We start from the raw sequence: 288,358 nt of genomic DNA, 5'->3' as shown, positions 1-288,358 counted from the left end.
TAAATTTCCTCTTTTGAATTTAGATAAAATATCATGGGAATTCCTCTTTTATCATAAAATAAATTTATCTAAATTTCCTCTTTTAGATTTAGATAAAATATCATGGAAATTTCTCTTTTATCATAAAATAAATTTATCTAAATTTCCTCTTTTAAATTTAGATAAAATATCCATTAATTCTAATATACCAAGAATTTCACTTTTCCCATTTAAATGTTTGAATTCCAATGTCATGGGAATTCCTCTTTTATCATTTAAATATTTCTCATACATAAAATAAATTTATCTAAAATTTCTCTTTTAATTTTAAATAAAATATCCATTAATTCCAATATACCAAGAATTTTACTTTTCCCATTTAAATGATTTAATTCCAATGTCATGGGAATTCCTCTTTTATCATTTAAATATTTCTCATACATAAAATAAATTTATCTAAAATTTCTCTTTTAATTTTAGATAAAATATCCATTAATTCCAATATACCAAGAATTTCACTTTTCCCATTTAAATGATTGAATTTCAATGTCATGGGAATTCCTCTTTTATTATTTAAATATTTCTCATATATAAAATAAATTTATCTAAAATTTCTCTTTTAATTTTAGATAAAATATCCATTAATTCCTATTTAAATGATTGAATTCCAAATGTCATGGAAATTCCTCTTTTATCATTTAAATAAAATTACCATAATTTTCTCTTTTCTTAAATATTTAATTATACATAAACCTTAAAAATTAGTTTTCCCTTGAATGTGATGAAAATCATCCTTTTAGCCTAGGATATTCAATCCTATAATATGATAGAAAGTCCTCTTTTCACGTTATGCATAAGGATGAATTATGTATCAATTTCTTAAAAATTTTACCATAGCTCTGTTGCTATTACTGACAATTTTTAATATTTTAAAAAAGAATAAGACTTAGTAATGTAATTATGATAGTATAACTATCTTTTAACCTTAAATCTAATTTATGTATTTAACTCATAAGATTACCATAATTTTGGAAGCATAAAAGTATAAAAATCATTTTCTTAACCTCTAGCTTCACAAGCCTAGAGTTTGATTTATGAATTGAGAATTTCTCCATGAGAAGCATCAATTGAATAGAGAATTGGTCATAGGAATGACCATTTTCTTAACCTCTAGCTTCACAAGCCTAGAGTTTGATTTATGAATTGAGAATTTCTCCATGAGAAGCATCAATTGAATAGAGAATTGGTCATAGGAATGACCATTCTTTGGGGCCGAGAGAGATAAACATAAAAAACATCCTAAATTAAGCATAAATATAAACTTTTCTTAATTATTCATTATAACTCTTAAGAAAATCTTGATTTGGATTATAACCACTTAATTAAAAACTTCTCAAGCTTGAGAGGGGTTGAGAAGTGAAAACATTGAGAATAGTAGAGAAAAACCATAAAATTACACTTTACCTCTTGGTTTTGCTTGCTTCTCTATCATAGAAGAAGCCCCCAACCAATCAATTGGAAAGAAAGCTCCAAGGATGGTTGAAGAGAGAGAGAGGCTCCACTCTCTCCAAAAGTAGAGGATTTTTAAGGGATAATAAAAAATATCATTATTTTAGTATAATACTGGCATGGTATAGTTCACAGATTTTTTTACTACAAAAGACTAAGGATCTATTTATAGGTGAGGGAGGCCTCTAACTAACTCCAACTAGGTTCTAGAATTTTCTAGGTTCAGTTTAGCTGAATTCGGACAAGATTTGGACCTAGTTTGGCTCCCTTTTGATTTGGTTTGATCCAGGAGAGAGGAGAGATACAAATATCACAATTTTTTTTGAGTTAAAAACTCCACCATATGTGTGAAATAGGCGCCTCCTTGAAGTCCCCCCTTCTCCTTACCAAGGTGTCAAAAATGTATCATTATACCAAAATATCTCATTTTTTTAGTAATATCTCATAGTTTTACCAAAATGTATCATTATACCAAAATATCTCATTTTTTTAGTAATATCTCATAGTTTTTAACTAATAAACCTTGTACTCATTCAACTCTTCATCTTATGTGGGCATTTACTCATTTTTGGGTATTTTCTTTTATTCATTGGATTTATCTCCTCCCCATACTTGGATTGATCCTATTGGCCCATATAGGAACCTTAATTGGACCATAATCCAAAAATTTCTGAAAATCTAGACCCTTGGGCTAAGGTCCTTTATACATTTTTTCAATTAATTCCAATTGCACATTGGAAAGTTCTTTTTGAATTTCTATTTCAGAGGAAACCATTTTAGATACTAGGAGGATTTTTATAATTTTGGATTACCTCTCTCTAGACATTTTCTCTCTCCATGCCAAAACAGGTACTATCCTCATAATTTTCACATGGTATGAGAGCCTCATTTACTCCATTGCATAGAGTAGGCCTAGGTTTCACCTAGCATTTGAGATCAAGACACCAGCATTTGTATCAGTATTTGAGATCAAGTACACCAGCATTTGTATCAGCAGTGCAACGGGGGGCAAGGGGGGAGATCACACCTGCCGCCTGGACCCGTGGAACCTCTTCGCCTCTCAAATCTGATTTTTCCTTCCTTTTTTCGTGAGAATTTCTCTTAAAAATGATTTTTTTAAACATGAATCATAATTAATGATAATTATGATTAAGTGAAGTTTAATTAAAAACTTTAATCAAAAGATTAAATTTAATCTCCTTGTGGTTAACAGAGGAGAGATAGGAGAGGAGGATTGTGTTTTGGATGGAGAAAGAAAGGAGAGAGGGGAGAGGGAGGATTCCCTCTCGATATGATCCATCAGGCACAACGCACCAGGGGGGCTGCGCTACAACCAGCCGGCGAAAAATTGCCCCCTCCCTAAAAAATCAAAAACCCATAATAAGTTTTTTTAATTTTTTTTTATTTTTAAAAAATAAGTTTTTTTATTATAAAAAAAGCTTTTGAATTTATTTCAAAAAAAAGTTTGGAAAAAGCCTTAAAAATAGAGAAAATTTAGAATTTGAGAAAAAAAATTCTCGGAAAATTTTTTGAAGATTTCTTCTTGAAATTTTTTTGGCTTTTCATCTTTCGGAAAACCTTTGGCTTTCCGTTTCCCGAAACCTTTTGGCTTTCCGAATTCCGAAAAAACTTTTGACCTTCCGTATTCCGAAAACTTTTGACCTTTCACATTCCATTTTTTTTGTCTTTTCATTTTCCCAAAACTTTTGGCTTTCCGTATTCCGGGAAAACCATTGGAATTCTGAAATTTTTTGACCGTTTATATTCTAAATGCGTTTGGGATAATTTAAATTTTTTTAAAAATTCCTAAAAATTAGTGGAAAAATAGACAAAGGTTATTTTAAATTTTGGAAAAATGTGGGGTTGGTGTTTGGCATGTGGTGTGTCCATTCGGGCGCCCGTGACCATTCAAATTCCTTTAAAAATATATTTTTTCACCCAAAAAATTCAAAAAATCCATTAAAATTGTAAATTTTTATTGGATTTGAGAATTGTCGGGTGGAATTGGAAATTTCGTGTGAACGATGGGATTCTCAAGAAAAATTAGGAATATTCTAGATATTATTTTTAGAAATCCTAAAAATTGGTATTTTTAAAATATCAATGGTATTTTGGTAAATTAAATTGCTATTTTTTTTTTGGAGAAATATAGGTTTGGAATGCCATAAGATAGGGTTAGTGGAATACAAAATTATCATATTTTGAGGCCCTATAAAATTAGGGAAAATTAGAAAAAATCATGATAATTATTTTTCTTGAGAATTTAATATTTTCGAGGGTTATTTAATGTTGAAGTACGTTTTCTCGTGCTGACATTAGATAGATGCGGGTTATTCACATATCATTAATACGATCATACCTCGTATTAATGGATATTTATGTTTGGATTAATTCTAAACGATGTATTCATGATTTTTTACCATTGTTTAGCCATTCTTTTTTGACATGTTCCTTAATTTCTTTTGATGGCTATAATTTACGTTCAAAGTGTGTTTCACCTTTGACACTTTTCCATGATAACTTATCTTGCACTTGTTTAAGTGTGGATTGTGCTTAATTTCTTAAGCCTAAGACAAATTCTATCATAGGTTAGTTGATCGGTTTGTTTTGGTGGATTTTTATTAGATGTTTTCCAAGTTTTATATAGACTCATCAGGTTCTGCCTAGATCACTTGTGTCTAGGGGTTTTTTATTGAGTGCTACACACATGTGTTTCACTTGTTTACTTTGGAGTTTTGCTTGAACGACACCACGTTCATATACTCCAGGGATTGATGAGTTGGCCACCAATTTTAATGCTTCTTTTGGCATGATTAATGTCCATTAGATGGTATGCATTGATTTTTATGATCAACTATGGTCTTTATGGATTCGAGGAGCTTCTATGCTTTTATCCATGGTTTTATAAGGATCTTTTGATCTTTTGAATAATTACATGTGCTTTGAAGGAAGCATTTGCCTTCGTTTTTTGCACATAATTTTGGAGTATATTTATTATACTCTTGTATATATTCCAACTCGGATACCTAGTTGCTTATATATCTAGGTGAGTTATTTTTCTACCCTAACTTTATTGTGTTTTGGGTAGTTATCATTAGAAAGGCGCCAATAATTCAATTTCTTTTCTAATGATGTACTCAGAAGGAGTTATTCCTTGATGTAGTCTCAAGTATATAGAGATAAGTTTAGTATGTGAAAGTCTGGATAAGGCCATCTTATTCCTTTTATACAGGATTTTATTCATATTTCCTAAACGGCATACTAGGGTGTTTCAAATTGTTAAGGTATGTATGGGTGGTATCATGGTGGTATGGGACGCTAGTAATCCCTCACATATATTATCTTATGGGATAATTTGGGCTCAAGATTGTTGCTTTGCTTACATCACTTAGCATGTTGACCTCAACATTCAAAGACAATCTTATTTTCTAAATTCACTAGAAGTTATAGTGTGGGCATTCTCTAGATAAACTTCTTTTATCTATAGCCTACATGTTTTGATGAGGGTAATCTCATCGGCATTTTCACTTGTTGAAATCTCTTTCTTTAGAGTTCAAACAAGTTTATCTTGTTGTGTTCGGATAAGAAAATTTGGATTCTTCCTTTGTTGGCATTTCTTTCTCTAGTTCCGTACTTTAGGTGATTTATATAGTCAACCTGATTGTTTATGGATGGACATATGTGACTCATCGAGACGCTGATGACTCTCTATGTTGATATGGGTAACTAGAGACGACGATTATTCTATATGCAGATGTGGGTATGTCGTCGGGGTGCCGATGAATCCCTGGTTTCTGCTGTTATAATGCCATGTTTTCTTACTTTATTCCGAATGGTTTACAACAATGAGAAAGTTACTTGGAATGTGAATTGCTCTGATCATCCGAGAAAATAGAGCGTATGAATTAGATTATAGTGTATATGCTTCGTGCATATATCTCTAGCATCATATTGGGAAAAATATCTTCCAATGATGGAATTTGCCTATAACAGTTTTAAATATACGGCTATTGGTTTTAGTCCGTGCATACTTATGTATGGGTATCAACCCAGGGTACCTATTGATGTCGGTCTTAATAAGGACATCGAGCTTGATGCATCGAGGGATTTCTTACATGTAGGAAATGCTGACCGAAGCTCGGGATTCCATTAGGAGTGCTCATGATAGGGCACGGTTTTATGCTAATAGGGGACGCTCATCTCGGTCTTTTGAACCAGGTGCGTTGGTTTATTTTAATGTTCCTAAAGATTCTCAGACTTTGTCAATGGGAAAATGCTCGAATTTATCTCCTAGATATTGTGGTCCATTTTCGAGTTATACATTGGATTGGCACGGTTGCGTTTTAACTTAAAACTACCTCCACATGTTAGAGTTCATCCAGTCTTTCATATCAATAGGTTGAAAGGGAAACTCGGAGGTGAGGATGACACAGTTACTCCTCAAGAACTCATTGAAGTCGATTATTTATCCTATGTTCCACATGAACCTGATAAGGTACTTGAATTCAGGGAAAGGAAACTTTGTAGTTGACTAATCCTTGAGGTTAAAATTAGGTGGAAAGATAGAAAAATAGAGGATTTGACTTGGGAGTCGGTTGATATTGTTCAGTGCAGTTCTTCTTCTTTTCATTGTAAGAGTGCAATGTTTTGAGAGAGGGGAAGTATGTTATATGTACATTATGTGTGCTATGTTATATACACATTATGTGTACATATACTAGGAGGCTAACCCACATTAGGCTTGGGAGCATGGGAACAAGCTCTAGTGGAGCATGGGTTAGGACTAACCTTAAGGATTAAGGTTAGGGTCAGGCATCCAAGGGTCACACATGGGGAATGGAAAGTCAAGAGTCACTTGAGGGCCCTCCTATATAATAGGGGCATGGGGCACACTCAAGGGGAATGGAGGCTTGGAGGATTATGCTATGGTCTCTTGTGTAGAGGTCCATATCTACTCATCTACCATTTCACACTATAGCTACATGCTATTGGATTGGAGTTATACCTCTTGATGGTATGGGACATCAAGGTAGAGGTATGATGTATTTCATTTATAATTCATGTGTGCATCCCGTGGGTTCGGGGGTGGTTGGGTGGTTGAGTTTATGCCTGATTTATGCATGTTTATGCATAACAATTATCTAGAGAGATCTTAGGGTTTTAACACTCCACCTCCATCTCTATCCACCTTGCCCTCCACCTCCATCTTCGCCTCCAATGCCTCCACCTCCACCTCCATCTCCATCCACCTCCCCCTCACAAACAGAGTGTAGAGTTGAATTGTACAAGCCTTTACTGGGGACTATTGCTGATTTTTGTACTTGCCGTTCCATTTTCTAATTATTTTTTCAATTAGAAATTGTTGCAAACAGCCCTCCATCTCCATCTCCATCTCCATCTCCATCTCCATCCTCCATCTCCATTTTCTAATTATTTTTTCAATTAGAAACTGTTGCAAACAGCCCTCTCAGCCCTCCATCTCCATCCTCCATCTCCATCTCAGCCCTCTTAGCCCTCCATCTCCATCCTCCATCCTCCATCTCCATCTCCATCTCCATCTCCATCCTGCACTCCTGCCTGGACTGTCCCAAGCCCACCATCTCCACCTCCACCTCCATCTCCACCCACCTCGCCCTCCACCTCCATCTTCGCCTCCATCTTCTCCGCCTCCTCACCCTCACCATCACCGCCGTCGCTGGCCCTCAAATTGCCCTCCACCTCCATCTCCATCCTCCATCTCCCCCCTTGCCCCCCATTGCTCCGGCCACTCCAGGCACCCGGCTCTACCGGGTGCCTGGAGTGGCCGGAGCAACGGGGGGCAAGGGGGCTAGTGCAGACCATCCCCCGGCTCTGTCAGGTGCCTGGAGTGGCCAGAGCAATGGGGGGCAAGGGGGGAGATCATGACTGCCTCCACCTCCACCTCCATCTCCATCCACCTCGCCCTCCACCTCCATCTCCGCCTCCACAGTGCACCGCCTCCTCCTCCCCCTCACCATCGGCATGCCGCCGCCCATCAAAACGCCTCTGAACGCCTCCTCCCCCTCACCATCACCACCGCCGCCCATCAAAACGCCTCTGAACAACTCCTCCCCCTCACCATTGCCGTCGCTGCCCATCAAAACGCCTCTGAACGCCTCCTCCCCCTCACCATCATTGCCGCCGCCCATCAAAATGCTGTGAACGCCTCATCCCCCTCACCATCACCGCCGCCGCCCATCAAAACGCTGTGAACGCCTCATCCCCCTCACCATCGATGTCGCCCCCCCTTTCCCCCATTTGCTCCGGCCACTCCAAGCACCCGACAAAGCAGCTCAGGGTTGGTTTGTGCTAACCCCCTTGCCCCCCCATTGCTCCGACCACTCCAGGCACCCGACAGAGCAGGGGGATGGTCTGCACTAGCGCAGACCATCCCCCGGCTCTGCCGGGTGCCTGGAGTGGCCGGAGCAACAGGGGAAAGGGGGGAGATCATGACCGCCTCCACCTCCACCTCCACCTCTATCTCCACCTGTAGCGCCGCCGCCTCCCCCCCCTCACCATCGCCGCCGCTGCCCATCAAAACGCCTCCTCCCCCTCACCATCACCATCGCCACCCATCAAAATGCTGTGAACGCCTCATCCCCCTCACATTGCCGCCGTCGCCCATCAAATCGCCGCCCCCATCTCTAAGTGCTCGGGCCATCTTCTCCACCGCCACCGGCCCTCAAATTTTCAGAAAGAGAACAGCAAGAAATTTTCAGAAAAGAGTACCTTACCTATTCGAAGCTCACAGATGCGTTAGATCGCCAGACTGAGTTGAGAGTCTGGTTAGATTTAGATACATATGTAAATACATATAGGAACTCGAACTATAAACCTTGATGTCAATAATAATAATTGTCTACTATTTAAATAGGGCCTATAGACAGTTACATATTATTTTCATTTTAAAGGTTACTTACATATAAAAAACTAATATAAAAAGATACATATAATACTTAGAACCAATAAATGTATAATTTAAAACATACATATAATAAATTAATATAAAAAGATACATATATATTTGTATATTTTTTATTAAAAAAATTCTCGTGAGCCATTCTCAATCGTGATTGCTCCACCTTGTTTTATCATTTCAGCCGCCTTACCTGAAAATGATTGATTCGGCCTAGATACCTGATCTTCTATTTTTATTTTATAAAGTCCACCTGTTCCTTCGTTTTTATATTTTCATTTCACATTTTCGTCTCTCCTGTCCTTTCTACATCTTCGTATTGCCTTCCCTATGGAGCACACTATGACCTTTGAGTGGGAGCTTGATGGCTGCAGCAAAAAATCTCAAACTTTAATACTTCTCCACCAGACCACGCTTGTCAGTCATGGATATCTACAAGGGTTTTTGCCTTCATCACACGCCCTAGAGTGAAAGCTACTAGGACCAATGGAAGCCTACAGGAAATCATCGCTCATTATGACATGGAGGGCAATAAAAACTACCTTGTAGATATTACTCGAAGTAAAACATATATGCTACAATGTAGTCCTCTCTGTGCTGCTGATAGTCTTGATTCTAGTGCTAATGACATTGCCCAAGATGTCTGACATTTGGAGACCTCAGTTGGAGAACGAATTAGGGACACAAAACACCCATGTTCATATCTCGAGCTCCTCCTCTGAGAGTGACTTGAATGGCTCAGCAAACTGTTTTGCAACCAAGTGAAGGAACAAGCAATCCAAAAGGTTCAAAGCACAATATCTCTGAAGATGAATGTATTGCTTCAGAGAGTATACTTTCAGTTCTTCGTCTCGTAAGAAGGAGCAACCTTCTCTTCTACATTCATTGTTGGAAAAAGTTACTCGAGTCATCCAGGAGGTGCCAAGACATTATGATGGTGATTCCATCCTAGAGTTTCCACCAACATATGGCAAAATAGTAAATATGGATGGAATGGAGCAAAAATATGATGGTCACCTATGGACACGTCCAGTAACATCAAACATGTCTGTAAGTTGTACCGTGCATATTAGCTATTGCGTTGGTACTTTGGAGTGCCATAGGCTCAGCTGTCCTTTTTACTTAAACAATAATAAAAGGTATAACAACACTTTCTTTCATGGACATCTAACAAAAAAGATTGCAGTTGGACTAAGGATGAGAAAACTAAAATAGTTTATCACTTTTGTCGCAAAACTGCACATTGTGTGCAAGTGTGTAGATGTGTTGTGTATTACGTAATGCCTCGTGACACAACTATTACAAAGAATGATGCTCCACACTGGGCTGCATGAACATCCAGCTCAACCAGGAACTTTAAGGTCAATGTTGGAGTGCATGAAAATGTTTGTTTCTCAAGTGTTGAAAGCCCAGAGAAGTGCAAGTCCTCGAAAAATACAGATGGATATTGTGAAGGATATACTGTTTTCCTCCATGATGAATCAAAATGATGAGCTACCTACAAATATTGGGGATCATGAGCTCTATAATTTTTTGGAGGAGTTGAGTCCTCTTGTGGAAAACCAGAGGTGAGTATTCATTCTGTAACTTAATTATATTTGGATGTATTTTTCTACATTCAGTCCTCTCTTTATTGTGAAATTATGTTTTTTTAGGTTTAGACGCATTGTATCCCAGGAGAAAAGAAAATTGATGCCGGCAGGAGAGGGCTTTGATAGCATCCTTCTTATACAGAGAAGATCTCGCTATTCATTTATACAAGGTAGCCGTTTCCCAGGACAAGGTGGCCCTGATGATAAATGTTATGTCTTTGCGAGGACCAGCATCAGGCGTGGACTTGGTGAATCGCATGCGGTGTGATAGTGGAGGTGACTTGGCAAAGTCCTGGGTTTTGTTTGATCACACTCATCAAGTTTTTGGTTGGTCAACAATGGCTTGTCATGTTTATTACGACCCAAGGTGAGACTACGTACTTCTATTTTTTCCCTTCTTTCATTTACCTTGAATGATAGCTGATTGAAAAAAATTCTCTCCAAAATCCTATAGTGTTCGCTATTGACAATTGCCACATGCGAAATGAAGGAGGAGGATACAAAAAGCCAAGTACTATTTTGGGAAATGCTGAATAGCATAATGGAGCAATGCGGTTATGCACCCGCACACTTCTATGGGTTTATGGCTGATGAAGTAGGGTCAAATTGGTGTGCAGTTAGGACCGTTTTCAATGGGGGTCCGCACAACATTATGGAGGACAGGGAGCGAACGTGCTTATTCCATTGGAAATAAAGTTTGATGAAGAATGCTAAACAATGCGTGAAGGCAGAAAGTCGACAACACCATATTGACTTGTGTGAAGAATGGGAGATTGGCAACCAATAAGGAGTCAGCTTTCTTAAAAAGTAAAGAGATTCGTGAGTGGTAGAGAAATGGACATGTTCATGAGGGAAAACTATCAGTAATGGATACGTGGATGAGTTGGTGGGAAGTACGAATAGCAAATTGGGGCAACCTCATGTCAAGGGTGAGAAATTTTATGGAGAAATGATATGTTGTATGGATGTATTTGCATTGGAGTCAATTTTGTGAATTCATGTATGAAACCTCTTGTGTGCAGGTGGTCTTAAGCTCGATGGATTTAGCACAAACCCCTCGAACAAACTTATCTGAAAGTGTACATGGGAGTTAGCTTGCTGGTGAAGGATATAAGGAAAAGGTTAGCTTATATGATGCGTGCATTTCAGATATGGCAAACGCTTTACTACAAAGTGCAAAGAAATATGCATATATCAGATGGGGAAGCACAAAGGTGAGGGACCAAGCTTGAGCAAGTTGCTGGACAAGGTGGCAGCAAGGTCAAGACCGACACCACCATAAGTGGCTCGCATGGTCCATGAAACAGTAGCTAATACTCCTATGTATGAGGAATCAAGGCCTCTACATGGAGATAAGGAGACTATTCAACGGAAGAGGGTGAGGACAATGGACAGGGCGGCAGCAAGGTCAAGACCGACACCACCACAAGTGGCTCGCATGGTCCGTGAAGCAGTAGCTAATACTCCTATGTATGAGGAATCAAGGCCTCTACATGGAGATAAGGAGACTATTCAACAGAAGAGGGTGAGGACAACGGAACTAGACCAATGCTCACATCGTCCATGTTATGTCATGCAGAGCAGACATCGTCAAAACCGGGGAACAGCAAGAAGAGTAAGTTTTGGAGATAGATCTAGAACAAACAGTGCAGCAAGTCACGCTTCAAGGGGAGGACCAAAAAGTCCAATGACTGGAGGAAACAAAGATGTCGGACATGAAGAGCCTAAACAACATTATGGCACAATGAGCGGAGGACAAATGCATGTAAAGGAAGAGGCCGTTGGACGCACAATGTGGGCCATTAGACGAACCCCATTGAACTCAAAAGTCAAATGTTTGGGAGGTATTGATGGAAGACTTAAGGGCAACTCATACATACAAGGAAGCTCTATTGGATTTGTTGCCCCTATAGCTTCTACTCAGTACGACGACATCTTGGTCCGGGAGGAATGATGCAGTTTTGTCCTTCAGATGTTTCACACACATGGCATGTAGATCCAAACATAATATACAAGCCATCATACCCAGATATGTGGAAAGTGGATGTTGGGACCAACATAACCAATGAAGAGGTAGAGAAATTAGTAAAGGCAGGGTTCAAGTTAGATGTTACTCACATGAAGAACCTTTTGTGTCAAGGGTGGGAGAAACGTCCACACAAGCAGCGGGCAACAAAGACAGTGACAAGAGGCCACATGATGCTACACAGAGTACAAAGAGATCAACCAAGTGGCGGCATTGGATTTCCAAAGAAGCAAAAAAGAGGATTGGTAGTGTCGAGGCCATGACAGCGACAGTCCTTAATGAGAGTGTAATGCAGCTGTCCCCCTACTCTATTTTTCATTTGGCATGTGAGAGTGGAGAGGACTATTTTATACACATCAAGGTACAACCTTGGTGTACATGTCCTGATTTCATGCAAAGAGAATCTAGAGGAAAGTCTTACATTACATGTAAGCATATCTATTTTGTCTTCTTACGAGTTTTGGGATTACATAAGAATGAGGATATGGTAATGCATCAACCGACACTATCACCAAAGGATATGGACAATATATTATCACGTCCTCGAAGCAAGGATGTTTGTGCCTATACTTAAGCTTTAATCAAGCCTCTCATATTTGTGCCTACTTAAGCTTGTAAGGAAATGTGAAGTCAATCTTTTTGTAAGAAAATTTGAACCCAATATTTTTGTCTTGCTTTGGGATGGAGTATACTATCACGCACTCTAAAGTCTTATTGTAGGTAGCTTGTGACACTATGGTAAAGGAGTTGTACCAACCATATATCTTCTTGTAAGGAAATGTGAACTCAATCTTTTTGTAAGAAAATATGAACCGAGTATACTTGTTTTTACTTGTGTTGAAATAAATATTGGTCTTTTCTTTGAGTATGCATGAAAAGTTGAAGTATCGTTGTATGTATTGGAAGAAAGGTACATACATAGGTATGTTTGTGCCTATATTTAAGTTTCTTTGACATAAAATGTGTGTTTATATGTAGGAAGGTAGGTAGGTAGGTATATGTAGGTATGTATGTATACATGCATGTATATGTTTGGGAGTATGCATGCATGTATGTATGTATGTATTGTACACATGTGTGTATATATGTATGTATGTATATATGTATGTGTATGTATATATGTAGGAAGGTAGGTAGGTAGGTAGGTAGATGTGTTTGAGAATATGCATGTATATATGTATTGTACACATGTGTGTATATATGTATGTATGTATATATGTATGTGTATGTATATATGTAGGAAGGTAGGTAGGTAGGTAGGTAGGTGTGTTTGAGAATATGCATGTATATATGTATGTATGTATGTGAATGTATTTATTTCTCTTTCATAAATACTTACTATATAAAAGCTCACCAAAATGTATCATTTTTCTTACAAGCTCGCATAAAACTATCTTATCTCCAAAAAGCTTGCCAAATAAAGCTCGCAAAAAATATCAAACTCACCATCATAGTATCCTTGTTGTTGAAGCATATGCACAGGCACCTATCTTTGATGTACTTTATTAATTGGTGGGCTGATGTCTTTGGTGCTGAGGCTTCCTTCTTTCTGGGGACTTTGTGATGCGCTTGGAAATCCAAGTGTTGGAATTTCCTTGGTAGTATCCTTATGCTTGCAGTAATCTTTTTGGTACCCAGACTTGTTGACTTGGTGTTCTTTAAGGAACTCACATAGGTTTTTGTGGACGGTGTTGTGGAGTACTTTTCTTTTTCCTTGGCCTCTTTATGCTGCATTGAGGAACAGGCTTTGAGTGTTGAGGCACCGAAATTTGATTGGCACCTTTGTTGTAGCCTTGAGCTACAAGTAGCTACTTCTCCACCCACATCTTGATACCATTAAGATATCTTGATTTTGGCTATCTTGGTGGATTTTTCTTTTTGGTGGAATTGGAAGGTTTTGGGTTCTCCTTCACATTGGTTGGTGCTGAGACTACATGTTTGAGACTCATGGGTATTTTTGATAATGATGAGGCTAGAGTCTCTTGTGGAGTGGCTATCAATGATGTAGCTTTAGAGCAAGAGGTTGTCTCCTTTGGTGAGGTTTGTCAATGAAGAGGCTCTAGGGCTTTTCCTTTATTAGAGATAGATGGTTGTGTGGGGGGAACTTCTGTAAGAATAGTTGTTGATTGCAAGGTTTTGGCACATCAAACTTCATTAGTGAGGGTGGGATGGAAGGAAAAGATGCTTTATCAGAGTCGGTCGTTGACGCAGATGGTAGGTCATTTTGTAGAGGGGCTTCTGTGGAAGAGGCTTATACCCTTTTGCATTTAGCATCATAGAAATCCATTAAGGTTGGATTCTCTTCCTTGTTGCAATATGGTATTGTCAACTTTGTGCCGTTGACCATCATGATGACTCTATCTCGCTAGCCAAGCACAATGGTGCTTGGGCAGGAGCAATAGTCCATTTATGCCCCAAGATCAAATCTGCTTCTAACACATACTCAACCACAAAAAACTTACAAGTAAGGAAGTTAGTTTCAATATACTTTGTATATTTAAAATACCCCAAATATGGCATGTTCAGGTATTCTATAAAGGGAATTCTTTTAGGATGAGCCGTGAGTGTTGGTTGACCTAACAAATCCCATAACTCGAGGGTTATGAGATTATGTTCTCGTGTTGGATAAAGCTGTGCTTGAGTTGTGGTGATTTTATTAGAAAGTTCCAATCCAACCAGAATCCTAGGGATTTTTTCAGTAAGATATGTTAGAAGTTCTAGCTCCTCCAAGGTCTCTTCCTCCCGAGGTAATAGCAATTATACAATGCTTGCACGAGTGTTCAAGGTGACTGTTTGCATGGAGTCATCAGTTGAATACAACAAGTCACGTATCCAAGTTCCACCAAGGATGACATTATACTCAAGGGAATCTAAGGAAACATGGAATGTAAATTCCACATCTCCAGCGATTGTTTGAGTAGCATAGCTAAAGTAACCGGGAACTTCAATGTTTTGTCCATTGTCTCCTCTTGCAAGACCATTGTTTGTAGGGATGAGTTTAGGTTGTCCCAATGACACCCAAGTGCCTATTGTCATGATGTTACTAGCTCAAGGTCTAATCAATGTGTGTTTGCGCTTAACATCATTGCCTGTAGGAAAATCCAACCACATCATGATAGAATCTTCAAGATGAACCATGGATGTTTTAGTTTTTGTTTCAGCTCTTCAGATCCTATTTCCGTTTCATATTCCCATTCATTTCTGTCCTCTGTTTGGATCTCAGCTTTTTCAAGAGTACCCAATGTGTACACTGGTACACTTGGTACTTTGACAATTCTAAATGAGGTCTCTTTGGAAACTTGTGAATCCTCACAGTCTTGTTCTATGGAGGTCTTTATATCTTGGTATAACTCATGTTGAGTCCTAATGTTATGCTGGCTTCACCATGAGAGAAGCATTTCTCCAAATGAGGTTTTGAGAGACTGCTTCAATTTCATAAGGGATTCATCGAATTCCTCACGTGCTTTCTCAACTGCATAATTTGTGCAATCTGTCTCTAATGGCTCTTATGTAGAGAGTATGTCTTCCTCTTGAAAGGGAAAGTGGTACTCCTCTGGGTTTGTAGTTTGGGCACTTTTTTAGGCTTGGCATTATTAGGTTCAATCACAACCAGTGATCTTGTAGTATGACACTCAACCATGCTAAGCATCCTCTCCTGAGCTTGCTTTTTGTGTTCCATATATTCATGATCACGATTTTCAATTTAGGGTGGTTGGGTGGGTTCTAGTTTCTTGATTGGTCTATGAGGTGCACTGAGTGAAGAGTCATAACTTGTTTCATCCTCACTAAGTGACTTACTAGAACTTGTTTCATCTTTTGACTTTCTTTGAATCATCAAGTTTTCTTTATGTTTGCCCATGCAATGAGATCAAATTCTCTTTTGGGCTGTTGTATCCTGTGTCACACATAAGGGTTTTGTGGTTTGTGTGTGGTAACCTTTGAGGTGGATGCTTCTGCATCATGTGTAGCTTTTGGCTCTTTTGGGTTTATGTCTCCTTTTGGGTTTATATCCTCCACGTATTCCTTTTTCCTATCCTCTTTTTCAACCTTGGTTTCGTTTGTTTCTCTTGGGTTTAGAAGGTTTTATTTTCTCTTTTGGTTCCTGATTTAAGGCATGTTCTTCTACCCATTTTGAGGTATTGTTTTTTGCATTCTTTTTTACTATCTCTCATGCCTTGGCTTGTAAATGTGTAAGCACATTTAAGGGTAACATTGACAATTGTCCATTTTGTACACTTAAGATATAGAGTTGTATTTTGTGAGTCAAGTTGCATTGAAGCAACTCGTCTTGAGCAATCTTGGAACATGTGATTAATGCCACATCGTTCACACATGGGTTGCAAAGTATCAGTGACTATAAGCATGGAAGTATTCCAAACTATGCAGTTTGCCACTTTGTGAGGTCCACAACAATAAAAACACTGAAGTGTTCGATTAACTGCTTCCTGAGCAGTTTCTACCCTTTTGACTGTTTATGTTTGGTGCACTGGAGATGGAGTTTTGAGTCAATTGTTGATGAATTGGGGCACTTTGTGGTATCATGATCAAAGGATTTACAATATATGTAGTAAAGAAAAATAGGTGCCTTATATTCACAATGGGGATTGGGATGGTCGTAGTGATTGCACTTAACACAAGGCATTTCGCTCCTTACTTGTAGTAGAGGCATTAAGGATTTCATCCTCTCTTAGAGATGTCGATTTTGAAAGCTTTTAAGCAAGGCTGCATAGAATTCAGAGAATGATAATTCTGAGATCGATTGTTCTTTTGCCATTGCTTCACTTGGTTTAGCTGAGGAACATCTCGTGGCATGATCATCTTCCAGCAGCATGTTATTATCTAAACGTACTGCTTCTTTACAACATTGATCGAATGTTTTCGGGTTGGATACAATGATCAAGTTGTGTAAGCTGTTATTCTTTAAGCCCATCATGAAACATCTCTTCAATTGAAAATCGTTTAATTTTTTCCATGACTCACGTCATGAGTCTGAGTTTTATCCAAAGGATAAAATCTCTAATGGTTTCATTTGGTTTACACTCAATTGAATAGAGTTCTTTCATTACACTCCACCGTTCACCTTGTCTAGAAAAACCATGGATAAAGGCTGTTTTCAAGGTTTTGAAGTTGGTCTTGATTGCTGGCATCAATGTGATGAACCATCAACTAACTTTTTGCTCTAAGCATAGGTTCAACACATGTACCTTAGTAGGGCAGTTGGGATTTCCAAAGGCTTCACATCTCTATTCAAACATTTAAATGAATTGAACAGGACCTGTTGTTTCGTCGTATTTGTCGATGAAATTGAAAATCTGTGTACGGCCATATTTCTATATGAGTCACTTGGCTGTATGTGAGTGCTCTTGTTAGGAGGGACTCACTGAGTCCTTGGGCAACCCCCCTTCCTAGACTAGTCAGTATATCTAAGGTGTGGGCATCCACGGGTTGCAAAGGGTTGGTACCTATAAGATTGGCGAAAAGGTTAGGTAAAGGACCAAAGCCTGGTGGGATTGAAGTGATAGGAGGTGTAAAACCCGATGACATGCTTGTTGTTGGCATGGAAAGTAGTATTGGGAGATGCATTTGTAGCATAGATCTCAATGGCTTGAAGATGTCAACCATTGGGTTCAGTCCGTGTGTGAGCCATGGCAATCCTTCTATCGTTCCCATGTCTAATTGCCCAATTGCTCCTTAATTAGCAAGCACATGTAAGTTTTTTTTTTGCTTTTTATATCTTCTCACAGTCCGTTTTACAACCTCAAGAGGCCTAGCGTACTCTTCGTTGGGTCAAACGAGTGTCCGTTTGCCTTAAGGGATATTTTTTCAAAAAAAGTGCATGCTAGTAACTTCCCAGATGGAAGAGGAGGTCCTAAAACCTATTTTCCATCATTGTCTCAAGATGATTTTTTTTTGAGAATTTGTCCCTGTTTCGCATGTTTTGAGGGTGTTCCCAAAAGGAATTTGGAAAAAATCTGTATGAGAGAGTTGTAGTATTTTTTGAGTACTTCAACTTTGTCTTCCTGAGTCGTTCGTGATTTTGTTGTCTTCTAGACTCTCAAAAAGTACCCCGAATATGGTTCGAAGTCATTTTCGTGCTGTTTTTTTGTGATTTTTTATGTTTTTCAGACTCTTTTTTGCCTTGATTTTCAGGTCAAATTTTGAGGCTACTAGTCGAAGGCCAAAACGATCGATTTTGACTTGAAATAACCAAACCAAAGTTAAAGAGCTTGATGTCAGCTTTTCGATGAGTCCTAGAGCACATTGATTGGATTCACGGTTTAGGAGATACGAGCCTCCAAATAGGGTTTTCTTTTTGACCGACAGAGCTTTCACGGCGTGAAGTGGACTTCATGGATTTTATCAATTTTAATTTTTTTAAATTTTTTACTTGAGGTCTTAAGGCGTGAGACCCTTAATCTGTGAGACGCTTGGCCGTGAAACACTTGGCTCATGCGTTTTTTTTAAGCGCGCGGACTCTTAGGGCGTGAACCCTTAGGCTGTGAGTGCAGAAATGGTTCACCGGCATAAACCATTTTTTTTTTAATTTTTAATTTTAATTTTTTGGTGCGAACTCCTAGGGCATGAATCATGGCATGAACCGTTAACCCAATTCTAGGATGAATAAGAGCTATCGCCATTATCTTACATCAAGGAGTCATGCGATAGATACACCAAAGGGTCGTACATTCAAGATATGAAGCAATAGTGTCCAAAGCTACAACTTGGACGGGCGCCCATAATGGTGTGACGAAGTATTTATGGCGATTCTCGCTTCAAGAGCATGTAGTAGCAAGTTAGGATGAAGTCCTAAGTGATGTACTTCATGGATATATTATGAGAGTAGTCATTGTAATAGCATTATGCCTCTTATAAGCCTAAAGTGCCCGGTCGGCCATAGTTTAAGTGAGTGTGAACACTTATGGGCATGTATATAAGTGAATTTCTCTCATAATACAACATACTCTCCCATTGTGCAATTGAGTCGTGCTCTTGCTAATCTCTCTCCCTAATGCATGCTAGTGAGTGTGTGTGAGTGAAGTGAGGTGAGAAGAGGAACGAGGACCTGTAGTGCACCGTGGTGGTGTGACAACGCTCTCGCGGGAGACGCGGTGGAATTGCATCTCAAGGAGTTGTAGAGCTTGGAGACCTCAAGGGTTACGAGCTTGGCCATTGAAAACATCCTCACGATGATAGTTGTGGTTCACCAAGTAATCTCTTTTTGGATGTGTTTCAAAAGGAGGGTTAGGGTGAGCCATAACATTTTTGGCGCCGCTGCCGAGGAGCCATCCCTTGGCTTTTTCATCGTTTTGTCTCTAATCAGTGTATAACCCATTGTCCATTATCTTGATTAGTGGTTTCCCATGGAAAAAGATGTGGATTTGATGGTGATTTGTGTGAGATTTGGTGTAGATTAGCTCTCTTTTTTGTTTTTGAAAAGATTGCTTTTTGCTTAATTTTTAGATTAATTTGTTATTTTTGTTGTTGTTTTTGTGGTTTTTCATGTTCTTAGGGCTTGCACCACATAGTTTATATTAGGCTTAGTTTGCATCCATTGCATCAAACAATGCAAGAGAATGCATTGCATCAAACAATGCAAGAGAATGCATTTCTTAGTGAATGTTAGCTCTCTTTAGTTTAAACATAGATCTAAGATCATTAATTCTAGTTTAATTGTGTGTTTGTTGTTGAAATTGTTTGGATTAGAGTGTTAACAAGCATTAGGAGTAGCTTAATCTTTCAAAAACATTCTTAAAACCATCAAAAAATCCTTGAATTTGACTAATTTCTCTTAATGGACTGGTTTTAGTCATTAAGGGTGATTAATCTTGTTCAAGAGGCTAAAAAATTAGAAATTATGTTAATTGGGGTTTAAATTGATCATATGAGTAGTCAAAATTAAGGTTTTTGAGTGTTTTGAGAGCATCTAGATGCATCAAAACATCTAGTCATATCAATTTTTTGATCAATTGGAGAAATTTAACTCTTTTTGCTTAATTTCACCTTAAAGAGGAGACTATAATTAAGAGTCTTATTAATCCCCTAAATTAGATTAATTTACACAATTGTTGATGCACAAAAATTAGCATTCCCTTGCTCTATCCAATGATGTGCTCAATTGTGTGACTTAATTAGGGATTAATGGCTAATTAGAGTCCTTGTGATTAGTGTAGAAGAGGAAAAGATTATTGAAAGGATTAATCTTAGATTAATACTTAATCACTTTTTTTACATAACTCATTATAAGGCTAATGAGCATTCAATGAGAAGATGCTCATGAGTTATCAAGTTGTCCATTTTGGGGGAGTCATTTATGAAGGGTGTAAGGGGTGTCTTTTAAAAGGTTGACTTTTTTTATTCCATTTACCTTTTTTGAGAAAATGCCCATATCCCTTTTATTTTAAATTCACAATATTTTTTCCCCCAAAGGGAAATTCATATTTCCCACTAGACTCCAAAAAAATAAAAATAAAAATAAAATCAAAATTTAATTTCCGCATGAAGTCCAGGTTTAGTAGCACAATAACTGATTGGTGATTGAATAATTATCCATCCGATCAATCATATGTTAGAAGCTTGAATTTGATTATCCAATAACATGTGAGACGATACGTCATAAGGCTCTCACTAGTAAACTGTTGATTCGATGTCACACTACTCGTTGGCATCTCGTAGTTTTTCAATATGAATTGGTAGGAACTCGAACCCCCCCGGACCCACGGCTTGAAACCATGTACTCTCATCCAACTGAGCAACCAACCCTAATCCGTCACATATGCGGAGTCCAGCTCACGCATGAAAACCGTTTCACGGCGTGAAACACCAGTTCATGCGGCAAAAAAAAGCACCCTGTTTGGAGGCCCGTATCTCCTAAACCGTATATGAGATGAAGGCGCTCTAGGGCTCATCAGAAAGCTGACATCGAGCTTTTCAACTTTGGACTGGGTTGTCTAATGTCAAAATCGACCATTTTGGCTTCCGATCAGCAGCCTCAAAATTTGACCCAAAAATCGAGGTAAAAAACAGTCCAAAAACCACGAAAAATCGTAAAAAAAAACTGCGCGAAAATGACGACGAGCCATATTCGGGCTACTTTTTGAGGGTATAGACCATAAAATTAAGGATGACTCAGGGAAACAAAGTTGAAGGACTCCAAAAATACTACAACTTCCTCATACAGAGTTTTTCAAAATTCCTTTTAGAACACCCTCAAAAACGCGATGCGAAATAGGGAAAAAGTTTTAGGACCTTCTCTTCCATCTGGGAAGTTCCTAGCATACGCCTTTTTCGAAAAAATATCTCTAAGTTCACGTGCGTATAACACCTAAGATAATTAGGGCAAACGGACACCCGTTTGATCCAATGAAGAGTACGCCAAGCCTCTTGAGGCTATAAACGGGCTGTGGAAAAGTATAAAAAGTTTTTTTAAAAAAATGTGATTGCTCCATTAAGGAGGAGCATTGAGGCACTCTGACATGGCCACGATAGAGGGATTGCCAGGGATCACACAAGGACTCAACCCAATGTGGCTGACATCTTCGAGCCATTGAGATCTATGCCACCAATTCACCTCCCCATGCCATTGGCCATGCCTATAACAAGCGTGTCATCGCACGGGCTGACATCTTCAAAAAGCCATTGAGATCTATGCCACCAATTCACCTCCCCATGCCATTAGCCATGCCTATAACAAGCGTGTCATCGGGTTTTACACCCCTTATCACTTCGATTCAACCGGGCTTTGGTCCCTTGCCTAACATTCCTGCAAATCCTATAGAGCTCAAGCTCTCTTCTCCCTTGTATCTTTTCATGGTATCAGATCTTGGTTCATGCTAAGGGTTAAGCGGCAAGAGAAGCATAGGAAACGGTACAAGGGTAAGAGCTTCATCTACTCTTTCCCCTTTGTGTTGGCTACTACACCCTTGTCGGGAGCTCTTCAGGAGGCACCGGTAAATGAACTCTAATTGAGGAGCTTTCTTCACGGGAGGAGAGCTACAGGGCAAGTGTATTGTCCATTGGACTAAATTTTTCAGGCCGAAAATGCGTTTTGGGCGCGTCTGGACCTTTGTTTTTCAGTTCTCGCAGAGGTTCTCACAAGCACTGCGACGGCGGGTAAGTTTCGATTCTCTGCATAACTTTGTTTTGGGAACTGCAAGAAGGGCGATTGGTTGTGCAGACGCTGTGTGTGCTGCAAAGAGGTCTCAAAGTTGCCATTGGGTGTATGTATACAAATTGAGGTCACTCGTCGTCGTGACAGTTTGGGTGCAATATAGTACCGCTGTTGCACAGAATATAACAGTTTGTGTGTGGGTCAAGCAAGAGTTCTGTTGTTGGTAAATTTGTGTTGCAGAAAAGATGTCAAATGATGGAATAAACCAGATTGTTGTAGAGAAGCTTGACAAGAACAACTTCCATGCTTGGAGGTTTAGATTGACAAATTTCTTGATGAGAAAAGGTTACTATGCCAAGTCACCTGCTAAGGAGGCATGGGACATCTTGGTGAAGCTGTATGAAACCAACACCAAGGCACGAAAGATTCAGTTGAAGAATAAGCTTCATACTGTGGAGAAGAAGAATATGTCTCTGAATGATTATGCTCTGAAGATCAAGGGCATTGTGGAATCCCTTGCATCAATTGATGATGATAAGGTGGAAGTGTGTCTGTGTGGTCTCGGGCCACAATACAAGGTGTTCAAGACGTCTATTCAGACTTGGGAGAACATTCCAAACTTCACAAATTTTGTGTCAATACTGATCATTCAAGAGAAGAACTTGGGTGAAGATTAACATTCTTCACAAAACAAAAACAGTTCAGAGTAGCTACACAAGTTCAGGTAGAGGACGAGGTAGAGGTCGTGGACGTGGCCAAGGTGGTGGCCGAACAGGTAATCAGAATTATGGTCAGCAGAAGTAGCAACAATCCCAGGATTCACAACAACAACATATAGGTGGAAGAGGCCAGTTAAGAGGCAAAGGGAGTCAAAGAGGTCGTGGTAGTTGGCAAAGGCAGCATATTGATACACGAGGGTGTTTTTATTGTGGTAAGCTTGGACATGTGCAGGAAAATTGCTATAAGAAGCAAAGTGACATGTGAAATGGAAAATTGCAGCAAAACAACTATGCATCCTCTAGCAGAAATAATGAGGATAATGAGAGGTTGTTTGTTATGCAACATGTGGTTAATGCTATATTTGGAAATGAGGTAGCAGCATGTAAAGATGATGTATGGTTTGTTGATTTAGGTGCTTTAAACCACATGACAAGTCATGGTGAGTGGTTCAAGGAAATGAAGAGCCTTGAAAGACCATGTTTTGTTGAAATAGGGGATGACACTGCTCATCCGATTGCCCATATGTTGGGGATGTGCCATTGTCCATGCAGGATGGTAAGGTGAAGTATCTTGTAGATGTACTTCATGTTTCGAACATTACAAAGAATATGGTTTCTATTAGCCAAATGATTGAGCAGGGTTTATAGGTCCGGTTTAACCCTGATGGCTGCTATGGAGCAGACTTTAAAGATAAGTGCAGGTTGGTTGCAAAAGGAGGCAACAGAGTGGGCAGAATGTTTACATTAAATGTAAATATGCCTGAAGTGAGTGCTACAATGTTTGCAAATGGTTCAAGAGTTGTTGTGAAGATACAGACATTTGGCATAAGAGAATTGGGCATGTAAATTGTGACAGGGCTGCCTAAGTTTAAAGTTGAAGGTATGCAGAAAATTTATGAAGCGTGTCAATTTGGAAAGCAAACAAAACATGTATTTCCACATGATAGAAATGTGAGCAGGAATGTGCTAGATGCTGTGCATTTAGATGTATGGGGTCCTGTTGAAGACTATGTCTATGGGTGGCTATAGGTACTACGTAACATTCATTGATGGCCACACGAGGAAAGCGTGGGTGTATTTCATGGAGAAGACTGAAGTGTTCACTCATTTTCAGAATTTTAGAGTTATGGGTGAAAAATAGACAGGAAGACATGTGAAGTGCCTAAGGTCAGATGAAGGGGGAGAATACTTCTCCAATGAGTTCTCTGAATTCTTTGCGAAAGAATGGCATTCAGAGACAATTTACATGTAGATACACTCCGCATTAAAATGGAGTTGCTGAGTGGAAAAACAGGCACATCATAGAGATAGCACGAGCATTGGCAGAGAAGAATATGCCACATAGCTGTTGGCTGAAGCTGTGTCTACAGCAGTTTATATCATGAACAGGACTCCTACTCTGCAGCCACATATGATGTAATGCCAGAGGAGAAGTTTGCTAGCAAAAAACTTGATTCGTCTCACTTGAAAGTTTTTGGATGTATTGCATATGTGCATGTGCGAGATGAGCTAAGTATACCAAGCTGGATCCAAAAGCAGAAAAATGTGTGTTTATTGGGTATTCCCTTGAGAAAAAGGTTTATAGATGTTATAATCCTACTACACGTGAATTGAGGGTAAGCAGGGATGTTGTATTTGATGAGATAAGTAGTTGGTATGCTACTGAAAAAGATGCTATTGGGGCTAATGTAAGTGGAAATGTGGTTGCACAGAATGTGAGTTAGCAATCACAGTCATTGAGTGGACCATGAGAGTCCTCATCCAGATGAAGGGGGATAATACTTATCCAATGAGTTCTCTGAATTCTTTGCCAAAGAATGGCATTCAGAGACAATTTACATGTAGATACACTCCGCATTAAAATGGAGTTACTGAGTGGAAAAACAGGCACATCATAGAGATAGCACGAGCATTGGCAGAGAAGAATATGCCACATAGCTGTTGGCTGAAGCTGTGTCTACAGCACTTTATATCATGAACAGGACTCCTACTCTGCAGCCATATATGATGTAATGCCAGAGGAGAAGTTTACTGGCAAAAAACTTGATTTGTCTTACTTGAAAGTTTTTGGATGTATTGCATATGTGCATGTGCGAGATGAGCTACGTATACCAAGCTGGATCCAAAAGCAGAAAAATGTGTGTTTATTGGGTATTCCCTTGAGAAAAAGGGATATAGATGTTATAATCCTACTACACGTGAATTGAGGGTAAGCAGGGATGTTGTATTTGATGAGATAAGTAGTTGGTATGCTACTGAAAAAGATGCTATTGGGGCTAATGTAAGTGGAAATGTGGTTGCACAGAATGTGAGTTAGCAATCACAGTCATTGAGTGGACCATGAGAGTCCTCATCCAGTGGTTCTATTGATAGACCATGGAGTGGCAGGCTGCATCATAATACCAGTCCTGAAAATGTAGTTGGTACATCACATAAAGGCAAAGAGAAAGTGATTAAGCCCCTTTGTATGCTTGATATTTCTGAAGGGCATTCTCTTGTTGATGGAGATTCTAGTTGCTCGGAGATTCTCTTGTTGATGGAGATTCTAGTTGCTCGGAGATGAGCCTTGATGAGGAGTTTAGGATTCCAACCCCATGAGGACACCTGGTGTGAGGAAGGCTATGGAAGACATGAATGCAAAGTTATGAAGATTTGGAAGAGTCAAAAACCCTGTGTGCAAAGGTTGACTTATGATGGTTATGTGGCATATCACTATGCTTATATGGCAAAAGTTGTGCAGGTTGTAGCACCCACATGTTTTGATGAAGCGATGGAAATATATGTTGAGAGAAAGCTATGGATTTGAGGAGATGGATGCATTGTATAGAAATAAGACTTGGGATTTGGTGCCATTGCCTAAAGGCAAGAAAGCTATTGGATATAAGTGGGTGTATAAGGTGAAACATAACAATGATGGTAGCATAAGCAGGTACAAGGCTTGGTAGCCAAAGGATATGCGTAGACACATGGGATCTATTATGATGAGACATTTACCCTAGTTGGAAAGATGGAAACTATGAGAGTTGTGATTTGTGGTGGCTGCCAGCTAAAGGATGGTTTTTACATCAGATGGATGTAAAAAATGTATTCTTGCATGGTGACTTACAAGAAGATGTGTATATGGATCAGCCACCAGGTTTTAAGGATACAGGTCACCCATAGTATGTATGTAAGCTTTGTAAGGCCTTGTATGGGCTGAAGCAAGTTCCACGAGCATGGCATGACAAGATTGTTGAGTATCTTGTCACTATTGGTTTTCATATGGCAGATGCAGGTCATTCTTTGTATGTGCACAAGAATGATAAGGGTATTGTGATCATCACCATATATGTAGATAATCTTATTGTTGTTGGGGGTGACAACTTGGATGAGATTACTGGCTTTATTATGAGAGAAGAGCATTCCTCCAAATGAGGTTTTGAAAGATTGTTTTAATCTTGTAAGGGAATTATCGAATTCCTCACATGCTTTCTTAAGCCTATAGTTCGGACAGTCTATTTCAAATGACTCTTCTGTAGAGAGTATGTCTTCCTCTTGAAAGGGAAAGCGATACTCCTCTAGGCTTTGTATCTTGGTTGTTGTTTAGGTTTGGCATTATGAGGTTCAATCACAACCGGTGACCCTGTAAGACATTCAACCAAGCTAAGCATGCTCTCCTGAGCTTACTTTTTGCATTTTGCATATGTCATGTGATCATTATTATCCATTTGGGATGGTTGGGTGGGTTCTAGTTTCTTGATTGGTCTATGTAGTGCACTGAGAGTGAAGAGTAAGAACTTGTTTCATCCTCACTTAGTGATGTACTAGAACTTGTTTCATTCTCTGACTTTCTTTGGTTTGTCAGTTTTTCACTATGTTTACCCATGCGACGAGATCGAATTTCCTTTTGGTGGGTTTTTGTATCAGGTGTCACACATATGGGTGTTGTGGTTTGTGTGGTGGTCTTTGATGAGGTGTCACAAAAGTGATTGCATTCAACACAAGGCATTTCGCTCGTCACTTTTATAGGCATTAAGGATGTTTGGTTTTGAAGGTTCACATCCTCTCTTACAGATGTTGGTTGTAAGGTTTTAAACAAGGCTGCATAAAATTTTGGTTCCGAGATCGATCTTTCTTTTGCCATTGCTTCACTTGGTTTAGATGAGGAACATCTTGTAGCATGATCATCTTCTAACATGTTGTCATCTAAACGTATTGCTTCTTTACAACATTGATCGAATGTTTCTGGATTGGATACAATGATCAAGTTGTGTAAGCTGTTATTCTTCAAGCCCATCATGAAACATCTTTGAATGAATTGAATAGGGTCTGTTGTTCCATCATATTTGCCTATAATTTTGGAAAATTGTACGATCGTATTTCTATATGAATCATTGAGGCCGTATGTGAGTGCTCTTGTTGGAAGAGACTCAATGAGTCCTTGGGCCACCCCCCTTCCTAGACTAGTTAGAATGTCCAAGGTGTGGGCATCCAAGAAAGGGTTTTTTGCGAATGATTGCATTTTTATATGTGTGTGAGCAGTCTTCTTCTTCTTTTTTGAGTTTTTTTGCTCTCTTTGTTTTTTGCAATCATAAGCAAGGTTACATGTGATGTGTGTTAGTGGGGATGCTAAGAGATGTTAATAATAGGAGAGAAGAGAGGGAAGGATATGGAGGACGTAGACTTAATCATAAAAACGAGATGGTGATTTTCAATTCCTCATTTGATTCATTGAAGCAACATTCATCATTTGAAGAAATTTGGCCTTCGATGATGTCCCTTTGTGTGGCAGGATCCTTGTCAAATGTTGTTGAGTAGTAGGACCTGTTCTTGCTTTCTTCTTTCCATGTACTTTTTTTGTTTTTATGTATATTTAAGTGCTCTTATGAAGCAGATATACACGAAGTATAAGAATTGAGTAATATAGACTCTTCTTAAACTGCTCTGTGTTGAAGTAACCACTTGTGTTGCTGAGGATTGAATGAATTTCGTCGACTTGCGAGGCTAATATAGATATCTTCACTAAGGATTAAAGATCATTGATTTGTGAGTGAAGATGGTAGCGTCATTTGAAGAGGTTTGGAATTTGAAGAAAAATTTGAGGCGATGGGTTGTACCATATTGACCAGGCTTTTGGCCACCATGGCCCCCCCATCCAGAGATGTAAGTTGTTGATGGTGAGGCTTTGATGCAAATGTTCTCCAGTGCATGAGTATGGATATGTACTCATGGAGCAGCTGCTACATTAATTTAGCCAAAAGAATAGTAAGCTATAAGCTTAACAATTATATAATGGCTATTGAAGATCGTTGGGAAAGTGTTAATGCGTGAGATGGCTTAATCTGTGATATGGCTTAAATCGTGAAAGTGTAGGTTCTTAAGCCGTGAGAGGGTTTAAACCGACAAGCTTAACATGTGAAAGTGTAGGATCTTATGCTGTGAGACTCTTAACCCATGAGAAACTTGAACTCGTGAGATTGTAGGTTTTTTGGCCGTGAAGGGTTATTCTGTGAAATGGCATCTCTGTGAAAGTGTAGGGTTTTAGGCCATGAAGGGTTATTCTGTGAAATGGCCTAAACCTATGAAAGGTAATCCCGTGAAACAGTTTAAATCTGTGAAAGGTAATCCTATGAAATGGTGTCTCTGTGAAAGTGCAAGTTTTTAGGCCGTGAAGGGTTATTTTGTATAATGGCATCTCCGTGAAAGTGCAAGTTTTTAGGCCGTGAAGTTGCAGGTTTTGACCCCATGAGATTGCAGGGTTTAACCCCGTTGGTTTTTTTATTTAAAATGATTCTATGGGTCAGCTAGGGCATGACGTGCGAGCAACAGGTTCTTGTGCCCTTATGCTTCACATCCAGAGGAGTGACAAGAGCATTGTTATTTTGTTTTTAATGCGCTCATAAGTCTCCTTGCAGACGTGGGTATTGATTCTTGAATTTTTGGCTGAAATGTTGTCGAGGCGGTAGGTGAGACTGATAGTTGGTTACCATTGGGGTTGTTCGAACACACAAGCTCTTGTGTAGGTGTTGAATGCATGAGAGTGGTTGAGTGACTTGCTTGGTGTTGCTTGGGCCTCCATTCTTGTCGAAGCTGTTGGGGGGGTTGAGTTGGTGGTGAGGCTTTCTTCACGTTGTTCGATTTTGGCAACCATATGATGGGATTACCATCATAGTATCCTTGTTGTTGAAGCACATGCATAGGCACCCATCGTTGATGAACACTATAAATTGGTGGCTGATACGCTTGGTGTTGAGGTTTCCTTCTTTGTGCAAGCTTAGGGGGCTTTGTGATGTGCTTGTTTTGGGAATCCAAGTTTTGGTATTACTTTGGTAGTACCCTTATGGTTGCAGTAATCTTTTTGGTACCCACACTTGTGCTGACTTGGTGGAGTTCTTTGAGGAACTCGCATAGGCTTTTGTGGACGGTGTTGTGAAGTACTTTTCTTTTTCCCCTTGACCTCTGAGTGTTGCATTGAGGAAGAGGCTTTGACTTTCCAAGCACCCAAATTTGAATGGCACCTTTGTAGTAGCCTTGAGCTACAAGTAGCTGCTTCTCCACCCACATTTTGATACCATTAAGATACCTTGATTTATGTTGTCTTGGTGGATTTCTCTTTTTGGTGGAAGTGGAAGGTTTTGGGATCTCCTTCACATTGGGTAGCGCTGAGGCTGCAAGTTTGAGACTCATGGATATTTTTGATGATGATGAGGCTAGAGTCTCTTGTGGAGTGGCTGTCAAAGACAAGGCTTTCGAGCATGCGGTTGTCTCCTTTGGTGAGGTTTGTCGATGAAGAGGCATAGGCTCTGGGGCTTTTCCTTTGAGTTCCTTGTATAGAGATAGATGGTTGCGTGGGGGGAACTTCTTCAGAATGGTTGTTGATTGCAAGGTTTTGGCATCGAACTTCGTTGGTGGTGAGGATGGGGTTGGAGTAGATGCTTTATTGGAGTCGGTCATTGACGCAGATGGTAGGTTATTGTGTACAGGGGCTTTCGTGGAAAAGTCTTGTAACCTTTTGCGTTCAACATCATAGAAATCCATTAAAGTTGGATCCTCATTCTTGTAGTATGGTATTGTCAACTTTTTGTCATTGACCACCATGATGACTTTATCGTTAGCCAAGCACAGTGGTGCTTGGGCAAGCAATAGTCCATTTATGCCCCAAGATCAAATCTGCTTCTTCTAACACATACTCAACGACAAAAAACTTGCAAGTAAGGGGGTTAGTTTCAATATACATTGTATGTTCAAAGTACCCTAAACATGGCATGTTCAAGTCTTGTGTAAAGGGAATTCTTTCAGGATGAGCCGTGAGTGTTGGTTGTCCTAACAAATCCCATAACTCAAGGGTCATGAGATTATGTTCTCGTGTTGGATAAATTTGTGCTTGAGTTGTGGTTATTTTATTGGAAAGTTCCAATCCAACCAGAATCCTAGGGATTTTTTCAATAAGATATGTTAGAAGTTCCAGCTCCTCCAAGGTCTCTTCCTCCCATTAATAGCAATTGTATAATGCCTGTAGTAGGAGTGTTCAAGGTGACTATTTGCATGGTTTCATCAATTGAATACAACGAGTCATGTATCGACATTCCACCAAGGACGACATCATACTCAAGGGAATCTAGGGTAATATGGAATGTAAATTCCACATCTCCATCGATTGTTTGAGTAGCATAGCTAAAATAACTGGGAACTTCAAAGTTTTGTCCATTGACTCCTCTTGCAAGACCATTGTCTATAGGGATGATTTTAGGTTGTCCTAATGACACCCAAGTGTCTATTGCCATGATGTTATGACTAGCTCGAGGGCTAATCAGGGCTAATCAATGCGTGTTTGCGCTTAACATCATTGCCTACTACAGGGAAATCCAATAAAATTATGATAGAATCTTCTAGAGGAAACATGGATGTTTCAGTTTTTGTTTCAGCTTCAGATCCCATCTCAGTTTCATATTCCCATTCCCTTTCATCCTCTTTTTGGCTCTCAGCTTTTTCAAGAGTAGCCAATGTGTACACTGATACACTTTGTCCACTGACAATTCTAACTGAGTTCTATTTGGAAACTTGTGAATCCTTACAGTCCTATTCTATGGAGTTCTTTATGTCTCGGTATAACTCATGTTGAGCTCTTAAAGGTGCAAGTGTTGATGTTATGCTGGCTTCAACACCATGAGAGAAGAGCATTCCTCCAAATGAGGTTTTGAGAGATTGCTTTAATTTTGTAAGGGAATTATCAAATTCCTCACGTGCTTTCTCAATTGCATAATTCTTGCAATCTGTCTCGAATGACTCTTTTGTAGAGAGTATGTCTTCCTATTGAAAGGGGAAGTGGTACTCCTCTGGGCTTTGCATTTTGGTTGCTTTTTTAGGATTGGCATTATGAGACTCAATCGCAACTAGTGATCCTGAAAGACACTCAACCAAGCTAAGCATGCTCTCCTGAGCTTGCTTTTTGCATTCCACATATGTCATGTGATCATGATTTTCAATTTGGGGTGTTTGGGTGGGTTCTAGTTTCTTAATTGGTCTATGAGGTGCACTGAGTGAAGAGTCAGAACTTGTTTCATCCTCACTTAGTGACGTACTAAAACTTGTTTCATTTTTGACTTTCTTTGGGTTGTTAGGTTTTCATTATGTTTGCCCATATGACGAGATCAAATTTTCTTTTGGGCTTTTGTATCCTATGTCACACATATGGGTTTTGTGGTTTGTGTGGTGGCCTTTGAGGTGGATGCTTCTGCATCATTTGTAGCCTTTGGCTCTTTTGGGTTTATGTCTTCCACAAGCTCCTTTCCCTATCCTTTAATTTAACCTTGGTTTTGGTAGTTTTGTTGTCCCTTGTTTTTCTTGGGTTTAGAAGGTTTTGTTTTCTGTTTTGGAATCTGCTTTAAAGCATGTTCTTCTATCCACGTTGAAGTATTATCTTTTGTATTTTTTGACCGTCTCTCATGCCTTGGCTTGTAAGCATGTAAGCACATTCAAGGGTAACGTGGACAATTGCCCGTTTTGTACACTTAGATGTTTAGAGTTGTTTTTTGTGAGACAAGTTGCATTGAAGCAACTCGTCTTAGGCAATCTTGGAACATGTGATCAATGCCACATCGTTCACACATGGGGTGCAAAGTGTCAGTGACTATGGGCATGGAAGTATTCTAAACTGTGCAATCTGCCACTTTGTGAGGTCCACAACAATGAAACACTGAAGTGTTTGATTAACTGCCTCTTGAGAAATTTCTACCCTTTGGACTGTTTCTATTTGGTGCATGTGAGAGATGGGAGTTTTGAGTCAATTGTTGATGAATTGGGACACTTTTTGGTATCATGATCAAAGGATTTACAATATATGCAATACATAAAAACAGGTGCCTTGTATGCACAATGGGGATTGGGATGATCATAGTGATTGCACTGAACACAAGGCATTTCGCTCCTCACTTTTAGAGGCATTAAGGATGGTTGGTTTTGAAGGAGTTCATCTTCTCTTAGTGATGTCGATTGAGAGCTTTTAAGCAAGGCTGCATAGAATTTAGGGAATGACAATTCCGAGATCGATCTTTCTTTTGCCATTACTTTACTTGGTTTAGATGAGGAACATCTCGTAACATGATCATCTTCCAGCATGTTGTCATCTAAACATACTACTTATTTACAACATTAATCGAATGTTTTCGAGTTGGATACAATGATCAAGTTGTGTAAGCAGTTTTTCTTTAAGCCCATCATGAAACACCTCTTCAATTGAGATTCATTTAATTTCTCCCACGACTCACATCGTGAGTCCAAGAGTTTTATCTGAAGGATAAAGTCTCTAATTGATTCATTTGGTTTACGCTCAATTGAATAGAGTTCTTTTGCTGCACTCCACCGATCACCTTGTCTAAAAAAAACCGTGGATAAAGGCTGACTTCAAGGTTCTGAAGTTGGTCTTGATTGCTGGCATCAATGTGACAAACCATCGACTAGCTTTTCCCTCATAGGTTCAACGCATGTACCTTGGTGGGGCAGCTTGGGTTTCCAAAGGCCTCGCATCGCTGTTCAAACATTTGTATGAATTGAACAGGATTAGTTGTGCCGTCGTACTTGCTCATAATTTTGAAAATTTGTATGATTGTATGTTTGTATGAGTCGCTAAGGCTGTATGTGAGTACTCTTGGTGGGTAGGGACTCACTTAGTCCTTGGGCAACCCCCCTTCCTAGACTAGTCAGTATATCTAAGGTGTGGGCATCCAAGGGTTGAAAAGGGTTGGTACCTATAAGTTTGGTGAAAATGTTAGGTAAGGGACCAAAGCCTGGTGGGATCTAAGTGACAGAGGGTGTAAAACCAGATGACACGCTTGTTATAGGCATGGCCAATGGTATTGGGAGGGGCATTTGCGGCATATATCTTAATGGCTCGAAGATGTCAGCCATTGGGTTCAATCCTTGTGTGATGCTTGGCAATCCCTCTATCATTGCCATGTCTGATTGCCTAATTACTCCTTAATGAGCAAGCACACATGTTTTTTTTTGTGTTTTTTATATTTTCTCACAGCCGGTTTACAGCCTCAAGAGGCCTGGTGTTCTCTTCGTTGGGTCAAACGGGTGTCCGATCGCCCTAATTAGCTTAGGCGCTCTATATGCACATGAATGACCTGAGATAATTTTCCAAAAAAAGTGCATGCTAGTAACCTCCCAGATGGAAGAGGAGGTCCTAAAACCTATTTTCCATCACTGTCTCACGACCAAAAAAAAATCAGAGAATTTTTTCCCTGTTTCGTAGCACGTATTTTACAGTGTTCCAAAAGGAATTTTAAAAAACTCTGTATGAGAGAGTTGTAGTATTTTTGGAGTACAACAACTTTTTCTCCCTAATTCGTTCGTGATTTTGTCATTTAGACCCTCAAAAGGTAGCCTGAATATGGTTCGAAGTCGTTTTAATGCTGTTTTTTACGATTTTTCGTACTTTGGGCTGTTTTTTACCTCGATTTTCGAGTCGAATTTTGAGGCTACTGGTCAGAGGCCAAAACGATCAATTTTGGCTTTAGACGACTGAGACCAAAGTTGAAGAGCTCGATGTCAGCTTTCCAATGAGCCCTAGAGTGCCTTCATTGGATATACGGTTTAGGAGATACGAGCCTCCAAACAGGGGTGTGAACTAGTAGGCTGCAGTTCATGGCGTGAAGTGGACCACGATTTTTTTCAATTTTGATTTTTTTTTTTTGCATGAATGAAGTGTTTCACGTCGTGAAACCTTAGTGTTCATTTAACACCGTAAACCAGACTTCATGGAAAAATTATATCCGATTATTATTATTATTATTTTGGGCGTGAACGAAGTGTTTCACACCGTGAAACCTTAAGGTTTCACACCGTGAACCGGACTTCACAGAAAAATTAAATTCGGTTTTTTTTCTTGGGCGTGAACGAAGTGTTTTACGTCGTGAAACCTTAGGGTTTCACGCCGTGAACCGGACTTATAGAAAAAAATAAATTTGATTTTTTTTTGGGCTCGTGAATGAAGTGTTTTACATGATGAACCGGACTTCACGAAAAAATTAAATTCAATTTTTTTTTGTGCGGACTCCTAGGGCATGAAACCTTAGGCCGTGAAAGTGCAGAAATGATTCACAGCGTGAACTATTTTTTTTCATTTTTTTTTGATGACTCCTAGGGCGTGAAACCTTAGGCCGTGAAAGTGTAGAAATGGTTCACAGCGTGAACCTTTTTTTTTGTCTAGTGGGAAATACGAATTTCCTTTTTTGGGAGGGATATTTTAAAATTAAGGAGATATGGGCATTTTTTCAAAAAGGTAGGTGAGAATAAAAAAAAGTCAAACCTTTTTATGACACCCCTTATACCCTTCATAAATGACCCCCAAAATGGACAATTTGACAACTCATGAGCATCTACTCATTGAATGCTCAATAGCCCTAATGAGTTATGTTTTTTTTTAAAAGTGATTAAAAATTAATCAAATATTAATTCTTTCACTAATCTTTCCCTCTTTTACACTAATCAAGGATTCTAATTAATCTAATCCCTGATTAATTCACAATTGAGCACATCATTGGATAGAGCAAGGGAATGCTAGTCTATGTGCATCAACCAATGTGTAAATTAATCTAAAATAGGAGATTAATTAGACTCTTAATTTTGGTCTCCTCTTTTAAGACAAAATTAAGCAAAGAGAGTCAAATTCCTCCAATTCATGAAGAAATTGATGTAATTAGGTGTTTTTATGCATCTAGATACACTTAAAACACTCAAAAACACTAATTTTGACTACTCACATGATCAATTTAGACCCCAATCAACACATTTTCTAATTTTTGAGCCACTTGAATAAGATTAATCACCCTTAATGACAAAAATCAGTCCATTAAGAGAAATTAGTCGAGTTCAAGGATTTTTTTGATGGTTTTAGGAAATTTTTTGAAGGATTAAGCTACTCCTAATGCTTTCTAACACTCTAATGCAAATAATTTCAACAACAAACACACAATTAAGCTAAAATTAATTATTTTAATTCTATGTTTAACACTAATAAACGAGAGCTAACATTCACTAAAAATTGCATTCTATTGCATTGTTTGATGCAATGGATGCAAACTAAGCCTAATACAACTATGTGCAAGCCCTAAGAACATGAAAAACCACAATAACAACAACAAAAACAATAAAAAAACATTCTTTACAAAAACAAAAAAGAGAGCTATTCTACACCAAATCACCATCAAATCCACATATGTTTCATGGAAAACCATTAATAAGGAGAATAGACAATGGGTAATGCATAGATTAGAAGAAAAACTATGGAAAAAGCCAAGGGATGGCTCCCGGCAATGGTGCCAAAAATGTTATGGCTCATCCTAACCCCTCCAACAAGAGATTACCTGGTGAACCGCAACTATCATGAGGATCTTTACAATGACCGAGATCGTAACCCTTGAGGTATCCAAACTCTACAACTCCTTGAGAAGCAATTCCACCATGCCTCCCGTGAGTGTTGTCACACCGCCGTGTTGCACTACGAGTACTGGTCCCTCCTGTCGGTGCTCACTTCACTCACACACACTCACTAGCATGAATTAGGGAGAGAGATTAGCAAGAGCAAGACTCAATTGCACAATGGGAGACTATATTGTATTATGAGAGATATTCACTTATATACATGGCCATAAGTGTTCACACATTTAAACTGTGGGTGGTCGGGCACTTTAGGCTCATAAGAGGCCTAATGCTATTACAATGACTACTCTCATAATATATCCATGAAGTACATCACTTAGGACTTCATCCTAACTTGCTACCACATGCTCTTGAAGCGGGAATCGCCATAAATACTCCGTTACACCATTACGGGCACCCATCCAAGTTGTAGCTTTGGACACCACTGCTTCATATCTTGACTGTATGACCCTTTAGTGTATATACCATGACTCCTTGATGTAAAATAATGCCGGTAGCTCTTGTTAACCCTAGGAATGGGTTAACACTTAGGACTTCATCCTAACTTGCTACCACACGCTCTTGAAGTGGGAATCGTCATAAATACTCCGTCTCACATCATTATGGGCGCCTGCCCAAGCTGTAGCTTTGGACACCATTGCTTCATATCTTGAATGTATGACCCTTTGGTGTATCTATCGTGACTCCTTGATGTAAGATAATGGCGGTAGCTCTTGTTAACCCTACGAATAGGTTAACCAGCTAGTCAATCACATCTTGTGGTACACTCGATAGATGAAATGTCTGTGTGCGGTGTTATGTATGTTTGATGGATGTTATTCCTTGAGCGATCTTGAAGAATTTTATCAGGCAAAGAGCTAGGCCATAAGAGAGCATGGCAGAGGGTTGGTTAGTGCAAGAAGCATGTGTCCACATTTTAGAGTATCTTTCTCGAGTGGATTCTATAATGCCACAATTTTGGAGTAATGAGGATGATGAGCACATGGTGTCCCATGTACCACAAGGCAAAGAAAGAGAAAGAAGAATGGACACATCAATGTTGAAGAAGGTGAATACATTTTGTATTCTTAATAGTAGTGAAGTTATGATGAAGAGGTGGGTGGCAAGGTATGAAGAGGTGAGAAGACATGAAGAGGTGAGAAGAAATAGATATGAGGAGAGAAGAGCATTTAGGATGCGTTTGAGACACTTGCCATTTCCTCCGGAGCTTGCATCACATTCGAAAGTTTGTACCATTGATTGGCTTTATGAAGAAATAGAAAAGGCGAAAAAAGATGGAGATGTGGTGATAGAAGAAGAATGGCAGTACGCAAGAGGATGTGAGCCACATGTAAGTGTGTCTCTACTTTCTCTTTTTTTATCCAAGTAGAATCTTATGATATGGTTATTCATTTTCATAAATATATATCATTTGTTGTTGGTGGTAGTATAAGGTATACAATGCCATGTGGTCCAAAGGAAGGTTTTTTCGCACTCAACATATAGATACAAACAGAATTACTCAAGATTGTAGGGTTATGGTAAACTTTGAGCAAGAGAGTGGAGTAATGCTTGATTATTATGGCATAATTCAAAACATCCTAAAGGTTGGATTTAGGGCATTCCAAATTTTTATATTAGATGTGGTGTGTGGAGGCATTCAAGCAACCATGAAAGGATATCCAAATGGATTTATGGTAATCGATTCTACAAAATTTTGGCAAAAACAGAGAGAGACACATTTATGCTATCTCCCCATTGTGAACAAGCAAATTCTAAAACCACAAGATTTTACTATATCATCCTTATGTATATTAAATTTACACTCTATGTGTTTCTTCTTACAAGGTTGTGTTTCACAAGGATATAAATGACAAGAAATGGTGGTATATCATACAAGTCACTCCTCGTTCAAAGAGTATTTTTCAAGATAGGGATGTTGAAGAGCTCATGGACGAAGTGACAGTAGTTGGAAATGAACGTGCGGAAGGTCAAGTACAAGATAAAGCATGCGAGATACCACCAATTAATCAAGATGAAGGTGTCCCTATCCAAGATGATGAGGAAGCTATTGAATCCGAGCATAATGATGATGATGTTAAGTCCCCTAGCAGTGGGATAGATCTTTTTGTTGATCTTACAATGGAACATATGGATGTTGAGATAGACCAATTAGCATGTATGGATTTGATGGAAGATGTGGCCGATGTTTGAGCTAAGCTCACCCTAATACATTAATCAATTCCTCAATGTTCTAGTCTTGACAAAATCCATGTTTGATTATATTATATTTTATGCTTTTTTGGTGATATTGTAATACAAAAAACCTAATCCTTTGCTCTCAAGGGGATATTGTGAGCTCTCTAGAATTCTAGATTTTCTTTCCATAGTACACGGCTATACACACATCTATGGGTGCGGCTATAGTTGTGTGCATAGCCGCGTGAGGCTATAGTTGCATGCATAATCTCACACTAAAACTACACACCTTGGCAACTATGGCCAGCAGGTCGCCTCTCCCTACTCTCCAGATCCTCTTCACACGGCTATCCTAATGCGGCTATGCTCCCCTTCTCTTATTGTGGCACCTCCATTTGAGAAGTATTTATATTTGTAGGAAGATTGGTGGATCTGATTTTAATTATTGCATAAAGTTTCAAAAATCATTTGTTGAGTCAATTATCGAAAAACTAAAAGAAAGATTTTGTGATAATAACATTTTGGGTTGTTTCAAAGCTTTTGCTCCATGCAGTTTTCCATTGGGTTATTATTTTTGCTTCTTCATTTCGCTACTTTTGTTTTAGTTTTGCACTCTCTTAACTTTAACTTTATTGTTGTTTGTATAGAGTTTTCTATTGTGTTTTTTTTAATAATGTAAATACTCTTTTACTTTAAGAAAAAAAGCTTCTTGATTATGTTGTATACAAGAGTCCCCTACCTCATTTGAAGCCAAAACTTTCACATGATAAGCGCTTCCTATTTAATGCTTGCAATAGGATTTACATATGGTCATGTGTAGTTAAGCTTTTTTTTATTGCATCTTTGTGATGTATAGTTTAGCTATTGTTGATTTCATTTGTGTGATTTCAATTTGCATATATCTAAATGCGTTGAAGCAAGTTGGTAGGATCGGTTTAAAGAAACCTACATGAAAACTTTTAGTATAAGTATATTTTTTCAATCTTGTTTCTTGTGATTATTAAGTATAAAGTTAGACTAGTGATTTTATAAAATTTGTAAATGACTTTGTTACTTCTATTTTCATGAGCTCATGAATGAGTTTATTGCTTTTATTTTGCAACTCATGAAGTAATGATTACAAGTTAGAACTTATGCATATCAAGGAAATTTGGGCGAGACGATAAACCCAACTGATGCAGATGCACATGTAAGTCCTCCCAATTTTCATCTCCAATTTGTGTCTCCATTGTGTATTGAGAACTAGTTATGGATTGGAATCTTAGTTTGTCTTAAAAAAATCGAACGAAAAAATTTGATGTCTTTAAAAACAAGCTGCCTTGTAGAATCCTAAATAGAATTTGGAGTGAAAGGTTTTTCCATTGGTTCATAAAAAACAAGCATTGGCGCGAGGCGAGGACCCAAGGCCTAAGGTTCTCTGGAAATTCGAACAGCTAACGAGCGACTGCCAACAAGGTAGTAACAGAACATGGATGATGGTTTCAACTTTCACAAACCTTGCTTGAAGTGCCACGCGAAACTAGAGGACACCCCTTTTTTTTAAATAAAGAAGCCTTGAAACTAGGAAATGAATATTTACACCCGACTTGTGTAGACAACTGACACACACACCATTGTGGGCAATTCGTACAAGGGTGGACATCCATCCTAGTTAGCGAGGATGGAACCTATGGGATAACACTCCTCCTCTTCTACCAACTGAACTACTAGAACTTTGGGGCTGGAGAACACCTTTGAGGCTTTGTCATTGTGGTTTCATAACGTGACGTGTCGGCTTCAGCCTTCAGGTCCCGTTGCTTTACGGCAACGGCGAGCAGTGTGATCAAACGGCCGGCAATCGGGACTCGAGAGGAGTTCCTTCAACTTCCTTGTCCCCCGCCCGGCCGGGGCCACTGGCAACAGGCAAGGCGCTCCGATTCCCGACAAGTTTCAGCGCGACCGACCGACACGCCCGGCCGCCGTCGCCGGCGCGTTTGGCCTGACGGCCGGAGGCTGGGAGATACAAACCGCTTTTAAAAGCGCCGCGCGGTGTCCGTACGAGAGCACGTTTAATCATTTAAAATAGCGGTAACGAATGGGCTTGTACCATGTGGACCTTTGTGTGCCGGGTCCCGTTCTTGGTGGCGCGCAACGCCGCATGCACATGCGCTATTCGGGAACCGGTATGACGGTATCTCACTTCACGAGAAAGTGTGGGGCCCGCATTACGCGTTTATAGTACAGTTCAGAGTTCTTGTCTATCTGTACAGTGGGAACGACACAGTAATAATAATGCCTTTTCGCCTCCCTTCTTACAAGTTGCCACCCACAACTACCAACAACAACTGCACTTGCTAAGCCCATGGTCCTATGCTCCTGCTGTCAGCCGTTGAGCCATCGCCATTGTAACTTCTCGCCTCCACGCTTCAGCATAAAAGATAGTGCAACTGCAAGTGCATGGAGGCTCCCCCAACCGCACCATCCCCACCATGGCTTCCTCTGCTAACGCTACCTGCCGTCTGGCCTCCCTCTTCCTTTTGTTTCTGCCTGCCTTCTTCCATCTCCCTATATCCTCCCTTGCTGCCAAACCCCATGCCCTCAACCTCTTCTCCCAAAGCCTCGCCCTTGTCACCCCACCTCCCCTCCTCTTGCCCTACCGCAATGGCCCTGTCTTGTCCGGACAAAAGACCTTGGACATCTACCTCATCTGGTATGGCAACTTCTCGGCTTCTCAGCACTCCATCTTGGTCGACTTCCTTCAATCTTTCTCGGCTCCCGCAGTGGGCAACAACACCGCCCACGCTGTGAGCATCTGGTGGACTACGACTGCCGGATACAAGGACGCCTTCGGCAGCCCCGTCATTGACACAGTCCGCTTGGCCGGACAAGCCTCGGACTCCCAATACTCCCTGGGAAAGACCCTTAAGCCCATCGACATTGAGACTCTGGTCCTGTACTACATCCACGCCAAGCTCTTCCCCAGCAGCTCCAAGGCTGTCTACACCATTCTCACTGCGGCTGATGTCTACGTTGATGGCTTCTGCCTCAACTCATGTGGCTTCCACGCCTACACATTTCCCTCCGCCGCTACGGCGGACAAAATGCTCCCATACGCGTGGGTCGGCAACTCGGCTACACAGTGTCCGGGACAATGTGCGTGGCCATTTGCGAACGCCAACTTTGGCCCGCAGACGCCGCCTCTGCGCCCACCCAACGGCGATGTGGGCGTCGATGGGATGATCATTAATCTGGCCACTCTACTGGCGGGCGCCGCGACGAACCCTTTCAATACGGGCTACTACCAGGGGGATGCGGCCGACCCACTGGAGGCGGTATCGGCTTGTACGGGTATATTCGGCAAAGGAGCCTACCCCGGATACCCGGGCGAGCTGCTTACACACTCCGCCACGGGCAGCAGCTTCAACGCCCACGGTGTGAACAGCCGCAGGTTCCTTATACCGGCCATGTGGAACCCCACCGCTCTCAACTGCGTGCCGCTTTAACGGTCGCCCAAAATGTGGTCGACGTTGTGCATTTTTAACCACTCTTTTTTTTCTCTTTTTTCGACCTCTTCTAATATATGGTGCTAGGGTTCTAATTTGTTCCTACCAACTCGGACTAGCTCCCTCATAGTTTTACTTGTATAACCAAAAGTTTGTTGATGAACATGGTGATCTTGAGTCTTGACTATATAGTGACAATGCAATGTTGTTTTTTTAAATTGCAATGAGTTTCCATTTGTGCTGTTGTGTCAATCTAATTTTGTCTCTCCTAAGCTCTACAGACAATTAGAGGGGCTTCCATTTTGTATTAATGCAAGGTTTAGTTAGCTGTTGGCAAGAAGCCCTCAAGATTTGGTACTTGGAAGTGGCTCACTTGGCGAGTGTGTTTGGTCGCATGCTCGGGCCAAAAAAAGTCAAATTGTTGAAACTCATTAATGGAATTAAGCGTATAAAACTTTGCAAGAAGGGAATGTGAAGACAAAGTCAAAAGTGTGTGGATTATGGAGATATCTTCACGAGATTTAGTCCTTTTTCTCTTGAGAGAAACAAGCAATTGCCCTTCATCTATACCAATAAATTGAATTTATAGAGGTATGACAATGGATGAGAAGGGTCTCCATTGGCAACATCTAGGAAGCTCACAATGGTCCGGTCTCTACAAAGCAATCAAGAGCACACTGAAAAAAATTGATTCAAATAGAGACCATTCATTCAACTTTGAAGAAACTACTAGGGAAGGGTGTTTTTGGGAATAATTTTAGCCAAGGCTACTACAAAACTATAAGTAAGCTCTACAAGAAGGGAATATGAAGATAACATCAAAAGTGTATGGATCATGGAGATTACCTTCAATAGATTTAGTTCTTTCTCAAAGGAACGACGGGTAATTGCCCTTCATCTATACAAATTAACAATAACAAGTCTCATAGGTGTTACCAAGAAATTGAATTTATAGAGGTATGGCAATAGATCAGAGGAGTCTCCATTGGCAACATCTAAGAAGCTCACAATAGCTTGGTCTATGCAAAGCAATCAAGAAAATGTTGCAAAAAATGATCCAGATAGAGACTATTCAATGCACAACTTTGAAGAGATTGCTTGGGGGTGCTTTTGGGAAGAATTCTTTAGCCAATGCTACTATAAAACTATAAGGAAGCTCTACAAGAAGGGAATACGAAGACAACATCAACAATGGATTATGGAGATAACTTAAATACATTTAGCACTTTCTTAGAGAAATGACGACCTTCATCTATAAAATTAAACAATAACAAGTCTCATGGGTGTTACCAAGAAATTGAGTCTATAGAGGTATATGGCAATGGATCAGAGGAGTCTCCATTAGCAACATCTAGGAAGCTCATAATAGCTTGGTGTTGGTGAAACAATCGAGCACATTGCAAAAATTTGATACAAAGAGTCACCAATGGGTTTTGAATGGAGTTTCAAGAGAAGATTATTGCAACCTTACATATTGTAAATATTTTCATAAACTCTCTCTTTGCATCAAAAAATTGAAAAGATTTTCATTACCTTATGATAGAAGGACGAAGGGAGGGAGGGGGAGCAGGCGAGGGTCTACCCTATGGGGTTGAATACAAAGCAGAGGTCAAAATTTGGTCATAAAAAGAAAAAAAATGCTAAACTAGGAGTTGAAGGGCTCCACTCTTCTACTCGTTCCCTGTCCTTTCTTGTTGGTCTAACCTTAGAATGTGAGCATGAAGCGGGTTTCTCTGCGCGGGCTTTTTTCACAACCAATCTCTCTATATACCATTGTATTCTCTCTCTTCTCCCCTCCTGCCTACTCCCACCTCAACCCAGCCCACCTCCTCCCCCCTCCTCCCTACTCTCACCTCAGCTTAGCCCAGCCCACCTCCTCCCCCTCCTCCCACTACACTGCAACCAACTCTCTCTCTCTCTCATTACCACCATACGCTCTCCCTTTGCTCTCCTCTCCTTCATTTCAGTTCATTGGATGTGAATGAGCTCTTTTAAAATCCAAAGGTGTTGTTTTTAAGTAGTGTGGTAAAGGCTGCTCATTCTTATCTCGTGACAGCCATAATCCCATCACAAGTAATGGTGGTCTGTCCCTCTTCTTACCTTCTTGCTTGGCAAGGGCAATCACTGCCTAAATTAGTCAACACAAGAGTCATTAAGCTCATCCACAAGGGAGGGGATAAGACAGATGTGAAAAACTACAGACCTTTGACAATGTTGAACACAGAGTACAAAGTCATGGCTAAAGCACTTGCCCTAAGAATTAGAGCATTGGTCAGCCAGAAAGTACACCCTAGACAGTATGGTTTTGTGCAAGGCAGAAGAATCCATGAAGCCATTCTTAATGCTATCTCAATCATAGATTGGGTTGCAAAACAACATGAAGACTATGTGATGATCAATATGGATTTTGAAAAGGCATATGACAGGGTTAGCTTAGAATTCATATTGGCAGTTATAGAGAAGATGGGATTTGGTGTGCGATGTTCTGTAGAATGGTTAAAACACTCTTCTCCCATGCTTATGCTACAGTCCATATCAATTAGTATGCCCCTCGCAAATTTTAGTTGAAAAGGCCAGTGAGGCAAGGGTGCCCCCTTGCACCCCTTTTATTTGCCATCACCACTAACCCCCTTCTGAGGAACCTGGATCTGCTGGTCTAGAAGGCTTCACTCAGGCCTTTACTGCTCCCACAAGGTAGTACCTTTGTATGTCAAATGCTTGTTGATGACAACTGCAATGTCATCATATGTGACAGACAAAGCATTGGCAGCCTTTTGAGTGTGTATAACAGATTTTGTGAAGTTCTGGCTCAAAGCTGGCACCAAATAAGACTGAATGTCTGTTGTTAAGCCATGGACAAAAACAACATATTCTAGAAGAGTTCCAACTCAAAGACATTGGACCTAGCAAAGTTATTAGATATCTTGGATGCCCAATTGGTCTAGGCCTTACAGCCCATCAATCCTTTGACTAGCTGCAGTAAAGAATTGTTTAGAAGGTTAAGGCAAGGGCTAAATTGAGGCTCAGCCTGGTCGGTAGATTAATTTCTCTGAAGCACATCTTGCTGGCCCTACCAATATATGTTGCCACTCTGGTGAAATTCTTAAAAGCTCACTGGTGCAGACTTTGCAAATGCTTTAGGGAATTCTTGTGGTCTTTTGCAGACACTAAGACTTGGCATTTTGTTTCATGGGAGCAGGTGTGCTCTAGTAAGGAGGATGGGGGCTGGGGAATCCCAGATATCACAAAGCACGCAAGTAGTCTCTTAGCTAAATGGATCTCAAAAGTGGAATCAAATCAGCCATGGGAAATCATCACAAGAATGAAAATAGGTGAAGCAAAAATCTTGGGACAAAAGTGGACCGGTGTCCACTGGGCTAGACAAACTAATCTTCCCTGGCAATATCAAAATGAAAGGTTCTGAACACCTTCAGAGACTAATTCAAAGCTGGAAGGAGTCTCTATTGGATGCTGAGTGGAGTAGCTCTGCTAGAGGTGACTCCTCGTTGCTGTAAAAAGCATCTGGTTATGCAAGGCTGCATATAAGGATGTGATCCCACCTATACTCAGAAATAAGAAGCTTGCCAAAAGACTACAACCTTTAAGGATTTGTGGTGCAGTAACTCCCAACAATGGGAGCTGCCAAGCTGATGTCTGGCAGAAGCTGAGCAGAGAGGAGCAATTGTTCATAATGGATCTAATCAATAGAATCAGAGTCTCCTGGCCCACTGTAAGTTCTCTTTCTCTAGAACAATGCATCAGGGAATGGGATGTTAAGGGTTCAAGGCTTGATAAGAAGATTAAAAACACTATCAGATCTGATAAGTGGATTGAGAAACTAGCAAGGAGCTGGAACAAACATGGCATTCACCTTTCCCCACAATATTGTAGGAAGAGGACTACCAAGACATGGAAATCTTTAGGTTCCACTAGATTGGATCTGATGCTTTGGAGAGTCCTTCATCTAAAACTCCTATAGTGAGAGAAGCTACAGCAAAATGGGGGGATGGCACTCCATGGTGCCCCATGTGTAGATGTAAAAAGGAATCAATGTCTTATACACTATGGGAATGTGTGGCTGTCCACCCCATCTGGAGAAAAGCAAGTAGCATGCTGAGAGATTGTGGTGTGATTGATCACATCAACTAGAGACAAGCCCTAATTGGTTCAAAGGAAGAATGAACCCAGCTATGTACAATGTTTGGCATTCAATCAAAGCCTTTATCATATCTGAGATCTACAAAGAATCTAATAGCACACTATGGTCTCAGTACACAGGGCTAGCAACACTGGTGCTTCCATCAGAACGAAAGCAGCTAAGACAATATTTAGGAAGCTTGTTAAGCTAAAGGTTTAACCTAAATTGGTTGATGTAACTTTTTTTTATACTAATATAACAATCTCTTCACATTTAAAAAAAAAAAAAAGTAATGGTGGTCATGTTCGAAGTGATTATTGTTCCTTGAAGTTCTAACGGTGGTTGCCTTGTTAGAATCCACCCTCATTTTGCACCTAGCTTGTAGTAGTGTCTCATTCCTTGTTCCTTGAAAGTTCTAGGTAGTTGCCTAACTACGTGTGACATTCTACCTGCGTCTTGCATCAAGCTTGCAGTGTGTGCTTCTGTGGATCTCCTCCTTTCATTTATTTTAGAGTTAAACCTTTGAGGACATGAATCGTTTCCTTTTAAGTTTTGTTCTGTGCTATAACTTTTTCATTTCTTGGCGGAGTAAGAATTCCTACTCATCAATTTTCATGATTGGTGGAGAGAGAGAAAGAGAGAGCTCATAAAAAAAGAAAAAAAAACCATGAATGACAACATAATAAATTAGAATTTGTATTTAAAGAGTTGAATCTAAAGTTATAATTTTTATTATTCAGACTACAATATATTAGTTATTAGTAGATACTAATGTGCCTGTGTGTGTTTTCTGAGAGGTTTGTTCCTTGTGTTTTCTGAGAGGTTCATTTATTTCATCACACGCTTTATGGTGGTGTGAGAGGGTGAGTGGATTTGGACTCACACCCTTAGAGTGGATTTGGACTTGTGCCCTGAGGGGAAGGTTAAGGACAGGGAAGAACACCTTTATCTCACTGGGCTACTCCCCCATCTCTTATAGGTATTAATGCATACTAATGTATTGCATCAACATTAAATAAAACTACTTCAAATATCTCCTCAAAATATATGATGTATTTTTTTTCTTTGTCATCATGGGGGAACTATTTTGGCCCTTCCAAGCTATAAATTTTGTGGGGTTTTCCTTCTTAATTTCTTGTGCGATAGCTAGAAAACGCATTAGAATATTTTCAATAGAAAAAGGACTATGGTGGTGTGTTACGAGTACTCTTCATTAGAAATTTTTTATGTTGTCAAGCGTCCAGACACCAATTGCTAAATTCGTTGAAAAGAGGTCATATTTAGCCTATCCACTAGTGGGTAATATGAAAGATTAAGTAGGGAAGCTCATGTGGAAAGCCAAGGACTTAAGGTTCCTTCTAGCTCAAAATATTCAATTAAAAACCCCCACCTTAGAGATTTATTCCATTCACGTGGTAACTTTCTTGATAGAATATTTCTTTGACAAGTGGAAGAGGAATCATCAAGTGGAAGAGGAATCATCTAGTGGAAGACAGAGGAGGATACTCTTTGCTACAGACCTATAGGGATAGGCTTGAAGGATGGCAAGGTGAATAGCTTGAATGGATTATGCGTACTTTCATTCTCCAACAAGAAGCCTTAGGGTGAACCCGTGCTACATACCTTACCTTAGGAGATAGAACCAAAAATTGTTTATAGAAATGAGGGAAAAGAACCCACATTGTATCTTCAACTATCCTAAGTTCAAGCCCTCTATCTTCATAATAATCTAGGAAATGTGCCGATAATTGAAAGTTTGTTACTATGTATGTCATCAAATACTAGATCTAGTTTTTGTAGCCATTACACCCTTCCTACAGTTGATCCTAACTCTAATAGATGTACCACAAAGAGACACAAAATGGGGGGACATTGAACTTCTCTTTAATCTAAATGAAGGGCCAAATTCATATCAAACAACTTACTACTTCCAAGCACATGCATTAGGCACTCTTTTCTTGTTTTGTTTTACAAGTATATATTTTATCATATTTTTTATGAATTAATAATCATACAAAAATATGTTTAATTTAATTTGTGTAGGATTTAACTTAATGGAATGTGTAAGTGAGCACAAGATTAATATATGTGCAAATGGACACAAAGTTATTTTATGTAACAAGGTTCATTAGCAATTATATTTGGGCAAAGGTTTTTATATGTACAAACCTTTTAGATTTTGATATGGTTAAAAATATGTAAAGGAATACCCCAAAAGTGGGAAAAGCAAGCCCAATTTGTATGCTCATCTATTCTTAGCTCCTTGGGCTATTTTTATGAATAAAATTCTCTAAATACTCAAGTTGTAGAAGTGGAGCTACACACTTGAGAGAGGAGATTGCACCCAATCATGTCTTGATGGTGATGTTATTCTATTTCTCTTGCCTTGTGTTATGCTATGTTATTTGACTTCAATTTAATTCAAGTCTTTGTTTCAATTTTTGATATATTTTATGAGTTTTAAATTATTTTATTCAAGAAGTACAAAGTGTCCTGTGCATAGTTCGTCCTCTCGTTTGAGGAAGAAATTGTCCTCAGTTGTCTAAGAAAAATGTTATAACCTGCAAGGTAAACTCAGAGGTCCAAACATGGCTCAGAGGCACAAAGGCATGGCTCAGAGATTCTTATGGACATGGAATACCAACAAGAAAACTTGTGCGACATCTAAATTGTGATCATCACACTAATTATCAAACCAAAAATAACATGTACAAAAAATCTAATACATGACTCACAAAAGAAAAATGATCATCATCTTCACACCACCACTCAATCCACTTACTTGAAAGTGTCAACTAGTTCTAGTACAAGATACATTATTAAAAGGACACAAAATATCGCAAGCATGTGTGATATTTTAATTTTGTTGATGATTAACATTATGGAAAATGGAGAAACTTACTTGGGAGTGTTGGAGTCATTCTAAAAAAGAAATATTATTGCCTATACTACATCATACAACATTATTGCCTATACTACATCATACCAAATAATTTAAAAGGAGTTCTAGGATTCATATATCTTGAATTAATTAGTGTCAATTTTAAACACAATGCAATTAATCAATGGGTTGAATACGTACTCATATGATGTTGGGGAAGCACATCTACATGGTAAAGTGTTAGATAAACAAATGTAGATATGATTGATGCAATTAATATTCATGGATAAAAAAATTTTTACCTCAAGGTATGATGAGTTGAGAATAAAACAATAAAAGTAGTGTTCAAATATCACAACAATAAAAGTATGAAAACTCTTGAAGTTTCGCACATTGTTATAGATATCCTGAAAATATTGTAATCTCTGCATCACAAAAAAAAAAAGACTGGAACAAAGAATTTAGGGTCTCTTCTAAGCCTTGAAGAAAGGCCTTGGAGCAACTTCGACATTTGTGAAAGAAAAAAAAAAGACTGGAACAAAGAATTTAGGGTCTCTTCTAAGCCTTGAAGAAAGGCCTTGGAGCAACTTCGGCATTTGTGAAAGAATTAATAATAATAATAATATAATCATGGGAGATTTAAGTTAGATAAAGGATAAGAAAAAAAACATTTGAAAGCCTTGGAATTTAATTTAAAGGGATCATAATATAAAACTTTAAGGCATTAAAACTCGTATTATAAATACATACATATATATTTCAAACAATGAAAAGTGGAGATAGAAAATTAATAGAAAGCTTTTGCTAAAAGCTTTAAAGGTCTAAGGCTTTTAATATAAAATCTTTAAGCTTTAAGGAAAAACTTTAAAGGTGAATGCTTTGAGTTCAAAAGCTCTAATAAAGCCTCCTTTAAATAATAATAATAATAATAATAATAAATATAAAATAGATCAAGTTTAGTTTACACTAAGCTTACTGCCAATGCTTGGCAACATTCAGCACATCAACAAAAAAAAAAAGGAGAGAAGAAAATCAAAGTAACACTGTAGCGTTGGATGTAGCAAATTTTATTTATTTATTTATTTATTTAGAGTTCTTAATCCCAAAATTCAAAGCTTATAACAAAGCTTGTTAAAATAAGCCTCCCCACAACACAACAAGATCGTGCAACGCTCAGACGAAATTAAAGCTTGTTTTAATCAAAGCTTTATAATAAAGTTATTATTATCATTATATATATATATATACACACATATACATATATATTAAAAAAGAAACCATAAAATTAAAGCTTTTGTTTCATAAGCTTAATTTTATAAGCTTTTTAATCTAAAGCTCCAGCATACAGGGAAAATGAGGGTCTCTATATATATATATATATATATATAGAGTTTGGATTTAGTTCATTTAAAATAAAAATTTCAGCACTTCTTCATGGCTAGGAATCCGCAGTCCGTAAAAGCGCCGTCGTCGTCGTCGTCGTCGTCGCCGTCGCCGATGGGTGTAAAGAAGAAAGAGGAAAAAAATTTAGAGGAGAAAGAGTAATCCGCGAACGCTATCCAGTCCTTTTTTTTAAATAAGAAAAATAAAATAAAATTTACAAAGCTTATATTTCAATAAGCTTGTATCGAGAAGCTTTGTAAGAAAAAGACGTCTGAACTAGTCTCTGACGGCCAACGCTCCACGAATTTTTCCTGCCCTCCCCCGCCAAATCTGTGTTGCCGCATGGTCGAATAGAGGAGAAATGTTTTGAAGGAGAATATATATATATATATATGACTTTAATTCCTTTTAAAATCGCTTGGGGCTTTTTGGAGGTTTAGCAATTCTGAAATCACATATTTGACCTACTCAATTTGCTTATTTGATCCATACTTGACTGATTATGAAGAGGTTTAGTGAGATTAAAGGTGGTCTTGTGGTTTTTGTAAACCCACTAATGGTTTTCACCTTGCTTTACCTTTTGGACTGATGCTTTTCCACTTTGCTTTACCTTTACCTTTTGGACAATAGATTGATGGAGATTTGTTGTCCAATGGTTAAATGGTTAAAGACAAGCTTTCTTTCAACCATACATAAACATAAACTTATTCTTCTTCAATTTAAATTGAAAAAATACCAAATTAAATTAAAAAATTACCAAAAATTTATTAAAAAAATATTAAATTAAATTTAAAAAAATACCCAAAAAATCACCTCTTTATCCACAAGTCTTTGACAGGCTTCAAGAAGATTAAATTAAACCAAAGCTTTGATACCACAGGACCCTTTTGTACTTCTTGAATAAAATAATTTAAAACTCACAAAATATATCAAAAATTGAAACAAAGAGTTGAATTAAATTGAAGTCAAATAACATAGCGTGTGGCTGTTATTTGAATACTTATGGGTTGTCTATATCTCAAGACGATGTTGGGATTAATTGATGTGTTTAATTAATTATTTAACTAACGTGAACAATGTCTGAGTATAGCAAAACGAGAAGTGCGAGGGTACCGATTGAGGTGTCGTATGGCTTGATGCATACATAGTGATGAAGGGATGCACAACACACCAAGATGAGTGGAAGTACTAGTGAGTGCCTGCTGACACGATAAGGTTATTATTTTGTGAATGATTGAACATGAATACAAGGTTGTATTTGAGCAAGCCTTCACTCAACACTTCAAAAAAATGACTCAAAGTACTTGTATCAGTGATTGGATTAGCACTTAATCCACTATAATTAAGGTTTTAATCAAGCTTTTTCTAATACCCTCAAGAAATGGTCATGGCAGCTGAGGCAGGGGCCTGAAGAAGCATGGATTTCTCCTTCCTCTCTTTGAACTAGGTCAAGCCCTTTTAGGAGCTTGTGGAGGAGGTCGAGGCGGAACTCTAGCTCAGAGGAATTGGCCAGATTCAATGTGAGGATCCCGTAGGAAGCGAAATGGCACAGATGAGACGACATGTTGTTCTGACGTCAATGGTGCACTCACCTGCCCTTGTGTCCTCCAATTAGGTTAGGGATTTTGAAGCCTAACCAGTTGGGAAGCTCTCTTCAAGGTTTCACACAAAATGTTCCACGCTAGCGGTTGCACGAACCAGAAATGCAGATAGTGGTGGTGAAGCTTCCATGGAAGCTTGAGTGGATAAGATTTTGATTAAGGGTGGATTAGGGTATGGCTTCAGAGAAGGAGATATGGTGAGGTCCTAGGACCTTGTTAGCTGTGATACCAACTTGAGATTAGTGTTTTAGAGATGAATGCATGTGCAAAGAGAAGGCTATGGTGGATGAAATATGAGGATAGCCATGGTTTAGGGCATGAGGGAGAGGTGATTAGTACACTAATGATACTACAAGTATGTAATGAGGTGATCTTGCAACTATAACTTTTACTGGGCAATCTTTGATCTATGCCACAACGAGATTACAAGTTGTAGGTGGCATGCTAGAAGATACAACTTGGGTGATTGGTTGGTTTCTGACGGGACACTCAGAGACTCGGTGTGGTCCTTGAGAATGATAGCATTGAAGAGGCATTCTCTTGATAGTAGAGTTGATGATGTCTCGACCTCTTCCTATCGCTCGCAGCTAGTTGGTATACTGGTTTGACTCTGCCTTTTGCATCAACTACATTGTAGTCCGAATAAAGCTCTATGGGGTCCTCAGTGACATGTGATGCACTGTCCAAGTCAACTTCATATCCTAGACACTCTAAAGATTCCTAAAATTCTATTTAGTTCAATGGTGTAATCCTTAGAGGTGGAGGTTGTGGTCCCAAAATTGGTGGAGTTAATGACACATTTTATGCATTGTAAATCCCCTTGCAAATAGATTGTTGTGCCTTTTGCTTAGCATTGGGTTGAGGTATTATAGTAGGCATTATGGCTTGTGGCTATGATGGAGCTGGCAAATTGTTGAGGTTTGGAAGCATTAGTAAGGGTTTGTAAATGCTTGTGGCACTGTGAAGCCTCATGATCATAACGTCCATAAAAAGTACAATTCCCATTATAGCGTGTCCTTAGGACTGGACACTCATTGGTTGAATGCCTTTGTTGACATATTGAGCACCATTGAAGCTCTCTCTTGGGGTACATATGTACATTTTCAGGAGCCTTATTTGCCTTCATCGCCTCCTAGAGTGCTTTCATAGAGTCTGTGAAATTCATCTCTGCTAAAGTGTTACCTTTTGCATAATGGGTTTAATAGGAGAAGTGCTATCTCCATAGACTCCGAAAGCAATAGATTTAGAATCCGATGCTTTGTCTCCCTTGACCATCAGATTATGTCATTATAGATTGCTTCATGTTTAAGCCCATTTGTACAATGCTAAATTGGGTTCCGATCGAAGGTCCAGAGAGCTTAGTGTAGGTTGGTACACACCTAGCTCAATGGATGCACTATCATCTAAATAGGCCTCTAATAGGCCTATTTGTACAATGCTAAATTGGGTTTCGATCGAAGGTCCAGAGAGCTTAGTGTAGGTTGGTACACACCTAGCTCAATGGATGCACTATCATCTAAATAGGCCTCTAATACGCATCCAAATTGTAGTAGTGGATGTGAATTTGGGCTTACTAGGGTCCAAGGAAGCACACTATGAAGTTTGGTAATAGGTCGAGGAAACTTATCCAAAAAATAGGTATAGAAAGTTTTGGACACCTTCGGAAAGTTTGGGTATGCACTTTTTTTGGGGCACCCGGGCACCAGTGTAGTGAAATCACTATAAAAATTTTATTTTTTAAGAGTGTTGTACAGGTTACACCAACGTGATCCCCACATCTTAAAACGGGTAACTATAACTTTTAGGTATGCGCTTTTCAAAAAAAAATATACCCTACCTTTTTTCTTTTAAGTTTTTTTAAACTTTACTTTTTACTTTTTTACTTTTTATAAATAGTTACAATTTATAGTTTTCGATTTCACCACAACTACCCAAAAAGGGGTCTTGTTAGGATTTTTTGATTTTTTTGCTTTTTCCAATTTGTCTCCTTTAACTTGTGGCCTAAAAGCCTACCAAAAAGCCTGCCCACATTAATTGGGGCCAACTAATCAAGGCTAACAGCTAGTGGTTGAAATTAGAGGAGATTAAGCCCAATTAATTTACGTTATTAGCACTAATATGCAAAAATGTAGAAAAGGGGGGAAAACGCGAAAATTAATCTAGTTTGTAAATTCACCCTAAATTGTTCTTTCCCCTCCAATTTCTCCATATAAGTGTTGAAAAATGTGGTGCCATTGAGAATAGGAGTTGGTAGGGAGTGAGTTGAAGTAAACCAAAGAAGTCATTGTCTAGGAAGAAGCTACATAAGCAAAGTTGAATTTAACCACACAAGCTAGCGAAGCTAATGTACTCACCCATATAAAAGGGGTTATTTCAAGTAATGGAAGTACACAAGCATCTTAAGCTTCTCTACAAGTGCAAGTTAATCTATCTTGTAACCTAATTAGCTTAAGTGCAATTCTTAGCTAGTATACACACACCATGTGTTCATCTAGGTATCACCCACCATAGATTAGGTTAACTGTGTTTATGCATTTAGGGTTAGCAAGCTTCCATATACATTGCCTAGAACACCATGATTCTTAATATGGTATTAGAGCCTCCCCTCTCTCCACCATGATCTTCTCTCATTTCTCCTCAGTATCCACCAATAGTTATTTCTCAGGTTGATTATTAGTGGTGCTAATCACCTTGATTAAATCACTATTCCCAAGCTTATCCACTTCTCCTACTTGTGGTCCAAAATTGCAAGAGCTTGTTCTCCTCAACCAAGCTACCATTCCCCTTGAAACTTTCATATTATGTGGCCCTAGGCACATCTATAGCTCAGAGGAATTTAGCGATTTCGAACTACATAGCCCGTAATTGATGCTGCTTGTTGCCACTAGTTCTCAAAGCTTGCTCAAAATTGGTCAATCCCTCTTAGGGCTAGCTTAGCATTGGTACAAGGTCTCTACAAATCAAATCTTGCTCTGGTTCATCCACTTGTGTGAGCACATCACGCAAAAACGTAATCGCTTAATTCTATGTAGATTTGGGCATTATCATGGGGTTTTGAGCTAGTTTTTTAGCATAAGCCACTTCTCCTCATTTAGGCCAACACAGCTATGCAAAAACCCCTCTCAATGTTGCATTGTACAAGCTTAATTTTGGCCGCCAAAATTTGCTACCCTTAATCATATTGATTAAGCACTAATCATTGTTATTAGTGTATTACTAGCAAAAACTAGGCCAATTAAGCTTCAAAATTGGATAATTAGAGTATCAATCTACTGTGGGAAGCTCTCTCTTGCATTAAACTCCATCTCACCCATTTTCATTTCTCAAATTGAGTACTTTTTCACCGCATTTAGTGTATTTTTAGCACATAGTTTGCATCTTAATCACTTGTATCAGTTTGAAATTAGTCATTGCATGAAAAATTAGAGCTCAATATTATATGAGATTAGACACTACCATAGAGACTAATAAAGCTCATGGTGGTAAGACCTTCTCAAATGGAAAATAGACACACAACATTAAGTATTGGAAAGTTCATCGGGGAAGGGACATATACCTGGGCAAAGCACCTCACAAAGCATAGCACAAAACATTATCCTATGCATGCTCAAAGCACAAGTGCATGAGATGACCATAGCACATAGCATGGCATCCACATAGAATCCATCAAAGACACATAAGGAGCATCAAGTCCACACCAAAAGAGCTGTCAAAGAGCCAAGAGTCAAGCCAAAGGGCAAAGACCAAGAGCCAAGAAGCATCCAACAATGCAAAGAAGAAAAATAAGGACACGAGATCGACATGAAGCATGAATGAATCAACAAGGTATCTTCATTAAGGAAAAGCAAGGAGATCTCAAGCAAGCAGCACACTGAGAAACAAAGGAGCTACTAACCACTACCCTAACCCAATAAATTAATATGTTATAAGCCACCAAATGAGTAGGAAAATCTATGTGTTTATAAGCACACTTTACCACCTAAGAGTAGCTAGAGAGCACCAGGGGAAGCGATGCAAATGTAAACATTCCTGACCACCTTAGAGTAGCTAGTCAAGCACCCAAGGGGAGATGCTCTATGTCCAAGTCCAAATGTCAATCCACATACCACCTACATTAAGGGGACTGAAGTATTTGTAAACCTCACATCTGACCACCTTGTAGTAGCCTACTAAAAAATATAGCACCAAGGGGGGTGTTGAGAAATGTGGTGCCATTGAGCACAAGAGTTGGTAGGGAGTGAGTTGAGCAAACCAAAGAAGACATTGTTTAGCAAAGAAGTCATATGAATTATCCCACATGAGCTAGCAAAGCTAATGTTGTACTGAACCATATAAAAGGGGTCATTTCAACAAGCAATGGAAGTACACAAGAATCTTAAGCTTCTATATGAGTGTAAGTTAATCTATCTTGCAACCTAATTAGCTTAAGATAAATTCTTAGTTAGTATACACACACACCATGTGTTCATCTAGGTATCACCCACCAATATATTAGGTTCACTATGTTTATGCATTAGGGTTAGCAAGCTTCCGTATACATTTCTTAGAACACCAAGATTCTTAATATGGTATTAGAGACTCCCCTCTCTCCATGATTGTAATAGAAATTAACTACAATGTAGCAAAATATACCATTTGTTGGGGATTTCCTTCCTACATTCTTGAATCGAAAACAGAATTCTCATGAAATTAAACCATTCACAAGCATTCAAAATGCACCGTGGCTATGCGGTGGGGCTATTCCCCAATAGCGGCACTACTTTATGGGTGGCCCTAGCACCATGGTGGGAAGGGTGTAAGATACAACCACATGTTGTGGGGCTTTGACCTTCCACACTCGGAAGCACAATAGCTCAATCAAGAAACTAAAAAATCTTGGCCTAGCACACGAATGCATGATCGGGTGTGTTACTCACCTCATAAACGTAGGTCGCTCGAGATTATCATAGATAGTGTTGCCATGTAGGAGCACCCGAGATCTCTACTCCATTGTCTGCCTACCACCCGTTGCATGCTGCACTCTAATAGAAGCTCGACCCTCACTCTCTCTTTCTCACTTACTCACAAAATGGAGCACACAAGATCTCAACACACACAAGAGATAAGTAGGGAGGAGAGGAAAAGAGCACTCACTTAGATTACGTATAAGAGAATGAGTGGTGAGAGTTACATTTTGCCTTTTATGTGTGGCTTCTAGGGTTTACACTCTTGGGTGGCCAAAGCTAAAAATTAGGTCCTAGGGCTTATTTGGCCACTTTAGCTTATACACAACACCTAATCCACAACTAGTACTCTCCACCTAAGATCCCATAGGTGGAGAGTACTAGTTGTGGATTAGGTGTTATGTATAAGCTAAAGTGGCCAAATAAGCCCTAGGACCTAATTTTTAGCTTTGGCCACTTTAGCTTATACACACCTAATCCACAACTAGTACTCTCCACCTAAGATCCTGTGGTGTGCCTTTATTGATAAACGATGATCATACATGCAAAATAATATAATATAAGCATATTCCAATGAAATCCAGCATTTCTAGGCAATGACTTTGGCCAAAATTATTGAAGATGGTAAGGTAGCTAACATTGACATTATGGATATCTTTGGCAGCAGTTTAACACTAGACTTATGAGGCTCCTAACACTAGTACCTAGAGTGTTTATGCTTCTAGGATAGGTGACAAGACAAGACAACCGATAGAAGAAACTCCTAAGATTGCTAGGCACATGTGTTGAGGTGGATGTGAGACATTATAAAGCTCCTCTGGTTATCACAGTGGTCTAGAAGTGGTCGAGCTCATTGGTGGTGCATACCATCCTGGTCTACAGATAAAGATCGTGGTGTAAGGAAATCTATGTTGATGAGGTGACACTGATATGTTACTTGGATATTTATTATGTGATGTGGACATATGATATATGGATGGTTTAAAAAGAATAGTGTGATATAGAAGGATTGCTTTATATAGGGCTGTATATGTAAACTCTTGTTTTTAAGTGGTGTGTGTGAGTAAAGTGGTAAATTTCAATTATAGGTGTGTGTTCATACTGGCTCCATAGGTCTTGTGGAGGGTGAAAAGCTAGATCCATGAGCGTATGGATTTGGTCGAAATAGAAAAAGGATTAAATACTAAAAAGTAGGCGATCGAGTGGACCCGAGAAGCATGTATTTTCTAAAACAAAACAAATTTGTGCCTTTTAGAGCAAGAAAAAGTTGGGATGAATAGGTTAGTTGGAAAATCATGAATAAGGATAGACACATTGCCTTCATAATTGAGGAGTGAGGACATCTTGTTAAGCCTGGAGAGGAGCCACTCGATGTGACCTGTTTGTGAGAAATATGAAGAGAATACACCTCGAGGAATCATTCACCTTTCCTACGTAAGAATTACTAGTCAGCCTGAGAGGAAGTGATGGGATAGCCAAGTGTTAGGACATCTTGATATGAGGCCCTAAGTGAGTTACTCTACCCTTATTGTGATTTGGCTACCATAGATAGAGGGGTAGGGGTCTCACAACAAAGTTGAGAAAGGTTTAAATGTGATACTAAGACGATTAGATATACTTTCATCGTATGATACACTGCCTAAAACAAAAAATTATAGTATTTTTACTGGGTCTCTCTTTCAGATGAAGCAACATCTTGCCAGACCCTATCTATCTAGAGTCTCTAAGAGGTATCTAAGAAGGATGATATGATAGTTTTCACATTCAAATATCTTCTCTCTTCACCTCGTTACACTAATCAAGTCACCTTGACACAACATTTTGAGAACTTTTACCTCTTGACCTGCTAATCACATGTACAAGTGGTACTTAAGACTATGGATCATGGCAACTTGTAACCAAGATGAGAAGCTATCGGAGAACATTTTTGTTCTTATTATGATGATCAATTATCAAAGAACACTACCCTTATGACGATCCTTATTTGACTGGATGTTATAAGAGGCATAGTAACTGTTCTTTATGGACCACTTCAAAGGGATCGCAAGGTTTATAAATTAATGTATAGGACTCTTAGGTACTATATTGGATTTTGTAAGAAGAATATTCATTTATGGACCACTTTATAGGGATCTCAAGGTTCATAGATTAATGTATAGAACTCTTAGGTGCTATATTCCTCAACATAGGATCTTGACTGCTTAGTTGAGCCTCTGATTGGGTGTATTATGGCATGTTTGTTTAGGTTTATCATTGCTCTATGAGAGCTATGAGTGGTTATTTTGATGACCTTCCTTTGTTGTTGCATTACCTTTATTTTAATTGGTTTTTTTTTTTTGAGCACTAGTTTTGGGGTGCATATTTAGAAAGGGACATAAGGGGCACCTATCTAGTGACAAAGTGGTGATTGTTAAAAAAAATTATCTCAATTGTCAAGAATTTTAATTAGGAAAACCTTATTAGTCTTTATTTATGTGGTGTCATCTAGTGGGATGAAGACAAAGAAAAGTTTATTGTAGTAATAGACATAGATTATCTTCTATTCTTTGCCTAAAATCTAAACCTAGCCATGATCATGGAAAATCTAGGTTTTATAAAGGAATACATAATTCATGGCATAAGACTTTTTATGTTAGAGAGTAGTATTTAGCTAGGCTAAATTATCTGAGTTTATATCTTCCTCGTAGAGAAAATTTATAATTATAGGCCAATATCATCATTTTTAGCTTTTTGGATCTGAGGGTTGAGATTTTCCATGGCTAAAGAATATCTTTTATTGTTATGTAATCATTGCTAAGATTTTGAAGTAAGAAAAGGCTTTTATTTCAGAAGATTCATGAGGCATAAGTGTCAAGCTCATATGTTGTACTTAGCCTTTGGATAAAGAAGCACTCCATAGATCTTAGAGAGGAGAGGACCCTTATGAGTAGAAGGCAACAACCTTAGAGAGGAAGTATTAAGCCATACATACTCTATGGATGAGTATTTTGATATCACAGGGTACAATGATAGGAGTAAGATGCCTCTTAGTAGCGAGAGGAGAGGACCCTTATGAGTAGAAGACAACCTCGGAGAGGCAGTATTAAGCCATACATACTCTATGGACAAGTATTTTGACATCATAGGGTACAATGATAGGAGTAAGATGCCTCTTAGCACGAGGAGAGGACCCTTATGAGTAGAATACAACAAACTTAGAGAGGCAATATTAAACTATAAATACTCTATGGATGAGTATTTTGATATCACAAGGTACAATGATAGGAGTAAGATGGCTCTTGAGGTTAAAGATTACTAGTGTGGCCCAAAGTAATTGGAGAAATTATCTTGAACTCGGACATCTTAAAATCAGGAACAAGCTGAGATGGGAGGACATGAAGAATCACCTTCATGAGAGATTTTATCCTTTTGGATTCTAGGAAGAGAAGATGAATGAGTTCTTAGATCTATCCCAAGCTGGCAAACCTATTGAGGCATATATGTTCCAACAATGATGAGACCCTTCTCCATCAGTTTGTGAGGAGATTGGATCCTCCTTTGGATAGATCCGTGAAGAATGTAAAGCCCTCATCTATAGATGTAGTCAAGACAGATGATGATTTTTTTGAAGTAGAAGCCTTTCTTGCCCCCTCCCCTGAAGAGATCTCCTTTAAATTCTAGTATGCCCAAGTCAAAGAGGAATAGGGGTCAAGATTGGAGCCAAGTGTCTAAATCTTGTGGGCCTAGAGGTCAAGATTCTTCCCCCTAAATAGTTGGAGAAATTATCTTGAACTTGGACATCTTAAAATCAGGACCTAGTTGAGATGGGAGGACATGAATAATCACCTTCATGAGAGATTTTATCCTTTTGGATTCCAGAAAGAGAAGATGAATGAGTTCTTAGAGCTATCCCAAGCTGGCAAACCTATTGAGGCATATACACTGAATATCCATGCTACCTTTAATTGATTGATGCAGAAATATTCAGTGAGCCATTGATCATGAGAAGCATGTGCATAAAGTCTTGGAAAATCTTAGAAAGCACAAACTTTTTGTTAAGAAGAGCAAGTATATCTTCTTTATCAAACAAATTGAATATTTAGGGTTCATAGTGTTGAGAGATGATATATCAGCTGATCCCACAAAGGTGCAAGTTGTAAGCTACCATCGATCTCCCTTAAGATTTTCTCTTCCTCATCATCCTCCACTCCTTCCAACTAGTTGATCCCTTCCCTACATAGAGTGGTCAAACCAACAGATCCACTTTTCCTTTGGTTGACATAGACACTTTGACCTTTTTCTTCCCTCTACGATGGTGAGCTGACCTGTTTCCCAGTTTTGGTGGATCTTCCCATGGCATAGGCCCACGGTTGGCCAAGTAGCATCAGATATGCTCTTGAGTTTTACTTCATTCAAAAAATCACAAAGGATACTAGAAATTTACATTCAGCCACAGTGATTTCTTGGTAATGGTGAACGATGCTTTTACTGGCATAACTCTTTGATGATCCGCCATCTTGATGACAAAGGGCACACCGGCTGCATCTCTATGATGCCTAATCTATAGGCCATTTCTTATGATAGCACATTGACTCTGGATCCTTTATCAATAAGGATGCCAGACACACTTTCAGACCTTTAAATGTCAATGTGGCCTCCTTTATCAATAAGGATGCCAAACACACTTTCAGACCTTTAAATGTCAATGTGGCCTCCAAGATTGCTTCATCATAGTCCAAAACTGGTTCTATTTGTTGATCCACATTGTACTACATGGCTTCAACTTCCACCAATTTCTCCATAGGTTTTCAATAGCTATTGCTGATAATTAGGCACTAAACATAGGAATATATCCAATGTAATGTTGACCTCCTTCATCTTCTGCAAGTCCTTTCATAGATCATATTCAGATGATTCTTCAAATATCTATCTCTTGCTTCCTTCTTTCTGAGGCAAAATATCTACCCCTCTCTTGGTCAAGCATTGCTCCTGGATGTCATTATTCTTAACAAAGCTAACTTTTTGGTTTCCTCTTTCCTTTTGAATTTCTACAATGTTCTTTCCTTCTTCCTTCTGAACTTCAACAATATGCTTTGCTTTCCCTTACCACTTTGCCAGCTCTGCGGTCTCATTTTGGTGCTTTCGACACTTTTTGGCCCTACATTGCACCTATGCTCCTTGATTTTGATGCGTTCAGCATTTTCTAGCTTTGGATTGCACCTTTGTTGTGGCTACTGCTTAATCCTAATGCATCCGGCACTTTCTAGCTTTGGACTGCACCTTTGCTACTTGATCCTGATGCATCTGGCACATTCTATCTCTGCACTACACCTTGAATCCTTTATAGTTCTTTCATACTAATTCCTTTCTCTAATCAAATGGCCGCTAGACTATCTACCACCATCCTTGGCAGGGGTGCTTTTTTAGCATTCCAAACCTCGCCCTATGCTTCCTACATTATCTTGGCAACACGCCTCTGCTCCTCCCAGTTGTAGGGTTTTTACTTTATCCTTGGTCCATCTTGATTCTTCAAATCAACTATATTGGGCCTTGCATCCTTGTGACTACCAAGATAACAATGTGCACAGGCTCAGAAGCCTCCAGATAGGGCTGAATTTGCACAAGGTTGATTGCTAGAGGTTGGGCCAAGTGGCCCCTTCGCTCATGTTTTTTGGACTTCCTACTAATGACGTTGCCACACCAGACACTTTGTCTTACGATGATTGATTGCTTTGTAGTAATAACACTATAAAGACATGCCTACCACACCACCACGATCTTGTCCTCCATAGTGGTATACTTGTTGACGTGGTTGACTAGGACTATCTATTGAATTGGAACTATAGCCTAGGTCAGGTCCGCTTAACGTTGTGAGACAATGCACTCTTCCATTATACTAGCAAGTTGCCTTCGTAACATGTGTGTGGTGGTCTAACATATAGCACAATAGGGAGTAAGCTTACATCCCTCCTTAGTGTAACCTTGATTTAAACAGATCATGCACTAAACATCCGATCGCAGTCCAGATCTAGCTCCTCCTACACACCCTGAAGCTTAGCCTATGCTGTCACTAGTCGTTCTTTGACAATCTCTGGCTTCTGGCATTTCTTCTTATGATTCTTGTGCTTGGATTTTGAATCTGACTCTACATTCAAGTCATCACCCAAAGTGTTATTCTCTTGCTTATCCTGTGAGGAATCTTTTTCTCACTTTTTCTTTCCTTTTATTGAAGTCAAGTTATCTCCCAAACTACGCTCTGATCATTGAGCATCATCCACCAACCCATTAAATCCATTGATGATGGTGGTGAGATCAATAGATGCTATAATAGGCTTTAACTTCTTTTGTAGACCTCACACAAACCATTCTCCCATAAGCACTTTAGTTGCTTAAAACATTAGGTCAATGTGACTCCATATAGTGCAAAATTTAGCTGCGTAATCTTCTCCTACGGCGGCAAGGTTTTCAACTCCAACACCTAGATCACACTCAGCTTCTACTTTCCTTTTTGCAGTGTATCAATTTTTTCTTGCATGGTGGGTGGTGCCATGTGGTGCTAAAATAGATATTTAAATAAAGATGCTATACACATTTTTTACCAAATAAATAAATAAAGAACACAAATTTGACTTATCTTAATACTCCATTTATGTTGAATCTGAGAAAACACTTTGTATGAAGGTCAAACTCAAGTCTTGCTTCACACAATTTCGCTGGATGAAGATTGTACATGTTTAAAAGTCTTGAGTGTAGGCCAAAATATGGTCGAAATTTATATTTTCACTTTGCCTGCTGCTTGAAAATTAAAATTATGTTGAAGATTTTTTTACAGATTTTTATGGATTTATTTGGGAGTTCTTTTATGGGATTTTTTGAGGTAATTTTAGGTCTATTTGGGGTTAAAATGGTCAAAAATTTTAGGTCTATTTGGGGTTAAAATGGTCAGAAACGTCTGAATGTGTTATGCTTTTGAGTAGTTGTAAGTGTAAGTGGCATGCCATTGGCCAACTAGGTGTTCTTAAAATTTACCACGTGTGTTCTTAAAATTTAGGTCTATTTGGGGTTAAAATGGTCAGAAACGTCTGAATGTGTTATGCTTTTGAGTAGTTGTAAGTGTAAGTGGCATGCCATTGGCCAACTAGGTGTTCTTAAAATTTACCACGTGTGTATTTAGATCCTCCTCCTTCTTACCATGGAACTTTGGATATTTGAGAGATAGTTGTTGAGCTATAACAGGTAATGGTGGAGGTAGTGATGCACTAGTAAGACCGCGTGGGCCAAAACCACCCCAAGAGTAGCTGGAGTTCAGACCCTTCAAATGATGTGTCAAGGAGATTTCTACACCTAATCTGACAACAAGCAGCAGTTTGGAAATCAACAGGCTCCGAGCTACACTAGGAATAGTTACTAGTGAGTCAACCATGTTGTGATCATCCATGTGTCGGTTGTCCACACCAGTGATTATATCTTCCACAAACCCAATGTTGAGATATCAAGCTCAACTAGTGCTACGCGGACATTGATGACCCACATGGGTGATAGCTTCTGCATCTACACCACTGGCATGGTTGGTGAGATTATGGGTGATATGTGGCTAGTGGGATGACAGGCTGTGTGACAGCCATTTTGGATTACTAGTGACTGGCATAGTTATAACGCCAGCTCATTTAGTCGGGTTCACATTATGGACCGACCCTTGTATGTTGTAGTAGTTGAGCACTAACCCATATAGTGTGTACTCTTATCTTTATGTTATGTTGGTTGAGTAGAGAAGAAGAAGATAGAAGAAAATTCAGCTATCCATCTCTCTCTTGTGTCTTGCTCTCTCTTATGTGTGTGTGTTTGCTTGCTCTCTCTTATGTGTGTGTGTTTGCTTACTAGGGTTTGAAGCTCCCCCTCTCCCCCTTATTCTCTTTATGGTATCAGAGCCTGGTTTGTGTGAGAGCTAAGGAGGCAAGCAAGAGCCAAGAACAAGCACAAGGAAGGAAGCGGTACTACATGGTTGGGTAAGAGCACCATCATCTCTTTTCTCTTCTTGGTTTAGGTACAACACCCCCTCAGTAGCTCTGGGAGCTACACATCTCCAATTGAGGAGTTGTCTTTGTGGAAGCGGAGCTACAAGGCAGGGATTCTGTTCTATTGGACTAAGTTTTCTCGGCCAGATTCACGTTTTGGGCGCGTTCCGGGCCCTGTTTTGTCATTGCAGGGTATTTTCGATAGTTTTCTAGAAGTTATGGTAGAGAACTGTTTCTGCTCGAAATTTGGTTATTGTAGCGTAGCAGTGTATTTTAGAAGTGCAGATAGGGTTTGCACATGTATTGTTGATATTGGGTGTATGTACATGTACTCTGGTCACCTTTGGAGATACTGCTATATTACAGGTTGCATACTGAACTTGTCTGTTTTGCAGGTTATTTGATTGCTACAGGAAAACATGTCTGACAGAATTAATCAGATTGTTAGGTGGTGGGGCAACGCTCTTGGGCGAGCATCATAATACTGAGTCCGGTCCATAATATATGATCCAACATTGGACAATAACCTAATAAGAGTCATTTCCATGCTCTACTTCCATAAGAACAACTTTTTGCACATTTGATTGAGCATGGACACAAAAGACTACTGGGATATCCACATAGAAGTGATAAAATTGGCTTGAATATGGAAAATAGAAGATGTTAATAGACCGAGAGTAGAACACCCACAAAATGTAATCACTTTGACATGATCAACTAGATGTCGTAGATAAATTAACAAAATAGATACATGCGGAATAGGTGAAACCTCTTTACATAAAGAGAACATATTAATGTGAAAGACGAAATGATGAACGCTATCAAGTTCTAAGTGACAACCAAGATGAACTAAAGGATATCCTAAAAGATAGCAAGATGATTCGTAACTTAATAGGTAAGGGTAAAAAATCCCCTCATGCTAGCTCCATGCAAAATTTACATTACGATCGGATCATAAACTAGAGCATGTGTTGGGAATCGATTGCAATAGGATTGCTAAAAGTGTTGATAGATAATCTAACACAAAGTTTATGGATTTAAAATTAAACATGATTGCAACATTACTAAACATTCAAATGATCAACACATTGATTACAAAACATTGCACAGTACACATACATGTTGCGAAACAAAGACGCATAACTAACTCTGTATTTCTTCATATATCTTCTCTAGTTCTTCTCTTCTTGTGTATACATCATCGCTTAGTGCATAAATAATCATCTAGATTGAGAAACAAAGAGTCATATCTAATCCAACATGCCGTTTCGAATCTTATTCCTAAGATCCCCCTAAACTAAGGTAAAGGGTAATAATAAAGTTGGAGGGGATATTTTCTAAGCTAAAAAGGTTCACGTCCCCACGTTCATATCTCCAGACTCACATCTATAGGCTCATGTATGCAGGCTTATGTTTGCATGTTCACATATCTAAGCTCACATCTCTTGGCTCACATGTCTAGGTTCAAGCCTCTAGACTCATATCTCCAGGCTCACGTATGTGAGCTCACATGTCTAGGTTCATGTATGCATGTTCATGTCTCCAGATTCATATCTCTTGGCTCACATGTCTAGGTTCATGTATGCATGTTCATGCCTCTAGACTCACATTTGTAGGTTCACATATTTTTTTGTTGTATGAACTCAGTACACGTGCTTTCCTTGTATGAAATAAGCCTATCTTGTATACAAAAATCTAGGAATTGGGCCTATGATGGTTGATGTGAAATTATAGGGGTAATAAGTGTACTTAATTTCCTAATAATTATGAAGGATAAGAATTTTCCTTGTATGGAATAAGCCTATCTTGTATACAAAAATCTAGGGAACTGGGCCTATGATGGTTGATGTACAATTATTGGGGTAATAAGTGTACTCAATTTCCTAATAATTATGAAGGATAAGAATTTTCCTTGGAATTTGTAGTTGGTATAGATTGTATAACAAGAAAATCTTCAAAGAACGTGTGTCCACAAGTCATTATGGCGGCAGAATATTTGGTCCATACTATATTAGGTATTCCTACCTCGAGACTCACATCTCCAAGATCATGTCAAACTCACGACTCGTGTGTCCAAGCTCGTGGCTCACGTGTCCAGACTCACGTCCTTTTGTGCGGGATTGTGGGCTCATTTCCCCTTCTTGAGAATTGGTTTTAAATGGTTTTTGTGATTTTTTATACTTGATGGGGTGTGACTAATTCTAATTAATGATTGTTATAAAACTAATTAAATATTTTTTATTGTTTAGCATGCTTCTAATCTACTAATTCCAATAATACATGAAAAATTTATAAAATGTATGAACAAAAATAGCTATCCCACTCTAATTTAACCTAACGGAGCTCAATGCTCAAGTTTTTAGAGTGGATTCCACTCCTAATCATAATTGTTGCTAAGCTAAGCCTTAGATCAAAGCAATGAAATCTAAGGCTCTTGGGCTCCAATTTCATGCAAAAAATACACAAACTAACTTATTTAATGATCCAAAAATGTATATTTTTTAGAGTCTGACCTCCTAATCAACAATGGGAAATATTTCCTAATATCTTGGAATAGATGGATAAACGGAGCTAGTCCTTGGCGGCAGCACCAAATATGTTGAAGTTTTGAGCTTACCTTAGCCTTGCCAAAGCATGCATTATTGGGTCTTGCCTTCAAACCATAAATATAACTTCACAATTGTGCTCCATCATGTCCTCGCTCCATTGTCACACCATAATTCCCCTTGTCAAAGGGGTGAAGGGAGAGATCTCAATGCCTAGATAGAGACAAGAAGAGGTTCTCTCTCACAATTTCTCTCTCACAATAGGTAGGGAACGAAGGGGAAGCTAATGTAAGAAGAAACCTACAATCAAACCTATCTAGCATCATGCATCAATCAAGGGGGATGGGCATTTTTTGAGTATAAAACTCTGAGCAGTCTGAGTAACAGAGAAACTAATCGGTGAATTTTCTCTCACTAAAAAACATATTTTGTCTAAGAATATATAAGATGAATATATATGTTAAATTTGTAGTGCAATTTAAAAAAAAACACTAAAAAAGTGGTCTTGAGGGGGGTGTTTATCTAACTAAAGTAATCTTAGGATGAATTTTCTCCAAAAAAAACCCATGAGGGAGGTATTTTCCCCATTGAAAACACCCTTTAGGTTTCTTCAAAGGGTTTCTGCAGTGAAAATACCCTTTGGGTTTTTTAAAGGGGTATTTTCTCTAGCAGAAATATCCTTTGGGTTTCTTCTAAGGGTAATGGAGGGGCCCTTTTTCCAACAAAAAATGCCCTTTTAGGGGTATTTTTCTCTAGCAAAAAATATCCTTTTAGGGGTACTTTCTCCAACAAAAATACCCTCAGGGTCCTTGAATGAGTATTTTCCCCACCAAAAATACACTTTGAAGTCCTTAAGAAGGTAATTAGGGGTGATATTTTCTCAAACAAACTACCCGTTGGGGTCCCTTTGTGTGTATTTTTGCAAGCCAAAATACCCTTTGGGCCCCTTAAAGGGTTTTTGCTTCAGTAAATATACTCTTAGGAAGTTGTTTTGCCAAGTAATAATTCTCCTTATAATCACCTATTTGTGTATGGTTGTGGGTAATTTCCCTAGCTACTTACCTATTTCTTGAAGAAATTACTCTACAAGATAGTCACTAATTTTTTTGCTCGAGAATCACTGCTCAGAGTTTTCTCCTCTCAAAAGATGTATGCATCCTCCATCAAGCATGCAAGCAAGCAAGAAAAGGGAAGAAGGAGAGCTCATAAGAAAATTAATGCAAGGGAATAATTGTGTATTGATAAAAAATGACTTACATACAAATAACTAGTTTTCACACTAGGCCGCCCGGCCAAACTTAAAAATGGTTCGATCTCTATTACTGGTCTCGTAAGTAACATTGTACACTAAGTTCATAGACTTCCCCTATTTGACAGTAAGCATAGGGTAAGACCGCTTTATATGTTCCAACATCATCTTATAAAATTTAAGTGTCTGTTCAAGCAGCTAAGATGGTAAAGCATCCTTATGGTAGGTTGGGCAAGCAAAACCATGTTAACCTATAGAGTGGTTAATAGAAGGTTATAAACATGAGATATTGGTTTTTATACTTCATAAGTCTTGTCTTTATAGGGTAGCTAAGGATTAAGGGACCTGAGGTGCCTATTATAAGTACTTGGAATTAAGATTTTGTAGGGTAGCTAAGGATTAAGGGACCTGAGGTGCCTATAACTAGTTATAAGTACTTGGAATTATAAGTACTTGGAATTAAGATTTTAAAGGGTAGCTAAGGATTAAGGGACCTGAGTTGCCTATAACTAGTTATAAGTACTTGGTCTCTTAAGTAACATTGTACACTAAGTTCATAGACTTTCCCTATTTGACATTAAGCATAGGGTAAGGCCGCTTTATATGTTCCAACATCATCTTATAAAATTTAAGTGTCTGTTCAAGCAGCTAAGATGGTAAAGCATCCTTATGGTAGGTTGGGCAAGCAAAACCTACCATAAGCATAGGGTAAAGCCGCTTTATATGCTCCAACATCATCTTATAAAATTTAAGTGTCTGTTTAAGCAGCTAAGATGGTAAAGCATCCTTATGGTAGGTTGGGTAAGGAAAACCATGTTAAGCTATAGAGTGGTTAATAGAAGGTTATAAACATGAGATATTGGTTTTTATACTTCATAAGTCTTATCTTTGTAGGGTAGCTAAGGATTAAGGGACCTGAGGTGCCTATAACTAGTTATAAGTACTTGGAATTAAGATTTTGATAAGCATTTAGTCTTATTGTTGAAATTACACACCAAAATATCTTGTATGTGATATTGGGGACATTGGGAAAATGATTCTAAGGTCTATGGCCATGTCAAGCACATAGTTTTTGGGCATATTCACACCTCTATATCACTTAGAGATAAGCATGGGATGCAAGTGGACAAGAATCTTGATTACACTCAGTTCTAGGCACTAGGTGCTCATTTTGATGCTACTTTTATATTTTGGCACTCTTCATATGCTCATTATGGTGGACTTATGATTAATCACTTGTGCTTAATCATATTCAAAGGCTACCATCTAATGCAATATCTAATGCAATAGTATAAGTCTTTTGGCACTCTTCATCTAGTCATTGATGGGCTTATGATTAATAACTTGTGCTTAATCCTAATCCATTTGCTTCATTCGTCATCATGCTTAAACTTCATGATTCCGTGTTTAAGCCACCATGACCCGCTAACATGGTATCAATGTCATCTTCTTTAGTGCTTATGCTTTCTTAATCTCTGCTTTTTACCATATCTACTAGTTATCATTAGTGATTAATCACCATCCATCATCATTTAGGGTTTTTGTGTCTTCTCCTACTTTACCCCATGTCCATGGAGTGATGATGATTATTTCTCACTATCCATTGAATGATTAGCCAAAGCTTCCACTTGAGGCCTCTTCTCAACTCATAGGTGCACCAACTTGAAGCATCAATTATGAAGAAACGCACATGTTACTGCACCAAAATCGTCAAAACAACAGTTGCTTGCATTTTTGGGGGGAAACACAATCACACCACAAAGAGAAAATTGGCCTAAGAGTTTTTGACAGCTGTGAATCTAGTGGGGCAGCCTTGGCTTGTCAAATGGAGGTCCTTATGTAGAGTGTCTGCAAAACCTTGCAGGCAAAAAACGAGCCCAAAATCACTCCGAATCAAATTAAAAATACCTTAAAAGCCCTATTATGGGGTCAGTAAACAATATACAATACACTCTTTCTTCACCAAAGAGGGATCCCCAAGATACGATAGTTCCCTCTCCAGGCTATTATTACTGCTCTGATGTTGTTGACTAGCAAACTACTTACAGAGATTTGCTTGGGAATCAAATAGAAAGAGATGAAATTATCCTTACACGTGTATAGATTCTTTGTCTTGCCCCTTGCTTGCCTCTTAAGCTCTTCATGTGAATCAATGCTCTGATATCATGAGAAGAATGTTGGGGAGAGGTTGAACTTGAGCTCCTTGTTGCAAGCTTTCTTCTTCACACACACATAAGTAGATAATCACACAAGAGATATGAATGGTTGAACTTGAGCTCCTTGTTGTTGTTGCAAGCTTTCTTCTTCACACACACACATAAGTAGATAATCACACAAGAGAGATGGATGGTTGAATTTTCTTATATCTTCTTACTTCTCTACAACCATAACATAAGGATAAGAGTACATACTATATGGGAAACTACTCTTCTACGAAAACCTACAAGGTCGGTGTGAATCTGCCTATATGAGTTGGTGCTATAACTATGTCATAACTCTAGTAAGCCAAAGTGGCTATCACTTAGCCTATAAACCACTGGTGGTGTAAGATCGCTCTTCCCCCTTATCCTAATGTAATTGAGGATATTATTTTCTAAAGTGCACTTTCTAGTGTGAGAATTTTTAATAATGTGAGCATTTTTAATGAGAGGTTTGGAAGTCTGAGTAATTGAGAAATTTAAAAATTAAATTTTAAGATTAATGAGCAAGTTGCCATATGCATAAATTAATTGGGGATTTTCCATGTGCATATTTGCACCCCTTGTTAGAAAGAGAAAAAAATAATATTAAAAATTTTATAAATAAAATTTAGGAGTTATTTCTAAGAAAATTAAATAATGAAGATTATTCATAAAATATGCTAGGGTGTGTGTGCATTAGCCTTGGCAAAAATTTTAAATAGAGAAAAGTGCACATTTTAATTAATCTTAAGTGAATCAATGAAAGCCTAAAGTCTAAGGTTGAAAGGAGGAATGCAAAACCTTAGGAGTAATTTTTGGGGAGTAAAATAAATATTAAATGTGAAGATAACGTTGAACGGAAGAACGTAAAACCTTAAGAGTAATTTTTGGGGAGTAAAATAAATATTAAATGTGGAGATAACCATAAAGACTAGTAGATAACTCTAGCCGTGCATAACTGTGGGAGTTAACTTGATATATGGGTGGATGCATGTAGGAGTTGAGTGCATGGAAAGCCTAAGGTTGAGTTACATGGGATATTGTGAGCTACCAACCTTGAGTTAACTAAGTGATCATGTAGAGTGGCCACAGCTTTCATTTTTAACTATATAAAGGGTCTCTTTATACTATGAGTTGCATGGGATATTGTGAGTTACCAACCTTGAGTTAACTATGTGAGCATGTAGAGTGACCACACAACTATAATTTTCAACTATATAAAGGGCCTCTTTCCCATGAGAAATCTACACATTTTTATCTTGAAGGAGGAGAGTACTTTTTGCATAGTTTTTAGTTCTACACTTATTCCTTGGTCATATGCTTACATTACCTAGGCTGTAACATATAAGTACTTATTTGGGCTTAAATGAGTGACAATTGGGGATTGTACAAGCTTAGAAAAACTCGTGGACTTTTGATAAGGAAGAAGCCTTATTTATCTACACACAACAGGGTGCAACAACCCCCTTAACGGGTTAATTTTAAAGGTAAAATTAGACCCTTTGCTCTAATTTTATGTTTTTTATTATTCTCTTGTATTTTATTGATCTTTTCTATGATAAATTAAATTAATAGATTCTTAATCTCTACACTTTTCCCAAAAATAGATATCTCTAAGTTCTGAATTTAACCTTACTCCCTTAGGTTAATTTAATTCTGCACCTAACCTTGTAGAGACCTTAATAAATTAAAGAAAACTTCTTGTTGTCTAGAACTATAGAAAAATCAAGGATTAGGATAGGTTAAGCCTAAACCTAGGAAAAATATATGATTTAAAACAAATTTAAGAGTAGCCTTAGGATAAACAATCCCTAGAGAGAGACAATTAATCTAGGTGGTCTAATTGAGGTGAATCCAAGTTTACGTAAAATTTTGGATTAGTTTATGGATGGTTGAGTTTAATTAAGAAGATTATGCTAAAAAGTATAAGTTAGCATACCCCATGTATAGAGAGAGAGAGAGAGAGAGAGAGAGAGAGAGAGAGAGAGAGAGAGAGAGAGAGAGAGAGAGAGAGAGAGAGAGATAATATTAGATTTTTTTAAAAAGTTATTTTTAAGAAAATTGAATAATAAAGATTATTCATAAAATATGCTAGGGGATGTGTGCATTATCCTTTGCAAAAATTGTAAATAGAGAAGAATGCTAAGGTTGAATGGATAAAAGTCTAAATTCTAAGGTTGAAAGGAGGAAATCAAAACCTTAGGAGTAATTTTTGGGGAGAAAAAAATCAAATGTGAAAATAAGCATAAAGACCGAGGGAGTTAACTTGATGTATGGGTGGATGCGTGTAGGAGTGGTTGAATGCATGGAAAATGATTGGGTGCATAAAGTCTAAGGTTGAGTTACATGGGATATTATGGGCTACCAACCTTGAGTTAACTAAGTGAGCATGTAGAGTGGCCAGCCATTGTCATTTTTAACTATAATAAAAGGGTCCCTTTCTCATTTTTAACTATAACAAAAGGGTCCCTTTCTCATCATAAATCCACAAGTTTTTATCATGAAGGAGGAGAGTACTTTTTGTATAGTTTTCACCAGTGCCCCACTTGTCCCTTGGTCATATCTTTACATTACCTAGGCTGTAAGAACTTATTTGGCCTTAAAGGAGTGTACAAGCTTCTTGGGATCCTCAAAAAAACTCGTTAAATTTTTGTAGCATTATATAGTAGTGATGTGTGTGAACACACTTAGGACTGCCGCGCCGGGGTACTTTTTCCCTCACTAGGAGGTTTTTTCCCTCGTGCATATGTACACCCTCTTATCTACTCATTTTGGGGTGTGTACTTATCTTTTGTATCTGGCACACATTTGTTCATTCTAATCTAGTGAGTTTGTGTGCTCTCAAGCTTCTCTATCTTGTGTGTGTGCATTGTTGCAACCCTAACCCTAATTCCAACAATTGGTATCAGAGCTAGCTTCCTTGACACTTGATCTAGTAGTCTGCCTCCCTCCTCACACGACCTTGTTTTTCTGTCTCCGATTGAGATACCCTCTTAGGAGAAGAAGCTATATCCTATAGTGTGCTATATACACTATATACAACATTTTTGGGGTTTGCAGCATGATTCGGGCATGTTTTGGCTACCGCAAGGTTTTTGCATACGTTCTGGAGAGGCATCATTTCGGATTGGTTCTGCTCGATTTCGGGTGTTTGGGCTGTGCAGCGGCAAAGATTTGGTGTGCAGCAGCATCTACAGTGTCTTCAACAACATCAATCATCATACTTTCACCAGTAACACTCTATTCTCTACTCTGTGTTATTTTTCATACACTTTGCAGGTGATTCAGTCAGTTGGCAACCATCCAGGGTTGCATTCAATGAATACTGAGTACTTGCAGTGTGTTGAAAGATTTTGCATTTGGTAGACAGTCATGGCTGGCGGTAGTGATGTATTTAACATGTTATCTGCTAAGGACAAACTTGATGGGACTAACTACCCATTGTGGTCCTATATGATGAGGCATGTACTGGTTGCTAAAGGCCTTTGGAATGTGATCAGTGGTAGTGAACTCATCTTGTTTCTCACAACTACCAGTTCAACTATGGTGCTGCAGGTACATCTGAAGTAGAATCTGATACAGATGTGGCTCCTCCACATGCACCACCAGTACTTCCCACTGCTACTCGAACGAGATGGGATGGAAGAGATGCACAGGCACATGCATTGCTTGCACTTTCTGTGAAGCGAAGCATTATTCCTCATATTCGGTCATGTAAGACTTCAAAACAGGCATGGGATGCACTTGATGCATTATATCAAGTGTCACTATTACCCAAGAAACCAGGGCACTACATAAATGAGTGCAAGAAAAGGCTAGAGAAGGAGAAAAAGAAAGAATTGGGTATGGTTGTGGGCTGATGCATCTGCACCAAGTGCAGAGAAGAAGGAATTTGCAAGTTTTGCTCAAGATGATTGGGCATGGACTATTCATTATAGTTATGACCCTTCTATTCATGAGATGGATGCATGTCAGTGGTAGAATCGGATGCTTGGTACTTTGACAGTGGTGCTAGTAAGCACATTACTTCACAAAAAAAATTATTCTCATCTCTGGAATCTTTCCCAAGTGCAGGAACCGTCACATGTGCAAATGGTTCCTCATATCTTGTCAAAGGAGTTGGTAGAGTTGTGCTGCTCATCACTATTTGCAAATGGGGGCATATTTACTCTTTCTAAAGTCTTATATATGCCAAGCATTAAGAAGAACTTGTTTTCAATTTCAGCCTTAGCCTTGTTAGGCTTGATGGTAAATTTGTGGATGACAGATGTACAGTTCAGGATAGAAATGATGGTTATTCTATCATTGTCTCAAGTACCTTGTTTCATAGCCTATACAAAATGGATGTATTTAAGAAGTTGCAGCATGATGCTTGCTCAGTCTCTACGACTCGTGCTATGAGTGATGCATAATTATGGCATGCACGGTTTGGCCATCTAAATTATGGCAGTTTGTTACACCTTCAAAGGTATGATATGGTGTCTGAGTTGCCAACTCTTGAGACCCCTGCTAGACATGTCTGTGAGGGGTGTATTCTTGGTAAAATGCACATCATTTCCAAAGGATGGATCTGTGAGTGTTGTTAAGAAATTATAGCTTATACATAGTGATATATGTGATCCTATGAGGACACCATCTATTGGGGGATATCTCTACTTTGTTACTTTTATTGATGATTACTCTAGATATAGTTGGGTGTATCCATTAAAGCAGAAGTTTGAGGTTTTTATGTGCTTTAGGCACTTTGTATCCATGGCGAAAACTGAATGTGAATGTAAAGTTGGTACCCTTCGTTCAGATCGAGGGGGGGAGTATATGTCCAAGGAATTTCATGCATATATGGCTAAAAAAGTCATAAGGCATCCATGTACAGTGCCATACACACCTCAGCAAAATGGTGTGGCTAAGAGGAAGAACAGGTCTCTCATGGGATGGCATGATGTATGGTGAAAGCCCAAGATTTACCTCATGGTTTTTGGTTAGAGGTAACTATGTGCGCAAATTATGTGCTGAATGTTGAGATATCGAGCTCAACTAGTGCTACGGGCGGACATTGATGACCCACCTAGGTGAAAGCTTCTGCATCTACACCACTAGCATGGTTGGTGAGATTATGGGTGATATACGGCCAGTGGGATGACAGGCTATGTGTGACAGCCATTTTGGATTACTAGAGACTGGCCAGCTCATTTAGTCCACAAAGGCAAGGAAGTTGCAGCTAAAGCAAGAGTTGCATACTGTGGAAAAGAAAAGTATGTCCATCAATGAATATGCCTTAAAGATCAAGGGCATTATTGAATCCCTTGGGTCTATCAATGTATCAGTGTGGAGGATGATGATTTGGTGAGTGTTTGTCTGAATGGGCTTAGCAAAGAGTACAAGCCATTCAAGACCTCCATTGTAGTTAGGGAGAATATTGCCAACTTTTGAGACTTGATATCTATGCTAATCATAGAAGAAAAGGCTTTAGGTGAGGATTCTTTGTCACAAAGCAAGAACATATCGGAACATGCCTTCTACTCTAATTTAGGTAGAGTAGAGGGAGAGGCTGTGGTCAACAAGGCCACGGTGGTGGCCAATTAAGGAAAGTAGAATTCTGGACAACAACAGTCCAATGATTCATAGCAGCAATCAGACACAGGTGGAAGAGGCCAGTCTAGAGGCAGGGGGACCCAAAGAGGTCGAGGTGGTTGTCAAAGAAATCAAAATGCAAATAGTATAGAGTGCTATTACTGTGGCAAACCAGGACACATGGCAAAGGACTACTATAAAAAGCAAAATGACATTAAAAGTGGAAAGTTGAGCAAGGCAACTATGCATCATCTAGCAAACATGAAGGTGATGACAGAAGTGAGCAGCTTTTTGTGATGCAGCACATGCTTAGTTCCATAACAGGAGATGTGTCAGGATCTCAAGATATATGGTATGTGGATTCTAGCACCTCTAACCACATGACCAGTCATGCTGAGTGGTTTAGAGATATGCAGAAAATAAAAAAACCAGGTTATGTAGAAACAGGTGATGATACTGTGCATCCCATTGCGCATGTTGGTAAAGTGCCATTGTCTGCAGGATGGCAAAATGAAGTACTTAGCTAATGTACTTCATGTTTCAAATATTACAAAGAACCTAGTTTCTGTTGGACAGATGGTTGAGCAGAGTCTGCAAATTACGTTTAATCCTCAAGGATGTTTTGTGTGTGGAAGACTTCAAAAATAAGTCTCGCTTAGTTGCAAAGGGTAATAGAAATGGCAGGATGTTTACTTTGGATGTGAACATACCTGAGATAAAGGCAGCCATGTTTGGGCATGGAACAGGTGTCATTGCAGATATTGACATATGGCACAAGCGCATTGGTCATGTGAATGTACAGCGACTGAAGTCTATGCAGGCCCAAAATATTGTTACAGGTTTGTCAAAGTTTAAGGTTGACTGTATGCATAAGGTATGTGAAGCATGCCAACTTGGTAAGCATGCCAAACATGCTTTCCCACATGAAAAGCATGTCAGTGCAAGGCCATTGGATGTCATACATTCAGATGTATGGGGGACTGACCAAGACTGCAACAATTGCCTTGGTAGAGAAGGAAAAAGGCATGCAAATAAAATGCCTAAAATCAGATGGTGGGGAAGAATATTTTTCCAGTTCAGTGATTTCCTGAGAAAGCAGGGAATCAAGAGGTAGTTTACATGTAGGTACACTCCGTAACAGAATGGTGTTGCAGAAAGGAATAACAGGCACATTACAGAAGTGGCACGTGCCTTGATGGCTGAAAAGAATATGCCACATTACTTTTGGGTAGAAGCAATAGCAACTATTGTGTACATTATGAACAGGACACCCAATGTAGCTGTTCATGGTATGACTCCTAAACAGAAGTTTACAAGCATAAGACCAGATGTGTCTCACTTGAAAGTGTTGGGTGTATTGCATATGCACATGTTCCTGATGAAGTGCGAACAAAGTTGAATCCATAGGTAGAGAAATGCATCTTCATTGGTTATTGTATAGAGAAAAAAGGTTATAGATGCTATAACCCTACCACTCGTGAGATGCGAGTAAGCAGAGATGTTGTCTTCGATGAGATGAGTAGCTAGTATGCACCAGTAGTGAAGGCAACAAAAGATGCAGATGTAAGAAGTGCTGATGTTGCACCACATGTAGAGCAGTAATCACAGGTGCTGAGTGGACCTAGGGAGTCCTCGGGTAGTGGATCCAATGTTAGCCCATGGTCAGGCAAGTTGAGGAATGATGCAGGTACACACGTATCAAGGAAAGAGAAGGAAAAGGTAGATCAACCTTTTGTGACTAATCTGTCAGCAGCAGGTCACTCACATGTGGATGGTGACTCTAGTGGCACTGAGCAGAGTTGATGAGGAGCTTGGCATTCCATCTATGGTTATTCCTGGTGTAAGGAGAACCAGGGCTGTTTTGAGGACACCTGGCAATGATCCAGGTGTACGCAGGTCTACGAGAGTTAGATACCCTGTTGACAAGTTGAGATATAATGGATATACAGCCCATCATTATGCTTACATGGTAAAAGCAATATAGGAGGTTGAGCCCACTTGCTTTGAGCAAGCAATTGGAAATAAGAAATGGGATGATGCCATGGATGAGGAGATGGCAACATTGGATGCAAATGGAACATGGGAGTTAGTGCCTTTGCCTAGGAAAAGAAGGCGATTGGATGTAAGTGGGTGTATAAAGTCAAGCACAACGCTGATGGTTCAGTGAGCAGGTACAAGGCAAGATTGGTTGCCAAGGGCTATGCGCAGACTTATGGCATAGACTATGAGGAGGTACAAGGCAAGATTGGTTGCCAAGGGCTATGCGCAGACTTATGGCATAGACTATGAGGAGACATTCAGCCCGATTGCAAGAATGGCAACCGTGAGAGCTGTCATCGCTATGGTAGTGAAAGGGTTGGTCTTTACATCAAATGGATGTAAAGAATGCTTTCTTGCATGGTGATTTGCAAGAAGAAGTGTACATGATGCCGCCACCAGGTTATGAGAGTGATGCGCATCCAGATTTTGTGTGCATGTTACACAAAGCCTTGTATGGATTGAAGCAAGCACACAGAGCATGGTCAAACAAGATCGGGGAGTATCTTGTTACCATTGGATTTCAAATATCCAATGCAGATTTTTCACTATATGTGAAAAAGACAAATAGAGGGATCATGCTATTAGTCATCTATGTGGATGACTTGATTATCACTAGTGATAGTGATGTAGACATACATGATGTCAGGATGCTTTTGAAGTAGAAGTTTGAGATGAAAGATTTGGATGAGCTGCAATATTTCTTGGGCATAGAGGTGGTGAGATCACCTCATGGCATTTTGCTATTATAGAGGTAGTATGGCTTGGACATGTTGTCCAAGTATGGTATGACAAGTTGTAAGCCTATTTTAGTGCCATTGGGTCAGAACACAAAGCTTTTTGCAGATACAGGTGAGCTTTTGGAGGACCCCACTACATACAGGCGCATAGTGGGTAGTTTGATCTACATGACCATTATAAGGCCAGCCTTGAGCTATGCTGTTGGACTTGTGAGTCAATTTATACAGGCCCCAAGGAAGCCACACTTGGATGCGGATAGACGGATCCTTAGGTACATAAAGTCCACAGTTGATTATGGACTTTTCTATGAGGCTAGTATAGAGATACAGTTGCATGGGTACACAGATGCTGATTGGGCTGGTAGTATTGCAAACAAGAGATCTACCAGTGGTTTTATGTTCTCATTTGGGAGTGCTGCTATGAGTTGGAGTAGTAAGAAGCAGTCAACAATTGCCTTGTCGAGTATAGAGGTAGAGTATAGGGGTGCTGCTATGGCAACTTGTGAGGTAGCTTGGTTTTTTAATCTACTTGGTGACATGGGAGAGCCTGTGGATAGGGCAGTTGTCATATATTGTGATAACATGAGCAACATACAGTTGGCCAGTAACCCAGTATATCATGCTAGAATGAAGCACATTAAGGTGCATTATCACTTTGTGAGAGAGAAGGTTCGCACGAGATGTAGATATGGTATATGTTAGCATAGAGGATCAGGTAGCTAACATCTTCATGAAGGCATCAGGCATAGAGAAGCTCCACAGGTTTAGGAGCTTACTTAGAGTGCAGTGTATGGAGTTGAGCTCAAGGGGAAGTGTTGAGATATCGAGCTCAACTAGTGCTATAGTGGACATTGATGACCCGCCTGGGTGACAGCTTCCGCATCTACACCACTGGCACGGTTGGTGAGATTATGGGTGATATGTGGCCAGTCACATGACAGGCTATGTGACAGTCATTTTGGATTACTAGAGACTAGCTATAGCGCCAGCTCATTTAGTCGGGTTCACATTATGGACCAACCCTTGTATGTTGTAGTAGTTGAGTACTAACCCATACAGTGTGTACTCTTATCTTTATGTTATGTTGGTTGAGTAGAGAAAAAGAAGATAAAAGAAAATTCAGCCATCCATCTCTCTCTTATGTGTGTGTGTGTTTGCTTGCTCGGGTTTGAAGCTCTCCCTCTTCCCCACATTCTCTTTATTGAACAAATGCCCTACCAAGGCCTTGCAGTCTAAAACTTCTTATGAAGCTTAGCATGGCAAGAAGCCTTATGTGGCTCATTTGTGTGTTTTTGGTTGTCTTGCTTATGCTCTTGTGCCCGAGCAACAATGCAATAAGCTTGATGATAAGGTAGTTAAATACATATTTGTGGGATATAATTCAGAAAGCAAGGGATATAGACTCTACCATCCGGTCTCAAAGCAGATTTTGGTAAGTAGAGATGTTGTTTTTGTCAAAAACTCAGTTCAACCCATGCTTTTACGCAAAAAACAGCAGAATGTTTGCTCACACAAGACATGTTTGATTCGCTCCTACCTTTGTTTAATGGAGGGCAGCCATATGTAGAGAAAATGAACCAAGTGCTGAAATTCAGCCTTTGCAGGTGCAAAATCAGCCTGTAAATCAGCCTTTGATGAGGCAATTATTGAGGACGTAGTGGATGAGGAGAGAGCAGCCATAGAAGAATCTAGGATGCCAAAATGGCTTGTGCAGACATTGAGGAATAGCAAGTTGGCATCTCCTTTACCTAGCAAAACTCGTGCAGGTTCTCATCATGCAGATTATTCTCATGTGGATCATGTTCTCATTTCTACTTTATGTAATTAGGAGGAACTTGTTTCCTTTGAGGAAGCACAAGATGATGATCATTGGATGCATGCTATGCAGGATGAGTATAACTCTATACTCATCTATACTCAAGAATGACACCTGGTATTTGACAGATCTACCTCATGGGGCAAGAAGGCCATTGGTACTAAGTGGGTTTACAAGTTAAAACACAAAGCATATGGTAGCATTGATCGCTCTACAAGGCCAGACTTGTTGAAAAGGGGTATGCCCAACAAAAGGGCATTGATTATTATGAGACCTTTGCACCCACATCTCATATGACTATCATTAGGTGTCTCATTGCTTTGGCAGCACATCATGGGTGGAATGTACATCAGTTGGACATTAAGATTGCATTCTTGAATGGTGATTTACATGAGGAGGTGTATGTATCGCAGCCTCCTAGTTTTTCTATGAAAGGAGAAGAGTCTAAAATATGTAGGTTGAAAAAGGCTCTTTATGGCCTTAAGCAGGCTCCTAGAGCATGGTATGAGAAGATTCATGCATACTTGGTTTTGCAAATGATTTTTGCAATAGTCTAATAGAGAGTACCCTCTATGTGAAGAGGAGTAAGGACACATTTTTGGTCATCATTCTATTCATTGATGACATGTTGCTCCTTACGGGACCCATATAGATCAGATTTCAGCTTTTAAGGCTGATTTGTAGTCATCGTTTGAGATGTCTGATTTGGGGGCCTTGCATTACTATTTGGGGATTCAGTTTATGCAGCGCAATGATGGTATTGTTATGCTGTAGTCTAAATATATGCAGAAGCTGTTGAAGAGGTTTAATCTTGAAGACTGTAAACCTATGGCTACACCTATGGAGACAGGTACTCGACTTAGTCTTCAAGATGTAGGAGACTCTTTTGATGCTAGTTTGTATTAGCAGGTTGTTGGATCCCTTCTTTATGTGTGCAACACGAGGCCAGATATACAGAATGTGGTCTCACAATTGAGCAGATTTATGTATAGCCCAGGTACAAAGCATGGCTAGGATGTTAACAGGGTTTTCTACTATTTATAGGGCACTCAGTATTTTGGATTATTTTATCCAAAGGGGGGGTGAGTCAAAGCTGCATGCTTTTAGTGATTCAGATTGGGCTAGATATTATCACACACGAGTGTCCACTAGTGGGTTTTGCTTTTGCCTTGGTGATTCATGTATATCATGGCTTAGCAAGAAGCAACCTGTAGTGGCCACTTCTAGCTGTGAAGCTGAGTACAGGGCAGCTTTTACAGCTATAGTTGAGTGTGTGTGGCTCAGACATCTTATGGCTGATTTGGATGTTGGACAGCTGTCTAGCACTATGATTTTCACTGACAGAGCCAGTGCACATTAGCAGTCGAGGAACCCAGTGTTTCATGCTCACACTAAGCACATTGAGGTGCATTACCACTATGTCAGGGAAAGACTCTCTAGTAGAGATAAGCTTGGTCTATGTGCCTACACATGACAACATGGCATATTTATTCACGAAGGCTCTTCCTCGTGAAAAGTTCAAAGCTTTTCGTAAAGCTTTGGGCTTATTGCCTTTTTAGGATTGATCGGCCATACCATGTACATGTTCACATCATCACTCCAAGGGGGATTTGTAGCATTATATGGTAGTGGTGTGTGTGAACACACTTAGGACCACCGGGGTACTTTTTGCCTCATTAGAAGGTTTTTTTCCCCCGTGCATATGTACACCCTCTTATCTACTCATTTTGGGGTGTGTACTTATCTTTTGTATCTGGACATTCAACACATGTAAATTCAAAAATAAACCACAGCTTGAATGTAGGGTGTGTGGGAAACTCGGACACACGGAAAGCAACTACTGGTCAAAGAATCAACCTCAACAAGCGAATGTGATGGAGGCCTCCTTTCCAAAGGAGGATATTGAAGTACTTTTTTGAATCTATGGAGTTTTCACCTACCCCTTGTATCTTGTTGTATTGTTTCTACCCACTGGCACCAATGATGTAGCCATGGTAGAATGATGTAAAGGCCAAGATGCCTAGTTCATGTGTAAGGCCAAGATGCCTAGTTGTATGTTAGGTCAAGATGCCTATGATGTGTACTTCACACCTAGATGTCACAAAGGGGGGGTGTTGAAAATGTGATGCCTAGATGCACAAGGAGTATGTATCAAGGGGGGGGTGAATGTGTGTGAACAGCCTCTAGTAGAGAGGAGATATTTGAGATATTGTGGACTTGAGGTGGCATCTCTTGTAACCCTTTGGCTATATTAGAGCCACTTTGGAATGAAGAAGATATCTCTTTTTTGGTCCACCAAGTCGTGATCACCTCATTACATACTTGTAGTATCATTAGTGTACTAATCACCTCTCCCTCATGCCCTAAACCATGGCTATCCTCATATTCCATCCACCATAGCCTTCTCTTTGCACATGCATTCATCTCCAAAACCCTAATCTCAAGTTTAGAATGGTTCTCACCCATTGTAATTGTGCCCAAGAAAAATGTAAAACTTTGAGTATATGTCGATCTCAAGAAAGTGAATGCTGCCACACACAGGGATCACTTCCCCTTATTATATTCAGAACATGTTCTTGAACGGGTGGTAGGCAAGGAGGCTTAAAGATTTTTAGATGTATACTCAAGTTACAATCATATTTCTATTGCACCTGAGCACCAAGATAAAATAGCTTTTGTCACCACTGAGCAGGGTGTGTCACTTCTTATCGAGTTATGCTATTCGGCCTAACCAATGCACTAGCCACATTGCAAAGACTTATGAATAGTGCTTTTAAGGACTTCTTAAGAAAGTTTCTTGTAGATTTCTTGGATGATTTGTGCATTCATTCGTCTTTGGAAAGAGTACCTAGCATTCCCAAAAAGGGTGTTTGAAAGGTGTCGATTTTACCACATATCCTTAAACCCTTATAAATGACAACTTTGGGTGAAGCATGGAGTTATTCTTGGGCATATAGTGTTCAGAAGAAGGACATGATGCCATTGCATCCTATCATAATCGACCAACCTTTTGAAAAATGGGGCTTAGATTTCATTGACCCTACTAGTCCTGCACTAAGTTTCTCTATGAGAACATCATTATCCGCATTGAATGTCCATTTGAGCTAGTGAGTGATCAAGGTAAGTATTTCATCAATGATATTATCAAAAATCTCACTAGCAGATTCATGATCACACACCGCAAGTCAACGCCATATTACCCATAGGAAAATGGCTAGTAGAGAGCACTAAACAAGGTTCTTATTTCAATCTTAACTAAGACTATGGAGGCTTGATGCACTGACTGGGAGTCTAAGCTCACGGCACCTTTATAGACCTATCCACATCATACAAAGTTACATTGGTTGCACACCCTTTAAGATGGTGTATGGACTTGAGGCAGTAATGCCTTGGGAGTTTATGATCCCCAACATAAGGGTAACTGAAAATCTTAATGGTAATGAATTGGTTGACCAATTATTTGTTTAAGAACAACTCAGGTAGGAAAGACAACTCACTGTGTAGAACATGCTGACAGAGAAGGACCATAAAAATAAGTGTTTTAACTAAAATCTCAAGGATAAAGAGATCGAGGTAGAAAATCTTGTACTTATGTATGGGGACCGTAGTGAAAAGAAAAAGCTCAAATATATTGGAAAGGGACCGTTTGGGGTTTGTGAAGTTACATCACAAAGTACTATATGTGTTGAGACTCTTGAGACGGAGTTGAGATTATCGGTTTGCTTAATGACAGTAAGTTTAAAAAATACTATGGACCTCTTACCGAAGAATCCTTGCATGCTTCTCACGACAAACAAGCTGCCAAGGAAAGGGCCACTTAAAGAAAAGATCCAAGCCCAAGAGAAGGCAAGGGAAAGATGGGAAAAACTTCAATAACATCAAGAAGTGAACCTTGGACATCTTGCACAAGCTTATGTTGGAGAGGTAATCGACAACATGGATGACCACATTCCACCTCTCAGAACACCCATTGAATTGCCTAGCCCCTATGGTAAAGTGTTCTATATAATGCTATGCTTGACACGGATACTAGTCCCAGCTATATGGAATCAGTTGGGTAAACCTCAACTTGAAAAGTATAACATGAGAATAGAGGGTATAAGTGCCAAAAATACTAAAGTACTTGGTTTGCTTAAAACTATCATCTATGGAACATGCACTTGGTTAGTAGCTTTTTAGTCATGCCCGTATAGGAACTTTAAAAGAACATGTTCTTCTTGGAAAAAACTTTGATAGTGGCTTAATGTGGAATCAACTGGGCCACAAGGAGTGTCTCAGTGGCAAAAAATCCTAACCCTACACTTTTACACTCTATGAACACTACCTCCACATCAAATGTGTTGGAGCAGCAACAAGAATTTGAATGCTACAAGAAAAAAGCCTCAACATCGACACAATCCAATGACATTCCCTCCACTTCACCACCACACAAGGTTCTTCATCTTCAAGCCCTACATCCCTATCTACCTCTATAACAAGCCAGCTACCAGAAGGGCATCAACAAGGAAAGCCAAGACCTACCCTTACATGGGTCCCTAAAGCTTCTCCACCAATTCTCACTCACCAACCCACTGTCCAAGAAACCCAAGAGGCACTGCAACAAAAATTAATCCAAAACACAGGTTACCTCTTGATGGATTCCAACTCATCTTCTTCAAGCTCAAGGCTACTATGAGGTTAACACATGGATTTGGGTGCCAAAAAGGAAGCAAACAACCATAACCTCATCACCGAAAGCAACATCTACAGGCCAACCCTTAATCTTGTCCATTCATAGTGCCAAAATCGATAAAGGGAATAACTCAAACCTTCCTCTCCTAGTCCCTCAAAAGATTTGGATTCCTAAAATTGTCAATAATATGGAATGCACCTTAGGAAGGGGAGAGACATACCAAACCTTTAACTCTAATGAAACATCTACAAGTGCTTCAAGCCAGGCTCCATGTACACAAATACCTATAGAAAGCCCACCACCTGAAGAAAGGGCTACTGATCAACAAGTTCTTGCATCAACATCACCACCTTGCCAAGCTATGAAAGTCCCTTGCCACCTGTAATCCTTGACTACTAGCTATCATCAGTAGCTAGGTGTACTCCTAAGCAAGACTCCCACATGGACAAACACTAGAAAGGATGGCTACAAAAGGTATACACAAGTCTCCGCTAATGAAGTCCAGGGATAACATGAAATAGGAAGGGGGGCATTTCTATCAACTTCTATATCTATGCCCCCTATAATGTTTACTCCCTGACAATTCTTCATGCTCATATGTGAAGGGAGCTTGTTGAAAAATGCTGACACCACAAAATGTGAAGTTGTACATCATCGGGAAATATACACAAACTAACCCACACATCAAATTTTTTAAAAAAGGAGAAAAGAGCATAAAAACTAACAATTACAAAGAGAATGTTTAACCGAGTCTAGAGAATCAACTTTTTCTAGGATGTTTTAATGTTACCTTTTCAAGTCTTGGGAAATGGATATCTCTTGGTGTGACATCAGTGTATCCATTTTGGATGCTGATAGTACAGAATGGTATTTTCAAGGGGAATTAAGTGTTCCATACTTCTAAACCAACTCGTGATATTTTTATGCATCCTTGGATGTGTTGAGAAACATGGATCAAGAATATTTTTATGCATCCTTGGATGTGTTGAGAAACATGGATCAAGAATAGGCTAGGCTAAGGTGGATTAAAGAAAATGCTAAACATGATTAAAAGAGCATGAACGAGAATGAAAAATAATTAAAAGAGATAAGCAAGAAATACAACCAAATGGAGTTACTTGATATTGCTTGAGATGAGTTGATTGTTTTTACATTGCTTGGAGAAGCCCCTTTTATATGAGGTGTTGCTTAAGAGCCCATGTAGGATAAATTATCCTTGATAATGTGGCAACTTGCTAGATGACCTTGTACCTTACTCCCAACCTTTACCTTGTGCTCAATAGCACCACATTTCTCAACACCCTCCCTTGGTGCCATTTTCTTAGGCTACTGCAAGGTGGTCAAATATAAGTTTTACAACATATTTTCACCCCCCTCATTTATAACTTGGCTGGGTAACTCAGAGGCTCTTTAGTTTGGTTACTCTCTAGCTCAGAGGTTGCTTTAGAGATGGTCAGGTTGATTTTCACTCCCCCAGGGTGCTACACTAGCTACTCTCTGGTGGTCGAGTGTTTTACATTTGCATATCAATTGCCTACTCATTTGGTGGCTTTTACAACATATGATTTAGGTTAGACTAGGGTAGTGGTTGGTAGCTCCTTTGTTTCTTCTTGCTTGATATCTCCTTACTTTTTCTTGATGAAGATCCCTTATTGCTTCCTTCATGCTTCATGTCGATATCGTGTCCTTTGCACATTGTTGAATGCTTCCTAGCTCTTGATCTTTGTTCTTTGGCTTGACTCTTCTCTCTTTAATAGCTCCCTTGGTGTGGACTTGATGTTCATTGTGTAAGATACATTGTTTTTTATTTCCTTATGTGCCTGCAATGCATTATGTGTGGATGTCGTGCTTTAAAATGCGATCATCTCATACACTTGTCCTTTAGGCATGTTTAGATTTGATGCACTCTTGCTTTGTTTATGCACACATGTGCTCGCATACTCATTTAGTTGCGAAATGTTTACAAGGAATTTGCTCTTCATTTTCACACTCACTTTTGTGTGCTCATACAGGCCGCTCTTGCAGAGGTTACAAATTTTTGGTGAAAATTTTTTATCAATGAAGATTGCATTGGTGATGCTTGTGCCAGCACAAATGTTGATGGTGATAATGCCTATGTTAGTGTCGAATTCCATGAAGAACATAGTGTTATTATGCATGATGCACATACGCATTTTGCCTTAAAAAGCCCAAAATTTTCTTTCCATGATGTGACCAGTCACTTTTAGAAGGGGAACTTTTCGCCCCAAAAAATAGAGATATTTTCAAAAAAACACCTTATCATCCCTTTCAATTTTCAACCACTTGTTCTTGCTACATTGCTGTAATGACTTAGCAATGGTAGGTGGCTATTTGTTGGCGATGCTGCTGCCTAATACTGTTGTTGGCTCAACTAATCACTGTCCTTTCTTCTCTCTGCTCAGTTTTTCTCTGCAAAGTCTTGCTCAAGATGCTTTGCACTTGTTTTCACTATCCTCAAGGGAGAAATGTCCCATCCTCTATCTCCTAAAACGACACAAGCTGATCCAATACGAGTTGCATCCTCCCATGGGCCACTATTAATAGCATCAATGATCACTTGAAATGGATTCAGATCTATCAAGAAATGGACGATCTCCATTGCATGCTTGACAAGCTTTTTACCATTGTTGCGTCTATGCATGATGAGAGAGTTGGTCAACCTTTCCACAATGGGACATTGTGCCTTGTTCACAAGCTGATGGCTAATATGCAACTATTGGGGCTGATGCCATTGGCTTGTTGTATGAGGCTTGTTTGGTGTATTTCTTGTGAGCTGCTAAATGAATCAGCACATATTCTACTTCTTCCCTTCTTTTGAGTTGTTTGATGATGCACAGCAAGGTCCTCTCTCTCTCTCTCTCTCTCTCTCTCTCTCTCTCTCTCTCTCTCTCTCTCTCTCTCTCTCTCTCTCTCTCTCTCTCTCTCTCTTTTCCCTTGATTATCTTAATGCTTAAAATTTAAGTGCAATACTTATCGTGCTTTCATGACCATATATCTCCTTCCTTGTGTAGAAATCCTTCTTTTTGAGACCACTTATAGTAAGTGTCGGAGAGAGATCTTAGGTAACCTATCAACCTAGACTAATGCAAGTCAAATCTATTCACCTTTCCAAGTCTAGTTAGCCCGGATCTAATAACACTTTGAGAAATATGGATCAAGGCTAGGCTAGGCTAAGGTGGATTAAAGCAAATGCTTAAACATGATTAAAAGAGCATGAGTGGGAAAGAAAAATAATTAAAAGAGATAAGCAAGATATACAACCAAATGGACTTACTGGATATTGCTTGAGATGAGTTGATTGTTTTTACATTACTTGGAGGTGCCCCTTTTATATGAGGTGGCTACTAAGTTGCTTGAGAGCTCATGTGGGATAAATTATCCTTGATGATGTCGCTACTTTTTGCGAGATGACCTTGTACCTTACTCACTCCCAACCTTTATCTTGTGCTCAATGGCACCACACTTCTCAACAGAGTGAGGTTTGTTATGATAGTTGTTGACCTATTTTGTTTACAATTCTACCCCCTTGAACCGTGCCATGATTGTGAACACATGCCAGCTATGTCCTACCTTTGTTGGTAGTGTAGATTCTACTTTAGAGGTAGGGGACCAGACTTCCTTGGTTCCTTGTAGGAGTGACTCCATAGTGGCATGATGATCAAAGTGTGTTCTTCTCTATTCAGATGGTGGACCCCATCAAGTGAGGACTATCCAAGAGCAAGAGGTAGAGCAATGGAGGATGGAATGTTATGATGCCTTATCCCCATCACTCTATGAGATTTTATTGCCATGTACTTGTCCGTTTTGGGCCATTGTAGGTGACTTCATTGATAGTTTCCATAGGGATAGATATTTGGATCATTTGCCTATCATCTAAATGCCATTCTATAGTGAGGATACCCTAAGACCTCTACCAAGTACGCCACAAGCAGCATATGAGCTAGGAGTACCTTGTGAGGATGAGAGGATGAGGGACTTAGTGATGATGAGTCTAAGTTTGCATTCACATTGCATCTTTCCGACGATGACCTTTTACGATAAGCTTTGCTCTTCATTTTTGTTATTTTCTTACATGTGTCATCGAAGTGTGCAGTCAAGTTTCATGATTTTTAGGGTAGCCCATCAATGTAGCCTTCCACATCTCCACATTCAACCTTCTTACACAAGCAGCAAATGGCCAATCTCTTCTATTTGAATAGGTGTATTTGAAACTTACTCTTCATATGTAGATCTTTGTATTATTTTACTTTCATTGTTCACTTGGAGAATGTTTGCATTGCGCCTGGACTGGTCCGATTTTCTCTCAGTTGCTATCTAGAAGAATATTAACGCTAGCATTTTTTTCTTAAAAAGAGTCTTAGAAATAAGGAAGGAGTATGCCAAGTACTCAACTCTATCTTTATTGGAGGCTTCTCCTTCCTTTTTGACTGGCTTCTTTGAGAGCCACAATCAGAGGGTGAGAGGCAATTGCAAAGAGAAGAGGGGCAAGTGGGCATCCTTGCCTGACTGATCTTTTAATTTCAAACCCCCTACTAACTTTTTTTTAAGAGCAGATTGGAAAATCCCCCAAGAGACAGGGTCAAGATGCAAGAGGCTATCTTGAGGCCAAATCCTAGTTTTTCCATGACCCTTGCCAAAAAGGACTAGTGAATCTTGTTCATAAGCCTTTTCTAGGTCTAATTGAAGCATAATGCATTTTTGGTTAGTTCTTTTAGCTACATCTCTTCCTATCATAGCAGCCAGGATATTGTCATAGATGGATTTGCCCTTTATGAATCCATGTTTTTTCCTATAGATCACCTTCTTAAGGACAGGGGAGATCCTTAAAGCAATGACTTTGGCCAGGATTTGGTAAACCATAGTCAACAGAGTAATAGGTCTCCAATGGTTGAACCTGAGGAAGCTTGCTTAGGGATAAGCTTCACCACCCCCTCCTTCAAATCTTTGTCCACAGGAGTCCAGAGCTGAAGGCTTCTCTACAAATGTCCCATATTATGTCTTTGAGGGGGGGCTAGAATGAAATAAAAAACTCTACTGAAAGCCCATCCCACCTTGGATATTTTTCCATGCCTAGATTGAGGAGGGCTAACCAGCATTCATCCAACTCCACATTTCTCTCTAGCCATCTGGCTTTTTTAGTGTCTATGCTTTGTTTAACCAAGTTGAGCAGGTTGTTTTTTGTAATAAACCTTGATCTAGAACCATATTCTTTCAGGCTTAAAGTAGACCCCAAATAGTCAACCCATTTCCTGGCCACCTATTCAATTTCATGCAGCTCCTAACCATTTTCATCCCTAATGTGCCCACCAACCAAATCCCTATTGTATTTCCCTTTAGTTAATTTAAATAAATATCTATTAGGTTTCTTTTTAGAAGAGAAGGGCATTGCATATTAAGACCAGAAAGCCAATCCCACAAGCATCCCCTTTCTTTATAGTTATGGGCTCCATAGATGTTCACTACCCATATTCTATCTCCCTCATTCTGACACTCCACCACTAGAGCCCTACCACTAGGATGATTGGCAATTAAATAGGGAGTCATAGACTTCTTTCTAATGGGCATCACTCCACCGTAACCCTTATCAATTCCCCATAATTAACTATCCAATCCTTATAAATATCCCTTCTAGCCACTTTCCCCCCAAATAGGTTATGTTCTTGGATTACAAGAATGGACAGTTTCCACTCCTTCACAAAACTCCAAAAAGTTACATTTTTTTAAATATTTTATATCTTTTACATTCCATGTACACCCCCTAATCTCGAAGTTGTTATTCGTGCAAGAATAGTTTTAGGAACCATCTCTACCTCCTCACTACCCCCCTCAGCAGGGGATGGATTCTAGGCATTCTTCCAATCAGTCTTGACCTGCCAATAAAATTTCTCCACAGAAGAGGTCTCACCATCCATCCCCCCCAAGAGGGCTAAGAGGGCTAAAAGGGTTGGAATAAATCAAGGGGCTGAGATCACTAGGGAGATTGATAAGACCCTTCTCCTTAGAAGATGATTTATTATGTAGCTTCCTAGCTTCTTCCTTGGCTACCCTTAAACTAGATTTGCTTCTAGTCTTTTCCATGACCTTGGTCCACCGACCTTGGTCCAACCTCCTTCAAAACAGGCCCACTTCCTTAGGGGTGCAATACACCTTTCCCCTTGTCTTCTTCACCTTGATTCTTTGCAACCTCTGATCTATCCAATTCCTTCTCCCCCCATGAGTCCATAGCCTCGTTTCTCTCTCCCTTGACTTTCTCTTGGGGAAGATTCCCATAAAAGCTTGCAATGTTGCCAAGGTCTCCACATTTAAAACATGTAACAGGGAAGGGACCAAACTTGAAGGCCAGTTCTATTTTCCCTAACTCCCCCAAGTCCACTGCCATAGATTTAGGACTTTTAATCTCGGTATTCCATGATATGCATATATTATTTGATTGCCAACTAGAATCATCTTCTTTAGGAATATATAAAGACTGGCCTGACAATTTGGCTAAATTTCCAAGTGTTAGCCAAATCCAGGGAGGAAGACCTACCAAGTCGACCCCACTAGGACAAGACTACTTAAGGCTTTTATTTACATCGAAAAGGGGATCGAAGGGTACAACATACACTAGTTTAGGACCCATGACCAGAGGAGCCTTGGCAAACAGATCAAAAACAGCCTATCCCTTAGAAAAAAGGACGTTAAAGAACCCTTTCCCAAGATAAAAGGTTTGCAAGACCAACCTTTCATGAAATACCTCTTCTTGTAGCCATCTACCAAGTTTAACTTTAGAGGGGTGGTCTACCTTAGCAGAACAAGATGACACTGTAGAACGAGAACAGATGCACCTGCTTCCTTACCAAGTCAGCAGGGACCTTAGTACATACCTTGGTGATAGAGGATTGATCAGAAAAGGTGCTAGGGTGTAGTCTGCTTGCTACCCAATCCGGGTGACATTTCTTCACATCCTAAGAGTCTTCTTTGGTTTCTTAGGAACGTTTCATGGCTTCACGGTCTTCTGTGCCCCAGTCTCCCCAGCTTCGAACCTTGCCTTGCACCTTCAACTCTCCATCTCCATGCATCCACTCTTCTCCCATGACTAAACAAGCTGAGTTTGCATGCGTGACGTACGCTGCCCACACACCCCACTACGCAAGCACAAGCAAAATAAAGAGCCACGTTCCCACTCTCATTGTGCATTAAAAAAAACTCCTTTCTACAAGCTCTCTTTCTAACTTTATTGGAGGCTTCTATAGCCGTATTCTAACTCTCTAAACAATTTGTGAGTGAAAGGATAGTTGTTATACAATATATAGATAAATAAATTAATTAATTTTTTAAAAAAGAAAAGAAAAGAGAAGACCAAAAAGAGAGCCATCACCATGTAGGATCCTGGTAGGTCTTTGGGACACCAATAATGTTACTTTAGACCAATGTCTTGATTTTTCATGGGATGGAACCTTGCATTTTTTCTCCCCTAGAAAACCATCACTGTAGGAGGTTCTTAGCGGTTCTTAGATACTCTTGGTAGAGGTCTTTGGGCCATTGTTTTGATCTCCATGGAGTGGTGGCTTATCTTTATTTATTGTGTGAAAAAAAGCACTAAAACTATATCTAGAAAGAAAATTCTTTCAAACCAAAAAAAAAAACTTTTGCTAATAAATAATTATCTAATCACAAGCAATTTTTCTTCTCTAGCATTAGTATCTTGCTTTAGATGGCTCATGTGCATCATTGTGTTTTGAGGCTGCGGTCATAACCATAGGCATACTCTTACACTAAGTTCATGGGTGGATAGAAGACTTTGTACTCATTTATAAGTTAGATCCGCATTAATTTCCATCGTTGTAGCATCTTTGGGAAGTTTGACCACTCTTATCTCCATTGTATATGGCTACATCTATGAATGTTCTTTTTTGCTAAATCTTACTTGTTTCCACAAGAACACTTTACTTGTTATTTTTGTTGCTATGTAGATAATGTCAAGCTTCATGTTGCTTTTCTCATGCGGCATCAACTTATCTTCATCGACATCTTTCAAGAACATAATCTACATCAAGAAGGGGGGCATGTTAAATCGTGCTACCGAAAACATCCCTGACGTTGATGCTGGCCACCTTGCTATCTTCAATAATTTTTTTCAAAGTCATTGGAAATATTGAATTTCATTGGAATGTTCTTATATTATATTATTTTATGTGTGTGATCATCACTTATCTATTAAAGGCATTCCACGGGATCTTAAGTGGAGAGTACTAATTGTGGATTAGGTGTTTGCATAAGCTAAATTGGCCGAATGAGCTCTAGGACCTAATTTTGAGCTTTGGTTGTCCAAGAGTGTAAACCCTAGAAGCTAAACATAAAAGACAAAATGTAACTCTCTCTTATGCATAATCTAAGCGAGTGCTCTTTTCCTCTCCTCCCTTGCTTATGTATTGTATGTGTTGAACTCTTGTGTGCTCCATTATGTGTGTGTGTGTGTGTGTGTGTGTGTGTGTGTGTGAGAGAGAGAGAGAGAGAGAGAGAGAGAGAGAGAGAGGGTCAAGCTTCTATTAGAGTGTAACAACAGGACGGCCGATGGAGTGGAGCTCTGAGGTGCTCCAACATAGTGACACTACCTATGAGAATTCCAAGCGACCTACGTTCACAAGGTGAGTCACACACCCCGTGAATTTGTGTGATAGGCCAAGATTTATTGGTTTCTAAGTTGAGCTATTTTGCTCTCTTGAGTGCAAAAGGGCAAATCCCCACGACATGTGGTTACACCCTGCACCCTTCCCATGGTGCTAGGGCCACCCAAGACATCCACAACATCGATGTCGACCACCTTATCATCTTTAACAATTTTGTCCGAAGTCACTTGGAAATGTCGGATTTCATTGGAATGTGCTTATATTGTATTATTTTACACTGTGATCACCACTTGTCTATTAAAGGTGCACCACGAGATCTTAGGTGGAGAGTATTAGTTGTGGATTAGGTGTTTGCACAAGCTCAAGTGGTTGAATGAGCCCTAGGACCTAATTTTTAACTTTGGCCGCCTAGGAGTGTAAACCTTAGAAGCCACACATAAAAGGCAAAATGTAACTCTCACCACTCATTCTTTTATGCATAATCTAAGTGAGTGCTCTTTTCCTCTCCTCCCTTGCTTATCTCTTGTGTGTTTTGAGCTCTTGCATGCTCCATTGTGTGTGTGTGTGTGTGTGTGTGTGTGTGTGTGTGTGAGAGAGAGAGAGAGAGAGAGAGAGAGAGAGGAGAGAGAGAGTGAGGGTCGAGCTTCTATTGGAGTGTGGCGACGATAGGTGACAACGGAGTGGAGCTCTTGTGTGAGAGAGAGAGAGAGAGAGTGAGGGTCGAGCTTCTATTGGAGTGCGGCGACGATAGGTGACAACGGAGTGGAGCTCTTGGGTGCTCCTGTGCAGGCGCGACGCTACCTATGAGAATCCCAGGTGACCTACGTTCCATGAGGTGAGTGACCATGCATTTGTGTGCTAGGCCAGTATTTATTGGTTTCTCGGTTGAGCTATTATGCTCTCGAGTCCTAAAGGGCAAAGCCTCACGACATGTGGTTGCACCCTGCACCCTTCCCATGGTGCTAGGGCCACCCATCTATAGTACTTATATGCATACTTAGCCACCAAACACTACCCTACCCTTCCTGTCCTCACACTAATCGTGTTAGAAACATCCCCATAGAGGGGTCAATTTCTCATACAATTGCCTTTATGTGACGCACATGCCACGAATGACACCCACATGGTAATCCATGACACCCACATAACAATCTATAAACCTTCACAAGATACACACAAACAAACATATGCAACACATGGATACGATATCCCAAACCAATAAGTAATATTTTAATCAAACACATAATAATCTTAATCCAAAGCAATGTAAACATTTGTAAGCTTAATGAGACATCACAATTCTCCAGTCGATCGCCGAAACTCCGAACATGTCAAATTCATCCAGTCATCATAACATGCCCTGGTGAGGTCTTCTAAAGAATCTATCCTTCTCGAGAATATTTCCAAGTCCAACTCAACCAATCTTGTTTAAGTCCTTCACGAACAAGGATGGTCATTCAAACTCTTGGATTAAGCTTCAATGGTTTACACTTTATCTTAAATCAAGAAACCTTCCAAGAATCATTAGTCAATTCTTAAGGATCTTAAGGTTACCTATCCTTGAGAATCCCTTAATTTATAATTCAACCTTGGATTCCTAAGTCCTACTATCATCATACTTCTTAAAGATTGGGCCTTCTTGAATCAAGCACATCAATCCTTGCTTGTCTTAGTCCTTATCCTCTATCAAAAGTCTCTTAATCTAGCCTTTTTCAAGGCTTCCTAGACTTTTCTTTTAGGATACGCCCTTTTCTTTAATAAGAATTCTCTCAATCTTTTAAATTAAGGGTTATTTTGGGATTTTCTCTCTAAGAGAAATGGACTTAATCTAGTTATATTTGAGATCACCTAGATTTTCTTAAGCTAAGCCTAGGATTTTAACTTAATCTTATGCTTAATCCTACTAGCTTATCATTTCTCTTTCTCTCTCTAGATTCTTGTCTTCCAAGTCCAAAGCAAGGCCCAAAAGGTACAGTTTATAGTTCAAATTTGACTTTTCTAGAATTTATCTTACTTTTGATTGGCCTAAAATTAATTAATGTGAATAAAGTATTCTCTATATAAATACTTATGCAAAAATCTTAGAGTTTAACTAAGACTATAGGTTTTCACATGATTGTGTGCATAGACTCATCTAGAAAGCTTCCTAGAATGCCGCAATTTTTTTTTGACCCTCCTAGGTAGCTATAGTACTCAACTTGACAAGATCTAGGTACTTTTGAAAGGGGTTGAAGTGCTAGATAGTGGCTATACGAGCTCATTGAAAACTATGAAATGAACTCCTCAATCCACTAGAAATAATTAGAGATTTTTCATTAAGTGGAGGGGGTATTTATATTTGAAAATGGTGGCTAGGAGCCTCCATATGCACCAAGTCCTATTGAGTTAATGTCAAGCCACAAACCTACCATGCAATCCATGCATACCACCATAGAAATTAGGGGCTAAACTAAACCTTATACTAACACACATGCACTTTATCTAAAGTGAAGTAATGGAAAGTGCACAACTCTTGCTTTACATAAACCACTTATCATAAACCATGAATAAAAAATACCATGGGCAAATAAACCATCACCACTGTGACCAACCCAATCCACCTTGTTTTTTGCCAAACCAAGGTTTTTTAAACCTCAGGATAATTACCCCTAGTCTATCAATGTGCATGCACACACATAGTGGTGCATATCAATTTATTTTTCCAAGCAGAAACCTTGCAATTAAATACCTTAATATTTTAATTAAATATTGGCACTTGATTTAATTAGTTATTTTCTTTTCCCTAATTATTTTTATTGTTTTTAGCTTTTAACTTGATTTAGTTTACAGGTGTGCACATGTGCACACCACCAGGGGTCTTCTCTTTCGTTTTTGTATATAAACCTTGAATTTTTTTAAATACCTTTAATATATCTGGAAACACACAATTCCCCTTTGTGCTAGAGTTCTCTATCTACTTACTCTTAAGTATAGTGTACATATATTATGAGAAAGCTAGCCACAGCCAAGACTCCTAAAGTTGTTTTTGAGTTTTGGGTACTTAAATTTGAATAAGGGCCATAAAACTGAAATTTTCATAATTGAAACACACAATTCCCCTTTGTGCGAATAGAGTTCTCTATCTATCTACTTGCTCTTAAGTATAGTGTGAGAGAGAGTTGAGAGTAAAAGCTTGATGATTCTCCTTTCTACTTGATGTGTAAGAGAAGTATGAGATGAGAATGCCTTGCAAGCATGGACGCAATCCCAATGGGTGACAGCTTGTTTGGTGGTGAGACTCAAAGGAGGTGGAGCTACACAAGTTGAGCTTGCATACTTTGAGAGGATCGAGCTTAGGAGTGAAGGCGAGTTCCCCTCGATAATTGTACTTCTTTCTTACATTCTTATGAGAGTGGAAATAATGCATTCCATGAATGAGTAGAGTTATGGAAGGGGGTAGGAACGGGCGTAAACTTTATGGTGTGTTAAGACAAACTCATAGGACTAAGGGATAAGCTAAAACATTATACCCACAGAGAAGTATGTCAACCAAACCAATGAGAATACTTACTTGTTTATCGTGGAGATGAGAGTGGCTACCCAGCTTCCAAAGGGAGGCTCTCTGACCACTTGTTGAAGTAGCTAGCTTATGCTATAACCTCCATCATTCTCACCACCCACCACGGTGTTGTTATAGCTCACCAAGGCCAAACTCCTCATAGTAAGAAGCTATGGGGTATGAGACAATAGCCTACAAGCTCTCATAATCTCATACTCTCTCTCACCACACACATACTCTCAAGAGGTAGACTAGAGAAGCTAGTGCTCTTAATCTCATACAATGGAAGTGTCCATTCTCATCTTTTATACAACTTACTAAGTGCTCGAGCACCCAAACCTGAACAGTCAACCTTAGTCAAAACAGCACATATGTGTGTTCTAAGCTAACTATGTGTGTCCCTTTAATGCCGGCATTACACTTAGCTCGATCACCCCTTGTTACATCATCATTGTAAGTGCATTAGAGAAGGAAAATTAATAGATCGACACATGAAGTGCTAAAAAACCACTCGAGCATGGACAAAATTATAAAGTGACCCAAATTAATAGATTTGTCAATACCGATCACTCATAATGACTCTGGCTTTGTTAAAAAATGTGTCAAAGAAAACCATCAAAGTGACCCAAATGAATAGATTTATCAATATCAATCACTCATAATGACTCCGACTTTGTTAAAAATGTGTCAAAGAAAACCATCAAAGTCGTCGCCTCATTAACCACCATTAAGTGACTAGTGTCCACCTTGGTCGAACAATATTATAAAGCACTAAAATTTTTTACTTCCTAGAACTCGAGCACTTTGTCCATAACTCTGGCAATAAAAATAATTATTGGTGGAGCCCACGAGAGTTGTCTACCGAGTAAACCACAAAAAATGAAGTTAACATATCCCCCCATGCCTGATGTAGGTTGACTTTTCTTACACAAGACTTATTGCCCTTCTTCTTGGCAAGTTTATCATTGGCTTGCACCATTTTTTACCCTCAATCTCCTTCAAGGTTGAAGCTTTATGTTGGGCTTTAGTTGGTGAGGAGTCTCTTGAGATTTGAGGGGCCTTGACATCCTCCTTTATAACATGTTTCTTTTGCTTGTCTTACAACCATGTTAATGCGTTCAAAGAGAATGGTGGTTATCTTGCCATCACAGAAACTCAACAAATTCAAGGGTATGGCAAGCTTTCCACCATGTTGTTGGCTACAAAAGCCTTTTGTATGCCTCAGAGAAGGCAATTTATGTTCATTTGGTCATTCCTACAAATAGCCTTAACACAAAAAGGGTCTTAGAAGGGCATGAACAAGAGGGCACTCTGTATAGTGGTGGAAACAAGCTTTACATAGGGTCCTCCAGGGTTAGCAACTGACGGAGTTGGAGTGATCTTCAATGTGATCACTTAGCATGAAATTGTAGGGGAATCCATACTCTAAGCACTAAAGTGCTATGGATTGGGACGGTGGAACTTGAGGTTGTGGCCACATGATGACTAAGAGATATTGGATATTGGGGTAGGGCATGATATGACATGGAACACTGTGAAGCATAGCCCCAACAATTGTGACATTTAGCAAAAGGAGTTGGGAAAAGGGGGATCTATTTGACGTATAGATACCATCACTCCATCTCTGAGAAGAGATATGTTGGGAAAAGGAGTTGGGAAAAGGGGGATCTATTTGATGTATAGATACCATCACTCCATCTCTGAGAAGAGATATGTTGGGTGTGGATGTGCAGCGACGCTTGTGCTTATGTACTTGTTATTTTGACTTATGTGCTTATGTGCTTATGTGGATGAGAAGAGATATGTTGGGTGTGGATGTGCAGCGACGCTTGTGCTTATGTACTTGTTATGTGCTTATGTACTTGTTATTTTGAAAAAAATGTTATCAATTCATCATTTTAAAAGATGCAATAAAGGGGCAGTGCACCACGGAGTGAGTTTGAGGGCATTGATGTTGGGCTTGATTCAGTAGTACACACTTTCCTTCCTTTGCACCAACCTTGATGCATCTATTTGTTCATGTGGGGAGTGTATCATGTTGCAACAAGTTTAGGCCAACAATTTGGGGTTTAAGAGCGAGTGCAAAGTGCTTGGAATCCTTAGGAAATGAATAGGGTGTGACACACCACTCATTGAGGGGGTCTCATGAAGAGTTTCTCCCTCTCTATCATGTTGTGTTTGCATAGACATCAAGGGGTTGTTCATCGTTTAAGCCATTGGCATAACCTCAATTGAAGGAAAGGGATGGTCACACTCTTGGAGTGTATGTGCACTAAGAGTGTGGACACTCTGTTGTGAAGATTGTTTCAAGGTTAGCACAGTTAGTTGGGCTTGGTCATTGATGCTAGGTTGCTCCATAGGACGTACATTTGACGTGAGTGGGATCAAATTGCTGGGCTTGATTGGTGCTAGGTTGCACCCTAGGACTTACATTTAACATGGGTGGGATGGGACTTACATTTGACACGAGTGGGATCGACTTGTCTAACCCTTGGCCTAAACTCCAAGAGAATTCCACCAATTGAGAAAAGTCTCCATGATGTTGTGCATAAACAATTTGTACTATCTTTAGGGAAGTGTGGTTCACGGATCTTGATGTACACACTTCGTGTGACTGTTTTTACACTTGTTAGTGTGTATAATCCTATTCATGAGAGTGGTTTTTGTGTTCGAGAGCAACTTACTATGATTGTTGTCCACTAACCTCAAAGGCCTACACTATGAGTGGACTAGATGGACATTCATTTACCAGTACTCCACTAGCTCCTTTTCATCATACTAACACCCCATCTCTTTTTGTTGGGACGACATACCAATCACTAAACATCTCAGTAGTCTCTCCACTTCACATGCGACAACCTCTTTCTAGTCAACTTCTTTGACCGATCATGAGGACACATTTAACATTACGAAGGGGAGTATGGCTTGAGTGACATTTGAGATAGTGAAGAGGGTGTATGAGGTGGGGCAAGGAATGTGTGAAGGGTTAAGAGGGGATTGATTAGTATCATTATGCATATGAGAGTGTGGGGCGGGATCACAAGATCAATGATAGGTGGGTAATAGTTGGCATGTGATAGGTGGGTGATAGGTGGGTAATAGTTGGCATGTGATAGGTGGGTAATAGGTGGCATGTGTTTACAAAGTATGCACCATGCTTCTCCGCTATCCATGATAATATGATAGGTGGGTAATAGGTGGCATGTGTTTACAGAGTATGCACCATGCTTCTCCGCTACCCCATGATAAAGAATGTTTAGTAGAATTTATTCTCACATTGAGCTTAGAACACCCTTTTCTTACAACAAGTAAGACATCATGATCTTCATGATTTTCCCTTTTTCTTTCTCTCTAAGTGGCGATGATGGGTGGCCCGACACTCATCATCATACTAATTATTTTGGGGCTTGGTTCCACAAGGTGTTTTATCTAAAGAGTGATGTGTGCATGGAAAGGAGGCCTCCACTAAAGTAAAAAAATATGTTATGGTAAGATGTGGTGTGAGTGCAACAAGGGGGCTTGAGACATGAAGTGAGGAGATGTGGTATTAAAGGTCATCTTGGTACACGACAAAGGTTGGGTGGAAAAAGTGTGTGAGATGGAGAAAGCAAGGTAGCTACAGTCAATAAGGTCAGAAACAATGTGTGAGATGGAGACAGTAAGCAAAGGGTGTGGTGTGGCGAACTCAATGATGTTTTAAGACTAAGGTGGAAGTTTATCATGTTATCTACTATGCTCAAGTCTTCAAAATGTGGAAAACAGGCTAGACCACTTCAAGAAGGGTGTTTGGCCCATAATTTTATGTATGATAAGCCCATGTGGAAAATGCCTCATTTCATGTAACATGTGACAAGCCTCTCTTTGGGATGTTGTGATGTGTCTCTGTGTAGAAGATAATGTCTCTCCATGTGAAGGTCTCTACAAATCCTCTTGGTCAAACCATAATGTGCCAACGTCATATCATGTAACATGTGGCAAGCCTCTCTTTGGGCTCTGATGTGTCTCCATGTAGAAGATAATGTCTCCATGTAGAAGATAATGTCTCTCACTATGAAGGTCTCTACAAATCCTCTTGGTCAACCATAATGTGTAAGTATAATTCTAAGTGGCTATTTGTAGCATAGTTCTGGTATCATCCTATTCAAGGTAGTGGTATGTGATAATAACTTTACCACCATCACAATAGAATACCCATTTCCAAGTTTTTTTAGCAAGAATCCCAAGCTTTCTTTACTCTAATTACAACCTCAGTAACTCACGATGCAGCTCTCTTGCTTGTGAAAGGTTAGCAAGAACTGGCATCCCAAAACTTAAGTAGGAGGGGACTCTCCTTAGTTACTTTTTTCTCAGCTTACTATGAGTCTACAGAGTAGGTTACTTCCACACCCATAATTCCATTCCATCATCCTTCAAGGATTTCTCGACTTTGGGGGGACTTATTACCCTAACATTAGGGCATGAGATTGTTGATGCTTGTCTTCTTTAAGCATGGCTAGTAGTCCATGATCTTGTTTCATCAGTGGGCAAGTCTATTTCCTAGCCACCTCTACCTACTTAAAGTTTTAACAACCCCCTTCATGGTGTCTTATATGTCATTTTATAACTCCACATTCTCTCATCCCTTAGGAGACTAGCATTGGTGTCTAGTTACTCCTCTTACGCATCTTAATTTTGGTTGTTTGTATTTGTTGATAGAGTTTAGCATTCCCCTCCTTGAGTTCTTGTAACTTTTACAAGGGATTCATCTTTTACATGTGATTTCTTGTCCTATATGGTAATTTTTAGTCCACTTTTATACTCATGGTGTTCTTTTAGCCATGCTAGCTCTTTATTGTGGCTTTCCTCTTCATAATTTGAAAGCCCTCAAGCACAAAGGTGGCCACCATCTTGTTGCCATTATTTGTTTTAATGTATATTTCTATATTCTCTAATATATCCTTAGTGTAAAGCATTCCATTGTGTTGATCTTGTCATTTCCCCTATTTTATTGAGCTATGTGCATGAAAGATTGAAAATAGAGGAAAATTAAAACTTGAAAATTGAAAAATTGCAAGCTAAAATTAAAAGGTGTGAAAATGCAAAAAAATTGAAGGGGACAAGTTAAATTTGAAATGATGGCAGGATTTAGAGGTAATAAAAACAACGGTTGACTATAAAAAACAAAAGGGCTTAAAAATTTTAGGGAGGGGGGGAGGTAGTGAGTGAGAAAATAGGGGCTTAGGTCATGGCGAGGGTCACACAAGAAGCGTTGTGGACAACTCAATTAGGGTATAGAGATGCAAGTGAAAAAGAAGAGGGGTGCAAAGAGGGGAAACATGTGGCTAGGGGTGCATGGTTGTTATAGGGTGCACGTACGCATGCAATGTGCATGGGATAAACCTAGCCCTCAAATGCAACATGTGCACATCAAAGAGGCTGTAATGATAGGGTAGCAACATGAGTAATAGTGTTAGAAATAAGCTTTTTTCATAGCTAATGAAAAAAAGGGCAACCTTCAAGCTTAATCAGTTTTATTGAAAAAATGCATAGGTCAATCAGTTTTTATAACTAAAATTTCTAAAATTTGAATCTTTAAAATCAAGCTTAGGTAGAATTACAATCAATTTTCTCATTTGGAGCCATGAAAATTATATTAAAGGATCATTTTTTTGACATTGATGAGTAATACGGAGGCATTCATGGCGCAGAGAGAGAGAGAGAGAGAGAGAGAGAGAGAGAGAGAGAGAGAGAGAGAGAGAGAGAGAGAGAGAGAGAGAGAGAGAGAGAGAGAGAGAGAGAGAGAGAGAGAGAGAGAGAGAGAATTCAATGGGATATTATTGCATTTCATGGGATTGTTTGGAAGATCTGGTTTTTGCCGCGTCATGTAACATAAACTATTAAACTTATCAACAAACACTCCTATAATATAAGCTCGTACGAGGACAATGAAGTATATACTCTTGCAGATTTTTGTTCTTTGAAAAAAAATTGATTCTATACTCTTTTTTCTTTTTAAATGTACAAATGCCTTATAGATGTATATCTAATAGAGGCATATATAATTTAGGCTTGAAAGAATATGCTCTAGAAATTGATTAACCAACAAAAGTATAGATTTAGAAAGAGACATGGATGCAAACCTCGTATATGCAAGTGTCAAATCAATTTTGTTAATTATTAAACATTGAGCTTAGTATGCAGTATGAAGTAAAGTTAAGCATCAAAAAGACAATAAACAAGTGGTATCAAAATAGTAAAAGGTCATGTAAAGCACGCCTTTAGAAAGCCATAGTCCTAATTTGAGACTTTGACAATGTACACATAACATCATAAATGATGTAGGCTTGAAAATGTTACATCCTAAGTGAAGTGCTTCTCTTTACATTAAGCCATCAAATTAATATGTATGGTACATAAAATAATAAAATATTATCTTGCAACTAGCTCTCTAATTGATAATATCTTTTATAAAGACCCCTCACAAATGGGCTATAATTTAAAGTGTTCTTTAGAGACCTCCTTAGGCCGGTTACAAAACCATATGTGCATGCCATTTAGGCCACTTGTTAAGGAATCTTGCTTGCATGTCACGGGTAGTGAAACAAGCCATTGATGAGCACAATATGGGTGCATAAACGGGTGGATTTGTAGAGTGCTTGCTAATTGTGTCAACAAGCCCGTGGAACAAATGTGTTCGTCTGGACCCCCTCTCCTTCGCCTCCTTGTCATCCTGGTCCTTTTGAGTAGATCCTCTTGTATTCACAATTTTGTACCCACCTCACTTCTGAATAGCGTTACAACTTCCAAAGAAGCAAAAAAAATACCAATGGGGTATGCTTGTTTTGTTTTTTTTTAAAAAACGGAGAGACATTATTCACACCACTCCATCTTGGAGAGGAGGAGATTTGAAGTGGCACTATCCTTGGCTAGAGTATTCTCCACTAGCACTTGCACTATCCTTGGCTAGAGTATTCTCCTAGGGCTTTGGAGTTTTTAAAACCTCATTTGAAAAATTAAAAAGGGAATGCGAGGGATTCTTTTATTAGAACACAAATTACTTCTTCGCTTTGGTTATGCAGATATTTGTTTGCTCAATTCTATGATCAGCTCTGCAAACTGCATTATTGCCATGTTCCGAATCTCGGCGGTCTTGGTCCTGAGCTCCCAAATCGCGCATCGCCATTGCTGCTTGCAGCTTCTCCTTCCTCATCTTCTTCACAGGTAGGACAGTTCTGTTTACTTGATTGCGATCACTGCATATTTCAAACCCTGGTCTGTCTATGCCAGTGCTGAAACCCTAATCAATGGAGGTGTACATCGCTCAAACCCCGGATTCTTCATAGTGCACTCTGTGGGAATACTGCATACTGTGCGACTCTCTAACCCTGATTTCAACGATCGAGTTAACCTGGCTAATCGCACCATGGCAGAAGTTATGACAAGGGAAGCGATCTTCAAGTGACAGGGGAAGCTCCACATCCAGTCTTCAAGCGACAAGGGATGCTCCACATCTGATCTTCAAATTTCTCTGATTATCGCCTTGCTAATCATAGCTTATTGCTTGTCTTGCACATGTTTTGTTGGTGGCCACGTGCTAGCCACCATGCCGGAAATTCAAGGCGGCATTGGGGTTGGTGACTCTTCATTGACCTCTGGTTATAGACACCTGAAAACCCTGCCTTTCTGTGATGGCCATGCTGCAAGGTCGAATTCTACTGTCTCCATGGCAATGCCATTGCGGAAGGTAGTGGCTGCCCCCACAGAAATCATGCCAGAAATCCAGGGCAGCTTTGCAATTGGCAATCCTTTAAGGGCATATGATCAAGGCCTCCCTAAACGCTTCCCATTCTGTGATGGCTATGGTAATTCAAGGTCAAAGTCTGGTGTCTCTGTGGCAATGGAATCACAGAAGGTTGTGGCAGTCTTTGCCAGAGATGGCTGCAATGACTCAGTGAACAAGGCGGCAAATTCTAGACGATGCTTACAATCTAAGGAGGAGGACTGCTTAGGAGTGGATTCCAAGGCAGTTTCTGATGGCTCTCTATCAAGTTTCACATCTGTCACCACTGGACATGTCAACTCTCCTATATTTTGCCCTTCCATGGCTTTAAGCTCTCCTACAGAGGATGCTACAACACTACACCTAGCGTCTAAAAGTCCTGCCATTGGTGATCGCATGGGCATCCAGGCACTGCCCTCAAAACTGCTTCGAGTGGCAGTGGATGTGGATGAAGGTACACAATTTTCTTCACTTTTATGGTTTTTCATAATTCACCCGCAAGTTTGCTGCTGTTCGCTGTAATAATTCTATGCAATTTGTAAGTTTGCATATATCCAATTCTCAATGCTCATACAGAGTTATGTTGTCATTCTCGTGTCTACTGCCTTGTAGTTCTTGGAAGTTTTCTCTCCAGTCTAAACACATTCTTAGCGGAGCAGCACTGTTTGAAATACGACATATCGGAGTACAACGTATATGACTTTATGAAGGTCTGTAGGTTTGTTTTTCAGGTTTTTATCGGCATACTTAAGAAAGTTCACCACCCATTTCAGTGGCATACACCATCACCAGAAATGTCACAGAAGTGTTTCTAGAGACTTAGGCAAAGCTCTGGCTTGATCTTGTGATTGTGTTTTGCAGATTTGGCGTTGTTCACAAGCTGAAGGTAAGCACTGGTATTTTCTCTGGTTATTGTGATTTCCAGTGACACAATTCTGCCCCACTTAATAGAATATGCAGCTTGCTTTGTGTTTATTTTAGAGCTCAAGTGTGTTTTCATGGGGCTTGATAAGAGGAATGTAGATACTCATATTGTCATTTTTGGTTCATGTGGAAGACTTGGAGGTTCTATAAACTGAACAAGGGCTTCATCATCTACCAGATTATCCTTGTCCAGTTTTCTTCTTAAGCTACCCACACAAAACAGTGGAAATACTCTACATCCCTCTGGTAGCTTCAACTTGTAAGCAACCTTATTTATCTTTCTAATTAATGAGAAAGGACCCCAATACCTAGGGGATAACTTGGGGCATTTGGCCGTTTTTAGGGTTTTAGAAGTATTAGGTACCTTTAGGCATACTTTATCATCTTTAGTAAACTCTACCCTTCCTTGGTATGAGTCTAATAACTTCTTGCTCTATCTTGAGCCTTCTTAATGTTGTCTTGAGCCAGCTTAACCATTTGGTTTTATCTTCAAGAAAGTTTTTAGTTGATTGTACCTTTTCCAACTCTAACCCAATTACTACTAGAGCTCTAGGCTATAATCCGTACATCATGATAAATGGACTGAAGCCCGTAGTTGAATTGTTTGCATTGCTATAGTTAAACCGTAATATTGGTATATACTCTTTCCAATTAGTTTGCCTCTTGTTTACATATGCATGAAGCATATCCTCAATGATTCGACTGACAATCTTGGTCTCACACTTTGTGTGTGGATACTCAACTGTGCTTATATGCAAACTCTCAAAAACGGTCCTCTAAAAGTGACGTGAATTTTACTATCCCGAAACCCGATCATTAATACTGCTGGTTGATAGCCCATAAATGGACACACCACAAATAGATGAGCTAACTCGGGAGTATTCACATCTTTCTTGGTTTGAACAAATTGGTTGAAGTAAAATGAGCCATTTTTGTCTATCGATCAACTACCATCCACGGACTCATGGCCTCCTTCTGATTGTTTAGAACACCACTAACAGACTCCATTCCAGAAGCCACGAAAAAAACTTTATCCATTTGTGCATTTGCAACGAGTGCGTGTATCCCAGAGATCTTAATCATTCACTTAATCAATAACACAATGCAAAAATAAAGAGATGCAAGATTTGTGCCTTGTGTGTATGAACACTGTGGATCCGAGTTGAACACACCACACTATGGGTTGGAGATGGGCTAGTGTTCCCATACTTTATTGACAAAATAAAAATTTGTCAAGTACAAAGCTTTGCTGGTACTTGAGTATAATTTTCTTGTGGTATGAGACTTCCAATACAACAAAAAACAAATAGCACATACACTCTAGATGGACCAAAACAGGATACGAATGATTAGGTCCCTTATACTTCTTTAATTAATTCACATGTAATGTGTTGTTGAACAGGTTTGGTAATCTGAGTCTGAAAGCCACTTCATTGATCTTTCTTGTGATCTTGAAAAGCCCATGGTAACTTAGGGGGTAAGATCTCTCTTTTCCCGATTGCATTAGGCGTTGGGTTTCTCGAATTTTGTTTAGTCTCAATCCTCTTCTTGGAGATCCATCTGGTAGCGATGTTTGTCGGCAACCTTTTTATGCTTCTTTGGTAACCTTTCTATACTTCCTGGAGTGCTCTCAATGCTTGTTTGCATGTGCATAGATCATTTCAAGCTCTGTGACATACTCATCAACATCCTTTTTCTCAAGGATAGGTGGAAGTATCACTCTCCCATAGATAGCGTCAAAAGGAGACTTTCTTGTGGAAGAATGTACGTTAATATTGGAGGCAACTCCATCTTTGGTAGATACTTCTCCCAAACTGGTTTTCGACCAGCTACATAAAGTTTTAGCAAATCCAATTTGGTGATTTGCAATCTCGTTTTGCCAATTCGAGTGTGGGTGATAGGCCAAGTAGAAGCTCAACTCTGTGCCCATACTACCAAAGAGAGCTCTCCAAAAGAGACTTGTATTTGTGGGATCTTTGTCATGACAACAGATTGTGACATGCTATGATGCTTAAACATTCGTGCCAAAAAGGTCTTACCATATGTTTAGCTTTAATGGCTTTGGGGATGGGAATAAAATGGACCTACCACTAAACTTGTCAATTATGGTCCAAATGACATCGTCTCCATAGGGTGGTCTTGGAAAATCCATGGTATACACTCCTATGGTGGTTTAGAAGGGATAGGGAAGGGCTGAAGCTACCTAAAGCTCTTTTGCTTATCAAATGTTATTTTTGGCACGGCAAACGCTATTGCACACATGCCTTGATATCCTTCCGTATTATTGTGCAGAAAAATTATTGATTCAAAGCTTGTGTAGTGGCCAAAATGCCTCTATATCCCGCATACGAAGGTGTATTACGTTCTTCTATTTGTTAGCTCACATGGTGTATGTATAGTTAACCTAGGAGAACGAGTATCTTCAAACATTGCTGAAAGTCTTTATGAATGACCTTTCCGTTAAAGTGGAAAGCACATATGAGCCCTTGTCTAGAACAAGTTAGTTAGGGATTCCCCGTAGAGGGTCATGGTTAGGTGTGCATGTCCTGTGCGTTTGTGTAACCCTCTGGAATGATGTAGAGGTGTACCGGCCATTTGTTAGGCTTCCAGCCGGATGCATGGGCACCAGTCTAGGTCAAGAGATAGTTTGAGAAGTTTGTCTCATGGACAGCCATGTAGGGCTTATCCAAGAGCCACCAAAGAGTCCATGGCTATTAGGCCTAGTCAGAGGCCAAGCCCTAGGTTATAGGACAGCCTTCTAAAGGCCCATGGAGTCTTGTTGGCGGCTAGTAGAAAGGGCTGCCCAGCAGCACACGTGTAAATGCGATAGCATTAAATGCTTTTTTATCCTAGTCGTGAGCAGATAGATAGGCCGACAACAGTAGTAGCAAACCAACTGGCATATGGGGGTCATATATAAGAGATCTCCAGCCTCTTACATTGTCACCATTTGGGCATTCTCAGTGCTTTCTTCCTTTGGACTAGCTTTGGACCTATGGACGAGCTCCATAGTGGACATGACGCCTTATGGTAGGGGGCTTATGGCTACGCCAAGGGTCATGTGGGCTGGCACATCATGGCAAGTGACTTATGTGTACGTCGAGGGCTAGTAGGCTAGATATGTGAGGTTGGGGATTTCGGTCTGCACCCATATTCAGAGTATGATATTTGGGTTGGCTTGGGGATGTAATGTCTATGCCTAGAATGATTGCCCGTTACAAGCTAAATGAAAGGGAGATTGTCCAGCACATTCTTATGTATGGCATACTTGCATGCCTGGAACTGTTTTCGCGTGAACTGCTTTACTACTTGTAAGATCTATGTGTCTAGTTTATGGGCAGGGGACGCCCTTTCGTGAACCGTGCGGGTGAATCTGTATTCTGACCTTGCTTGTGGTTGTAGACAGGTGATAGGTGTGACTCTAAACTCTTTATTTAAGCTTAGAGTTATAGTTCACTTTGCTTGTCACGTGCACACCCGTGCCATGTCATAAACCTCAGCATGAACATCATAATCCTTGATTAGGATAGCATATGAGGCTTAGCATGGGCATCTACAGCCGACCAACATACATCATTTTTATATAAATTAATTTGTCCAATATAGGTCAACAGCAGTCCAGATGGCTGACCTGCAGCCCACGAGCGTATATAAGTAGAAGTCATAATTTGCATTGCATCATATCACCTTTTGAAGAAGTTAGAAGGCAGTAGAAGCATGTAGAAGGCCGGAGGTCACCCCTACGGGGTAGTCCTAGAAGATGTACAGCCTCTTTAAGTCACCTTTTTCTACTATAATACAAGAAAACCCTAACACCAACTCTCTCTCTCTCTCTCTCTCCCTCCCTTGTCTTAATCATGATTATTCAGCATCTTGTACTTAATCATGCTTAGGGCTATGGTTTAGTATAGTACTTCCGTGCATGCAACATTGCTCAAGAGTTTGTGCGGAATTTCATGGTTGCTTCTATAGTAGAAGCAGACATAATCCTAGGGATTCATTGGTTTCACAAGTTTTATCCAGACATTGACTGGGAGCAACACCCTTTCCGAATCCTCTGAAATGTGTCCAAGACTCATGTCATCATCAAGTGTGAGCCATGGATACCTAATTTTCCTCTCATAAGCCACATGCAGGCGAAGCTGTAGGCTAAACGAGAAATGTGGATAAGTGCACACTGCGTGGTGATCTATGTTCGTACCACCTAGAGAGCCACTAGTGCTTTTGAGAAGTTCAAACCCTACATGACCGATTCCAGAAGGTTTTCCATCGGGACAACCTCCCAAGCTTCTATTGTCTAGCTTGGAGGATCACAGAATAGATCTCTTGTAGGCTCGGAACCACCAAGTAAGTTTTTGTATCACTTGAGCAAGGCTATGGAATCGGAGTTGGACCACTAACTCCAAGAATTGTTGCAATCAGTGTCATACGTTCCAATGTGTCTCCTTTTGTAGCGCCAATCCTTTTGTCAAGAAAAAGGATGGATCTTCGAGACTTTTTGTGGATTATCATCCTTTGAATAAGCTGATAGTCGAGCAAGTTCCTGATGCTTGGGATTGATTATATCCTAGAGAGGATGAATGGCGCCAAGGTATTTTTGAAGCTTGACCTGAAAAGGAGATGCCATTAGGCAAGGATTGTCGATGGAGACATCCCAAGATAGCCTTCTGCACCGAACGGCCCCACTATGAGTTTGTGGTCATGCCCTTCGGTCTGACAAGTGACCTTTAATTGATAATGCATGTGTTCAAGGACTTGATTGAAAAGCGTGTTTTCATTTTCTTGGATGACATACATGTAATTTCAGCTACAGTTGAGCAACACGACATTGACATCAAAAAAGTGATGAAGTTGTTGGAAAGCAATGAGCTTTATGTTAATGAAAAGAAATTGGAGTTTTACGTTGTACCTTGGATATATTATTAGTGCCGAGAGTATCCGATTAGATCACTGAAGGTATTAGAGCTATAGGCTAAGGAGGATGAAAGTGCTCCATTGTGAGCGTGTGCACACAGAGAGAGAGAGAGAGAGAGAGAGAGAGAGAGAGAGAGAGAGAGAGAGAGAAAGTTATATTAACGTCCACGGGAGGCCGAATCCGACCTATGGGACAGATCAGGTACATCCATTTACATTCCACTTTGGGTATCGATGCCAAAGAGGCATAAAACTGAAAAAAAATAACTCAAAATGAACTCTTAAGACTCTTAAGAGTTTAAGTTACAATGGGTTCTATTGCATCTAGTTCGAAATTGAGGTTCAAAATAAAAATAGCTATATTTCATCCATGGATGGATTTGCTCTTGAGGGGGGTGGGGTACGGAATTCTTTAATGATTGCTTGTCCTCCTTTGTATATTGCCCATTTGCCATTCTTTCTTGCTTCTCTAACTTTATTCAGCTCTGCCGATTTGTTCTTGAGTTGTAGCGGGGTGAGTTCATCAACTATCCATACCTTTGTCCCTTGGAGAGACCTTGTTTGCTTCATCACTGCTATTTTCTCATTGTTGTCCATATAGGAGACTTTTGCCTATGTACCCTTTACTATAATAGAGATAGGGTCTCCTAAGTCCACGAAGGGGACTACTTTGCTCAGTTGTGCTGTAAGTACATCTGTATCTAATATGTAGTCTTCTCGAAGCTCTTGAGCTATGTCTTCCCTATCCCAGCCTTGAGGAAGACCACCGACTCTGATTACCTTTTTGTTACTTTCCATTCGTTCCTTTTCTTTGACCGCTGATATGACTTCTTTAACAAAATCTTGTGAGTTAACTGAATTTACCTTTGAAACATGGTTTGTCGTTTCTGTTTGTAGTGTTGTAGGTATGGGACCTTCTCGTGCTTCCTCTTGCTTCGTCTTCATGGCTTGCACTTGCACTTTCAGTTCGTTGATTTGTTCATCTTTCTTGATAGTCTCGTGTTTCAGTGCTGCTAATTCTCCCTAGAGTTTCTTCAGTTCTTGCATGAGGTAGGCTTCCCATGGTGTCGGCTTGCTCACGGGTGGAGGAATGGGCGGTAATCGTGAAGCGGTGATTGAGGCAAAAGACTTCTTACTTTCCATGTGTTGCTGTTGATAAAGGAGAGGGCTGTTGGTGGAACGAGTCCCCCCTCAAGGGTACCCTCTCCCCTTTGGGGGAGACTCAGAAAATGCGACCTACAAGATGCTCAGCTACAGGTGCAGGGGAGAGTTATGTTGCTGCCTTGGGGGCCTGAGCAAGCGTGGGTGGCGAAAGGGACGCAGAGGTAGAGAGAGAGAGAGAGAGAGAGAGAGAGAGAGAGAGAGAGAGAGAGAGTTATATTAACGTCTACGGAAGACCCCAAGGGCCTATGAGACCAAAAGTAATACAATGGTATCATGGATATATTGAGCCATGGAAACTGAAAGAAAAAGTACAATGAAAACATCTGACAGTACATGTGATCAACAGATGATCCTGTGTAGAGTGAGATATGTTGTGATCAGTTAATGTCGATACCCGCCTCGGCCAGAACCAATCTGATGGTGGAGTGAATGTTAGGCCTTTGTGATGGGAGCGTGACATGTCGGCGGAGAACCTCACGAATCCGTCTGTGTGGTGGAGGGTCCTGATGCTCTGGGTAGGGGACGTCTGGCTCGCAGAATGGATCGAGCTCTCACTAAGAACTCCTCTGGGGCGTGTAGCTGGAGCGTGGGTACGGGTGGTGGGCTCTGATGTCGTAGTAGAGGAATTGTTGTGGGCAATAGATTCCAATGTGGATGTATGTACCACAAAAAGAAATCTGTGATGGCTCTTTGTGAGGTGTGCTGTCGGAGCCGGGGCTGCCTCTCAGCATGCTGCCTCAACACTACATTCCTGTGTCGTCTGAGCTCCATCAAGTACGTGCCCAAGCACCTCTGATCCTCAAACTGTATCACCCGTGTGAGTGGTCTAAATCCCTCTCGGAAGAGGCAATGGCATCTCCCCCGTATCTCATAGAAAGCCGGGCAACTGAGCATATAATGGGCCTCATCCTCTACTGCTCCTGTGATGCATACTGTGCATGTCCTCTCCTCATGTGGGATATCCTTAGCTCTGCTAGTCTCTACTCTGAGGCGGTGGGAGGATACCCTGAGCTGGCCGATCGTGATACGCATGGCATGTGACATGTGTATCTGTATGTATCCTGGGATCTCAAAGAATCCATCCCCGGAGAGTCTCAAGAAGTGATCTTTGTAGAACTCACACTTCTTACCAATCTCTAACAGAGACACCCATGTCTGGTGTATGTGTAGTCCGAGTAGATCTAACCGGATGATCTGGTTGATCTCCTGACGTGAGAGATCAAGGTATGAGGAATCCAGGCTATACTGAAATGGGGGGGAGACGGTCCATCTGTATGCCATGTGCATGAAACCACTCGACTACCTTAGAGTACCATGCATGTGTCGGTAATGGTGGTGGCCGTTTTGCTAAGGAGGAGGGCAGCCTAGCTTGTCTCAATCGCTTCCTCTCCCTCTTGCCGTATAATTGCATAGAGGACTCTAGTGCTAGTCGTGGGAGGCGATCTCTGTCAAGCGTGTATACATGCTGAATATAAGTGTGACTCTGAAAAAGGGCATCTATAACCAGTGGGGCCACCCCAAACTCTGCATGCAGAATGTCATGTGGTACAGATGGCTTACTCCTGATCATGCGTGACATCATCATCACCTGTAGCCTCTCTATGCTCCTCCAATGATCCTTCCCTAGGCCTGGCCCCCAAAGGGCTGCACCATACATAGCCGTTGGTCGTTAGAGTATCAAAGAGCCAGCACTTAGTGCGGGGTTCTTGGAAATGTGCATGGAAACTCTGTCTCTCCATACGGGCTAGGGAGGCGTGCCCCCTCGCAAGTCGGTCAGTGGCAGTTGTGGTCATGCAAAACAAAGGGCCTGTAAAAGTGACTCCTAGATACACATACTTCTGCACAATCTCTACTGGGGCATCGTTGTATATGAAAGAAAATCGTGAGGCGACTGCATAAGATGTGTTGAAGACCATAACCTTGGTTTTGCCCAAATTGACCGTAAGGTCCGTCTCCCTGCAAAATTTGTCCAATGCATTTAAGTGTTTCTGTAAACCCTCGGCTGAATCTGAGATCAAGAGAATGTCGTCAGCATATAGCAATATGGGCACTACTGTTTGAGCCAATGGTGAACCTCTACCTCCAAATCTATCCACAAATACTGCGATCTCATCAATGTATAGGCCAAAGAGTGGGCAGCCCTGCTGAACCTCAATAGTGCTACATATATCTCTCAAGGTTCCACCAGGTGCACGTACTTGGCCGAGTACTGCCTCATATAGTGCCATCACACCCCATATCATCTCATGTGAGAATTGGAGCTCCTGCAAGCATTCTATTAGACGAGATTAAGGGACGGAGTCATAGTCACAAGGGACGGGGGACGGGGACGGGAACGGGACAGGGGACGGCCATATGTAGGGAACGGGGATGGAGGTAGGAACAGCACTTAAAAATTACTTTGTCAGTACAACCCACTCGCCTATACGGGCAAAGCTTGCATGCCCGTGGCTGTGCACCACCTCCATGAGGGGATGGGGTGTGATTGACCTCCATGAGGGGATGGGGTGTGATTGACCTCATCCCACCATGTCCATCCCGTCGTCCTTCTACGGGTAGTTGGAACTTGAAGAGCCACTACCACAAGGAGGATGCCATGGATGATGGGTGCCTCCTTGTCACTTGATAGCTTGAGAGAGAGAGAGAGAGGGAGTGAGGCTTGAGCCTTGAAAGTTGAGGGAGAACTTGAGAAGTTGAGTGTGAGGGTGGGTGGGTGTGTGTGTGTGTGTGAAGCTTGAGAGAGTGTGTGTGAGGGAGAGAGTGTGTCTTGAGAGGCTACAGCTTGCTTGTGTGAGAGCTTGAAACTCGAGACCTTGGCCCTTGAGGCTTGCCGCTTGAGGGAGAGAGAGTGTGTTGTGTGTGTGAAGCTAAAGCTTGAAGTGTGAGAGGGAGTGTGTGTGTGTGTGTCTTCTTATAGGGAGGGAGGCAAGAGAGAGGCCAAGGCCCAAAGCCTCAAAGGCTCAAGTCCTATGGGCCAAGGCTAAAGGCCCATGAAAAGCCCCTCCCAAATAGCCAAAAAAAAAGGTCAAAAATGTGACCATTGCCCAAACATTAACCTGCGGCGTTTCCATGCAGCCGTCCCCCACAACCGTCCCCTCCTAGATCTGTCCCCGGAACGCTGTCCCTTGTGAGGGACGCCCAGCTGGGGACGTCCGTCCGTCCCCATCCCACAATGTTCCCGGGACGGCGTCCCCCGGTTCCAAGGGTCCGTCCCCTCCGTCCCCTGTGACTATGGATGGAGTCAATGGCTTTGTGGCATAGTCACAGGGAATGGGCATTTTTAGACTCGGGAATGTTGGGGATGGCAGCATCTTCCCGTTCCCATTCCCGTCCCATGTCACTCTATAGTCACAGGGAATGGCCATTCTCAATCTTTTCCGTCCCCGTTCCCCGTCTCCATTTTGCGTCCCATGTGACTATGCTTTGCGGAAATCCACAAAGCAGCAATACACATGTCTCTTTGAGGACCTCGCCGCCTCTATGATAGCTCGTAAAGTAAAGATATGGTCCAGCGTGGAGAAGTTTCTCCTAAAGCCTGCCTGGCATGATGCTCTGTTTTCCATCCTCTCTGCCATAGAGCTCGCCGGTGGTTTTGCACTCTTCATCATACCATCCATTTTGGGGTTGGGATCCCACTGGCAAACTTGCTATGGAGCATGTGGTGTAGGGGAAGCTGGCATGGGCGGAGTCATGGATGATGTAGGAAAGTTGGGATGTGATGGTGGAGATAGGGAGGGATAAGTCGAGAGCTGAAATGTGGCGGGAGAGGTGGTCCTCATAGATGTGGTCAAGATCATGATGGAAATGAATTCGGGTGAAGGTGGTGACAGGGGGTGTGGGTGTGGGCGGTATGATGGGGCATGAGATCATGAAAGAAAGTAATGCATGGTCAGCTAGTATGGGGGGAGGAGGGATGGTGAAGTCCGAGATGTGTGGTATAAGAGCGGGAGATCCAATGAGGTAATCCACCGTACTAGTGCCTCCCCCATGCGGAAAAGATGTAAGGCTGTCCGACTGCAGCCATCTAGACAACCCATTATATATAACCAGCTCATGCATAGCCCCCATCTCCAAGAAGTGTCTACCATATGATGTTGCATTCCCTCATGTCCTCCAGTACTGCCCCATAGATTTTGGCTATTGCGTAACCAATCATGATAGTCCTGTAGTTACATGGATCCATGGGATCTCTTGCTTTGTGGATGGGGACAATGGTGTTGGTAGTCCAAGAGGGTGGGAAGCCTTCATAGAGTGCTTTGTTAAAAAGACTGGCAAGAATGGGAGCCAATACATGTCACATGCACTCTGCACTCAGTGCATGGTGACAAGATGGCTCATCATCAGCAGTGCAACAATTGTACAGTATCAGAACCCAGTAGGATGATAATTGTCGTATGCCGTGACCCCATTGTACATCCTCAGTCCAGGATAAGTCAGGTACGAGCTACGTAGGTCATTCCTCAGCCTTAGCGGGTCAGTCAGCCAGTCAAGTCCCTTAACCCACTTGGAGAGAATCATTGAGTCAGTAGAAGCCTTCGGGTTTGCATCAGAAAGCACTCTGCATTCTGCATAATATGCATTCATATGCCTGTGCATCATTTAGAACATCCCAGAAGCCTTAGGGAATTTACTAGGATTTATCTGGTATTTTTCCCATATTTTATGGTATTTATTGGCATTTATAAACATAAAGTTTATTCAATTATGACCAGCCAACTTGACCAGCCTCTAGTTAGTATAAATAGGCTTGCATAGGGCTTAGTTTCTCATTCAGTCTTCAGTGTGCTAAGAGCTTTCCTCCTCAGCCCTAGGAGTTCCCTTGCCTTCAGCACTAGACTAGTCTCATCCAGCCCTTGGAGTGCTTGAGTTTGCTTCAGCCAACCTTGGTTCTCCAACGCATGCAATTCAGCAGTCCCTACAGCCATAAGCGCATCAGATCACCCCCAATTAAGCATAAACACCTGCGTTTTCTGCATGTGAATCAGCCGCCTACAGATCAGCCTGCGTTTACAGATTTTCAGCCCTTCAGGTCAGCGTTTCTGTCCAGCAGCAGCCCAGTAGCATTGCGTTTCAGTCTACAGCAATTCTCAGCCCTGAATCATCAGTTTACATGAGTATCCAGCCTTCATTGCATCATCTACATCTGCCCCAGCCATCTGGTGAAGGTAACATAGCATTCATAAGCATTTACAGCATTCTAACATAGCTTAGAACAGTCCACCATCTTCTTTTCTCAGCCTCAAGTGTGCAGCCCTTCCTCATGCCCTTGGGAAGAGTGCATAGGCTCGAGATCAGTTCATCGAGGTGTTTCTACAGCCGTGTACAGTTCAGCCAAGCTCCGATCCTCCGAGATCTTGCGTTTGGCTTATCTACAGTCCACAGTCATTCTCTGTAAAGAAATAAAGCAAATACTATCTCGTTATCGGGATAGGGGGCCCTTCAGTGGGTAATTCGGGACCCAATCTGGTGTACAGTTCTCATATCTCTCTCTCATATCTCTTTTAAGTTTGAAGTATTAAAGTGGATTGCTAAACTCACGAAACTCAGGATACAGAAGACGGTGTGAGCATTTGTGTGACAGGATCTTCCAATACAAAGACTTCCGGTGCATATCACATTGGTATCAGATTCAGATTGTCCACACACACCGTATCCTAGCGTGGGGGCATCCTTGGATGGTTAGATTGCGTTCCGGCACGACCACCGACTTCAGCATCATGTCTACAGAAGAGAGTACTCATCAGCCGGAAGACGTCTCCCCCAAAGGAGACCATGTCCTCCCGCCTACAGCAGACACCATAGCTCTTCTTAGAGCTCAGAACCAGCTGCTCATGGAGCGTCTCCAACTCTTGGAGGCAGCAGCAGCACGTCCTTCTACACCTCCAGCAGCACCCGACTACATCTCCCTCTTCTTTCAGATGGAACAACAAAGGAGAGAGGATGAGGCTCGAAGGAAAAGAGAAAAAGCAGAAAGACGGAACTATGAGGAAGCCCAACGCAGGATCGACGAAGACCGGCGTTAGGCTGAACTCGCCGCTCGAGAACACCAACGTGAGCTTGATCGAGAACGTATGTTACTCGAGCACTAACGGGAAAAGGAGGCCATACACTTGAGGTATTAGCAGCTCTCCTCAGTCTCCCCAGTCATAGGTATCACCAGCCAGCAGTCCGCAGCAGCATCAACCACCATCATTCGCAGTCAACCAAACTTCAGTAAGTATGATGGTAAGTGTGATCATTCATCAGTTAATCAATTTATTCATCAGTTTAATGCTTATTTTCCATTAGCTAGGATCACAGACCCTCAAGACAAAGTCCACTTAGCGGCTCCCCATCTCACTGGTGAGGCAGTCACTTGGTGGCAGCATTGGTCTAGTATTCATACAGACCAGGCCACAGGTGTCAGCCTTTGACTGGGACATCTTTGTCCATGACCTCAAGACCAGATTTCTCCCGCCCCAGTACATGACCGGTCTGAAAGACGAGTTCTATGGACTCAGACAGAACGGATCCCCAGTGCTTCAGTTTTCCGGTAACGTTATTACTTTAGCACAGCAGTTAGGGTTATCTGAGCAGGCTAAGATGGAGCAATTCATTCGTGGATTGGACTCTAACATTCGGTTCACAGTTCGTAACTTTTAACCAAGTACATATGACCGGGCTCTGACTCTCGCTCAGAATGAAGAAATGAAGCTTAACGGGGGCAAGACCAAGCAGTCATCTCAGTCCAGTACCAAACCCCAGCAGCAGCAATCAGCTGCACAGACAGGGAAAGGTAACGCGTCCTAAAGATGCTAAGAAGGACAGCAGTAATAGCTCCAGTTCAGGGGGTAAGAAAGATAAAGAACCTAAGAAAACCCCTGATGAAAAGGCTAAAGCAGGCATTACTGGAGGTTATCTTCATCCAGAGGAGCAAAGGAAGTACTAGTCAGAAAATAGATGTTTTTCTGTCATATTATAGGGCATGGTAAGAAGGATTGCCACAAATGGCAAGCGGCACAAGCCGCCAAAGCTCCTGCCACAGTTGCCACAGCCTCCCCAACTCCTCCAGCCCCGCGCCTACTACCTCAAATGCAGTTCAACTTTTACCTTCCATGCATCCTATGCCATCCGTGGTATTTGATGCTAAGCAGGAGGGTGAGAGCGATGTTGCTTAGAAGAGCGTCATCCGAGCTTATGGCTCTGTCCAGGGCCGACAGTTTGTAGTCCTTTTCGATATGGGTAGTTATGAAGACGCCATCTCTCCCCAGTTGACTAATAAATTGAACTGCACATTAGTCCCATATCATCTAGATGTGGACGGGTTTACACCTGGTCTTCGCACCCACATTTCCCAGAAGGCACAGCAATTTGCCTTTGAAGTTCAGAAGGCCTCATTTCAACGAGATTTCATCGTCTCACCTCTGCTGGGGTGTGACATGATCTTAGGAATTCAGTGGTTCCGTCAGTATGAGCCTATTCCCGATTGGGGGTAGGACACTTTTACTATTTGTAAAGGTTTTCCTGAACCTGTCATGATTTGTGGGGATAGAAGCATTCTTGGCATCCCATTGATTTCGCATCTCCAAGCCAGACGAGCTATCCGCAAGGGAGCCGAAGGAGCACTCCTTTATGTTCGTGCTCAAACAGCCCCTCCCTCATTAGTAGCATCCGTTACATCTTCAGTCCCTCAGTTAGCAGACCTCCTATCCAGACATCAGGACATTATGCTTAGGGACGATCTCCCGCCCAGTCTCCCACCCTCTCGCCCTGAGGACCATCACATTGATTTGGTCCTTGGATCAGATCCTCCTAGCAGGTTTCCCTATCGTCTTTCCAAGACTTTAGAGGGCGAGTCAGAAAAGTAGTTATCTGAGCTTCTCCGAGCCGGATTCATTCGGCCTTCTTTCTCCCCATTTGCTGCACCTATCCTATTTGTCCAAAAGAAGGACAAGTCTTCACGCCTTTGTGTAGACTACAGGGCATTAAACAAACTCACTATCAAGAATAAGTTTCCTATGCCAAGGATAGAGTACATTTTGGATTGTTTAGACGGTGCTAAGTTTTTCACGAAGATCGACCTCCAGAGTGGTTACCATCACACATTTTTGAAGCTGACATTCCAAAAACAGCTTCTCGGACAGTGCGAGGTCGTAGTCATGCCTTTTGGGCTTACAAATGCACCCGCAACCTTCAATAAGATGATGTCTAGGATTTTCGTAGTCCACATTGGGAAGTGTGTTTTCATATTGATGACATACTAGTCTTCTCAGCCAATGCGGAGCAGCATGAGAAAGATGTGGAGAAAGTCTTGCAACTTTTGCGAGATAATCAACTCTACATAAACGCCAAAAAGTCTGTCTTTGGTGTTAAGGAAGTTCAGTATTTGGGCTACATCATCGGTTCCGATGGGATTAGACTGGATCCATCAAAGGTTCAAGAGATCTTAGATTGGGACATTCCTAAGACCGCCCAAGAAATCCATTCATTCGTAGGTCTTTGTGAGGCCTATAGTACCCATGTCCATCAGTTTTCCAACCTTGCAGCACCTCTTACCGACTTGCTCAAGGGGGTGAAGACTCGCAAGCAAAAAGTCTCAGTTACAGGCAAGGCGCGTGATGCATTCCGTGCACTCCAGAAAGCTGCCTCAGAAGCACCTGTATTAAAGTTAGCATCATGGGACGAACCTTTGGAGGTCATCACCGATGCCAGCAATGTAGCCATAGTTGCAGTCCTCCAGCAGGACAATAGACCCGTGGCATATTACAGTAGAAAGTTGGATGTCGCCGAAAAGAAATATTCGGTATATGACAAAGAGCTTTTGGGTGTGATCACAGCGCTCAAGCATTGGAAGCCTTTTCTTTATGGACAGGCTTTCACAGTGACAACAGACCACCAAGCACTTAAGTGGCTTCAAACTATGCCAAGTGCCCAGTGGAGTGATCGACAGGCCAGGTGGAGTCAAATCTTCCAACAGTTTGGAGGTATGATTGAATACATCCCTGGTAAGCATAACCCAGTATTAGCAGATGCTCTCAGTCGAAAGTCCAGCATCCAGGCAGTCCAAGAATCTACCATTCTCGAAATCACGGGGAAGGACTTAGATAGTATGAAAGACCAATATGTCGACTCCCCTGAGTTTGGTACTCCATACAGTTTGGCCCTCAATTCTGAGCCTGGCCACTATTCAGTACAGAACGGTTGGTTGTTTGTCATGTGCACAGTGTGTATCTGCCGTGTGCTACACGCACACAAGACTAGCTTCGAGGTTGGGGAAGCTTGGAGCTAGGCAGGCTGATTGACGAGCTGAGTTAGGGATAGACTAACGGGCGGGCACCCAAGTTGGGCGGGCGCCCAAGTGTGGACGCCCAATGACCGGCCAAGAGCCTATAAAAGGGTGGCCAAGGTTAGTCATTAGTCATATAGAGTCTCGCGTGATTTGTGAGAGCTCTATGGTCTGGAGCCTGGATCTAGTGCAGACATGCACCTGCTTTACGTAGTCAAGGCCGGCAGCAATCTCGAGGCCTGTGAGGGTAGCTTCGTGGCGGTATGGGACGTCACGAGGAAGAGATTGGTCGGTACGTCAACCTAGTTAGCTCAACTCGTGGCTCGGTGGGGACAGCCAAGACTGTGGGCTTGCCCACGGCTGTCATGGTTGGGAGGTGAGTCAGGCCTGCACCCCCATGATGTTTGTTTGTTTGCAGGTTTCGAGTCTCGTACCAAGAGCGTTCCACGAGGGATCCGGCGCATCTGCAACACTATTCATGGACTCTTTTCTATAACGAATCTCAAAATCAAAATCTTACATTAACTCAACCCAACGAGCTTTCCTTCCTCTCAAATCATCCGCATCACACACATACTTGATTGACTGATGATCAGTCAATACCACAAACTTGGAGCCATATAAATAATGTCTCCAAACCTTGAGAGCATGAATCACAGCATAAAGCTCTTTCTCAAGGGTTGGCCAACGAGATTGAGTGTCGTCTAGCTTTTTACTTTCAAAAGCAACCGGTCTACCATCTTGAAATAGAGCAGCCCCGATGGCATAGTCACTGGCATCAGTTTCAAGAACATAAGGCTGACTAGGATCGAATAATGCTAAGATAGGTGCTTCCTTGACTTTATCTTTCAAAAGTCTGAAGGCCATATCCAAATCGTTATTCCAAGTGATAGGCTGATTTGACTTACGTCCATGACCTTCCAACAAGTCGGTCATCGGTAGTGTGAGCTGAGAGCACTCTCGCATAGATTTCCGAAGAAAAACAATAAAACCGAGAAAAGAACGAAGTTGTTTCACTGTTCGCGTTATAGACCAATCCAGAACCTTCTGAACTCGGTTATAGTCAATGCTCAATCCATCTCTAGTGATCTTGTGTCCCAAGTAAATGATGTTTGTCATAAAAAACTCACAATTACTTAACTTAGCATATAGTCGATTCTGTCTTAAAATAGATAAGACAATCGTGAGGTGTCTAATATGATCCTCAAGAGTACATGCACATGACATCCCCCTCTGCTAAACTTGATGACGGGCTTCCAAACTGTTCTTGGATGACTGTCATCATCCCACTCTATTCCCGGAGTCCTTCTGTCATCCATCCAACTCTGGCAACCCTTTTCACTGAAAACCCGGCCCGGTGACTCTCAATAAGATCTATGCATCTGTTCCCTCCAATCCCCAATCCATTCTTGCCCCGACTCTGAACACTGTCTTGGTCTTCATTCCTGAGAAATGAGTCTGGCACTCTCACATCACCTGTAATATGCGGAAGCTTCGGAGAAAGATCGGTAACTTCAAAACTCAGAATTCAGCACTCTTTTCGCGACGGAAATTAACGCACAACACTTGAAAGGAGAAGTGCAGAAAATAGAGAGAGAGAGAGAGAGATGGAGAGGACACAGTATTGGGTCCCAATGGGCCCCCACCACGGATGGTGTATTTGCTTTATTAGAATGATGTGAAAACTGAAAGAAAATACAGTAATCTTGGACCTTTTCTTGGCTGGGAATACCCTGCCCTTGACCTGAATCCTTCACTGTCATGTGCACAGTGGGTATCTACCGTGTGCTATACGCATGCAAGACTAGTTTCGAGGCTTGGGGAAGCTTGGAACTAGGCAGGCTGATTGACGAGCTGAGTTAGGGATATACTAACGGGCGGGCACCCAAGTATGGACGGGCGGGCACCCAAGTGTGGACGCCCGATGACCGGCCAAGAGCCTATAAAAGGGTGGCCAAGGTTAGTTATTGGGCATAGAGAGTCTCGCGAGTTTGTGAGAGCTCTATGGTCTTGGAGCCTGGATCTAGTGCAGACGTGCACCTGCTTTATGCAGCCAAGGCCGGCAGCAATCTCGAGGCCCGCGAGGGCAACTTCACGGCGGTATGGGACGTCGTGAGGAGGAGATTGGTCGGTACGTCAACCTAGTTAGCTCAGCTCGTGGCTCGGTGGGGACAGCCAAGATTGTGGGCTTGCCCACGGCTGTCATGGTTGGGAGGTGAGTCAGGCCTGCACCCCCTTGCTTGTTTGTTTGTTCGTTTGTTTGCAGGATTCGAGTTTCGAACCAAGATCGATCACGAGGGGATCCGTGGGGATTTGACAGTGGTATCAGAGCATACCTCGTGAACGAGCAAGTCGGTAGGTAGAGAAGAAGAGGTCGAAGAACGGTATGTGAAAAAAAAGCTTGCTGTTTTTTCTGTGCATGCGGCAGTTTTCAGATTTTTGTATGTGTTTTTTCTTCATCAAAGAACCCCATGTTGATGGGAGATGGTAGAATAATAAGGGTTGATTGCTTTTGCAAAGAAGAGGCCTTGTGTGCAGTCGCATAACTTGCAGGGAGAGAAAACAGAAAAAAAAAAAAGCATAATGCTTTTCGTAGCTTTTTGGCGCACGAGAGAGAGAGAGCAAGAGATTGTGCTGTTCGATTGTTTGGCTGGATCGCTTACAGGCGGTCAAGTTTGTGCGCTGGCGGGGACGTTGGTATGCTAGCGACGGCTGGCTGGCAGGCAGGCGCACGTGCCTGTGTAGCCAGGCGGCCAGGCTTGCCAAGCCACTTGGCCAGGCGGCCAGGCCATCTAGGCGCCCAGGCTAGGCACGTTGGGCTGGTGCCCAGGCCAGGCCGGCGCACAGGCCAGGCGGGCAGCACAGGCCAGGCGGGCAGCACCCAGGCCTACGCAGGCGCCCAGCCATGACTTGTAGGCGACCAGCGCAGGCTTCCAGCAGCAGCCGACGGGGTTCCAGCAGCCGACAGCAGGTGCAGGTTAGCGATGATGGACAGGCGACGTCAGCTAATGGATGACGTCTGCAGCAACTCACCGAAGGCGCTAATCCAGGAGGTTGAGAAAAAAAAAACGCTAATCCAGGCGCCGGCAGCTCACCGACGGGTGAATTCAGGAGGGAAAAAAAAAACAGAAGTAAAGCTTACGTTTTTTTACAAGCTTTCGTTTTTTTTAAAAAGAAAAAGTTTAAATTTTTTATAAAAATTTAAAAGTCATCTCTCCTCCAAGATCTTTAAGGTTTCAATGGTGTTTATTTTTTTTTAAAGACAAAAGAATATATATATCCATATATATATATATATATTAAAAAAAAATATATATATATATATATATATATATATTTATTCAAGAAAAAAAAAGAAAAAAAAACACAAAAGCTAAAGCAAAAGCTAAGCCTAGCTTTTCGAGTTTTTTTTTGGCTTTTGGGAAACCTTTATAAACCCCCTCACGTGGGCTTCTTGCCACACATCTCTCGAGTTCTCAAGTTTTCAAGCTCTCAAGCTCTCGAGTTCGCTTGCACTTTCATTGTGCAAAGATCGAATTTTCTCTGCACGTACCCTCTTCACGATGTCGACCCAAGAATCAGAGTTGGAGCCCCTCGTGGAACGCGAAGGCTTACCGGCTACGGAAGGCACTAATGCCGATATTTTTGACGAGTTTGTGTCAAAATCAGATTTCCAAGAGTTCAAAGTAGCTCTCGAAGCTTCTTCGTCGGAACGTCAGGCACAAATCGCAGCCCAGATGCAGGCTTTGCAGAACTCCATCGCTCTATTGACCACTACCCTCTCTACTTTTTCGGGAATGGATACCTCGGCTTCTGCTTTAGGTCCCAATATTACTCCGGAACCGTTCGGGGGCGAGCAAAAGCAGAGAACCAAGGAGATCGTGGACACTTGGCTACACAAGTGGCAAGTTCACTTTCAGTTTCATCCATATGATGATGGAAAGAAGATACAGTTAGCAGCCGGTTTCCTGTCCGGCAAAGCTTTGCTTTGGTGGAAGGAACTGAACCCAAAGCCAACGACTTGGGCACAATTCGAAGACATTTTCAAGAAAGAATTCCTCAAGAAAGAGGATGACTACGATGTTGTTGCCCGGTTTTCAGCTTTGACCATGACCTCGCAGCACCTCACTTATGAGGTCTACCTCCAGAAGTTTCGTGACTTGCAGATGAAAGCTACAAAGATGGATCCCACTACTCTTTTGGGGTTTTTCGTAGCTGGTTTACCCGACTCGTACCGATTACAGGTTAAAAATAACAAATGCAAAACATTGGACGAGGCCATTCATTCAGCTCGTATCTATGATGATACGATGGTCTCTTCCAAGTCGAAACCTGTTATCGAGCAGGGGAACAAGCATAAAAGAAAGTTCTCCGCACCTATGGCTAACACGAATGAAGGCAAGTCTTCGGACCAACCTTCGAAGAATTCCAGTTCGACACCAGCGAAGAAGAAACGACTCCTTAAGGCTCTGAAGCTCAAGAAGGAAGGACGTTGTTTTATCTGCGAAGAAAAAGGACACATGCGTAACGAGTGCCCGAAGAAAAAGGGTACCAAGTCAAACGTAGGACCCAAGCCAAAGGCAGCTAACCAGTTGTCTTTGACAGAAATTGAGTCTTGATACGACACTTAGCGACCATACCTATGAGGTACGTCTACCTGTGGGCAGACAAGTTTGGGATCGCAAAGTGGAGATGCTTCCAATCCAGATTCAGGACTACAAAGATACTCTGGAATGCTATGTTATGCATCTGGAAAATGTAGACTTGTTATTAGGGATTGAGTGGTTTAAGACTCTTGACGTCCAGATAGATTGGTCTAGTCATATTTTTTCTTTTCAGCATAGGGACACCAAGTATAGTATTTTAGGTGATTGTATTCATCCCTCTCAGGGACCTCTTGTAAATACAATTGATTTTGGAAATATAATGAATTCTTCTTTGTACACCGCTTTCCATTGTGTCTTGATTCCACTTTCTTCTTTTCTCATCCCTTCCATGGATGTGAATAAATTAAGTGTGTTTGAAAGCAAAGAATTACAGAAGATACTTGATTCGTTTCAAGATGTATTTTCTAAGGAATTGCCATCGGGTTTACCACCTGAACGGGCAGTAGATCATCGTATTGACTTGATCCCTGGTGCTCATCCTGTGAGTATTCCACCTTATAGGATGAGCCAAGCTGAGGAAGATGAGTTGGCTAAACAACTCGAAGATTATCTGAGGATGGGCCAGATCCGTCCAAGTAAATCACCTTGGGGTGCACCTGTGTTGCTTAGGAGAAAGAAGGACCATACTTGGAGAATGTGTATAGATTACAAAAGATTGAACAAGCTGACAATTAAGAACCGTTATCCTCTCCCTAGATCAGATGACCTAATTGACCGGTTAGCAGGAGCGAAATATTTCACGAAGATAGATTTGCGTATTGGCTATCACCAGATACGTATTCATGAAAGGCATGTCGAAAGAACCGCCTTTCGGACTAGGTATGGCCATTACGAGTTTCTCGTATTACCTTTTGGGTTAACCAATGCTCCAGCCACTTTCCAGCAAATGATGAACGATCTTTTTCGTGAACATTTGGGAAAATTTGTGGTGGTGTTCCTGGATGATATTTTGATTTATAGTCGTACTCTTGAGGATCATGTCAGACACCTCACGATTGTCTTATCTATTTTAAGACAGAATCGACTATATGCTAAATTTAGTAAATGTGAGTTCTTTATGACCGACATCATTTACTTGGGACACAAGATCACTAGAGATGGATTGAGCATTGACTATGACCGAGTTCAGAAGGTTTTGGACTGGCCTATACCGCGAACAGTGAAACAACTTCGTTCTTTTCTCGGTTTTGTAGTTTTTCTTAGGACATCTGTACGGGAGTACTCTCAGCTCACACTACCGATGACCGACTTATTGAAAGGTCGTGGACGTAAGTCCAATCAGCCTATCACTTGGAATAACGATTTGGATATGGCCTTCAGACTTTTGAAAGATAAAGTCAAGGAAGCACCTATCTTAGCACTACCTGATCCTAGTCGGCCTTATGTTCTTGAAACTGATGCCAGTGACTATGCTATCGGGGTTGCTTTATTTCAAGATGGTAGACCGGTTGCTTTTGAAAGTAAAAAGCTAGACGACACTCAATCTCGTTGGCCAACCCTTGAGAAGGAGCTTTATGCTGTGATTCATGCTCTCAAGGTTTGGAGACATTATTTATATGGCTCCAAGTTTGTGGTATTGACTGATCATCAGTCAATCAAGTATGTGTGTGATGCGGATGATTTGAGAGGCAGGAAAGCTCGTTGGGCAGAGTTAATGCAAGATTTTGATTTTGAGATCCGTTATCGAAAAGGGTCCATGAATAATATTGCAAATGCGCTTAGTCGGATTAGAGAGGTGAATACTTTGTTGTTCACCGAGATTTCTACTGACTTATTTCAGTCATTGAGGGGGCTTTGCAGGACTGATAGTTATTTTGGTCCATTTTGGCAGAAGATCCAGGACGGGAGCTCATTGATTGACCAAGACTCGGTGACTGCGCAGTCTACTATTCAGGCTGCAGGAGGTCAGTGGATGATTCGGAATGGTTTACTATTCCGTAATGACAAAATTTGTGTACCACAGATCCCGGACATTAGGTCCAAGATTATGAGGGAGTGTCACGACGCACCTTCTGCTGGACACCCTAGGGTACACAGGACACTATCATTAGTGAACACACTTTTTATTGGCCGAAGATGAAAGGGTATGTAGAAGATTATGTTCTCACGTGTCAGATTTGTCAGGCAAATAAAGCTGAACGCTTTAGACAGGCTGGGTTGTTGCATCCTTTGCAAATCCCAGGTAATAAATGGGAAAGTATTTCCATGGATTTTATTACCGGATTGCCAAGAACACATCAAGGCCACGATTCTATTTGGGTTGTGGTAGATCGCTTGACAAAGATGGCTAGATTTTTACCGACCCGGAAGACTATTACAGCTACGCAATTAGCTCGGCAGTTTATTGAGCAATTGTTTAGACTGTACGGGTTACCGCAGGACATAGTCAGTGATAGGGACTCTAAGTTTACGAGTGATTTTTGGAAACTTGTTTTCGAGAAGTTGGAAACAACTTTGAATTTGAGTTCCTCAGATCATCCTCAATCTGATGGCCAGATTGAAAGAGTGAATCAGATTTTGGAGGATATGCTTCGAGCATATGTATCCAAAAGACAAAGTTCATGGGAGGATTATCTTCCTATGTTAGAATTTGCTTATAACAGTACTAAGCATACGAGTACAGGGTTTAGTCCTTTCATGCTTATGTACGGTTTTCAACCAAGATCACCTGTTACAGTAGGATTCTCAGGACTTCAGCATGATGCAGCACCTAATTTTTTGCAAGATATGCAGGAAATGTTACAAGTTGCAAAGGAATCTATTAGAAGTGCTCAAGACCGAGACAGGTTTTATTCTAATAGACATCGTTCACCTAGAGAGTTCTTTGAAGGAACGATGGTGTATTTGCGAGTTCCGAAAGATTCCGAGACTTTACGGATAGGTAGATCACCGAAATTATCCCCTAGATACTGTGGACCATTTCGTGTTACACGACGGATTGGTTCAGTCGCATATGAATTGGATTTGCCTTCTCATGTGAAAGTTCATCCTGTATTTCATGTCAGTAGACTTAAGGAAGTACTGGGTGGAGCAGATCAGTTAGTTACTCCTCAAGAAATTATAGATGTCCAAGACATGACATTTGTTCCGCACGAACCTGAAAAGATTCTTGGCTTTCGTGAACGAAGATTGCGTCATACGCTTATCACGGAATACAAGATCAAGTGGAAGGATCGTGTTGAGGAGGACGCTACATGGGAGACACTGACTTCTCTTCAGAGAGATTACCCTGGCTTTTTAGTGAGCTCAGGAGTGAGCTCTTAGAGGAAGGGGAGTATGTCATGTGCACAGTGGGTATCTACCGTGTGCTATACGCATGCAAGACTAGTTTCGAGGCTTGGGGAAGCTTGGAACTAGGCAGGCTGATTGACGAGCTGAGTTAGGGATATACTAACGGGCGGACACCCAAGTATGGACGGGCGGGCGGCCAAGTGTGGACGCCCGATGACCGGCCAAGAGCCTATAAAAGGGTGGCCAAGGTTAGTTATTGGGCATAGAGAGTCTCGCGAGTTTGTGAGAGCTCTATGGTCTTGGAGCCTGGATCTAGTGCAGACGTGCACCTGCTTTATGCAGCCGAGGCCGGCAGCAATCTCGAGGCCCGTGAGGGCAGCTTCACGGCGGTATGGGACGTCGTGAGGAGGAGATTGGTCGGTACGTCAACCTAGTTAGCTCAGCTCGTGGCTCGGTGGGGACAGCCAAGATTGTGGGCTTGCCCATGGCTGTCATGGTTGGGAGGTGAGTCAGGCCTGCACCCCCTTGCTTGTTTGTTTGTTCGTTTGTTTGCAGGATTCGAGTTTCGAACCAAGATCGATCACGAGGGGATCCGTGGGGATTTGACATTCACCCCTTTGCTAAGCACTCTCTTGGCTTTGTCTAGCCTCTTATGCTTGAGCACTTGGTGAAAAAATGAGATGAATCATTGGGATTATGGCCTCCACTATTTATACTTCTCATCAAGGGCAGTCGGCTGGTTTACTGTACCTCCACGACTGGTTTTAATACTATTAACTGCTGAAAGTGCCACGTTTCACACTGGACTGCCCTGGATGCCCGTGTGGGTTGCTGTCAGGTCCAGCGCAGGCTGCTGGGCAGCGCCTGGGCACTGGCCGCCTGCAGTCCAGGCTGCCCTAAGGGCTAGCCAACTGGCTGGGCTGGCCCAAGAGCCGATCGGCTACTTAGCCAAGCCCTCTTGGGCTGGCCAACAGCCTGCCCAGCCCCTCCTTGGGTTGGCCAATAGCCTGCCCAGCCCTTCCTTGGGCTGGTGGACATGTCCTGGGGCTGCTTGGCCCCATTTTTGGGTGGCCCAAAGCCTTCCATGTGTCCAGATTTGCTGCCTACCTACATCTACACAGCTGTCTGATATCTGGTGGCAAACCAAACATACAGAACAACTGACATCATTCCAGAGGGAGACTCACAGCGCGGACTGGCACTGTTTCATGTGCAGGACAGTGCACACCCGACCGTGGACTCATGTGCAGGACAATGCACACCTGACCTCGGACGACTGAGATGGATCCCTGGCTGACTCGTCTCGGACTGGGCTCACATGGGACCAGTTCACCATCCTAGGTCCTGCACCTTCTGTACAGCAATGTCTACCGGGCATCTAAGTGCGGGATGCACGTGACATCCCCTTCTGCTTAACTTGACGGAAGCTGCATAGCCTCCAAATAATCCGTCAATAACGCCGGATAGTCTTCAAAGAACTCTTTGTCGAGCCATAACGCTTCATGAGTTCCTCGGTCCTGAAACTTTGTGAGGAACTGTGGTAGTCTTCGGCCTGAGCCATGCTTGAAACGGTGCAGAAGGATCTGTTCTGGAACCATTACTTCTGCTTCATCCACAATGTCTGGTTCCGCTTCGTCTTTGACCTCTAAAGGGAGTGGACTTGCATATGGCTTTAACCAACTGACATGAAATACATCGTGCATAGTCCAACTCGGAGGTAGCTTTAACTGCATAGACACCTCATTAATCTTTTTCCGGATGGGAAATGGTCCGAAGCTCCTGAAAGACAACTTTGGGCATCGCTTGCCCACCTGTTTCAGTCTTTGCTACATAATCCGAAGATAAACCCAATCTCCTTCCGAAAACTTCATATCCCTTCGGTCTTTATTGGCCTGTTGAGTGTAGGCCTCTTGTGCTTTAGCCAGTCTGTCCTTTATTGACTCTAAAATCTCCTAGTAAGACTCCGTCACTATGTTCGCCTCCGGTACTGAAGACGAAGTCCTGGTTAACAACGACTGGAAAGGTCTTCCAAACGCTGCCTCATATGGAGTCCTGCCAATAGCTGAAGAAAAAGAGTCATTCAAAACAGCTTGAACTAAAGGCAAAAACGATTCCCACTTACCTTGCTGATCGTGGACATAACACTTCAGCACATCAAAGGCCAACTGGTTGTATATCTTTGTTTGGCCATCTGTCTGTGGGTGGACATAACACTTCAGCACATCAAAGGCCAACTGGTTGTATATCTTTGTCTGGCCATCTGTTTGTGGGTGGAATGCACTGGAAAAATTCAGCTTAGTACCAAAGCTATCAAACAATGTCCTCCAAAAATGACTGGTAAACTTGGCATCTCGGTCTGACACTATGGTTCTAGGAATCCCGCCAATCGGGTACCAATGCCGAATGAATAACTGGGCGACATCCTTGGCGGTCACATTGGCCCTGCATGGAATAAGCATAACAAATTTGCTAAACCTATCAACAATAGTTAAGCACTGCGTATTACGCTTACTCGGACTGGGAGGCAGATTTGTGACAAAGTCTATCGAAATGTCCTAGAAAGGACCCTCAGGAATTGGCAAGGGCTGTAACAACTCTATCTTCTTTCCACAAGGAGCTTTCACCTTTTGACAAATGTCACAGCGTTGTACATATGTAAACACATCACGCCTCATCTTTGGCCAATAGTATTGCCGTTCTAATTTCTCCAGAGTCGAATTCATGTCCCTGTGACCACCTGTAATGGTGTCATGGGCATCATGGAGAAGAGCTGCCCGGAATGACTTCATGACACAAAGTCGGCCTTTGCAGTAAAGCCATCCATCGCGTATCAGAAAACGGCATGGTCCTATGGCATCCAATGCCTGTTTCCACTGAGTACCGAATTTCTCGGAATCCGCGTACGTGTGCTTCATGTCCTCTAGTCCTGTACCAACAAGGTCAAGTCTAGTGGTCTGAACCGTAGACACTTGTCCCTTCCTGCTCAAAGCATCCGCCACTGGATTGGCCTTTCCTGGAAGGTACTCAATCATACCACCGAACTGCTGGAATATCTGACTCTAGCGATGTTGTCGATCACTCTACTGTGCACTTGGAATCGTTTGAATCCAGCGCAATGCCTGGTGGTCAGTGCGAACCTCGAAGTCACGGCCATACAGGAAATGTTTCCAATGTTTCAAGGCCTATATAACTGCTAGGAGTTCACGATCATAGACTGAGTAGTTCTTCTCGGCGGGCAGTAACTTACGAGACATGTAAGCTACTGGATGACCATTCTGTTGCAATACACCGCCAATTGCGATGTTACTCGCATCGGTGATCACTTGAAATGGTTCGTCCCACAAGGCAAGGGCTAAGCAAGGCGCTTCTGACAAAGCCACCTTGAGGTTCTAGAATGCCTCCAACGCTCGTGGAGTCATTCGAATCTTTTGCCTTCTTGTTTTCACTCCCTTTAGCAGATCGGTGAGATCTGCCGAGAGATCAGAAAACTTGTCGATGTGGGTGGAATATGCCTGGCGTATACCCACAAATGATCTAATGTCATAAGCTGTCTGAGGTACTTCCCAGTTAACAATCTCGGCCACTTTAGCTGGATCAAGTCGAATGCCTTCAGCACTAATTATATATCCCAAGTAATGCACCTGGAACAGATAAAATTCTGACTTCTTTTCATTGACATAGAGCTCATTGCTTTCCAGCAACTTAAGGACTTTCTCCACATCAATGTCATGATGCTCAACTGTAGCTGAAAATATTAATATGTCGTCCAGAAATATGAACACACACTTTCCAATCAAATCCCGGAAAATACGCATCATCATGCGGTTAAATGTAGCTGGGGCGTTCGTCAAGCCAAATGGCATGACCACAAATTCATAGTGGGTCCGTTCTGTACGGAAGGCTGTCTTGGGGATGTCCCCCTCTACAATCCGTACCTGGTTGTACCCACTCTTTAAATCCAGTTTTGAGAACACCTTTGCTCCATTATTCAGCCTCTCGAGAATATAGTCAATTCGAGGCATCGGGAATCTGCTCTGTTGAGTGCACGATAATCGACACACAACCGGGAATAACCATCTTTCTTCTTGACAAACAAGATCGGTGTTGCAAATGGCGACACGCTGGGGCGGATGAAGCCAGCTTGCAACAATTCTTGGAGTTGGCGGTCCAACTCCAATTCCATTGCCTTAGAAAGGCGATACTGAAACTTGCTCGGGGGTTCCGAGCCTGGGAGGAGGTCAATCCTGTGATCCTCCGGTCTGGACGGGGGGAGCTGGGGAGGGAGGCTGTCCCGAAGAAAAATCTTCTGGAACTTTTCATGGAGAACCGAGTACTTCTCGGAAGCGCTGGCCACTGTCTGGGTTGTCTATGTAAATCATTGCACACTGTGCGCCTTTCCTGACTACTCGCTTAGCCTGCAAGTGGCTTATGAGCGGAAAGTTCGGAATACCTGGCTCACACTTAATGGTCACCGGGGTGTTTGACACATTCCGATTGATCTGGAACGTGTGCTTGTCCCACTTGACATCAGGAAGAAACTTGTGAAACCACTGGATACCCAAAATTATGTCTGCTCCTACAAGAGGGGCAACCATAAAGTCCCGCACAAACTCTATGCTCTGAATCACTAAGTTAGCACCTAGAGCTTCATACTTGATGCTCGTTGTCATACCTGTGCTAAAACCCTCAACCTGTTTGTCCACCGAAGTCAGCTCGAAACGAGCACGCCTAGCGGCCTGTTCCGTGACCACATCCTCCATGCTGCCACTGTCAAACAAGACAACAACTCTCTGGCCACCTATGTAGCCAAAGGACTTGAGCAATTCGTTGCGCTCATACTCCTGGTCATGGGCGCCCTTCTGCTCATCTTCGAGCTCCCGGCTAATAATTGCTCCAATTGAAGCATCGGGGTTTGAAGAACTAGGGTTGGCCGCTGGGGTCTGTGTGGGAGCTGAGCTGAGCTCACCACGGAAGCCGTGGAGGCGGCGGCGGCCTTTGGAGGCTTCTTTGGACAATCCCGAGAAGTATGTCCTTTTGTATGACAAAAGAAACATCTACCCTCCTTCTTGTACTGAGAAAGCTCCTCAGCACTCAACTTGCCTGCCTCTGCTTTCTGGTTTGGAGTAAGCTTAGACGCATTGTTCGAGTTCTTGGAGCGAGAGGCTCCCGGGCTCTGTCCTGGGGAAGACCTTGTCTGGTTCTGGCTTTTGCCCCCCGAGGCGTTAGCCCTGGGAGAAGCCGGTTGGGAAGTCTTGGGCTTGCCACCATTGTGTTTCATTTCTGCACTTTGCGCAAGCGAGAGTGCGTCCTCAAAGGTGGCTGGCCTAAACATATGCACCTCCCATTGGATTTGCATGTCCAGGCCATACAAAAACTGCCCTTTCTTGTCCGTATCAGATAAGCCTAATTGCAGACATAAGGTCAAAATTTTACTGGCAAACTGAAGGATTGGTTGCGCGTTCTGACACGCTCCCCTGAACTCGTCTGCAAGTCGCTCAAGGTAGTGAGGCGGTAGAAACCGTTGCTTAAGGTCGCGGACGAACTAGTCCCACACATAAGCCGCCATACCTGCTTTGGTGTGGCCATGAGCCCACTGAGTCCACCAAGGAATGGCCTCACCTTCCAAGTACCAACGGGCTAAGATCACTTTGTCAGTATCTGTTTTCCTCACTGCGGCAAAGTAAGCTTCAAATTGATGTAACCATGAATAAAGAGTTGTGGGATCGAGTTTACCATTATACTTACTGAAATTCATTTTCTCGGGCAAATGATTCGAGGGCGCCGCCGGTGTCAATCTGGCATCCAAAGCTCTGAGGTAACGCTCCTGTGCCACGCGTCGCATGGTGTCGTCTTCTCGTTGTCGGATCTCCAATGCACGCATCTGCAACTCAAGCAAGGAGCTTGGCTGCGGCTGTGACCCCGCGAGAGGGTCCCTGTGACGAGGATCTGGTATCTGGGATACAGAAGGAGAGGGAGGAGGAGATGGAAAACGCGACGCTGGAGAGCGGGTACGCTCCTCCGGAGCCAAGATCCGCGCCTTCTGCTCATCCAACTTGGCTGTCTGTTCTGCGAGTGCTCGCATCATCTGTTGGAACATGTTTGTGACACTCAAGCCTGGTGCCCTAGCTGGGCTGCTTGGTGCCCTAGCTGGGCTGCCTGGTGCACTCTGGTCCCATGGTTCTGGGTCTCTCTCGTCGCCGAAGCTCGCCATAGCAGGAAAATGCAATTCCTTTCCGGAATGCAATCTGAACATCCACTATCTGTGTGGGAGACTTCCGGAGGCTTCCGGAGGCTAAAAACCAACCGTCCTTCGAGGGACAAGAGTCACTCCGAAAGGGGTAGTCCACCGGCGTCTAAAAACCAACCACACGAGCGAGAGAAATTTTCTGGTTTTCTTTGCTGAATCTTTGTACTTGAAGTAGGCTCTGATACCACTGTAATATGCGGAAGCTTCGGAGAAAGATCGGTAACTTCAAAACTCAGAATTCAGTACTCTTTTTTGCGACGGAAATTAACGCACAACACTTGAAAGGAGAAGTGCAGAAAATAGAGAGAGAGAGAGAGAGAGAGAGAGAGAGAGAGAGAGAGAGAGAGAGAGATGGAGAGGACACAGTATTGGGTCCCAATGGGCCCCCACCACGGATGGTGTATTTGCTTTATTAGAATGATGTGAAAACTGAAAGAAAATACAGCAATCTTGGACCTTTTCTTGGCTGGGAATACCCTGCCCTTGACCTGAATCCTTCACCCCTTTGCTAAGCACTCTCTTGGCTTTGTCTAGCCTCTTATGCTTGAGCACTTGGTGAAAAAATGAGATGAATCATTGGGATTATGGCCTCCACTATTTATACTTCTCATCAGGGGCAATCGGCTGGTTTACTGTACCTCCACGACTGGTTTTAATACTATTAACTGCTGAAAGTGCCACGTTTCACACTGGACTGCCCTGGCTGCCCCTGTGGGCTGCTGTGCAGTCCAGCGCAGGCTGCTGGGCAGCGCCTGGGCACTGGCCGCCTGCAGTCCAGGCTGCTCTAAGGGCTAGCCAACTGGCTGGGCTGGCCGACAGCCTGCCCAGCCCTTCCTTGGGCTGGTGGGCATGTCCTGGGGCTGCTTGGCCCCATTTTTGGGTGGCCCAAAGCCTTCCCTGTGTCCAGATCTGCTGCCTACCTACATCTACACAGCTGTCTGATATCTGGTGGCAGACCAAACATACAGAACAACTGACATCATTCCAGAGGGAGACTCACAGCGCGGACTGGCACTGTTTCATGTGCAGGACAGTGCACACCTGACCTTGGACTCATGTGCAGGACAATGCACACCTGACCTCGGACGATTGAGATGGATCCCTGGCTGGTTGACTGGGCTCACATGGGACCAGTTCACCATCCCAGGTCGTCCTGCACCTTCTGTACAGAAATGTCTACGTGGCATCCAAGTGCGGGATGCACGTGACATCACCCCTCGGAGCCCAAGAACCTATCTGGCTCACAGGACTGCCATTCCTTCTGGCTTTGTGGAACACCACCAACAAACCTCCTGGGAGCTCTTCCCGCTTCTGTGTTCCTTGCCTTGGGCTTCATATCCATGTACTTTCCTGTACACCATCATATGGGATTGAATCAGTGTTTAGCTTTGCTAAGCCTGATGCTCTGATACCAATGTAACACGCGGAAGCTCTGGGAGTCTTCTTTCAGCCCTAAACACCTCTGAGAACATGCTGATGCAAAACGCAGACAGAAGGGAGACTAGAGAGAGAGAGATATGCTGATGCAAAACGCAGACAGAAGGGAGACTAGAGAGAGAGAGATATGCTGATGCAAAACGCAGACAGAAGGGAGAGTAGAGAGAGAGAGATATGGTACAAAAAGGCACTCAGTCCACAGCCCTAGGCTGCCTTGTAAAAAAGGTGAACATCACCAAAATCTGTCCTACTCTAAGGATCCTAAGGACCCATTCCATAAAGGAATGACTGAATACAATGAGAAGCATCCTATGCCTTTTATAGGTCTCTTGAATATTTGGCATACTGGCCGACTGCTGGTCGGCCAGTCTACAGTGCATTTAATGCCTTTAAACGCTGTCCGACTGGGCTTCCTGATTTGTCATGATGCGCCTGCAGCCCGCCTTGTCCTCTGGTTCAGCTGGCCACACTGTAAGCAGCCGACAGCAGTCTTGTACAGCCAACTGTTCTTCCTTTCATCTAACACAGCTGACAGGACATCCTTCAATGCCTTCCATGCCCTGCTCCAAGTCCACACTGCACCTTGTGCTTCAAATCCTAGCTCTAATGGTCTTTTTCTTGGCTGCCCCTGCTAATTTCATGTCCATGGCATTTCATGCACATTTCTTGTAATGCCCATTTTCTTACATAATCCCTCTCCATCCTCTTTGGGGGATGCTCCCTTGGGGAGGCCCTGCACCCGTGCATGTAATGCCTATGTTTGCCTCCTCTTTTCTTGCTCCAGGGTTGCTATCATTTGGGCCGGTTTCTGCTTTTGAGAGAGAGAGAGAGAGAGAGAGAGAGAGTGTCTGTTTGGGTTGTTAATGATTTATTCTGTACTGTTACCATTGATCTCTTGCAGCGAATGATCTTGTCCATGCTTTTTTTGAGTCGGAGTATTTCAAGGATGGGATTCTTCCGATTCCTGCGGCCCGTGAATCACTTCTTCAGCTTGCTGAATTCTGCCACCTTGTGGTTGTCACGTAAGCTCCATTTGCAGATTCTATTGGTTTCTTCTGCTCTTTTCAGGGGGTTGATACTCAGTTCTCCGCTTCAATGCACAGATCCAGGCAACATGTGATAAAGAACCAGACACTCGACTGGATTGAAAGCCACTATTCTGGGATATTTTCAGATGTTTATTTTGGGAATCATTTTGCCTTGGAAGGTGAAGCTCGTCCAAAATCAGAAATTTGCAGGTATCATATCAATTCACACTACTGGGAACGTTTGTTCTAAAGCTCTAAGCTCTTCCTTTACCAAGTAAAAAGCACCAAGCTTCCCAAGGAGTATCTTTTGCACTCTTCCCTGGTGCTCTACAGGCTCACCCCTGAGCTGGAGGTCTAGAGGCATCTAGAGAGATTTCTCACACATGTAGTAAGCCTTGGCATCCCATACCACCGGGACACACTTCTCCAAGACATCATCGCACTGAGCGGTCCGAGGAGTCTAGGATTGAGATGCGCTCTCTCGCAAAAACTGTGCCAATAATTGATTTATGTAGGCCTCCTGTAAAGCAGGTGCCATTGAGCCTCTAATAACCACTTGACCTCCCCATAGATGCTTAATCACCGCACATTGGTTAACCTAAACATGCTAGCTGTATTAAACCACCCTAGGGTTCGGGATGCAACATTGTGGATAGTCTCATCTATGTGTATCCAGATGTCCTAGATTACCTAGTGAATTTAATGGAGGTACGAAGTCTCATCTATGTGTATCCAGATGTCCTAAATTGCCTAGTGAATTTGATGGAGGTAGGAAGTTTCTTAGGCCTTGTGGTGGCTTCCCTTGTGCATCCCTTGTGCATAGGACATTTGGCTGCCCCTGCAACATGAAAATCTTTTAAGGGGCATAGACAATATGAAACTTCTTGTGGTGGCTTTGCTTGTGCATGGGACATTTGGCTGCCTCTGCAACTTGCAAATCTTTTGTAAGGGGCATCGACAATATGAAACTTATGAAATGTTTTGCACGTTTGAAACAGTTTTTTTTTTGTTGTTGCAGTTTTTGAATAAAAAAATTGTGGGGCCCAAATTTCAAAGGGCATCACTTCCACCTTTTTTTGGAACATGTGCACCTGTACTTGCTTTGTGCTGTCCTAACTGCTGCGGGCTAATCCTGCTAGCTTCCTAACGCAAAAACAGTGACGTGGGTGTGCTTATAAAGGTGTGAATTGCTGAATTTGTGCTACTTTTGTGTTGTATTGTATAATTTTTGTTTTAGACCCCCCCATGTCAAATCTTCAAGAAACATATGAAACACCTGTGTTTTGTACAGAATGTTTGCAACCATGTGTAAGGGGTGTTCCGCCACTTCTTAGACAAATGCAAATGATTGTAAGAAGCTTGTGGTATTCTTTGAGCAGGCATGGAGAATTGTGTGATTAGAAAGCTGGTCTTGCCCTTTCAGAGAGATTCAGTGCCTTTATTATGTGACTATTTCTCCAGAGGCAGTTGATGAAGCCTCAAGCCAACCCATTGGCAAGGATGAGGTTTTAGTGTTTTAAATATGGCTACCAGGCCATGAGCACTTGGAACTCCATTATTTAAAAAAGAATATATCTGAGTAATTTATCGGTTGGTGAACACAGAGTGGTGCCAAGGGAGCCTTCGTATCTTTATGTGGCCAAAGGTGTTGAACAGATAAACGAGAATGAAAATTCTACCTGTGTGCTTGTGCTATGAACATGGGGAATGATAAAAGTCTCAAAGTACGGAGGCAGGGAAAGTAGGAAAACTGAGGAGGAGTGAAAGGGGGGTAGAAGGTATAGGCAGAGATGGTGGGCAGCTGAAGCAGGTCAACCGAGCTGCAAGCGCAGCAACAATTTGTCATGTGGCTGGTTGTTTTTAAGGTTTTCCTTTGTGTGCAGATTCCCCTTGGAGTGATTATTTTGATGTGGTTCACTAAAAGCTCTTTATGAAAGGAGCTGGCTGTTTCTAAGGTTTTCCTTTGTGTGTAGACTGCCCTTAAATAGCTGCTTCTTTGTATCTGGTTTGGAAGGTTCAAAACTGTGTTTATTTTGATGTGGTTCACTGAAAGCTCCTTGTGATCGTTCAGGTCAATAGGAGCCCACGTACTTATTGATGACAATCCACGATATGCAGTGGAGTGTGCACAACAAGACATTGAGGTGCTTTTATTTGACTATAATAACAGTTATCCATGGAGCAAAACCCCAGATGGGCCCGTTCATCCTCTCATCAACAGAGTTCAGAATTGGCAAGAAGTTGAATTTAGTTTGTTGGCTCGTGCTTATGAAAAGAGATGAAGAGAAGCACATCTATGCCTCCTGGCTGGTTTTTCTCTTGTGAGCTGTAATGTGGTGCATGGTCTCTACATGGCTACTGCTGCCAGGGCGACACAAATCTCGTGTTTGGCTGCACACGTGCAAGCTCAAGAATGCAGGAGGTATAGCCAGGGCCCAAGCTTTTTGACTTCAATGGCAAGGCAAAATTTTGAATTGAAGTTGATCTTTAGGACATTCAGACACATCCTGACCAATCATTCTTTGTTTGCCATTGGAATACATTAGAAAATAGACATTCTATTTGAAAAATTGTTGGTGGACAATTTTATGTAAAGATTTTATTAGAATTTCAAAAGAATTCAGTCGAATTGTCATAGTCTGTCGTGTGGTTTAAGCTTAATTTTTTAATGCCTGCTCTCCAAAAGAGAAACTCCACTTTAAAACAACCTCCCACATTCAATTTTGCAGTGGTTTCTAGGTTTTCTCAAAGAAACTAGAGAAATAAGTAAATGGGGGTGGTTACCAAAAAACAAAAAAAACTTGAAGCAGAGTCCCACTTGTGATGAAGTAGAGATCTGAGCAGTGGTTTAACTTCGAGAAGGCCACATGGCCTAATCATGCACAAATAGTGGCCGTGGATTTGTATGACTGGCTAGTTCTGAAATTTTTCTGTCCAGGATGTGAATGTTTTTTGTATGACTGGCTAGTTCTGAATTTTGTCTGTCTAGGATGTGAATGTGTTTTGAAACCGTTATAGATGTTGTACATAGAGGCACTTGTTATAGATGTGCATGTGATCAGCTCTTAGAGATTCCTTGTGTGTGTGTGTGTGTGTTTCCAAACAAGATTTATACATGGTTTGGTAGGTTCTATAAAAGGCATAAGCCACCAGGTGAACTTCTGAAAGCATGTCCCTTAAACCTTTAAGGGACACAACTACATAAAATGTACAATTTTGAGTACACGCTACTTGTAAATAAGCACCCAAAACGTTTTTTAGTTTTTTAGTATTAATTAATCTATGAAGAACCTTCGTAACTTCAGCATTGAACTATCAACCCTAGCATCAAATAAAGGTTCCAATTTAGCAACGTTTGATATGGACAGGTGTTCGTCTCTATCGCCGCCTCTGCATGCTTCTGGATGTCTTCTCAACAAAATAAAATTGGTACTCCACGGCTCCAATGAATAAAACCTGCACTACACAGGGATCAACAATTGTTAACGAGGAGGAGGAGGAGACGGAGGATGGTGAGGACGATAGAGAGGAGGAGGACACGGAGGGGGGGAGGGGGGGGGGGGGTCGTGGAGAAAATGGCAAGGAGGATGAGATGGAGGGGGAGGCTGTCGAGGACAAGACAGAGTTTCTGGCCCTTGCAACAGACGTCTACGCACATCTAGGTGGAGGCAGAGGTGTGTGGCGAGGATGATAGAGAGGAGGAGGAGATGGAGGATGATAGAGGAGGAGGACAGAGAGGGGGTGGTCGTGGAGGGGAGGACAAGACTGAGGAGGCGGCCAACTAGATGTTGAGGAGGACGAGATGGAGCGGGTGGGCATTGCGAGGATGAGGATGAGAGGCCTTAGTAAATTAATAAATTACAGTAATAAGCACCACCAACAAAAAAATTAATTAATATCAGTAATAAACACCCTTCATAATTTGGGTGAATAGGACCCTTGATAAATAATCAAATATAATACAAAGTCCCTACAATGTCCTTTTGATTACAGTCTGAAACGATTGCAAAATATTATAAGAATTGTGCACTTATAGTACATAGATGTAGGTGTAATACAATTATGCTTTGGGGGGCAGTATAAATTTATTAATGTGCTTCAAAATGAGAGGGCTTTTTGGCAACCCTTTTTAAGGTTTATCTATAGTTATGTGGTTTTTGAAGATTGGGAAAAATATGATTGGCAATTCAATTTGTTGGAGTCTTTACCCTAATTTGCAAGGTATGCACATGTTTTGGTGACTTTTCTTAGATTTGAGTTCCGAACAAGTTTTCCAAGGGATATTTCTTTTTATGATTTTAGATAACATACTTCACTAAATCTCCATTAAACATTGAATTTATTTTAAAGAATGAAATGGTGTACTATAACATACTTCACTAAATCTCCATAATTTATTTTAAAGAATGAAACGGTATACTAGTACTCATATACAAATCTAGGACAGGGGAGTTTCAAAATTGAAGATAGTCAAAACAACAAACAACCTTTGCAACCTCTCTATAATACATTATATTCTTATAAAAGTTTAATATTTTAAGATTTTACTAGTTAACTTCCTCGGAGAAAGTAAGTATGCGTAAAGATTTGGGAGGGAATTTTGCATTTGCCCATTCATGCCAAGGCTAGAGCAATTGGCCTACCAAAATGCTTACAGTAGGAGGAGATTTGGACTAGAATGGTAAGGTAGGTGATAGAGGACTCTAATGTTTAGTGTAAGGGTAAGGTAGGTGATAGAGGACTCTAATGTTTAGTGTAAGGGGAAGTGGATAGGACTAGATTGGAGAGGAAAGCTATTCTCAGATGCTCCACTGAGAATTCAAAGCTCTTCCTTTTGCGGATTCCTTTGTTACAACTGGAAGGAGGTGATGGGATTAATGAAGTGGGAGGGATGTACCAGGATCACATGGAATTCTTTGTTTAGCTTCACTCCTCCCTTAGCCCAACTAAATGTAAGAGTAGCCCCAAGAGGCTAAACAATAAGGGAATGAGATGGATTGGAGATTGTTGGGATGGGTCTCAAGTGGGGTTGAAGGATTTGGGGCAAGTTAAGAATGAGTTTGGGATACACCAGAGAGACCTGGACATGGCAAGACAGGCTTTGGAGGAGGTGGGGAGAGGCTAGAATTCTACAGCCTTTAATGAGGCATGTTGGTTGAAGGATTGGGCATGGAACAATGGGGCCAAGTTGGTGAGGGTGACTACCAAATTCTTGTATGAGGAGATGATAAAGAGTGAGTTGAATATGGCCTACTGTAACAGAATTTGGAGGGTAAGGTGGAGCATGGGTACTTGGAAGAAGAGATGGAAATTGCTATGGGGTTTGAGAATACCTTTGAAAGCCCAAACCTTTTTGTGGAGAGTATGCATGTGGGCTCTTCCTCTTGGCTGTAAGTTGGTGCACAGAAACTTTACCTCATGGGTTTGTCCTAGGTGTGGATCATCAATAGAGGATGGTAAACATGCCTTTTTGGGGATGTCCTACCATCCGGGAGCAAGATAGACAAGTGGGTGTTTGCTAACATAGGTCTAAGGGGTTTGGTAAACATGCTTTTTGGGGATGTCCTATCATCAGGGGTTGTGGAGCAAGATACGCAAGTGGGTGTTTGCTAACATAGGTCTAAGGGGTTCATGGGGAGACTGGTTAATGGGGAAATTGACTGGATCAGAGGGGGCAATTGATGTGGTGTTCAGCCTGGTTAGATATACTTGTTTATGGGAAATTTGGATTTCTAGGAACTCTCATATTTCAGAAGGGCTTAAGGTAGGGATTAGATGCTGTTGAGTTGATGTATAGTTGTGTGCACTACTATTAGTCAGTATACTATTTGAATAAGATGAATGATAACACATTTGTGGAGTTGGAGCAGACATTATAGACTTGAATAGGATGAGCCACTCACAAGATGATGGGATAGTTGCACATACTAGGGAAACCTAACAAATTCATGGTATGTGGCAATTATATGCAGGGAAAGATGTGGAGTTGGTGACACAATAATAAGAGAGTTGGATTGCCAAAGTTTGGGCCTAAAACACAGAGGTGGTATTTTAAGGAGAACAACCTTCTTGGCATTGATAGAAAACCCAGTTGGACAAAGGCCTGATGTGAAGATATGGAACAAGACGGAGGCTATGGAGGAGCAGACCCTAAAGGTTTCACAACGGAGCCTATGTTGGTAGCCGGTTTGCAGTTGGGATATCATATCAGATGGGATCAATCTTCGTTTGTGTGGGAGGATGAGAGGTGGGACTAGATCTGTGGGCTGTTAATAGTGACGAGCTATCCTAGTTTTTTTTTGTTTTTGCTGAGATTTGAATTGGTCCTGCGGCATATGTAAAAGGTGGACTGTTATATATGTGGTTGGATAGTATACTAACGTAAATATATATATATATATATATATATATATATATATATATATATATATGTATGTATGTATTCTTCACACGAGGGAATCGATACATTATTCCTAGACTTTATTGAATTATGACATTATTCTAGACTTTATTAAATTATGTGATGTTTTCTTAACTTAAATATGTAATAATGAATTTTAAGCTCTTAATAGTTATTATAATCAATTCTGTAAGTTCTCTTCTTAGTTTAAAAGAATTTTTTTGACTATTTTATATTTCAAAAAAGCTTATCATGGATCTGTAGAGCAGGTATTTTCCATTAGAGAATTTAGTGTTCAAGGCAAGGCAGAATGAGCTTGTAGCAACCGAAGCCACCCAGAAGGAGCTAACCCACACTCACCAAGAAGGCATCGATGCTCTCTGCCTTCAATACCAAGCCCTGGAGACTTCCAAGGTTGCGGCACCCCAGGCACATGAAGCTGACACAGACCAACTCCTAGACGAGCTCAAGGAAGTGAAAGCCAAAGAGGACCAAGCGATCCGTGCGGGTAATCAATTTGCCAAGGAGTGTGATGCTACCTTGTCACAACACATCAAGCCACCAAATCTCTCACAGAATTCCAAGAGGAGTACAACAACGTAGAGTGAGCAAAGTGACTAGGGAAGCAACCTACCAAGATCTCCTCCTCCACCAAAAAACCATGATAGTTGAGGCACATGCCAAAATTCATAAAATGGTGACCCTTGCCTTAGATGATACTCCATTGGAAGGGTGAGACCAAAAGAAGCTAGACGTGCTTCTCTCATGGGCTATAGACCTCGACACTTTGCCAACCATGAGCCGGTCTCCCATGGATACCCTTACCCTCATCAACCGCACCATGGCCTTGTATTTTCTTTAGTTCAATATCTTTTTTCAGACCCTATTTCCCCCCTATGCCCTGGGCCTATAAATAGGCCCCATTCTATCCCCCCTACTCACATGCCCACACGATAAACTTAGGAGGAGGAGACCCAACCGCGGCTCGGGGGAAGATCAAACCAGTCTCGTGGCCTAGGGAAAGATCAAACCAGCGTGAGAGGAGGCCACTGACCCACTTCGTTGAAAAGCACCACAGCTTCATGTGAAGCCACAAGAGAGCTAAGCTCTCTCCCTTTCTCCCAATGGGAGATACGTAAAGTGTGTGTCCCTTTTACCCCATGCATGCTCACACAGACAATATCCATGCACATTCCCTAACCCATAAACCAACATTTGCTTGTTAGCCTGGAACATATGTACATCTGTTTCTTCATCCCCACTTCCATTCCTACACCCTATGAATGTACATTCCTATAACAAATGCACATCTCTAGGAAATAAAGAGAAATGTGGGGTAGAGGGAGAGCTCTTTGTCTTTTCCTCTTCTCTACAACCATAAAACTAAAGAGATAAGAGTATATACTATAAGGGAAAGTACTCTCCTACTATAACATATGATGGTCAGTCCATAGTGTGAACCCGACTATATGAGCTAGCATTATAACTATGCCATACTTTAGTAATCCAAATGTGGATGTCACACAATCTTTCATAGATTGGTGACATATCAACCATAATCTCACCAACCATGCCAGTGGCATAAGTGTGGAAGCTATCACCTAGGCCGGTCATCAATGTTCGCAGCATTTGTTGAGCTCGTATCTCAATACTCTCCCTCGAACTCAATTTCACATACTACACTCCAAGTAAGCTCATAAACCTATGGAGCTTCTTTGTACCAAGTGCCTTCGTGAAGTTGTCAGCCACCTGGTCCTCTGTGTTAACATATACGAGATCTACATCACCTACTAGAACCTTCTCTCTCATAAAGTGATACTTCACCTCAATGTTCATCTATGCTTGGCCTTATACACCCACTTACATCTAATTGCCTTCTTTTCCTTAGGCAAAGGCACTAACTCCCATGTTACATTTGTATCCAATGCTACTATCTCCTCATCCTTAGCATCTTTCCATTTTTTATTTCCAAGTGTTTGCACAAAACAAGTGGGCTTCAACTCTTGTATTGCTTTAACCATGGAAGTATAATGATAGATTGTATATCCATTATATCGCAACCTATCAACATGGTATCTAACCCTTGTGGACTTGCGTACACCTGGATCATTGCTAGGTGTTCAAAAAAAACCATGGTTCTCCTTGTACTAGGTGTAACCCACTGACGAAATGCTAAGCTCCTCATCATGGCTCTACTCAAAGCCACTAGAGTCACATCCACATATGAGTGACCTACTAATAGGTCAGGCACAAACAATTGATCTACCTTTTCATTCCCTTTCCATGATACATGTATACCTATATCTATCGTCAACCTGTCTCACCATGGAATCACTGGATCCACTATTAGCAGGTCCACTAAGCACCTGTGATTGGCTACTCTACATATGGGAAAACGTCTTACTTCTTACATTAGCACCTTTTGTTGCCTTCATTTATGCATACCAGCTATTCATCTTATCAAAGACAACATCTTTGCTTACGCACATCTCAGGAGTGGTAGGGTTATAACATTTGTAATCTTTCTGCTCCAAAGCATAACCAATGAAGATACATTTCTTTGCCTTTGGATCCAAATTCTTCTTACTTCATCAGGAACATGCACATATGTAATTCACCTAAACACTTTCAAGTGAGACACATTTGGTTTTATGCCTGTAAACTTCTACTCAGGCATCATACCATAAATAGTTGGAATGGGGGTCTTGTTCATAATGTAAATAACAATTGCTGTTGCTTTTGCCCAAAAATAATCTGGCATATTCTTTTCAAACACCAAGGCACGTGCCACTTCTGCAATGTGTCTATTTTTCCTTTTTGTAATACCATTAGGTTTATGGAGTGTGTCTACATGTGAACTGTCTCTTGATTCCCTGCTTTCTCAAGAAATCACTAAACTCATTAGAGAAATACTCTCCCCTACCATCTGATCTCAAGAATTTTATTTACATGAATTTTTTTTTCTTGACCAAGGCTTTAAATCTCTACAAAGAATGCAAATACCCCACCTTCCAAGTACTTCATTTTGCCATCCTACAGAGACCATTATGGCACTTTACCAACATATGCAATGGAGTGCGCAATATCATCACCTCTTTCTATATAACTTGGTTTTTTATTGTTTGCATATATCTAAACCACTTACCATGACTGGTCGTGGTAGAGGTGCCAGAATCCACATACCAAATATCTCCAAATCCTGACACATCTCTTGTTGTGAAAATGAGAGGATGTGCTATATCATGTGCTCACTTTTGTTATCACCCTGTTTACTTGAGGATGCATAGTTGCCTTACTGTAGCTTCCACTTTTGGTATCATTTTGCTTTTTACATAAGTGAACATTGTGATGGCACCATGTTTACATCCATGTATGCATTTCAATGTCTTCAAATCCCTTTTCTAAGTGACACACTTTGCCATGTGCCCTAGTTCACCACAATAACAGCACTCTATGATATTTGCATTTTGATTTCTTTTCCAACCACCTCGGCCTCTTTGGCTCCCCCCTGTCTCTTCCCTTGCCTCCAAAGTGGCCTCTTCCACCTGTATAAGGTTGATTTTCTTGTTGTTGCTGCTTTGGTGGTTTTGATTTCTAAAGGCTAGTGCGGTGAATATGCCCACCCTAGCACGTAGACATCCCTCTAAAAGGAGCAGGAGGATCAAGCGACGGAGCTTAAGAGGTTGACTGGCCGGCTTGAGTCTTTGCCAGCTACAAACGACGAGGTGTATTGTCTCATAGGGATTGCCTAGTCTATGGAGACTTGAAGGCCGAATTCTAGATCATCACAGAATAAAAATGTGGAATAAGAGAGCCTAGATCTGGCTATAGTTGGATTTGAACCTTTGTAATTATTTTTAATTAAGTATTGTTGTATCATGGGTTTAAGCTAAGTGGTTGTTCTAATGACAGTGTAAGATCCCTAATTAATGAACTTGTCTATATATGTTACATAGTGTGGTAGGATTAATTAGAAAACAAAAATGATGGGTGAGTTGGGTGGAAAGTGGGAGGGTGGATCGCCCTGACGGCGCCATCCTATGGATAAGTGGACCTGATTAGTCGGGTAGCTTTCCAACAAAACTAATCAATTGCACTACGCTAGGTAAGTAAGTCCGTGGGAAATTCTACTCTAGAGGACTAGATCAACGGTCGTGCCTCACATAGATGGGGAAAAAAGTGTTGCTTCTAGTAATCAAAGATAGAGGTTGCCCAAGATAGGTCAATCACTCTATGGGTGATTCGATTTTAAGAACCATATCAGGAGACCACTCCCCCCTACGAGATAGAGCTAGGTCTTACCTACTAGTAGTCGTATCCTTGTATCTCTACATGGTCCAAGTGTCGACGACGATGACTAGGAAAGCTTTTTAAAAGACTTAGTAGACTATCTTAAGGATTTCCCTTCTTAGGTTGGGGACCTTATAATTGGTATCAAAGTAGGTTTTAGTGTTGTTATTCGGGGTTGTTTTAAAGTGTATGTTTTACCTCAATTACCTTACTAGTAGAACTTGATTTGGTGAATGAATGATTGTAGAACGAGGAAGACGCTTACTCCAGATTCCTAGTCTTCCAATGCATCTTCCAGACAACTTGTCATCACTTCTCGAATTTTGAATTTTGCGATACGATGATGAAAATACTTGAGAAGTTATTCCTCCCTCGTCCCTCTTGTATCCAAAGAGGGTGGGAGATAGAGACCACTTTTGGAATCGTGGGCCAAGGTACATCATCCGAGCAGACCGAAATAGGAATCTCACCATCAATTTGAAGTAGGTTCGTTGGATCGAGAAGCTGAAGATGGTCCGCTTATTCTAGCTTATGGGTGTCCCTAGACCAAACAGTTACGTGACCATATAAGGGAACCATATACCACAGAATCGTTAGGTGTATGACCAAGTAATGCAAGTCTTACACCTGCCGACCGAGTAGCTATTATGGAATGCAATAGAATCCATAGTCTACCTCCCCTACCATTAGTTTTCCATATCCTTGAAACCATGGCGGAATCCCATATTTCATCTACGTGAACCGCTCGAGTCTCATGCCCTAGTTAAGCCTAGAAGTCTCTTTTATGATGAATAAGACTACATACAAATCCTTGTAATCAATCTTGTCCTTTCTGAAAATTTGAATTGAGAAATAAATGATTTCAAGGTATTACTTTTATATCATGAGCGTAGTGTAAAGTATAAGTCTCGTGATCCTAAATTTAGTCTTGCAATGATGGCCAAGAGAATCAATCTTCTCCTCCCAATGCGCTATATACACAGACACCCAGGAGAAGAAGCTCCTACTCAAACAGATGCAACCTCCCTCCTTTAAAGGGAAAGGTTCAAAATTGAGAAAGATGCTGAAGTATGGATTGAAGCAATGGATGATTACTTCTCAGCCGCCGTTGGTACTCGGGCTGTAAACCAATCCATGCTTGCACGGTTTTGCCTCACTGGGGACACTAAGCTCTTGTTGGTGGAAGCAATGGTCCCACGATAAGGAAGTCACCGAACACTCCCAAACCTAGGATAACATCAAACAAGCTGTGAAGGAGCGGTATCTTCCCCCATCTCATGAGTCTATCAAGATGAATGAGTACTTTAGCCTCAAGCAGCTACTCTAAGTATCTTAGTACATCCTGCAACGTCAAAGATATACTGAAATGGCCACCCCCTAATTCAGTCCGTGAAGTTAATGGATTTTTGGGAATCACAGGATGGTACAGGATTTTCATCAAAGATTATTCCCTGCCAGTTGAACCCTTGACCGATCTTGTTAAGAAGGATTGCAAAATAGTGTGGTTACCAATCCATCAAGTCAGCTTTGATCAGCTCAAAACCATCCTTACCTCAACACTAATCCTAAACTTTCGATTTCACCATGGAATTTGAGGTGGTTTTTAATGATGCCAGTAGTCTAGCACCATGGAGGACTGGTGGCTTATACTTCTCGCAATCTAAAGCAATATGAGGCCAACTATGCACTCGTATCAGTTGTTCATTGCCACAAGTTATGGAGGCATTACCTCCTAGGGTGCAAGTTCCAACTTGTAACCAACGACAAGAGTTTAAAGTGGATCTTCACCCAACCTAACCTTAATATGAGGCAGAGAAGATGGGTTGAGATCCTACAAGAATATGACTTCGACATCAAATTCCACCCTGGGAAGGATAATGTGGTCGCAGACACACTTAGCTGCAAATCTTTCTTGAGTGTAATTTCTATGCCAAATGACCACAAACTGGTCAAGGTGAAAGAAGTCTTGTTTCATGATCATGACTACCAAAGGATGGTGAACCTAGTCGAAGAAGGGGGAACCTCAGAGAAGGAGAAAAATCTAATCAAGGATTACTCCACCCATGATGGGTGCCTCTACTTCAATCATACAAGCTATGTATTCCTAAGGACCCTTCCCTAAAGAAGCTAATTCTCCATGAAGCTCATGATAGCCCTGCCATAGGGCACTCAGGCTATGCAAAGACCTTGAATGCTCTAAGGTGGAACTATCATTGGGCACGCTTAAAAAATGATGTCCTACGATACTTGAAGTAATATCTCTCAGGTCAAAGGATCAAAGCTCAAAGAGTTAAGATGCCTGGAAAGCTTCAACCTTGGATATTCCTCAAATGAAGTGGGAATGCATTACGATGGATTTTGTCACAAGTCTCCCCACTGTATAAGGAGGATATGATTCCTTTTTTGTATTGGTGGACTTGCTCACCAAAGTAGCTCATCTTACGCTAGCAAAGAAAACCTTCAAAGCCTCTGATGTTGCCCAATTATTCATCAAGGAGGTCTTCAAGATTCATGGTTTACTAAAGAGGATAGTCAGCGAACATCTAGTGCAATGGAAAGACTACCCTGAAGAGTATGCAACTTGGGAAGATGAGGCTACACTCTTAAGAGAGTCCACCGAATTCATGATGAGATCAGGACATCTCAATTTCTTTAAGGGGAGAAGGATGTAAAATGCCCATCTTCAATAATAATATATGTCCACTTATTAATAGATAAAATTATGGTCCTTTTTATAGTATAAAAATTATCATTTTAATAATTTACCAATTTCTACTTGGAATCTTAAAATTTTGAGTCCAAAATTGAAATCTGTGCATGATTTTTCCATAATATAGGACTTTGCAACACTCAAAACGGACACTGGAATAAGTTTCTACGTAAATTTTTAGTTAAATTACAGTAAACTTTTGAATACCTATCTGGGTGTCCGATTCAAGAACAGATTGCATGCCTGTGAACTAAGAAAAGACCCCGGACAATTTCATCGAAAAACATTTCGACAGTCATCAGACATGCTGGCATGCATATCGAGGTCCGTTTCTCAAAAAAAGGAGTCCCCACCCCCAAAGATGTCTCCTTGGGAGAAGTGTGCATCAAAGGACCTTACCCTAGACTATACACATACCAGGGCGCCCATACAAACGGACAGACACGGACCAAAGACTGGCTGCCCTAATGTAAGGTCTTCCCTAGCTGCCACATGGACACCCATGCGGCCACTACTCTAGAAGGCCCATGTGTACCCCATCTTTAGCCCACTTACAGCAGCAGGCACCACCCTTTCCACAGGCTTAAGCAGTCGTACACTGGCTTTCCCACACATGCAACCTCAAGTCGGGCTCCTCATGCAACCACAGATTGGTGTACTCATGTACATTGTCCTTTCCACCCCCCTTTTTGCTCTCTCCTTACCCATACCTGTGCCAAACCCCATATAAACCCCCCAGCACCCCCCTCTATGGTCGGCAAGCCCCTTCTAGGTGGAAGTTCTCCCTAGCAGCCCTCTGCAGTCAAGCTCCCAGAAGCTCTCCCCAACGACCCTTTCCAGTCAAGCTTCCATAGCCAACCCCCTTCTATTGTGGAGGGGGTGTCCTACACCTCTCCCCCCCAGATGTGAATTGACTTAAGGGGAGAACCCTCCTCGTCCCCCCTAACTGTGGCCAACCCCTCTGGTCTTGGTTCTAGTAGCCTTGTTCTTCAACTAAGGACACTACTTTTTGTCCCCCCTATAGTTGACATTATGGACCGACCCTTGTATGTTGTAGTAGTTGAGTACTAACCCATATAGTGTGTACTCCTCGAAGATGCCAAAATGTTGCCTTGGGAAGCATGCACGACAATGACACGAGGGAGTCCCTCATGGAGGCAATGGCTAGGTTAGCTTGAAAATCATCTAAAAAGAGGTTTTCGGATTAGGAGTTAGGTAAATCTTTAATCTTAGCATTAATTAAGAAAGATAAAAGATGTTACTTTTCCTTGTTTTGAGAATGTAGGCTTCCATATTCATCTAAACGTACAAATCTAATTTCTTGTAGAATTGTTGCATTCTCATTCCTTTGATTCAAGAAAAGATATTGTTGTTTCTCGTATCTTATGAGATTGGGTTGAACTATTATGATTGCTATCTTGCTTAAATTAAAGTGCAGGTACATCTTCTCGTCACCTGGATGCTAACCCTGTTCATGTGCTTGTGTAGCCGAGCAGCGACATTAGCGAGGACCAGAGTCGGTCGAAGGTATCCCTCCTGCCCATTGAGAAGTTGGAACTCACCTATTTGGCGAGGGTTATGGATGTTTCCTAGTTCTACGGGCGCAAGCTAGTGTGGTGAATAAGCCCACCCTAGCGCCTAGACATCCCTCTGAGGACCGGGAGGATCAAGTGATAGAGCCTGAGAGGGTGACAGGCCGACTTGAGTCCTCGTTGGCTATCAACGATAGATGTATGGTCCCGTAGGGATTGCCTAGTCTATGGAGACTGGAAGGCCGAATTCTAGATCATTGGCGAAATAAATCGTGGAATAAGAGAGCCTGGATCTGGGATTCGAACCTTTGTAATTTTTTTAAATTAAGTCTCTTATTTTCTAGTATAGGTGTATCATGGGTTTAATTTAAGTGGCTGTTCTAATGAACACAGTGTAAGATCCCTAATTAATGAACTTGTCTATATATATCACATAGTGTGGTAGGATTAATTAGAAAACAAAAATGATGGGTGAGTCGGGTGGAAAGTGGCAGGGCGGATCGCCCTACAGCGCCATCCTATGTGGACGAGCAGACCCAATTAGTCGGGTATCTTTCCAACCAAACTAATTGATGGCACTATGCTATGTAAGTCAGTCCCTGAGCAATTCTACTCTAGAGGACTAGGTCAGCAGGCCATGTCTCGCATAGATGGAGAAAAAGGCGTTGCTTCTAGGAATCTAGGATAGAGGTTGCCCAAGATAGGTCGATCACTCTATAAGTGATTCGATTTTAAGAACCATTTTGGAGACCATGATGCCCCTGTGCGAGATAGATCTATGTCATACCTAGTAGTTGAATCCTCATATCTCTACACGGTCGAGGTGTTGATGACTAGGAAAAAAATTCCGCCATAGTTGCGATTGGAGGGTGTGCTACAACGCAAAGTTGCTGCTACATTTAGTTCTCTTGTTACTCGCAGAAAATGTAGTCTTGCTCCTTTTTTTTAATGATATGTTACTTTCCTTCCTCATTCTTTGACGGCACATGTCTATTTTTTTGGCTTTTTGTAGAATCCACGATTATCAGAATACTCCGATGTGGATTTAGGGCTGTTCAGGGAAGAGGCCATTGAGCATATTATTGTCAACATTCATAGCATGCCGCCTAATATCCCTATTGCGTTTATGCCCCCTCCACCACGGCCGCCGCGACCAGGACCACCGCCACGACGGCAGTGCCAAAGACTTAGAGTAGACTATCTTAAGGATTCCCCTTTTCAGGTTGGGGACCTTATGTCTGTTGATGTGGAATCAACTAGTTGGAAGCTGAAACTGATGTGGAATCAGTAGGTCGAAAGTTGATGTGGAATCTCTGAAGGTTGAAATCTACTTGTGCTGATGTGGAATCAGCACGTCGAAAGCTAACGTGGAATCAACAGATTAAAGCTGATGTGGCATCAACTGGTCGAAAGCTAACGTGGCATCAGCAGGTCAGAATCTAACGTGGCATCAGCAGGTCAGAATCTGATGTGGCATCAACAAGTGAGAATCTATTGACGTGGAATCAATAAGTCAAAATGGGCTAACGCGGATTTTGCATATAGGAGTCTTCAGGGCAGAAGCGGCCAATGCTGAATTTGCAGAGGCGAAAGCAGCTGACGCTGAATCTACAACCCAAATCCCGAACATTGAAGGCCGTAGGCGGAATGCTGAATGCTAAAAGCAAAAATCCAAAATCCGAATGTCGAATGTGGAATGCCGAAAAATCGCAAAATGCTGAAGCGGAAGGCCAAATTCTGAAACCTAAGTTGTGAATATGGAAGGCTCAACGCTGAAAGCCGACTACTGAATGCAAAAAGATGAAGGCTGCAAGAAGCTGACCTGCTAAATGCAAATGCTGAAGCCTGAAAGCTGACTATTGAATGCGAAAAGCTGATTGCTAAAAACGGAAAGTGGAAGCCGAATGCTGAATGTTTGAATTATGAGATAATGATCCACTATAGCATATATCCTATTTGACAATATGCCAAATCTAATCCAAGCCATCTCTAAACCATCTGGTCTCATAGACCACCTTCTCGTGTGAATACTTGGATGTCAACACTGCCCGGGCTGCTCAACCATGGCTACTCATAATGGGAACGGTACAAATATGAGTTAGTCAGTGCCTGGATAATATAATATGAGGGTGGAGCATTGATATCCAAAAATGTGTGAGCCCTACCTCTTGACATATAGAATAATTCTGATAGTGGAAGCTAACAACAGAGAGTAGACTACCTTTTGTACGCATTCCTTTTTATCTTTTGTATTGGAAATTCTTCACTTTTTGAATTTTGTGGAACCTTCATATATACCTCCTCATGAAAATTTATGCCTTTATTTGAAACTTTACCTTAAGATGTGATCCTTTGCACATGTAGCATGTTTTGTTGAGGAATTCCTCAATGTACTTGTTAATTTTGGAGGTTCTTGTCTGTCATGGCTTTTTTATCGCGCTTCTTCTTGTTCTCCTTCTTGAATTTTTTTTGTCCCATATAAAAAATATCAATTACTAGTTATTTTTGTTGTAATGATAGAGGGATGGTCCCATATAGGTTCTTGTGTTACTATGCTTTTCTGGATCATACATTCTATAATGGGTTGCTCTTTACGCTTGAAGAAGCTGGTAATTTTTTAACTTGTTTTACTCCAAAACTCGGAGGTCCTATGGTAAATTCTAATTTTTGGGCAAATTTTCTTATGGATCTCTCGTAGGGTTCAATTTTGGAATTTGTTTTCTTAACGGTGTCTAAAAATGCATCTTTTGCTAAGGAATGCTTCAATGTGCTTGTTATTTTGGGAGGTTCTTGTTTGTTATCATTGATTTTTTATCTTGCTTTTTGTTGTTCTCCTTAAAGAAATTTTGTTCATCCCTTCAGCAAGTTGACATATAAAACATATCAATTATCGGTTGTTTTTGTTGTTTGAGAGATAAAGAGCGATGGTACCATATAGGTTCTTGTGTTACTATGCTTGTTTGTAAATCACATTCTTGTGTTTCTATAATGGGCTCTTTACCCTTCTTGAAGAAGCTATCAATTTTTTACTTGTTTTACTCCAAGAGGGAGAGGTCCTTATGGTAACTTGCCATTTTTGGGCAAGTGTTTTTGTGGATCTCTCATAGGATTTTATTTTGGAAGTTATTTTCTTGATTATGCCTAAAATAGCACTTGTACACTTCATTTGATTTCTACATTTTCGTCCACTTGGGTATCCAAATATGGTTATTCCCTTGGTAGAAGCCTTAAGCATGAAGAAGATTCTTTGGTACCCAATTGTTTGCAGCATGCTTCAACTTTGACAGGTGGATTTTTGTTAATGTATGACATTGATGGAGTATTTTCTTGAGATTTAACAATCACAATCATGTGTTACTCTCATAGTATCCTTGATCTTTGAGCAATCTCTTTGGCACCAACTATTGTTGAGGAGTTGTTCTCCTTCTTCAATTCCCCTTGATTGATGAGACTACTTGATCTTTGGGAATTGTTGTTGTGGCTAATAAAATTAGCTACTTGATTTTTTGGCATAGGTGGAATGTTGTTGCCTGATAAATTAGCTAGTGAAGGCCACAAGAGGACTAGGGCAATGATACCCCTATTTATAACAATAGGTCTTCCTCACCTAAAATTGGTTAATGAGCACTACTATAGGGGAGGTCATTGCTCTACAAGAACCCCTAAAGAAGACTAAAAGTCAAATCTTGGGACTTCATCATTTTAATTTGAACAACAAATCAAAAGACTCAAAAGCACCGATGCTTGTACTAAAGGATACTGTTCACTTATTAGGACACATACTCATTTGCTAGATGTTACTTCATTGTATAGTTGAAGACTAACGTTCATATATGTTGATTATAATAATGGATAGAGGATATGAATAGTTGTGGTTAGTCTAAAGATCAAGATATGAACACTTGTGGTTAGTCAAAGGTCAAGACCTTTGGTGGCATTCCATTTGAGGGCTAATCCCAAAACATTTGATTTAGAACAATGTATAAACATTGTACACACACATAATTATTCTAATTTATTGCTTCTTAGTTATGATTCGAGCTTCTTGTAATGATGCATATTTGGTGATCCCATTCCATCACATTGGTATTATATAGCTTACGGGCCATGTGGGGAAGAAATGCTTTAGCATGGCTTTAATTTCCTCCTCCTTTATCTTATCCTTCTTTTGGAGAACCTAGACCTGGTGTCAATCCAATATTCGATTTAGAGTTACGTCTCCTCTCAAGGAAAAATCCAATATTTAATTTCGAGTTAGTCAGTCCAATATTTGATTTGGAGTTAGTTTCCTCTAAGGTAAATTCATTTTTATAAAGTTTACATGCAACTTGAAAGTGCATTTGTTTCTTCATCTCACACCAATTTCCTCTCAATAATCTTACAAATAAATTGTTTTAAACATTTTTAATGGCTTGTTCAATGGTTTCATCATTAAATTGGAAGTGCTTTTTTTTCTCTCATGCGTGGCATAGTTGAAATGACAATAAGAGTCCTTTCCCTCAATTACAAGCTCGTGGAACATAATCCGTAGGACCACAGATGGGAACCAAAGAGGAGAACCCTACACAACCAAGAGCAATCCTACATCAATCAAAGTGTAAATTGTTACATACTCCATCCATATTGGTGCACAAAAAGTAAATCATGAAGAAGCTGCCATCATGCTCATGCATTATTCAATCCCTCTGTAAATAGATTGGGGAGAGAGGAGTCTGTCCATGCAAAGCCAACTCTCTTCAAGGACAATGAGAGAAAAAATCATGATTCACAAGATCCGTTGAGAAAGTCGATTGGCTGGAACCTCCTGCTACCACTCGTTCTGCAAACAGAGCGAATCCTCCCCAAAGAAGGGTGGGCAATTACGTGATTGAATGGTTGTCTAGACCAAAAGTCACATAGGTAAACAATAACAAAACTGTCCTGCATACAAGAATGAACACGGATCCTACTAAACCTTCAGGCAAAAGCCTATCCTCTTTCTTGTAGGCTGACACCGACGTCCTTTAAAATGGGACAATTTGTAATGTGAAGGCTGTCTGTACCTGCTCTGATACCAACGTTACATGGCTGCAGCAGGAGCGTGGCTAATCTGACGGCTGATAAGGTTATGTCACATCACTTCAAACAGCAGCACAAGGTTAAAATTTGTACACACACACATACACACCGGCGCCGGCGCCGGCACCGGCACCCAATAACGCTCCACTTCTCTCCTCTTTTTGCTTCCCCCTTACTGCACACACACAGGCACCCAATAACACTCCCCCAGTGTCTTAACTTTCCAAAAACTGGTAGCTCTTCACAAAACACCAAATACTAAATACTCTGATCAGCTTCATACAACAAAATCTATTGCAAACACACCGTGCATAGTTGCACTGCAACAGTTCATAATCATACCACCAAAGCTCAAATGATTGTCATCGAGGCTGGTAGAGTCCAGACAATCAAATAAACAATTCTTTACAACATTGTTTAGGGGAGCTACAGTGGTGCTAGCAGTATCACTGCAACTACTCTCCTCGTCAGCTCCTATAATACTCACGAACTCAAAATAACACCATATGCACTCCCCCTGAAACGAGAGTTAAAGAACACTTTTTCTCAATCACAAGTCATGTACTGACCACCCTCTGTCTTCCAAGTCTTTGTGCCTGTCATAAAAAAGAGACATCTCTGAAAAAATTATGCCTGTAATGTCGATAAAAGAGCCAGGTTTTGTGCTACTCAGGTAGCTGCTTGTGCTCCCCATTCCTCGAGAGTCTCCAGCACAGGCTATAAAAAGCCAATGCATCTTCTGGACTTTCAAAATGCGGCATTTAAGTACTGGGAAGTAGATGATACGCTATCCATGAAACACTTGGGCTACAAAACCATTCCAGGGGACAAACATTGTCATGGGACTCTCATCCAAAAACCCGATCTCCAGTACCGCAGTAACAGGCAGCGCAAGCAGTATGGACCCCTTCTTTAACATGACAGGCATGCAGCCATCAATAACTCCTTCAGTACCATTTCAGGCAGCATTCACTTCAACGCCTTCAACCACGGCGTCTCCGGTGTACAGGGGACTTGGAACCAGACCTCCTGTGATCAAAAAATTGAGCAAAATGCAGACCATGGATATTAGTGCACTCAAGAAAGTTCAAATGTAAAACAAAATCGAGTGGTAGCAACAGGCATACTCCTACACTCCCATCGCAGCAAACCTTCCCCTTAGGTTCCAATTTTAAAAATATACGATCAGCGCCCTTACCTGGATTTTTCATGAGAAGGAGAAGGGGCATTCCTGCGATGGTTATGCTTGGCATGTGGGGAACGAGAACGAGAACGAGAACGAGAACGCGAAACTCGTCTAGCGATACACATCATCAACATACTGATCAAGTAAGTAAACAAAACAGCAACAGAAGCCAAAGCAGTTGATGGTCCTTGTGCAATTCCTGTGATTGTGTGTGTGGTAAAAACCACATGCATTTATATGAACACTGTAGTTAACAGGAACCCAAGAAGCCCCAAAGCGATATGTTTATGCACCCAGGCTTCACATCATGCATCTCAAGACACAAACACAGGAAAGCATGCCAGGTTCTGTTACATGCACATGGACAAAAAGGAAAAAACGGGCATAGATACATACCTCTTTCTAGACCTTCCCGGTGAAGACACAGCATTGTGATGTCTGCTGGAACGCCGAGCACGTGACCTCCTGTTTTAGCCAAGTTCAAGTTTAGGGCACCCATAAATCAACAGAAGTTAGACTTAAGGTTTTACAATCTGCTTGATAAATGATTACCCTCTGCTCTTATCACTGCTAGATGAAGAGCTTCCTTCAGCACCCCCACTACTTGAGGACGAGGAAGAACGGTGCCGGACCTTCTTCTCTACAGCATCTGCTCGCCTGGACCGACTTTCCCTTCCCTTCTTCTCATGCTTCCTCCTGTCTCTGTCATACTCTTTCTCACGAGGCTTTCCCTTTTCCTTCACCTTTTCCTTTCTTTTATCTCTACTAGAATCCTTAGCCCCAGCATCCAAGCCCCTTGCAGCTTTTACTTCTTTACTATCCTTGATCCTCTCCTCCCTGTTCTTCTCCTTACCAGGTGTATCTGACATAACCGTTGTTTTCTCCTCCCTCTTCTTTTCCTTACCAGATGGATCCTTAGGTTTTTCCTCCCTCTTCTCCTCCTTTCTCTTTTCCTTCACAGTCGAATCCAGTTTGAAGCCACTCTCCTTGTTGTCCAGCTTCTCAAAAGAAGCAGCTGAAGGTTTGCTAGCAGCAGGAGTGACGGATCCCTTGCCCGAAACTAACCTAGCCATGGTGTCTGATTTTGTCTCATGTTTACCTTGATGCTTCTCAACTTTCAAGCCCATGTTACTCCTCTCTGTTGACAAACTTTTACCAACCTGTTCAGACATAGACTGCCTGCGATCAGAAGGATTTTCTTTAGGACCAGCTGCATGAGGTCGACTCTGTTCCTCTTTCGGTGTGCTCAACCTGCCTTGTATATTTGGTGCATCAAGATCTCCTGGTGTATGAGCTTTACCATTCTGAGCATCTACATAATCCTGTTCTCGCACCCGCTTCTTCCCAACTTCATGCTCTCTTCTCTTTTCCCCTTCATCTTTCTCTTGCTTCACAAAATGGATTTGAATATCATTATTTCTTTCATCCTCTTTCGCCTTCTGTATCTTCTGGACAACGGGCTCAATCTTTGCTACAGGACCATCTGCTGCTTCTCCAGAGTGAGTGTTTTCCTTAAGATTGCCCTGGTCTGCACTATCTAGAATCATATGGTCTTGTTGCTCTGTTTTGGTTTCTACACCCTTAAGAGGCTCTTCATAATCCTTAGAGCCAAGGGTCTCATCATCGGAAGCATAATTTCCAAGACCAAGAACATCACCTGCTGTGACACCAGAATCGACACTTTCCTTTTCTCCATCACTATCATTTGTACTGTGGCTCTTTAACGAAGATACCAATACCCTTCCAGACAATGGAGGAACAGCACCCGGTGGAGAAGCTGATGTATGACTTGAAGATCTGCCTTTTTCGTCTGGAGAAGCCATAACTGTTCGCAGGAAAGACAAAGCATGGGAAGATATCAGACCAAATTTCAGACCAAAGCCAACTGCTTGATTAACCGGTTTCAAAGCTAGAAGAGATGATAATTGCCTTGCAGAATATCATAACTGTCCTCATCCAAAACTTCTTGAGCTATCTCCTCAAAGAGATCTCCAGTAACCTACACATAACAAACAAAGAAAGCAAAGCATTGAAGAAGGTAGTCCATTGAGGTGGATATTATACGAAAAGAATGAAAAAATACCTTCAAGAGCACTTCAGTCAACAAACGCTTGATCTCATTATTTATAGCAGTATTTCTTGCAGCTTCAATATCTTCCTGTAGCAAGCATTCAAAGAACAATGATATCAATTCCAATTAGAAGTTGTAAACATATATTATGTGAACCTGCAAATCTTAGTTGTGCCTGCACTCAAAACTGTTCCACCCTAGGACACCGTCATTGATGCCATCCGTCTGCTGCTGCAACAATTCAGGTTCACAAGAAAAGAAAATAGAAGGAAAAAACAACCCGGTTAACATGCTTTTGTGCAGCACAACAATCCAACAAAAAACCATGGGTCATCAAAAAACCGTGGGTCATCAAGAATCAGCAAACAAAACTTCAATGGCAAACAAGCCCCCAGGTTATAGTTACAACCCCACTAACCGGAGCGCTGGAATTTGGAAAGCATGAAATCCATGGCACGATAGGACAACACATAATGGCTTGCATATTAAGCATGAGCGCTTGTCCATTCCGATGAGGTTCTTCAGTGACGGCCATTATCCCTAGGGACTAAGTGATGTGTACAAACGGGGGACCAGATGGACAGAAGGTGAATGAGTATGGTGTGGTTGGCCACCAGTAAGTCCACACTCGACGCACAGATGTCACTAGTATGTATATGGTTCGAACTTGGGTAGTTAAACAATCTATGCTATGTTAGGGTTTCTTGCTTTTTGAGAGCTGCATCTTCTTCTTCACATGTATGCCTGAAAGCTAGACGTAGGGTTAGACAGCCCTAACATTTTTCATTAAAGCATGGTTATGGTCTGCTTCCTCTACTTCACATGCTTTCTCTCACAGAAAAAAAAAACAGTTTGTTGCTTTTTCTTGCGTGATTTTGCCACAGTTTACATAGTAAGAGATTTTTCCTAATGTCATCAAGGCCAGCAGGCACAGCCAATGTTCCGCACACACACACATAAGCAATCGCCCATCCCCCACTCTCTTGAGCTGTGCACCACCACAGTCAAGTCACCTGTCACCACCGCGCCTGTCACCTCCGCTTCAGCCCTTTTGCCCATGTCAGCAACAGCACCATCAACCTGCACAGCCCCACCACCTCCATAACTTAATGGCCGGCCTGTAGCAGTTCAGTAGCCCATGTAAAGACCCGTTGAGTCACACTGTCACTCTGCCTGGAACTTTCTTCATAGTAACCATTGTTGCCTGTTACACGCGGACCTGTAGCTATTTATTTGGACCAAAACAATTGAACCTTATTGTTAAGGTCCAAATCTTTTGCAGCCATTCACGGGCAGAGTGGTAGGCAGAGTTTGTCCATATTTGAAGGTGCCAGCCACTGCTTCAAAAACTTATCTATCAATTTTCGGCAGGCAATTTACTATTCAAAGTGGGCCCTGCTATATTTGGCAGCGTGTCTATTTTGGGTGACCGAGGCTTTGCGGTTCTGCACTGCATAAGACCATTGAATTCTTGGCAGAGTGACCAGGGGATATCTTTCAACACTCAGGACACTGTGAACAAAAATCACATGAATCCCCAATTCCTTTATGACAGCAAATAAGTGAACTTAGGGCTGAAATGAATAACTACATGGCTGATGCTCATCATGTGTTGGCACCACCTACAACTACTCCAACGAGTAGTCCCCAGTGGCATAGTCCTAATGCAGTTCCTCGTAAATCTTCAAGACCAAAATTAGCATTGAAAGATCTCAAACCTATGAGATATATTGGCACTTTCACTTCCTGCAAAACAGACACGGTGGATCAGTGACTCTACAAGTCGGAGCATTACTTCATCATTAGTGGCACAAAATTGAAAGGACAAAGCTATATCAGCTATTTGGGAGGAATTTGAAAATATGTTTATATGGCAAGAGGGCACAGGGTATGGTAGCTAGTCAAATGTCCAAGTCTCATTTAATGAGGCCATCATCAAGATACACTATGGATCAACAAGGTAAGCATGTAGCCTCAAGGAAGTGTTTTGTCGGATTAAGAGAAAGGTGCCACTACAGAAACAAACAAAAAAAAAGGTCAAATGTCACAACTTGTGCTATAATTTCTTGGGACAACTCCAAGCGCGTGAGTGTCCAATGAAGGATGAATGTGTTACAGCTTGCATGGCTCCAAAACCTATGGATTCACACCACCGGATAAATATGGAGGAGCATCTTTTGGATAATACTCCTAAGCACTCTCCCCCGTATTCTTATAGGATTCTTTTTGTCCCCATGGGAAAGAAAGCTCCTACGGCTGCAGAAATAGTCATACCTTCATGGAAAATAGATCTCGTTGTGATGAGGAGCACTGTGAGGGAAAATCAATAAAAAATCGCTTTGATAGGCTCAACCCACAAATGATGTAAGTAGCTTCTACAATCGTATAACATATGATACTTATGATTGATGTTTTTAGACCGTTCACGGGCTAAATTTGTGGTTATTTATTGATGGAATCTTGGTTTACAGTAAGTCTCTGGAAGAGGATGATCCACACTTGTTAACTTTGTTTGGTGTCTTACATGAAACTGTGTTATCTCCCAATACACATAAGACTTTCTTGTGTGAAGAGAAAGGTGAATATCTTGAACAAATTAACTCTTCGCAAGGAGTAAAAATGGGTCTAGAGAAAGTAGGGATAATCTTAGCATGGCCAATCCTAAACAACATTACGACGCTCAGATTCTTTCCTAGGATTATGTGGGTCTTATTGGAAAGTTATCATTCAGTACTCTAAGATCAATGTGGCACTGAAACATGTGTTTCAATCAGCTCAAGAATGTTTCATCCATTTCAACTCGAACCTCTTTAACGTTTCGACTAAAACGGAGTTTCTCTATGAAGGTGTTGATGGAGCAGCTATGGGGCCTGAAGCCCATGGCTAGTGAACAGCAGACAGAGATAGAGAGAAATACGACAATGCTAGAGAGAGTGATTAACACGACTCAATGATGTGACACTTGATTCATTCCATGGAAGTACATGTACCTTTAAAGGTCACAAAGATTCTTCTATGACATCATTGCTTATGTCATACACACAAATATCTAGATATTATTTAATACCCTTCTAAGAGGTGGTTCACACATACTCCCTCACTCATAGGAATGGGTTCACACACACGTGTAAGACCTTGATTCCCAACAATCTCCCCTCAAGGGATTACCTCATACTATGTCAAGGATAAATCTAGGCATATGGCTCTAGTTTCTCATGCCAATTATGGGGTCCCAAGGGTAGAGTACACAGAGGATTAGGTCACTCACTTATAACACACAACTGAACCACACACCACAATACATAACTTTGGACTTTAAAAAGCCCAATCATCATAACAGTAGTTTGCTTCCTCTGTGGAAAGCTCTTTCTCCTCAATGATGTTGGCATCTACCTTTTTGTGATAGCAGTAGTTTTCATTGTGATTGTTTTTCCCACAATGTTTTGTGATAGTAATACTTTTCATTGTGGTTGTTTTTCCCACAATGTTTGCACGGCTTCTTTGAGTAACAGTTCTTTATTGTATGATTGTTCCAACCACAAAGGAAACATTCTATACCTTTGAAGTTCTTTGTGAAGGAGTTGTCCCCCCTTGCTTCTTTGTTCTTCATCTTCTTCTCCTCTTCCTTGAAGGAGATTATAACCCCTTCCAAGGTGAGACTGGGGAGGTTCTTCAAGGTGGTGATGAGGTTTTCGTAAAGCTCATCTGGCATAGACTTGATCAGGATGGCTCTAGCCACATCTTCCTTAACTTTGGCTTTGAGTGCAGCAAGCTCGTTCATCAAGGACTTCATCTCGTTTATATGAACGACGAAGTTCTCATGTGACTGCATTATCAAGCCATAAAACTATCTGCAAAGATAGAGTTCTTTCCCTATGCTCCAAAGAGTTCATCCAACATCTCATAGGCTTCTTTGGAAGTCGGGAGATCAGCAACATGGTGTATGAAATTGTCAGACAATCCCAGGGCTATGAGAACAAAGGCTTTCTGACCCCAAAGCTTCCAAGCTCTCTGAATTTTTCCTCCCCTTGAATGAAAGGCCAAAGGCCCTCTCTCATCAAACTAAACTTCAACTTAGTCTACGAGGTGTGAACTCTCCCCCATTGAATTTTTCAATGAACATAAGGGAGGCCATGATTTTCGATGAATCTGGGAAGGTCTTAACAAAGGAATGTATCCAATGCCACTGTCTAATCCCATACAAGAAAAAAAAAGGACCAAAAATTATGGTTTTTGGAAATTAGGGTTTTCAATACATAGGGCTTTTTGGATTGATGTTATAGGACTCAGAAGACAGATACATAGCACGTTCAATGGCAAGATTAATGGTTTCAACTCACATGATCTAAGAGTGCGCATGATACATGGTTGTCACGACAGTCCATGTGTTGGACATTCCAGGGTTAGAAAAACCATTGAGCTTATTATACATTTCTACTAGTGGCCTCAATTGAAGAAAGTTGTGTAAGATAATGTAACACATTATTTTTAATGTCAAGTTTAGAAATTCAAGCATGTGGAATTTCCCAAATGATTAAATCCGTTGCCTTTCCAGAAAGAAGTTTCCATTGATTTCAACAAGGGATTGAGGAGGCCTCGGAGTATGGTATACTTGTGCTATGTGGAGGAGTTTATCAATGAGAGCGAATCCGTTGCCTTTCCCAGAAAGAAAATGGCAAAGAGTTTCCGTTGATTTTATCGAGGGATTGAGGAGGCCCCAAAGGATGGTATACCTATGTTATGTGGAGGAGTTTATCAATGAGAGCCACGCACGCAAGAAAGAGAGAGAGAGAGAGAGAGAGAGAGAGAGAGAGAGAGAGAGAGTACTCATGAGTGACAAAATGCAAGCACACATCAAGTTCACCTAAATCCTGTAGTATCTTATGTACAAGAATAATTACAATTAAATGCTTAAGTACAAAATGATACTCAAAAGATCTCTCCTGATGCTTAGATAATCGTGGTGTCCTTAATCAACACAACGATTCTTAGGGGTTCAAGGTTGGTTCCGATCTACAGCAGCACATGTTGGCCCAAAGCTTGTTCCTAACACCAGCAGTTGACTAAGATCAAGGAAGATCTTTTGAGTATCATCTTGTACTCCAAGCATTCAATTGTAATTTATTCTAGTATATCGATGTTGCTCTCTCTCGCAAACTACACGAAATGGGAGTGCCCACAGAGCTGATTTGGGGAATCATGGCTTTATACAGGACAGTTGTGGGGCAGGTACGTACTACTCAGGGTATATCTGAGATGGTTCACTCCACTATTGGGGTGAAACAGGGCTGCCCCCTTTCTCCCACCTTATTTGGGATGTATGTGGATGAGGTTACGGACTATGTAGAGCGGGAGGGTGACAGAGGAGCACACCTAGCACGGACATGGATTCCGCTGTTATTGTATGCTGATGATATTGTGTTGATCTCAGATTCTCCAGAGGGGATGCAACGTCATTTGGATGCATTGCACACGTTTGCACAGGACAGTGGATTGTCTGTTAACCTTGGTAAAACCAAGGTGATGGTGTTTAACACCACAGCACAGTGGGTTAGGAGGTCAGCACCCACCTTTACATATGGTCAAGAGACAGTGGAGTATACAGATGCATATACTTACCTTGGTGTGGTTTTTAGTGGCCCACTATTTTCCTTGAGGAGAGCAACGGAGACTAGATTGACCAGAGCTTATGTAGCATTGGGGAGACTAGAGAGGATGTGTTTGTAGGTTCAGTTTCAGGAACCTCGAACAAAGCTCTGGCTCTTTGACGCTTTGGTCACTTCAACCATGCTGTATGGAGTGGAGATATGGGGACCCTTAGTGGATCACCACAGCCGAGCTGGTAGCACTGATGGATGGAGATGTATGGAGAGGCCCTTGGTTTCTATGATTTCCCGGATGATTAGGGCCAAGGCCTCCGTACCACATGATATTATCCGTGCAGAGATGGCTGCCCCCCCATTGGTAGTAGAGGCACTCACTCGATCAGTCTCCTTTATACATAGCACTTGGGCTCTCCCTAGAGACAGATATGCTCGCTTAGCCCTGGAGTCTTCATGACAGTTGGCATTACAGGGAGACGGAGTTGGCATCACAGGGAGACGGATCATGTTGGTATGCACAGATGACAGCTTGGTTCCAACTGCATGGCTTTAGTATGGACAGGCTACCTCCATTTCAGTACTCCCTGGATGCACCCTCCCTCTCTCTCACACGGGCAGAGATTACCAGACTTATCAGGCAGGACTTGACTCAGCTGGACACTAGGAGGACATGGATACAGCCGACACACGAGCTTGGTACGAAGATGGCTTTCTATAGAGATCATCTTCTCCAGCTCACGGAGGATGGGTTTGTGATTAGACCCAACTACATGGATACTCATCTTTCTCATGGGGTACGGTGTGCTATTGGTCAGATGCGCACATCCTCACACCAGCTAGAGATTGAGACTGGCAGATTCAGAGGAGTACCAACTGAGGCCAAGATTTGTCAGTTGTGCCAGAAGGAGCCAGAGATAGAGTTACATTACATATGTCACTGTCCAGTATATTATGGGATACGAGGCCGTTTTCACTGCCTGTTCAGAGAGGGTTTTGGACCACTTTCCAAAGTCCTGAGATACCAGGATCAGAGATGCCTCGGATTATACTTGCTGGAGCTGCGTAGACATAGAGAGGGTCTCTTCAGAGGGAGGGGATCAGAGAGGGAGAGACACCTACAGAGGCAGATTACAGACTTCTTTCGACCAGAGATTAAGCAGTCAGGCCAGCAGGCATTGCAGCTAGCCCCAGAGTATAGCCGCACCAGAGGTACACTGATTGATCGGGCTATAGAGCTGGGGCGGTCCAGGCGCCCCAAGATGAGAGGACCATCTCGACACCGACGGAGACTACAACCGAGGATCAGGACCATACTAGCACGGCATGGGAGACGTCCAGTCAGAGTACTCACCGTGGAGGACATTGAGGATATCCGCCATCGACCGATGAGAGACATCTTTGGATAGTGATGTATATGATGCTTACCTTTGTTGCTGGAGTTTTCCTTCCGAGATGTTATCCATTAGGAGCTCCTAGTACCTTACTTTTCCTCATAGTTGTTGTTTCAGTTTCAGTTAGTTGTTTAGTTGTTTTAGCTTTTATTACACAGACATTGTATCAGATCCACCAATTGTTGTAACCTTTTTGGTCTCATAGGTCATTTTGGCCTTTTGAAGACGTTAATATATCATTCCATTTCATTTCTCTCTCTCTCTCTCTCTCTCTCTCTCTCTCTCTCTCTCTCTCTCTCTCTATATATATATATATATATATATATATATATATGTACACACACACACACACACACACACACACACATATATATATATATGTATATATATGTCTCTCTCTCTGTGTGTGTGTGTGTGTGTGTATATATATATATACACACACACACATATCTATCTATATGTGTATATATCATAGTCACCAGAAACGAGAAACGGCACCCCCCTCGGAAACAGAAACGGCAACGGCTAGGAAACGGCACATATACTTGATAAATTAAACTATAGAACCAAAAACTAGTAATTACAAACTCAACAGCAAGACTTTCTCAAATTTGCATAAAGGACACCTCAAGATGAAGTCAATTTCTTGTTGAATTAAGAGTAGAAAGTACAATGCAAATACATCAGCCAAGTTTGGAACTTATGAGTAGACTTAAACTTGCGAGAGATGCACATCGTCTGAGCCCAAATCATCATAATCTAGAAAGTCGTTGGAGCCGCTATCCCCTGCTTCGCCCAAAGTAGCTATCGGCGTAGGCGGTAAACTGGCATGCTCCTCTATCTCTGAACCCTTCTCATCCTCCTCTGACCAATGCTTCCAAGATTGGGGGTTCTCATTTCACTCAAGAAGACGCAAATTGGCACGCACAAAAATTAGATCATTGGTCTTTTGAGTGCCAAGCCTGTTTCGCTTCTTTGAAGCGATATGGCTAAATGAGCTCCATAGTTGCTCCAAACAAGACGAGACGAACTGACAGCCTAGCTCAGAATCTTGATGGCCAATTGTTGCAACTCTGAAGTGTCTGCCCCATAGTCCTCCCACCAAACACATGGATCAGTGGTGAAGCGATCTGCCAGAGCATTGGCTCTTCCAAACCTCCTATTGCAAGCCCTGTAATCTGCCAGTTGATCCTTGATAGTTCTCTGCTTTGCAATGTCAGGCTCAAGTCTCTCCAAAATCATGTCCCATCCATTTGCCACCTCTGAATCTGTGTATTGATTGCCTGCTTGAAACTGGGGATCAACCATGAAACCTGCTGCATGCATAGGTGAATGGTACATATCCCATCTATCTTAGCATAGCTTCCTTAAAACCTGGTATTTCTGTTCATCTTGCTCAATGTGCTCCAACTTTTCCACCATCTTGTCCATCCCCTCGTAAATCTTTCCAATGCATGGCTGAAGTAAATCTGTCATTCTCAAAAAGTGGATGATCGGCTTTCCCAAAGCTATCATGCATCTCACCTGCTCCCACCAAAGAGGGTTCCCAACATTTGACGCACATGCCTTCCCTACAACGGTTCCAGGCAATGCATGCCTCTCATACGCATCACTCACCATCAACTGCTTTAGGGCACTAGAACACTTGTTAAGGGACCCCAACATGAGGAAGTTGTATCCGAAGCGAGTGTCTGAATACTTGCACAAATCTCTAGATGCCTTCTTCCTGAACTCAGCCAGCAAGAAAGTGTGCCTGTAAATGAAGGATACAATCTAGGTGGCTTGCTCTATGATGGGAGCAACCCAATCCAACTTCCCGATATCCTTGAGAAGATTGTTGAGGCAACGTGCCATGCATACAGAAAATGTGATATGAGGAAACCTGTCACACAACAATCTGCCGGCTGCCTTGTTTGCATTCTCTCCATCGGCTACAAAGTGCATCACTTTCTCTTCACCCACCGCTTGTACGGCTGCTGACCACTCTAGGAAGAGTGCTTCTGCACTTTTCCCTGTCTCGAATGTATCATGTGATGAGATAAAGTAAGATTGCCCTCTGGACAATAAGGACAAGGTGCCAGGAGATTCTAAAAAAAGAAAGTACATAATAGAGCCGACAAAGTTCGGAGAAAAATAAAATTCTTTATTCATTCAACATTAGCAATAGTTACAGCAGGTGACTTTCTACATGGGCTTTATTGTCTTGGTCCTCATGACTGGTAGGTGCCTCAACATCAACTAGGACCACAGCAGGTTCTTCTACAAGCTGTAGGTTTCGCCATATGGGGGCTCGTCTTCGAGTGTGTCTTGGGACCATTTGCAATAGCAAGCAATCTTCATCATCCCAAAACCACATGGGAAGGCAATGACATCGTCGAGCCCTCAGAGATTGCCTCTTGCAATGTCAGGCTCTCTCGAAGAGGCAAAGAGCATCGACAATGAGCTGTCTCGTTGTATTGTCGCTCAACCACGCATGAATGACAACACAACGCCGCTCATAGAATGCCATTAGTGCAAACTATTGAAACAACACAATAAGAAGAGGAGAGGGATTAATTGAAAAAGGACTTGTTCTATTACTAAAAAAGCTGCAATTTAATTAAGAAGCTTCCCATCTATTTTTTAAATAGTAAATGATCATTAAAAAAAAACAAGGTTCACTTACAAATTTAAAATTAAAAAAACACTTACTAATTAAAAGTTATTGATTGTGGAGGGCCAAGTTGAGAAGTGCCTTGCTCCAACTTTAGCCTTGCTCCAAAAGGGAAGAAAGGGAGGGAAAGAGAAAGAAGGGAAGAGGACCGTGCTGGAGCTTTGGGACTTGTGTCACAGTCATAGGAAACAAGTCTTGTGTACAAGACAAGTACACTGTACAAAACAAGCTTCGTACTAGAGATTATATGGCGTGGTGTTGAGACAAGTTGCAAGGAGAGCAACGGGCAAGGAAGCAACAGGCAGAGGCGGTGATCATTTTTTCTCAACGGGCAGCCAGCCAACGTTTATTTATTTTTTATTTAATGCCACATGGGCAACGCATAGCGAAGGCGTTGATCCATCATTTTTTTTAAATTAAAATATGCCATGTAGGCGCACGACCAAGGTGGCCCGTTTAGCGCATAGCAAAGGCATTGATCCATCGTTTTTTTTAATTAAAATATGCCATGTAGGTAGCACAACCAAGTCTTACCCGTTTCTAGCCGTTTCGGTGAACTCGATGTGGGGAAACGGCGTTTCCCCGTTTCGGGGCACCGTTTCCCCCATTTCCTGTGACTATGGTATATATATGTGTGTGTGTGTGTGTGTGTACACACACACATACATGTACAATCTGCCCAAATCCACGCACGATACTGCAAAGCTATGGAGGAGAGAGTCCAACGGCTACACCAGGGCACAACAGATGTGAGAGTCCTCGCCCCATGCCCCATGTATGATGTACTACACCCCATCATCTCCATTGGGTGGAATTAGTAGTATACCACTTATCATGATTGTACATCTATAGCATGCTAGACAGTGACTGCAATAGTGAGCTGCATATGACTAGGATTAGCTTTTCATTTCAGCTTTTCTCTCCATGATACTCAAGACATGGACTTGTTGTATACAGATTTGTCTCATAGGCCAATATGGCCTTCCGTAGACGTTAATACATCTTTTCTCTCTCTCTCTCTCTCTCTCTCTCTCTCTCTCTCTCTCTCTCTCCGAGACATATGATCCCATGTATCAGGAGATGGAGATTGTGGGCACAGATCTAGAGTGCACATCATAGGACATAGAGACCTGCACAGACTACGAGGAGTACTTTCTCGCCCTTGGTGGGGCTCATGGACTAGTCATTTACAATGCCGTAGCCCGGTGGCCTAGTTCTAGCTCCTTCACCTGCTACCCCTTCAAACATGGAGCCAGTACAGTGGACTTGTCACTGAAATCGAGGCCCTAGAACAATAAATAGACAACACTTCAAATATACCAAACATAGCATGATAACACAACGAAAGAACCATAAATAATACAATAACACCGCACCGAGCCAGACCCCCCCCCCTGGAACTTCTTTATTCACATAGAAGCATTTAGAAGATGCTGAGGTGCGGGTGCATACAGCACCGGATTTTCCACAAAGCAACAGCACAAATCTCTTGCCCAGATATCAATCTAGAGCCAAGATACAAACATCTCCAGAAACTGTCCAAAATTGTCCCAAAAACAGTCCCGTGAATTCAGCGCATAAACAGTCCATGAAACACCCCCGAACTCCATGCCAAAACAGAGCCATAAATCAGCCCTTGATTCCTCCAAAACAGTCCCAAAAAACAGCCCAAAATCTGCCCCAAAAGAGAGTCCATCATCCCTGTCAGGCTCTAGGAGAAAGCGACGAGCCATGTGGCTGTCCCTGGAGGAGGTTGACCAGCCCTATGTCAGCTATGGAGGAAATCGACTAGCTCGGTATCAGCTATGGAGGTAGTTGACCAGCTCTGTATCAGCCATGGAGCAAGTCGGCCTCTTGAAACAGCCCAGATTCTATTGTACGGCCAGCGCAAGAGAGAAGAGAGAGAGAACTGTAGTCGGCCAGTAGAAAAGAAGGCTACAAAAGGATGCGCATGGTCAAAACAGCCCCAAATCCCTGCTTTTATAAAGTCAAGTGGCTCAAAATAGCTATGCTTTTCTTGGCTTGTACTCCAAGTTTTAGCCCTAAAATATCACTTTTATGCTTTTCCTGGCTTGATATATACCTAGATATCCCTAGATGAATCCAAGGACATGCCCAAATTCACCTCATAAGAAAGTGCAATCGATAATCTCATGGTAGTCATCCACAAGACAATAAACCATCAACTCCATCATGTATAGTATGGACTAGATACTACAACATCCCCACTAACGTCATCAGTGCTCAATAGTGGGTGTAGAACTTGGTATCAATATATGCTCCCACACACAAACACCCACGCGCACACACAGCATACATTCATACAAAGGTCTGTGTGCTGAGTTTCTGTGAGAGCTCCGGAGATGCCCTGGCTTGATGCCCAAGTTTCATCTAGGCGCCTCCTTCTGTCCACCTTTCCATGACCAAAATTAATAATATGTCCAGCTCGTCTTTAATGATATGTGAACACACCTACTTATAAACATTATAAGTCACTTTGATGAATAAAATCCCATGCTGCTTTTGTTGTGTGGCCATCTTTCAGGCCAAACCATGTCAATAAAATGCTCTAGCTTTCTTCTGTGGTGGAAAATCCTCGTTCACACCTTGGCTCTACTCAATGTGTGAAACACTGGTCTAGACTCGTGAAGGGACCAAATGGTGACATCCCCTCCGTCTTATAAAGAGCAGTTGTCCGCAATTATATAAACATGATACCACTGAGATTTCCTTCAAGAATAGTACATGTACTGCCAATCCATAATATTTCAACCATAAATCCAGATCCACGATCCGAAGTCAAATATGGGCACAAGAGCCAACCATATCAAGAAAGAAAATTTATCCATATCCTGAGTCAACAACTCTGATAATAACCAAACATGGGCACAAGAGTCAACTGTATCCCAAATATCCATAAATCCATAAGCCAGATAATAAGTAGACATGGGCACAAGAGCCAACCGTGTCCCAAATATCGAAAGCAGAGTACATAGCCACAAAACATCTTGTCATGCCATTGGACTGCATAAGGGCACCACCCCTATGATCCATACGCATGCCCAAGCCATGTGGTTCACTAGGGTAATGACCCTTCCATGATACCATACATGCTCGCCAGGGTTTCCCCTTCCACGAGGCTCGCCAAGGTTTCCCCTTCCACAAGGCTTCACTCACCATGGCAAATGTCCTTCCATGAGTTCATGCTACACTCACCAGGGTTACCACCCTTCCATGAGTTCACAGAATTCACTCACCAGGGTTGCCACCCTTCCATGAATGAATCCATCCACAGTTGGCGCAGACACAGTCTCCTGCCAGCCAACGAGATGTTAGATCACATGACCCTTGGCACAGACATAAGTCCCCAGCCAACAAGATGTCAAGATGTCCACTCTACCACATGCCCTCCATGTCGGTACTCAGAAAACATACACTTTGGAGGAGAGGCGGGCTCAAGTTCACTCTACCACATGGACTTCGTGTTGGTACTACGACCACACACCTTGGAGGAGAGGTGGGTTTAAGTTCACTCTACCACTTGCACTCCGTGGTGGTATCCTGATCGCAGACCTGGAAGGGAGAGGTGGGCTCAAGTGTAGAACAAAAGATGAGGATGAGTTACATGCATAGTCACCAAAAACGAGAAACGGTTCGAGGAACGAAAACGGGGAAACGAGTTTTTAGGGTGGAAACGGCCGTTTCATGTGACAATATCACTTGGGAAACGACAAACGGCCATGGAAACCGATGGAGTCCTAAAATGGAGAAACACGTTTCTAGGGACTGAAACGGTCGTTTCCTGTGACTATGGTTACAGGCTTAAATATCCAAGTTCTACATAAACGCGTGATAGATGGTTTTACAAGCATTTCGGCCAATAAAAGAAATCCATAGAAAAATCCTCGAGATCCATGAGATATTGAGAAATCCACTGCATCCCGAATAAAAGGGAGCGAAAAACATACTCCACCCGAGTAAAGGGAGTGATAGCGATGTATATAAAGCCCAAGAATCATCGAGCCAATGATAACCATATAGATGCGTCAAACCATCATATATGTATGAATCCTTGAGCAAAGATATGCCAAAAAGCGATATATGTATGAAAAGCGATATAAACCAGGCTTTTCAACCATAATGTTTACCTAAAACAATTCAAGGCAAACAAACAGCGCACAATTCTCCTTGTACAAGCATACAAGGGTAAGCATCCAAAAACACTTGCAATAAATTTCAAAAAGCAACAACTTTGCAAAACTCAAAGTATACTTCGCTTTTCTTCGCCAGGTTCGTCAAGGAGCCAAAAGAAATATCTCCTCAGTATACACAAGATATTTTGAGATATAGCTTCATATTTATATACCTAGATGAATCCAGGAACATGTCCAAATTCACCTTATAAGAAAGCGCAAGTTATAAACTCATGGTAGTCATCCACAAGACTATTGCTTGTCTATAAGCTTGATTATAGAATCTACAATATCCATATGGAAAAAGTGTTGAACATGGACACATAAAGCCAACTCCATATTCCGAGGATAAAATCTGTGAATCCATAAATCTTTAGACCAACCTGTCTACTGCTCATGCTCATGACTGGTTCCATAAGCTCAGTAGCAAAACTGTTGGTCAGCGTAGTCGCCACTTCTGATCTTTTCTCTTTCTTATTGTTGGAAGGAAGCCTCTTGCTTTCGAGAAAGCCTTTGCTATGATACCACTATCACCGAAATCGAGAACCCGGAACAATAAATAGACCAACACTTCAAATATACCAGATAGAGCATGATAACACAACGGAAGAACCATAAATAATGCAATAACACCGCACCGAGCCGGAACATCCCCCCCCCCCCCCCCAAGGAACTTCCTTATTCACACAAAAGCTTTTAGAAGATACCGAGGTGCGGGTTCATTCCACTGGATTTTCCACAAAGCAACAACACAAATCCCTTGCGCAAATATCAGTCTAGAGCCAAGATACAAACATCTCCAGAAGCTGTCCAAAACAGTCCCATGAATTCAGCTCATAAACTGTCCACGAAACAGCCTGATACGGAGACCAAAACAGCCCAAAACAGAGCCATAAATCAGCCCCATAAGAGCTCTCAAAGTATCAGCCACGGTGCAAGTCTTCCTGTTGAAACAGCCCAGAATCTACTGTACGGCCAACGCAAGAGAGAAGAGAGAGAGAGAGAGAGAACTGTAGTCGGCCAACAGAGAAGAAGGCTATAAAAGGATGCGCATGGTCAAAACAGCCCCAAATCCCTACTTTTATAAAGTCAAGTAGCTCAAGAATAGCTATGCTTTCCCTTTTGGCCCAAAATAGCTGAACTTGCCCAAAAATATCAACTTTATGCTTTTCTTGGCTTGTACTCCAAGTTTTAGCCCAAAAATATTACTTTTATGCTTTTCCTAGCTTGATATATATCTAGATATACCTAGATGAATCCAGGAACATGCCCAAATTCACCTTATAAGAAAGTCCAATTTATAACCTCATGGTAGTCATCCACAAGTTCTCATACATGTTTCTTGCTTTATGGAGGAAGCACAAAGGCTGATGGACAGGTTTTCTATGCCTATGGATGCGCCATACAAGCTACCATACAAGTTTATGCACTCATGGAAGAGGCATATGTGTTGCACTACAAGTTTATGCACTCAAGGAAGAGGCATATGTGTTGCCCTACAAGTTTATGCACTCAAGGAAGAGGTATATGTGTTACCCTACAGGCTTATTGACATATGGATGAAGCATCTGGGCTGATGTATAGGTTCTATATGGCTATGGATGAACCATATGGCTACACAGATGCAAGGTAGGATAAAAAACGTGTCCTAAATGATATAGGACGTTTTGAACTCTCATACGTTTAAGTACGTTTTTAAGTACGTTTTTTATTATAAACAACTCTCAGTTTGCTGTTTTTTTCAACTAGCATGGTTCAAAACGTTCCAATCATGTTGTTTTTTTTCACTGTTCCAATCATGGTGTGAACTTTATTTGGGTATGTGTAGACTAGGGACTTTAAAACTCAATGGATTATAGACTTAAGAATTAATGTTTGTGTGCACTGTGTTGTGAGTGTCTTGATTATGGAGTCCAAGTCTAGACTCTAGTAGTTTGTATATGTATGACTAAAATGCTAGAATGTTCAATGTGTGCAAACTTCACTTCTTACTTGTCTAATATATATATATATGTATATATGTATATATGTATATATGTATATATATATGTTATCTTTTTACGTACTTTATCGTTGTCAATGTTCTGTACCACGTACTAAACTCGTACCGTTTCGTACGTTTGGAACTACCTTGCACACAGGACCATGATGGGCTGCTTGCCGAGCATTTTTCTCATGCCAGGGATGTGTTGGCTCCACTTTTGGTTTATATGTTTAACAGGGCAATATGCAAGGGTTTTCCCAACAGTTGGTCCTCGAATACCCTTTTGTCCGTTCTAAAGGCAATTGACCCCATGGACCTCGGCAACTACAGGACTATTATGATTGGTCACACATTGGCCAAGATTTATGGATCGATCTTGGGGCATGAGCTCAGCAGATGGACCGAGGAGCAGAGATTCAAAGCACCAAGGCATGCAGGTTTTTGGAGAGGACACTCCACACTCGATCACATTTTCACATTATGGGGCATCATTGGGGAGGGGAGAGCTCATGGGCATCACATATACTGTTGCTTTGTGGGTTTCTGCAAGGCTTTTGACACCGTCCTACGGGCCAAATTGATGAGGAGACTGCAAGATATGTGAGTACCGGCAGATATGCTTTGGGGGATCCTCACGCTATACGAGTCCGTTCACTGACAGAGTACGGGCCCCTGGGGGGTTGACTCAAATGTCATACACAACACTATCAAAAACAAACAGGGCTGCCCCCTGTCTCCCACTCTCTCTTACTATACATTGATGAGATATCTGGCTACATAGATAGACAAGGAGGACCATGCGCATAGTTGGCAAGAGTCTTGATACCTATCTTATTGTATGCAGATGGCATTGTCCTTCTCTCTAATTCACAAGAGGGGCTGCATAGGCACTTGGATGCAATACAGGCTTTTTGCGAGGATCAGGACCTCATGGTGAACCTTGGGAAGACCAAGGTTATGATCTTTAACACATCCACACCTCAGTTTAGATATAGTGGGTAGCCTGTGGAGTATGTGGCCTCTTATATATATCTTGGGATCACTTTTTCCAGGCCTCAGTTCTCCATACGGAAGGCAGCTGAAACCAAGTTGATGCGAGGGTATGCAGCTCTATGCTCACTTGAGAGACATTGCTCACAGATAGTTTCGGAAGCCGAAGACGAAACTCTGGTTGTTTGACACATTAGTCACACCTGCATTATTTTCATGGAGTTCCCAATTGGGGTCCCAGTTTATACCACATGAGGAGACGGAGAAGGGAGTCAGTTGTGACAGATACAAGAGAGGTATATGATGGGTGGAAGCCGATGGAGAGGCCACTAGTGATGATGATCTCGCACATGATTAGGACTCCGGAGTAAGCCTTCAGTGCCACATGAGATTGTGCGAGCGGAGATGGGGACTGCCCCTATCGTGACAAAGCCTCTTCCACAGACAGTGACATATTGGCACAGATTATGGAAGCTCCCACCAGATAGATACCCTTGGCTTGCCCTAGACAGCTGGCACTTAAAGAGACACGCATTATGGTATTCCACACCAGTTGCAGGCCGTACAAAGATCACTTACATGAGTAGCAATGCACTCATGTCTATCTCGGAGCTATCTTCACTGGTGCACGCTTCTCTATGAGCCAGGCAACAGAGGATAGAGTCACTAAAGGATATGCAGCTCTAGCCTTATTGGAGAGGCAGTGTTTCCAGGCACATTTTCAAGAGCCAAGGATGAAGGGTTGGCTTTTTGACACCCTAGTCACCGCGGCACTTATATATGCAGTTCCCTTCTGGGCTATCCCCAGCAAATTGCCAACATATACAGCATCCACAGATCATGATGCTATCATGGATAATGCACAGCAAGCCATCTGTTCCCCACCAAATCATCCAAGTAGAGTTTGTTGCGGCTCCTACGTTGATGGAGGCCATGTTCCAGACAGTCACTTATATACACATGATGATGGAGATGGATCCACTTCGACTCCCCCGACTTGGCACAGTACTCACCTAGTTTCAAGCACATGGATTACAGATGGACCAGCTCCCTCCATTTCAGTATGATCCAAATTCCCATACATTATTAGGCTTACACATGAGGATAGGAACCAGGTGATCCGATACAATCTACTAGGCTATACACACTTAACACATGGATCACATTGGTAGGCCCATTGCCTACCAAGAAGCAGTACTCCCATGCTACTCACCTGGTTTCAGGAAGATGGATTACAGATGGACCGGCTCCCTCTGTTTCAGTATGATCCAGATCCCCATACATTAGGCTTACACACGAGGATAGGAACCGAGTGATCCAATACGATCTTTTAGGGCTATACACATGTAACACATGGATCACACCGGGAGGCCCATTGCCTACCAAGATGCAGTACTACAAAGATCATTTCCTGAGATTCACAACAGATGGTTTCATACAAAGACCAAGTTATCTCGATGCCTTCATGTCCCATGCTACGATGATAGCCATTGGCCAGCTTAGGGCATCATCCCATTGACTGAGGATAGAGACCGGCAGAGTTGAGCGGATACCTAGTGTGGACAGGACATGTAGACTCTGTCAGACGAGGGTTGAGACAAAGGAGCACTATGTTTGCAGTGCCCGGTCTACTATGAGATCAAAGGGAGATTTCATTGTCTATTCAAAGAGTGCTTTGGACCCTTATCCCGTATCATGGAGTACCCAGATCAGAGATGCCTTGGACTCTTCGAGCTCAGCCGCCATAGAGTCACTACTCATAGATCCTCGCCCCCAACAACCCTCTCCTCAGCTTACCATCACCTGTTTTTTCCAGCCTAGAAGGATGGATAGGGAGGCACCAAAGCCCATCACAATGGATACGAGAGCCTATACCACATTGCCCCCTCACAGAGCAGGTCCATGGGGGTCACATCAGATCGGGCACACACACTCCAGAGAGCTACTAGACGCCATCAACCTGTCAAACCCCGACCACCCCCAGCTCATCAACCTCGGATTCAAGAGATCCTGGCTTGCCATCAGGCAGCCTCATCCTCATAGCAAACCATCAACATCTCTAGCCTTATTGTATCACCCATGATGGACATCTTGGATGGGCCCTTGCCTCGCATACAAGGTTGATTGACTGTTTTTGTTCAGCTCTCCCATATCCCATCACTTACTATACCCTATACTTGGCATAGTAGGATCTAGATTTTTCATCTTGTATAATCTCAAAGTCTAAGATCTTAGCTTTCAGTTTTCAGTTTTAGTTTACTATTGCTTTTTCAAAGAGTCTGAGATTTCAAGTACACTTCGTACACCATTTTGGCCTCATAGACCCTTTGGGTCTTTTTAAGATGTTAATATATCCATTAGGAGCTCCTAGTACCGTACTTTTCCTCATAGTTGTTGTTTCAGTTTCAGTTAGTTGTTTAGTTGTTTTAGCTTTTCTTACACAGACATTGTATCAAATCCACCAATTGTTGTAACCTTTTTGGTCTCATAGGTCATTTTGGCCTTTTGAGGACGTTAATATATCATTTCATTTCTCTCTCTCTCTCTCTCTCTCTCTCTCTCTCTCTCTCTCTCTCTCTCTCTATGGAGATGTTTCCTCTCACACTCTGGAGATTGAGGTAGGGAGGGCAGCATGGACCCCTAGAGAGGACAGAGTATGCAGATTATGCCATAGAAAGGTAGAGACAAAGGAGCATTATATATGCAGATGCCCTGTATATTATGAGATCAGAGCGAGATACCACTGCTTGTTCAGAGAGGGTTTTGGCCCACTTAGCTGGGTGATGGAGTATCCTGATCAGAGATGCTTAGGCCTTTTCCTCCTTTAGCTACACCAACATAGAGAGAGGCTTCTACATGTGCAGAGCCAGAGATCATCAGCTTCTTCAAGCCTATTAGCGAGCCACATCCCCCTCCCCCTGCCACATCCCCCTCCCGACGAGGGCTCACACTTCAGAGAGCCTCGAAAATCATAGCTGCTACGAGACCACGATTGCCCGGACGCAGACCACCACTACTCCATCAAGTCCAGTCTGCCCAGATCTAGGCACGATACCGCAGAGCTATGGAGGAGAGAGTCCAGAGGCTACACCAGGGCACAACAAACGTGAGAGTCCTCCTCGCCCCATGCCCCATGTATGATGTACTACACCCCACCATCTCCACTGGGTGGAATTAGTAGTATACCACCTATCATGATTGTACATCTATAGCATGCTAGACAGTGAGCTGCATATGACTAGGATTAGATTTTCATTTCAGTTTTTCTTTCCATGATACTCAAGACATGGACTTGTTGTATACAGATTTGTCTCACAAGCCAATCTGGCCTTCTGTAGACGTTAATATATCTTTTCTTTCTTTTCCTCTCTCTCTCTCTCTCTCTCTCTCTCTCTCTCTCTCTCTCAAACTCTTGCACATAGACAAGTACTCCTAACAATAGCACCGACGCATGGTGATCATTGTCTTGTTCATGCTCTCTATCTAGGGGTGGAAGGCCGTCCTGAAGTGCAACTTCACCCTAGACCATAGAACCGGGCCTTCCAAAAACCTCTTGTGAATTTTTGATCCCTGTCGAAGACAATCCTTTTCAGAAGCGCACGCAACCAAAACACCTTCTAAATAAAAAGCCTGGCCACGTTTTTTGCACTTGCATGGTATAGGTGCATCTACTTACACAACCGATCTACGACTAAAAGGATACAATCATTATGGAACCTCTGGCTCTTTGGCAGCAATCCGACTACAAAGTCTATAGTAATGTCCTCCCATTGAACTAGGAATGGGTGAAGCTTGTTGGCTGCTTTCCTGATGTATGGCTCTGACTTCTAACAAACCTAGCAGAACCATACATGTGAGACCAGAAATGTTTTTTTAAACGTTTTATACAAGTTTTCTTCAATACTTTTTTTAAGTGCTACATGTCACATGCGCGGAAGCTCTGTGTCTTCTTTCAGCCCTAAACACCTTTCATAGGAATATCTTGATGCAAAACGCAAAGAGATGGAGAGAAGAGAGATAGATAGCTGTATTTTCAGTATATGCATACAGTACAAAAAGGGTCAATGTTTCTAGCAGCCATAGGCTTGCCCCAAAACTGATCTAGACCTCAAGGGTCCTATTTCTAGACCTGCCCTCACATGAGGAAAGATGATCAAAAGAGTTCTTGGCTGAGCCTTTATATAGGCATTGGGACACCACCTTATGCTGGCCGACTGCTGTCAGCCAGCTTTAATGAACATAAAATACATAAATGCTGCCGACCAGCCCAGAATGGCTTGCACACTTAATGTCCTCCTGTGCCCTGCTCATGCCCTCGGCTGCCCTTCAGGGATTAGCATGTCCATGTGCATGCACATGACACTACAATGGGCACAGTACAAACAATAATTCAGTTGGTACAGGGCAGAAATACGGTGTACAACAGCAATTTACACAAATGGTGCAAAATGTATGCAGGACAGACATTTGCGAGAGCGGCAAACTATACGGACATAGTCGTACAGCCTGAAAGGCATGCGTATAATACTCGAAAACTGAATATATGTATCTGGTGAGGTAAGAATCTCCCTTTTTCAGCTCATAAAGGGTCTAAAAATAGAGAAAAGATGACCAAAATATCAAAAGAGTGTCCAAACATAAAATAAAGCAAAGTCGAGCGCCCTCGTGAGTAAAGTTATCCGGCCTTTTATCCAAAAGTATCCACCATTTTAAAAATAATGTGAAATGGTTGGTCCGCGTGCCCTCCTTTGTACCGCATACACATGGCTCTTGTCCAGGCACCTCCTAGTGGCCCCCGATAGTGAATTGCCACAAACTTGTGTCATCCTGCCTAGTATGGTCGATAAAACCAAGTGTGCCCGGCCCTTTGTTCCTTGATAATCCCCCATTCCCACAGCTTGTACATCATAACCTGTCGGGCGTCAAGTGTCCTCCACATCCCCATCCGCAAAAGGAAAACGACCAAAATGGTGACACTCCCACGCCTCAAGAATCATAGCACCAGCTGAGAGATCATGCGGCCAATGTGCATTGTGCACAAACATTTGCGTGCAAGGACAGTTTCAAACCATCCACAAAACACTCAACCTGTTCCAACTGCTGGACTGTCCTCATGAGCATAATCAAAAGCTTTTACAGATAGTCGATTATCGATTCACCGTGTTTTTGGATAAAGCACTCCCATTCCTTCTTCAAATCGATCTAATAATCCATGGGAACAAGCTGCTTCAAGACCACCTTGTGGCAATCATCCCAACGAGTAATGGCATGATGCCTCAAGTGGTCTTGAAGACATCAAAACTGCCTGCGACAACGTCATCTCAAGGTCCAATCGGTGAAAACTTCAACATCCATTTTTCTGTAAACTTGGCAACTTTTTCAGCTTCAAGAGCCAAGTCCATTCCTCTCAAGGCATGGAGGAAAAACTTGGCAATCCGGTAGTTCTCTTTCGGTGAGCCAGTGAAGGGAAACGAGAATATTGTCCTGAGGATTTGCTGAAGAGACTTAGTGAAGAAGAACGTCGACTGTGTGAACGGCGACTCTCGTGCCAACTGCAGCTATCGCAATAAGATTGATGCTGCTCAAGCCCCTCCACGAGTGGTACAGGAGCAACTTAAGAACCCACCCCGCAATGAGCTGACTGTTACACATCATGCTTGGAGCCATCGTCCTCTTGCTAAAAATGGTGCGCAATCATCTGGAGCATCTGTAGGTACACATGGCCCTGCAACCACCGCTTGCAGACGCACATCCACCTTCTCACGTAGGAAAGCCCTCTGTGCTTCCATACGAGTCTACATGCACTCTGTATATCCCCCTATCTGTATATGCCCCTATCGTGTGGGAAAACGAAGCCATCAATGCATCTTAAATCATGATGAACAACTAGGAACCAGTGCTCATACACTCCTATTCTCAAGGTGTTATCCCTATATGCAATCAGCACACAAGTCGCACCAGAAAAGGAAAATTTTGCACCTTTCCTGTGTTCTGATACCAACTAAGGTATACTTGTGCTGTGTGCCAGAGTTTATCAGAAAGAGAAAGAAAGTGCAACGGAACAGTAAAACATAAGCACACATTAAGTTTACCATCATGTATATTTATGTAAAAGAAAGAATTGCAAGTGAATGCTCTCAAGTACAAAATGATACTTAATAGACCTCCCCTGACCCAGCCAACTATTGCTATTAGAAACAAGTACATTGAGACCCTGCAGTTTTGGGCCAGATTGACCAAAGGTTTGCGCCTATAGGCATGACTCAAGAGAGTTCCCTTGTAGGGATCTCTCACATTTCAAGAAACAATTTTGAGGGCTCAAACACCAAGAAAAAGAGAGATGGGTCTAGAGTGGGAAGTCCAATCAAAGGGACCACTGCCCTTTTCATGCGTGCACCCTAAAGAAGAACCAAGCTGAAAAGGAGGAGCCGGCTGTTACTAAAGAGACCCATTGCCTAGAAAAAGTCCACTCTTCAAGGCAGCGCTTATCCATCCAGCACATATGCAGTTGCTGGTTCTGCATCATTTAACAATGCATGTGCTGGGTTCTTTGGTGCTGAAAAACACCCTTTATGCTACATCGGGAACATAACACAATCCTTAATCAATAAGAGAAACTGTTGATAACACAAACTTACAGAGAAATCAACGAATCAGCAGGCTGAGTCTCCTCCAGTTACTGTGTATAAGGCTGATTGGCTGATTAAAGGCTGAAAACAACCCCAAGTTGATCTTTCCAAAAGGGAAAAAAACATTCTGGCTGAAGCTAGACCTTCTCTAGTACCTTTGCCAAATGGAAAAAAAGGAACTTTCTGGAAGCAATGTCAAGGTGCACTAAGGTGGGTACAAAGAGCATGGCTGTGAACAGAGGTGAAAAACCGTTTGTAATCCTCTCCCAATTGCTGAGATCTGATGCATGGTTGATTGCTTCTGTTCAAGTTAAATCTGCTGCTCTTTGAGACTGGTCTTCTAGGACTTGGCTGCTCCCAAAAGACTTGTAGGAGTGTAAGAAAGGGAGAGAGGAGTTCTACTTACAGCTTTTTAAACAGTCAGCACGTTGCATTCATATGTGTTTTAAATCTACTACTTGTAGCCACTATGGTCCATTCTGCCTCACAACCTTACCCCCTCTTTTGTCCCTTTACACTCACAACAGGGGCTGATTTCTCTGCTAATCCCTAACCCTAAGTATGGCATGCATCTGATGAACAAGAAGAAGAGTTGTACTATGTAGCTATCTTGAGTCGTAATAGGTATACAACGATATGAAATCCAAAGGTAAGACACAATAGTAAGTTCTCTCTCCTCTGAGAGAAAAGGACTCAAGTAGCACCAAGGGCATCCCTGTCACAAATGTGCTTCCAAGAGATGGACCCTTCTAGACTTTGGCCTATCACCAACGGTGACCAACCATCTTCCCCATCACCTTCTACAACTTGTTCTTGATTGAAGTACACAAACTTTAAAAAAGGACTTAAACAAGCGCACATGCATGCCTGCAAGGCCCACAAGGAGGAGGGAGGGGGTGGGGAGGGGAGATGATGATGATGATGATATTAGCATCCATAGACGCCAAAGACCGCCTATGGGACCAAGAGCAGAAGTACAAAAATCATGTCATGTGAAGCTATCCAAGTAGCTGATAAACAAACAAAAACATAGAGGGTCCTACTGGTGAAAAAAAAAATCTAGATATACATAAGGAGGCCCCAGACCACTATAGAGTTTCCTTTCTAAACAAGAAACTCCCCCAAAAAAAACGTTTCTTTCAACCTTAAAAAAGGCAAGCTTGAAGCCTGAAATGAGACTGGTAGCAGGTTTAGGAACAAACCTCCCGATCATCCTCTTCATCATCACTCAAGCCAGGTGAACCGCTTCTCAACTTATCAGAGATGCCAAGCCTTTGATTTAAAGGAATGGCTGGTTCTCCACCATTAACCCGACTGTATTCATCGGACAATAGCGTACCTGTGGCATTTCCTGCAAGTCCAGCTGCTTTCTTCTTCATTATTTCCTCCCTTAGCCATGATGGTACAGCCGCCTGTCCAGAAATACCAACTATCAGACCCAGCAAGAGACCAAAGCTCATACCAAAATAGAGACTTCCGGAAAATGACCTTCTTGGGGCGCTCTACAAAACCATCTGGTACAAAAAGAGGTCGTACTGATGTCCCTGGACCTGGTCCTAGTGATGAGCTGGCTCCAGCTACAAAAGGTCCACTGCTTGGAAACCCTAACCCTTGTGGTCCATCTGGTCTCCCAAACATAGGTACAGGTATCTGATGAGGAGCAAATACTAGGGTAAAGTGACTATAATGGCAGAGAGATAACCATGAGACAGATGTCAAAATCCAAGATTGATAAGTTGTAACTTAGAAAAGTCGAGATGTGTGTACCTGAGAAGTACCAGCAACCATAGCAGGAGGAAAGGGCATACCAGGACCTCCAACAGGAGCCCAATTCTGCAAAGATGCTGGAGACAGCCCAAATTCTCCTTCAAGACCTTCCATTGTCAGAGACGACTGATATTGAGGTTGTGGTGGCGGCAGCTGCTGAGGCTGCTGCTGTAGCAGTGGTGGTGGTGGTGGCGGTGGCGGTGGCTGATGATAATTTGAAGACACCTGCTGCGGCTGATGTTGTTCATAACCAGAAGGAGACGGTTTCTCTGCGTACGCAAACCGAGGTTGAGAGACGAGTGGGGATGCCTGACTTTGAGGTAGTGAATGGGTTGCCTGCTGAGTATACATTGAAGCTGCAGAAAGTTGTTTGGGAGGTGGTTGGGGCATGGGATCGAGCCTATCAGTGCCCGGTGGACCTGTTCACAAGATAATTGTCATCTCCATACTAACGGTTATGTAATACAGAAGCGTACTGCTAAGTCAAAGGAAGGCACATCACATGAACACATTCTGAACTAAAAGAAAGTAGGGCCCATTTAAAGCAGGCCATTAAAACTCATCACACAGCAAGAATCACCCTTAGCATAGGGATGCTGCCTCCCTGACACAATACTTCCTGCCACATACCGAAATAACAGAAATTAGTTCAGTCCTACGCAAATTTTCTAGTCACAAATCTGCTATGCTTCCCTCTTGTAGTGTGTTATTTTTTGGGGGGGAGAAAAGAGAGCAGCCCTTTTCCAAGCAATTCCTGTCTGGAATAGCCAAGAAGGGAGCCAACTGGGAGGAAAAGGCAGTTAACTGCCATCAAGGAGACAGCTGTAAAATGCCCAGCATATGACCTGTCACTCAGCAGAATCTCTCTTTCCACTTGTGGAACTGTGTGTAAAAAGTCATTTTGCTAAGGGATGCTATCTCCCTGACACAATACTTCCTGCCACATACCAAATAACAGAAATTAATAAAATTCTACACAAATTTTCTAGTCGCAATCTGATCCGCAGTGAGACATGAGCACCAAGCTAGGGGACAGGTAGGTTTCCGGAGGACCTATTCCACCCTCGACCATATTTTCACATTGAGGCGGCTAGGTTGAAGGGGTGGAAGCCTGAAGGTCTATTGTTGATTTGTGGACTTCCGCCAAGGCCTTTGATAATGTACTCCAAGCACGTCTTCTTAGACACCTTCAAGGAGTTGGTCCTTCCAATGGAGATAATATGGGGAGGCATGGCACTGTATGAGTCTATTGGGGGGTTAATTGTGACCAAACCCTCTCCAAGATCCCCTAAACACATAACAAACACATGGTTAATCCAAAGTTAAAATCGGCAAGCTCAGGCTCACCACCCAACCATAGATCCAAAAACGTCGGATCACCCCTGAGCATCGGGATAAGGTTTCCATCCATACAAACCCGACCAATAGGCCCTCGTGTCCCGCACCACCAAGACGCATCCTAAGGGACCAATGGCAATTCGTCCAAATCACTATGGATAGACAGGCACTCTCATGGCGCAAGGCTACAACAATACAATAACCCACTCCACTCATAACCCTCACTTATAAGAGAATAGTTGAAGGCACAAGCAGCGGAAGCACAGGAGAGACTTGGAGCAGCTAGCAATGATCCAACACTTGAGCAAAAATGATGAATGAATTGTGCAAACACTTAATCTAAGCATGCAATCTTCATAATTAATCCCATGGCACGCTTTTCATAGACAAGCGGCGATCGCAAAGCTTGTTCTTATATACATCATGAAGGGGCTGGTCGGCCAGCATAAAAACCCACGACTAAGGAAAAAGTCCACAACTAGGAAAAACACCTAATAAAAGGTGGGAAAAATACCCAAAAATATCATATAAATATGCTGAATAAAAGGGAGCATAAAAGGGATCAAATGGGATTGGGGATGATCATTCCAACACCTCCACTCAGCTCCAGCATGGAGGTTCAACTCCGATACAGGTAAGGAGCTGATCGATAGTATCTCGAGGAAGAGGTTTGGTGAAGAGATCAACTAGGTTTTCTTGAAAGGGACAATACTCCAGAGAAATGATGCCGTCAACAACCAGCTCACGAACAAAGTGAAAATGAGCCTCAATGTGCTTGGTCCTCCCATTAAAAGATGAAGTACGTGCCAATGCCAAGGCACTCTGGCTGTCTATAAGAATACGAATGGGAGAGTCCAAAAGAACATCAAGGTTACTCACCATCTGCATCAACCGTAATAGCTCGCAACAAGTATCCAAATAAGCACGGTACTCAGCCTCAGTGGAAGAAAGAGAAACTGTAGTCTGCTTCTTGGATCTCCAAGAAATGAGGCCAAGACCTAGAGTGAAGTAGTAACCAAAAGTGGAACACCTCGTATCCTGATCACCTGCCCAATCAGCATCAAAGTATCCAACAAGCTCAGTGCCTCCTTTGAAAGAGAGACCATAGTCCAAGGTACCAAATAAGTATCGAAGAACCTTGAGAGCGGCTTGCCAATGAGAATGTCAAGGAATCTCACTGAGAATACTCACACTGTAAGAAATGTTGGGCAAGTGAGGATGAGCGGAGAGGGCAAGAACTATCCGGATATTGGTGTATCTAGCTATAGGGGCAAAAGTTTCCTCATAGTCAATACCGTCAATCTGAGAATACCCCTTTGCAACCAATCTATCTTTGTGTTTGTCTAGAGAACCATCGGCATGAAACTTGGTTTTAAAGACCCACTTGATCCCAATGACCAGCCTATGCAAAGGCTGATCCACAAGCTCCCATGTATTATTCCTTTCAATGGAATCAATCTCGGCCTCCATGGCTGCCTGCCACTCAAAAACACCAAGAGCCTCTTTAGCTATAGTAGGCTCATACGATTGCACCACTTTACTCATCAAGGCGAGGTTACAAGAATGAAAAAGCTGAAATAATCTTTGTGCCCGTGTCAAAGGTGTTGCTGAGGAGTCAGCAAGCTAATGAAGATCAACATGTGAGAGATGAGTCACGAACAGTGGCTTCTAGCCATCGGGGAAGCCTGGGGGCAATCCTTCATCGCAGACACGCAAGAGTGGGGTGGAGAAGCTGAGGGGGGGTGGGGTGCCGAGCAAGAAGAGGAAGAAGAGGAACCTCTATAGTAAGCTTGGGATGGGACCATGAATCATTGGACGAGGGTTCAACAAAGTGAACATCACGAGAAATCACTAAGGAATTTGTCTCCGGATCCCATAATCTGTAAGCTTTGGATTGAGAGCTATAACCAAGGAATTTGCACTTCTTGGATTTGGAATCAAATTTGGACCTGGCAGAATAAGGGATATGGGCATCACAACCAAAAACCCTAAGATGTGAAACTGAAGGTTTCTGTCGTGTAAAAGCCTCCTCCAGTGTCACATTAGCAATCACCTTTGTGGGAGAGCAGTTGATGATGTACACAGCAGTGGTCACAACTTCTCCCTAGAAAGAGGAAAGAAGAGCGGAAGAAGAAAGTATGGTACGGGCCATCTCCTGAACAGTCTTGTTTTTTACCATTATGTTGTGGAGTGCTAGGTGTGGAGAAGTGACGGCCAATACCTTTCTATGAACAAAAGTTGTGGAAGGCTTTGGAGATGAATTCTCCTCCATTGTCCGAACGGACTTGCCGAACCTTCTCTGTGGTCGCATTCTCGACCACAACCACCCACTCTTGAAGCGGGAGAAAGCCTGAGACTTTTCTGCCAAGAGATACACCCAAACTTTACGTATATGAACCCGAGGGTATTCCAAACTCCTACAAAGGAAAGCACAACTTGACCAATGAGCAAATAGAGGTCTACCACAAGGAAGGGAAATGCTTTAGATGTAGCAAAGAGGGGTACATGTCGGCCCAATGTCCAGATCGTCCCAAGGGACCTAGAGAGAAAGTAAAGACCAAGGAAAAGTCTAAGCCAGTGGTTGGTGGCATTCTCGATGTATTGGAAAACACTTCAAAACCCGAGGCTACAAAGCTATGCCTCTCTTGGAGCAAAGTACAAGACAAGAGTACTCTAGTGTTGTGTGACATAGGAGCCACAGATAATTTCATTTCCATAGAGCTTGCGTAACAATTGGGTATCAAACCTCAAGAGATAGGACCAATCTTGCATGCGGAACAACTGTTTCATGGTGACGCAATGGCAGTAACGCCTACCATTGGTAAGTTGAGGATTCATGTCCACCATTATGCGGACTATGAGGATTTCTTTATTTTACCTTTGAAGCACTCGGATGTCATCTTGGGGATGCCATGGTTCCATAGGAAAAGAGTGCTATTATCTAGATTCTCGAGAGGACCGTTTCTTTTAAGCATAAGAATTAAGGATATTACTATTGTAGCAAAGAAGAAGGGAGATACCATCCCTATTGTATCCCATGTATCTATTTCCAAAGCAATAAAGTCTTCCATCTTCGCATACATGATCTTTGTAAAGGATGAGAATGAAGACTCGGTGAAACATTTAAACTCTCTTGAGAGGGAGAGACTACATCTAAAGGGATACAAGGATTGCTTCACGGATGTTATTCTAGGAGAGTAGTCTCCTAAGCGAAGAGGATCATGTGATAGAGTTGATTCCGAGGAGTTCACCCCCGAATCTACCTTCTTACCGTGTGAGTGTGATACAACAAGAAGAGATTATGACAGGCACACGACCTGCTATCAAAGCAATAAAGTATTCCATCTTCGCATGCATGATCTTTGTAAAGGATGAGAATGAAGACTCAGTGAAAGATTTAAACTCTCTTGAGAGGGAGAGACTACATCTAGAGGGATACAAGGATTTCTTCACGGATGTTATTCCAGGAGAGTAGTCTCCTAAGCGAAGAGGATCATGTGATAGAGTTGATTCCGAGGAGTTCACCCCCGAATCTACCTTCTTACCATGTGAGTGTGTGTCATGACCCTGTGAAAGTGGAACAGCATGAGTGTCGAGCAAGATAAATATTTAATGATTCATATTTGGGTGCCCGGACAAATAGAAATATGTGTGGACATCCCCAAGTGTGAAGGGGGGCCAAGGGATTTATTATTTTTAATGTTTTAACCTTGGGTGGCCCCTAGGCATAAGTGACCCTTAGGAAGTTTGATAAATTTTAGAAAGGGGCCACTTGGATATTTTTGGGAAAGAGGCAACTCCACTTTTGGAGGTACACGCCTCTCTCTTCTCTCTCTCTCTTGCTTTTGGAGAGAAGTCGTGCAAGCTACCTGCGTGGAGGAGAAGGAAAACACAATTGACTGGCTGCATAGAGGGTATTGCTGGTTTTCCTGCTAGAGAGTAGCCGTACAGTACAGCAGCTGTGAGAAGGCTAGTACAGACTGGTACGGGTGCTGCAGGTTCAGGCGACTACTGTGCAGGTTGGCTGGCGACTGGTACAGGCAGTAGCTGCAGGCGTAGACCTGTACGTACAGGTGCAGGCTGACAAGGACAGCGCAGACCTGTACGGACAGGTGCAGGCTGACAAGGACAACCTTGTCCAGCAGGTACAGGGGGCAGAAACTGTACGGACAGTCCTGTCCAGCAAGTACAGGCAACGAAAACTGTATGGACAGTCCTGTCCAGCAGGTACAGGCGGGTACACCTGTCCAGCTGTGCAGGCGGCGCATCAGTCAGGCGGCTGCAGATACAGTACTGTACGGACAGGTACATGCGAGTACAGTCCGGTGCAATCCAGCAGTTCAGGCGGTGCATCAGTCAGGCGGCTGCAGGGAGAAAAGTACAGACAGGCACAGACTGGTACGGTCAGTCCCTCTGATGCAGAACTGCGCATAAAAATTGGTAAACTCTGAACATATCTTTCTTTCTTTCTTTCCACTGGCTTATGTCTGCTCTTTCTTCTGGCCCCTTGTGAGAGGAGGGGTATGGCAGTTTGAAGGGTGGAAACAGAGATTGGACAGGGATGTGTATTTGAGCTGAGTTTGAAGCCATGTTCATGGAACAGCTAGATGTATGCTCAAGGCTGCCCTATTGAATTGTCTTGGTTGATCAGAGGAAAATACGGTGTGTTGCTTTTGTGGGACACAGATCTGTATGTGAATCCTCTATGCTAAGAAGTCTTGAGGGCTGCCAGATTGGACATGCAGGTTTACTTTCTTTGACTGGCTTTGTTGTACTCAGTTATACATTTCATTGAATTTGAATAAAGAAATACCGAAAGGGGCGCCAAGCTTTGGGGCCAACAGGTGTCAGTTCTGGAGCATTCTAGCTCCTGTTAATTTGTTATTTATTTGGACTACAATTGGAAGGGTGACTGCTAGTCTACCGCACTTTGGTTTCTACCAGAGGCCGGTTTCAAGGTTCCGTTGCCGGGACCCATCATCAACTTTCTTAAGGGGGTGAGCTCGTGGTTGTCTCGAGGAAAGTCATTGCTGAAAAATTCAGCAACATGTGAAGAGGAAGAGAAAGAGGCCTCTCTTGAGAGAAATGAATCTGAGGATATTCTTGCAGGAGAACAGGCTGCAGATGATGCACAATATGAGGATGTAACACAGCCAGAAGATATGCCTAGTAAAGAGGAAGATGATGCTCAATTTAAAAATCGTTTGGCAAGTGTAATGGATGTGTTTATGCAGCTCACTCAAAGTGAGAAGTTTGCTGAATTTATGAGATCCCGTTCTGAGCCTGAAAAGAAGAAGAAAGTGCGTTCTAAGAACCCACCTCAGGGCAATAGTGGTGCCTTCTCACAGGATCCATCTTTTGGGCAGTTTCCGAACATGCAACATGCTTTTGGTGCCAACTCACAGAGTTCCTTTTTTGGACAGCCATCTATTCCACAGCAGTCTATGCATCCAGGCTATTTTGGTGGTGGCTCTGTGTTCCAATCCATGGCTGGGGGTTATCCTCAGGGAGGCATGGGTATTCCAGGGAATTTTGGAGCTAGTTTTCAGCCTGGTATGCAAGGGAATATGTATGGTGGTATGCAGTCCGGAATGCAAGGAACCATGTATGGGGGCATGCAGCCCGGTATGCATAGTGGTATGTTTGGAAACATGGCTGGAATGTATGGAATGCCAGGTGTGGGAACTGGCAAGGTTGATCCTATGATGGGCATGAATGCTGGGGGTAGCAATCTTGTGAAGCCACTTCCTTACGATAATCTAACGCCTATGGGTAAGGCGAAGGATTATAAGGAAGGGGGAGCTGCAGTGAAATTTGACACGTTCAGTGGGGCCAAAGATAAGCTAAAGGCACTTACCTTTTTACAGCAATTTGACGTTGCTTTTTTTGGTGGTAATTACACGGAATCCTCTAAGGTGAGAAAAGCTGCGACTTTTCTCAAGGGCAATGCATTGCAGTGGTGGTCCACTCTTCTTTTACACGGCATAGCACCATCTACTTGGGTACAGTTTAAGCATTTCCGTATGGCTCACATCTACTTTTGAGGTGGATGTAATGACAGCATGGCACAAGTTGGATGCATCAAGTGTGAAAATCTTGAGGATTATAATAAGAAGTTTTGGGAAGCTTTACTCCCAGTTACTTCCTATCGTGCAGTGCCTTTGTCTGAGCAGGTGGAGAAGTATTGTTGTGGACTGCCCAAGGAAGTGTGTGACTATTGCATAAAGACTCGAGTAACAAATATGTCACAGATGATAGAGAATGCTATGACAGCAAGTGCGTTACTCACTGGGGTCTCATCTGGATTTAAAGGAAGTAAAAGCTCACACGAGATCTGAAAAGTCAGGGCATGCTTCGCGTGATGCAAAAGGGGCTACAGAGAAGCGGTATAAGAAGTTACCAATGCCCAAGAGAACTCCCCTGAGGAGAGACAGGCTTTGATGGATGCTCGAAAATGTTTTTACTGTACAGAGGAGGGACATATGTCTTTTAAGTGTCCCAAGCGTAAGTCCCAAAAGGACTCTGACACTAAAGGGGAGCCCAAGTCTAAGGAAACAAAACCTTCTGCAGGGTTAGTTCCTGATCTTGTTGGGGAACGGCCAGGTGGTGAAGAGACTGAGTTGTGGAGGGCATGGGGCAAAGTGAGAGATCAAAATGCCTTGATTTTCTTTGACACAGGTGCTAGAGCCAACTTTATTTCATCGGATTTGGCTGGCCGATTGGGAATCCGTGCAGAGGAGATGGGGCCTTTGTATGAGGCTAATATGGCTTGTCCTGGGTATGCAGAACCTGTTACTCCTATTATTGGGAAGCTCAGGCTTCATGTGCAGGGTTATGTGGACAGCGAGGAGTTTTTCATCATGCCATTTGATGGATGTGATGTTTTGTTGGGTATGCCATGGTGCCATAGAGTACATGCGGTGGTGGATACATACAACAGGAAGATTACTTTGACTCATAGAGGGAAAGAACATGTTTTGGATGTAAAGCTTAAAGAGGAATCTGTTCCTATTGTATAAGCTTCCGCAATCTCATCAGTAATGAAAAAGCATCTTTCCGCGTGCTTGATTTTTGTAAAGGATGCAAAAGATGATGAGTCTAAATCTAATTTGTCTACGTTAGATAAGGACAGGACTGATTTCTTATGTGAGTTCCAAGATTGTTTTTCCGAGTCATTGCCAGGAGAACTTCCTCCGGAAAGGCTAGAAGATCATGCTATTGATCTAATTCCGGGTAGTACTCCACCAAATAGACCGCCGTACCGTGTTAGTGCAGCTCAACAAGAAGAAATTATGAGTCAGGTACAAAAGCTGTTGAATAAAGGGTTGATCCAGCCAAGCTCATCACCCTTTTGCTCACCTGTACTCTTAGTGCAAAAGAAAGATAGTTCTTGGCGCATGTGTATTGATTACAGGGCGCTAAACAAGAATACCATCAAGAATCGATTTCCTATTCCGAGGATCGATGACATATTGGACCGCTTACAGGGCTCAACAGTCTTTAGTCGGATAGACTTGAAAAGCGGGTATCATCAGATACGCATTAGACCCGAGGATGTGCATAAGACAGCATTTCGAACCACTTTTGGGTTATATGAGTTCTTGGTTATGCCCTTTGGTTTGACAAATGCACCTGCCACATTTAACAGAATGATGGACAGGATTTTCCGGCCTCATAGAGCGTTTGTGGGCACATTCTTTGATGATATGATTGTGCATTCACACACTGAGGAGAAGCATAGGAGGCATTTGGCCATTGTGTTTGAAGAACTCCGGAAGCATAGGTTGATCATTAATGGCAAGAAGAGTGAGTTCTTCTTGGAAGAGATACACTTCTTGGGGCATATTGTGTCTAAGCATGGAGTCCGTATGGATCCTTCGAAAGTGGAAGCAATTCTTAATTGGCCAGATTTGAGGACCGTGCATGATGTACGCAACTTTTTGGGATTGTGTTCCTATTACAGGCGGTACATACGGTATTTTGCTGAGATTGCTTTGCCCCTTCATGCCTTAACAAAGAAGGCAACTCCGTTAGATGGGCTGATCAGGAAATTACAGCCTTTAAAAAGCTTAAAGAAAAGCTTACTTCGGATCCCGTATTGGTATTACCGGATCTCCGAAAGGCTTTTGTTGTCTAGTGTGATGCATGTGGAAACAGCATTGGGGCAGTTCTCATGCAGGAAGGACATGTGATAGCCTATGAGAGTCGTATATTGCAGAATGCCGAGAAGCATTTACAGGTTTATGAGAAAGAGATGTTGGCTGTAATTCATGCTCTTTCTACATGGAAACACTATTTGCTTGGGACTGATTTCACTGTGCAGACAGATCATCAGACCTTGCGTTATTCCTCAACAAACTAAACTTTCTGAGAAGCATATGCGATGGGCCAACTTTTTGTCTATGTTCCACTTCCAGATTGTGCATGTGGAAGGCAAAAAGAATGTTGTGGCAGATGCTTTGTCACGCAAGCCACAGGTCTCAGCAGTTTCACTTGCTTATCATCATGAGCTTGATGAAATGAAAGAGCAGTATGCCCATGATGAGGACTTTGAAAGGCTCTATGATCAGATGTTTGAGGGTCAGTGGCATGATCATTATACTCTCAGAGATGGTTTTTTGTTGATGCATGGTAGATTGTGTGTTACCAGGCAATTACGACTCAAGGTTATGATTGAAAGTCATGCTCCATCGCATGCAGGTCATAGAGGTATTGACGCCACGATAAAAGCAGTTGAGACTTTCTTTTATTGGCCAACCTTGAGAAGAGACGTTGATGCTTTTGTTAGGCAATGCATTGTATGTCAGAAGGTGAAGTTTGACCGTCAAAAGACACCAGGGTTACTTCAGCCTTTACCTATTCCAGATAGACCATGGGAGAGCATTGCCATGGATTTTATATTTGATCTTCCACGTACACAAACGGGGAATGATGGCATTTGGACTATCATATGCAGGTTCAGTACGCAGGCTCATTTCATTCCCGTGCGTAAGACGATCAAAGTTGATCGTATGGTGAAGTTGTTCATGACGAACATCTTCAAGTATCATTTCTTGCCTTCGTCTATCATCAGTGACCGTGATCCACGGATGACGAGTTTATTCTGGAGAGGGTTGTTTGACAACATGGGTACAACTCTCAAGTTTTCATCTTCATTTCATACACAAACAGATGGTCAATCGGAAGAGGCTAATTCTACAGTGTTAGATCTTCTTAAGTGTTATGTGTCAGAGCACAAGCAACAATGGGAAAAGTATCTTCCTTTGGTGGAGTTTGCATATAACAACACCGTCCATACCTAGACGGGCAAGGCGCCTTTTGAGATTGTGGAAGGAGGGAAGAAGGTACCACCTATTTTGCACACAAAGGATAAGATCTTTGAGGCTGATCAGTATGTGGCGAATATGGATGAAGCTTATCGGAGAGTTAAGTTGGCACTCCAGAAAACTCAGCAAAAGCAAAAGAAAACTGCAGACCGTCACAGACGTGCATTAGAGTTTGCATTGGGTGATTGGGTTCTTTTGCGATTTGAAAAAGCTAGGCTCAAGAAGATGAAGGGTAAAGAGCGCTTATTCCCTAAGTTGAGCATGCGCTATTATGGACCTTTTCAGGTATTGGAAAAGATTGGTGAGGTGGCCTATCGCTTGAAGCTACCAACTCACTGGAGGATTCACAATGCATTTCATGTGAGTCTACTTAGACCTTTCCATGAGGATGTGCCTGAGGATGTATCAGATGAGGCTCAGCCGGAAGTTGAGGAACTTGATGAGGTTCTTATTCCAGAGCAGATACTGGCACATAAAGAAAGAAAGGTACGAGGTAAAGTTTCCCGTCGTTATCTTGTGAAGTTCAAGAACTTTTCACCGATGGATGCGAAGTGGATGGAGGAAGGTGACTTAACAGATTCACCTCAGGTTTTGCAGCTTTATCTCGATGCCTTTGAGTTGGAGCCGACTCTTGTTACGGCTCATTCAGGTTCAGCAGAGCATGGGTCTGGAGCATTGCCTGATGCTCAAGAGAGGGGTAGCACCTCCACTCCCTTGACAGACAGGCTCAGATGACATCTAGAGGTCGCTTGGTGCAGCTTTTGTCTCACCCGAAGGTACTGATGGCTGACAGTACATCTGTTTATGGGACTTCTATGATATATGTGTACTAGTCACATTGGATGTTGTGGTTGTGTATGGTTCACAGTGGTATACAACTTGGACTACTACTACACCATTGGTTTGCAGTGAATGTTGTTACATACGCATGGCTTAGAGAGATTGGGACACTGATCTTGCCATATAGTACATTTCACTTTGGATATTTTGCTGTATCACCAGATTGCAATCGAGGACGCTTGCCATTTTTCAAGAGAGGGGTATGTCATGACCCTGTGAAAGTGGAACAGCATGAGTGTCAGCATGGTGGTTGGTGAGCAAGATAAATATTTAATGATTCATATTTGGGTGCCCGAACAAATAGAAATATGTGTGGACATCCCCAAGTGTGAAGGGGGACCAAGGGATTTATTATTTTTAATGTTTTAACCTTGGGTGGCCCCTAGGCATAAGTGACCCTTAGGAAGTTTGATAAATTTCAGAAAGGGGCCACTTGGATATTTTTGGGAAAGGGGCAACTCCACTTTTGGAGGTACACGCCTCTCTCTTCTCTCTCTCTCTTGCTTTTGGAGAGAAGTCGTGCAAGCTACCTGCGTGGAGGAGAAGGAAAACACAATCGACTGGCTGCATAGAGGGTATTGCTGGTTTTCCTGCGTGGAGAGTAGCCGTACAGTACAGCAGCTGTGAGAAGGCTAGTACAGACTGGTACGGGTGCTGCAGGTTCAGGCGACTACTGTGCAGGTTGGCCGGCGGCTGGTACAGCCAGTAGCTGCAGGCGTAGACCTGTACGGACAGGTGAAGGCTGACAAGGACAGCGCAAACCTGTACGGACAGGTGCAGGCTGACAAGGACAACCCTGTCCAACAGGTACAGGCGGTAGAAAATGTACGGACAGTCCTGTCCAGCAGGTACATGCGGCGGAAGCTGTACGGACGGTCCTGTCCAACAGGTACAGGCAGGTGCACCTGTCCAGCTATGCAGGCGGCGCATCAGTCGGGCGGCTGCAGGTACAGTACTGTACGGACAGGTACAGGCGGGTACAATCCGGTGCAGTCCAGCAGTTCACGCGGTGCATCAGTCAGGCGGCTGCAGGGAGAAAAGTACAGACAGGCTGCTGCAAGTACAGACTAGTACGGTCAGTCCCTCTGATGCAGAACTGCACATAAAATATGATAAACTCTGAATATATCTTTCTTTCTTTCCACTGGCTTATGTCTGCTACAAAGTTGTTTCTTCTGGCCCCTTGTGAGAGGAGGGGTATGGCAGTTTGAAGGGTGGAAACAGAGATTGGACAGTGGATGTGTATTTGAGCTGAGTTTGAAGCCATGTTCATGGAACAAGGCTGCCCTATTGAATTGTCTTGGTTGATCAGAGGAAAATACGGTGTGTTGCTTTTGTGGGACACAGATCTGTATGTGAATCCTCTATGCTAAGAAGTCTTGAGGGCTGCCAGATTGGACATGCAGGTTTACTTTCTTTGATTGGCTTTGTTGTACTCAGTTATACATTTCATTGAATTTGAATAAAGAAATACCGAAAGGGGCGCCAAGCTTTGGGGCCAACAGGTGTCGATTTCCTTTCAGTTCTGGAGCATTCTAGCTCCTGTTAATGTGTTATTTATTTGGATTACAATTGGAAGGGTGACTCCTAGCCTACCGCACTTTGGTTTCTACCAGAGGCCGGTTTCAGTGTGATACAACAAGAAGAGATTATGACACAAGCACATGACCTACTATCAAAGGGGTTGATACGGCCTAGTTCTTCACCCTTTTGTTCTCCAGTGCTTCTAGTGCAGAAGAAAGATGGCTCACTCCGCACGTGCGTGGATCACAGAGCCTTGAACAAGATTACAATCAAGAATCAGTTTCCTATACCGAGGGTTGATGATATATTGGATGGCTGGAAGGCGCGGCATTCTTTAGTAGGATTGACTTAAAGAGTGGCTATCATCAGATTCAAATCCTACCGCAAGATATTCACAAGACTGCATTCTATACCACTTTTGGATTGTATGAGTATTTGGTGATGCCTTTTGGACTCACAAATGCTTCGACTACCTTCAACCGCATGATGGATCGGATCTTTAGACCACATCGGTGTTGGAGTATGCACAGGCGGAAGCATAGAGAGAGAAAAAAGAGAGAGAGAAGGAGAGAGAGCCATTATTGACAAGATCACCTTATTGATTACCAAGAGGCTTACAATCGCAATAGCCAACAAATGGGGTTACACTGTGCTTGGGATTGGATATTGAACAAGTGATGAGGAGAGGCCTTTATATAAGGAGGCCTTGTAGCTAGCCGACTGCACATGAACTCGCTAACAGTAGCCCATGACTTGGTAAACAAGAGAAAAAACAAGTGTGCTAAATAAAAGGCCAAGTTCCCAAATCAATGAGATACACAATATTTTAACACCCCCTCTGCACCTCATAGTGTGCAAAAGTCTGAAGAAGATAAATTGATGAAGATGCAACCACATGGACACTCCAGTATTGCTCAATACCGGATACACCTCAGAAAGAGCACCTGCCAACCTGACTCCTCGAAACAAAAATGCCACCCTGAACAGCAAAGAAATCTGCTTCGCTCTGAATTCCCACACCAATGTGTGGTGAACTCCAAGTATATAGAATGATGAGCTATCAAACAAACCATGCCCATAACCCCTCCTCATCGGACTAAGAACACATCACCTCCCAAATCCTCGAGCAATGAACTTAGAACTCATCCAGTCCATAATCTCTGCTACACCAAGCAATGAATTTGAAACTCATTCAATCCATAGCTAGAAAACAGACGCCTAGAAAAAGAATGTGGTTGCAAAAGCTCTATCTAGGAGACCACAGGTACATTTAGTGACCATTGCCTATCATAGAGAGTTGGATTCCATGAGAGATCACTATGTGCATGACGAGGACTTCGGGGAATTTTGCAGAAGCTAGAGGATGGTCAAACAAATAATCACTATTCCTTGAAAGAGGGACATTTGATGATGGATACACGGTTATGCATAACCAAGGATTTGCGGCAAAAGTGATTGAAGAGTCACATGCACCACCTTATGCAGGGCATAGAGGTATTTCTTCTACTACGCAAGCATTGGAATGGTACTTCTATTGGGCTGGCATGAGAAAGGATATTGATAAGTACGTATCCGAGTGCTTGGCTTGTCAAAAGGTCAAGTATAATCATCAAAAGACTCAAGGACTGCTTATGCCTCTACTTGTGCCCAAGAGGCCATGGGAAAGTATAGCGAGGACTTCATTTTTGACTCGCCAAAGTCAAAGTTGGTATTTGGACCATTGTGGACAGGTTCAATAAACAAGCTCATTTCATTTCATTGAGGAAGACCTTCAAAGTAAACCACATGGTAAGGATTTTCCTGGCAAAGGTGTTCAAACATCATGGCGATCAAGATCCCAAAACCAACAGTTTGTTTTGGAGAGCATTGTTTGATAATATGGGGACGAAACTGGGTTTTTCTTCCTCATATCATCCACAAATACATGGCCAGAGTGAGATAGCAAATTCAAACATATTGGATTTGTTGAAGCGCTATGTGACAGAACAGAAAACGGAGTGGGAGAAGTATTGTGAGACCTCCATGAACCTGCTAGAAGAGAATAGGACAACTAACCGTCGGATATAGACCCTAGTCGGCTAAAATAGCCCTGGCCGTCCACACATGTCCAGACTCCCCTGAACCGCCCAACTGCCCCTAGTCCTACCTGTGTCTTGACACTACTCCCCCCTTTTGAAAACAAAAGTAGGATAGCGGGTCTTGAGAGTACTAACGTCCTTCCAAGTTGAACCTTTTTCCGGTCTATCCTTCCACTTAGCTAGACATTGTTGTCTAATTCTGTGACGAGTTCACTTCTCTTGAAAATCCAAGATGCACTCTGGCTCGTGTGATAACACCGGAGCTCAATTAAATCTACAAGAACACATGTATTCACCACATTGGCATCTTCACCTAATCGTTTCCGCACGCGACAAACATGAAAAACTGGGTGAACCTTGGAATGTTCTAGCATAGCTAACTTGTAGACAACTTCACCTATACGCTTAAGGATTGTGAAAGGTCCACAATACCTAGGTGACAACTTTGGCACTTTGCCTATCTTCAAAGTTTTCGAACTCGGGGGAACCTTGAGAAATACTTGGTCACCTTGTTCAAATGTGCCACTCTGCGGTCTTCATCTGCATAATGCTTGTAACGATCTTAGGCCCGTTTAACATTTTCCTTAGCGAACTTCAGTATATCGTTATGATCTTGCAGAAAATCTTTCACTTTTTGAATTCTTTCAGTAGCTAACCCCACCGCTACTGGAGATCGAGGTTGAAACCCATACATAAGCATGAAAGGACTAAAGCATGTAGCGGCATGCTTCGCACTATTGTAGGCAAATTCCAAAATTGGTAAGTAATCTTCCCAATTCATTTGCCGTTTAATCACATATGCCCTTAGCATATCCTCAAGTACTTGGTTGACCCTTTCTGTATGACCATCACTCTAGGGATCATCAGCAGTGCTCATACTGAGCATTGTGTCCAACCTCTTGAACACTGCTCGCCAGAAGTGACTATTAAACTTCTGGTATCACTAACTATATTGGTTGACAGCCTATAAAGTCGATAGATATTCTCAACGAAAAGCCAAGCTAACTCTAGCGTTCTCGCCGTGGTTTTAGTCGAAATAAACCGAGACATCTTGGTCAACCTGTCTACTACAACCCAGATGGCATCATGACCTCTGCTAGTTGTAGGTAGACCTACAATAAAATCCATAGAGATGCTTTCCCACTTACCATCAGGGATCTCTAATGGTTGTAACAGCCCTCCTATCTTAAGATGCTCAGCCTTATTGACCTGGCATTTTTGAAAATGCAAAACATATTCTTGGATGTCCCTGTGAAGTCCAGGCTAATAGAATTGCCTTCTCACTAAGGCATAGCTCTTCTTAATTCCAGGATGACCTGCACTTGGACTATCATGACACTCATAATGTCACCATTTGGCCACCCAATTGGCCCACCCGTGATTTCTTATCATGTATGTACATTGGACTGGTGTCCATGCCAGTTGTTTATGGCGGGGATTAATGCCACTCATGTGATACTGTAGACTTGGCTTTCCGTTGGGACTTGTGCCTCCGTGTACATGCCCGGAAATGCTTGGTGGATTGGTGTTCCATTGGGTCTGGTACCTCGTGTACTTGCCTGGAACACGTCTATTTTGGTATAGTCTCATGAACGGGGATTGTCCATACCAATGCTGCATTGCATAGCATCTTTATGTGCTTGCTTGCAATTGAAATTGCATGCTGTTTTCATGCTTGCTTGACCAATGTGTAGTTTCGGGTAAGGGGATGCCCGCCCGCGAGCCGTGCGTGTGAAACTGTCTGCTGACATGGTTATGTGGCATGTGACAGGTGGTAAGTATTAGTCATAAACTTGGCCTTAGGAGTTAGCACTAATTTTTAAGTGAGTGTGTACACACTTCATTAAGTTTTGGGCGACCAAAACTCACTTATAAATTATGACCAACCCGGTGTTCACACACACTGATGTCCCAAGGTGGACAAAACCCAATGTCCATCGCCCAGACCTTATCCCCTTTGTACAAAGGGAGTAACCAGCCATGTGTCCACTCTAGCTTGCTCCACAAAGCACCTGCCTGCCACCTACACTGGACAACTCACCACCTCACTCCTCTTCCTCTCTCTAGAGTTTGGCGCCTCCTTCATGAGGGCTGTTGGGCTGCATTTTCTGCACATTCTCCTTCACAACTCCATTTCCAAGCTTGCTAAGGTGATTCTCAAGCTTCCTGGAGTGTTTCCGGATGCTAATCACTCTCCTACACACTCTCAATGACTGAAATTCAGCAAAACAGCTCTCTTTATTGCTGTAATTTCTGGTCTTTTTGCTGAAAACCCTAATTTCAACCTTCCTTTCTCAAGTTGAACCATAGGGAAAGCTTTCCCAAGGTTCCCTTCATCCTCTTGAAGACTTTTGTCGTGAAGAAAGGCGACAAATCAAAGATCTCAACACTCCAAGGACTTCCATCGAGAAGACTTCCGTTGTCATCAACTCTCCTTGCTATTGGTAAGCTTTTATGCTTAAATATGGGAGCCAGTAGCAAGAGGGAGGAACCGGATTACAAGATCACAAACCCTGTGTATTCTCTTGTCCTACGTGCTCTCTTGCATATTGTACAATGACAAGTGGAGAGCCACACAATAGCTGAAGTGACAAGTGTGAGGCCACTTGTCTCACTTTGATCCACTTTATAACAAGTGTCAGGCCACTTGTCTCACTTTGGTCCACTTTCTTGCCACATGTCCCAATCTAAGAGATGGGTCCTTCCATAAACTTTATCTCTAAAAATATCCCAACTGGTAGACATTCTGTCATAGGCACTTTGCCAACTCTTGGTATGTGCTCAATTCCAGATGTAATGACGCGAACAGAATTTCCATCGGAGTCGGGCCAAAAATAGCAACTCTCCTAAATTTTAGGAGTGTGGTCCTTTGTATTCTAGGATAATCCCCCATTCCCAAAGCTTGTACTTTCCAAATATTTAGACATCCTGGAGTCCACCAAACCCCTTTCATACTGGGAAATGTCCAGGCTGGTGACATCCTCCCCAGCTTCTTAAAAGTTGTCCACAACTTTAAGCTTCAAGCCATATATTCAAGATATAATCATGTCCCATCAAGTGGGCAAGACGAGACAGTCTCAAAAATCCAATATATCTGAAGAATCCACGTCCCAAAGAAATGGGTGAGACTAAATAAGTCTCCATAAGAGCAATATCATGTCCCAAAATAAATGGGCGAGACAAATTAGTCCCATAAGTCCAGATATCATAATCCATGTCCCAAGTAAATGGGCGAGACAAAATAAGTCTCCTGCCAATAAGGCATCGGTCCACATGACCCTTGGCATATAGATATAAGTTCCGTGTCAACCAGGCATCATGTCCACTTTACCACTTGCACTCCGTGTTGGTACTCTGACCACACACCTTGGATGAGAGGTGGGCTCAAGTAACAAGATAAAACAATCACTCGCAGGCATAGATAACCTGGTGTTCCATAAGTATTTCTGCTACACATAGTTTATAGGCATTTCGGCCACCAATAGTTTGTAGGCATTTCGGCCACCAATTCACACTACCCTCTCAAGTGCCCATGTTCCCTTCCGTCTGCTCTCTATTGTTCCACCCAGATATGGTAGAAACAATCGTCAAGAGAGCACGTAGGACAAGAGAACACTACACATGGCATGTTGTGCTCGACACTACCCTCTAAAGTGCCCATGTTCCCTTCCATCTGCTCTCTATTGTTCCACCCACACATGGTAGAAACAATCTTCAAGAGAGCACGTAGGACAAGAGAACACTACACAGAGTATGTGAACCATGAGTTTCATAAGTCCAATGCATCCCAAATAAAGGGAGCCATAAAGAATAATCCATCCTAGTAAAAGAAAGTCATAAACATAATCCATAAACCTGAGGATGGATCCAAATCCCTAGAAAAGAAGTCCAAGAATCCATAGACCTGTATACCATAACTCTTACCACATACTCCGTGCTAACCACACACCTTGGAGTAGACGTGGACTTTTATCCATAAAAGCATCATATCCATGAGATATCCAAATATTTCTTCTCTATAAACTGGGACAGATTCGTCCATAGAAATTGCTTGTGAAGCCCAATATCTATATAAATCTCATCCAAGAAAGAAATCTCCATAGATATAATCCATCCCAATAAAGGGAGCCATAAACAATGTTTCCCTGAAACCATCTCAAGGCAAACAACACCACCTTTCTTCTTGCATGGCTATGCAAGGGTTAGTGAACATCAAAAACACTTCATAGTAAATAGCCAAAGCACCAACTTTGCAAACTCAAAGTATACTTAGCTTTTCTTTGCCAGGTTGATCATGCAGCCAAAAGAAATATCTCGTCACCATATCCTTATGATATCCTGAGATATATCTCCATATAGCTTGCCTGTAAGCTTGATAATATAATCCACAATATCCATATGAAAAGAGTGCTAAATGTGTGCACATAAAGCCAACTCCATACTTCCAAGATAAATTTTGTGAATTCATAAATCCTTGATCAACAAGCTGTCTACTGCTCATGCTCTTGCTTCATAAGCTATGAAGCGGCTGGCGATACTTAACAGCAATGATGGTAAGTGTGGTCCCCACTTGAGATCTTTTCTCTTCCTTATTGCTAGAAGGAAGTCTCCGCTTCCACGAAAGCCTATCCAATGTGACTCGCGGCGCCGCTCGGGAGACTAGGGCCTTTGACACACTTGTTGATACCATCAAGGCATATTAAAACATTTAAACATGGCCACAACCTTAACACATATCCATCATCACTTTGCATAAAACATAAAGCTGGACAAAACATCCACAAATGCTGAAAATGGAGCTTGCACGTGTGACACTGCATAGAGGCCGGAATGGGCCGACCCCCCCCCCCCCCCCCCGGTGGAGTATTTTATTACCCAAGGAGAATAATATCATGTACAAGCTTTGAGGGCCTTACTCTCCCCACGGGAGATGCCGGATTATCCATATACAAATGCCATAACACAGCCCAGCACAAGGCAACTGAGCCGGAACATAAGCTGTAGAAATGTCGAGCCAACAACATAATCCATGTACCTCCATGTGGGTACTGATTCTTCCCCAAAAACCATGGGTCTTCATGCAATAGAGCTGGTACAGCAAGTACAACTCTCCATTCAACCGGTACAACAGGTACAATGGCTGGTACAGCCGGTACAATGGCTGGTACAACAAGTTCAGTGGCTAGTACAATCGGTACAATGGTTGGTACAATAGGTACAACAAGTACAAATGCTGGTACAGCATGTAGAGTGACTAGTACAACATGTACAGTGGTTGGTACAACCGGTACAATGGCTAGAAATCATAATAAATGATTAAATACCCTTGCCTTCAGTATTTCTTCGCGATGAAAGCCTCCAAAACAGTCCCCAACAGCCGGTATTCTTCATGGGCAGCCTTCAAGAGAGAGAGAAAGAGAGTAGCCATCATTAGGGCAACCTGTAACGGTGGTAGAGGCTAGTGTGCAGCAAGAGAACCTCCATTAATGAAGAGAGAGGACTCCAATTTATAGATTTGGGCCTCCCATGAGCTAAAATGGCAAGAGAAGGCTACAATGACAAGTGGAGAGCCACACAATAGCTGAAGTGACAAGTGTGAGGCCACTTGTCTCACTTTGATCCACTTTATAACGAGTGTCAGGCCACTTGTCTCACTTTGGTCCACTTTCTTGCCACATGTCCCAATCTAAGAGATGGGTCCTTCCATAAACTTTATCTCTAAAAATATCCCAACTGGTAGACATTCTGTCATAGGCACTTTGCCAACTCTTGGTATCTGCTCAATTCCAGATGTAATGACGTGAACAGAATTTCCATCGGATTCGGAGCAAAAATAGTAACTCTCCTAAATTTTAGGAGTGTGGTCCTTTGTATTCTAGGATAATCCCCCATTCCCAAAGCTTATACTTTCCAAATATTTAGACATCCTGGAGTCCACTAGACCCCTTTCATACTGGGAAATGTCCAGGCTGGTGACAATTGCTGCCCATTGGTAGCTCACGGAGAAGCTCTCACCGAATCCTATTAGATCATGGGAAGAGTTCAAGGAAAGGTTCTATGCTCAATTCTTGCCTCCCAATGCATTGAATGAGATAACAATGAAGTGGGATTGGGTAAAGCAAAATGACGGGGAATCGGTAAATGCATATGTACAAAAGTTTTGGAAAGTACTTTTGGAGGTGTCTCCATTTATACATGTCACCAAGGCGGAAAGGAAGAGAAGGTTTCAATCGGGATTGCAACCCGTGTACAAAGCGGGACTACAAATGTATCATGGTCATACCTTACACCAATTAATCGCAGCCGCCACCGCCACCGAGCAATTGGAACTGATACATCCTAGTCTTCTCGAAGACCGAAGAAGAGCATAGAGCTCATTTGGCCATTGACATTATCTTGGGCATATTGTGTCCAAAGATGGAGTGCGGATGGATCCTGCAAAGATTGATGCAATTCGGAATTGGCCCAAATTGAGTTCGGTGCATGAGATCCGTAGTTTTCTTGGATTATGCTCTTACTACCGCAGGTTCATTCGGCACTTTGCATGGATTGCTTCTCCTTTACATGATTTGACAAAGAAGAAGGCCGTGTTCAAATGGACTAATGTAGAGAGAGATGCATTCCTCAAATTGAAAGATGTAACTACTCATGGTCCAGTGTTGATCATTCCGGATTTGCAAAAGCCTTTTTGTGTGGAATGGGATGCATCTGGAAATTGCATAGGAGCTGTCCTTTATCAAGAGAGACATGCCGTGGCTTATGAGAGTCGTAGATTGCATGATGCAAAGCTATCTCTTGGCATTTATGAGAAAGAGCTCTTGGCTGTAATTCATGCACTTACTATATGGAAACATTACCTTCTTGGGGATGATTTCCTTGTGAAGACAGATCACCAGAGTTTGAGGTATTTTCTTACTCAAACTAAGTTGTCAGAGAAGCATATGAGGATGGCCAATTTTCTCTCTATGTTTCATTTTCAGATCTTACACACCCTGGGAAAGAAAAATGTAGTGGCCGATGCATTGTCACGAAAGCCGTATGTAGCAGCTATCTCGGTTGCCTCTCATGGGGACTTGTCTACTATGCGTGATTTATATCATACGAATGCTGATTTTGCCACTATTTGGACTGATTTGATGGCTGGTCATGCACATGCCTCATATGTGATCAAAGAGGGTTATCTCATGAAAGATAATTGCCTATGTGTGGTGTCTGACATGAGGCAAAAGGTTTTGGATGAGTGCCATGCTCCTCCATATGCTGGTCATAGAGGCGTAATGCCTACTACGCACATGATTGAGCGGTATTTCTTTTGGCCAGGTATGCAAAAGGACATAGAGGCACATGTACGTGCATGTATCACTTGTCAAAAAGTCAAATTTGATAAGCAAAACGCACCGGGTTTGCTTCAGCCATTGTCTATTCCCACGCAGCCATGGGAAAGTATTACAATGGATTTCATTATGGACTTGCCACGTACCCAACAGGGTAATGATGCAATTTGGACAATTGTGGACAGGTTTAGCAAGCAAGCTCATTTCTTGCCGGTCAAAAAGACCATCAAAGCTAAGCATATGGTTAAAATATATCTTGCACAAAGTGTTCAAACATCATGGAATGCCGAAGTCCATTGTGGGGGATAGAGATCCCAGGACTACAAGTCTCTTTTGGCGGGCCTTATTTGATAATATGGGCACCAAATTGGACTTCTCATCAGCTTATCACCCTCAAACGCATGGGCAAGGTAGGGCTGCAAATTCAGCTGTGTTGAATCTCTTGAAATGTTATGTGGCGGATCAAACGTCTTCCTGAGAGAAGTACTTACCGCTTGCGGAATTTGCATACAACAACACGGTGCATGCATCTACGGGAAAAGCCCCGTTTGAGATTGTTTATGGTAAGGTGGTTTTGCCACCCATCCTTCGCACAAAGAATGAGATATTTGCAGCTGATGAGTATGTAAGAGACTTGGATATTGCTTTTGCGGACAGCCATTGCAAGGTCACAAGACAAGCATAAAAAAGCTGCCGACAAGCATAGAAGACAATTGGATGTTAAAGAGAATGATTGGGTATTGCTGAAATTTGAGAAAGCAAGACTTGCAAAGAGACCTGGCAAAGAGGGTGCATATCCTAAGCTTGCAACCAGGTACTATGGGCCTTTTCGAGTAATCGAGAAGATCAATGAAGTGGCTTTCAGATTGGCATTACCTAGTCATTGGCACATACACAATGCTTTTCATGTGTCTCCTTCGCAAGTATGTAGAGCCGGAGCCCAGTGAAATGGTCATTGAGGATCCACCAGAAGTGGATGAGCTTGAGGAGATCTTGCAGCCAGTGCAGATTGTATATCGCAAGGAACGCAAGCTTGCTGCAAGCAAAGTTGTGAGGCGTTACCTTGTAAAGTTTAAGAACTATCTTCCCATTGATGCTAACATATGCTTTTCAATTGCGGACAACTAGTACTAATTTATAAGTGAGAGTGTATACACTTCATTAAGTTTTGGGCGACCAAAACTCACTTATAAATTATGACAAGCCCGGTGTTCACACACACTGATGTCCCAAGGTGGACATAACCCAATGTCCACCGCCCAGACTTTATCCCCTTTGTACAAAGGGAGTAACCAGCCATGTGTCCACTCTAGCTTGCTCCACAAAGCACCTGCCTGCCACCTACACTGGACAACTCACCACCTCACTCCTCTTCCTCTCTCTAGAGTTTGGCGCCTCCTTCATGAGGGCTGTTGGGCTGCATTTTCTGCACATTCTCCTTCCCAACTCCATTTCCAAGCTTGCTAAGGTGATTCTCAAGCTTCCTGGAGTGTTTCCGGATGCTAATCACTCTCCTACACACTCTCAATGACTGAAATTCAGCAAAACAGCTCTCTTTATTGCTGTAATTTCTGGTCTTTTTGCTGAAAACCCTAATTTCAGCCTTCCTTTCTCAAGTTGAACCATAGGGAAAGCTTTCCCAAGGTTCCCTTCATCCTCTTGAAGACTTTTGTCGTGAAGAAAGGCGACAAATCAAAGATCTCAACACTCCAAGGACTTCCATCGCGAAGACTTCCGTTGTCATCGACTCTCCTTGCTATTGGTAAGCTTTTATGCTTAAATATGGGAGCCAGTAGCAGGAGGGAGGAACCGGATTACAAGATCACAAACCCTGTGTAGTGTTCTCTTGTCCTACGTGCTCTCTTGCATATTCTTGCTACCATGTGTTGGTGGAACAATAGAGAGCAGATGGTAGGGAACATGGGCACTTGAGAGGGTAGTGTGGGTTGCAAGTCTACATCAACAACCACTTGTTTGCAATACTGTATTCATATGCATTGGTATGAAAATCTGGTCAGAAATGCCCATGACACTATGTACTTGATTCTCCCAAGATCAATATACTTTATTTGAGGGAGGGGTCGGCCGTTCCAGCTCATTGTGTGTCTCTTGTCAATTCAGCAATTTACTTCTTGTATTTGAACAAGTGTCCATCAAATCTTAGTGTATTTAAGTGCATTGATTAGCATTGTGTTCAACCAAGTTACACATAAAGTATTTGGCGTCTAGTGTCGAAGTCCGAGGGTACACACACTCCTCCTTTGTGTAACAAGTACCCATTATTGATGAAAAAATGCTTCCAACGATTAAGCTCGTCCCTAAAAAGTAAAGAGCTAGGTGTAAAACTATCATCTGCACTTGCTACTGCGGAGTGTGAGGGATCCCTTCGTGTAACAACTGTCCACACCGTTGCATATGACGGATCATGTTTGCACTTTCCTTTGAGTGAATCTAAAAATTCACTTTTCAACTCCGTAAAACTCAACGAGTTTACTCGAGACATGCGACTTAAAGCATCAGCCCACGACATTGTATCCGCCCTTGCGATACCGTAATTGAAAGTCGAATTCTTAGAGGATTTTTGCCCACCGAGCTTTACGACCTTTCAAATTAGTTTGAGTTGTCAACCATTTGATACTCTCATAATCAAAGACAATCTCAAACTTAGCACCGTAGAAATAATGTCTCCACTTGCCTAGAGCATGAATGATGGCATAAAGCTCACGCTCATACGCAAAATAATTCCGTTGAGCTCTATCCAACTTCTTACTCTCAAAAGCTACTGGTCTTCCTTCCTGAAGAAGCACAGCACCAACTGCATGGTCACTAGCATCTGTTTCAACCACAAACGGCTTATTAGAATCTACTATTGCCAACACAGGTGCAATAGCTATGGCAATCTTAAGGCGATCGAAACTTTGTTATTGGGAAGCATCCCAAACAAAGTTGTGACCCTTGGCCTTTAATTGGTCTATCATAGAAACCGCTAGCTTAGTATAATCTCGGATTAATTTGCGATAGAACCCTGCCAACCCAAGGAATATCTGTAATTCCTCCAAATTGTTTGATGAGGCCACTTAAGGATTGCCTCTACTTTCGCGGGATCCATCTAAATTCTCTCTGCCAAAATTATGTGACCCAAATAATGGATCTCTAAGGCAAAAAACTCACACTTAGCATAAAGTGCTTTTTGCCTTAGCAATTCGAACACTAATCTTAAGTGAGTTCCACGCCACAGGCACAGTTCGAGATTGTTTATGACAAAGTTGTACTACCACCACTTCTAAGAACTAAGGATGAGATCTTTGCAACAGATGAGTATGTCAAAGATATTGATACGGCTTTTGCATAAGTGCGGACAGCCATAGAGAGGTCAAGGGCTACGCAAAAAAAGGCTGCGGATAAGTATAGAAGAACGGTGGAGTACAAGGAAGGTGATTGGATATTATTGAAGTTTGAGAAAGCAAGGCTTCGAAAGTAGAAAGGCAAAGAGAAGGAAGTTGTCCAACAAGTATTATGGACCTTTCCAATATTGGAAAAGATCAACGATGTGGCTTTCAGACTAGCATTGCTCGATCATTGAAGGATTCACAATGCTTTTCATGTGAGTCTCCTTCTGAGACATTACGGACGAGGAACGTTGGGAAGTTGTCCTCTAGGTACTGTGGACCTTATCGGACCCTAAAGAGGATTGGTGAGGTGGCTTATAGACTAGAATTATCTGATACTCATTCATTGGTATTTAAGTCTTGATACAGTTAACGGAGACCTGGGTTGGTAACTATACATCAGCATAAACAGAGTGTACCCAGTAGTTGAATGCTTAGTACTATTGTAGGTAAACTCGACCATTGGGATGTATCACTCCCAATCAGATGGTCGCCTAGAGACGTATGTATGAAGCATATCCTCCAAAACCTGATTCACCCTCTCCGTCTGTCCATCGGACTGAGGATAATCCTGTCACTCACTATGTCACAAGGCAACCCATATAATCTGAACAATTGCTCAACAAATTGTTGAGCCAGACTATCACTCCTTACGAAGCTTGGCATGATAGAAAGCCATTTGTGGCTCATATGTTGCATGTACAACTGCCCGTACTCGATATAGCTCCAAGCCCTGGCTTCACCTTTGCGCTGCCATCCAATAACCAGCCATACTGTAACTGTCAAAGTCACGCGCAACAGCACCACACCACCCCAGGGCACCGAGCAACGTCGATGGCTGGGCTCCCATCTCCTAGCCGTTGCTCCCTGTCATGTGCACAGTGGGTATCTACCGTGTGCTATACGCATGCAAGACTAGTTTCGAGGCTTGGGGAAGCTTGGAACTAGGCAGGCTGATTGACGAGCTGAGTTAGGGAAATACTAACGGGCGGACACCCAAGTATGGACGGGCGGGCGGCCAAGTGTGGACGCCCGATGACCGGCCAAGAGCCTATAAAAGGGTGGCCAAGGTTAGTTATTATATTATAGAGTGTCTCGCGAGTTTGTGAGAGCTCTATGGTCTTGGAGCCTGGATCTAGTGCAGACGTGCACCTGCTTTATGCAGCCAAGGCCGGCAGCAACCTCGAGGCCCGCGAGGGCAGCTTCGTGGCGGTATGGGACGTCACGAGGAGGAGATTGGTCGGTACGTCAACCTAGTTAGCTCAGCTCGTGGCTCGGTGGGGACAGCCAAGACTGTGGGCTCGCCCACGGCTGTCATGGTTGGGAGGTGAGTCAGGCCTGCACCCCCTTGCTTGTTTGTTTGTTCATTTGTTTGCAGGATTCGAGTTTTGAACCAAGATCGATCACGAGGGGATCCGTGGGGATTTGACAGTGGTATCAGAGCATACCTCGTGAACGAGCAAGTCGGTAGGTAGAGAAGAAGAGGTCGAGGAACGGTATGTGTAAAAAAAAAAAAAAAACTTGCTGTTTTTTCTGTGCATACTGCAGTTTTCAGATTTTGTATGTGTTTTTCCTTCATCAAAGAACCCCATGTTGATGGGAGATGGTAGGTTGAATAGGGTTGATTGCTTTTGCAAAGAAGAGGCATGTTTGTTGTGCAGTTGTATAACCTGCAGGGAGAGAAACTGAAAAACGAAAAAGCAAGTTTGCTTTTAGTTGATTGAACGAGAGAGAGAGAGCAAGAGAACTGCTGGATCACTTAATCGTTGGCGAGTGGGTTTACTGGCGAGTTCTGTTGACGTGGCAGGCGAGTAGGTTTGTATGCAGGCGGGCGCATGGGCCTGTGTGGCCAGGCGGCCAGGCCCATGTAGGCGCCTAGGCCAGGCGGGCAGGCGCCCAGGCCAGCCCAGGCCTACGCAGGCGCCCCAGCCAGGCAGCGCCCAAGCCAGGCCTGCGCAGCCAACCCAGGCAACGCCCAGGCGCACGTGGACGGCCCAGGCGCACGTGGACGGGTGATCCCACCTATGCAGGGCTGGCGCAGGCGCACACGCAGTCAGATCTGGCGCCGGCAGCCAATCGGCCAGCTCTCCACGTCAGCAGTCAGCAAACGCCGGCTAATCCAGGGGGTTGGGGGAAAAAAAAAACAACGCAAGGAAAGCATTCTTTTCTTAGTGCTTTCGTTTTTGTTTTTTTAGGGGAGTTTAAATTTTTTTTTTTTTAAGGTTTAAAAGTCCTCCTCTTTTAAAGGGTTCAAGATGTTTTATTTTTTTTAGAAAAGAGAATATATATATCCATATATATATATATTTATATATTTATTCACCGAAAAAAAAAACACAAAAGCTAAAGCAAAAGCTAAGCTTAGCTTTTCGAGATTTTTTGGCTTTTGGGAAACCTTTATAAACCCCTCTAGTGGGCTTCTTGCCACACATCTCTCGAGTTCTCAAGTTCTCAAGTTTTCAAGCTCTCAAGCTCTCGAGTTCGCTCGCACTTTCATTGTGCAAAGATCGAATTTTCTCTCCACGTACCCTCTTCACGATGTCGACCCAAGAATCAGAGTTGGAGCCCCTCGTGGAACGCGAAGGCTTGCCGGCTATACGGAAGGCACTGATGCCGATCTTTTTGACGAGTTTGTGTCAAAATCAGATTTCCAAGAGTTCAAAGTAGCTCTCGAAGCTTCTTCGTCGGAACGTCAGGCACAAATCGCAGCCCAGATGCAGGCTTTGCAGAACTCCATCGCTCTCTTGACCACTACCCTCTCTACTTTCTCGGGAATGGATACCTTGGCTTCAGCTTTAGGCCCCAATATTACTCCGGAACCGTTTGGGGGAGAGCAAAAGCAGCGAACCAAGGAGATCGTGGACACTTGGCTACACAAGTGGCAAGTTCACTTTCAGTTTCATCCATATGATGATGGAAAGAAGATACAGTTAGCAGCAGGTTTCCTGTCCGGCAAAGCTTTGCTTTGGTGGAAGGAACTGAACCCTAAACCAACGACTTGGGCACAATTTGAAGATATTTTCAAGAAGGAATTCCTCAAGAAAGAGGATGACTACGATGTTGTTGCCCGGTTTTCAGCTTTGACCATGACCTCGCAGCACCTCACTTATGAGGTCTATCTCCAGAAATTTCGTGACTTGCAGATGACGGCTACAAAGATGGATCCCACTACTCTTTTGGAGTTTTTCGTAGCTGGTTTACCAGACTCGTACCGATTACAGGTTAAAAATAACAAATGCAAAACTTTGGACGAGGCCATTCATTCAGCTCGTATCTATGATGATACGATGGTCTCTTCCAAGTCAAAACCCGTTACCGAGCAGGGGAACAAGCATAAAAGAAAGTTCTCCGCACCTATGGCTAACGCGACTGAAGGCAAGTCTTCGGACCAACCTTCGAAGAATACAAGTTCGACACCAGCGAAGAAGAAACGACTCCTTAGGGCTTTGAAGCTCAAGAAGGAAGGACGTTGTTTTATCTGCGAAGAAAAAGGACACATGCGTAATGAGTGCCCGAAGCAAAAGGGTACCAAGTCAAACGCAGGACCCAAGCCAAAGGCAGCTAACCAGTTGTCTTTGACAGGTACGTCAATTACTGTACTTTCTCGCCCTAGTACTTGTTCTGATTGTCTGTTCAATCCTAAAGTATTTGGCATGCATGATCTTCTCCGAGTTTATGGAGAAGTGAATGGCCATAAAATTCACATTCTTTTAGACCCTGGCAGTTCGCATAACTTTGTTAACTACAAACTTGTGCAGAAATTGAGTCTTGATACGACACTCAACGACCATACCTATGAGGTACGTCTACCTGCGGGCAGACAAGTTTGGGATCGCAAAGTGGAGATGCTTCCAATCCAGATTCAGGACTACAAAGATACTCTAGAATGCTATGTCATGCATCTGGAAAATGTAGACTTGTTATTAGGGATTGAGTGGTTTAAGACTCTTGATGTCCAGATAGATTGGTCTAGTCATATTTTTTCTTTTCAGCATAGGGACACCAAGTATAGTATTTTAGGTGATTGTATTCATCCCTCTCAGGGACCTCTTGTAAATACAATTGATTTTGGAAATATAATGAATTCTTCTTTGTACACCGCTTTCCATTGTGTCTTGATTCCACTTTCTTCTTTTCTCATCCCTTCCATGGATGTGAATGAATTAAGTGTGTTTGAAAGCAAAGAATTACAGAAGATACTTGATTCGTTTCAAGATGTATTTCCTAAGGAACTGCCATCGGGTTTACCACCTGAATGGGCAGTAGATCATCGTATTGACTTGATCCCTGGTGCTCATCCTGTGAGTATTCCACCTTATAGGATGAGCCAAGCTGAGGAAGATGAGTTGGCTAAACAACTCAAAGATTATTTGAGGATGGGCCAGATCCGTCCAAGTAAATCACCTTGGGATGCACCTGTGTTGCTTAGGAGAAAGAAGGACAATACTTGGAGAATGTGTATAGATTACAAAAGATTGAACAAGCTGACTATTAAGAACCGTTATCCTCTCCCTAGATCAGATGACCTAATTGACCGGTTAGCAGGAGCGAAATATTTCACGAAGATAGATTTGCGTACTGGCTATCACCAGATACGTATTCATGAAAGGCATGTCGAAAGAACCGCCTTTCGGACTAGGTATGGCCATTACGAGTTTCTTGTATTACCTTTTGGGTTAACCAATGCTCCAACCACTTTCCAGCAAATGATGAACGATCTTTTTCGTGAACATTTGGGGAAATTTATGGTGGTGTTCCTGGATGATATTTTGATATATAGCCGTACTCTTGAGGATCATGTCAGACACCTCACGATTGTCTTATCTATTTTAAGACAGAATCGACTATATGCTAAGTTCAGTAAATGTGAGTTCTTTATGACCGACATCATTTACTTGGGACACAAGATCACTCGAGATGGATTGAGCATTGACTATGACCGAGTTCAGAAGGTTTTGGACTGGCCTATACCAGGAACAGTGAAACAACTTCGTTCTTTTCTCGGTTTTGTTGTTTTTCTTCGGAAATCTGTACGGGAGTACTCTCAGCTCACACTACCGATGACCGACTTATTGAAAGGTCATGGACGTAAGTCCAATCAGCCTATCACTTGGAATAACGATTTGGATATGGCCTTCATACTTTTGAAAGATAAAGTCAAGGAAGCACCTATCTTAGCATTGCCTGATCCTAGTCGGCCTTATGTTCTTGAAACTGATGCCAGTGACTATGCTATTGGGGCTGCTTTATTTCAAGATGGTAGACCGGTTGCTTTTGAAAGTAAAAAGCTAGACGACACTCAATCTTGTTGGCCAACCCTTGAGAAGGAGCTTTATGCTGTGATTCATGCTCTCAAGGTTTGGAGATATTATTTATATGGCTCCAAGTTTGTGGTATTGACTGATCATCAGTCAATCAAGTATGTGTGTGATGCGGATGATTTGAGAGGCAGGAAAGCTCGTTGGGCAGAGTTAATGCAAGATTTTGATTTTGAGATTCGTTATCGGAAAGGGTCCATGAATAATATTGCAGATGCGCTTAGTCGGATTAGAGAGGTGAACACTTTGTCGTTCACCGAGATTTCTACTGACTTATTTCAGTCATTGAGAGGGCTTTGCAGGACTGATAGTTATTTTGGTCCATTTTGGCAAAAGATCCAGGACGGGAGCTCATTGATTGACCAAGACTCGATGACTGCGCAGTCTACCATTCAGGCTGCAGGAGATCAGTGGATGATTCGGAATGGTTTGCTATTCCGTAATGACAAAATTTGTGTACCACAGATCCCGGACATTAGGTCCAAGATTCTGAAGGAGTGTCACGACGCACCTTCTGCTGGACACCCTGGGGTACACAGGACACTATCATTAGTGAAACACACTTTTTATTGGCCGAAGATGAAAGGGTATGTAGAAGATTATGTTCTCAAGTGTCAGATTTGTCAGGCAAATAAAGCTGAACGCTTTAGACAGGCTGGGTTGTTCCATCCTTTGCAAATCCCAGGTAATAAATGGGAAAGTATTTCCATGGATTTTATTACCGGATTGCCAAGAACACATCAAGGCCATGATTCTATTTGGGTTGTGGTAGATCGCTTGACAAAAATGGCTAGATTTTTACCGACCCGGAAGACTATTACAGCTACGCAATTAGCTCGGCAGTTTATCGAGCAATTGTTTAGATTGTACGAGTTACCGCAGGACATAGTCAGTGATAGGGACTCTAAGTTTACGAGTGACTTTTGGAAACTTGTTTTCGAGAAGTTGGAAACAACTTTGAATTTGAGTTCCTCGGATCATCCTCAATCCGATGGCCAGACTGAAAGAGTGAATCAGATTTTGGAGGATATGCTTCGAGCATATGTATCCAAAAGACAAAGTTCATGGGAGGATTATCTTCCTATGTTAGAATTTGCATATAACAGTACTAAGCATACGAGTACAGGGTTTAGTCCTTTTATGCTTATGTATGGTTTTCAACCAAGATCACCTGTTACAGTAGGATTCTCAGGACTTCAGCATGATGCAGCACGTAATTTTTTGCAAGATATGCAGGAAATGTTACAAGTTGCGAAGGAATCTATTAGAAGTGCTCAAGACCGAGACAGGTTTTATCCTAATAGACATCGTTCACCTAGAGAGTTCTCTGAAGGAACGATGGTGTATTTGCGAGTTCCGAAAGATTCCGAGACTTTACGGACAGGTAGATCTCCGAAATTATCCCCTAGATACTGTGGACCATTTCGTGTTACACGACGGATTGGTTCAGTTGCATATGAATTGGATTTGCCTTCTCGTGTGAAAGTTCATCCTGTATTTCATGTCAGTAGACTTAAGGAAGTACTGGGTGGAGCAGATCAGTTAGTTACTCCTCAAGAAATTATAGATGTCCATGACATGACATTTGTTCCGCACGAACCTGAAAAGATTCTTGGCTTTCGTGAACGAAGATTGCGTCATACGCTTATCACGGAATACAAGATCAAGTGGAAGGATCGTGTTGAGGAAGACGCTACATGGGAGACACTGACTTCTCTTCAGAGAGATTACCCTGGCTTTTTAGTGAGCTCAGGAGTGAGCTCTTAGAGGAAGGGGAGTATGTCATGTGCACAGTGGGTATCTACCGTGTGCTATACGCATGCAAGACTAGTTTCGAGGCTTGGGGAAGCTTGGAACTAGGCAGGCTGATTGACGAGCTGAGTTAGGGAAATACTAACGGGCGGACACCCAAGTATGGACGGGCGGGCGGCCAAGTGTGGACGCCCGATGACCGGCCAAGAGCCTATAAAAGGGTGGCCAAGGTTAGTTATTATATTATAGAGAGTCTCGCGAGTTTGTGAGAGCTCTATGGTCTTGGAGCCTGGATCTAGTGCAAACGTGCACCTGCTTTATGCAGCCAAGGCCGACAGCAATCTCGAGGCCCGCGAGGGCAACTTCGTGGCGGTATGGGACGTCACGAGGAGGAGATTGGTCGGTACGTCAACCTAGTTAGCTCAGCTCGTGGCTCGGTGGGGACAGCCAAGACTGTGGGCTCACCCACGGCTGTCATGGTTGGGAGGTGAGTCAGGCCTGCACCCCCTTGCTTGTTTGTTTGTTCGTTTGTTTGCAGGATTCGAGTTTTGAACCAAGATCGATCACGAGGGGATCCGTGGGGATTTGACACCGGCCGGAGGAGATATTTGACAAGGTGCCACCACACCCTAGGGCCTATATATGGCTCTTTGACTTCCCATGCTCTCCCATATGGGATAATCCACCACAACGTCCAGTCATGCCACAACCCGAGAAGAGCTATGCGAATTGCCACCTCCAACAGTAACCTCCTCGAGTTGCTTACTGTGTCTGCCACCGCAGACAGCATCACACCAAGAGCATCACCACAGCCTCTATGGCTATCTAAAGCGCAGGACAACCTTGACTCCCTTTTTCTGATGTTGAGAGTTATTTCGCCAGTGTGTTGTAGCAGCTCTCTTCTGATGGTGTTGTAGTTGGTGTGCACGCTGGGCAGCAAGTTTACAGGGGCGCACAGTCCTGTACAGGGCAGCAACAATGTTGTGAACTGCCTACCTCCCTAGTCATTCATGCGCACTCTCTCTCTCTCTCTCTCTCTCTCTCTCTCTCTCTCTCTCTCTCTCTCTCTCTCTCTCTCTCCACAAAATCCACAAGTTCCTTTATGCAACTCTAATCAAAAGAACACTTACTTGATTTGCAAACCAAACAAAAGCATGGTGTGTCACCGAAGCATCAAAATATAGCTTGTTGAAATGCAAAAACGAGCCACAATGCAATGTCCCCCAAAAAAAAAAGTTCTGAAAAAAAGGTGCCTAAAAACGTTTATAACTCACTTATAGCCTAAAAAGCATCTTTTTAATAATAAAAGCTCTTCAGTATTTGAAAACCTTTTAATCTTTTGTTTTCCATATGCTACTTTTGCACCATTCCAAGCCTGTAAGGTTGCCCTGCGTTGCTATCTTGCCACGCAGTAGTGTCATGTCAGCATCGCCACGTCACTTTTTTTAAACTTTTTTTTAAAAAAAATTTCAAGCGTTGGGTTTTGGCATGGCAGCAAGCTGTATTTTGATGCTTCGGTAACATGGCCCCAACTTATTAAACAGTTGTCCTCAACTGATACATCTAGCTTTGTCTTAGCTTTTCCATGCTTTTTTTTTTTGCTTTGGGCCTAGCTCTTCTCTCTATGGCTCGTGAGACATGATTCTTCATGCGGAATGTCCTCCTCTTCTCTTGTGCTTGGCTTCGTGGAGCATCTTGCCCTCACGGTTTTCACCCTTCACATAAAGTGACCTTGGGTTTGACCTCTAGCAGATACTCCCACCCCTTGCACCACTAGAGTTGCCCTCAGGTAGGAGTTACCCAGCATGATTCTCTTCACGTCAAGATCAACACGCACCCGTTATATGTCACAAGACACAAACATGTGCACACATGCTTGTCCTTGGGTTTAACCGGGCATCCTCAACCCTTGCCACACATACACAAATATGCTCACAAGCATAAATCAAATGAACAAATGAATGCACCAACAATTCCTTGGTTTAGACACCAATTTCTTGGTTTTTACACCAGTTCCTCCTGTAGTCCAACTACCCATGTCATTGTCTGACTATGTACTCAGTTCTTATTTCCTTCACTAAAGGACAATGCCTCCATGAGATGGCTAGTCTCATGAATGTAGACATTGAGGACTTGTCCTTTGTTCCACACCAACCAGAGCTTATACTGGATTTTAGGGAGAGGAAACTTAGGAATAAGTTGATGACTGAGTATAAGATCAAGTGGAACGACAAGGCGGCGCTAGACTCGACTCGAGAGAGAACTGCTAGTTTAGAGCGGAAATTCCCTAATTTTGTTTCCTAGAGAGAAAAAATCTTAGGAGGGAAGTATGTTATGTACCTAACACTAATCCTCAAGATTAGGACCTAATCCAATCACAGTTAGGGAACCCGTTGTTGGTCTGTGCCTAGACCGAACTCTTGCCATGGACATGGCGGTTCACAGACAGTCTTGCCGAAGGTCCCTTAGGACACGCTCTCGTGGTATGGGATGCTAGGGTTGACAGGCTTGGCCTATGGGAAGTGGAACCCTAGCCCTTGGCTTCGGGATGATTGCTGATGGAATCTACACCGTTCGGTTGGGAGGTGAGTTTAACTACACGCTTCTATATGTACTAACTTTGTGTATTTAGCTTGTGTATCAAGTGGTCCATGAATCATAAACCTAGAAGCAAGTCATGTGAGGACCACCTGATCTCTGCTAGCCTTAGGAAAGCAAGTCAGAAGGCTTACAAAACATCGCTCCATGCATCATACCACCTTTTTCTTCAGTTTCGGGTCGCTCTCATACCAATTGTCACGGATTTATCATGACCAAACCCTCTGCAAAATCCCCTAAACACATAACAAACACATGGTTGTTCCAAATTAATATCGACATGCTCAAGCTCACCATCAACAGTAGATCCGAGAATCCCAAATCACTCCCGAGCATCGAGGTCAAGGTTTCCATCCATACAAACCCAACCCATAGGCCCTGATGTCCCATACCCCCAAGACCCATCCCGAGGGACTGATGGCACTCTCTCTGAATCACTATAGACTCGCAGGAGTGGGTTAACACTCTCTGGCCTAGGTGTTGATCATCATGGCACAAGGCTGCAACAATACAATAACCCACTCCACTCATAACCCTCACTTATATAGCTTTTTCCGATAAAATCTAATCACTTATAACTCACCTATGAGTTCTTGTAAACCTTGACCCTTACAATCCCCCAGCCCCCTAGGCCACAGGCTCACAACTAACCCTGTGGTGAGTATCAGGTATATGACAGAGTCAATGACATGGAGAATCCAAGCACCAGAAGACATGTCATTTGTAATCACTAGCACCATAGGAGTGACACAAGGATGCCCTCTTTCTCCGACACTTTTTCATCTTTCCACAGATGAGATCTCTGACTTCATTGACAAACTTGGCAGGCCGAGCTCCACGTTAATACCCATTTTGAGTTATGCAAACAACATAGTACTGATCTAGGGGCTTGATGGCATTGCAAGCGTTTTGCGAGCAGCGGAACCTCACTGTTAACCTTGGTAATCAAGGTTACAATCTTCAACACCTCACGCTTGGTGGCTGACTGAGCTTCACATATGCAAGGGATCTGGTAGCATTGACTCTTCGTATGCATAGTTTGGAGTCACCTTTTTTGTACCCTACTTCACTATGCGTCTTGAAGCCCAAGCTCGGCTATTGAGAGGGTATGCGGCTTTGGCTCGATTGGAGCGACAAAAACTACAATCATTCCAAGAAAGCTCCACAGCGCTGCCATGCCTTTAAAAGGGGAACTGAACCTGCAACATGACCACCACCAAAACGCTTTAAGAATTGCAGTTTCTAAATATTTACCTGAAATTGCATTATCGAGTCTGTAGCTTGCAGTAGTGTCATGTGCATAACTGCTGCTATATACTGCCTGCATATCATTCAATTGTGGTTGCCCTCCACCTAACATGGCTTTTTGTTCAGAACTATCAAAGCTTGGCTCCGATGTTACCAATACAGGTATATCTTGCATAGGCTGATCAAAACTAGGCCTTTCTGTTGGATGCTCTGACAGCGGCCTTACAGGAACACTTTGGCCTTGGTTTGCTGCATTCTGATAGTATGATATGCCCGCCATCTCCTGGCCCGGTGGCTGTAATGAATGTTGCTGGCCTTCCAAGGGGTGTAGGTCTCGGTGCGGGTGCGTGTAGTCTTGATAGACTTGAGGCGCAGCTGGACCTGGCTGAGCGGGCCTTGGTTCATCTTGGACAGCCTTTGAAGCAGCCCAAGCTCGCGCTTTAGCCGCCCACACTTCTTCCTGACTCAGACTGGCATTTTGAGCTGAAAAGGGGAAAAAACACCTCTGAGCACATAACAAAGAATAACCACGTGTGAAATTGTATCGACAATTGACACACAACCCACATGTAAGTGCACATTGAGAACAATCACCAAATATATCATAACCTAATGGTTGAAGTCCACCCCACTCCTGCCGCCCCATGGCCAGATGGTTGTAATGTCATTTTTACCTTATATCTTTTAAAATGAAAAAAGAAGCAAGTCCGCATTGCAATCTCGCTGTAGGAACCCAGGTTCCAAACCTGCTAGGCTGGACGCTTATAACTAAATATATAACATATGCCTTAAAAAAAGCAACCTTGTAGACAATTGCACCCACCTGGGTAAGACCATTGCTGATAGCCCCAACTATTATTGGCCTGCCAAACCTGAAAATGGAGACCCCAAAGTCACCCTCGTAGTTTTGAGGAGAGTTAAAATGAACTTAACTAATTACCTTGTTTTAGTGCTACATGTCAAAACCCTGAAACTTATCCTTAGGCCGCAGAAAATATACCTGATCCTGCTGACCGTACATGTAAGTAAACTGGGGTTGAGCAGGTTGAGGTGGGAGGGGATACTGGTGTTGAACCTGCTGCGACTGAGAGTAGAAATCACCCTGTGGATGATGGTACGGAGAGGGTTGCGAGTAGCTAAAAGCTTGATCTCCTGGTGGGGGTGGGGGTGGGGGCGGCGCTGCTGACCATGGCATGGCATGATGTTGCTGAGGCGGTGCAGGAGCCTGGTATGGATGAGGAGGTGCTGAGTACCATGACGCCATACCTTGCTGCTGCTGTGGAAAAGAAGGCTGGTGTGGTTCCGCCATGAGCCTTCTTCTTCTTCGACGCAAAACAAAGTCCTGCAAAACACTAGGTTTCAGTATCTCTTCAGTTCCGAGGGCTCAATTAGTTTTTTCCTCAAAGAGCTTGATGGGAACCTAGTTTTTTAGTATCCAACCAACCCTAGTTTTTCGTTCTCTTCTGTGTTGCGAGGGCTGGAAGAAACCCTAATTTGTCAGTATCTTTCCGTTTCGACAAAAAAAAGGTCCTGCAAAGAGCTCGCAAAACCCTAGGGTTCCCATGTGCTTCTGCGGAGAGGGGCAATCTTCTGCAGACGATTTAATTAAACACGACCACGGTACTGTTACAAATTCTCGAAAGCGCAGAAACAACCTACAAAGAAAGACCAAGATGCGCTGAACGAGGATCACTAGGAGTCATTAGGTGAAGTACTCCCTGAAGGTGCAAATTTTGCAATGCCAAATACCTTTTTTTTATTAATTTTACTTTTATAATATATATAAATACTAATTTATATAAAACATCTCTCTCTCTCTCTCTCTCTCTCTCTCATACACAATCTCAATCTCTCCCTAACTCTCATACACACAATCTCAATCTCTCCCTAACTCTCATTCTCTTTCTAACTCTATCTTTCTCTCTCTAGTCCTCTCTCTCTCTCTCTCTCTCTCTCTCTCTCTCTCTCTCTCTCATTTATATAATATATATATATATAGTCGCATATAAAAGAGAAGAGAAAGAGAGAGCTCCAACATGGAGCAATTGGGAAAATAAGATACTTTGGTCACTGAGGGAGCTTAAAGAGCTTTTCTTTCTCTCTCTACTTGAACAATATCTCTCTCTAACTATTGCGACCCGTTCGCTCTCCCACTCTCCCTCTCTCTCTCTCTATCCTTGTTCTCTTTGCTAACTCTCTCTCTCTATCTATTACCATCATCCCTTCCTCTCCCTCCCTCCCTTTCACTCTCCCACCCTCCCTCTCTCTCCTTCTCCCACCCTCTTCCCTCCTCCTCTCTCTCTCCTTCGTCTCCCTCTCTTTCACTCTCCCACCCTCCCTCTCTCTCCTTCTCCCACCCTCTTCCCTCCTCCTCTCTCTCTCCTTCGTCTCCCTCTCTTTCACTCTCCCCCTCTCACTCTCTCTTTACTCACTCTCTCTCTCTATTCTTCTCTTTACTCTCTCTATCCTCCCCCTCTCGCTCTCTCCTTCATTTCCCTCTCCCTTCCTCTCTTTCACTCTCCCACACTCCTCTCTCACTCTCTCTCTCCTCCTTCCCTTTCTCGCTCTCTGTATCCTCCTCTCCCTCTCTATCCTTCTCTCACCTCTTATCCTCCTTCTCTCTCTCTCTCTCTCTCTCTCTCTCTCTCTCTCTCTCTCTCTCTCTCTCTCTCTCTATATATATATATATATATATATATATCCTTATCTTTGCTAACTCTCTCTATCTTTCTCTCTTTTGCAGCTCTCTCTATCCTCTCCCTGTCTCACTCTCTCTATCATTCTCTTAACTCACTCTCTCTATCCTCTCCCTATCTCTCTCTCTCTACCCTTCCCTTTGCTCTCTCTCTCTTTCTCACCCGTTCTGTCCTTCTCTTTGCTCACTTCTCTCTACCCCCCTCTTTGCTCTTGCTCTCTCTCTCTTTCTCACCCGTTCTGTCCTTCTCTTTGCTCACTTCTCTCTACCCCCCTCTTTGCTCTTGCTCTCTCTCTCTCTCTCTCTCACACACACACACACTCTTTTAGTCCTTTTCTTTGCTCACTCTCTCTATCCTCCCTCTCTCTGTCTCTCTACCCTTCTCTTTGCTCTCTCCCTCTCTCTCTCTCTCTACCCTTCTCTTTGCTCTCTCTCTCTCTCTCTCTCTCTCTCTCTCTCTCTCTCTCTCTCTCTCTCTCTCTCTATATATATATATATATATATATATATATATATATATATATATATATCCTTCTCATTTCTCAACACATCATACTTAACTCATGTTTTGCGTACAGATCCTCGAGTCTACAAACATTGCACTACCTTATTCATCCACACAATACATAAAATGTCGATTCTTTATTGGTTTGTACAACATGTATATAAACATCGTTGTAAAGAGGAATGATATCTTATTGCAAAATCCTAACTGCGTTATTCTCACCCTCTTTCTTTCTTTTTTAATATAAAAAATAAGATCATGACACAATCATAAACAATTGCTAAACCTAGTCACTTGAATATTCACAAATAAATATGTTGCTACACTATAATTAAATGTTCATCAAGACACCCTCCACTACATCCTCTTCGGGATCAATACAAACAATGTTCATGCCTAATTTTTGTGCTACCATACACAATCTCCACATCTAACATAAAGCTCTACTATCACTTACCCTTGCTTTACATGACGCTTCAACAGGCTAAAAGTCATATCCACGCTAAGATCCACTTGCAAAGAAAACATCTCTCTTAATTCCACCAAAAAATGTAATGCCCTTATTTTGGAACACAAAAATGTTAACTCCATACCTCGTCATGCTGTCCCATTGTCTGCCCCAGTGCATCATGTTGCAAGGATCAATGATATAATCAAGTGAGAAAGGTTGTGTATGGTTTTATCCAACTATGCTTGTGAAGGTAGCAGACGAGGGTATGTATCTGCACAAGAGTATGAGATGATTCTTTTATAGCAAAAAGTGATGCTCAATGGTAACCTCTATGGTTAGTGTTGCTTATCTCTTGTCCAAAGGGCCTTCCGATTTGCGTTGTACATCGCACATTCATCAGGGTGTCTAAGGAGAAGCTAGAGCACTCGTCTCGGCGTGAGTTATAATGGTTGCCACTTGATACACAGTATCAATGACAATAATAGAGCCATTGTTGTCTAAGATGGTCTCACAAATCTGAAGCAATGCATGCTTCTCTCCATCTACGTGGCATCAAAATGATATACATAAAAAAACGTAAGCATGACACACACGCAACATATGCACAACAACACATAAGGTCTTAATGAAGGGAAAATCATCTCATCACTCACATGTAGAGAGATTCCATGGTGGGACAATGTCATCGGGGTAGCCATAAACAAAACCTCATGTGGGCAACCTCACTACAATACAATCACACGATGTGCTTATATTGACACCTTTAACAGTAAAGGTCCCATCTCCCGCGTTGACCTTCTACAACATATTAAAGACATGTTCTAGCTCCTGTGGACACTCCTGGTTCAGAAGTGCACGGCCTATCTTCAAAGGATCTCCAACAAATGCCATCATCTTTGTAGAACGATGTCCTGCCACACCATGTTGAGTAGAGTTATACATCAATTGTCATTACAGAATATAAAAGACACACCTTTACAATCTTTTCACATGTGGTCACAATTGATTATTACACTTGTTAAGGCCGAGGCTTCTATAACGGTAAAGGAACTAGCACTTTGATGTTCGCTCAAAGCGCCGAGGACTACTGTCGTGGTACGACGATACACTCTTATAAAGCGTACATTTTTGTAAGTGCATGCACCACACAAATACATTACATTATCATTACCAATGAGTAAAATCATACCTTGCAAATTCATTTGGATTGGAGTCAGGTCACCCAGGCTAGGTGGATTAATATGTTACAATGGTGCATTTGGCACTTCATCTCTTGCCAAGCTTATCTAAATCCATAAGTTAATCTATGTTAGTATCCAAACAATGTAACAATAATACCAATGAACCACAAGTAAAAGAGTGCCCTACATGTGTTGCTACATGACCCACTTCTTCAACTTTTGGGGTTGCCTCGATCTTACGACGAGTGCTATTATTAAAATCGCTTTTGTCATATTCTGATGGAGATTCTGATGGAGAGGTATCATAGTCGTCCCCTTCCTGTAGTGCCTTTCCTTTTCCCTTTCCCTCCATTGCATCCTTCTTTAGCACTTTTGCCCCCTTCATCATCATCCTCTTCATCTTCATCATCCCCTTCATCTTTCATAAGACCTTTACCCTTGCCTTGAACATGTGATTTATCACGTAAACTTCTAGGCTTCACAATAGAATTCATGATTTAAAAAGATATAAGAAATAATATTTAAAATAAACTGAAATATCTAATTGTGTAGTTCATACCATGGTTGATTGCTTCGCTTTACAAGCCAAGTATACATCTCCTTCGCACTCTTGGGAAATTTGCCACTCAGAAAGTCTGCATAGATTTGTCCTTTCTCTTCCTCCACTTCTTCAGCAATAGTGACAGCTCTGGCTACCATAGCCTGAGGCAGAACTCTCTCTCTTTGGTTATTCCAATTCTGGGAGAGAGTTCGGAGACTACTTTGCATGGAGGGTGCAGGCTCAGCTAGCACTCTTCTGGGGTTACCCTAATTTTGGCGCGGGGGACCCTGATTGGACTGATATGAAGGAGTCTGTCTATGAATTCTAGGACCTTGGCTTCCTTGGCCCACAGAAGGAGATGGGCAATCCTTGATCTGGTGCCCAAACCCCTGACATCCGAAGCATCTGTTATCGCTTCGAAGCTCTTCCCTTTACATTCTAGAGAGAGCCGGATTTCTCGAGAAAGTACTTCGAGGGAAAGGTCTTCCTTCATTCCTGAAGCTTCCCGTCTCCAGATTCTGGTTGGGACCTTGGTGTCTCTTTGGAGGCAGAAAGTTGGAAGAACTTCCCGGTGTCTGAAATCTCTTGAAGGATGAGGGAGCTGGCTTTGGCGGGACTTTTACGATGAAGGCTTTGGCAAAGTCCTTTGCCATTCTGACAGCTTGTGCCGAAGATACTGGCTTAGCATTCTTGACCAGTGTGTCTAAGGGTTCGTTCATTCCCCAAATGAACCTGGCCATCAGTTGCTCTTCGTCTAGAGGTGGTGAATACTTAAGTAGAAGAGTGAATGCCTCGTGATATTATTCGATGGTTTTGATCCCCTATTTTAGTTCTAAAAATTCGTTCATTTTGGTTTCTAAAAACCCGGGGGGATAAAATCTCTTCCTCAAATAGGTTTTAAGGTCGTTCCAGGACTAAGTATTCCTGTCCTCCAGATGGTTGGTCTCACAATGGTTCCTCCATGCCACCCTGGCTGTTTCCACTATTTTCAGCCTGGCAAGAGCCATTTTGCCTCCCCTTCACCTTTGAAGGGTCCTGGTGGCTGAGTTCTATGGAGAGCCTTGTGAACATCGGGGGTCAAGCTCTTCATCTTCAGAGAGAGGGTCTGGCTGACGGCCACGGTTTCCTCGTCTCATGATTCTGCCAAAAATGATATATTATTAAATTTTTATTTTGATGTCGTCCACGAGATCCTAAGACTTAAGAGGTTCGGAAACAATTTCTTAAACAAGATAAATGATCTTATTGGAGATCTATGACATATGTATGGTAATAGATTTTGCCTTATCAGTTCGTCCACCATAAACAATCATTTATACAACAGGGAATTTTTCTCCAGAAAATATTTCTTTATTTTTTTTAAAAGTTGCAATATGTACATAGAGTAGCTCGGCTCTAGGAGTCAAAATCTCCTCGGGAGACGCATACGACGGTACTGGGCTATAGACATGCCTTGATACAAATGTTCCCTTACTACCACGGGAGCCACTATCTTCTCCTTTAGGAATAAAGCGACTAAGGAGTCTGTAGATTTGGCATGAAAGTCTGAAATTCTGAGGCGTTGAATGATATAAAACGACACCATGTATCACTTTTAGCTTCATCAGAATCATAGCCAATGAGAGATTTTGCCTCAGCATCGCACGTTGGTCGCAAGAGGCGTGGACATACTGCCCTGCAAACCACTTGTGCTGCTGTCTCTCTGCTGGGTCAGAAAAATATAGATCCTCGAAATGGCGTGCGAGTCTGACTCGGCTCATTCGAGTTGTAGTGGAAGAGATGAGATGCTCGAAGGCAAACGCAGTCATGTCTTGTGACTGGGTGAGGTCGGGAATACCAGATAGGTGTGGAACTTCCATCTATAAAAATAATTTCTTTGATTAAAAAATCTTCATTAATGAAGCTTACGGAATAAAAATACAATATGAAAATGCTTTTTTTGAGTTTTTATTATCAATTTTTGATAAGAATTTGCTTATCCTTATAAGCTTTCAACAAAGCTCTAATACCAGCTGTGAGATCCTTGCCCCCTCCGGGGCTCCTGCCCCGGCGGCGGCGGAAGCGGCGTCGGCCTCCTACGTGGGGTGGGGATCCACACTCGGGGCCTCGCCCCCCCGCGGCGGATGGACGAGAGGCTGGCCCGGCGGTTCCTCCGAAATCAGGCCTGGAAAGAGTCCCCTCACCCGGAAGGCACGGGCGATTCCGCAATGGGAAAATCTTCTAACGGGGGAATTACTCTAACGAGTCAAAGTCCTAACTAGTTAAACTGATCTGACCGAACCTAAAGTCACATGGTTAGATCAAGAAGAGACTTGCACTTGGTCCATGGAATCACCGTTTTTTTCCTCATTTACGAGGCACAGCTACTGATCCCCTCCCACAAAACAAGGTCTTCTCAGGATTTAATTTAATTAACGTAACTAATTGTATCTAGTTGTTTCTTCAGAGGAATCCTCCAATCCAGCCTAACCCCATTCGGCCCATGTGTTACCACTCTATTGGTGGGATTCCTTCATAAAGATTTGATTGTGTTTTTGCCGCCCGGGTACGAGGAAAAGAGTTCCCCTAGCCGACTATTCATGCAAAAATTAAGGTAGGCATACCACGTACACACCCAATATGAAATTGCCATTTATAACAGATTCGACTGGCTTTAAACAATCCTTCAATAGAAATCATAATATTTTTATTCATCATTTTCCAAAATTCCGAGTCCATTGTATTACAAAATGTGTCCTCTGGACTCTTCGTTGAAGACCAGCTGGCATACCAACGAGATCCAGTATCAAAATTTGGTTCCCAAAAATCTTTCCTTTTTGTCCATCCGAAATCTTCCTCGACGTACGCATGGATGTCCTAGCAACCGCGAGCCCGTGCCCTCTAGGATTCTCCTTAGGTGTCCTAGCACTTCACTCAGGTACCGCTTCGTCGGTCCTCACCCATCGTACCGAAAGCGCACCATTTTAACCATACCGAGGCTAGTCAAGACCTCGGGCAGGATTTGCCGTGAGCGACGTCCCTTGACGACTCCCCGCCAGCACAGCTGTTCCAACGAACCTCCTCTTAGTAAAACATATGCCAAATGCTTCCTCTAGCATTCTGGCGTAAAATAGTCCTTTAAATGAAAAACAGAGGCTCCAATGCAAGTAAAATTCCTAGTTTGAGATTGGTTCACAAAACCCTTTTCTCCATAATTCTCAGTTTCATAGTGAGGATCCTGATCTCTCATGAGGGTAATCTACCCATCATTTTGTTTGTCTGTCCAACTAGATTCTTGGTGAATTCGGTGAAAGGAAAAACTACTTTAGTTCCGGTAGTCTATTCTTTGTATTTAGGAACTGGAATTGGTCATCACGAATTTTTTGCTTGATTCAGATCGAGAGATGGACAAATAGGTTTACTGTCCGTCCCTCTCGTACCAAATTTATTCGGTTTATTGTCCGTCCCTCTCGTACCAAATTTATTCGATTTACTGTCCGTCCCTCTCGTACCAAATTTATTCGGTTTAGTTCTAACAAGGATTCCCTTCAGATAAACATCTACTTGTATATCCCTGCATCCCAAAGGTCTCGAAGTTGCTGTTGTGTATACATAGTGCTCTCATGTTTTTAATTGCGCCAATCTTTTAAGATTGCAGGCACATCTGCAATATATCTCTCCGCATGGCACTTACAAATCCATCTACACATTATTATTTCCGCTCTCATGTTTTGAATTGCGCCAATCTTTTAAGATTGCAGGCACATCTGCAATATATCTCTCCGCATGGCACTTACAAATCCATCTACATTATTATTTCCGTTCAGTTTACAAATATAAGAGTACAACTAAGTAGCAAGTAAGCTTTATAGAATGTTACACACTTGAACACAGCACGCTTGGTAGCCTTGACGACAGCAGGGTTTGAAGCTACCACACCTTGTTTCTTGAGGGATCCCACTATTTCCTCAAACATCTTCCCAAAATACAGTCTCTTAAGATCGGCAAAGTCCTCCAGGAATGTATATGGAAAAATTACCTTGTACTTTTCTGATATTTCAACAAGAACAGCTACACCCTGTGCTCCAATCTCATGTCATCATATGACTTCTCTTCGAAGCCAATCCCAGAATAAACTTACATTTGTTGCGTTGCCATTGAAATTGTTATTCAAACAAAATAGAGTACTTTGTAAATATCAAGAAGTTAGGGAAAGTAATTATTACATACTTTTAGGGATTTGTGAATACTTTAGCCTCTGTAAATTACCATCAATCATAATATCCAAAATCTGTGCTTTGTGGTCATTTGGCAATGAGCTAGCTTCCAAGCTGTATAGCCTATCCTTTGTCAAACAATCCGATTTCTTGTCCTAATTAACTTGCACTAGTTGTCTGCAACACAACACCACCAAAATTAAACCGCAACATTAAAACCATAAAATGTTGTTACCTATGAAATAGACAGAGGAAAGAGTGTAAGATTTCTTACTCAAAGAAACCTTCCCCTTTTGTGCAGGGTTTGCAAAATCACCGCTAGCCACCTTGTAGCATGCCTCCACTTTCTTTCATCTTTATAAAATGCAGTTCTCCATTTCTCTTCAAACTCATGTGCATGTAAACAATCTACTAGGGGGTTAATATCTCGGGTGGCTACGCGGTACTCACATCCTATTATTCACGAATTACAACATTAGTGGATAATATACAAATGTTAATCATATATTGCAAGTGTCAAAAGATTGAAGGTTTAGCTGGAATACTATTTGGGAAAGCTTGCAGTTATACCAGGATGGGCGCCCCTTTTTTTTTCTATGTCGAGGCATGCTTGTCCATCCATGTCTTGTTCATCTCTCTAGTGTGCTTCATAATTGTTTCTTTGTTTCTCAACCCAAGCGCCCTAATGAGGTACACTTTGTCCACCATAAGGAAAGAAGAAACATAGCCCACTTCATTCATCCCATGGCAAAAAAAATTAAGGTTATGATGAAAGATTGAAACATAGTACATCGAACATTCCTAATTCAAAGAGACTAAAGACATATATTCTCTTACCTGTTTAAGCGAGCTATCACTACGAGAACCTCCCCCTTGTTATCCTCATTGAATTCAATAAGGATAGCGTCAACACAATGATGTCTTGATGTAGCATTCTTGAATGCTACAGTTAGATAGTGCAAATCTAATTAGTCCCAAAACTATTCTATAAAACAAAAGACCGCATTCAAAAAGTAGGCAATTTAAGTAGACTCACATATATTAATTTCCTCCATCCATGCCACAACTCAATGATTGCCATCCCACACACAACATCTTGTTACTCATGAATTTCCACTCCGTGCCTTTGATCATATTCTCAAACTCCTTGTTTTTCAATCATCACTAGATGTCATCCCAGGCAATAACATCATCTTGAGTCACTTCTCTAATAGGACTATGGGATGAGGAATATAGAGCAAATGAACATGCATCTATCGGCAACATAGCCATTCATATAAAATTCCATTGCCAACTTCTTGTACCTAAATTGCACTCTTCGTATAGAGGGATTAGGCACAAGTCTACACAAGGGAATAGGTGGCAAAGGAGTGGATTTCACCACCTGCAATGCACACACACACATACGTTATTCTTGGTAATCCAAAAAATACCTTATGTAAGATTTGATAAAAAGTGGTTAATAATTACCTTCATTCTATTAAGAATGTCTTGTAGGAGTTCTAATCGCAAGTGAGTTGCATGAGTTACCATGAAACCCTCTTCATTCTTGCCTTCTTTTTCAATTCCCTCGTGCACCTCTCCTACTTCCTCAGTTTCTTTAATAGATTTTGAAGATGTTGAAGAAGCACCTTTCTTCGAACACTTAGCAACTCGACTTGGATTCCTTCGAGGAGGAGTCCAATCATCATCATCTTCCTCTTCTTCGTACTTATCACTTCTTGGCTTACTTGTATGGCAGGTGTGTCTTTACATGTTTTTGCATGCTTTGGATGTGGGGTTTCCTTTGATGTGTGGGGTTTCCTTTGATGTGTTTGCAAAACAATCTAAACACATCGACATATACAAGACACATTGCTCTCAAAAAGACCACTAAAAAAGAGCATAATTGAAAAGGTGGAGAGACATAAAATAAGACTTGCACAATCTCTGGCTAGCCACACAATGATGTATCCTTTAGTTTGATTTAACTTATCGATATCACCATCTTCGAGGGGAAAAGGAAGAGGTACTTCTCCCACTTCAACATCTTCTATCGACGCGCCAATATGACCAAGCGGCAAACCAATTTTATGGATAGTATCCACAATGGGGTCTACATGCAAAACGGTCCTAGTGGCTACCTTGGTATCATTGAACATCAAGGACACTTCTATCCCTCTTCGAAATTGGGGAGACGCCATGAGGACGAACAAGTAACACGAGAGGAAGGAGATTGAACAAGGAAGAAAGAGTCCTAAAAGATATAAGAAAGAGTCCTAAAAGATAGAGTCCTAAAAGATATAAGAAAGCAAAAGATAAAAATAAAGCAAAAAAGCAATGGATATAAATAGACGAGATATAAATAGAGGGATAGATATAAATAGAGAGAGAAAAGATTAAATTTTAAAAAATTAGGGTTTTGAAAGAAGAGAAAGAAGGAACAAAGAAGAAAAGAGTAGAGGGAAGAAACAATGAAGAAAAGAGAAAGGAGAGGAAAAGGAAGAGAGAGAGAGAGAGAGAGAGAGAGAGAGAGAGAGAGAGAGAGAGAGGAAAAAAGAGAGTGAAGGAAGGGTTGGTCAGAGAGAGAGAGAGAGAGAGAGAGAGAGAGAGAGAGAGAGAGAGAGAGAGGGAGTTTCATAAGAGAGAGGAAGAGAGTATATGAGAGAGAGGAAGAGAGTATGTGAGAGAGAGAGGGAGGGAGAGGGCTACCCTCTTAGGATTTAGGGAGGGAGAGAGTATGTGAGAGAGCGGGAGAGGGGGCTGTCATTTAATAGGGAGAGAGGGAGAGGGGGCTGTCATTTAATAGGGAGAGAGAGGAGCATTTTACTTTTAGGGAGGGGGTGTCGTGTGCGGTTTGCTTTTAGAGGGGGCTGCCGCGTTTGTGTAGGGAGGGGGGAGCCGCATTCACGTGTAGAGAGGGGGGGTGGCTACCGCGTTCATGTGTAGGGAGGGGGGGAGTGGCTGCCACGTTCATGTGTAGGGAGGGAGTGGCTGCCACGTTCATGTGTAGGGAGGGGGGGAGTGGCTGCCGCATTTAGTGGGGGAGGGTAAAGCATTTAATGGGGGGGAGGTGAGTGCGCCCCCCACTAAGGGCGACGGTCGCCCTTAGTTGGTGGGGGGGGAAAGGGGGTTCGCCAACTAAGGGCGAGACCGTTGCCCTTAGTTGGTGGGGGGGGTGTGCCACCCCTCACGGTGTGCCCCCGCCCCCCCCGCCAACTAAGGGCGACCGTAAGTGCCCCCCCACCCTCAGTAAGGGCGACCATCGCCCTTAGTGAGGGTGGGGGTCACCCCCCACTAAGCCCTTAGCTCATAGTTGGTGAACTGGGGGGTGACCCCCACTAAGGACGACCCACTCTTTTCCAAGCACATGCCTAAACTACTCACTCTTTCCAAGCAACGCCTAAACTACCCACTCTTTCCAAGAACACGCTTAAACTCAACATGAGTGACTCACATGTATGAGCTAGCACTCTAATGTGTGTAAGTTTAAGCTTTAAATAAAGCGGTTCCAATGTGTGTGAATACAAATACTAGTGTGTGTAAGTTCTTTGTATGGGCTATGTACTCCTTATTTGGGGTTAAAATCAGTGGCTTAAGAACTATATAAGGATGCACTCTTTACTTGAAATAAAAATGGATGGAATCATAAAAAGGTACAAGAGGTATTTGATGTGCTTTTGCTTTGCAATAGTCCTAGATGACGACTGGCAATAAGGTTATAGCCTAAATTAGGATCACAGAAGACATATAAAGGGTATGCAATCATTACATGGGAGTTAGTTATGCAAGCATTTATTATATAGTATAATTATTGAAAATGAATTTTAGATTTTGTGTATTAATGACACTATTTTTAATGATTGAAGAATGTTTTTATGTTTGTCAGAATAATGATTATTTTAAAAAAATGAGTATATAATTTTTAAAAATTTCCTAATATGTGTAAAATTAGTGTTTAGATTTTGAACTCGTTGTTGTCATTAGTTTGTTGTGTCTTTGTGAGCTAGTTTTCTGAGAGCTTTTCTTGCCATGGAGAACACTTCTTTTCACATTTTTGTATAAGATTTAGAGAGTGAGTATTATTTGAACTGTACACGGTTATTTTTATATTACTACAGTTTATGATTTTGATGGAATATTATGTCCTCACTCTGGATTAAAAGTTTTTGCAATCAAATCACAAGATGATGATGTAGGTCATCGTATACTTATCTAGTCAGCTAGACCTACTGGAGAGGAACCATGTTATGTCTTTGATATAATAATAGAATATCTTGTTATTCCAATAATAGGAGATTCAAGTAATACTACAGCAAGCACCCCAAAAGAAGTCATTATTGATCTTACAATAGAAGATTCTCCCATAGGTACATCACTTCAGAAGAGTGTGGGCAAATACTTATTGTCTGAGGAATCTCATGCTGGTGTTCTTCGTAGAATGTTATTAGTGAGAGCACATATTGAGAAAGTAGAAGAGATTCCTCAAATCTATAATGGCAATGTGGATTTTGGGTTACCGAATGTACATGATCCTTCAGCCTCTCCAATGCAAGGAATGGAGCAAGCACATGATGGCCATTGTTGGGTGAAATGTGCAGAGAGTCATGTGAAGTTTCCTGGAGTTATATGAAAGTGTTCATGTGGAGGCTTATTTGAGTGCACTTATGCCTTGTGTGGAAGCAGAACTATGAATGGCACACCGAATACAATATCATGGATTGGTAAGCTTATTATCTTGGCTTAATTTCAGTAAACTTTGATTTATAAGAGTGTTTATTGAAACTTTGTAAATTTTCACATAACAGGCAAGCTCACACAGAAGCTTCCCTCTCTAGGCTTAACAACGAATGGATATGGATCACTACTGCAATAACAAACCTGTATGTAGAAGAATGTGTGGTGCGATAGTGTACTATTATATGCATGCTGACCCACATATGTTAAGATTAATGATACAAGCCAGATTTTATTGGCTTCATGGTGGCTGATGAGGCTAGAGCCAACTGGAGGGTAGTTAGGACAGTCTATAACAATGGACCAAAGAATAAGGTCGTGAGCATTCATGTCTTTTTCATTGGTAACAAAGCTTGAACATCCATACAATACAATATGTAGTTAGGAATTTTCAGGAAGAGCACAAGTGACTATGTCGTCAGTGGCATTAGAGGTACTTTTAAAATACAAACACATTAGATCATGGTGGATGAACGGGAAAGTCACTAATGCAAACTTACTAGCCATGGATTGTTGGCTTAGTTGGTGGCATACTAGATATCTCCATTGGAGGAAACATCTTGTAAGGGTATTACTTTCTTGGTTTTCGAAAAGAATAGCTTGTGTTTGGAATCTGAATTGTCAAGTTAACTATTTGGTTATAGAATGTGGTTGGAGCTTGTAATTAACTTAATCTCCTGTTGTAGGATGCTGACAATGCCAGTGTGTCACACATGCCGACCACCAATCTAGCAAAAATGAAACATGCAAGTTGGTTACAAGGAGAGGGTTTCAGGGGAACCATCTCTTTATATGATGTAGTTGTTTTAGGCCTCACTAATGCCCTATTGCAATCCACAAAGAAGCATGCATTCATGCAAGGTAAATATCACGGATCAGGCTCTACAATAACAAAGTTGATGGAGAAGGCCAGAACATCAAAAGCTCCAAGTTTGTCAAGCACTAGCAGATTGGTGGGGGAAGAAGTGAGTGCACGTGCAACCAAACTTTTTTGGTGATAACATTACCGTTAGAGTAGATGTCGAAAACCCATAGCTATAAATCTCGAGGAAGATAACTCATCACATCATCTAGAGTATGTCACAGAAAACCAACCATGCAAGAAACAAGGTAGGAGATTAAACTTTCCACCCACTATTCCTTTAGCTACAAAAGGTGGTCAACACAATGCAGAGGGAGAGACAACTGAAGTAGAGGTGCATGAAATTACAGAGAGTGATATACATGACTCAATATGGGCTATACATCACACATATCTACACAATAAGGTAACTTACCAAGGATGGTTAGGTGGCCAAGATGGCAAGTGCAAAAAGAGCATCAAGAATTGCGGGCAAGGTTTTCTAGCTCCTTCTTTCTATGGTATGAGAGAATGGTCTGGGGGGGCAAAGGCGTCGGTTCATGTGGTTTTGTAAAACAGTAGCGTGGATCATACTTGGAGAGTATGTAACACCATCTGTCAATCACCTGCTAGATCCCGGTTGTTTGGCTACTGGGACGAGGTGCAAACTTGACTGTGGATGAGATTCGAGCATTGGAGGCTGGTGGGTTTGTGTTGCAAAAGGGATAATGTCAGGAAGAGGAATCACTTGTACGCAATGAAAAATACTGGGTGACTATGGGAAAGAATCCATCATGCACATGTCCCGATTTTCAAATCAAGGTAGGTGCTGGACAATCATATTGTGCATGCAAGCACCTTTATGTTGTACATTTACATATCTTTGGGCTAGATGCAAACCATTATATGTTTATACATCAACCCACTCTAAAAAAGGAGGACCTAATGAGAATGTTCAGTAGAAGCAAGAGAACAATTACTTTTTCATTTTTTTAATGTTTTAGCAGGACAATCAATATGGTTATACGTCAATGGCTTGAATATGTTCATTTTTTTAAAATTTAGGAAAAATTCATTCATCTACTTTTCTAAATTTAGGAAAAATCCATGCATCTACTTTTCTAAATTTAGTGGATAGCCATGCAAAGTACCTTTTTGCTTTTTTCTTCGTGTATCTATAAATTTGACCCCTGTCTCTTACTCTAATTCTCACTTCTAAATCTTGTTGCCTCCCTCTCCCTCTTGTTGCCTCTCTATCCCTCTCATTGTATTTCTCTCCCCCACTATCGTTCTCTTCCTTACAACCCTCACCATCATCAACTAACCTTTGTTGATCTCTAATGGATTCTTCCAATGGCCCCAGCTATACTCTAAAGGAAACCTTGAATAGGGTTTGCAAATATTTATGTAAGAAAACAGGCAAAGATGTGACAGAACATCTCAGAATCACGACAGAGGCTTGCAATCTTTGGACGAAGATGCTAGCGAATAATCCTATTGATTATGGAGATTTGTATGTGTGGAATATGAAGATTGGAAGCACTATCAACACTGGCGAAGTTACAGAGGTATTGCCGAAGAGACAGAGGAGCCCCTACGAGAGGAGTTAAAGAATAGAGTAGCCCAAAAAAATGTATAGGTGTAAGAACTGTAGGTAGTAATGGTATGTTATCAATTTTAAACCATGTTTGATTGTAGTAGCCCTTATAAGTACGTAGTTGCAGATATAATAACCTTATAAGTACGTAGTTGCAGATGTTTGATTGTAGTAGCCCTTATAAGTACGTAGTTGCAGATGTAATAACCCTTTTTAGAATAAAGTGGTCTCAACTATAGATCGTCTAGTCTTTGTATTAATTATCTTAGAAAAAAATTATTTTATTGTTGTTTTGATTAATTATGTTAAATTATCGGTTTGTTGTATATTTTGAATAACAATTATGATAGAAGAGTTGCATTTGGAAGATATATGTGAATGAACTTGGTTTTATTTGTATTGAAAGCGGTATTTTTTATCCTAAGGATGTAATGTCATCATATTCTTATCTCTCTCACTCTGTCTCACTCACTCTCTCCCTCTTCCTCTCAAATAATTAGGCCATGATCTCAATCATAATTGAAAAATTATTGACCTTAATAAATGCATTCTTCACTGCTTCTTAATATCTAGTACGCAAGGCATAATAGATATCTTGCCTAGAATGAAATTATCTTGTATGTATAATTCTTTACATTATTCACCTTGTTAATTGTACTCATGCAATGATATGCCGTCACATGCAAAAGTTTCAAATGACATACAATCACATGCAACACTATGCAAAGGGCATGGCACTATGCAAAGGGCATGGAGTACCAGGCCATTACGTCCATGCATCTACTTTTCTAAATTTAGTGGATAGCCATATAAAGTACCTTTTTGCTTTTTGCTTTGTATATCTATAAATTTGACCCCTACCTCTTACTCTAATTCTCACTTCCAAATCTTATTGCCTCCCTCTCATTGTATTTCTCTCTCCCCTCACTATCGTTCTCTTCCTTACAACCCTCACCATCATCAACTAACCTTTGTTGATCTCTAATGGCTTCTTCTAATGGCCCCAGCTATACTTTAAAGGAAACCATGGATAGGGTTTGCAAATATTTATGCAAGAAAACGGGTGGAGATGTGACAGAACATCTCAGAATCACGACAGAGGCTTGCAATCTTTGGACGAAGATACTAGAGCGAATAAGCCTATTGATTCTAGAGATTTGTATGTGTGGAATATGAAGATTGAAAGTGCTATCGGCAGCTAGCAAAGTTACAAGTGTATTGCCGAAGAGACGGAGGAGCCTCTACAAGAGGAGTTAAAGAATAGAGTAGCCCAAAAAAACTACATAGGTGTAGGAACCGTATGTAGTTATGGTATGTTATCAATTTTAAACAATGTTTGATTGCGATAGCCCTTATAAGTACGTAGTTGCAGATGTAATAATCTTTTTTAGAATAAAGTGGTCTCACCTATAGATCGCCTTGTCTTTTTAATTACCTTGGAAAAAATTTGGTTTGTTTTTGTTTTGATTGATTATGTTAAATTTTTGGTTTGTTATATATTCTGAACAACATACGATAGAAGAGTTGTATTTGGAAGATATATGTGAATGAACTTGGTTTTATTTGTATTGAAAGTGGTATTTTTTATCCTAAGGATGTAATGTCGTCATGTTCTTATCTCTCTCACTCCCTCTCACTCTCACTCTCCCTCTTCCTCTCAAATAATTAGGCAATGATCTCAATCATAATTGAAAAATTATTGACCTTAATAAATACATTCTTTCACTGCTTCTTAATATTTAGTGCGCAAGGCATAGTAGATATCTTGCCTAGAATGAAATTATCTTGTATGTATAATTCTTTACATTATTCACCTTGTTAATTGTACTCACATGCAATGATATATCGTCACATGCAAAATCTTCAAATGACATACAATCACATGCAAAGGCATGTAATGACATGCAACAATATGCAAAGGGCATGGAGTACCATGCAATGACATGCACATGTAATAATATCCAAATGCAATGCCATGCCATGCAATGCAATGTATTGTAATGGCACATACATGAATTGACATACAATTGGATAATAAGGGCATGCAACACTATGCAAAGGGCATGGAGTACCATACAATGACATGCACATGTAATAACATCCAGATGCAATGCCATGACATGCAATGTATTGTAATGGCACATGGATGCATTGACATGCAATTGGATAATAAAGAGCAGAGAATGTCATGCAAACGCATAAATACAAATGAAGAAAATAAACTCACATGCAATACTAAAACTCACATGCAATACACACACACACACACACACACACACACACACACACCATCTCTCTCTCTCTCTCTCTCTCTCTCTCTCACTCTCCATCTCTCTCGTTCTCTCAATCTTGCTCACTCTCTCAATCATTGTGTCTATCGATGTGGATGATACAAACTACATGGGAGTATAACCCAATTTGACAATATAATCAAGGTATTGTGAAGGCGAGGTATCCATATTGTAACACATAGAACACCTTGATTTGGTAAGTCAATGACTCTCTCTCTCTCTCTCTCAATCTTGATCACTCTCTCAATCATTGTGTCTACTTAGGACGTGGATGATAGAAACTACATGTGAGTACAACCGATTTGATGTAGTATAATCAAGGCATCGTGAAGATAAGGAATGTAGTTTAATCAACGCCCACATAAGTGCCAAGAGAAGAGTACCTGGTTGAAGCCACACATACATATACTGGGGAGGATATGGAGCCACTATACAAGAATAAAGGAAAGAAAACATGATTGATGCATTCTTTGGAAATGAAGAACTTCATGATAGACAAGAGACATTGCTAGAAGAAGTTAAGAGTATAAAATTTGGCATCAATTCCTTTGTCCAAGCGATCAAGTTGTAAGCTTGTCTTTCCTTGCTTAATTTACAATCTATTTATGGTTGGTCAAACACAAGTGTTTCATTATTCAGGTTCTTAAAATTTATAATATTGCCTAAGGAGAACTCTATGGCCAAACACAAGATAAGGCAAAGAAGATGAGTTCTTTAGGCATTGATTTACAACAGTAGTATACATGCATGCCCAAATGATTGCGTGTTCATGGAGACTATGAAGAATTGTTCACGTCCAAAATGTGGTGCTCACATATATAGGCACGATTATCAAGGTGGAGCCATTCCTTTTGCAAGATTTTAAGGTATTTTCCAATAATTGTGCTGGTTTTTTTATGATTTTTTCTTCTCTAAAATGAATATGATGTTATGCCTCATTGAAAAAAGGCATTCCCCTCTCTTCTTTAGTAAATCCAACCATTCTTTATCCTAGATGAATGATTAATGGATAAAATCAAGTTTTTCATAATGTTTCCCTTTGATAAGTAGAAAATGTTTACATTAGAATGATTTAAATACTCTCGGTGAACTTCTAATTACTTTTAGAGAGCTAAAATTTGAAAAATGGTCAGCCATACAAAGGAGGTTATGGCAAAATTTTCTAAAATTGTGAAAAATAAGTTTTACTTTTTTTAATTCAAAAAGAGTAATTCCCATCATATATGTATTCTTAAAGTGTTATTTTTCATCCTAGGTGTAGAAAAATGCTTACTAAAAATATTTTATAAAAAAAAAGTGTTACTTTCTTTAGAATTAAATTCTATGCATAGAAGGGAACATATTGAAAATTTTATTTTGATCATAAATGATTTTTATGCATAAATGTATGTATAAAAGAAATTCTTTTATATTAAAAGAGTGATTTTCATCATAAATGATTTGTATGCATAAACATATGCATAAAAGATTTTTTATATATATTAAAAGTTTAATTTTCATCATAAATGATTTTTATGCATAAATGTATGCATAAAAGAAATTCTTTTATATTAAAAGAGTGATTTTCATCATAAATGATTTGTATGCATAAACATATGCATAAAAGATATTTTTTATTAAAAGTGTGATTTTCATCATAAATGATTTTTATGCATAAATGTATGCATAAAAGAAATTCTTTTATATTAAAAGTGTGATTTTCATCATAAATGATTTTTATGCATAAATGTATGCATAAAAGAAATTCTTTTATATTAAAAGAGTGATTTTTATCATGAATGATTTGTATGCGTAAACATATGCATAAAAGATTTTTTATATATATTAAAAGTGTGATTTTCATCATAAATGATTTTTATGTATAAATATATGCATAAAAGAAATTCTTTTATATTAAAAGAGTGATTTTCATCATAAATGATTTGTATGCATAAACATATGCATAAAAGATTTTTTTATATTAAAAGTGTGAATTTCATCATAAATGATTTTTATGCATAAATGGATGCATAAAAGGAATTCTTTCATATTAAAAGAGTGATTTTCATCATAAATGATTTTTATGATGATAAAAGTGTGACTTTCATCAGAATTGGATTTTATGCATAAATAGATGCATATAGAATTTTTATATTTAAATAAGGATTCTCTTTAATCCTCTGTTTGATTTCCGTAAAAATTGAAAAAATGAATAAGTAGATAATATGTGAGAGGAAATTCTACCGTTTCATATTCACTAAGATGGTAATGAGAAAATTTAAATAAACTATTGAAGTCGGAGATCGAGATAAATGATAATTTTATTCCTCATAGAAATTCATGTTTAGTTTAAAATCTGTAAGCAAATATTCAATGAACGAAATTTTAGAAAAAGAGAAATTACTTTTCAAGAAAGATAGTTTAGGAAGAACCTTTCCAGACTCAAACTCTGATTCAGACTATTGACCAAGACCTAATTCCTTCGTCAGTTTCAATCAATGAGACGATGTGCCCAGTTCAGGAAAAATGCACTCAAATGACCCACCGAATCTAAAACTAAGTTAAGACTTTTGATTTTGATCTGAGGATCAAGTTAACAGAATTCGAGGAATTCTGTTTGGAATTCAGACCTGGATCTAGAAGTATTGGGATACGGATTTAAGATTTATTCATGGTATTCAAACAAAATCAAAACTAAAAACTTGCATAGAAACCCTATTTTCTTAAAGGACTGTCTTACGCTAGAATACTGGAGGGAGCATTTGGCATACGTGTTTATCTAAGGGAAGTTCGGTTGCAACAGCTGGCGGGGAGTGTTCAAGGGACAGCTCACGCGGCAAAAACCTGTCCAGATCTTGAACCAACCTGGATATGGTGAAAAATGGTGTGCTTCCGATACGATGGACGAGGGCCGACGAAGCGGTCCCTGAGTGAAGTGCCAGGACACCTAAGGAGGATCCTGGAGGGTTCTGACCAGGCGATGCATGGGCTCGTGATGCTTAGGACACTCATGCGTATGTCGTGGAAGATATATATATGTATGTATGTTGACGGAATGATTATTGTAATCTGTTTACTAGATCTCGTTGCTGACAAGCTCGTCCTAATGGAGAGTCCAGAGTGGTACTATTTTTGTGAAACAAGGGATTAAATGGAAATTTTGAGTTATGAAATCTGTGATTATATCTGTTTTGTCAATGGATTATTTTTATATTAAAGTTTTAAAGAGGAGTGTGTGCGTTTCTATTTTCTAAAGCTAAAGTTAAGAAAGGCATTCAATCATGGGTGGGTGAGTACTTGTTTGGTTCTACCGATTCGAGTGGTAGGGTGGTGGCTAACCCATGGGCCGGATGGGGTTAGGCTGGAATCAGTGGAGTTTTAATAATCAAACTGAAAAATCTTAGGATTACGCTAGGATTCGAGTAGTTAGTTAATTCCCTGATAAATTTCTCAATTGAGTGGATCAACGGCTGTGCTTGATCTTGATTAGGAAAAAAGTGTTGAATTGCTCAGATGATCAAATTATATCAGTGATAGTTTCCTTCTATCTGGTTTATTCAGGTGGAGGATAGTTTAGATTTTGATCTCGTTAGAAAAACTCGTTAGAAAATTTAAAAAGGTGGAATCGTCCCCGCTTTCCGGGAATGGGAAATTTTCCCGATTTCGGTTTTCGGAGTGACCACCAGCCTAGTCTTGTGCTCGGACATTCGTGGGCAAGGCCTCGAGTGAGAAACCCTACCCCACGCATGAGGGGGCTGCTTCTGCGTCAGCTACCGGGAGTCCGCCGCCGAGGGGGCAGAGGGACCTCACACTTCTTATTTTGTAACAAAATTGTAATAGCTTCTTGATGAACGGGTAGTACCTGTGGCTATAATAGAAAAAGGGAAACTAGTTGGATAAGGGGATAGAGGAGCTAGAGTGGACTTAGTCTGCTCGACAGAGATTGTAGGAGCGAGTGCATTACTATCGGGATAGAGAGACTCATGTTAGGTCTACTCAGGCTCGAAGGAGAGGAACAATACCAAATAGGGGAATAGGAGAGTTGAGTGAGCTGTTCATGAGCAGAGTTCTCACTAAAGCATTGTATTGTAATACTCAAGAAACGGTTTCTTTCTCTATATTTATCTATGTCTATTTAGTGTTCAATCTTGTGTTAAGTTTGTTCCTGTCTGGACGTGGAATGCTATCTAGAATTTGTATAGCCCTACGAAATAAATCTTTGCATTCATAATCAATCCCCCCGCACTTAGGTAGAGAAGTGGCTCAACGCCCCAGCATTGTCTTATCACATTGGGCATTGTCTTATCACATTGGGCATATAGCTGCATTTAGTCCTTGCTCCTCCAGAACCAACTAGGTTTTTTGGAACCACATAAGTGCCGGGTCGTGACCAGACACTGACAATATTATAAGAGACCTTCACAAAAATAGATTTACAAGGTAGCTTAACATGCTCCCGTTCTTAAAGTAGCTTAATTTTGCTCCCGTTCTTAAAGTAGCTTTTTGCCCTCAAAGCCTAGTATATATGGTGATAGATTTTGTATAAGTAATTAGTGAGAGGAGGTAGAGCACACCAATGCTAATAAATGGTATTTTGGGTAGCTTTAAATGATTTTGCCTTCTTCTTCAAGCTCTATATCATTGTAGTTTGCTACACTTTCTAGGGTGCCAAGAGAGTTAGTTGTAAATAGAAGAAGATGGAGGAGAAACAAAAAGAGTATGATATGATGGTTATAAAAATTACAATGATATTGGGGTTGGTGTGAGAATTCTCTTTTTAGCTAAAGTCATTTATTGATGTTGAGGAATCCTTCTTCTGTGGTTCCTTGTCTCCAACTATTGGTGGCTCAATGTTCTCAAAGAGCCAAAATTTTCAAAATGGTTCTCATCTTGATCATCATTGGGGTAAGCATTATTTGTTTCATAAGAGCTGAGAGTAGTATACAGGTTAAGAAAATCTTTTTATGGCATTAAAAATGCTACTAGAGTAGCATGGTATGAGAAGATAAATATATAATTCATTATAAATGGCTTTTGCAAGAATCTAACTCAATTATGTTTTGGCCATCATTTTGAAAATGGTTTTTACAACAATCTAAAGAGGAGTAAGAATTATTTTTTGGTCATCATTTTATATGTTGAGGACATGCTGCTCACAGGCCCTAAAATGAGGATTAAATTTCTCCTTCAAGGCTTAATTATATGTGTCATTTGAGAAGACATATTTAGTCTCGTTCAAGGCTGAATTATATGTGTCATTTGAGATGATAAATTTGGCCTCGTTGCATTTCAATCAAAGTACGTATAAAGACTGCTTACATGGTTTTGTCTTGAAGACTGTAAGCATGTTGGTACACCACTAGGACAATTTCTAGGCTTAGTCTCTAGAATGTAGGTGAACCGTTTGATGTGTCACTTTACTGGTAAGATATTTAGGGCCGAACATTTAGTTTGGGGTCTCCTAGTCCGAGCAAGTTTACGCAAAATCCCATAATAAGTAAGCATTAGTTGCTAGTAGGTGAGTTTTTGATACTTACATGGCACTCAGTTTCTTGGTCTATTCTATGCTAAGGGGGGTGATATTCAATTGCATGCTTTTAATGACTCTGATTATGATATTAAATTGCATGCTTTCAGTGACTCTGATTGTGACATTACAACACATGAGTATCCACTATTAGTTTTTACTTTCATTATGATGATTCATGTATATTATGGCTTAAGAAGAAGTAGAACACCCCCCCCCCCCCCGCTCCGATGATGGGCACTTCAATCTCTGATGTTAAGTACATGGCATTTTTTATAGTGATTGTGGAGTGTGTATGATTAGATTCCTTTTAGCATATTTTATATTGATTAAGGAGTGTGTATGGCTTAGAATATTTTAGTGTTGGTGGTGGGATAGAAGTCCCCACCTCCATCTTCAACACTGACTTCTAAAATCATTAGCCATTACAAGGAACCCAACATTTCATGCCTTTCATAGAGAACATTAAGGTTACACATTATCATTATGTCAAGGAGAGACTTATTTGGCAGAAGATATTAGCCTGGCTTATGTCTCTATATATGAGAATGTGGCAAATATATATTCATGAAGGTACTCTCACAAGAGAAGCTAGAAGATTTTTGCAAAGCTTTGGGCTTATTTCCATTTAGGGATTGATCAGCCACATGATCCCTATACATGTTCACATCATCAATATAAAGGGAATTTTATACCCATTCATATGGTAGTGTTATGTGGACATAGATTAATAATGGTTAAGGAACGTTTTCCTTCCTTAAGAGGTTTTTTCCCCTAAGCATGTGAACACACTCTTATGAGTGAGTGTGTAAGTGACCTTATCATGTTAGTACACGTCACTCATAAGAGCATGTGAACACACTCTTATGAGTGAGTGTGTAAGTGACCTTATCATGTTAGTACACGTCACTCATAAGAGCATGTGTACACACTCTTATGAGTGAGTGTGTAAGTTACCCTTGTTTTCTTGATGCATCTGTGCGTGTGTTCCTATCTTTGACTCTCCACACATAACTGCATACATAATTTCTCATACATTAGATATTTTATTGTGGAAAAACTTTATACATAAAGATAATTTCTTATTAAGACTTAAGGTATTGTTGGCATATGTAACTTATAATAATTACCAACATAAGGGGCAGAACATCATGTGTGTACACTAACTTGTGATGAAGTTAAAAATCGTATCTGGAGAGGTCGAGTCAAATAGCTCACCAAGTTTTATTAGTAGCACAATAATTAGCAATATAAAGAGTAGAGAATAGTGTGTGTACATTAACTTGTAAAGTAAAAAATCAGATTGTAGAAGCCGAGCAAAGACTAAATAGTTCATCAAGTTTATGAGTAGCACAACTATGGAGCGTAACTTTGTGGAGACTTTTCCAATTACTTGTGCTTCCAAGGAGACACCTCAAAGCATAAAAGATTTTTCCGTTTCTTTCTAGAACTTATTTTGAATAAACTATTTGAAGCTCTCAAAAATTTATCAAATTATTATTTTGGTTTTATACCATAATAATGCAACATGTAACATTATTCTCATTTGCCTCTCTTTTACACTCATATTTGATTGCTAAAAATCAATTTCAAACATTGAACATAAAGTTTTATGTAGGTTGGAGACTTTTCCAATTACTTGTGCTTCCAAGGAGACACCTCAAAGCATAAAAGATTTTTCCGTTTCTTTCTAGAACTTATTTTGAATAAACTATTTGAAGCTCTCAAAAATTTATCAAATTATTATTTTGGTTTTATACCATAATAATGCAACATGTAACATTATTCTCATTCGCTTCTCTTTTACACTCATATTTGATTGCTAAAAATCAATTTCAAACATTGAACATAAAGTTTTATGTAGGTTGGAGACTTTTTCCTGCTAATATCATGGTGCATCTTTTTGCAAACAAGGAAAGTGTGCTAGCAATAATGCCTCTATGCAAGGCAAAAGAAAAGCATCATTTGCTAGAAGGAAATAATTATAGAAATGGTCATAAAGTAAGAAAGCCATTTGAATAAAATAACTCTTTTGAGATAGTGGAGTAATTGCATGTAAGCACATATAATTTGTAGTTCTAAAAGAAGAGAGAGAGAGAGAGAGAGAGAGAGAGAGAGAGAGAGAGAGAGAGAGAGAGAGAGAGAGAGACGATATCATGTAGCACTTGATCTTTTCCCCTCAATACACATTACACGTAGATGATATCACCATTTTCATGATATTTCAAAACATTTATTATATTTATGTAGTGGGTTGTTCTAACTAAATAATATTCGAGGGAATGTGTGAGTTTGAAAACAATATGCATTTAAAATTGCAAAACTTTATTGTAATTTATGTAGTAGGACCTTGAATCTTCTAACAAATCCCTCAATTTCATAATCATGTTAAAGGGATATATGTGCAAGTTATTGAAATTTAAAGAATACACATTATTGCACGAGAAAACTTATTTAAAATTAACGTGTCTTTTTTTTCAAAATATTACAATTGACCTATTTGTAGGAGAATCTAGAAACTTTGATTATGATAAGTTTTTCTTGTTTTAATTGTAGGAACATATCATATAAGCTTGAATAATGGCCATTTCTTCTTTTTATAAGCTATCCATCATCGCTATTATACATAAGTAGACAAGGGAGGTTTGGCTTCAAGTAAATACAAGAATTGTAATTCCACGTACTTATGCATTTGGATGTATCCTCTCTAACTAGATAAAGTAAGTAAATTTCACAGTTATGATATAAATTGAACATATTTTCCAAGAAAAGAAAAAAAACCTAGTTAAGGTAGTTTAATGTATATCATTTATGATGTGTCCTCTACGATGTATTATACACTCAAACACCTCAACTTTAAAAACGTTTCCTTATCATGATGCGGGGAGGGTACCAACATTATCGTGAATATATTTACAAAAATTTATATACTCTTAGATAATAATCTTACACTCCTACTATAAATCAAACACATTGGGGTGTGTGTTTGTGTGTGTGTGTGTACATACATGTATACATAAATGCATGCATACATAAGGGTGGTTGCAAGATGAGGTTATCTAGTTTTGTTTAGTGGGCACCCTTGGGTTTAGCTTAAAAATAGGCATTTTTTCAAGAAGAATAACTAATCTCTCCTAGAACTTAGCCAAGGAGTTTCATTTCAAGGTCTTCTAATGGAACAACACATGCAAAGTTTGGCACAACTAAAATTGCAATCCGATTCAATATCCAATAATTACAAATCCCTTTTTGTTTGGGCACAAAAATTGTATACAATCCATGTTCCGCAAGTTTAGACAGGTACACTAAATGTGATTAAATTGCCTATAACTTTTACATTATTACTCATATGATGTTCCCACTTTGTATATCACAAATTCACATAACATAGAGCATCAATTAATTTATTGAGTAATTTCTTAAATTAATTTACTAAGTACTTTTTGATGTGTTTTATTTTTTTTCTATATTATTTAAAAGGCATTAGAATTGTATAAAAACGTACTATTTTGTTCTCCCACCACATCTACCATTTAAAATGCTCAATTTATATGGATCTGAGATGATTGGATTGGGGAAGATTAGTAGAATGTGGACCTAAGGTAAAATTACAAATCTAACGGTTGGATTTTTGTAGATGTAATTTGTAAATTTGTTATGACTATTAGAGGTCTATTAAATCAATTTTAATTTAATTCTAGTAAATCAAATATTGAATATCTTGATCTAAAAACTCTAGGGATCAATATAAATGTTACCATGAATTTATTAAAAATAGATTAGCTTAATTTGAGTATGGAAAGGTCCATTTTCAATCCTTCCAAGGGTGAAAATTTCCATATTGTGTTCACTCTCCCCTTTTCAAGTCTAAAACCAATCCTAGTTAGGTTTGGAAATCTAGGCTTGGTTATCTTCAAAGCCTAGAGATCATGCCATATGTGAGCCTTGGGTGGACACAAATCTTATATGTACATGCCACTTTATATCCACATTAGCTTAGAGAGGATCCACATAAGTACCATGCCACCTCAGCTTGCCACCTCTACCCTCCATGTTAACATGGTCAACCTAGTTGACTTCCCTAAAAAGATGCAGGGTAGAAGAGAGCTTGAGCTCTTGTAAGCACACAAACACTCACACAAACCCTAGAAGAGTACACACAAGGTGAGAGGCTGAAAATTCTTCTTCTTCTTCACACAACAAAAGAGATCTACAAAGAAGATAAAGTGACTAACATACAAAATAGAGTATATACAAGCGGTCCATAATGTGAACACGCTAAGTGGAGTGGATAGGTGTGGAATAGTTGGTGTAGTCTAGCTGTAAAATCTATGGCAAAGATATGGTGCCAGCTCTACCAAACTTGCCAGTGATGTAAATGTCGAACGATCATGGAGGCACCTCGTGAGTGTCAGTTCATGTTGAGCTTGACATCTCAACACTCCCCCTTAAGCTCAAATCCAGCTCATGAACTCCAATCATATCTTAAAATCTGTGGAGCTTCTCATCTCCCAAGGCCTTTGCGAAGATGTCAATGATTGATCCTGTGTGTTGACGTAGGCCAAGTTGATGTTGGCTGTCAAGACTCTCTCCTTGATGCCAAGACTCTTCACACAACAAAAGAGGTCTACAAAGAAGATAATTGAGATATTTTTGGATATAAAAATCCTCCTAGTGTCTAAAATGGTTTCCCCTAAAATAAAAATTAAAAAAGATCTTTCCAATGTGCATTTCGAATTAATTGAAAATAAGTATAAAGGACCTTAGCCTAAGGGTCCAGATTTTCAAAATTTTTTGAATTATCTTCCAATTAAGGTTCCTATGGGCCAATAGGATCAATCCAAAAGTGGGAAGGAGATAAACCCAATTTATAAAAGAAAAACCCCCAAAAATGAGTAAATGCTCACATAAGATGGAGAGTTGACTATGGACAAGGTTTATTAGTAAAAAACTATGAGTATTACTAAAAAAATAAGATATTTTGGGTATAATGATTCAATTTTGATACCTTGGTAAGGAGAAGGGGGCTCTTCAAGGAGGCGCCTATTTCACATGTGTGGTGGAGTTTTAAACTAAAAAATATTGTGATATTTTTATCTCTCCTCTCTCCTAGATCAAACCAAATCAAAAGGGTGCCAAACTATGTCCAAATCTTGTCCAAATTTAGCCAAACTGAACCTGGAAAATTCTAAAAACTAGTTGGACTTGGTTCGAGGCCTCCCTCACCTATAAATAGATCCTTAGTCCTTTGCAAAAAAATATGAGAACTATACCATGCCAGTATTATACTGAAATAATGATATTTTCTGTTATCCTCTAAAAATCCTCTACAAATTGAAGAGATTGAAGCTTCTCTCTCTCTTCAATCTTCCTTGGAGACTTCATCAACATACCAAACCAATTGATTGGTTGGGGGCCTCTACTTTGATCAAAGAATCAAGCAATATAGGAGGTAAAATGTGGTTTATGGTCTTTTTTCTTTAATCTCCAAATGTTTCTCTCTTCTCAACCCCTCTCAAGCTTGAGAAGCATTCAATTGAATGGCTTTTAAATGCAATTGAAGTTCTTTAATGAATTGTGGTGATAAAACACATAAATTTCCATTTATGCTTAAATTAAATATTTTTTTTAAGCATGTCTCTCTCTCCCCCAAAGAATGGTCATTCCTATGATCTATTCTATATTCAAATGAAGCTTCTCATGAAGCAATTCTCTAATCTAAAAGTAATTTCTATGCTTGTCAATTTAGAGGCCAAATAAGTGGCTTTTTAATGCTTTTATGCTATTTAATTTATGGAAAAATTAAGAATCAAGTCCATAATTGGATATTGATCCAATTAATGGTTATTCTAATCATAAGGATATTACTAAACTTTATGCTTTCAAATTATTGAGAATTATCAGTAATAGCAGTGGAGTTATGGTAAAATGTTTAAAAAATTAACACATAAATCGTTTTCATTCATAATATGAAAAGAGGACTTCCTACCATATTCTAGGATTAATCATCCTAGATTAATTGAATGATTCTCATTATAATCATGAAAAAATTAATTTTTATATTTATGCATAAATATTTAATTAGAAAAAAGAGAAATTTCTAGTAATCCATTTTTATGTTAAAAGAGTAATCTCCATGACAATGGAAATTTATGTACTCCAATGAAGTAAGAGAAAAATTGGGATGCTAAAATAATGTATATTTTACTTGAAAATTAAAGAAGGATTTTAGTTAAATTTATCTTTTTGCATAGATAAATTTAAATGATAAAAGAGGAATTCCTATATGACATTTGGAATTTCATCATTTAGATGGGAAAAGAGAAATTCCTAGCATATTGGAATTAATGAGTATTGTATTTAAATCCTAAGATGACTTTTAGATAAATTTATTTTATCTATGAGAAATATTTAAATATTAAAAGAGGAATTCCTATGGCCTCTGGAATTTCATCATTTAGATGGGAAAAGAGAAATTCCTAGCATATTGGAATTAATGAGTATTGTATTTAAATTCAAAGATGAATTTTAGATAAATTTATTATATCTATGAGAAATATTTAAATGTTAAAAGAGGAATTCCTATGACATTTGGAATTCCATCATTTAGATGGGAAAAGAGAAATTCCTAGCATATTGAATTAATGGGTATTTTATTTTAGATGAAATTACTTTATGAGAAATGCCCATGACATTGGAATGCAATTAATTAAATGAAAAAAGAAGAATTCCCATGGTATTTGAGATCCAAGAAGCTAAATGAGAAGAAGAGGAATTTTTAGTATAATTCAATTTATGATTAATTATCAAAAGTGAAAATATGGGTAGAATTGATTTCTGTAAATCCCATGAATCCTTTTATTCAAAAGAGGAATATTGAATATAATTCATTTGAGAAATTGAGAATGAATATGGAAATAGTCGTCGAGAAAAAGAACCTTTAATTAGGCCAAGCAATTGGCAGAAATTTGGAAAAAGTCCCATTATCGGGATCAACCTTGAAAAAGTATTAAATGGGAATAGCATGTGAATGGATGAGATAAGGTGAAAATAGGATGCGATAAGATGTGTATGGGATGTGATAAGATGTAAACAGGATGCGATAGAATGAAAATGGATGTGATAAGATGTGTATGGGATGTGATAGGATGTGATAAGATGAAAATAGGATGTGATAAGATGTGATGTGGAAGAATGAATATGGATATGTATGTGAAAGAATGGATGTGGATGTGTATGTGGAAGAATGAATGCGGATGTGTATGTGGAAGAATGGATGCGGATGTGTATGTGAAAGGATGTGATATTGATATGAGTGAATGAATGAGATGTGATGTGATGTGAATCAGGATGTGAATGAATGAGATGTGATGTCATGCGAATCCGATGTAAATGTATGATATGGGATGTGAATGGATGAGATGTGAATCGTGATAAGAATGAATGAGATGAGATGTGAAATGAATGAGATGAGATGTGATGTAAATTGAGATAGATGTGAAATGAATGAGGTGTGATGGGATGTGAATATGGGTTGATGCGAGTGGATGAGATGTGATGAGAATAAATGAGGAATGATGTGATGAGATGGAAAATGATGTGATGGGATGAGAATGGATATACATATGAATTGGATATGGATTAAGTAATGTGGAAGGATGTGGAACAATGTGAAAGACGAGAGTTCATTATAGGAACTGTATTTATGACCTCTTTTTAAATGACCATTTTATGTCAAAAATACTGGGGAAGCATTTTGACCATCTTGTGAATGAGGTCGTGGAGACCTAGCTGCCCCTGATAAAGTTGCAACAGCTGAGACAAAGAGTCGATGGAGGATGTCTCGCATAGCAAGGTCGCCCGAGGTTTCGGCCGAGGTCTTGACCAGCCTTGGTTCGATTTAAATGGTGAGCTTCCGGTACGGTGGATGAGGGACCAAGGAAGCGACCTATGAGTGAAGCGCTAGGTCACATACGAAGGATCCTAGAGGGTGCTGACCATACGGTGCTCGGGCTCTAGGTTGCCAAAGATACCCACATGTGCATCGGGGAAGATATAGGAACAAGGAGTAAGAGTCATTTTCTGAAATTGGGCATGGATCTGGTTGATTGACCTTGCTGGTCCTCAAACGGATGAGTCCATGGCTCTTTTATATGGAGCTGTTGGTTGATCTTGCTGATCTTCAAAGGAGATTCCATCTTGATTTATATAAGTGAATATATTATCGGGTACTATGAGCTCTAGGAACTATCTGAGGGCAGGTGGTGAGCGTTTTGGCTGCCAATGATGCCATAGGTACACCGATGAAGGAATGATTAGAAATTAGGATTCAACCGGATATTTTGGAGGATTATGATCAGTGACACTATGGTTTCATTAAATGATTGTTTTAAAGATAACTGTATCTGTGAAAAAGGAAATTTCATATGGTGTGTAAGTGGTGTGACTGGCCATAAATTTGCACGAATATTCGGCTAGGGGGCCTGGGAACTCTTTTCCCTGGTACCTGGGATAAAACCTAACCAAATTCCTAATTGGATCCCATCACTACAGTGGTTGGGGACGGTTGGCTAACCCATGGGTTAGGCTGGACTGATGGATCCGTAAAATGAGACTCAATTCTATTATAGTACGATAGATGAAGTAAATCCCAGATAGTCATTGTTATAGTACGATAGATGAAGTAAATCCCAGATAGTCATTGTTCTATGGAAAAAGAATCAACGGCTGTGCCTCTCGATGGGGAAAAAAGCGTTGGTTTCTATGATCCAAGTGCAAGTTTCTTCCTTGATCTAACCAAGTGACTCACAAGTTTGGTCAGATCAGTTTGGTCAGTAATGACCCTGACTACATTAGAGTACAAATATCCTAGAGGAATCGCCCGTGCTTTCCGGTAGGGGGAAGTTTTTTCGGGTTCGGTTTTTGAAGAACCAAGGGATTAGTATCTTGACCGGATATCCGTGGGCGAGGCCGCGAGTGAAGGATCATGGCCCGTGTAAGAAGTGCTACTTCCGCTGCTAGCACCCCCAATTTCGTTGCGCGGAGGGGGCAGGGATCTTTCATATTGTCTCTGTGAGACAGCCAAATACCTTCAAGTGTGCAAATGACCTCAATCCCAAACACCTTCAAGTGTGCATATGACCTCAATTCCCAAAAGTAGTGCAAATCTCCCAAATCCTTCATCTCAAACTTCCTTTTAAGAAGACTTTTCACATTCTCAATCTCATCCAAGTTGTCACCCCCAACAATAAGATCATAGGCATATTTACATTCAATGTAAACATTCTACCCACTTTGTTGCCTTTTGCAACCAATCTGTACTCATATTTAAAGTCTTCTACATAACAGCCCCATCAGGGTTAATAAATTGGACCTGCAAACCCTGCTCAATCATTTGTCCAACAGAAACCAGATTCTTCATAATGTTCGAAAGATGAAGTACATCTGAAAGGTACTTCACCTTACCATCCTGCATAGACAATGGCACATCTCCAACATGGGCAATTGGATGAGTAGTGTCATTCCCTGTTTCAACAAAACCTAGTCTTTTAAGACTCTTCATTTCCTTGAACCACTCACCATGTCTTGTCATGTGGTTTGAAGCACTGAATCAACATACCATACATCATCCTTACATGCTGCTACATCGTTTTCAGACACCACATTAACCACATGTTGCATAGCAAACAATTTATTCTTGCTAGAGGGTGCATAGTTGTTTTGCTGCAATTTTCTATTTCGCATGTCGCTTTGCTTCTTATAGCAATTTTCGTGCACGTGTCCAGGCTTACCATAGTAAAAACAACCTTGTGTATCATTATGCTGCCTTTGCTAATTACCACCACGACCTCTTTGTCTCCCCCTACCTCTAAACTATCCTCTTCCACCTATGTGCTATTGTTGTGAATCCTGGGACTATTGCTGCTGTGCTGATCATAGTTCTAATTACCTATTCGGCCACCACCTTGGCCACGTCCACGAACTCTATCTCTTCCTCTACTTGCACTTGTGTAGAAGGCCTGCTGCTTTGAACTATTTTTGTTTTGCGAAGACTGTTGATCTTCACCCAAATTCTTCTTTTCAATGATCAACATTGACACCAAATCTGTGAAATTGGGAATGTTCTCCCGAGTCTGAATAGACGTCTTGAATGCCTTGTATTATGGCCCGAGACCACGTAGATACACTTCCACCTTATCATCATCATCAACAGAAACACCAATAGATGCAAGGGATTCCATAATGTCCTTGATCTTCAAGGCATAATCATTCACAAACATTTTTTTCTTCTCCACAGTGTGAAGCTCATTCTTCAACTGAATTATGCCTTGGTATTAGTTTCATACAGCTTCACCAAGGTGTCCCATGCCTCTTTACATTTGGATTAATCTTATTGGTCCATAGGAACCTTAATTGGAGCATAACTCAAGTTTTTATGAAAATCTGGACCCTTAGGCTAAGGTCCTTTTTAACCTATTTTCAATTAATTCCAATTGCACATTGAAAAGTTCTTTTTGAATTTCTGTTTCAGGGGAAATCATTTTAGACACTAGGAGGATTTTTATATCCAAAAATATCTCAATTTTGAATTACCTCCCTCTAGACATTTTCTCTCTCCAAGCCAAAACAGGGTAAAACAGGATCTTTCTTTTATTTTTGAGAGGGGAATAATTATAAGATCAGAAGGGGAGGTTCTTACACCTGCACACCTCAAAATCTGGAGGGAGGAATCTTACACCCAGACTTTGTTCTTGAAGTAATGTAGGACTCAAGTAGCCACCATCAACACTAGGACTTAAATCCCAGACTTGTGAATCATCCATGATTTATACAAGAAGGACCCTATGGTCTACGATCCATTCACGATGACGACGACCAATGCAAAATGATCCACGATATGCGATTCATGAATCAGACGTTTCATGATTTCAAACATCCATGATTCGTTGTTCATACTTTAGGATGCTTGTTAATGCTGACACGGACGATTTTGGTTTGGGATCTTCATGGTTCACATATCATACATAAATCATTCCATGATCCAAGTGGCACAATATATGGTCCACAATTCATGATCTAGACAATGATGATTTTAGATGTCCTGCTCAAATCTTGTGATTATGCAAGGGCAAAGTCTAGATTTGGTAGGATTAAGTTCTGGGTTTAAGTCTTGGACTAGAGATAATTGTCCTACAATTGAGTCCAAGGCTTGGAAAGAGTCCTAGAAATGTATGCAAGGTATAAGTCTAGGACTTGAATCCTAGACTTGTGTGGAAGACACAAGTCTAGGACTCAAGTCTTAGGCTTTTGTGTTTAGGGCCCCTGAGAGTTGAGTGTAAGGCTCACTACTAGGTCTAGGAATTGTGTTCAAGGCTCAACACTTGTGTGCAAGGCTCAATGAGTCTAGGAATTAAGTCGTAGATTTATGTGTAAGAGGATACAAATCATTCATCTTGTGAAAGAGATAAATCCATAGTGGATGTAGTTATGAGTGATGGCATGTCATTAAGAGAAAGGATAGGTGTATAAGGAGGTTACTATGGTAAGAAGATAACATGGAATACCTTAGAGAAGGAATAATATTTTCTTGGATTTTACTTTTGAGATAGTTCACTTTATAGAATTATGTGAAGAACATGTGGGGGTGGTGGTGGCTAGAAAGGATGAGAATTGGCAGGGGTAAAAGAACATGTGACACTTGTGAATGGTGTCCAATCAATAGATTAACTCTACTTAATGGGTAACATCTTTTTCTTGAACACAATATATGTCGCCCACCATTGGAAAATGACATAGTCAAGCTATGTGTGGAGTGGTATGTTGAGTGTGCGAATAACCCTAGGTCTTGTACATATTTGATGTCAATAAAGAAAATAGGAAAAAAGGGAGGGAATGCATTGACCAAAGAAGAGGTGGTAAGTGAAAATCTCAGGGATTATGATTATTGGATCATAGGTGGACAACATTCCATCTATGCTACCAAGGTCATATTAAGGACTCAATTTCTTGACAAAATGCATTCTTTTAGGTATATTTATGCAGCTTGGAAGGCTCAAATGATTGTCGATGCACCCCCAAAAGTCTGTGTGGCTATCTAAAGGATGGAAAATTTTGAGGCCCAAGCAGTGTTTAAACAACAAACCTACAATGATATACTTAGGCACTTAAATGGAATTGTAACGTCCCTCCCAAGCCATGTATGTATGTGTCTCTTTTAATATAGATTTCAATAAGAAAAGAGAGTGTAATTAGAAAGAGTGAGACAATAAGGCTAGAAACATTAGAAAAGTGTTAGAATAAAAATATTAGCTCCAAAAATCCTAAAAGAAATAAGCACATAAGAATAGTTCTATTAAGAGATAAGTATCCCCAAAAATAGAATTTCGATTTTAGGTGATAAGAGGTCATATTTAGAGTACTTTTACACATTTAGAGTCCATGCATACTAAAAATGTGGAAAAACAACGCGTTTCTAAAGATGGTGCGTTTGCGGCTATATACAGACGTTTTTGCCTATTCTGCCCGCGCTAGCTTGTAGACCAGATGCCTTCCCGTTCTTTTGACTGGCTACATGACCATATTCTGAGTTTTTATCAGAGAGTTATGGCCAAAACAGTTTGCTGTTTCTGTCAGGGTTTCTACATAGAGAAAACTGTGAGAAGACAGCAAGTAGCCTCAAGGTAATCCTAGAGTTTGAGATGCATATATCCCTTCATTCTTATCTAATACCTCAGAAAAGAAGCTTAGATTGCTATAGTCTTTCGGAGGAAGAGACCAAAACTCCATAGCTTTTCTTTTAGAGAAAGAATAGTATGCCATAGCCCTGTAAGAGAAGGCTATTTTGCCATAGATCTTAGAAAGAGAGGAGAGTCACAGTATGAGTAAGAGGAGATAAAGCTTGGAGATGATTGGATGATTTCAATCATAAGAGAAGGTATTAGAAGACTCTATTTTCTAAAGCTCTTGTTAATAACGAGCAAAGGCAACGATAAACAACAAATTTCTATGAGGTATATACATATTTTGTTTTTCAATTATATATCATTCTTAGGGGTTGAGGTATGGCCCCGGCTTCTCTATTGATTGTTACAGTGATCTATTTAATTGATTTACCATTTAAAGTTTGTATTCTTTTAAGCAATAGCTTATGCCTTTATAAAGAGTGTCTTATCGCAATCTCAAGTTGAAATGCTAAAATCTGTGTGAGAAAAGGCTTGTTTTCTTAAAGAAGGTGGCATGGATCATAGTCATATGGTTTAGTGAATAAATGGATGGTTATCTTGGTTAAATTAAGGTACAGGTATAACTTCTCCCTGCCTTGACGCTGCCCCGTTCTTGTGCTTGTGTAGCCGGACGGCGGAGACATTAGTAAGGCCCGGAGTTGGCCCATGGTATCCCTCATACCATTGGGAGAATGAGGTTTGCCGATTGAGGCAAGTGATTGTGATGATGCTGCCTAGTTCTGAGGGCCCAGGCTAGTGCGGTGAATTAGCCCACCCTAGTGCGCAGACATCCCTTTGAGGGGCGGGAGGATCGAGCGATGGAGCCTGAGAGGGCGACAGGCCGGCTTGAGTCCTCACCAGCGGCGGCGGCCGACGATGAGGTGTATGGTCCCGTAGGGTTTTGCCCAGCATGTGGAGGCTGGAAGGCCGAATTCTAGATCATCGGTGGTATAAAGGAAAAAGAATAAGAGAGCCAGTTTGGCTTGTATGAAATTGATTCATGTTTAAACTTTGTTTTTATAAATCTTATCTTTGGTATTATTGTATTGTGGAAAAAGGCAAAGGCTGTTTTAATAAACCTTGTGAAAGGGCCTTAATTAAGGAACATGTTTGTTTATGTCAAACAGTGTGGTAGGATTAATTAGAAAACAAATTGACGCGTGAGTAGGGTGGAAAGTGGGAGGATGAAATGCCCTGACGGCACCATCCTACGGATGGGTGGACCCGATTAGTCGGGTAGCTTTCTAACAGATTAAGTAAAAGCCCTACGTTAGATAGTTAGGTTCTTGGGCAACTCTATTCTAAAAAACTAGGTCAGCGGCTGTGCCTTGCATAAGATGAGGAAAAAAGCTTGGTCTCTAGACATCAAGTCTAGTAGTTGCCCAATTTATGATCATTTTACCTATGGGTAATTTGATTTTTAGAAGACTACGCTCCCCCTGCGGGATAGAACTAGGTCTTACCTATGAATCGTATCCTTGAATCTCTGCATGGTCAAGGTGTCGATGAGTAGGAAATTTTCTCCAAGTTAAGACTTAGTGGACTATCTTAAGTGTTTCCTCCATTTTTTGGAAGGGGGAACCTTACAGGAATAATGATCAAAAACCCTCAAGGCAGGTACTTGGACTTGTAAAAAGACATGCATCTCACTCAGATTGGGATGTAAGTAATTATTTCTTATGTTTTCTAGCTTATTTGAATTTTTTAGATAAGTTAGAATTTCGATATTCTTATTGCTTGCTTTTTGTTTGTTCATTATATTTGTAGAAATTAATTTTGTAAGTGAAGAACATTGATGGGGGCCTACTTTGCATAGAAGTAGTCACACATGTTGCTTCTTTAGATGAGATCTTTACTACCTGGCTAGAAATTATATAAGGTGTTGAAAAAGGCACAATTCAAGGAAGATAGCCCAACCCTTTCCAATTTAGATGCTTATACGGGCTAGAAGACGAGGAGTTGAATATCATCCAAAATTGGGAAGAACGATCTTGATTTCCAAGGGTACTACTAAGGACAAGATTAACATGGTGGATCATGTGTAACAATAATGAAGTAGGATAAAGTAATCCAAGAGCAACTAATCGAATTTAGTAAAATGGATAGGAAAAAGAAGTGCCACAATTGGGACGAGTTGATTACTTCTTATAATGTCGATGTTAATGTCTATCATGTGCTTCAAATGGAAGTGTGAACAATGAATAAAGGCTAAGTTGTAGTTGAAAAGGATGTCCTAGAACTCCCATTGGATGTAAAGAATTGCATTCAATGGATTATCACTATTAGGAAATAGAAGTCGGCTTCTAATGATTATCCTTGGCGTGTTTTTGTGGTAATCTTGGAGATGGAGGGAAAGTACTTTCTTTCTTGATACTTCATTGATCCAATGCTGATTGGATTATGTGTTTTGGATAGAGGGTCATGTGGAGAGGCGTTCACAGTTATTGAATGGCATCATGGCTATTATTGGTGGTATAAGTGTCTCACAATATATATTTCTTACATTCTAAAAGATCACTAATGTTATGCATCTGCAAGGATCCTTGAACAATGTACATGAATGGAACAAACTATTTATAATCATAATAGACTTTGTGAGAGATGCACCATGCAATGGTGCAGCCCAACTCTTCAGTGTGCTAGTTTTCTTGAGTAAGGAAGATGATTTTGAAGGATATGATCATTTTTTTTGGCTTGGCGGGTCCTATCTTGGATGTAGCTCTATTAAATCAAGACTATGAGAGAGTGAAAAGTTTAGATTCCATAACTTATTTACAATACAATAAGGCCACTATCATCGGATCAGTATATTAGGTTATATTGTATATAAGATCTCATGCACATTGATGATTTCAGCAATGGTTTTGTGTCAAGATATACACTCAAAGAAAAAATATATTTAATATAATTGGTTGAGAGTGCTCAAGGAAGCGAAGAGGTGCAATCAAATCTTCTAAGCCTTGCAAAGATGGACAGTGGTATTAGACAGTGGGCGGGGATTCTTGATAAACAACCACCACCACAAAAGCTTTTACCTCCATTTCATGTAGTTTCTAACCAACTGAAATGGATCCTCAACCAACTATTAAGGACACTTGGGCTGAAAATCACAAGATGAGTAGAGTTAAGCATGTACATGGGAAGGGAGTGGAACTACAGTGATGAAAGGGGGATGTGTATAGCAAAGGAAGGGGAGATATCAAGAAGAAGTGTAGTATGAAGAGAGGAATGACGAGAGGAACTATGGAATTATTTGTGAGAGTCCAACGGTAGAGGAAACTCCCAATGGTAGATGTGCATAGGAGAGGAAGAAGAGATATCATGAAGAAATGTAGGGATAGGATAAAGAGAGGGATTATGGGATTATCAGTGAGAGGAGTCCAATGGTAGAGGAAACTTCTTTTCTTGTGTTGTGATTGGATAAGGAGTATAAACAAGGAGGCATCAAGAATAATTTTGTAGATAAATAGAAGGATTATGGAATTATTTATGAGAGGAGTCTAATGGTAGAGGAAAATGGTAGATGTGCATAGGGGAGAGGAAGGGGAGATATCAAGAAGAAGTGTGGGGATAAAGAGAGGGATTATGGAATTATTTGTGAGAGGAGTCCAATGGTAGAGAAAACTTCTTTTCTTGTGTTGCTTGGATAAGGAGCACAAATAAGGATGCATAGACCTTGAAAGGGAAGGAAGAAAGAGAGTGGAGTGGAGAGAATTCTTACTCCCCCATGCTTAGATGAAAAAACATAAATTTCACTATACTTGATCAATGATGATTGGCCAACAAGGGGCACCTTCAGCCTAGTGACAAGGATAATCTCCCTATAGCAGATAGCACCTCTAGACGTCAAATCACTAACCTAACAATATTTAGTATTCCCAGTGCATAAGACTCATTGATATTTGGATGCCTGTTTTGATGCACTAAGCTCATGCTCTTTACCGGCATCATATGCTCTTGAAGTGTATCATGGCCTGCAAACTCCATAGTTTTCAAGATTCTTTCCTCAAACTATAACATTTCCATATGTCCCTTAGTCATCTTATATGATTTGGAATGGCATGCCTTATACTTATTACTAGGAACCACATTTTGGTAGAGATCTACACTCACAACTATTCTAGGGGGAGGATAGTATTAAGAGACTAAGCTTTAGTAAAAGGGGAGGAGAAGGGTGTGTGTGTGAATGGACTTATGGTCCACTAGCTCACCTATTTAAAGGTGGAGCTAGAAGGCATTTTGGTATACAGCAAGAAGCCTAGTTATATTTTGAGCAACTTAATAAGCAAGATATTTTCTTGTATTTTGTGAGTCTCTCTCCTCCACATAATGATCTAGCATGAGCACCATGAAATTCTAACATGGTATCAGAGCTTGGCAAGATTACGTCACTTTTGTGGTGTAGAATAGGTCAATTTTCTTCTTTTTTCTTTTGTGGAGCTGAACCTCCTGCCAGTGGAGCAGCTCCAGCAACTCATGGAGGCAACAACTCATGGAGCTTTCAACTAGAAAAGTGAAGAAGACCTCCAGGCGCTTGAGCTCGTACAGCCAATCGACGGATTCCCCTTCTCCTGGCCGTGGCATTGTCGCATGAGCAGACCGGCGCCGCACGATTCCTGCGCAGCTGATGCTGTATGACAATACGCCGTGTGTAGGCATTGGTGGCAACCCTAGAGAGCTTAGGGCTTTTGAAGCATAAGGTCCCAAGATACAGCTAAAATCTTAGCCCTAATGGCGGGCTGAATCAACTGTGAGAGTGAAAAAACCAGGCGCCTACTGTTTCTCTTCTCCATGAAAGCTTGCTCAAGCTTGTTAATAGTGTTCTTTTTCACTAATCTCCTCTTCTTTGCTCTAATCACTTAAGTGCTCTTGTGAGGGCTTGTTGTTTGCTGATCCTATTTTGAGTTTGAAGTGGTGGGCATACACCATGAGGTATTCATGAGCCTCATTCTTCTCATCAAGCTCCATCAACAACATCTTCAAGTGCACAAAGCTTTTAAAAGTGTGCTTATAAGCACTAATTGTATTGATTAACACTAATGAGGCTTCTAATCCTGCAAAGGGGAGTCATTCCAAAGTGTTTTTAAACACTAAGATTTTCAGAGGCAAAAACACTTTGGAATGACTCCAAAGTGTTAGCGTAGGAAAGCACTTGTAGACATAGCCTCCCATTTTAAAAATACAAACTTTCTATCGGTTCTACCAGTTGCATCTCCAATTGGGTCTCCTAATATTAGCAACCTTGCTTTCTCCATTATCTCCTATTGTCGTTGATGGGTCGGTGGGAATCTTCCTTTATAGCTCTTCCGACCACACCAATGTGAGGAGGAGACTACCACTAGCACCACAACCCAACACAAACACCAAATCTAGGTATCAGATCACCTAGATGATGTCCCCTCTCATCAACTGACAGAATTGAACACTATAACACACCTCGAACTCTTCAACCTCACTCAATTGACAACTCCAGATATACTTTAAGGTCAGTTCTGACCTCCCACGGCCTGGATCTTCACTCCTAGACTTGTACCTGACTACCAGCTGACCAAGAACCACTACAACTCACATTGACCAAGTTTTGCCTCCAAAAATCCTCCACTTGTCCCTAGTCAGGAAACAGTCCTCTAGGCTCCTCAATTGTACCAATGTCAGTTAAACTTATATACACAATCTCAAGACCTTCCTGGACCCAATGCTAACCCTCAACTAACACACAGCTAATATCCTTCTTTAACTATGTGATGGTGTGAGCAACTCCACGGTGATAGTCTGGAGGTGGAGCTTGGAGTTTGGAGCTTTACAAGTGAGCTTGGAGGCCTTAAGGGACTCGAGATCAAAGCATTGGTAAGTACCCCACAACGATTGTGTTCTATTGCTCATCCATTAGGTGAATGTGTAGATTTCCCTCTTGGAGGTAAGGTAGCCCTTAACATTTTTGGCGCCGCTGCCGGGGAGACACCTTTATTTCTTCCATACTCTTTGAGTTTTAGCTCCCATTGCGTAGTATTCATTATTGCCTTTGCATTCTAGTAGTAGTGCATTGTGTGGAAAGGAAGGGATAAGGTGTGTGTGGTTGAGAAAAAAAAGTTATAGTTTTGAAGCTGTGAATGTTGTGGAGAGTAGTGTAGGAAAGGATTCATTGGTTACTCTTGTTAATTTTGAAGTTAGCATCACAAAAAACACCAATGTGAAGAAGCAAGTTGGGTATTGTTTTCTTCTTTTTTCACAAACAAATTCATACAAATAAAAAACATAAAGGACCATTGATTGAGCCAGGAACTTGCATTTCATTCTTTAGCATTGGCACAATCTAATTTTCATCATTTGGATAAGTATTATGCACCCAAAACCACAAATTGTCGATTGGAAAAATCCACATGAAAGTGCAAGAAAGTTGTTCATGGCGTGAACCATTTTCCTACAGTTTCACGCCCGATGAATTGCTCACAAAATCAGTGCCAGGATTTTTGCCAAAAATCACGGGATTACATTCCAAAAATACAAACCCTTATCCTGACACCTCTGACACAGTGCAACGCGCCAAAAAATTGGATCACGTGAAAGTGTAATGAACCTTATCCTGACACCTCTGACATGGTGCAATGTGCCAAAAAATTGGATCACGTGAGTGCAGTGAACCATTTCTGAAGTGGTTCATGGCGTGAAACACTTACAGTTTCACGACGTGAAAGAAATCTTGTTGTTTCTCGTGAAAGCCAAACTGATGGATTGATAATACTAAGGCTGTGAGGGTCAGCTAAGGAAAGGGAATTTGACTAAAAGAAGGAATTTAACCCTAAGGAGGAAAATTGTTGAGCACGTGAAAGTGTAGGAAAACCATTCACGAGACGTGAACCATTTTCCTACAATTTCACGATGTGAAACATTCTCTGCTAATTCACGCCTCTAGACAGAGCGTTAGAATAAGAAATTGAATCAATTTGGGTTGATTAATAGCTTATCAAATCATACATACATGCACTTAAGATCTGGAAAACTCATCCGAGAGACAATATTACACCTGACGACAGTGCATCAAATCATCCAAGAACTTCCTACCAAACAAGTGTGGGATCTACAAGCACACACTTGAGTGTTTTGAGAAACCTGACCATCGCGGAAACCAGTAGTGAAGAATCCATGGAAGAAGGGCTAAGATACGCTGGGTTTGGGGAAGGAGATAAACCACACTCCCCAACCACGTCCAGTGGGATCATTGATATCGCTCGGGGATTTTTTGGTCTCCAAACTAGTCATGATGAAGAAGCGCAATCTGCTGGCATGGGTCCGTCAACTAGCACTGGACTCGGTCCAAGACAAGAAGTGCCATTCCAAGTGCTGAAGGCTGTCAAATACTGGCACCCCTCGAATTAGACAAGATATGGAAAGTGCAGGTAGGATGGGTCAAATATTCTTTCCCACCACCGAGGAAGTGGAATTGGGCCTCCAACAAAGTGAGGTAGAACGACAACTCCGAGAATTAAGCTTAAGGAAACAAGAGCTTGAAACTCGTAGGGCAAGAGCTGAGAGAAAGGATACATGAAGTGTTAACCCAGTCCAATCAAGAGGAAAAGAACCTGAAATAGCTATATGTAGAAGTGATGGAGAAATTCTGAGCTTGGAACCCATCAACAAGGAATCTAGAATGGAGGAAGGGTTTATAGTCAGAGAAGAAGAGGGTAACAAAGCTAACTTGGCTATAGAAGTAGAGGACCGACTCGATACTAAGAAGGATATTGAGTTAATGATCAATCACCCTACATTCTTATAAGACATGGAGCTTTTAGTTACTCAAAGATGCACTGGACATATGTAAAAGAATGGGTTGAGGGAGGTCTAAGGCCAGCCGATAATATTGATGAGACTTTGGCACCCTTGGCAGAAATACCCTTGAAGCATACCAAGGAAACGCGAGTCATTAAGATACCGGTTAACCAACTGGGACGCTACTATGAAAGTGACAACACGAACGCTACCATCTCGATTCATCATAATGGACACCATGCATTGGCTATCCTAGATGGTGGGCCAGGTGCCAGCATTATTATTACCAAATTTTTTTTGGGAAAACTGGGGGAAGCCTGATCTAAAAAGAGCAGATATAATCGTTAAGATGGCTGATGGAACATCTTTGAGACCCATTGGGCTCTTGGAAAAATGTTAAGTTCAGACTTTTTACGTTTCACTATCGTCATACATTTGTGGTCATGGACTTCCTACGCCAACCTGATACATATGACATAATATTGGGACAACCCTTTATGAGGGGATCCAAATTGGTGCATGATTGGGCCTTGGATCATGTATATGTACACAGGGACTCACAAATCTTGAAGATTGATCTAAGAGCATGGAAAGAACACCCATGGAAGAGCAATTATTCGGTAATGACTCCGTCTCACAACATAGCAAACCACATCCCTACAGATATGCCAACCTACAGAGGGGGAGACCAAGGATGAGGAGGAAATGAGAATGTATGCATCACTACCTCCCCCTGACTTCAGTGAAAATTGGATGCATGTGTTGGCTACCATTGATGTAATGCAACCCAAGGGAACCCAATATTTGGAATTTGGAACCATCCCCACAACTTCTATCTGCATGGTTAATTGGCAAACCATGGATGAGGACTCAGGAGGGGAAGCATCAAGTACAGAAGGTACTATGGCACGAAGCCGTACCAGTGTCCAACGCCTCGGGCGATGGCGGAGACAGAAATGGTACCTATCCCGATGAAACGCCTTGCTGTGCAGAATAGACCTACGGATGCCCAATGGTTGAGATACCTTGAGGCTACAAAGGTACATGATGAATTCTCGAAGGACTAGGGGCAAGGAGTTGAGCAAAATATCATTAGAAGGGAGGAACCAAGAGAAAATCACCCTTTAAGGAGCCAATACACCCAAGCTTACAAAAGCAGGATGTCGAAAATGCAACAAAGCCTTAGTTGAGGCAGAGTGTGAGGCCAAGAAGATCATGGAAAAATCCAAAAAAGACAATGAGGACAAAATAGATGTGCTTTTAGTACTCGACCATTTCAAGAACTATACAGTAGGAGAGTGGTCTGGCTAACAGCCACTAGGGTAAAAGAGGAAGGGTTGTCAGCATCATACGATGGTCTGACAAAAGTCAAGGAGGTTGATATTGCGGGACCAGGGGAAGAAGCACAGCCCGTATACATTGCTAAGGATTTTACTTATGTAGAGGAAGAAGAACTCATTGCTCTCCTCAAGGAATATAAGGATTGTTTTGCCTTGAATTACAAGGAAATGAAAGGGGTACCGCTGGAGGTGGTACAACATATGATTCCAATCATGGAAGGTGAGTCAAGACCAACCAGGCAGAAACCATACTAGATGAATCCAAAGTATACATCAATTGTAAAGGAGGAAATTGATAAGCTCATTACTGTAGATTTTATCTATGAGATCGAACGTATGGATTGGTTATCACCTATTGTGATAGTGCCTAAAAAGAATGGGAAACTGAGAGTATGTGTCGATCTTAAAAAAGTAAATGCGGCCACTCAGAAGGACCATTACCCATTACCTTATACTGAACATGTCTTGGAAAGAGTGGATGGGAAGCGTACAGGTTCTTGGATGGATTTTCTGGGTACAATCAGGTGTCCATAACACCAGAAGACCAACATAAGACAGCCTTTGGGGGACATTTTCTTACAAAGTCATGCCATTCGGTAACACAAATGCCTCTTTCAACGATTGATGTGCACAGCTTTGAAGGACTACTTGCAAAAGTGGTTGGAAGTGTTTATTGATGATCTATGTGCACATTCTCGATGGTGGGAAGATCATTTGACTTGCTTGAGGAAAGTGTTTGAATGTTGCCGACTATATTGGATATCATTAAACCCCTTGAAGTGCCAATTCTAGGTCAAGCATGGTGTGATACTAGGACACATAGTCTCAAAAAATGGTATATCCACGGATGATATCAAGGTCAAACTGATCTTGGAGCTACCACCACCTACCAACTACAAAGGAGTACAAAGGTTTATGGGTCATGTGGGGTATTATCGACACTTCATCATATTTTATGCTAAGATAGCCCAACCCTTGTACAAACTTCTCATTGTCTTTGATTGGACTAAGAAGTGTCAAGAGGCTTATGATCGTTTGAAGCAAGCCTTGGCAAGTACACCTATTTTGCGACCCCCTAATTGGGATCTCATATTTTACGTACACATCGATGCATCAAATTTTGCTATTGGTTGCGTGCTAACCTGGTGAGTTTAATTTGGACTATCCAGTTTGCTTCGCTAGTCGTCAATTGAATGATGCAGAGGTGAACTACGCCACTACAGAGAGAGAAGGATTGGCCATGGTCTACGCAATTAAGAAATATCGACATTATCTCTTGGTGGCCAACAAATTCATATTTTTTGTAGACCATCAAGCCTTGCTATATCTAGTGAATAAACCTTGCACTACGGGAAGAATCACCCGTTGGCTATTATTGCTGTTGGAATTTTACTTTACTGTCAAACTGTAAGGAAGGGAACACAACATAACATGTGTTGGCCGACCACCTATCCAAGATTTCCAAATGGAGAACCAGCAAAAACTGGTGTTGATGATGACCTTCCTGGTGCTTGTTTATTCAAGTTGGATATGGTACCTGAGTGGAGTGAAGAGATCTCAGAGTATCTAGCTTATGGTTTTTTGCAGGACATGCCTTTGAATAAGGATAAGATGCGGCGGCTTATCAAGCTTGCGGCACCATATCAATTGATTTTTGGAGAACTATATAGGCTAGGCAAAGACAATGTGCTCAGATGCTGCATAAGAGAGGATGAATTTGTGACCATAATGGAAGAATCTCATTCAGGGATAGCAGGCGGGAATTTTGGTGGAGAAATTACAGCTCGGAAAGTGCTTCAAGCTGGACTTTGGTGGCCCACGTTATTCGGGGACACCATAGAGTTTGTTAAAAGATGCGAGGAATGCCAACGTTTCGCTGTTCCTGTGAGACCCCTCTGCCCCCTGCATGCACTGGATTCCTAGTTGCTAGTAGGCGGAAGTAGCTTCCTCTTGCGCGGGCAGGGTTTCCCACTCGGGGCCTCACCCTCGAATGTCCGGACACGAGACTAATCTGGTGGTCATTCCGAAACTGAAACCGGAAAAATTTCCCTTGCTCGAAAAACGGGGACGATTCCACATTTTTGATTTTCTTAACGAATTTTCTAACGGGGTCAAGAGACTAAACTATCCTTCACATGATTAAACCAGATAGAAGGAAAACTATTACTAACTTAACTTGAAGAATTCAACGCTTTTTTCCTAACCGGAATCAGGCAGAGCCATTGATCTAATCATTTGAGGAAATCAACACTTTTTTCCTAACCGAAGTCAGGCAGCCATTGATCTACTCATTTGAGAAATTCTTCAGGTTTTTATTTAACTACTCGAATTCTAAGCGTAATCCTATTATTTCAATTTAATTATTAAAACATTCGGCGCCCATGGATTAGCCACCACCCAACTAGTGGAATCGGTAGAACCAGACAATTACTCATCCACCCATAATTGAATGCCTTTCTTAACTTTTGCTTTCGAATACAGATACGCACACACTCCTCTTTAAAACTTTAATATATAAAATAATCCATTGATAAACAGTTATTAGTTTATAGATATCATAACTCAAAAATTCCATCTAGTCCTTTGTTTCTCAAAAAACAGTATCACTCTGGACTCTCCGTTGTGAGACCAACTGGTCAGCAAACAAGATCCAATAACAGATTACAATAATCATTTCATCCATCATACATATCTTCCACAACATACGCATGGGTGTCCTAGGCACCGCGAGCCCATGCATCTCCTGGTCAGAACCCTCCAGGATCCTTCTTAGGTGTCCTGGCACTTCACTCAGGGACCGCTTTGTCGGCCCTCGCCTATCGTACTGGAAGCGCACCATTTTTCAACCATACCAAGGCTGGTCAAGACCTGGGCAAGCTTTGCCGCGTGAGCCGTCCCTTTGAACACTCCCTGCCAGCTGTTGCAATCGAACTTCCCTTAGAAAAACATATACCAAATGCTCCCTCTAGCATTCTGGCGTAAGACAGTCCTTTAAGAAAACAGGGTTTCTATGCAAGTTTTCAATTTGATTTTCTTTTGAATACAAGGAGTATTTCTTGAGTCAGTATCCCCAAAACATCTTGATTAGAATTTTGAATTTCATACCAGAATTCCTCGAATTCTATAACCTTGATCCATAGATCAATTCGAAGGGTCTCAAACTTAGTTTCAGATTTGGCGAGAGTTTTGAGTGTATTTTTCTAAACTAGTCACACCTTCTTTCCTTGAAACTGATGAAGGAGTTTGGTCTTGGTCATAGTCTGATTCAAGGTTCGAGTCGGATAAGATTTTTCCTGAACTATCTTTCTTCAAAAGGTTTGACAATTCAGTTTCTATTTTGCTGAATTCCTTTCTTTGAATATTCACTTAACTGATTTCTAAATTTATTACGAATTTCAATGAGGAATAAATTAATCATTTATCTAAATATTTCGATCTCGATAGATTTTTTGAATTTTCTTTTTACAATTCGTGTGAATATAAAATGATAGAAATTTCTCTCTTAGAGTATTTAATTATTCATTTATCAAATACTCATAGAATTTAAACATAGAATTTAAGAGAATTCTAATTTTGATATAAAAATTCTTTATACATCTATTTATGCATAAAAATCAACTTCAATGGGAATAACACTTTTATAAAAAAAATCCTTTTATGCATCTATCTATGCATAAAATCAAATTTAATAGGAATAACACTTTTAAAATAAAAAGAATTTCTTTATGCATCTATTTATGCATAAAAATACATTTTTATAAGAATAACGCTTTTATGATAAAAATAAATTCCTTTATGCATCTTTCTATGCATAAAAATCAAATTTAATAAGAATAACACTTTTGTATTTTTTTTGGCATTATGCATCTTTCTATGCATAGAAATCAATTTAATAATTAATATCAGTGATATCATTGCATATTCATAGGTGAATATGTACATGGAGTAATTAGAATATTTCTTTTAGATGCAAAAAATGGTGGGAATTACTCTTTTGGAATAGTATAAAAACAAACTTTCTTTTTCACAAAATTTTGGAAAATTTTACCATAACCTCCTTTGTGTGGCTGACCATTTCTCATTTTTATCTATCTACACTTAACTTAATTAACCCAATTTAGATTATAGAACTCTAATCTACACAATTTTCTAAATTAAAGAGAGTAAACAATAAGGATAGTTTAATTAATTCCTAAGTTAATCCTTCTAGGATTAAGAAAGGCTGGAATGTAAAGAAGAGAAGGGGGTGGCCTTTTCATCAAAGGCATAGCATTTGAATTTAATTCAATCAATTGCAAAACATAAAAATCAAGAAAACTATAGATTTTTTATTAAAATTTGTAAACAAAGTAAGAAAATTAGCTTACGTGGAGCTTGTAAGCTCTCCTTTGGCTTGAGGGATTGAGGGTTCTACTCTTGTTTGAAGCAAGAGTGGCCACCAACTCACTTTGGAGAGGATTAGGCCAAAAACAATTGAATTATTAAAAAATTCAATGTGGATGGCTCAGGACAGGAGTAGAGTAATAGTGCATAAACACCATTAAGCTTTTATAAAGGGGGAGGCTTCTATTTATACGAAAAAGTGAGCCTCTAACCAAGGAAACTGATTCTAGAATTTTCCATATCAGTTTGGTCAAATTTTGACCATTTTTGGGTCAGTTCAGCTTACTTTTTGGATCTAGTTTTGAAACAGGAGAGATGAAAATATCTCATTTTATTGATTAAGAATTTTCCAGACTCAAACCCTGAATCAGACTATGACCAAGACATAACTCCTTCGTCAGTTTCAAGAAAAGACGATGTGACCAATTCAAGAAAATTCACTCAAATCACCCACCGAATCTGAAATCAAGTTAAGACCCTTTGATTCGGATCTAAGGATCAAGGTTACAGAATTCATGAAATTCTGTTGGAATTCAGACCTGCAATCTAGAAGTATTGGGATACGGATTTAAGATATACTCATTATATTCAAAAGAAAATAAAAAATGAAAACTTGCATAGAAACCCTATTTTCTTAAAGGAATGTCTTACGCTAAAATGCTGGAGGGAGCATTTGGTATATGTGTTTTTCTAAGGGAAGTTCGGTTGCAACAGCTAGCGGGGAGTGTTCAAAGGACGGCTCACACGGCAAAAACCTGCCCGGGACTTGACCAGCCTTGGTATGGTGAAAAATGGTGTGCTTTCAGTACGATGGGCGAGGGCCGACGAAGTCGTCCCTGAGTGAAGTGCCAGGACACCTAAGGAGGATCCTGGAGGGTTCTGACCAGGCGATACATGGGCTCGCGGTGCTTAGGATACCCATGCATATGTCGTGGAAGATATATATTATATGATAGACCAATGTTTATTGTAATTTGTTACTGGATCTCGTTGCTGACTAGCTGGTCTCAATGGAGAGTCCGGAGTGATACTGTTTTTTGTGAGAAACAAGGATTGGATGGAATTTTTGAGCTATGACATCTGTAACCAATAATTGTTTGTCAGTGGATTGTTTTATAAATTAAAGTTTAAAGAGGAGTGTGTGCGTATCTCTATTCTAAAGTAAAAGTTAAGAAAGGCATTCAATTATGGGTGGGTAAGTACTTGTCTGGTTCTACTAATTCCAGTGGTTGGGCGGTGGCTAACCCATGGGCCGGATGGGGTTAGGCTAGAATCAATAGAGTTTTAATAATAAAATTGATTAATAGGAATACGTTTAGAACTCGAGTAGTTAAATAAAAGCCTGAAGACTTCTCTAATGAATAGATCAACGGTTGTGCCTGATTCAATTAGGAAAAAAGCGTTGATCCCTTCAAGTTAAGTCTGTAATAGTTTTCCTTCTATCTGGTTTATTCAGATGAAGGTTAGTTCAGTATATTTTCCCAGTTTTGGTTTTCGGAATGACCACCAGCTTAGTCGTGCCCAAACATTCGAGGGCGAGGCCCCGAGTGGGAAACCCTGCCCCGCGCATGAGGGAGCTGCTTCCACTGCCAACTATCGTGAATCCGGTGTGTGGAGGGGGTAGTGGGATCCCACACTTTTATTCTTCAATTTATCTCCTCCTTACATTTGGATTAATCTTATTGCTCCATAGGAATCTTAATTGGACCATAATCCAAAATTTTCAGAAAATCTTGACCCTCAGGCTAAGGTCTTTTGTGCACATTATAATTTATTTTTAATGCACCTTAGGAATTTCTTTTTAAAATTCTGTTTCAGGGGAATTTATTTTAATAAGAAGGGATATTTTTCTATCCATAGACATGGTGGGAATTACTCTTTTGGAATAACATAAAAATGGAAAATTTTGCCATAACCTCCTTTGTATGGCTGACCATTTCTCATTTTTATCTATCTACACTTAGCTTAATTAACCCAATTTAGAATTATAGAACTCTAATCTACACAATTTTCTAAATTCAAGAGAGTAAACAATAAGAAGAGTTTAATTAATCCGTTAGTTAATCTTTCTAGGATTAAGAATTGATGGAATGTAAAGAAGAGAAGGGGGTGGCCTTTTCATCAAAGGCAAAGCATTTGAATTTAATTCAATCAATTGTAAAACATAAAAATCAAGAAAACCATAGATTTTTCATTAAAATTTGTAAACAAAATAAGAAAATTAGCTTACATGGAGCTTGTAAGCTCTCCTTTGGCGTGAGGGATTGAGGGTTCTACTCTTGTTTGAAGCAAGAGTGGCCACCAATTCACTTTGGAGAGGATTAGGCCAAAAACAATTGAATTATGAAAAAATTCAATGTAGATGGCTCAGGACAAGAGTAGAGTAACAGTGCATAAATACCATTAAGCTTTTACAAAGGGGGAGGCTTCTATTTATAGGAAAAAGTGAGCCTCTAAACAAGGAAACTAATTCTAGAATTTTCTAGATCAGTTTGGTCAATTTTTGACCATTTTTGGGTTAGTTCAGCTTACTTTTTGGATCTAGTTTTGAAACAAGAGAGAGGAGAGATGAAAATATCTCATTTTAATTTTATTGATTAAGAATTGGGGGTAATGATGAGAAAAAGGCGCCTACTTCGTGAGGGGAGATCCCCACTCTGAGGTGTCAAAATTTAATTTTTTAATTATTTTCTTTGGTCCTTAGTCCACTCTTCATCTTGTGTGAGCATTTACTCATTTTTGGGGGGGTTTTTCTTTTATTCTTCAATTTATCTCCTCCCTACATTTTAATTAATCTTATTGGTCCATAGGAACCTTAATTGGACCATAATCCAAAATTTTAAGAAAATCTTAACCCTTAGGCTAAGGTCTTTTGTGCACATTATAATTTATTTCTAATGCACCTTAGGAATTTCTTTTTAAACTTCTGTTTCGCGGGAATTTATTTTAATAAGAAGGGATATTTTTGCATCCAAAGATATTTAAAAATTAAATTATCTCTCTCTAGAATATTTTCTCTCTCTAGGCCAAAACAGCAGGTAGAAACAAGATCTTTTATTATTCTGAAAAAGGAATTGATTATAGGGGAAGAAATTGGACATCTTGAAAAGGGTTGGGGAGGAATCTTACAGTTTCTCAACAAACAAACAAGATGCCACTAACCCCCATCATTGTAAGGCAACCATTTGAAAAATGGGAGATAGATTTTGTAGGGCCAATTAGTCCAGTGGCACATCCATCCCAAGCCCGCTACATAATCGTAGCCATGGACTATTTCACGAAGTGGGCAGGCGTCAGAGCTTCAAAGAATGCTGATGCGCGAACAAATCCAAAATTTGTATATGAGCAAATCTTATCAAGATTCGGCTTCCCCTTAGAATTAGTGAGTGTCGTGGCGGCTCACATTTCATCAATGAGGTGATTAATCAATTGCTTGCAGGATTCTTAGTAATCCATCGAAAATCATCACCTTACTATGCACAGGCCAATGGTGAAGCAGAAAGTACCAATAAGATTTTATGTATCATCTTGACAAAAACATTGGAAGCAACAGATTGGGAGCATAAACTGATAGCAGCTCTTTGGGCCTACCACACATCATATAAGGTAGCGATAATTTGGGCCTACCACACATCATATAAGGTAGCGAGACAAGATATACTCCTTTTCATCTAGCTTATGGTGTTGAAGCGGTTATGCCCATGGAATACCTAGTCCCAAGCTTAAGGATTATTGTACAAGAGCATCTAACTAAGAATGCATTAGCTGAAAGGCTAATTGACTTGGAAAAACTAGATGAGACCCGGTTGATAGCATCACATGGGCTCATGGTCGAAAAGTTACGCAGGAAACAATGGTTTGATAGAAACCTCAAGCAAAAAGAACTAAAAGCAGGGGACCTTGTCCTCATGTATGGTGTGGGAAATGCCAGGAAAAAGAAACTTAAATACCGAGTCCTGGGACCATTTCGAGTATCGAAAATCACACCTCAAGGGTCTGTCCAAATAGAAATGATTGACGGCATCCAAATGGAGGGCTATGTCAATGGGAGTAAATTGAAAAAATATTCTGGACCATTAACCCAAGAGATGCTCTTGCATGAACACCTCTTAAAACAACAAAAATAGCTGGCAAAGGAAAAGATCCAGCAAGCGCAAAAGGAAGATAAGGCTAGGCAAGTCAAAGCTAAAATACAGAAAGGCCTTATTCATGTCAACATGGCATTCGTAACCCTTTTGGACGAAGGAGATCTAAACATTGAGCCAGCATGACTCAAGTTGGACCCACGATAGCTAAGGGCATTGCAACAAGTGTTGCATTAATAGATATAGGGTCCAGGCACAACTTAATCTCATATGATACTTGGATAGCCTTAGGGAGACCACACCTTGAACCCACAAATGCGCAAGTTTGTAGTGTGCACCTAACAACCACAAAGGCCGAGGGGTATTTAAATGTTAATATTTCCATCAGTAATAATCCCTTGGTCAGAAAGGTGTTTGTAATGCCTGCACGTACAATGGAATAAGAGATGATCCTAGGACGATCCTAGATCTGTGCCAACAAGTGCAATATCCAATGGGAAGAAAGAAGAGCATCGCTGAGCATCGGTGAGAAGGTCATGTCCATAACACTATATCGAACTCGGCAAATCAAGGGAAACAAATCACTGCCTGCAGAGGCAACACCTCAAAAAATAAAACCTACACAATACCCAACATGCAAGAGCCAAGAACTGTGAATTTCTAAAGAATTGGTGGCCACTCTTGTTGCAAACAAGAGTAGATCCCTCAAACCATCAAGCCAAAGGAAAGCTCCCAGAATTTCATGTAAGTAAGAAATCTTACTTTTTCTTATTCTTTTAATGGTTTTCTAAATTGTTTGTTATCTTAAAATGATAAACAGATACTATGCCTTCTTAGAAAGGCTTTCCCTTTCTCTCATTCTTAAAATCATCCCTTCTGTATCCTAGTTAAGTGATCTAATTGTTGGAATTAAACTTTTCATATTGTTTCTCTCTTAAAAGTGAAAATTGATTAGTTTAGAATGCTTTAAACCAATTGGGGATAATTCCTAAGTAGATTAAGGTTAGAAAAATTAAAAAATGGTCAGCCATACAAAGGAGGTTATGGTAAAATTTTCTAAAAATTTATGAAATAAATTTCATCATTTATTAATAAAAAAGAGTAATCCCCATCGTTTGTGTATTCTAAAAGTGTCATTTTCATTCATGCATAGAAAGATGCATATTGATTATTTTATTATTATTATAAAAGAGTGATTTTTAATAGAATTAAATTCTATGCATAGAAAGATGCATATTGATTATTTTTTTATTATAACAGAGTGATTTTATTAGAATTAAATTCCATGCATAGAAAGATGCATATTGATTATTTTTTATATAAAAGGGTGATTTTTAATAGAATTGAATTCTATGCATAGAAAGATGCATATTGATTATTTTTTTTATAAAAGAGTGATTTTTAATAGAATTAAATTCTATGCATAGAAAGATGCATATTGATTTTTTTAAATATAAAAGAGTGATTTTTAAAAGAATTAAACTCTATGCATAGAAAGATGCATATTGATTATTTTTTTATTATAAAAGAGTGATTTTTTAATAGAATTAAATTCTATGCATAGAAAGATGCATATTGACTTTTTTTAAATTATAAAAGAGTGATTTTCAATAGAATTAAATTCTATGCATAGAAAGATGCATATTGATTATTATTTTTAATTACAAAAGTGTTACTTTCATCATTATTAATTTTTATGCATAAATAGATAATTTTTATTATAAAAGTGTTACTGTAATCAATATTGATTTTTATGCATAAATAGATGCATAAAAGAATAATTTTTATTATAAAATTGTTACTTTCATCATTATTGATTTTTATACATAAATAGATGCATAAAAGAATAAATTTTATTATAAAAGTGTTACTTTCATCATTATTGATTTTTATGCATAAATAGATGCATAAAAGAATAATTTTTATTATAAAAGTGTTACTTTCATCAATATTGATTTTTATGCATAAATAGATGCATAAAAGAATATTTTTTTAATTATAAAAGTGTTACTTTCATCAAAATGGATTTTTATGCATAAAATGATGCATAAAAGTTTTTTTAATTGTAAAAGTGTTACTTTCACTAATATTGATTTTTATGCATAGAATGATGCATAAAAGAAGTTTTTTATTACAAAAGTGTTGCTTTCACCAATATTGATTTTTATGCATAAAATGATGCATAAAAGATTTTTTTTATCAAAATAAGAGTTCACTTGAATCCTATGTTTAAATCCCATGAATATTGGAAAAATGAATAAGTAAATACTCTACGAAGGAAAATTATACCGTTTTGTAATCTCTAGAATGGTAATAAGAAAATTCAGAAAAACTATTGAAGTCGAAATTTTAGATAAATGACTAATTTATTCCTCATAGGAATTCGTATTTAGTTTTGAATTCAGTAAAGTAGTAATTGAAATATTACCTTTAAGAAAGATAGTTCAGGGAGAACCTTTCTAGACTCAAACCCTGAATCAGACTATGACCAAGATGTAACCCCTTTGTCAGTTTCAAGAAATGACGATGTGACCAGTTCAGTAATCTACACTCAAATCACCCATCGAATCTGAAACTAAGTTGAGAACTTTGATTTTGATCTGAGGATCAAGATTACTGAATTCGAGGAATTCTGTTTGGGAATCTAGACCTGTGATCTAGAGGTCTTGGGATACGGAATTAAGATATACTCATTGTATTCAAAAGAAAATTAAAATTGAAAACTTGCATAGAAACCCTGTTTTCTTAAAGGACTGTCTTACACGAAAATGCTGGAGGGAGCATTTGGTATATGTGTGTTCTAAGGAAAGCTCGGTTGTAACAGCTGGCGGGACGTATGTCGTGGAAGATAAATATATATATGCATAATGACGAGAAACTTATTGTAATCTGTTTACTGGATCTCGTTGTTGACCTGCTGGTCTCAACGGAGAGTCCAGAGTGATACTGTTTTCTGAGAATCAAGGATTGAATGGAAATTTTGAGTTGTGACATTTGTACCCACCAGTAATTGTTTGTCAATGGATTATTTTATAAATTAAAGTTTAAAGAGGAGTATTTGAGTATCTGTATTCTAAAGCAAAAGTTAAGAAAGGCTTTCAATTATGGGTGGGTGAGTACTTGTCTGGTTCTACTATTCCAGTGGTTGGGCGGTGGCTAACCCATGGGCCGGATGGGGTTAGGCTGTAATCAGTAGAGTTTTAATAATAAAATTGATTAATAAGATTACGCTTAGAACTCGAATGTTAAATAATAACCTAAAGACTTCTCAAATGAATAGATCAATGGCTGTGCCTAATTCAATTAGGGAAAAAGCGTTGATTCCTTCAAGTTAAGTCTGTTATAGTTTCCCTTCTATCTGGTTTAATCAGATGAAGGTTAGATCAGTCTTGACTTCGTTAGAAAAATTCGTTAAGAACTTCAAAATGGTGGAATCGTCCCTGCTTTCCGGGCATGGGAAATTTTCCCAGTTTCGGTTTTCAGAATGACCACCAGCTTAGTCTCGTGCCCGGACATTCGAGGGCGAGGCCCCGAGTGAGAAACCCTGCCCCCCGCGCAAGAGGAAGCTACTTCCACTGCTACCATCCGGGAATCCGGGGCAGTGGGATCTCACAGTTGGTATGTCACGTAGGCTGTAATGCCTGTGACCGACGGCAGACCGGATGGCCATGTCCGGGGTTCAGTGGGAGAGGATGCCCATGCGGAGTCATGGGCGGCCAGGCTAGTGTGGATGGCAAGCCACACACTATATAGCCTGGGGGGATGAGGGGCAATCCTCATTCTTCCTCTATGGCTGGGTGGTGAGCCAGAGGCCGTCCCCTCTCGTGGTAACGCCCGTAGCGGCGTTACGGATATCTAACACTGGTATCAAAGCCAGGTTCGAGGGGATCGTGAGAGTCCGCGTGTGAACGGGGGACCGGAGCCCACTCGATGGTTTTCATCCACAATCTTCTCACCCTCATCTCCACAAGGGAGTGTGTGGAGGGAGGAGGGCCAAGATTTTTGAAGGGAAGAACTCTTTCTCTCTCTCTCACTCTCTCTTCCCGTCACACACAGGAAGCAGCATCGCAGGTAAGCAAAATTTTTGTTTGTTTTTTTTGTTTTTTGCGTTGAATGGCTGCGAAAAACGCTGCGTTGAATGGCTGTGAAAGGATTTGAAACCTGTGTGTAGAGGTGGGGGGGCGCAGACCAACCCCACGAAATAAGCTGAAACGCATGTGTGTGGGGCTAAGCAAGCCCGGGGCGAATAGCAACCCCACGGCGACGCCCAGGCATGCCCGGCTTGCGTTGAAGAGCTGCTGTGGCTGGCCGAAGAGATTGCGTTAAGCGGTCTCATAAAAATGTGGTGATAACTGCATTTCGGACCCGTATGATAACCTTCGCGACCAGCAAGGCAAGGCGGCGGGCGTGTGGAGGTGAACGGGCTTCGGGTGGCTGCAGCCCCTCCACGCAATGGCCTAGGCGGCTAGCCGGCGGCGGCCAGCCAGCCAGGCCAGCCGGAGGAGGCCAGCCAGCCAGGCCAGCCATGGGCGGCCAGCAGGCGGCGGCGCCGGCGAGCCAACGGCGGCGGCCAAGGGCCACAACGGCCAACAAACGCTGGCCAGCCAACCCACCAGCGGCCAGAGAAAGAAAAAAAATCATTTATTTAAAAAAAAATTAATTTTCATTATTCATTTTTATGAAATTAAAAATGAAAAAATTCAAGGAAACCCTCTCTCTCGGCTGGGAAAAAATGATAATCCCTGCAAGAAATAATCCTGGCAAGGCACCTCTCGATCATTTAAATTTTTGTTATGAGTTGCAGGCATTTTTCTCGTGGATCGGAGCATCCCGGAAGCGTCCTTGTAGAGGCTCGCAACGCAACACAAATCGACAGGCGACCGTAAAGGGGGGTGACTATTATTCTCTCTCCACCACTGCTCATTTTTATTAGCGTTTTTTTAGTAATTTCCGAGTTCTCGCATTATTTTTTTGCAAGAATTAAAATGTCTGCTAGGCGTAGTGTGTCCCCACCGCCTTCTACTTCTCTAGGTTTTTCCAGTCTCTTGTCCTCGGTCGCGCGGGTTTGACCCCGACCGAATTGTCAAGCCGTACACACCCGACCGTTGTTCGGTCCGGAGTGCGCTCCTCGATCACGCGTGATCTGCCAGCGCCCTCCTTGTCTATTGACCCCGTCTTAGGACCCACCAGCGAGCCCGCAGGGGCGGCCGCATTGGCTGATGACCCCTTTCTGGCCGATGAGCCAGAGGACATGAATACTGACGTCGCCGAGGGGACCGAGGAGGACCTCTTGGATTATGACGACGACGACTATGACCTATTGGACCCTGCTGATGTCCTGACAGAGACGGAGCTCTCTAGTGGACTGTTTAAATATCTTAATGCCAAATTGAACACTATGGGTAAAGTCCAGGCTGATTTAGTCACGATGCTACAGAGCATCTCCACACGGTTAGATGCACTGACAGCCGCCTCGGCTAGTACTCCGACTCCTCATGGTAGCCGAGCTCCTACGGCACGGGTGAGCGTAGCCTCGCCAGTAATTGCAGGAGTACAAGCCGATGCGCCTGCGGGGCCGTTCGTAGCGACAGCTTTGTCGTTGTTAAAAGACTTAAAGCTGCCTAGTTTTGGTGGCGAGGAAAAGGAGAGAAACAAGGACTCAGTCAATATGTTTCTAGCGAAGTGGTCAGATTTGCACGCGCTGCGACAGCAGCCTAGCCGTATACAGCCCGTAGAGGCTAGCCTCTCATTAATCGGCAAAGCGTACAAGTGGTGGATGAGTTTGACAACTCGCCCTGCCACTTGGACAGAATTTGAAACAATGTTTCGAAAAGAATTTTTGCCTGCTAATGAGGCAGAGAGAAGCTGGGAGTTATGGGACAAGTGCTCGATGGAGAACAAATCCCTAACTCAGTACATCTCAAACTACAGGGAGATAGTACTCAAGCTAAAGGGAATCGATGCATTCCAGACATTGCGAGGCTTTAAGAGAGGCCTCAAAGATGATTACCTTAAGTACGTAGAACCCCTACGGCCTAAAGACTTAGCAGAGGCAATTCAATATGCACAGATATTTGATGACATCAAGCGCCGTAGTGCGCGTGGTGGTTCTAGCAGGGCCGAGGGTAGTGAAAAGAGGAGGTCAGGCCTCAAAAGAAAAGGGTTCCGCAGTGAGAAATAAGGGGATAGGACGGACCAGGAAGGACAGAGTGGTCATTGGTCTAAAAAACCGCGACCATCCAGGAAGAGAAGAGACACTGAAATCCAAAAGAAAGAGCAGTATATTAAAGCGCGAAAGGAAAATCGCTGCTTTAATTGCAATGAAGTAGGGCACACGAAGGCTGAGTGTCCAAAGCCTAAAGCCAGCACGAGTGGCAACGAGCCCAAAAAAGATGGTAAATCTTCTAGGCAGTTGCATACAGTGCAGAGACTCTCTCTCAGTTCCGCAGAGTTTAGAGAGATGACAGTGTGTCATTGTGATGAGCATCACGCTTGTTCAGTGACACCAGTGATGTGGCAGCCTACTGTAGGTCCGCATGACATGGTGCGCATGTATGGCACCATAGGTGGCCGTAGAGTCACAGTTTTTATTGATGATGAAGCTAGCCACAACTTCTTGAACTACTCGTTAGTCAAGAAGTTGGGATTGACTGAGACCCGGAGTGATCATGAGTATACTGTTGGCCTAGCCAACGGATATGACAAAACGGTATGGAATACCGTAGTATTGGGGATCCCATTATCTTTGTAGGACTACGAGGCTCCGCTTGACTTTCAGGTCATGCACTTAGCTAGAGCAGACGTATATCTAGGCAGGGAGTCGCTGTATGGCTTGGGCCCTAGTCTAGCTCGGAATTACTTACATAATACGCTATGTTTTGAGCATGGGGGTAGAGTCATTACCCTGCAGGGCGACCGTACTGTCCCTGCCACACCACTTATTTCCTCCATGGAGTTGTGTACAGCGGTCCGCAGAGACCAGATAGCAGAGGTATATGCTTGTTACCCTCTTTTGAATTCTGTTTCCGTAGATGAAACGATAAATGATGTTTGCGTAGACAAACATGAAAAACAAAATAACCTTGGACGAGACCCACTGTTTGAAAACCCTGTTTGGCATGCATGTGATTCAAACAAGAAAAAATCCAAGGTGAATGAGACATTAAAGAAAAAGTACGTAGATACTTTAATGAATTTATTAGAGGAATTTCAGGATGTTTTTCCTGATGATTTACCAGATGGTTTACCACCATCTAGAGAAGTAGACCATGGCATTGAAGTTATGCCAGGATCAAAACCTATAAGCAAACCTGCTTATAGATTAAGCCACTCCGAGGCACAGGAGGTGGAAAAACAATTGACGAAATATTTGAACAAAGGCTTTATTCGGCCTAGTTCAAGTCTGTGGGCATCGCCTATTCTTCTGGTAAAGAAGAAAGACGGATCTATGCGGATGTGCATAGACTATAGGGCTCTTAATCAGATAACGATTAAGAACAAGTATCCGATGCCACGCATGGATGAGTTGTTTGATCAACTCTATGGATCGAGATACTTTACAAAAATAGACCTGAGATCTGGGTATCATCAGGTTAGAATAAAAGCAGAAGATGTTGCGAAGACAGCATTTCGGACCCGTTTCGGGCATTTTGAGTTTTTGGTCATGCCATTTGGGCTAACCAATGCTCCAGCGACGTTTATGACGCTAATGGACAGCATTTTACGTCCATATCTGGAAAAATTCGTAGTAGTTTTCCTAGATGATATTCTTGTGTACAGTAGGACACAGAAAGAACACATAGAGCATTTGCGTCTATTGTTCGAGTTGTTGCGAGAGCACAAACTATTTGCGAAGAAAAGCAAATGTGAATTTTTTGAAACAAAAATTCACTACCTTGGCCATATTATATCCGCCGATGGTATGCGGATGGAGCCAAAAAAAGTAGAGGCTATTCTTAAATGGCCAGCGCCGAGAAGAATCTCGAGGAACTGCAGATTTTTCTTGGCATGTCGGGGTTCTACCGATAGTATGTGAAGGACTACGCGAAGATCGCAGTCCCGTTGACTGACCAGTTATGGTCAAAAACAAAAAACATTAGTTGGGGGGATGCCCAACAGAAGAGCTTTGACAAGCTCAAGGTGACCGTAGAGCAGCTGCACCTGTTTTGACAATTGTCGATCCAAATGAGCCGTTTGTTTTGGAAACAGACGCTAGTAATGAGGCCATTGGGGCCGTACTTATGCAAAGGGGACGCCCAATTGCATTTGAGAGTAAAAAGTTAGATCGTGCGCAGCGTAACTACTCGGCTTACGAGCGAGAGTTACTAGCGATAGTTCATGCACTGAAAAAGTGGAGGCACTATTTATATGGTGCTACTTTTGAGGTCCGGACGGACCATGAAAGTCTGAAATGGCTTTCAAGTCAAAATGAACTGAAGGGTAGAAAAGCTCGGTGGACGGAGATTCTACAGGAGTTTGACCTTCAGATACGTTACCAGAAAGGTAAGTATAACGTGGTGGCAGATGCACTTAGTTGCATGCCACAGATTAATGAACTTAGTTTCACAGTCTTCAAGAATGATTTCTTGGAGTCCCTACGTGGTTTATGTGAGCATGATCCATCTTTTACAGAGGTCTGGCGTGCTGTACGCGTACGCACTTCTTCACAGACGCAACCACCTCCCTCTTTGGCACGTATTGCTAGTCCGGAGAGACTGGCCGAAGGTGCAACGAGAAGGGAAGCGAGAGTTAGTCCGGAGAGACTAGCCGTGTCTTCTGGGTATAGTTTGGAACCGGAGAGTTCTGACGTAGGCCCTTCATCACCTTTGACTGCCACGGCTTCAAAGGGGAGTGATAAACTTCGTCGGGGCTAATTACTCCATTGACGACGGGTACTTACTCTACAAGGGTAGAATATGTGTACCAACTATTGGTGACTTTCGGGCCCAAATTCTTAAAGAAAGTCATGATAGTCCAAGTGCGGGTCATCCTGGGATTCAGAAGACCTATGGTAAAAAGATATTTTTATTAGCCTAGTTTGTTTAAGGACGTCCAGACTTATGTGCTGAAATGCAGTAAGTGCCAGGTCAATAAACATGAACGTCTTAAGGTTGGAGGACTACTCCATCCGCTGGAGATTCCTCAAGGGAAATGGGAAAGCATTTCCATGGATTTCATTACCGGTTTACCCAAGACGAGTCGAGGGAATGACTCGGTGTGGGTGGTAGTGGATAGGTTAACTAAAATGGCAAAGTTTATTGCCACGAAGAAAATTGTAAAAACACCAGAGTTGGCAAAACTCTTTATTGAACATCTCTACAAGCTATATGGCCTACCCGCAGATATAGTGTCGGATAGAGATAGAAAGTTCAACAGTCATTTTTGGAAGGAAGTCTTCAAAAGGCTGGATACTACTCTGAGTATGAGTACGGCAGATCATCCGGAGTCTGATGGTCAAACTGAAAGAGTTAACCAAATTTTAGAGGATATGTTGCGTTCTTGTGTTAGTAAGAAGCAATCTAATTGGGAAGAGTACTTGCCCTTATTGGAGTTTGCCTATAGGTCCAAACACTCAGCGACTGGATTTACACCATTCATGTTAATGTATGGATTCCAGCCGAGATCTCCAATGGCTGTAGGCCTAGAAAAGGAGAAGATTCAATCTGTCAAGGATTTCCTTGAAGATATGAATGATATGCTCAGAGCCGCACGTGAGAGCATTCGTAGCGCCCAGGATCGCGCTAAAACTTATGCGGATAAAGGACGAAGAAAGGTGACCTTTGCAGAAGGTGACTTTGTATTCCTCAAGGTTCCTGCGCAGTCAGAAACCATGAAAACGGGAAAGTGTAATAAAATTTCTCCGAGATATTGTGGTCCTTTCAAAATCCTTAAGAAGATTGGGGACGTAGCATATAAACTTGAGTTACCGGAGAGTTCTCAAGTCCATCCTGTCTTCCATGTCAGTAAACTGAAGAAATTAGTTCATGGGTTAGAGAACGTAGTTTCTCCAGAGATTTTGGTGGACTTGATAGAGCCACCAAAGATACCACATGAACCTGAAAAGATTCTACAATATCGTGATAGACAAACCCGACATAAAGTGTACCAGGAGGTACTTGTTAAATGGACAAATAGGGATGAGGAGGTGGCAACCTGGGAACGCCGTAGTGCAATTTCCAAAAGGTTTCCCCAGTTTGTTTTCGAGGATGAAAACTCTTCTTAAGGGGGGGTAATGTCACGTAGGCTGTAATGCCTGTGATCGACGGTAGACCGGATGGCCATGTCCGGGGTTCAGTGGGAGAGGACGCCCATGCGGAGTCATGGGCGGCCA

The 288,358-nt window shown here is 41.3% G+C and overlaps 2 protein-coding genes and 1 pseudogene across 5 annotated transcripts; 2 read left to right on the top strand and 1 right to left on the bottom strand.

The window, feature by feature from the left end:
- The first annotated feature begins 40,279 nt into the window (after positions 1–40,279).
- LOC147620027 (protein EXORDIUM-like 2 pseudogene) lies at positions 40,280–41,623 on the top strand (annotated as a pseudogene). The gene has a single exon (XR_015261740.1). The product of XR_015261740.1 is annotated as a protein EXORDIUM-like 2 pseudogene (transcript).
- Positions 41,624–104,395: 62,772 nt separating this feature from the next.
- On the top strand, positions 104,396–140,643 carry LOC147620026 (uncharacterized). Its single transcript, XM_086772165.1, has 7 exons — positions 104,396–104,573; positions 104,640–105,586; positions 105,745–105,842; positions 105,994–106,018; positions 137,883–138,003; positions 138,085–138,219; positions 140,081–140,643. The coding sequence occupies exons 2-7, from the start codon at positions 104,956–104,958 to the stop codon at positions 140,289–140,291; spliced, it is 1,221 nt and encodes a 406-aa protein (XP_086628291.1). The 5' UTR covers positions 104,396–104,573; positions 104,640–104,955; the 3' UTR covers positions 140,292–140,643.
- Positions 140,644–158,239: 17,596 nt separating this feature from the next.
- LOC147620025 (cyclin-like protein) lies at positions 158,240–224,957 on the bottom strand. Of its 3 annotated transcripts, XM_086772163.1 has the most exons (14): positions 224,656–224,957; positions 224,212–224,553; positions 224,035–224,083; positions 223,218–223,694; positions 186,467–186,885; positions 186,188–186,349; positions 185,902–186,111; positions 161,269–161,343; positions 161,115–161,184; positions 159,738–161,010; positions 159,582–159,650; positions 159,198–159,296; positions 158,954–159,028; positions 158,240–158,806 (listed from the first exon to the last, which is right to left on the bottom strand). In XM_086772163.1, the coding sequence occupies exons 2-13, from the start codon at positions 224,518–224,520 to the stop codon at positions 158,983–158,985; spliced, it is 3,258 nt and encodes a 1,085-aa protein (XP_086628289.1). In that variant the 5' UTR covers positions 224,521–224,553; positions 224,656–224,957; the 3' UTR covers positions 158,240–158,806; positions 158,954–158,982. The 3 variants fall into 3 exon arrangements, with proteins under 3 accessions (XP_086628289.1, XP_086628287.1, XP_086628288.1); XM_086772161.1 differs by having other exon boundaries at positions 158,240–159,028; positions 224,656–224,940; XM_086772162.1 differs by having other exon boundaries at positions 158,240–159,028; positions 224,632–224,767.
- Positions 224,958–288,358: the final 63,401 nt, after the last annotated feature.

This window comes from Cibotium barometz, chromosome 32 (genome assembly GCF_041138505.1).
Source record: "Cibotium barometz isolate CiBa-2024 chromosome 32, ASM4113850v1, whole genome shotgun sequence".
Lineage (NCBI taxonomy): Eukaryota > Viridiplantae > Streptophyta > Polypodiopsida > Cyatheales > Cibotiaceae > Cibotium > Cibotium barometz.
Note: the sequence above shows the minus strand (reverse complement) of the source record. Positions and strands in the feature narration are given on the sequence as shown.

Coding starts and splice junctions, on each gene's coding strand:
- LOC147620026 (XM_086772165.1), top strand. CDS start 104,956: ATGCCGGAAATTCAAGGCGGCATTGGGGTTGGTGACTCTTCATTGACC. Junction 105,587..105,744: donor GGCAGTGGATGTGGATGAAG/GTACACAATTTT, acceptor ACTGCCTTGTAG/TTCTTGGAAGTTTTCTCTCC. Junction 138,220..140,080: donor CCAAAATCAGAAATTTGCAG/GTATCATATCAA, acceptor GTGATCGTTCAG/GTCAATAGGAGCCCACGTAC.
- LOC147620025 (XM_086772163.1), bottom strand. CDS start 224,520: ATGGCGGAACCACACCAGCCTTCTTTTCCACAGCAGCAGCAAGGTATG. Junction 161,185..161,268: donor TGACTGAAGTGCTCTTGAAG/GTATTTTTTCAT, acceptor TGTTATGTGTAG/GTTACTGGAGATCTCTTTGA. Junction 159,651..159,737: donor AGCAGTGATAAGAGCAGAGG/GTAATCATTTAT, acceptor TGGCTAAAACAG/GAGGTCACGTGCTCGGCGTT.